Here is a 271,793-nt window from a genome sequence, read left to right as displayed (position 1 = left end):
CAGACACCTCGCTGTGAGCTGGAGGTCTGTCAGACCGCTCTCGTAAATAAGAGGCTTTTATTTCGCCGTTGACGGTTCGTTTGTTTAAATATCACAACACATGTCCATCATAAGATTAACGGGAACCTGTGGTTAACTGTCTTTTCGGAGTTAAACTCCACAAGTGCGGCTCGCCGGCCGTCACACACACACACACACACACACACACACACGTCCACAGCGCAGTAGCAGGCAGAGGCGGGGTCTGTTCCGAGTATAATAAAGCCCCATCTGTGTTGAGCAAAACATTACGTGAATTACTACGAGAATGGACGTGCATTTAATATAGGAGAAGTGCACAAGTATTAGCATCATTTGTGGTTGTTGTATGTGGCGCTAAGGTCTAGTGACGATGCTATAAAGACCGTTGCCGTGCTTGCGTCACTGCCTTACCCCTCCTACAAGTCCCTATGGCCACTTGGCCAGTGGGAATGCAAACGGAAAAAAAGATTTTGGGGGAGAGTAATTCTTAGAACTGCTTAGAAGTGTACTTTTCCTCTGAAAAGTACAAGTACTATCTGGTCGGAAAGCACCTGTTGTATGAGTTTTGTGGTCGTATTGTTGTCTGAGTTACAGGTGTAAATAAGATTATATTTAGTTTTACAGCTAGTCACTTTGTACGGAAGCATCTTCTGATTATTATCCGATTTTATTGTAATTTTAGCTAGAATTTACAACTTGGATACAAACAAAACGTATGAGGCATACCGCACAAACTGCATGAAAAGTTTCAGGCCTTCCCCAATGTTCACTTACTTATCTCACTCACACACACACACACACACACACACACACACACACACACACACACACACACACACAGATCTGGATCCCATGACAATTGTATTTAACTTCAATATATACACACACACTACAACTACTATGTAATAAGTCATTTTAAAAGGCATCTGACTTACTGTGCAATTGCCACATATGACCTTTGCCAAGTTGGGTACCTATATTTTTCTATTATTCTATTATATATTTATTTGTTATTATCTGTGTATTAAGGATCTGTGTATTAAGGGATAATATCTTGATCTTTATTTTACTTTTATTGTGTGTATGGCTCATTTTGTACATTATATTTTAAGAACAAAGTTCTCTACTCTAGAATTAAAAAGTATTCTGAATAAAACGTTTTACTATCTCTTATTAACATGGTTTGAATATTGCTCTCTCAATGGATTCAAAATCTCTACATCTCTGGTAAAAACAAAGATTTTGTGCTCTGCGTTATTCTTTGAGGAGAAACTCAGCTTTTACAGATCTGTCGATTAAATCAACTAATGGATTAGTTGAAGTCGAAGTGTTAGTCGATTAAGAATTTCTTTAATCAAGGACCGTGCACCTTACCCCCCCTATCTTTTGCAATACTTATTTTATTCCATGTTACATTTCTCTTACGTACATGTTGACACTGGAAAAGGAGTTGCTTTTAATTTCGTTGTATATGGGTTGTACATGGGTATATGGGTATCTCGTTGCACATGGGTATAATGACAATAAAAGGTATTCTATTCTAGACCTAGTCATCACACTGCTTTATGGTGTTTTTTGTGTAAATGTCAGTAATAAAGTTAACTACATATCAAAATAAAAATAGCTACAATTGTGTATTGTTGATAAATACACAGTAAAAGTGAGATTTATTCAAATTACGAGCCCTCACGCCTCTGCGCACGTCAGGGTTACTGGCGGACGCCGCTCCTTGCGACCGTGCATTTGCGCGGCACTCAGACACTGAAAATTGTCACCAACAAAAAGGGAACTCCCTGCTGAGTTCAATGAGACACTGTTAGCAATTGATGGAATTTCTACAGTAAATCTTACAACAATGTATTGTATTTGTGTTTTTACCATAGACTGTTAATATTAATGGACAGAGCATGTGTGACGTCCCCCATTGGTTTGTGGAGATCAGCTATCCGTCGTTGAGTTTGCGCTCATGGGCACAGCCATCGTGGTTGCGGATGTGACGTTTTTAGATTTTACTTAAAAATGGAAGGTTTGATATCGGCCTATAGTTGCTCATTAGTGACATGTCTAGATTGTTCTTTTTTAAGAGTGGCTTAATGACTGCAGTTTTCAGGGCCTGTGGGAAGACACCTGAGAGAAGAGACACGTTTACAATCTGTAGAAGATCTGTAGCCAAACAATTCGAAACATTTTTGAAAAGGCCCGTTGGTCATCAAGGCAGCAGGAGGAGGTTTTCAGATGTTATAATGTCCTCCAGGTTTTCACGGTTAATCATATGAAATTGGGTCATATTGGAATTTGCTTTGCCTGGACACTGTGACAACACATACCCTGTACTCAATATGGAAGCACTGATTGTTTGTCTAATTTTCTGAATTTTGTCTTTGAAGAAGGTGGCAAAATCATTGCAGGCCTCGGTGGATAAAAATTCAGATGCTACTGGTACTGGAGGGTTTGTTAACCTATCGACAGTAGCAAACAAAGCACGTGAGTTATTATTGTTTTTGGCAATAATGTCCGAGAAGAAGGACCGCCTTGCATTCCTCAGTTCCAAATTATAAATGCGAAGTCTCTCTTTGTAGGTGTTGTAGTGGACCTGGAGATTAGTTTTTCGCCACCTGCGTTCTGCTTTTCGACACACTCTTTTTTTCTGTTCTTACCACTATGGCATTTCTCCATAGAGATCTTTTCTTATCAGAGACAGTTTTTACCTTAATGGGAGCAATGGCATCAATAACATTTGTAATTTTACAATTGAAATTGTCTACAAGCTCAGTGACTGAGACCCCTGAGAGGGTGGGTGTGGATGCGAAAAGCTGAATGAATGTTTCACTGGTATTGTCAGTGATATACCGTTTTCTTATTAACTTTGTTTGGACACTTTTGTGCACAGAGATAGTGCCATTAAAGAAAACACAGGAATGATCAGAGAGAGCAGCATCAGTCACCACAACCTTGGAAATGTTCAAACCCTTCGAGATAATCAAGTCCAGAGTGTGCCCCTTGTTGTGTGTGGGCTCCGTCACATGCTGAGTCAGTCCATAGTTCTCAAAAATGCAACACAGTTCTTTGGTCCCTCTATCCTGGGGATTGTCAACATGAATGTTGAAATCACCAGCAATAACTACACAGTCAAAGTTAATACAGATTATAGACAGCAGTTCACTAAAGTCATCAAAGAAGGATGCACAGTATTGAGGCATGATGATCTACTGGATTATTATCCTTTGCCAGCCTACACAATGTGTGACATTACAATGATCTGTCTCCATCACTCCTTTGCAGAGACATGGCTGCAGCACAGGAGGAGCTCAGGAGGGCTGTCTTGGCAGTACTTCCGGACCTCCCCGCAGACACACTAACTACCTTGATTGCAGGCCTGGAGAAAATTGGTGTGGAGAACAAGGAGGATATGAGCCTTCTACGTGAAGAGAATCTTCTGCGCTTTCTCCATGTGTTCCAGTCTAGAAAGCTCCTCCGTGCCTTTTCATCTCAAGGTAACCGTAGGTTGGGTGGTTCGGGTTCTATGGGCGGTTCAGGGATGGGGGTGGTCGTCTGCATGGTGTGTCTATCAGTACATGAGGCAACGTGGGTAATGATGGAGACACATGGAGAGGCGTGATTGGGAGGAACGGCACACCATGTTCGAACATAGGGATGCTCATAAGTGTACTTGGTACCAGAGCACCCTAGGCCAAAGGTCAATGATCGATTTTATAATCGTTTCATCTGATCTGAGGCCATATGTTTTGGACACTCGGGTGAAGAGAGGGGCGGAGCTGTCAACCGATCACCATCTGGTGGTGAGTTGGGTCAGGGGGTGGGGGAAGACTCTGGACAGACCTGGTAAGCCCAAACGGGTAGTGCGGGTAAATTGGGAACGTCTGGAGGAGGCCCCTGTCCGACAGACTTTCAACTCACACCTCCGGCGGAGCTTTTCGTGCATCCCTGTGGAGGCTGGGGGCATTGAACCCGAGTGGACAATGTTCAAAGTTTCCATTGCTGAAGCTGCGGTGAGGAGTTGTGGTCTTAGGGTCTTAGGTGCCTCAAGGGGCGGTAACCCACGAACACCGTGGTGGACACCGGTGGTCAGGGAAGCCGTCCGACTGAAGAAGGAGTCTTTCCGGGATATGTTATCCCAGACGACTCCGGAGGCAGTTGCAAGGTACCGAAGGGCCCGAAGGGCTGCAGCCTCTGCCGTGAACGAGGCAAAGCAGCGTGTGTGGGAGAAGTTCGGAGAAGACATGGAGAAGGACTTTCGGTCGGCACCAAGGTACTTCTGGAAAACCGTTCGCCACCTCAGGAGGGGGAAGCGGGGAACCATCCAAGCTGTGTACAGTAAGGATGGGACGCTGTTGACCTCAACTGAGGAGGTAATAGGGAGGTGGAAGGAGCACTTTGAGGAACTCCTAAATCCGACTAATACGCCCTGTATGGTAGAGGCAGAGCTGGAGGATGAGGGGGGATTGGCATCAATTTCCCTGGTGGAGGTTGCTGAGGTAGTTAAACAACTCCACAGTGGCAAAGCCCCAGGAATTGATGAGATCCGTCCAGAAATGCTTAAAGCTCTGGGTGTGGAGGGGTTGTCTTGGTTGACACGCCTCTTCAACATTGCGTGGAAGTCTGGGACGGTGCCTAAGGAGTGGCAGACCGGGGTGGTGGTTCCCCTTTTTAAAAAGGGGGACCAGAGGGTGTGTGCCAATTACAGGGGTATCACACTTCTCACCCTCCCCGGTAAAGTCTACTCCAAGGTGCTGCAAAGGAGGGTTCGGTCGATAGTCGAATCTCAGGTTGAAGAGGAACAATGCGGATTCCGTCCTGGTCGTGGAACAACGGACCAGATCTTTACTCTCGCAAGGATCCTGGAGGGAGCCTGGGAGTATGCCCAACCAGTCTACATGTGTTTTGTGGATCTGGAGAAGGCGTATGACCGATACTGTGGGAGGTGCTGCGGGAGTACGGGATGAGGGGGTCCCTTCTCAGGGCCATCCAATCTCTGTACGACCAAAGCGAGAGCTGTGTCCCGGTTCTCGGCAGTAAGTCGGACTCGTTTCAGGTAAGAGTTGGCCTCCGCCAGGGCTGCGCTTTGTCACCAATCCTGTTTGTAGTATTTATGGACAGGATATCGAGGCATAGTCGGGGGTGGAGAGGGGTTGCAGTTCGGTGGGCTGGGGATCTCATCGCTGATTTTTGCAGATGATGTGGTCCTGATGGCATCATCGGCCTGTGACCTTCAGCACTCACTGGATCGGTTCGCAGCCGAGTGTGAAGCGGCTGGGATGAGGATCAGCACCTCTAAATCGGAGGCCATGGTTCTCAGCAGGAAACCGATGGAGTGCCTTCTCCAGGTAGGGAATGAGTCCTTACCCCAAGTGAAGGAGTTCAAGTACCTTGGGGTCTTGTTCGCGAGTGAGGGGACAATGGAGCGGGAGATTGGTCGGAGAATCGGCACAGAAGGTGCGGTATTACATTCAATTTATCGCACCATTGTGACGAAAAGAGAGCTGAGCCAGAAGGCAAAGCTCTCAATCTACCGGTCAGTTTTTTGTTCCTACCCTCACCTATGGTCATGAAGGCTGGGTCATGACCGAAAGAACAAGATCCAGGGTACAAGCGGCCAAAAATGGGTTTCCTCAGGAGGGTAGCTGGCGTCTCCCTTAGAGATAGGGTGAGAAGCTCAGTTATCCGTGAGGAGCTCGGAGTAGAGCCGCTGCTCCTTTGCGTCGAAAGGAGCCAGTTGAGGTGGTTCGGGCATCTGGTAAGGATGCCCCCTGGGCGCCTCCCTAGGCGTCAGGGGCACCATCACCACAATCACAATATGATTGTGGTGATGGTGTGATTTTTTTGGTATGATTGTGGCGTGATGTATTAACTGATGTGTATGGCAGATTGTCAAATCCACTTTAGTTTTGTGCCCTGAAAGTTGCAACATCGATGGCTAAATGGAATTCCCACCCTGGTCACCAATCACCTTTTTTTTTTTTTTTTAAAAAGCATGATGTGACCTTGGCTGTCAGGTGGCTTTCTACAGTTGTTTTTTGGGGCTACCACGACAAAAAGTTTGAAATAAATGAAAAATGAATGGTTTTGTTTTATAGAAAATATGATGGGTGTTTAAATACACCATAGTATGTCTGGATCACAGGGGTCTAGTGGTAAATATTTTTTCAGGTTCCTTTTCAGCCCTGTCTCCTCCTGGCTCTCCACAACTCTCCTAGACCCTATCCCCCGCGGGAAGTCCACAACTCTCCTCACCTGAGACATCCCGAATGTCCAACCCAATAGCTCTGCCCTCACCACGCACACCATGGCCTGTACATTTTAAGGTGGGGCGGCGGGGGGTGGGTCTTGGCAATTCCTAAAATATATTTCTATTTTACTCGTTAGGGATGCACTGATGGCAATATGTTTTTGCTCACATTTTGTTATGAGATTTGTAATAAGAAATAGAATGGGCTGGGTAGGCTACGTTTTGTACTTTATTGGTATGACATAAACATCAGCCACTGTCTTCGGTGAATGCCACTTTGTTGGACCGATTCGCCTTATTCACGCCGCGGCCATGTTAACCTCACCCTCGTTTTCGTTTTCAAAGTGATGCAGCGAGAAGCCTGTCTATGATCTGGAATTCCTAGGTGTGTTCGTGTAGGATGATGGGGCAGTAAGGAACATATGAACAACTCTCCTAGGTATGCTTTTGTGCACATTTAATGCTTCACGTAGGCCCATTTCCCCCATATCACGAAGTAGTAAATATTACATTTATTCCAGATGGACTGCAACTCAACCTGCTTACACAGTGAGGTGTAAAGTTGGTGATGTATGCCTAGCCTACATCAAAAACTCAAATTATGCTATCCAATTTAGTGAGAAAGGGATGAGCGAGGAGAGGCATGAGAGGGGATGGGGAGAGAGGGATGACGATCGCACACACAGACACTCACTCAATCTCTCACAGGCACACACTCGGGTTAAAGTATTCCGGCACCGTGCCGGATCTCCCGCATGACACGGTTGTGAAGAAATTTTCATCAGGATAGAAATTCGGGAAGGTTTATCATTTTTGAGTTCCCCAAAACCAATGGCAGCTCTCACTTACAAAAAACGTGTTTAGCCAATCAGAAGCAGATTAGGGCGGGACTTGTGTTCGCTAGCTATAACAACGTGCAGCTATCCAACAAGATGAAAGTTTTGTCTGTCTTGCAGATGCGTGATGCATGGAAAAATAGAACCAATTCCTATTTAAAAGCACAGGTGCGCAGGGTCGGCGCTGTCCGCGTTCCTGGTGTAGCCGAAATCATTGACATCAGTTCAATCTACGAGCGCGTAGAATTACACGTACTACGCGCGCGCATAGAGGCCCGTGTAGCTCGGGTGTTAGAATCACGGTTTAGAGATCTTAGACCTGAAAATAGACCCACCCCTCCGCATCTAATGGTCTGCTCGTTTGGGAAATGGCTGAGATAATTATAAAAGTAAATTGAATGAAAATAATCATTTAAAAATATGCAGGCCTATATAAAATAGGAAACATAAGACTCTACCTCAGACGGGTCAACAGTTATGAAAGGGGATGTGTTTAAAGCATAGGGGGTGGGCAAACCATCAACAATGAAGAAGGAGCTCTCTGCTGAGTTCAATGATACCTCAGACAAGGGTCTACCTTAAACGGTTCAAATGTTATGAGAGGGGGTGTGGCCTGTGTAAGTGGGCGTGGCTAAAGTATAGGCGGCGGTTCAGTATCAGATGTAGACCACACATTATAAGTTTCATGTAAATCGGTTTGTTATATAAGGTCGATTTCCTGTTGGCAGCGGGGGGCTGTATGACCAAAAGTCAATTTTGGCCTGTACATGTCCTCAGGCCTGGACCTTTGTCAATTGCAAGAAATTTCGGGCAGATACGACAACGTACTAGCCTGACAAGCCGGGAACTCACCATTGACGGCGCTCAATCCGAGGGGCGGGATAAACGGTTGTCTTTCAAATTCCCTCTGCACGCAATAGGATAGCGCTACAACCAGGCAGAGCAACGAAGAAGGTAGCGAAGCTAGTTGATATTTTAAACTTTTGCCGTATCCGGAAGGCAAAACTCCGAACACATCTTCCTTTTTTAAGAATGATTTCAGTGCCATTCTTTGTTCTTTTCTCAAAGAAAAGCTTAACTCCAAGTCTTCCAGAAGACCACACCCAGCAGCAGCAGCCATAAGCCCGCCTACCAACTCTATACACGATGTGATTGGCCTGACCAGAGTTTGGTTTTTCCAGCTCACAAGCCAAGCTGCCGCTAGGGTGCGTCTAGATTTCTAGGCTAACAACGTACACTCAAGTTCCACAAACTTTTTCGTTCATCGATAAATGCTCAAAATGGTTGCAACGCCACGCCCACACCATTGGACGAAAGTTTTGCTTTTAATAACTTTTCATCGTTGAGGTCTTTAGATGATACAGACTGAATTTTAAGTTGATAGGATAAAATCTCTCAGAGTAGCTCGTTCAAGTATAGCACGTATAGTTTTGGGCCTACTTCCTGTTGTCGCTAGGGGGCGCTATGACTTTGAGTAAATTTTGGCCAGCAATTGCCCTCAGAGTTGGACTCTTATGAATCCTGAAAAGTTTTGAGCCAATTGGACAATGTACACCCAAGTTACACCCACTTGCTGTTTCGATGGCGAAACGCACAAAACGGCCGCCCTACCATGGCCATGTCCTACGACGAAAAGTTTTTCTTTTAATAACTTTTCATCTTTAATATCGTAAGATGGCACAGACCAAATTTTAAGTTGATTGGATGAAATCTCTAGGAGGAGTTTGTTGAAGTACGACATGTAGTGCCAGAGCCCGGAGGTCCGCATTTATTCACCGGCAAAACTCTGCCTGAACACTTGTGTCACAAGGGTTGAAAATCTGTAACTTTCCTTCTTTAGCCTTTATCTTAGTGCAGTGCCATTGAAACCATAAACAACACTGGCTAAGACACATCATCCTCCCCAGCTCTGCCCTTTTGTCCAAATATGGTCAATTCTGGCACGATAAATACCAAGATGGTGACCATCAAAATGCAAACTGAATATTAACTAAATAATTCCTTCGTTAATAATTCGTTACAAAGAACTCTGTCTCTTTCTCTCCCTGACCCTGTCTTTCTGCTTGAGCAGCACTGGTTGAAGCCTCAAAATATTGTAAACAAACTAATAACATAACTAACTACACTGGTCGGACTTGTCAGCTCTGTTTGAGACTGATACCTCCGGTTCAGGCTTGCCCTCATTATCAGCACGTGCCTTTTTCAGTCGTGGAAAATACTTTTCAATACTGGATTCAATATCTGGATTGAAGCAGCAAACATTCAGTGTAAGAGTAAAAAAAGACATAACGTTATTTATGTTTATTTGACTCACAGCTACAACATATAGTGTTCTGACCTTGACAACCCAACTGCATTTCACCGCAAACCTGCGACTAGTTAACTTTCTAAAGCATGCGCAATCGTTTGTTTGCTAAGGGTTCCGGTCGGGACTCCTACATTAACACATTGACAACATTGTTTTCAGAATATAAAATATGTTTATAGCACTTTTTAATGCGTGATTGTGTAAAGGTGTTCACGAGATACCAATCTTTTGAGACAGATACGGTGTGCACCGAGGGGAAGGGCTGTGTGTGTGTGTGTGTGTGTGTGTGTGTGTGTGTGTGTGTGTGTGTATGTATGTATGTGAGAGAGACGCGTGAGTGACAGAGAGACGGAGGTTAGAGCAGGGAAAGGAAATGCAGCTGAACGAATACTTGAGCGTGTTTTTAAATAGCGTTTAAAAAAAAAGAATAACGACAAAACGGCATGAAAAGTTTTAGGCCTGCCCTAATGTTCACTTACTAATTACCTCACACCCACACCCACATCCACAGTCTCATGACATTTCCATTGAACTTCCATATATAGGTAATTTCAAAAGACATCTGACTAACGATTGCCACATACGACCTATGCCAAGGTGAGTATATATTCTTTCTTCTATTTTATTATCTGTGTATTAAGAGAAATTATCTTGATTTTGATTGCACTTTTACTTTGTGTGTGTATGGCTCATTTTGTACATAAGACTTGATAAAAGATGTTCTCAACTCTAGAATTAAACAGTTTGTTTCTCATTGACATGGTTTGAATCTTGCTCTTTTGATGACTTCAAAACGTGCAGTATTTGTGTGCTTGTATATATATATATATATATATATATATATATATATATATATATATATATATATATATATATATATATACACACACATGTTTATTATTTATATTTATCTTGACATGAATTCATTAGATCATCTATTTTTCTTCAGTCTAGCATTAAAACGGAGCCTCTTAAAAGATCAATCTCAGGATATTATGAATTGATATTGGTAAAGAAAATATATATTTTATTTTTATTTTATTTTTAAATATATTACAGCCATAATTGTTACATATACTAGCATATTTTTAATAAAAAACGAATTAATAACTGCATTTCAGATGCAACAAAGCCAGCATTAATTTTAATCGTCACATTTGTATTGCTGCTTAAAATTAACTTCATAAATGTCATGCATGTATTTTATAGGTTCATATAATGTCTGATTGACAAAAAGGTTTATGGGATGTGCCTTCTTCAGCAGACTGTTTGACTTGTCTTTGACCTATTAGGAAAACTCCAGGTGTTACTAATAACCTCTATTATGGCTTTGTTCTGTGTCCCAGTAAGTTATGACAGTGTGAAAGTCAGTCAGCATGAACAAAACCAGGAACCTGAAACTGAAGTACTTATTATTTCATGTATTATTTACACCGGTGTTTTTGTTTTACTGTGACATTTCTAAATGTCTCCTGTAAAAATTGTACTTCAGATTTTGAGTGCATTGATGAAAAATAGCAGGTTTACGTCAAGTATTTTACTTTTTTATATCAGCTCAAAGGGTTTAACCAGTTAGTAATGGACACAAGGAGAATTAGAAATACTTTGATCTGTAACAGGAAAATACTGAATCCAGAGTGTAAATGTAATCATGTGTCTTCACGTCGTTTAAAAGTTATCCTTTCAGTGGATTAGTCAGTTTTTATGATTTTTTCGTGCTGAATGATTTAATACCAAGGCACTCATGAGTAGCGCTGGGTTAAAACAATTGTTAGTTTGGGTGATCTGATATCCATTCAGAAAATCCAGAAATTGATATTTGAATATATGCCTTTTCAATGACTGTCAAGTTAGTCCTGTTAAGTAAAAATACTTTAAACTAACTTTTTGAGGGTCAATTCTTAATGTTAACATTTCAAAATGTCTCCTGTAAAAATGGACAATTGTAGTTCAGATTTGGAGTACATTGATGAAAAATAGCACGTTTAAGTGAAGTATTTTATTTATTTTAAGTAAGTTAAGTTCACAGCTTTTTTATATCAGCTCAAAGTGTTTAACCAGTTTGTAAGGGACACAAGGAGAATTAGAAATACTTTGATCTGTAACCGGAAAATACTGACTCCAGAGTGTAAATGTAATTGTGTGTCTTCACTAGGGATACCCCCTCTTAGTCAACAAATCAGGTGTTTAAATGTTATCCTTTCAGTAGATTAGTCAGTTTTTATGATTTTTTTCATGCTGAATGATTTAATACCAAGGCACTTATGAGTAGCGCTGGGTTAAAATAATCATTAGTTTGGGTGATCTGATATTGATTCAGAAAATCCAGAAATCAATATTTGAATATATGCCTTTTCAATGACTGTCAAGTTAGTCCTGTTAATTCAATAGTCTAATTTATAGTATCAAATCATAACAAGAGTTATCTCGAGACACTTTACAGATAGAGTAGGCCTAGACCACACTATAATTTACAAAGCCAATTACAAAAAAATTACAAAACAATTACAATAATTCCCTCAAGAGCAAGCATTAGCGGTAGCCCAGACTTTTGGTAGGCGGTGTCTGACGGTGCCGGTTAGGGGTGTGATGAATAGTGGTAGTAATAGTCACAATAAAGATAATGGAACAGTGACTACAATGGTAGTCGTAGTAGTTCATGTCATAGTAGGGCACAGCAGGGCGTTACGGGGTGTAATGTGGCACAGCACAGCATGGGTGGACGCGGTAGGACGCAGAAGGACGCAGCCGGACACTGCAGGGAATCGCAGAGCATAGCAGGTCCCTAGCGACAGCTGCACCCAAGACCCAGGTCTTGGTACCATCCTAATCCAAGGCGATATTCTGGGTGAAGAAGAACCAGAGCTAGGTTAGTAACAAGCATTTCTGGGAGAAGGATGCACATAAAAGCAACAAATGAAAAGAGAGATGAAAGAGTAGCTCATTGTGTCATAGGGAGGAAGGAACTTCCCCAGCAGTCTAGAATTATAATAGCATAACTAAGAGAGGCAGGCTAAAGAGAGGTGCCGGGTCGGGCTTGAACTCTCCCCTGCCGGAACGGGCTGTACTTCCTGCCTCCCTCTACTCTCACTATATTATTGATTATATGATAGGTAGATCTGATGACTATGAGGAGAAGCAGAGGGAAGCTGGGGTGCTGTGTCTGTAGCTATACACCCTGCCCCACCGGTCTAGGCATACGCTGCAACTCCTCACTCCCTAACTATAAGCGTTCGGTTGGGGAGATTGTTTTTGAGGAACGTTGTCGTTTGGCTGATCCAGGCAGTGTAGGCCACCGGACTGTCTGACTACTGCATCCCTCAGAAGCTTTCGCCGCGCGGTAGCAATTCTCTTCTGTGACGACGGCTGGTCAGTCAGCGTTGAAGGGGGGCGAGGCCGGCGAACCGCATCGGCCGCTACCGGTTCCGACTCCGGCAAGGCATTGAAAGGGTTGGAGAGGGTGAGGGCAGAAGGTGATGGAGCCCTACTCGTGGCTCTCTTTTTGCCGCAAACCACCTCAGTCCAGGATGTCTTGATAACCGGTGTCGAGCAAGAAGATGGACGTTGGCAGGCGGCTGAGTCCCATGGCGCAGTATCCTGGGAAGCCGCCGGGAGAGATGAGATCCGGAGCGACTGATTATGAGCCACGTCCCTAACTATAAGCTTTATCAAAGAGAAGGGTTTTCAGTTTATTCTTAAATGTGGTGAAGGTGTCTGCCCCCCGAACCCAGACTGGGAGCTGGTTCCACAGGAGAGGAGCCTGGTAGTTGAAGACTCTGGCTCCCATTCTACTTTTGGAGACTCTAGGAACCACTAGTAGCTCTGAGTTCTGGGAGCGCAGTGCTCTAATGGGACAATAAGGTACTAAGAGCTCTTCTAGATATGATGGTGCTTGACCATATAGAGCTTTGTAGGTCAGGAGAAGGATTTTAAATTCAATCCTGGATTTTACAGGAAGCCAATGCAGAGAAGCTAGTACAGGGGAAATGTGGTCTCTTTTCTTAGTTTGTGTCAGAACACGTGCTGCAGCATTCTGGATCAGCTGGAGAGTCCTAAGGGACTTATTTGAGCATCCTGATAGTAAGGAATTACAGTAGCCCAGCCTGGAAGTAACGAATGCATGGACTAGTTTTTCACCATCGTTTTTAGATAGGATGTTCCTGATTTTGGCAATGTTACGAAGATGGAAAAAGGCTGTTCTTTATTTTAAGTGGGCGTCAAAGGATAAGTCCTGATCAAAAATAACTCCTACATTTCTGACAGTAGTGGTGTAGGCCAGGGCAATGCCATCTAAGGTAGCTATATCTTTAGATAATGAAGTCCGGAGGTGCTTGGGTCCCAGGACAATAACTTCAGTTTTGTTGGAGTTTAACATCAGAAAATTGTAGGTCATCCAGGATTTTATATCTTTAATGCACGCTTGAAGTTTAGCTAACTGACCACTTTCGTCTGGCTTAATTGACAGATATAATTGGGTGTCGTCTGCGTAGCAGTGAAAGTTAATTGTTTGTTTCCTAATGATATTGCCTAGAGGAAGCATATATAAGGAGAATAGAATTGGTCTAGGAGACAGGTAGTTGGCTTAGCTGAAGAGACCTTTAACATTAATTGTTGAAGGTCTATAGGAAAAAGGCAGTCTAAGTATGTATCGGGTCCTGTCGTTCTCTCCAGCCCCCCTGCGCCCAATAGTGAGCCGTTAGAATTTTATCATTAAAGAAGGTCATGAAGTCGTCACTACTCAGAGCTATGGGAATAGATGGCTCAATAGCGCTGTGGCTATCTGTCAGCCTGGCTACAGTGCTGAAAAGAAACCTTGGGTTGTTCTTATTTTCTTCTATTAGTGTTGAGTAATAGTCTGATCTGGCATTTCTGAGGGCCCTCCTATAATTTTTCAGACTATATTGCCAATCTACACGAGATTCTTCCAGTTTGGTGGAGCACCATTTACTTTCAAGTTTTTGTGAGATTTATTTTAATTTGCGAGTTTGGGAGTTATACCAAGGTTTCTAGTTTCCTTCGCATCGCCATCTTCTTTTTGATAGGAGCAACCGAGTCTAAAGTACTCCGTAGGCAGGCCGTAGCAGCGTCTACAAAGTTATCAATTTGGGAGGGACTAAAGTTAACATAAGGGTCCTCTGTTATATTAAGGCATGACATGACATCGCCAGGTGCAGATGTAGCCATGGAGCTGGCGTTAGCCTGAGGCTAATGTTTACTAGCTACTCGTAGAAAAGGTGTAGTCCTCCACGCACAGGTACGTAGATTTGCATAGATGCTGGCTCTTTCTATAGACTAAAGGCTACCAGGGGTTTGAAAATAAACAAAAAAACTAAGCAAATAGTACAACGTTATTCTCAATAATAATGCTATTTTCCTCCGTCTGTCTCCTCTCCCTCCACACTCTCACACTGCGTTAGCTTCCGGCACAGACGGTGCGTTCAATGAAACTGGGAAAATCACAAACAGAAATTCCATCACGGAACAGAAATTTCAAAAGGAGAAAATACTGGCATTATTAAGTAAACAATACTTTAAACAAACTTTTTGAGGGTCAGTTCTTAATGTAAACATTAACTGGTGCATTATGAAAAAGAAAGAAGTTTTCTGAGAATCTCTTTCATCAATTAAATCATTGGTGATGCCCAGCTCTACTTATGAGCTCATCTCTGCTAGACAAAGATGTAAAGCTGGGACTTACACTTTGTGGACAAACTCAGTTTTATAGATCTGTCGATTAAATCAACTAATGGATTAGTGTTGATTAAAGTTAACTGCAAGCATACAAACGTAAATAACTAAACTAAAACTGAGTATTGTTGATAAATACACAGTGCAAGTGACATTTATTCAAATGTAATTTAATCTTCATGGCCTATATGAGTCTGAATATAATATTATTTTATGTAACATTTTAAAGCTTTGTATTTATATGAGAAGCTTCTTTCCAGCTGTTGATTTGTGTGAGCAAAGAACTCAACCTTCTGATCAATAATCATCTATTATTCTTTTCTCTTCAGCTGTAAAGTAACCAACAGTTTTCTGGTGAAACAGATTTGGACAGTCGACTCATGAACCTCTCAAATACTGGCAGCAATTTCACAACAGCTGTGTATCGGGACAGTTTAAACACAGCTATAATCAAGAATGTGATTACTGTGGTTCTCTGCCTCTCCATCAACTATGTCAACAGTACCCTGGTGTACACATTCACAAAACATCAGGTCTGAGTCTCGTCTATCTTTAGAAATCCATTTTGCATGTATGTACCAAGTTAAAATGAAATGCATCCCATCAAAATCAGAAAAGTATTTCTTGCCAAGTAGGTAACACTTCAAGGAACTTGCCTTGGTGTATGGTGCAAACATAAACAAATAAACAAAAAATATGAAAGAAACGGTAACATCAACAAATATGTACAATATAACAGTTTTAACAATAATGAATAAAGAGAGGGAGCGGCATAAGAACAAAGCGAATCAGAATCAGAGAAATCAAAGGTTTTCACTTTTTCATCACTACTAGAAATGCAACTGTAGCAAGTATCTCACTATCACTAATGTTATCCTCGTTAATATTTTAAAATGAGAAATCCATCTACAACAAAAGGATGAAAAGTTGGAAGTTAGAACGAATGCACGATGCACAATGAGAGTCGTTGCTATGGAGATGATACAGCTTGTCACATTGGTGTAAACTGGCAGGTTTCAGAACGTTGCAGACCAGAACATTGACAGTAGTTGCAAGTTTCAACTTGTCTCAATATGACTCTTTGGTTGAGCTGGGCCTTAAGTTTGATTCATGGTTCTGCGTTGAATCTACCCCGTAGGTACGGAGTAGCCTGACGTTTAAATATAACTACACGTCACAGCGACGCAGAACACAACGAACAAATGTGATTGGTCTGCTTGGCCGTGACCTGGTAGCGTCGCATTTTTGCTCTAAAGCTGCAAAGATTAATCAATTAATCGATTAGTTGTCAACTATTAAATTAATCGCCAACTAAATATTATTTGATTCCAGCTCATTAAATGTGAATATGTTCTAGTTTCTTCACTCCTCTGTGACAGTAAACTGAATTTCGTAAGTCGTGGACAAAATGAGACATTTGAGGAGGTCATCTTGGGCTTTGGAAAACACTGATCGACATTTTTCACCTTTTTCTAACATTTTATAGACCAAGTAACTAATCGATTAATCGGGAAAATAATCAATAGAGTAATCGACAAAGGAAATAATCGTTAGTTGCAGCCCTATTTTGCACCTACTCATTCTCGAGTTCTCATTCTCCGTGAATATCATAGAATCGAGGAGAGGTTTAACTTTTCCTGCTACAGCTTTCCAACCGTGGTCAGACTTGCAGGGGAGACACTCTCTGTCTCCACCGCCCGGATTCGGTATTCGCTCTGAAGCCAATACCCATCACTCTCTCACTCGCTCTACCTCACACTCCCCACACACACACACCGGCTCTGCTATTGTCTTAAAGAGATGTACGTTAGATCGACGCAGACACACCAGCGCAGAAGAATAAATCCTAACAACGGCGTAGGTCAATTACAAATGCTACAGCGTCGGTTCTGCAGAGAGCCAACATACAACCATTTTTATTCTAATACAATAATTGGTAAAGTTTCTACTCTTTCCCTTTGTTTCCTAATCACTTGTGTCCTCCCCTGCAGGTTTTCAATGTGAACCCTCGCTACATCCTGTACATCCACCTGGTGATCAACGATATCATTCTGCTGAGCCTGTTTACCCTCCTTCAGGTCCTGAGTTACATTGTGTACACTCTTAACATCTCGCTTTGTATCATTCTGCTAATGATTGCTACAATAGCCAGTCTAAACAATCCCCTAACACTAGCATTTATGGCAGTAGAGTGTTACATCACCATATGCTTCCCTCTCCGCCACACCCAGATCTGTACAGTCAGGAAAACGTATGTTGTGATCGGCCTGATTTGGGCGATAAGTATACTCTCGATCCTACCAGATTTATTTGTGGCCTTGGCAACAGAATCCCTGGAATTCTTTCGTTTCAGAGTTTTTTGTCTGCGAGATAATGTTTTTAGAGACTCTAATCTGACAGTGAAGAGAGATGTTTCCAACTCAGTGTTTATGGTCATTGTTTATCTCACTTTACTCTATACATACTTCAGGATCCTGTTCGCAGCAAAGGCAGCTGCCAAAGATGCAAAGAAAGCGAGAAACACTGTCCTCCTCCACGGCTTCCAGCTGCTGCTTTGCATGCTTACCTACGTTTATCATCTCATAATACAGGGTCTGACATATTTGTTCCCAAAAGAGGTGCTGGCCATTCGCTTCACTGCCTCGATATTTATTCAGGTACTGCCTCGACTCATCAGTCCGGTTGTTTATGGGCTACGAGACAAGACATTCAGGAATTATCTGAAAATATATCTCTTCTGTACAACTAGTGCTACCACTCATCCACTAACAACTCTAAAGAGGGCATAACATCCTGTTTTTGAGTTGTTCAAGCTACGCTTACACTGTTTCATAATAAAGGGATAGTTCAGATGTTTAGAAGTGTGGTTGTATGAGCTACCTTTCCATAGTCAGTGTATTAGTTACAGTAGAATGCGGTCGGCACGCCCCCATTGTGAAGAAGCAGGCAGGAGTACCGACACGGAAGCTAAGTAATGTCCTGCTGTGGACGGAGGCAGCAGCTAAACGCATTTCATGCAGATGAACATATACAACACTGGGTTAACACAACATTCTCTCGAGCTTCACCTTTTGTCCAAATATCAGTCCCTCCAGAACAACGTGATTATGCGATCGCATAATTCAATGCATAATCAGCCAAAGTCTGCATATTTATGTGGGGGCCGCATTTTTTCAAATACGCTGATTTCCGCGCAAAATATGTGTGGCTTGCATGATTTCATAATCCCCGCATTGTCGTTGCAAAAAAGTCACATGTATCTTAGCAGAAAGTTGAAAAATGTTGCGTTTACTTCACACAAGAGCAGCCATTTTCCCCTGTTGCCATGGGAACGTTATGAAGTGACGTAATTACGCGACGTGAACATCATCGAAAAGCTGCAAACCCCGCGATGAAGCCATGATGAAACCGCAGTTTTTGCAAGTTCCCTCAATTTCATCGCATAAAATTGCATGAATATCCCGCATATTCCATCGCATTTTTTAAGAAAACGTGCCGCATAATGAAGGATTTTTTGCCCGCAACAATCACAAAAAACCTCTGCATTTTTCTGGAAGGACTGAAATATGGTCACATGTGGCTCCGAAATGGCGACCGCAAAAAATGCAAAACCAGCCACAGACACAAACCAATGGGTGAGCTAGAGGTCACGCCCAAACAGGCACATTTTCAACGGGCACAGCTAGTTTACACAATGTGAGGAAAAACCTGCTACTGTATTGATACGGGGTTTTCTATTGGACAGTCAAAGCAGAAACAAATAGTTTTGTGCCGACATATTATAATGATTGTGGTCGTTTTGTTGTCTGAGTAACAGGTGTACATAAGATTATATTTAGTCTTACAGCTAGTCACTTTGTACGGAAGCATCTGCTAATGTCATTTTATTGTAATTTTAGCTAGAATTTACAACTTGGATGCAAACTAAACTTATGAGGCACAAACTGCATGATAAGTTTCAGGCCTTCCCCAATGTTCACTTACTGATGACACACACACACACACACACACACCTTGTTTGTGCCACTTGTGCTATGCCTATGAGGTTGTCTGTTAAATGGACTGAACGTTTGGCTTGTGTGTGTATTTATGTGTTGGTATTGATGTTGATAATTACGTTGATCTTGTCATTTTTTTTATTTTTTACATTTATAGTCATTTTTGCGCTAAACCTGTATGTACTATTATAATCCTTTTATCTTTTCAGGTGTGACATTGTATGATCTGTCCAGGGACAGCAGATGTAAAATAGCCTTTTGGCTAATTCTGGCACATTTTACATTTTTATATGTATTATTAGTGTGCATTGTCCCTGTTAAATAAACCTGAAATAAATAAATAAAATAAATGATCCCATGACAATTGCATTTAACATCTATATATACACACTATAACTACAATATAATAAGTAATTTTAAAAAGGCATCTGACTTACTGTGCGATTGCCACATATGACCTTGGGTACATATATTTTTCTGTGTTATTATCTGTGTATTAAGAGATAATATCTTGATCTTTATTTTACTTTTATTGTGTGTATGGCTCATTTTGTACATTACATTTTAAGAACAAAGATGTCTACTCTAGAATTAAAAAGTATTAAAAAAAACGTTTTAATTAGGGCTGTCAAACGATTAAAAAATGTTAATCGCAATTAATCGCTGAAGTTCTATAGTTAATCGCGATTAATCGCATTTTTTATCACATGATTAAAATTCTATTATTTTGCATTTCAGAACTGTTTTTAAGTACATATTAACAATGGAAAGCAATTCTTACCAGTGTATCTTGATTGGGAATCAAATGAATGCAAAGAAAGTGACTTTATGAACTTGACTATTATGTATTTACTGTAAACAAATGTGTGAATCTGTCATTATTGCACAATTCCTCCAAGTACCTAACTACAACACCACAGCAATTGACTGAGATGTAACAATAACACGTTGCTTATACAGTACAAAAAAATGGTCCAAAAACCAAATGCCACAGCAGGACATTTAACCTTTACATTTCTAACAAGGACTGAGAACAATTGACTGAGATGTAACACTAACAACCACCGTTAAGGCAAACGAGTGCAAAGTCCAGCCAGAGTCAATATAGTGTTTAGTAACTCCTAAATAATGTTGATTACTCACTGACGTCCAGTGATCACCGGTTAATGAGACAGCGTTTGCACTTGGCAGCAGTTCCAGTTTAGCTGCTTTCTCCGTGTCATACAGGCTGTGTATGGTGAAACTACTGTCCCCCTCGATGGCAGTGTATAAGACGGGTCAGAACATTTCAACCGTAGTACGTCTTTAAGACCAGAGTCCTCTACGATGCTGACAGGTCTGCAGTTAGTTGCCACCCATTTTGCAAGAGCTGTAGTAATTTTTTGGGATTTGGTTTCATCCACAGGTCGGCAAGTAGCACTCTCCAAAATACTGCTCAAACTGCGTCACGTTAATATGCTTAGCTCGTAGGTGGTAGCTCAAGCTTGACGTGCTTCATGATATTTTAATTCGGCTTTACACAATGTGCATATGGCTTTCGACTTGCCTACTGAGCCGTCCGGGAGTTTTTTTAAAAGAAAAGCGGCATTCAGAAGTGTGTTGCTGCTGTCTTTCTCCATGCTGGCAGCCTGCCTGCATTCTGCAGCAGAAGATGTGTTATGAAGAAGTACGGCAGCGCCAAAGGGTCAAAATAGTAGCCGTTAGGCACGACGCAAAGCCGAGTGAAGTGTAAAATAAATTAATCGCATGCCGGGATGCAATTAATGTGATTAAAAAAAATTAAACGCATTGCGTCGGCCCTTAATCGCATCGCAATTAACGCGTTAACGCTGACAGCCCTAGTTCTAATATCGCTTATTAACATGGTTTGAATCTTGCTCTCTCTATGTATTCGAAATGCAAATATTTGTGTGCTTACATTTTTAAAAAACATTTATTATCAAAAACTGTTTCTGTTTTGGTGCTCCACGAATAACAGCAAATGTAGAGAATAGTACGGTGGCCGACAGGGGCAAACGCCCTGCAACTTAAGAAAACACAAGCAAATAGACAAAACACAAGCAAATTAAGAAAACAACTTCATTAATTTGACAACACATGCGCAGCATTCAGCAAACGCGCTGCAAATACACACAACACAACCAAATACATAAACGCGCTGCAAATACACACAACACAACCAAATACATAAACGCGCTGCAAATAAAAAACGATGCAAAAAGAAAAGCACACAAACCCAGAAAACAAATGCAACAAAAAAAACGCAGCATCCAGATTACACAACGGAAGTTCTCCAGACCTCTAGAGGGAGCAACTAAGTTGAACAGCTTGATTTTCGACCCCACGGGGAGCGCTCTGCCTTTTTATTAGAGTCGGGTATGGCTGCATAGTAAAAAGAGAACTCCCGTCTCATGCCCTACCGTCCATAGACTGTATATTCAATTCATATTATTATTAGTATTAATAATATATAATATATTATTAATATACAGTCTATGCTCCCGTCTCATGCCCTCCCGGCTGGTGCCGTCCCCGAGCTTCGACTTTTCAAAACAAAAGCTCGCGGTGGTCCGCTATGTCTTTGTACTTTGGTGTTTTGGATGTTTTTGAACTAAACAGTACGGCAATCATGTTAATGAATACAATAACTTTTTCAGCAGATGTCTTACTTACAACACGTTGGAGTTAGCAAAGCAGTTTTGTGTTTATATGTGCGAGCGGGATTTATTCAGTTTGATAAATCCCATGGCTGGTTTACTAAACAGGGAGGGACTATAAATCCTGTCTGTTTTTTGTATTTCAAGAGCGAATTGCTCTACAATATGAATACAGATTGATCTCTTATTTTGTTGGTAACCATTGTTGTATAATCACAATATTACACTTGAGGAGGCCTACACTTCAGTAATTTCGGACCTCGAAATTAAACCCTCTCATGTAATATGGCTTAAACAAACGTCAACGTTAAACGCTGATGCAGTTTTAAATGTTTTATCACCACGAGTTTACAGACGAGACAAACCCACCAAACGAGAGAAAACATATCTCAAACATAGACTTCATATTTACAGTCTATCATCTCACAGTTGCACACCGTTTCATCTCACAGTTGCACACCGCGTTTATGTATTTGGTTGTGTTGTGTGTATTTGCAGTGCGTTTGCTGAATGCTGCGCATGTGTTGTCAAATTAATGAAGTTGTTTTCTTATTTTGCTTGTGTTTTCTTTAGTTGCAGGGTGTTGGCCCCTGTCGGCCACCGTAGAATAGTCTTTTCACAGCAGACATTGTTAAAATGTCATTTTTTTATGATTTCATGCCGAGTTATTTATTACCAAGAAACGTATGATCACATCTCTGGTAAAAACAAAGATTTAAAAGTTGTGTTTTGCATTATTCTTTGAGGAGAAACTCAGTTTTTACAGATCTGTCGATTAAATCAACTAATGGATTAGTCGACAAAATCATACGAGTGTTAGTCAGGACAGACCTAGTCATCACACTGCTTTATGGTGGTTTTTGTGTAAATGTCAGTAATAAAATTAACTAAATATCAAAATAAAAATAACTAAAATTGTGTATTGTTGATGAATACACAGTAAAAGTGACATTTATTCAAATTGAATTGACTCTTTATGGCCTATATGAGTCCAAATCTAATAATGTTTTTCATTTAGCATTGTAAAGCTTTGTATTTAAAAGAGAAGCTTTGTTCCAGCTGGTGATTTGTGTCTGGCAAAGAACTCGACCTTCTGGTCAATAATATTCTATCATTTTGTTCTCTTTAACTCTAACGTAACCAACAGTTTTCTGGTGAAACAGGTTTGGACAGTCGACACATGAACCTCTCAAATACTGGCAGTAATTTCACAACAGCTGTGTATCGGGACACTTTAAACACAGCTATAATCAAGAATGTGATTACTGTGGTTCTCTGCATCTCCATCAACTATGTCAACAGTACCCTGGTGTACACATTCACAAAACATCAGGTCTGAGTCTCGTCTATGTCTAGAAATCCATTCAGCATGTATGCGTGTGTACCAAGTTGAAAATCATTTCATCACTTCATAGGATTAAAAAGTATGTTTTGATATATTCTAATATAATCAGTGCCTGACATGGACTGGTACTCACTTATGATCAATGATATCATCCTGCTGAATCTGTTTACTCTCGTTCAGATGTTGAGTTACATCGTTTTCACTCTTAACGCCTACCTATGCATCGTTCTGCTAATGATTTCTATATTTGCAAATCTAAACAATCCCCTTACACTAGTATACTCTCGATCCTACCAGATTTATTTGTGGCTTTGGCAACAGAATCCCTGGAATTCTTCACTTCCAGAGTTTTTTGTCTCAGACTAAATATTTTCAGAAACTCTAATCTGACAGTGAAGAGAGAGGTTTCCAACTCAGTGTTTTTAGTCATTGTCTGGCTCAGTCTTTTCTATACATACTTCAGGATCCTGTTCGCTGCAAAGGCAGCTGCCACAGATGCCAAGAAAGCGAGGACTCTGTCCTCCTCCACAGCTTCCAGCTGCTGCTGTGTATGCTCACCTACGTTTATGATCTCATGTTACAGGGTCTGACATACTTGTTCCCAAAAGAGGTGCTGGCCATTCGCTACACTGTCTCAGTATTTGTCCAGATTCTGCCTCGACTCATCAGTCCGGTTGTTTATGGGCTACGTGACAAGACATTCAGGAATGACCTGAAAAGATATCTGCTCTGCACAACTAGGGCTAACTACAGTCAGGTCCATAAATATTGGGACATCGACACAATTCTAATCTTTTTGGCTCTGTACACCACCACAATGGAGTTGAAATGAAACGAACAAGATGTGCTTTAACTGCAGACGTTCAGCTTTAATTTGAGGGTATTTACATCCAAATCAGGTGAACGGTGTAGGAATTACAACAGTTTGTATATGTGCCTCCCACTTTTTAAGGGACCAAAAGTAATGGGACAGATTAACAATCATAAATCAAACTTTCATTTTTTAATACTTGGTTGCAAATCCTTTACATTCAATTACAGCCTGAAGTCTGGAACGCATAGACATCACCAGACGCTGGGTTTCATCCCTGGTGATGCTCTGCCAGGCCTCTACTGCAACTGTCTTCAGTTCCTGCTTGTTCTTGGGGCATTTTCCCTTCAGTTTTGTCTTCAGCAAGTGAAATGCATGCTCAATCGGATTCAGGTCAGGTGATTGACTTGGCCATTGCATAACATTCCACTTGTTTCCCTTAAAAAACTCTTTGGTTGCTTTCGCAGTATGCTTCGGGTCATTGTCCATCTGCACTGTGAAGCGCCGTCCAATGAGTTCTGAAGCATTTGGCTGAATATGAGCAGATAATATTGCCCGAAACACTTCAGAATTCATCCTGCTGCTTTTGTCAGCAGTCACATCATCAATAAATACAAGAGAACCAGTTCCATTGGCAGCCATACATGCCCACGCCATGACAATACCACCACCATACTTCACTGATGAGGTGGTATGCTTTGGATCATGAGCAGTTCCTTTCCTTCTCCATACTCTTCTCTTCCCATCACTCTGGTACAAGTTGATCTTTGTCTCATCTGTCCATAGGATGTTGTTCCAGAAATGTGAAGGCTTTTTTTAGATGTTGTTTGGCAAACTCTAATCTGGCCTTCCCGTTTTTGAGGCTCACCAATGGTTCACATCTTGTAGTGAACCCTCTGTATTCACTCTGGTGAAGTCTTCTCTTGATTGTTGACTTTGACACACATACACCTACCTCCTGGAGAGTGTTCTTGATCTGGCCAACTGTTGTGAAGGGTGTTTTCTTCACCAGGGAAAGTATTCTTCGGTCATCCACCACAGTTTTTTTCCGTGGTCTTCCGGGCCTTTTGGTGTTGCTGAGCTCACCGGTGCGTTCTTTCTTTTTAAGAATGTTCCAAACAGTTGATTTGGCCACACCTAATGTTTTTGCTATCTCTCTGATGGGTTTGTTTAGATTTTTCAGCCTAATGATGGCTTGCTTCACTGATAGTGACAGCTCTTTGGATCTCATATTGAGAGTTGACAGCAACAGATTCCAAATGCAAATAGCACACTTGAAATGAACTCTGGACCTTTTATCTGCTCCTTGTAAATGGCATAATGAGGGAATAACACACACCGTCCAAGGAACAGCTGAGCAGCCAATTGTCCCATTACTTTTGGTCCCTTAGAAAGTGGGAGGCACATATACAAACTGTTGTAATTCCTACACCGTTCACCTGATTTGGATGTAAATACCCTCAAATTAAAGCTGAAAGTCTGCAGTTAAAGCACATCTTGTTCGTTTCATTTCAACTCCATTGTGGTGGTTTTTGCTTCAGTTTCTTTGTTAAACCATTTGCATCCAAACTGCTGTTTTAGTATTTCTGTCTTAGAATTTCTGTCTTTCATGTGTTAATGTCCCCTTTCATCATGAAAGCTGAGTGACCTTGCAAAGAGCACAGGATGTATCCCTGAGGGCAGAACGCATAATGTAGAGGAGATGCCGGGCCTGACCAGAGATAAGAAGAAAGCTACTGATTGCATGAACCTTATATGAACCGAATAACTAACTTGACTCCCATCTCCTTTAAAAAGACACTGTCACTTCAGTCACGTTCTGTATTATGCTGTGAGTGCTGTAAACTGACTCTTTACTTGCAAGTAAAAACTAACATTTAGGAGAACTCCAGTGATTTTGTCCATTCTTTGATAAATAATTATCCTAACACTAACACTCATCCACAAGCAATTTTTTATAATAAAGGGATAGTTTGGATCTTTTGAAGTGTGATTGTATGCAGGTTCTGTGTAAACTGAACTGAGACTTACCCCCAATTTCCACCGGTTGTGGAACGTCTGCGGATCCGCTCTGGAACGGCGGTGGAGATATTAGGTTTCCATTAAAGTCAGTGTGTGTATTTCCACTGACTGCAGAACGGCTGCGTTCCGACTGCGTCCCAGCTCCGGTGGTCCGCAGCCCTCCAGAGCAGATACACAGAGCTTCTATTTTTGCCGGACGCCGGAGAGCTATGCGGCAATTCAGCACACGGCAGATAGTGCGGGACAGGAAGTCGAGCACAGAAACAAAATAAAACATCCGGTTAATTTTCAAAATAAAATACACCGTGCTCACGGCGGATCATATTTCCCTGCACTACACCTTGAAAACACAGCACAGAGTTGTTGCCCCTCTACTCCTCTGGATGGAAACAAACTGTTGTTGGTTTTGTGGTTCTATTCTACCTGAATTCGCGGTCCTCATGACTTCAGCTGTCAGTCATGGCCGCAGCCGTACCGCAACAAATCCGGACCTGGTGGATATTGACGGACGGCGGAGCCCGGAGCCAATACGCAGCGGAGGCAGTCCGCAGTCGTTCCGCATTCGGTGGAAATCCAGGGTCAGCAGTTTACTTACATCTGAAGGATAAAAGACACTCGTTCGAGGTATACATTTTAGACAGAGAGGATGGATGGTTAAGAGGGGTGTGAAGGAAGCCATTTATACTCGGAGCTGTTTTCATCCATGTTATCCATTCGGTCCGGCTGAGATCAGGCGTGAAGCAGCCGTGCGCTGCAGCGATCATTTCGGCGTCTCCTCTATTTCTTCCGCAAGCAAATGTGTAGAGCCAGGCAGGTAATCACATACAGGAAGACCACAGGAAGACCACAGGAAGGCCACAGGAAGGCCACAGGAAGGCCACAGAAAGACCACAGGAAGGCCACAGGAAGGCCACAGGAAGGCCACAGGAAGGCCACAGGAAGGCCACAGGAAGGCCGGATACTTTACAAAATAAAACTAATTTCTAAATAAAAAGACCCAGGTTCATGGTGATTTTGGCTGTCTAGACTTCTCAGCTGTGTCTAAAGCGAGACACGTACACACACACACGGAGGGAGAGAGAAAGAGAGAGAGGTTCTGTAGAGTGGAGAAGGATCGTTTTGTAACCGGCGTGGAGAAATGCGCTGCTGGTATGAAGAGCCAGGTGCGAGCACGGCACCTTTCAGCACTTTGCAGCGCTTCGCCAGCAGTGTCCCAGTGTTACTCTGCTTAGGTCTGCTCACAATTGATTCCCCACTAACAATGCTGTCCTTTCATCTCTTCCCAGGAAACTAAACAAACGCTCATATTTGCCCAAACGGGAACATCGGTCAACCCTTAGGCCTGTTGTTGAACCCTGAAATCTTTTATTAAAATAAAACTAATCTTGGACAATAATAGATAACTCCTACTAAGGATTTCTTAGAAAACCTAGAAAAATGACTTTGAAGAATATCTTAAAACTAAGGAGGTTTTGTGGAACGGGCCAGGGGAAACTACCATTCATGTTTACTCATGTGCAAATGATCCCTGCTTGAATTACCTGTCATTACGTCTGTCCTCACTTAAATGCTGTGTAACATGAACCATGACATGCTCTTTATTTGCTTTGTGTTGAAGAACTGACAGATGAAATCCATCTGCTGGAGTTCACCAGATAAATAAGAGGCCGTTGGTTTGGGACTTGCTCTCGCTGTATTTTCATTCTGCTCATTCATGCTTAATTAACATGCTTAATTAATTGACAGCTAGAAGCTTAGCGAGTGGTATTCTATGAAAGTCAAGAACTATAACTATAACTATATATAATCTATATTTTAAGATATTTATTTTTGGCATTAAGGCCTTTATTAGTGACAGCTTAGACATGAAAGGGGAGAGAGAGGGGAAATGACATGCAGGAAAGTGCTACAGGTCAGAACTGAACCTGCAACCTCTGCGTACAGGACCAAACCTTCATATATGGGCGCGCACTCTACCACCAGAGCCATCCAGGCACCCAAATGTGAGTAATCAGTGTTTCCTCTATGTTGACATTACCGCGACGGCCCACCACGGTAAAATTTCTGCTGCCACGGTATCAGAAATAGGGCAGACGCACAACAGGGTTTCCGCTATGTACACTGCAAGAAATCGTCACTGGTCAGATTCAAAACCTGGACCTCTGCATCGAGGCATAAACCTCTCAGTTTATGTGCGCCTGCTCTACCCACTGATCCAACCCAGCCACATGGCACAAATCTTTTAATTTATTTTTCAGCACCTACTACGTGAGCCCAGTCTGTGTAACAAAGAGTTTTTCCTGCGTGTCTCTACGACGTGTAACGTTAGACAGCCTATCACAAACATTATTACAACATATTTGAGTTGTGGACAAAATAAGACATTTGAGGACGTCGTCTTGGGCTTCTGGGAAACACTGATCCACATTTTTCACCATTTTCTGACATTTTATGTAACAAACAACTAATCGGTTGATCGAGAAAGTTTTGTTGCAGCCCTAGCCCTGATTCTTTTTTACTTTCGGACATCTTACACATACAGACAGGCGCGATTCAGCTCTTTCCAAATAGAACATAACACTAAAATATGCATTGTGACCTGGACGGTTTGGTAATGATACACACACCCACACAATATGGGCCAACATATTCCCAAATGTGTTCCATCAATATATATATAAACATCAACACCCTCACCAGACTGGTGTTATGTGTTTTCCTGCTGGGTAAGTAGCCTACAGTCTAGTCAAGCCTACTGCTTCAACTGCATTGAAATGATACTATATGGACTGTGTATGTCTGTATTATTGTGTAAATCACATGTTTTATTACTTTAGTTTGTATCATGTATTCTGTCTGTGGTGAAGAAGGATATTTTCTGTAATATTCAGTAAAATTAAATATTACTGGCTTCCCAGAGTGATTGTGGTTCCTCTGAGGGAATTATGCTCAACTATTATCTTAGACAAAGTGCAGCTGTATAATCTGCTCTGAAATGATTTCAAAATAGGGTTGGGTATCGCCAATGATTTCCTGAATCGATATGAATCTGAATCGCAAGGTTCGATTTGATTTCCGATTCAATTTGATCAGGGATATTTCAGTTACAACACCAATTTCGCTTGAATGTGAAAGAGATTCTCAGTGAACTAATGCTGTAAATTGTTAAAGGAACCCTCTAACCCAGGGGTCTTCAACTTTTAAGCCAAGGACCCCTTAACTGAAAGAGAGACTTAACAGGGACCCCCTACTATTAATATTGTATGTATTAAATGAAGTTGCATGTTAAACTGGACCTACAATAACGTGTGGGCAGCCTAACACCTTTATACATAGCTTTTTAGTGCATAGAATACTAAGCTATTCAATTAATAATTGCTGGCATTATTTTAGAAATCATGTTTTAATGTTACACAAACATGTGGAACATTGAATCCTTATGATTAACTGGATCTGTGGATGGCTACCTTACCTATAGGCCAGTCAGCAGTGGGGACTGACATTTGCTGATAATGTATTGGATTCATGTTAAGACTTTTCAATTTTTAAAAAAAAACTTTGAAAAATTAACAATAATTTGGAGGCCCCCCCGCATTGACTCCGAGGACCTCCCTAAGGGTCCCGGACCACCTGTTGAAGATGCCTGCTCTAACCTGCTGCATTAATAAAAAATATTAATGTTGTGGTTCACAATTGTACCCAAAGCAGTTACATAGAGACAGAGAAAGTGCTTTCTTTAGTGCAGGGGATGTGAGGCAGAGACAGCTGACCTAAAGCCATATATCTGTAAAAAAAAAAAAAAAGGCCATGGCAGTTTTTTCCTCTTCCCTCGCCAAAATGTAACCTCTCTTTGGAGTGGTATTTAGCATGACATGGATTCCTTACATCGTCTAGTTCCACATGATACCAACATCTTCACCCCAGCTTTAAAACAGAGCCTCTCAAAAGATCGATCTCAGGATTTTATGAATTAATATTGGATCATTCAAATGAAGATCGATTTGAATCAAAAAAATCTGTTTTTAAACCCAACATATTTCAAAATAAGTTCAACAGTTTGGGACAGAGCCAGAATACACTCCACTAAGAGGCAGGGAATTACAAATTGTGTTTTAAAGAAGTATTAAGAGTTAGAAAACAATGATTTTATAACATGGATCAGTGTGTCTCGTGTCACATTTTAAACTTGACTTCAAACTTTGCTTATTTCAGACGGGAAAGAATTTGGACATTTTAGACATGAATTTTTCATCCGTCAACGGCACTTCAACTGTAACGGAGTATGAGCGGGACAACTTCACCACAGCAGTGATCAAGAACGTGATTGTCACAGTGCTCTGCATCTCCATCAACTACATCAACACTACTCTGGTCCACACCTTCAGAAAGCACCAGGTCTGGAATCTGCTTAGCTTTTACACTATATTTATCACTATATTAAGACTTTCTCTCCCTCATCTTTACCACTCAGCTTTATGAAAGCGAGTGCTACATTTTGAAACTCATGTACGTTGTTTTCACAGCTTTAACATATACATTTTTAGAAAATGAGGCACCATGCAACATTTAAATATAAAGGATAATAAAAGGTTGTAAAAGAAACAAGAAGGTTGTCAAACTGAAGCAAAGGATTAGCATTAAAAACTAAATGTTACTCCAAGGCAAAACCACGTGTATATAAGCATTAGATCATTTTCATGTGACTTGGGTCCCTGCTTCTAACGTTCTCTATTTTTTATGAATCATTCAGTCATATTCAGTGAAAACATGTCTTTAAATCTGTGATTTTGTTACTTAATCAAATGGGCTTAACACCAAATTTCACATCATTATTTACAGAAAGCATCCACCTCTGAGCGGCAAGTTAGCTTTTATTTATTGGCCATTTATTCGCGGTAAACTTGCTCTGATCATTAGCAAGTAATTCAACTATTTTGTGAGTCAATCATAGCCGACTGTAGGGCTGCACCTGGATTTGGTTTGACTATTCTCAACATGATGAAAGTATTAATAAAACCTGTCTAAAATTTGATTGTGTGGTCACTTCTCTATTACTCAGATATTTTACACAAACCCTCGGTACATCCTGTTCATCCACCTGGTGATGAATGACATGATGCAGCTGACCCTGTCAACACTTCTCCACATCATCAGCTACACCCTTTACACCATCAGTGTACCCTTCTGCCTCATGCTGCTGATCGTTGCCATCCTCGCCACCCTCAACACGCCACTAAACCTGGCCGGCATGGCGGTCGAGTGCTACATCGCCATCTGCTTTCCCCTCCGCTACGGACAGATCTGTACCGTCAAGAACACCTACATCCTGATTGGTTTGATCTGGATGGCAAGTTGGTTCTCCATTCTACCAGATCTCTTCATTCTCCTGGCCACAGAGCCGCTGCACTTCTTTTACTCTGAAGTTTTATGTGTCAGAGATTATGTGTTCAGGAGCTCTTACAGCCTGAAGAAGAGGGACGTGTCACACATTATTTGTCTTGTCCTGGTTTGGCTCACTGTCTTTTTCACTTACTTCAGGATTCTGTTTGCTGCCAAGGAAGCAACTCCAGACATTAAAAAAGCCAGAAACACTATTCTTCTCCACGGTTTTCAGTTATTGTTATGTATGCTTACGTACGTGCGGCCCATGTTTGAACAAGGTCTGCTCTACTTTTTGCCCAAACGGTACCTGGACATACACTTTGCCTTTTATGTCATTGTCCAGATCCTGCCACGCTTTGTTAGTCCCATTGTGTACGGACTGCGAGACCAGACCTTCAGGAGACATATGAGAAGGTACCTGCTCTGTAAAGTGAACATACGCAACCACACTGAAAATATCATGTCAAACATGAAACTGCCTACAATGAAACTGCAGTGAGAGTTGAATTGAAAGTAGAAGATGTATATTATGTAACCAATAGGGATGTTAATCATTAGCCATTTTAGCGTCATAGGTCCTATGACATGCTGCTTTTTGGATGCTTTTATATAGGCCTTAGTGGTCCCCTAATACTTTATCTGAAGTCTCTTTTATATAGGCCTTAGTGGTCCCCTAATACTGTATCTGAAGTCTCTTTTATATAGGCCTTAGTGGTCCCCTAATACTGTATCTGAAGTCTCTTCTATATAGGCCTTAGTGGTCCCCTAATACTGTATCTGAAGTCTCTTTTATATAGACCTTAGTGGTCCCCTAATACTGTATCTGAAGTCTCTTCTATATAGGCCTTAGTGGTCCCCTAATACTGTATCTGAAGTCTCTTTTATATAGACCTTAGTGGTCCCCTAAAACTGTATCTGAAGTCTCTTTTATATAGACCTTAGTGGTCCCCTAATACTGTATCTGAAGTCTCTTTTATATAGACCTTAGTGGTCCCCTAATACTGTATCTGAAGTCTCTTTTATATAGACCTTAGTGGTCCCCTAATACTGTATCTGAAGTCTATTTTATATATGCCTCAGTGGTCCCCTAATACTGTATCTGAAGTCTCTTTTATATAGACCTTAGTGGTCCCCTAATACTGTATCTGAAGTCTCTTTCCCGAAATTCAGCCTTGGTGTAGAATTACAGCCACTAGGGCCAGTCCCACAATGAGCTTTCCTTAGTATGTGCCATTTCTGTGTCTGCAGCTTTAAATGCTATTGAGGAGGCGAGAGGGGGGGCAAGGTGGAGGGTGGGGATGTGGCCTTGACCAACTGCCACTTTGCTCATTTGAAAGCCATGATGTCTCTCTTTCTCATGAGTGGGTCAGTACCCGATCCGTAACGCCTGTAAGATCCGTTCACCGAAACTCAACGTGTTTTACGACACTGCCTGATCAGTTCTACGCTTGCGCGAACACCAGCAAACTTCACAGCTCTATGCACGCATTGGCGTAAGGATGTTTGGACATTTCTGGTTACCAGAAGAAAACATTAGACAGTGACAGTAGACCGTTATGATGGCAGAGATGACGTTTACAAGGTGTTTGCTGGAGTTGCGTAAAGTATCTGTTAATGATATACGGAGGGTTGTCCGGCCATCCAGTACAACACCATGTAGCAAATTAAATAAAGGCTTCAAATTTTACGTTTCATCATTTCTTTGCAACTTTGAAGGTAATTTGCTAACACTAGCTAGCCTGAGCTAGAAGCCTTGCTTTGGTGTTTTAAGTCATGACTCCGTCCTGCTTCAGGTTAATCATGCTTTAAATAAAGTTTAAGCATGTGTATACCTCTCACTTCATGTGTTTGTACTTCGATGAAAGTATCAGGTAAAAACAGGGCTACAAATGAAATCTCTGTGAGAGACCAGCAAACTCCTAGCTAACTATTATGTAGCTCAATGCTGGACATTTCACCCCAAATTCCGGTCACTTTACTGTATTTGTATTTGTTTAGTATTTGGTTTAGAAGCCTTTATTGGTGATTTTTTACGGTACAAAGTCCTGCTACATACGTACATATATAGCTAGCTATATATGCTCCGCTATGTCGCGTTAGCATGCAGCTACAATAGTTAGCTATGAGTATGCTAACGTTAGATTGTAGTGGAACGAAGCAGCACTTTCTAACGTCAAAAATCGCAGATAAAGGCTTCTGATCCAAACATCAGACATGTTTCAGCAGGAATGTGACCCGGAATTGGGGAGAATTTAACAACATTGCCAGCTAAGATGACATGTTTACTGCCGTTAGCATGTAGCTACTATGGTGGTATACAGCAGTGGTGGCTGTCTTCAAAAGGACACTTATGTATGTTTACACTTCATTGCATTAATAATAGACAGTCTATGGTAATTAGTCAAGACGAAGTATTAAAAGTAAAAACTTTAACATAAACAACACAACAACGATGTCGCCACACGGTTTTGGATCAGTGACAAGTCTCGATTGTTTGTAGCTATGACTATTGTATAATAAAGATTTAATAAAAAAGTTGTGATGTTTGGTCGTAAAGTGTTTCAACGCATGCGTGGTACAAATCGCACAGGGACATCGTTAGTTTTCTACTACGTAACTATGCGCATGCACAGAACGGATCGTACAGGCGGTACGGATCGGGTACTGACAGTGGGCCAAGATTCAAGATCGGCACATCTAAGCTTTCATTTTCTCAAAGGCAGAGCAGGATACCTAGGGCTCGGTTTACACATATCACCATTTCTAACCACTGGGGGACCATAGACAGGCTGGGGGAACTCACATTAATGTTAAAAAACCTAATAAAGTGAAATTTTCATGCCATGGGACCTTTAACCGACAATAAGAATTTTGACTGATTAAAACTATCATTTAAACAGTTAAAAACAATATTATTAAAACAAAAATAAAGTTTATTAGAAAACTTTTTTGCATGATAAAAGAAAAACAGGCTCTACAGTCTATTTATTTACTGTTAGAAAACGTGCTAATCCCAATTTTGTACTAGTTGCATCTAAGCCCTTTTTGCCAAGTAAAATAGTCTTACACACATAGTTTAGGTCTGGTACGATTGTAGTGCTACAGTGCATCCAACACTACTTGGCAACATTGAACTTCAGTCAAATAAATGAAATTGAAATCAGTGTGAATAAAAGAAAAGTTTCATCACAGGATGAAACACGCTGCTTTGACAACTAGAGCTGCAAAGATTAATCGATTAATTGTCAACTATTAAAATAACTGTCAACTATTGTGATAATCGATGAATTAGTTTGAGTCGTTTTTTATGAAAAAAAGACATATATTCTCGATTGCAGCTTGTTAGAATGTGAATATTTTCTAGTTTCTTCACTCGTCTGTGACAGTAAACTGAATTTTTTTTGAGTTGTTGACAAAACAAGACATTTGAGGACGTCATCTGGGGCTTTGGGAAACACTGATCCACATTTTTCACCATTTTCTGATATTTTATAGACCAAACAACTGATTGATTATTCAAGAAAATACAGATTTAATCGATCAATAAATAATCATTAGTTGCAGTCCTACTGACCACACTGTCAGCCTCAAGACTGCCATTAACTATCATCATGTATACATTCTGGCATTGTTTTCTTTTTTTTTCTTTTTTTTTTATTATTGATAATCTTTAGTGCGCATATTTTGTTTTTATTTGAACTCTGTATATTTGCAAGACTGCTGCACAACAATTTCCCTCAGTAATTGATAAAAGTTTAATCTTATCTTCATCTTTTTGTACTTCTCTCACAAAAACTGACGATGACGCCGAAATTAATTAACATTTCAAAGTGTTTATAAAGACTCTTCTGTCGCGCTGTCTGCCTTGAGCGTGGGACCTGGACTCAGGTAGGTGGAGCAGAAAGAGACTTTTTAATGTGGATAAATATATACATGTAATGTATTATTTTGCCTGATAGTGATTTGACTAAAGTCTTGCCAGCATTTTCATCCCAAAACTCAGTTTCTAATGTCACTTTTCTGCTGCCAGTTTCTTGTCACATTGTGATCATTCGCAATTAATTTACTTGTGTTTTGCACTGGAAAAATAAACAGTAGAACTGTAACATTTCAGCAGCCGACTGAGCTTTGCTAAGGTTATTTGGGTTTATTTTAAATGAAGGGTTAATTTTCTAAATGAGATATATCAATATTCATAAATCTTGTTTTCTCTCTTATGTGTGTACTCAATCAAGGGAACGTCAAACTGTTGTTGATATATTAATTTTAAGAACATCTCTGCCTTTATGCACCAGTTGTGTTAATAGTAGGGCTGCCAAAATAATGCAGATTAATCTATTCCATATTGACGTTTGACCCGGAGCCGTTCTAGCAACCATTCGACTGTAAAATGAAGGAGAGAGATGAGAATGTTCTGCCTGGATTATTATTTGGAACATTTACTTGTAAATATCTTCTTCCTGCCAACCCTGGCTACCGAAATCTGGTGCCATATGGCCTTAGCAATAAACAAGCCGTTCTTTAATGTCACCAACTGTTGTTTAGTACCCTTTTTTTTTCTTTTCTTTTTTTACTTTCTTAAAAAGTATCGGTTCAGGCACCGTTAATTATGTATGCGGTTAATTTCGATTAATTAATCACAGATTATGTAATTAATTAGATTACATTTTTTAATCGATTGACAGTCCTAGTTAATAGAAATGACATAATTAACGCTATGCTTTAACAATATGTTGAGTTGATTGCTGTCCGACAGCTTTTAAGGGAGAAAAAATTAAATCAGGCTGCAGGTGAAAAGAGAATAATGGCAGAACGCTGCATGGCAGGAAGCAGGAAATCATTTCTTTGGTAAAAACATCCAAGCAAAGTGGTTTGATGTATTTCTAAAAAACAAGGTCAACTTTGGTTTAGTGTTAGATTTACAAATTCCCTTCAGCTCTGCAGCTTCAGGTCTGTGCTCAGATATACAGCAGTGAGTTAGCAGAACATGAAACTTATGTAACTAAGTTATTTTACATGCTTTTGATATCTCAAATACACGTACTCTGTGACCAAAGTAGTGTGCATGCATCATAATGTTAATACGTTACATTTTAATACATACACGTTTGAGATTTATTAAATTGATTAGTATGCGGTTTTGGGCAATTACTTTATATATTTGTCAATATGTATTTTCTGTGTTGCATCCTCTCTAACAGGTCTGAGTGAAGTATGAGTTCATCAGTGAGTCCTGGAGGCAACATGACTTCTCAGGTTTGGTGAAGAAATTGTTCTGAAAATAATCTTTACATCAAATAAAACTATAACCAATTATTGATTTGCTTGTACAGTTGTATCTAATTTAGATGTTAAAATGTAAAGTTTCTAGGTCTAGGCAGATGTGGCTTAGGTGCGTTCACTGGTAAATTTAAAAAAAATTTTTTATAAACCTTGAAACTAATCATCATCTTCACATGAATTGTTGTTGATCTCACACTATCACCAATTTGTAGCCCGGTCTGGTACCTCATATCCAAATATTATATTAGGCCTTTAAAGAGAGAACTCACTTTGTGTCATGTACATGCTTCTATCTCCTGATTCAAAAAACGTGATAATAGATAAAGGATTGTTTGCTTTAAAAATGACTTTCGCAGCTCTGCTGATAGTCACAGAAATATATGTATATAAATATATGGGCTGATGTGTAAGAATTTCATCAACATTTTGACAAATACTTTTTAATGTCCCACATCGTGGCGAGGCAGAGGCTACGTTCAGACTGCAGGCAAAAGTGGCCCAAATCCGATTTTTCTTTTTTTGGGGTCGAGTGACCAGGTCAGACTTCTTCACAAGTAGTGTGAACACTCAAATCTAGCCAAGATCAGATTTTTTCAAATCAGAATAAGGCCACTTCCATATGTGGTCCTGAATCAGACCCAGATCAGATTTTTTTCAATGCGGCCGCAGCGTGAACAACCAAGGCGGATTTGATGCGACTTTTACCTCAATAACTCTCGCTGCGAGGGCGAAGCCAGAGGAAACAATGGTGGAGGCCCGTAGCGGTCCTGATGTGCAAATGGTCGTGTGGTCACACAGACCTCTATAGTGAATTTGCAGCCATAACCCCACAAAAGGCCAAAATAGCCAGTTTGGCTCTCTTTCTCTTCATTCTTCTCCTCTTCAGCACTTGCTCATTAATGTTACAGCTGCCATTACATAAACATTTTGAAATAAAAGCAAACATGCTTACTTCCTCCATAACCTCCCTAACTTTAGTGCAACAGCGCGCTGCGTCTGATGTCATTGTTATTGTTCTTTTGCACATGCGGGTCATTTCAAAACCGCAAACAGTTCACACTGGAATCTGATATAGGCCACATTTTAAAAGTTAATGTGAACAGCCTAACAACAAATCAGATCTGAGCAAAAGACTTGCGGTGTGAACGTAGCCAGAGTAACCAATGAAAGATAACTTACTTTTTAGTGGAAATAGTGCATACAAAATTTTAATATTATTTAATCAGCTCATAAAACACAGTGATGGAATAAAAATAAATGATGGTTCATTGTGTTTGAAAGTAATTTATATTTCTTTCTCTTTGGCTCCCTCTATGGTTGGATCAGTTGGTGCTCGTCAGAGACACCTTCACCACAGCGTTGGCGAAGAACCTGATTGTAGTTATGGTCTGGGTCATCCTCAGTTACATCAACGGGAGCTTGGTTGCCACCTTTTTAAGACACCAGGTACACACACACACACACACACACACACACACACACACACACACACACAATCGCTCGTTTCAGCTTCTTAAATTTGAAGATTTGCTATTTTTAGGAACGCAACTTACTTATTTTCTCTTGATTATTTTCTCTCTATTATGTTGGTCTATAAAATGTCAGAAAATGGTGGATCAGTGTTTCCCCAAAAGCCCAAGATGACGTCCTCAAATGTCTTGTTTACTGTCACAGAGGAGTGAAGAAACTAGAAAATATTCACATTTAACAAGCTGCAATCAAAGAATCTTAAAAAAATTACTCAAACTGATTAATCAATGCAGCCCTACCTCGAGAGAAGAATCCTCGGAGTGAAGAGAGACAAACAAACATTTGTCTCTCTTCACTCCGAGGATTCTTTCTTCCCCTTAATATAAAAAAACAGAATACTGATCAACAATTATTAATATAGTACAATTAATAATTCACTTCAGGACGGTTAATGATGCCATCCAGAGTTTTCATCCAGGACTTTACTCACTAACACCAACACGTCTTCCTTCTTAATCCATGAATTGTTGTTTTGTCCTCTCTACGTTTTTCACTCTCCTCTCTCTTCCTTTATCTTCCTGCAGACATTTTATGAAGACCCTTGTTACATCCTCTTCATCCACATGGTGATCAATGACGGTATCCAGCTGACCATCACAGTCATACTGTTTGTCCTCAGCTACATCTTCTACAATATTAACGTCTCTTTCTGCTGCTTCTTCATCCTGGTGGCGGTCTTCACCACCAGAAACACGCCGGTCAACTTAGCTAGCATGGCCATAGAGCGCTACATTTCCATTTGCAAGCCTTTACGGCACCCTCAAATCTGCACAGTGAGAAGGACTTACATTATTATCGGGTGGATGTGGTTTATATGCGTGGCTCCGGATATCACAGATCTATTTGTGACGCTAGCAACGGAGTCCCTAAGCTTCTTTCATGAGTCTGTGTTCTGCATACGATCGAATGTGTTCAAAGACCCGATCCTGGCATTCAAAAGACAAGTTTTTGATATCATCTACTTCTCCTGTGTGTTTTTGACTCTGGTCTTCACCTACTTGAGGGTCTTGTTTGCAGCCCGGGCCCTCTCCACGGACAAGATGTCCGCCCAAAGAGCCAGGAACACCATTCTGATCCACGGGGTCCAGATGGCCATGTGCATGCTCTCCTACATCTCCCCTAGTGTGGAGATCATTCTGCAGCTAATCTTCCCCAACCGAATCCCAGAAATCAGATATGCAAACTACCTAATCGTCTACATCCTGCCGAGGTTCCTGAGCCCAATGGTCTATGGTCTCAGAGACAAAAAGTTCAGGAAGTACCTCAAGATGTACCTTGTAAGCAACAGGTGCAGGGTCAAAATGCAGACATTTTGACCCTGCACAAAAGTGTCCCCCCTTAACAAAGATGGCATGTAACAGATTACTAGCGCTGGGACGACATGCGGTTACATGGGCTGTATTGAGTATTTTTTTGTCTTTAACAAAAACAAAAGTTTAATAATACACTTCTAGAGACAATGTATCATGAGATATTTCTAAAACCCAATTTTCTAAAATAGAATGCATATCACATGTCAGTCTGACATTTATTTCATTTGTAAACATGTGTAAGAAGTGCTTTCGGTCTGTTTTGCAGGAATAGATATGATGTAGTCGCTGTCCGTAGTACCGTATAAACAGAAAATATTTAGTTGAACTTTTAGTTGAGCAAAAAAATATATATATATATATTTTTTTCTCTCTCCACCCCTGCCTACTTGCGCACGTACAAAGAAAACAACAGACACAGTGTGGCTTACCGGCTAGTAGCATGCAGCTAAAGACACCGGCGCGGTGTCTTGAAAGTGCTCATATTATGCTGTTTGGCTTTTTCCTTTTCCTTTATAGTGTTATTTTTTTTTTTTGTTGCACGTTATAGGTTTACAAAGTGAAAAAGCCCAAAATCTACCCCAAAGGGATTACCATCTTCAACAGAAAACACTGTTCACAAACTGCTCCAAAACTGCTCTACTGTAGTCCAGCCTTTTCTTCCGTGACGAACGTGCGTCACTTTGTAACACATGTAATAATGGTCGCCTAGCTGTTAGCATGGCACGCCCCATTCTCTGCTTCCGATTAGCTAGTAGTCCTTACCTAGATACTGCACATGTGCGACTCCCTACAAAGATGGAACAGAAGTGAGATGCCTCACTCGGTAGCTAAAACAGAGAGCTCAACACACAGGGTGAAAAGAGGAACTGCAGCATTGTACAGTACGACAAAAATATTATGTTTTTTGAAAATTAAACCAGGTAAACATATTCTGGTACAACATCTAAATACAACTATGAACCTGAAAATGAGAATAATATGAGCACTTTAAGTCTCTTATTTGATATCTCTTTGCTTGAACCGGATGCTGTTCTGGCCCTCCTTCATGAAGGCCGTCTCAAAGCGACACCGTTTCTAAAGTACTTCAAACTTTGTTTGGTATTTCTGTACTTTATGTTACTTATCAAATCAGTGCTGTGTATGTGCCAGGGGTGAACGTGTAGGTGTTTGAAGATATTCAAATATTTCTCCCTGAAGCTACAAAAATGGTATTTGCCCGGACCGCCCTATAGAGCTCAACAGTCCCGAAATTTACTTCCGGAACCCAAGGTCTCTCAGAGGAGGGGCGGGACTGTTGCGCTCTATACCTACAAAAACATACAATATGAATTTTGCCATGTGGTAAGTTTAGCTAGCTTGCAGGTTAACTAACATTGGGAAAGGTATTTTAAAATTCAAGTTGACAAGGGTGGCTCCATGCAAACTTAAGGTTCAAAGGGAACAACTCATTTATAAAAGAAATGTTTTCCAATTAAAAAAAAAAAATAATTGAAATGAGATGAATTAAAACTCAATTAATAGTTAGCTCAACCAAGCTAACGTTACATCCCACATGGTACAGCTAGCTAACAAACACGGGCTTCTATACCTACTATCTCTACCTGAAATATCATGTAAAATATAGAATATTTTCACTCCAGTAATTAAATTAAAACTTACATGAATGCGTGCAGTCCGTTGTCTCACTCCAATGACTGTATATATATATATATATATATCTTTTTATAAAGTGTAAGGCTTGGACAGGGCAGCAGTGTAGGAGAATCCACTGTGCACGTAGTTTGTAACTCTGAGTTCCTTTTTGCACATGTGATGCTCAGGGCACTGCTAACATAGACTGTATATTTGCAGTCTATGACAGTCTATGACTGCTAATTGGCGTCGTTCAATTTGTTAGTACGGGATGCAAAAGTTTTCTACCCAGAAGTTATTGTAAACAAACATTGTGATGTCTATACTATGGATGTATGAGAACAGTCTACGTTTTTTTTTTAAAACCTTTATTTATTTATTTTACAGAAAGTACAACATACAAAGGAGTTCAAGTAAACACATGTATTAAAAAAAAAATGGGCCATTGCATTTTCTCTCTACATATGTCTTGCAAGTAAAGAACGTGTACAAAAGAGAACACATACGAAAATAGAAAAACAAACAATAAAAAGTCAGAGTTTTGACTGTTACAGTGTTAATTGATTTTTGTTTAAGAGAGTGTTGGGCTGACTGGGGGTATTTTTTAACTAAATTGCTAGTAAAACAAGGTTTCCTCCATAGACTGTAATATTATACAGTCTATGGTTTCCTCAGTGTGAATTTACATGAAATGTGGCCATTGTAATAACATGTTTAAATATATACTCATGAATAGGCCTATTTTAGGATATTAAAACAACACATTTCTCCAATGCAAGACAAAACTCTCATCAAAATATATATATATATATATATATATATATATATATATATATATATATATATATATAATATAACTGAGTTATAAAAGTGCATAGGTCTTGCCGGAAAGTCTTCAAAATTGGGCAATGCCAAAATAAATGCACAGTAGTTTCTGTACAACCACAACAGAAACTCCAATTCACATCAATGTCTCTCTTAAATCTTGTTTTGAACATAGCTTTTAGCTGGATAGAATTCATGAATGAGTTTAAAAGAAATCTCCTTAACTTTATTGGTGTGTAAATACTGATTTGGGGGAAGCCAGGCTTTCTTTCATGCCACATTATCCACAAATGAATTTCAACATGAACTCAGGTAATATCTCTTTGGAATGGAATAGGATATCATACACGTACCAACTTGTTTATCTGGAAGCTGCCACAGAGAGAGCAGAGAACAGAAGAGAGCACCACCTGGTGGCGCAACAGCATCACAGCATGTATTCCCCTAATAGTTAACTTTTGTTCAATACAATCATTTCATACATTATACAAATTATAAGGACATGTGCTGGAGACAGATCTTCTGCTTTAGCATACAGACAATCATACAATTGTCTCATACAATTTATTTAGCACAATTCAGACACAAAGGCAAGCATATTACATATACAGCAAAAACAACAACAGAAAATTCAACAATCATGAAACATAAACAAAGTACATTTAAAAGACTTTAGAATGGCAATTGTATTATATGTAAGGTGTTAAGCCTTGATTTAAAAGAACAATAACAGGTTTAGGGCAGATCTGAAATGTTGTGGAAGTTTATTCCAGATCTGCGGTGCAGAAAAACTGAAAGCTGCTTCTGCATGTTTGGTTCCAGCCCTGGGGACGGTGAGCGAGCCTAGCTGTCTCTGGATGGCTCGTAACAGAGCAGCATATCAGACATTTATTTTGGCCCCAAAACATTCAATATTTGGAAATTAATCCTTTTCATTTTAGGAAGCCTGCGCAAAGCTCTAAAGAAAGAAAAACTCAAATACATTTTTACACATTGGCTCTAATCCTCTTCCGTCCTGTTACAGTAATCAAGTCAACTAAAAACAAAGGCATGCACAAGTTTCTCGAAGTCTTTTTTGGGAAATGAGTCCTTTAAGTTTAAATATACTTGCAAAAGATAGACAAAAGAGAATCTGCCCGTTCTAGATGTTAGGTCAACCCCGACAAGGTGGTCAGTGTCGGATATTAGCTCTGAAAACACCACAAAATGTTATTTTCATGACTGAAAAAACATACATAAACATGAAATTAAAAATCAAATCAACCCCTTGCATTTGACCTTTTTTCTAAATATCAGTGCCTTGGATTTTTTCTTGATGCTCAATGGATTTGTTCATGACCCCCACCACCAAAGAGCACCGTCTTATTTTCACTAAGACTAGTTCCAAGAAGCTTTCCAGTTCACCGCTTTTTCATGATACTAATGTGTATGTTAATAAACCTTAACCTCCTCACTAACGCGCGTTACAGGGATCCATAACATAACCTGTGACATCATGACATTTACCCTATCCCTACAGCAACCTGATCAACACACACACACACACACACACACACACACACACACACACACACACACACACACACACACACACACACACACACACACACACACACACACATCCTTATAAACGAGACAGCAGGCTGCTAGAGGAGTCTGGGACTCAACAGGTGAGAGACAGGCTTGGCCATCAATCACCTTAACATCATTATGACTTTTTCTTTTGAAGTTCTATGAAACAGCTGGTAGTAAAGGATAATGCGTTTCTTGGTTCTTTACAAACAAGTGTGAAAAGGTTTTCTGTTGTACACTTTTATGAATCATGTTATGGATACTTAAAAGTAGAGTATGTGAATCTGAATGCCCTAAACAGTGAAACTACATTGTTTTAATGTGAGGTTATGCAATATTCTGGTTTAATGCATTTCCCTTTTTCATTACAGACTACAGAGTGGAGGTTTATGGGCTGCTGAATGAAGTAAGTTTGTATAAAATGTGATAATATCCATGTATACAGTGAAACGGTTGTGTAACAGGAGTTGTATTATTATTTCTGATACTATACATATTAGAAATCATGTGAATGTGCTTTATGCCAACCTTACACCCAAATGACTTTTCAAGCGATTCCCACTGTCGCAGACACATTTTCATTGGAACGGAAGCATGAGAGTCTTGCTGAGAGAACGGAACTTCCCATTGTCTCAACTGTTTGGTGTCAGGTGGTCATAACACTGTTAAGTCTTGGTAGTAAAATCTTCTAGTCTGTGACTAAAACTTCTGTGACATTATTGCCTACCATACACTAGAACAATGTTTTTTAAGCCAAGGACCCCTTAACCGAAAGAGAGACAGAGCAGGGAGCCCCTACTACAAATATTGTAGAAATTAAGTTGCATATTAACCTGAGCGTACAATATTGTGTAGGTTGACCTTCACCTTTTTTTTTTTGCATAGCCTAATAATTGTTGCCATGATTTTATAAATCATGTTTTAATGTTGAATCCTTAACTGTATCTGTGGATGGATATCTTAGTGACTACCTTACCTATAGGCCAGTAAGCCTATCATCAGTGGGGATTTATATTTCCTAATAATATGTTTGATTAATGTTAAGACAATCATTTGGGGCCTCCCTGCATTGACTCTGAGGACCCCCTGTTGAAGATGAAGGAAATCTGTCATAATATCACTGAATTTTCAGTCACAGACTAGAAGATTTTACCACCAAGAAGTCTAAACTCTAAAATCTAAACTCCTTGAGTTTGTCTTTCGATGTGAGAAGCTGTCAGACTTTAGTCTTTTCAGGGCTTCTACTTTAACGTAGGCATTAGATGTTTTGATTTTAATAAACAGCTTTTATAGTAATGAATTAGACACATTATTTTATGGTTACCGTTTCCTTTGTCTAAATAAAAGCCTCAAAGCTGTAACCAAATGTGGAATATCAGCATTATGTGTACATTATCAGAAAAGAAACTAAACTAAAATGTTTGTAATGCCACTTTTAAAAAGTCCTTCACACTGAATGCGTTTTCTTTCTTTGATCTGCAGATTGTGAAGCTTAATTTGTGAGGCATGGACTCCTGATAAAGTGTGAATGTGATAACCTGTGGTTGTAAGTGTGTTCAGGTTTGGGTGTCTTTATATTTATTACTACAAAATGTGTCAATATAGCTGCTGTACAACAAAAGAAATTCAGCCTTTCGTGCATTTGATGTACTCATCAGTTTTCCTTATACTGCTTTCTAAGGATGTAATAGCGATTATTAAAATAAATGATGCATCGTGAATCAGTTAAATCAATATAAATGTGTAAAGATTACAACCGGTTGAGATGAAAAATGAAACTTTTTTTTTAACGGCCCAGGGCGTAATCAACTTTAGATTTCACTTGTTTGACTTCAGACGTCACTACGTGTTCTTAGTTTATTTATTTGAAGAGATTTATATATTATTATTATTATATTTATATTTATTCAATTATTTTGATGTGGGATTTGTTTTTAAAATCGAATTATTAACTCTGTATTTAATGTTTGTTATTTAAGATAAAATACAATATCTGTTGCACTTTTGACAAGAGGAAACATCTGTTGTTTTTTACACAGTTCATAGAAATAAAGGAATACTGTATGTTTAAGTCATTTGTCTGCAGCTCATTCTGTCAAAAAGAGATCGTAATGTGAACTTAAAATCCTGAATCATATCATGAATTGAGTGTATCGTTACATCACCAATATGTTCTTTTTTTAAAAAATGACCAAAAAATGCACCCTGATGTGTGCAGACGTTTAAAGTCTGTGCCTTATAGTGTGTCTACAATTGTTTGGTACCCAATTGGCTATTATCATGAAATCAAAATGCATCCCTCAAACAAAACATGAAAAGAAGAGGTTTTTTTTCGTCTGTAAAACCTCAGCTTGCCTCTCTGTGTTGCTTCAGATTGTGAGGCGGAGATGGCGAACCCTCTGGAGCTGCTGATGAGTAACAGCAGCTCTGCGCTGACAGCGGGCGCTGTGGCAGAGTTTAAAGACAGCTTCTCTAACGCTCTCACCAAGAACATAGTGGCCATGCTGGTGTGGCTCGCCCTCAGCGTCATCAACGGCAGCATGGTGCACACCTTCCTTCGAAACAGGTAGACACGCTTCTACATGTTTGTCACATTCTGCAAACACACATGATGAGCTGTGTCATGCTGTGTTTAATCAAATAATGTTCAACATGATTTAATAGCAGCATCCTAAATGTGGTGACAGAAACAAAACGTGTATGAATCCTTTTATCAATTACTCCAAGTGTACACTTTCTGCCATTAATCTCTATACAGCTGTGGTAAAAAAAAAAAAAAACTTCTCTTCTTTGTTAAAGCTTTAGTGCATAGTTTCTATAGCCCCAATGAGGAAGTCTAACCGTGCAGAACCACCTGGCCGTGCAACGCTTCTGTCGCGCCGCACTCCACTTTATTCCTATGGGTGACGTCAAGCGACTTTAACGCAAAAAAATGCGCCCATCTTTATGCAAATTAATCCATTGAACGCGATGTGACTATCCAATAGAAGTAGACAAAAATCTTTCAAACTGACCTTTGTCGATCTGAAATGAAGACAGATTCAGCAACTGTATGGCCTATTTCTCGCTTAAAATGTTTTCAGAAACACGTTTCGGTGAACTATTTTCGATAAAATACGAGATCGTATTCTCAACGAGCCACCATGATGTTCATTTTGAAATTCGGGAGTAGCCAGACCCACGTGACGCGTTCGTCCAGTCAGCTGCCGGTCAAGGGCGTGGAGCATCAACCATGGATGTATGTCGTCGCGACACCACGCTTCAGTCATGTAGCAAAAATGGATCTGCACTGTGAATAATGACAACAAAACTGTCGGCGCGTCCACATGATACAAGCCTTCCGTGACCTCGTAATTAGCTTTGTAGCAACTCATTTGGCAATGGCTTGAATGTAACGGACGTTCATTAATATCAAAAAGTTGAACACTAAAACATGAAAAGGCGATTTGACCTCATGTAAACTAAAGTAATTTCCTACATAAGCACATTGCTCTAAGACACTTTGTTCATCCTAACTATCCCGCAGAACTATTATAGTAAACTAAAACTAGATAGATAGATAGATACTTTATTAATCCCGAAGGAAATTAAGGAACTAAAATAAGCAATGAAAAACACTTTTGCCATCTCGCTCAGCTCCCGTTTATCTTTGACTGCAGTCTCTTCTATGAGAACCCGCGGTACATCATGTTCATCGCCATGGTGATCAACGACGCCCTGCAGCTCAGCCTCGTTACGGCTCTCTACGTGGTCAGCTATATCTTCAGGATGATCCACGCCTCCGTCTGCTGCTTTCTGGTAAGTCCTTAACTCAATGTCACTTCCTATTTTTCCCAAATAATTAGGGGTGGGGATATACAACATAGTATCTTCGGTGGCAATATTATATCGATACACGGACGCCAAGTATCGATCTTTTATCGTATCATTTACACATAAAAATGTTACCTTTTGGTAATGAATTGCCTTTTCTTTTAAAATGAAAGTGAGATGAACAGAACGGAGTTTGTCTTTTTAGATAAAACAGATGATGATAAAGTTTTCCTTTGGAGAAAAGAAAGAGAGTTAGAAAAACAACACAGTCTCACTACTACCAGCACGTCAAAACCAAGCTTGATCAGGTGCCTTTGGCGTTAGTTACTGATGCAAAAAGTCTCCTTTAGCATCTAAGTCAGACACAGGGGCCTTTTCACTAATTCCAATGTAATCCCATCCATGGCTTGATTTGACGCTCTGGGGTACCCATTTGGTCAGGAGACTTGGCATCAGTTTTCAACATGCACAAACCACTTAGTTAAGCTTAGTGAAAGATGGTGGGTGGGGTAAAAAAATATGTAAGTTTCAGTGACATGCAGGACGAGAACAGGACACGAACCCCTGTTTCCTGGGTGAAAGTCCATGTGTTGTTTGACACATCCACCAACTTAACCTGTGTCCTTACGCAGATCTTCAGCCTTTCGTACAAAGAATTTCTAATAAGGGAAGAAGTTCCACTCTCTCGTTACTTCCGGATTCTGAACTGGTTGCAGTTTCACCAGAGTTCCATATAGGGGGCGCTCACAGGCTAGTGCAGAATGAATGGGACTCTATGGAGCTATACCCCTCAAAATCCACTTTTCTCATGATATCATTTTTTTTCTAGTAATTTCAATGGTGCATTCGAAAGGGACGCTAAGAAAATACACACTGCTGGGTGTTAGATGTTTTTTAAAGTGGCTTTTTTGTTCTAAAAAGTCAATGACGTCATACACATATACGGCCAGAGATACTGCTTTACGGCAAGCTCTGAGTCGCTTCCTTTGTTCTCTCGAGGCATCAACAACACAGCTGACAGGTTAGCCTCTCCCTGTTAATACACGTGCTAGAAAGAGGTTTGCTAATGTTTTAAAGACCACGCCGAAATATTCACTCTGACATTCTGGTTCCGCTTCGGATGCCGTCAAGCGGGATCTCTGATCGTAATCAGTCCTTCACTGACCAATCAGCATTCATTAGCAGAATGCTAGCGTGTTATGGGCAACAACGACTCAACCTGTAAGAAATCAAAAGGACACAAGTACTCGTTCATTCAACTTTCAACCTATAATCCATGTTGAACTTACAAAAACTACAATCAAATCTGAGATTTCTCAACGACAATCAGGCGAAAGAGACTAATTTAGCCGTCCAGCTCCATAGAGTCCCATTGAGTTTGGCACTGGACCGTGATCACCCCCAGTGGAACTCTGGTGGAACTGCAACCAAATTTGGTACAATGGGGATGAATAGGGAGTGGAAAGGCTTTCTGTAGACCGGCTTTGCTTTCGTACTACTTGCTACCTTTGACGCTCTTTATACTACATCATCTTACAGTGCTGCCGTCGAGCTATTGCTATGCCCGGTGCGTTCCATAAAGACGCTAGAGTAGACTTTTTGCGTCAGTAACTAACACCCTAAAGCCCTTGAACAAGCGCTGGTTTTTGACACGCTGGGAGTGAGAACGGGTTATCTTAGGAGTATTTTTTTGGCGCCCCAAAAGTGTAAGACTTTTACTTGTAACAGATTATTTCTACATTGTGCTATTGCTACATTTACTTAAGTGAAAGACCTGAGTTCTTCTTCCACCTCTGTGCTTCCCTCAGATCATGACGGCGGTCCTCACCACCCGCTCCACCCCTCTCATCCTGGCCGGCATGGCAGTGGAGCGCTACATCTCCATCTGCTTCCCTTTGCACTACGGCCAGATGTGCACAGTCCCTCGCACCCTCCTCCTTATCGGCGTCATCCTCATCCTCACCGCCGCCCCGCCCGCAACCGACCTCCTCATCACCCTCGTCTACCAGCCTTTGAGTTTCTTCCGAACCTCCATTTTCTGCGACCACCCACTTCTCTTCCGCCATCAGTCCATCTACTACAAGAACTGTGTGTTTGACGGGTTGTACCTGTCCTTCGTGGCTCTGACGCTGCTCTACACCTACTGTAAGATCATGCTGGCGGCACAGGCCGCCTCGACGGGCCTGGCATCAGTGAAGAGAGCCAGGAACACTGTGCTGCTTCATGGGCTGCAGGTCGGTGTTTCTCCGCAGAAATCAATCCAACACTTTTCTCATTAAGGATATTTCTGTGTGTCATAGGAGGAAAAGCTAACCAATAGTCTCGCATTGGCCCCCTTCAAGTGTACACTCCTGCATAGGAGAAAAACCAAAGAATCCAATCACAATCGCCTTGGGTGGCACTAAGCTCTGGACGCAGCGACAGTGGCTCTGCAAAATAGTCTCGGGAAGGAAGTTGTTTTGGTGGAACATTTGCACCAAAAATGTGGTCAGAAAGCACAGGGGGAGACACTTTGTTACTCTCACTATGAATCTAGAGTCGCTACTCGCTCTGAAGCACTCTCTCACTTGCTCTACCACACACTCCCCACGCACACATACCGGCCCTGCTGAGACCAATGCACACACCAGCAACAAGTATAAACTTTAGGCCTTACGTGGGCTAAGGTGAAAGCTCTGCGTGGAGCCTCCGCAGGACCATTAATCCTGTTTAAGTGTGAGCTAAATGGCTCCTGTAGTCAGGTGTGCTTTTCAATCTGCGATGCGGCAGAACAGCAAACTGTAGCAGCGTGCAATGTTTCTCTCACAGAAATAGACTTTAAACTTGGCCATAAACTCACTATAAAAATGTTTACTGAAGTAGCAAGTGAGAAGTAGGGTCATTTTCTCACTAACAGTTTGTTTGCAAAGTTTTGGTACACGTAAAAAATGTATATGTTTGTACAAGTTTAAAGACATTAGCTAACCTGATTGGGTTTTGTAAATGTTGTATTTTCTTAATCATAACTATTAAGATGTATCTGTCTTGTGTTTCAGCTGCTGCTGTGCCTGCTTGCCTTCGTGGTTCCTTCCCTTCAGGCGGCTCTCATCTCCCTCTTCCCTAGCTTCAGTCTAGAGATCCGTTACATTTTCTTCCTGGTCGTCTACATCATCCCCCGCTTCATGAGCCCGGTCATCTACGGTTTTCGGGATGAGCAGTTCAGGAAGTACTGGACCCGGTACCTGGCTTGTCGGGGCAAAAGTATCGTCGGGGTCAGACCGGTGTTACTGCCAGTGAACCTGTATGCGAAATAATCACATCCAGCCAACCGACTGTCAGTATACATGTGAGCTCTTGGTTCAGTTCAGCTGAATTCAGTATACCTGAAATAGTAATTGCATTCGCAGTGATATCTGGTCACGTGACATGCGAGTGTAAAGGAGTCTGCAGAGGAAGCATCAACTTGGCACGCTACGCCGTACCTCGCCGTACCTCGCCGTACCTGCACCTGTTGTACAATGGCCTCAGGCTCGACAGAACCTGACACTGGGGAAACTTTAGTGTCAAAAAGGAACATCATGTCATTTGTGTGGGACTTTTTTGGCTTTAAAAATAATAATTCTGCGCAGCATGTTTAATCTATCTAATACTATGTTGGTCATACTATACTATTAGCTTTGTTGAATAGTACAGACGATAAAGAGCTTAAAAATAAACGCATATTAAATCACAATCGCAATATTGGTTAAAAAAAAAAAAAAGATTATTTTCCAAAACTAGTATACTATAATATAAAGACCATAATAGATCGATCTCTCGATCTCGATCTCTCTCTCTCTCTCTCTCTCTCTCTAAACAATTAGCCCCCTAGCAAGCAACCAGTGTTGCCAACTTAGCGACTTTGTCGTTGGATTTAGTGACTTTTTTTTCACAAAAGCGACTAGTGACAAATCTGGCGACTTTCTGTAGAAAAGACAGCGACTTTCTGTAAAAAAGTCGCCAGTATTTTCCAGCGAGCACGCAAGGTATTTCTATAACCTAGCTTTCTAGCCAGCCAGCTGGCCAGCCACTAAATTAGTAAAATGTAACAACTTAATGTTGAATTCACACGCTCTTGTCGCATCGTAGTAAAAGTACATTGCTATCGCCGATGAATGACATGTTTGTTTGGTTAATTTTCCGCCGTCGACTCTAGTCCCCGGGCCGTCGGCTTGGTGTATAATCAGGGCCTTTAGTGTCTCCCCTTCAGAGACTACCTGTGATTTTACCATTATGTGATTAACATGTTTTTATTTTTTTAACAAGATAAAACCTGCAGAGCAGAGTAGCCTAATCTGTAGCCTTCAGAACCGAATGTTACATTTAAGGGGTAAAAGCCAAATTTGTGTAAAAAAAAAAAAAAAAATTACAATGGGTCGCCTGGGTAGCTCACCTGATTGAGCATGGGCCCTATGTAAAGAGGCTCGGTCCTTGTTTCAGCGGCTGCAGGTTCGGTTCTGACCTGCGGCCCTTTGCTGCATGTCATCCCCCTCTCTCTCCCACTTTCCTGACTTATTCTGTCCTATAAATAAAGCCAATAAAAGCAACAACAAAATAATCTTTGAAAAAATTACAATCTTACAAATGACTGTTTACTGTCAGTGTCCCTACGGACAGTGCAGGTTGTATGACTAAAGACAAAAATCATTAAAAATGTAGTTGCTTTAGCCATTGTTTTTTGTTGTCGTCATTTTTAACTATCAGCATCTCTATGTTTAAAAACCAAACATCATATGAAAATACACAAGACAACAGATTATTTGCTTGTGGCTCCACTGAGTGAAGTCAAGTGTTAGGAAAGAAGTAGAGGGGAAAAGGGGAAAAGGCCAACAGACGCAAAACCAAATGTTGGCCACTAGATGGATCCACCGTCACATATACATGCAGAAGTCTAAATACAACTTCGAAAAATGAAATATGAATCAATAAACAAATACATTTCTGAATGTATAAATACAAATAAAAATGTAAACACTTAATTTGTTTACATCTAAAGTATAATGAAGAGGAAACCTATATTCTCTAATGAGCTACTGAGTAAAATGAAGAGTCAGCTGCTGTTGGTGTGAAACTTAAAGGCCTTGCTTGCAATATAGAAGTCTCTCTGGATATTAAACGAAGTGATTAAAAAAAAGTGGGTTCATTAATTATTTCACACATACACAGTCTTAAAATCCCAGTTGTGAGATAGCAGAAATATTACAGTAGTGCCACAGGAAATATAAACATCCATTCAGAACCACAGTATAACTTAATATGTATTACTAACTACAACATACTGATTCTCTGCGGCGATGTGAAAATAAAGAAAGACTTACAAATACTGTATAATTAAACTTGCTCAAAATGTACCACTGAGTGCCGCAAACACATCATATGAACAACTCTTTGCAGGATCAGTATATTAGAGACCGTAGCAACATGTCTCCAGATATAAGTTGGACAGTAGGCCTACTGTGTTTAATGAGACACAGATAAGACAGATGTGCTAATAAACTGTATATTACTACAGCTTTCACTACTGTTGATGCACGGAGCAACCATCTTGGATTTTGAGGTCGGCTTTGGTTGGAGTTGGTGAGGTTCTCCGAATTTCAGAATCGGAAAAACAACTTCAGTGGGCAAAAATGTCCATTTGGAAGTTGTAAATGTTAGGAAGATGTCAGTTTATATCGACGACGTTTCACTTTTGGGATTGTTTAAAGTGCTCATATTATGCTTTTTGGCTTTTCCCTTTTCCTTTATTATGTTATATATCTTTTTTCTGCATGTAATAGGCTTGCAAAGTGAAAAAGCCCAAAGTCCACCCCAAAGGGACTTACCATCTCCAACAGAAAACACTGTTCACAAACTGCTCCAAACAGCTCTATTGTAGTCCAGCCTTTACTTCAGAGATAAACGTGCGTCACTTTGTAACACACGTTATAATACTCGCCTAGCTGCTAGCGTGGCACGCCCTCATACTCTGCTTCTGACTGGCTAGTAGTCCTTACCTGGGTAGTGAGCATGTGCGACTCCCAACAAAGATGGAACAGAGGTGAGATGCCTCCCTCTGTAGCTAAAACAGAGAGCTCAACACACAGGGTGAAAAGAGGAGCTGCAGCAATGTGCAGTACAACAAAAATATGGTGTTTTTTGAAAATTAAACCATGTAAACCTATTCTGGTACAACGTCTAAATACAATTATGAACCTGAAAATGAGCATATGAGCACTTTAAGTGCCGTCAGAAATTTCGCCAGATGTCCTCATTTCGGCCAGATGTCTGTCACCTTCCTCTTTCTTTGTGTTGTAATTATTTTTTATTATTTGTAAATTCATGAGGACTATGGTTAACTGCTCCTCAGATCTCTGCAGGGTACCCCCAGACAGCTAGCCATCTGTCCAATCTGAGTTTTCTGTTGCACGACTAAAACTACTTCTGAACGTAAACATGTTCCACCAAAACAAGTTCCTTCCTGAGGCTATTTTTCAGAGGCACCATGGCTCCATCCTACGCTTAGCGCCACCCATGACGATTGTGATTGGTTTAAAGAAATGCCAATTAACCAGAGCACGTTCCAGTAGTGCTGTGTGGTCTTGCCAGACCCTCCTCCGCAACGCTGTGGAGGAAGGTCTGGCAAAGCGAGACTAAGAAGATGTTCACCAATGTTTTTCATTCATTTGTAAATTTGTATAATGTTACCTATTTACAGATTTTTTTATTTATTTGTGAAACTTGTTTGTGTAGCCTATTTGCAGATCCGTTTTATATTTGCACATTTCTTTTTGTGAGTTTCCAAAACTTTTTGTATTTGTAGAATGTGTTTGATATTTACAGATTGCATATTTACACACCGATTGTCAATCTGTTCCCAAAAACCTAATGAGACATGTCTCATCCCATAGGGGGCCTTCCACTTAGATTTTCCGACTGGGTAGCTGTAAATTCCGACTTCCCTGATCAAATGGAACGCACCATTAGTTCGGAGAGGCGACCCTGTTCCGGAAGGTGACGGAAAAAGCCGAAGACTCCCTCTGAGAAAAAACACACCGACCAACAGCGGTTCAGATGGAGGAAACCTGCACCACAGCGGACAGTTATCTCTTCTCAACAACAGAAGGAAGGTGGTTTGTGAAGTTTTTTTTTAAGCAGAAGAAGCTCGCCGTCTTTTCTCAGCTTTAGAAGATCGGTGTGTGACATGTTTGGTCCTTTTTCATGCGTGAAAGTATAAAAACTTAGAAACGCAACATGGGGTGAAATTGACATCTGAGGAGGATGCTGAATCCGTTGACGAAAGAGTGACGTGACCAAAGTCACAGGTAAGTCTTAGTTCTAACTGTTATTTGAAGACACATTACATGTTGAAATTTCTCCTCTTCTTCAACGTTATCATAATATAAGGTGTGGCGGCGACACACAATTGTAACTGGGGGGGCGGCGGAGCGGGGGTCCACCCATAGAAAGTTTTGAATGTCAAACACATTTCCTGCATTCTGGTGATTGTTTTGGAACAATTTGAGCCTTTTTCTGCATGTCTCCATGTAAAGGAAAATGTCATTATTGATTATTATTCTCCTGCAATCTTCTAAACAGTCATGCATATTCAAAACAGCATACGTATTTCGGGATGTTTTTATTTATTTTTAGAAACCATGTGGCCTACATTTTACCATTTTACTAAGATGGTAGCTAGATGAACTAACAGTAGCCTACTGTTAAGAGAATGAGACCGTATTAAGCTCCAAAGTTTAAATCTAAAAAAAAAAAAAACACAATTATTGATTTCCGTCAGATCGTTTATAGCCTAGATCTCGACCGCACTTGAAGGCAGCTTCATTTCACAGAGAAAGAGACTGTAATTACACTGGTCCAATTAAATAAGGCCACGCATCATACAGATGTCCTTTGATCATTTATTTCCACCTTTTCGTCATAAGACACCGTGAAAACTACAAGAAAAATAAACACATAAAATACAATAAGTCAAAATACTTCTTTCAGTTATTTTACAGTCTCTTAAGCACGTTTCCTTAAGTAGACGGCCCCACAATGTTAGCGTCACAACAGTACAGAAAGTGCGTTAAATGCAAATAAATTACAACAAATATTAAACACAAATATGACAAGGCTGAAATACAAAAAGCACAATTACCGTGTGCGCCTCTTGGACCGTGCAAAATCTTTGTTTGAGGCCTTACATTATTTCTCTGCAGCCATGTTGGCTCTCTCTCTGTATTCCTCTAACCCACAATGCAACAGGTGAGGCCTTCGCTAAACTCTGGTCATTTGACCTTTGACCTCAACATCAAAAATGACATTTGTAATAAAGGACAACAAATTTAAACAAAAAATATTTCTAAGGTAAAATATTTTAGTACAATTTTAAATCCAACATCCCTTTTTAAACTCTTATTTATTACATTTTTAATGTTTTTAATTATTGTATGAATTCAAACACTAATGAAATTAGCAAAATATAGACTTAAACATGAAAACTCAGTAACACTGTCCCTCAGACAGTTACAGAGACAGATAACTATTCTGGATATTGGGGGGCACATATCCCCTGCATCCTCCCCGAAATCTACCCCTATGTGCTGCTCTCATGTTGTTTAGGCTACACTGTTTCACTTCATTCCATCAAATTACTATGATTTATGACACATTTATGGAAACATTTAAATAAATCTAGTAATTTCCAAAAATAAACAACTGGCATTTTATACCTCTCAGGTCAACACTGCCACTTTAAACTCTCCTTACTTGTAGGTTCTTAGAGATTAGTTCCATTACAACACATTTTAGTTGTTTTCTACAAGTACAACTAACTTATGAATAGGTCGTTCAAGAATGGATGAACTAGTAAGTCTTTGACCCTCTTTCCTGAGCTTTCTGTTTCCCATTTGTACTGTAACTTTCCGCACCAACCCATCTTCATCTTTACAAACATCTAGTACCCTGGCAATTCTCCGCTCATTACGGGGCACCTTGTCTTCTTTGACAATGACGATATCTCCAACCTTCACATTACGCCTTGCAGAGTGCCAGCGTTGTCTGAGGATAATGTTTGCCAGATACTCTTTCTTCCATCTACTCCAGAATTGTTCTGTCAGGTACTGTACCCTGCGCCACCTTTTCTTGGCATACACATCTTCTACCACAAATTTTCCTGGAGGGGGAAGCGGAACAGAGCTTTTCATGGTCAGCAAATGGTTTGGAGTAAGTGGTTCTAGACTTTTGGGATCATTGATGCTGTCAGTAGTGAGGGGGCGACTGTTTACTATTGACATCGCTTCATAGAAAAATGTTCTTAAAGACGCATCATCTAATCTTCCAGCACTCTTGGAAAGGACACAGCTAAGGACGCTCCTAACTGTCCTTATCTGCCGTTCCCAAACCCCTCCCATGTGACTATTGTCAGTTCAGGTACGTTCATGATAAAGTCACAGTGTTTCTTGGCCAGGTAAGACATCAGTCTGTCTTTATCAACTTCTTTTAAAGCCTTTGTGAGTTCATTGCCCCCACAAAATTTGTCCCTCGATCTGACCTGATTTGTCTTACAGCTCCACGAATAGCTATAAAACACCGCAGTGCGTTTATGAATGCATCAGTTGTTAGATCTTCCAATATTTCAATGTGGATTGCGCTTGAAGATAGACAGGTGAATATCAGACCGTACCTCTTATGCTCTTTACGACCCTGCTTAGTGAGAAAGGGCACAAAACAATCCATCCCACAGAAGGAGAATGGTGGTGAGGGATCAACACGGTTAGCAGGTAAATCTGCCATCTTTTGTGTTTCTGTTGGTCTGCAAGCTCTCCTGCATGTGACACATTGTTTGATGTAACTTGCCACAATTTTGCTGCCACCCACTACCCAGTAACCATGTGCTCTGAGCTCATTGAGTCTGTCCTCTGCCTTGATGCTGACTTTTTTCATGGCAGTAACCTATGATCAGAGGTGTAATCACCCCATCTCTTGGTAAGATTACCGGATGCTTCAAGTCATGAGGTAAGCAGGCCTTCTTTAATCGTCCTCCCACTCTGAGAACACCGTCTTGCATTACTGGATCAAGCTGGAACAACTGATGGTTTTGTGGCAGTTTACCATGATTCAACATTTCCTCTTTGAAGGCATTCTTTTGAGCTAACTTCACAAGTACAAGCCTGGCTTTCCTTCTGTCTTCTACACTTATGGGCTCTGCTGTTTTCGCTCTCTTTGCCAGTTTCTGGATTCGAGCAACAACATTCAATGTTGTATGCCATTTTGAGAAACGCCCCACTCTTTCCAGAAAATTGTCCTCTTCGACTACTTTTGTCTGTAGTGCTTGTGTCACTTTGACTTCTGGATCTCCCACCATAAGCTGTGGAGTTGACCTTTGGGTGACAATTTCTCTTTCCCACAGGAAGTTTGGTCCAGTGAGCCACGATGAACTCATCAACTCTGCCACATTGAGCCCTCTGGAAACGTGGTCTGCCGGGTTTTGGTCAGTGTCAATGTAGTACCACTGGGCCGGGTCTGTTGTTTCTCTGATTCGTTGGACTCGATTGGCAACGAAAACATGAAACCTGCATGCCTCGTTGTTAATGTAGCCTAAGACTACCTGTGAGTCTGTCCAAAAGTATTCTTGGTCGATCTTGAGCTCCAGCTCCTCCTTTAACATACTGCCAACTGCTGAGGAGACCACTGCGGCTGTTAACTTCAGTCTAGGTATGGTTACAACTTTGGTGGGTGCAACCCTGGCTTTACCTATGACTAAGGAGCAATGCACTTTGTCTTCTGTCACCACTCGGATATATGATCATTGACCGTTCCCATAGCTACTCGCATCCGAGAAGTGATGCAGTTCAATCCTCTGTACCTTCCCTATGTTTTCAGGAACAAAGCATCTTGGAATCTGGAATAATCCTTCTCGTTTTGGCTTGCGAGGTATTTCATTCCATAATTTGCGCAGCCTGGAGAAAATGCTGCTCCAAACAGATGGACCCACATTCGATATTCCTTTGGCTCTGCCTTTGTATCGCCGTTTTCCCACCACAGGAATCGGAAGTAGTCTCTGTCTTCTGGGCTTACATGGAACCTGTGGAAAATTTTTTCACCATCACAGATCAGTGCAATTGAGTGTTTGCGGAACCTGCAGAATACTCTTGTCAATCCGTTTGTGAGGTTGGGTCCGGCTAACAAGTGATCATTCAGAGCTCCTGCCCTGGGTTGGTTCTCAGCTCTCTCTGCATCCCCATCTTTAAACACACTGTCCATGAACTTAATGTAGTCATCCTTGAATCTGGGATTTCTCTCAAATTTTCCCTTCAGCTGCTTCAGCCGCACCAGAGCCAGTCGCTTATTTTCTGACAGTTGTGGGCGTGTCTTAAAAGGAAGAGGCATCTCAAGATGTCCATCTGCATTCTGATGTATTCTTTCATTCAGTAAATGCATAAACTGAATGTCATCTTGTGATATGCTCTTTTCCCCCGGGTTAGTATCTTTGAAGTCAGCTTCAAGGGCTCTGATGACATTGGCTGGTGTCAATGGTGGAAGTTCCTTGACAGATACCCGATGGCACAGACCTGTCACTTCTGTTGACTTTGCGACCTGAGATGAATTGCCAACAATGCTCCAACCCAGGTCAGTTTTGATACCATACGGCTCATAGTCACCTCCTGTTATGACTCGTTGTGGAGCCAAGGCTCTGGGGCAATCATAGCCTATGAGGAGTCCAACCTCACACTCCATCAGCTCTGGTATTTCCTGTGCTATTTGGGTCAAATGTTTCCACTTTTTGGCAGTTTCAGGGGTAGGAATGTGAGAACGTTCAAGTGGAATGAAGTCTCTGGTGTAAGCAGGTGGCAAGTTGACAAAGCTTTTTGAGGTAAACCCTCTAACTCTAAGCCCACTGAATCTTTCACTCTGAACAATGGAATCTTTTCCCATCATAGTGGTAAGCTTCAATTTGACTGGCTCTGAACCCGCCCCCATCTTCTCACTTACCCCTTGGTCTACAAAAGTGTTGCTACTCTGTGTATCTAGTAGGACATACACTAAGGTCTCTGTTTCAGGGGTGTTGATTGAAGAAATCCAAACAGGCACTATCATGGATGTGCTCCCACCTTCACCTCTATCGACGCAGCAGGAAAGGGAGGATGTGTTTTCTTCTGCTTGCATAGCATGAGAAGAAGATGCGTCTGCTGCAGCAGAACGGTCCTCGTGAAGTGGTGTTGGATGAGGTTTCTTACATATACCACAAGCTGGTTTATTCTTGCAGTCCTTTGAATTGTGTCCCCTCCTAAAACAACCAAAGCACAGATTATTGTCTAATACGAACCTTTTCTTTTCCTCTGCAGGCTTACTGGAGAGCTTCTGGCATTTGTGGATGGAGTGACTCTCCACAGCATAGGCATATTACCGGGCTTGATCCATTTGAATCTTTTGAGCTGTTCTCTACAGCACTGCATGTTTTCATAATTGACATTGATTTATCAGATTTATCTGCTTTCACATTTGTACTGAATGCACTAGCCTTTGGGCGTTTTACATCTCTTAGTGGCTTTTCTTCAGGAGACTTTAAGGCTTGAAAGGATGTCACAGGATTGCATGCTATATCTGCTTCCTTTGCTATAAAGTCAGCAAACTCCTTGAAATTGGGGTATTTCTCTGTTTGTCGCAGCTGCTTTGTGACATGGCGATTCCAGAGAGAGGCCAACCAATCTGGGAGTTTCTGGAGCATCTTTCGGTTTTCCTCACAGTCATTCAACACCTGGAGTCCCTTGATGTGAGGCATTCAATGCTTCCCATGCTTGATTGTAAGCTTCATCATCCTTTCTGTAGAAGGTTCCTTCTACTACAGATCTTGCCTCACCACTGATGTACTTCTGCAGGTAAAACAACCTGTCCATTGGATTTATACATCGACATTCTATCAGTGCTTTGAAACTTGTTCTCCACTCTAAGAACTTAAGTGGGTCTCCTAAAAAGACTGAGGGTTCAGGTGTAGGAAGTCTTGTAAGAAACATTGCATCATGCAGGGCTTGTACTAATGATGCTTCATTGTTAGTATTGGTTGTTTGTTCATCACCATTCTTATATGTTTGTTCTTTTTTAATTTCTTTAAGTGGTACTGGAGGTGTTGCTTGGTTTTCGCTGCAAATCTCATTTGAGTCAGCTGCAGAGTATGCCCTAAGCTTAGCAGCTATCACATCAAGATCTCTCTGGTTTTCCAGTCTTTTAAGTTCTTGCTTTTGTGCAGCAGTTGCCTCCTCCATGTTCATTTCAACCTTCTTTGCGGCCAGCTGCGCTGCACACTCTGCCTTTTTGGCTGTTATGCTTTGCTGTTCTGATGACTGTGAAGAACGGTTTGAGTGGTGGCTACGAACAGTAGATTTCGTCTTTGAAGACCCAAATATTGACTGGGCATACTCTCTGTCCAGTATCAAATGAAGTCTTGCGCTTTCTGCCTTAGCATCAAATTCCTCTTGCCCTACTTCACTCATGCGTACTTTCATTAGCTCCATCAAGTCTCTTGATGCCGCTGTGCAGGAATCCACCTTCCTTCTAATCTCAGTAGAAGGTGTTGATTGAGATCGCACATTTACATATGCATCTTTCACTTGTTTCTCTAGCCCTTCCACAGCATCCATCATTTCACCCAAGTCTTCATCAGAGCACTCATCTTTAAGATTGGTGCGTGCAGCTTTAACCTGCTCTTTCCGTTTTTCATACAATGTTATGAATTTACTCTCACTTTGAGAGATCTCTTGTTGCTTCAGCGCTGGCATTTTTGGGGTTAATTTTCTCTCTCGTGAAGATCTCCTGAGGTTGTCTGTCTGGGAGGTGGTACAGATAGGCTCAACCGTTGATACTTTTACTATCTCTATTTTAGCAAGAATTTCACCTATAAGTATTTCTAATCTCTCCTTTTCAGCTTCCTCCGTTTGTGCCTTTAACTGTACTCTCAAACTACTTAACTCCTTTTGAAGATACTTTATTTTATCACTTAATTCGGCATTTGGTGATTTTTCTTCATGAACTGTCATTTCACAGATTTTAGAAAAGGCACTGTCAAATTAGTGCTAATTCTTCAGATAAACCCTTTACAACTATGTAGTTATCAGTGCAATCAACTGCTATTTCTATTCACTCAAGCTCGTTTGAGTATTTAAACTCAGATGAAAACTATTAACAATAACATTAAAACATTAATAAAAATTACATGATAAATCAGGAACAGCAATTGAGCTATAAAGACAAATAAAATTACTCTCTCATTAATAAACCAGTATTTTTTAACATGTTTCTTTCAACATTTCTTGTCTTTTGCTTATAAGGATTAATGAATGACTCTATCTTAATGAACCAGTAGTTTGTTTTATCAAACACTTTCTTTCAAACTGTACAAAGGTCCATAAATCAAACCTGGCGCTGTCATTATATTGGGGGGCACATATCCCCTGCATCCTCCCCGAAATCTACCCCTATGTGTTGCTCTCATGTTGTTTAGGTTACACTGTTTCACTTCATTGTGCTTGAGAGAGTTTGTAAATGAGGTGCATTTTTTCACCGCTGTGATTTTAAGCCTCGGCGCTGTTTCGTGCTGAATTATAGATGAACTTTATTTCTGTATGTGCAGCATGGCAGCTCCCCCGAGAGCTCAGCATGGTCTCCACATGTAATTATAGACACACAGAAAGAGAGAGAGTCACATTGTCCCGCCATTTACTGGATTTTGTTTGGTGCTGAAGAGATGAATCGATACGTTTTCAACTATTAACGTAATCGCCAAGTATTTTGATAATCTGTTTGAGTCACAATTCTCTGATTCCAGCTTGTTAAATGTGAATATGTTCTAGTTTCTTCTCTCCTCTGTGACAGTAAACTGAATATAGGCTATTTGAGTTGTGGACAAAATAAGACATTTGAATCTTGGGCTTTGGAAAACACTGATCCGACATTTTTTTTTTTTTTACCATTTGACATTTTATAAACCAAACAACTAATCCATTAATGGAGAATTTAATTGACAGATGAATTGACAATGAAAACAATCGTTAGTTGCAGACCTAGCGTGTACAAATAAAACTCACAATGTAACATATTATTTCATAGAAAAATAGAAATAAAATCAATTCTGGTTATATTGAGTCCTTAACATTAATACAGATTATATTGTGCAGCTAATTAAACAAATTGTCTGACAAAGTTTAAACCTCTGTCTCTATGTGGTAGTGTTGTTTAGATACAAGGATTAAAAAACGCTCCTGTGGGTCGTATTAGAGAGAAGGAACAATCAACCTATGTCATCGTATGATTTGGAGGACTTGTTGGCATTTACAGTATAAATGCTAAAATGCTTCCCACATACACACCCACCTGCATGAAGACAGATGTAAGCTGCCATAGTTAACTGCACTTCACGTGTCCATAAATCAGAGAAGAGAGAGACAGAGAAAGGAGATTAAATAGCAGCAGGAAGAGAGTGAAAGATTCAGAGACAGATGAAGTTGGACTGCTCTGGTTGAAACACCATTAAGTCCACATTAGGTGATCACCTGTCTGTGATTCCTCGGGCCATTTCCTACACTCTGCAATAAGAGACTATGAAACATTTTAACATTACATTATAGCTACACTTTACCTGAAGTGAGGCACTTACCGCTACCTCCAAATGGATAGATCCCTCAGTCCTGTTAGAGTGGAACAGCTGCTGATGTTATTTGCAGCAGGAGGCATCACTCTGATCATAATAAAAAAAACAACTGAAATTATGATCCAGGTACCATCTTAATTACTATAGAGACATAAAAAACAAAAGGGACACAAAACAACCAAAAAGAGAAACAAAATGACCACATATGGACACACGATGATCACAGGTTGGTTATATATTCTAGTTTGTTGACTATGTGTTGAGGATAACGTCAGAAACGTTGATAAAAGCGATTGGTGATGTAATGTGATGGATGCTGATGTTGTTGACGATGGTCGTTGTTGATTATATTGTGTCAATTTTGTAGGCTGATATGCACTTTTCCTACCCTATGTAGCTATCCATGCACCTTGTACTGGTATTTATTTGTCCTCGTACTGATATGGTTGTGTTCCAGTTGGACTGTGTGTACAACTTGTATGTATTTATGTGTCTTGTATGTGTTTATACTTGCCACACACTTTATCGCCTTAAAAAGAGACATAAAACAACCACACAGAGACACAAAACAACCACACAGAGACACAAAACAGCCACAAAGACACATAAAACAGCCACACAGAGACAAAAAACAGCAACAAAGAGACATAAAACAGCCACACAGAGACAAAATACAACAACACAGAGACACAAAACAACCACAGACACAAAACAACCACACAGAGACACAAAACAACCACACAGAGACACAAAACAACCACACAGAGACACAAAACAACCACACAGAGACACAAAACAACAACACAGAGACACAAAACAACCACACAGAGACACAAAACAACAACACAGAGACACAAAACAACCACACAGACACAAAACAACCACACAGACACAAAACAACCACACAGAGACACAAAACAGCCACAAAGAGACATAAAACAGCCACACAGAGACAAAAAACAACAACACAGAGACAAAAAACAACAACACAGAGACACAAAACAACCACAGACACAAAACAACCACACAGAGACACAAAACAACCACACAGAGACACAAAACAACAACACAGAGACACAAATGAACCACAAAGAGACAAAAAAATAATAGACACAAAACAACCACACAGAGACACAAAACAGCCACAAAGAGACATAAAACAGTCACACAGAGACAAAAAACAACAACACAGAGACACAAAACAACCACACAGACACAAAACAACAACATAGAGACACAAAACAGCCACATAGAGACACAAAACAACACAGAGACACAAAACAACACAGAGACACAAAACAACACAGAGACACAAAACAACCACACAGAGACACAAAACAACCACACAGAGACACAAATGAACCACAAAGAGACAAGAAACATAATAGACACAAAACAACCACACAGAGACACAAAACAACAACAGAGACACAAAACAACCACATAGAGACACACATCCTCTTTCAGTCCTGTTGGGTGGAACAGCTGCTGATTGTATTTACAGCAGGACACATCACTCTGATCAGATAAAAAAAAAAATAGAAATTATGATCCAGATATCATCTTCATTCCCTCACACTGTACTTGTTGCTAAGCAATATTTTATCTTTTCTTTTTGGCCAACTGAATTATTGTTTCCTGGCACTGATATCAACATTATACTGTAATAAATATTTTAGGCAACAGTGGGAACACTTGAGACCTTTGAGGCAGAAGAGCGAATAAAAATGTCACATGATACTTTTCACAGTTTTAACGTGATAACATTATTATTTATTCATCTGTTGAAGGGATTTTTAGGGAATGTTTGTGTGCTATGTTTGTAGGAGTACTAGATGAGCATGTGTGGGAGGTAGTTTCTGTTTTGGCTGCATCTATTTGTAGTTTTTTTATTTTAATCAAATAGTTCCTTGCAACCATGGTTAATGTTGATATGAAGTTAATCATGATTTGAGTGTTTTCTGAGCCGAAATGTCAGTTTAATCTTGTTAAAATCTGCATTATGGCTTGCTACACAGAAAACACCAAAACATGGACTTAAATTTAGTCTGCAAAGATATAAAAAAAATCCAGTAAAAGCCTGTTGGCTCTTAATCAATGCCCATTTTGTGTTGTAGTCAACATAAAAAAAATATCTGGGACATCAAATTAGTGTCTGGTCATCTTGTCTTGGAAGTGCATTTAGCAGAGTAGATTATATTAGAGTGCCTACATTGCGAAAGAGAGGCTCTAACGTGATTGCTGACTCAGCTTGAGATAAAGAAAAAGAGCGAAAGAGAGGACGTCTGGATCACATCTGAACACTTTGCTCCAAACAAAGTTCAATGCCAAATTATTATTATTATTTTTTGGCCTTTAATTCCACAGGACAGATGAAGACATGAAAGGGGAGAGAGAAGGGGAATGACATGCAGCAAAGGGCCACAGGTTGGAGTTGAACCCGTGGCGTCGAGGAGTAAACCTCTACATGTGTGCGCCTGCTCTACCATCTGAGCTAACCCGGCCACGTTCAATGTCAAATTAGTCTCAGTCTCGCATTGCCAGACCTGTCTTCACAGCGCCGTGGAGTAAGGTCTGGCTACACCACAGACACATTCTAGGATAGGAGGGGGGTTGTTTGCATTTCTTTAAACCAATCACAATCGTCTTGGACGGCGCTAAGCTCCGGATGCAGCGACGGTGGCTCTGCTATATAGTCTCGGGAAGGAAGTTGTTTTTGTGGAACATTTTGCACCCGGCAAAAGAAAACGGCACGTAGAATATTAAATGAAGTTAACTTCATACAGTAACGTGAGCTATTTAAATTAGCTCAGAGGGGTTTTTGTCTCTTTCTGCCCTTTGAACTGTCCGTCTGGTTGAACCATTGTACAGCGTTTTGTTCTCCATGTACAAAACTGAGTCAAATCTATGTGTAAAGAAGACTTTCTACATACTACATACGGCTTCTCGCATCATAACTCTGTTAAATCTGAACACACTGACATGATACACATATTGTTATACTCTGTGTGACTAATGCTTTCCATGGATACATTATCTCTGACTTTCTACAACATAAAAGCATCAACGACCATTCAATCATATAGAGAAGTCCGCTCAGATGAGACACACAGTATAATGGACCCAATCCATCTTTGTGGTAGGTGATTCCAAACGTTTGAACTGTATTGTACAGTACTTGTTATAAGTTACATTCACTGTTGGTTTTAGTGTTTCCCCATTTCCATACTCCCCTTCGTTGTGTCTAGACCAGGTAACCATGGTGAAGGAGAGTCTGCCCAGCTGGGTCCGACAGGACTCCGACGAGGCTCTTGTCCACGTGAACGTCGGAGGTCTGAAGAGGAGCCTCTGTTCCAGTACGCTGAAGAAATTCCCAGACACCAGATTGGGAAAACTGCTGGCATGTGATTCAGAGGAGGATATACTGCAGGTGGGTTGGTACAGTTATATGTCATCAGAAACTATAAAATATCACTTCCTTCTCTCTCATGGCTATTTAATCCTGTGTCCCTTAATCATTCTCCTTTTTTAAAATGTTTTATTACTTATAATTTCCACCTTCCCTTTGTCCTCGCCGCCACTCTTTCTCCGTTCCGCAGGTGTGTGACGACTATGATGTGCAGCAGAAGGAGTTTTATTTTGATAGGAATCCCGGCCTGTTCCCTTACGTCCTCCACTTTTACCAGACAGGCAAACTTCACATCATGGAGGAGCTGTGTGTCTTCTCTTTCAGGTCTGTCTTATGTTGAACATCTTCCTGTCTCACAGACACACTTTTACCTTTTTATCAATTGCAGAAGTGGGTAAATTAACTTTTCATTTGATAATTTAAAGCCCCTTTAGACGGAAACGTGTGTACAAACCGACCTGATTTGACTAATGTTTCCTACAAAGTCAGGAGATCGAGTACTGGGGCATCAATGAGTTCTTCCTGGACAGTTGCTGCAGTTACCGTTACCACGACCGCAAGCTGGAGAACAGCCGGCATCACAGCTGGGACGACGAGAGCGACGTCAGCAGCGTCGACACATCTGTGGACGAGATATCTGACTTAAACAGGTAAAGGTAACAGGTAAAAGACTCCAGCCACTCCAGCCATTTGAAGTCTGGATTTATCATGCCGCCCGACTTACATCCGTCCATTTACTTGCAGTTTAAAACCGTGATTATGGCAAAGATCTGCGCATGCTCCTTAAGATTAAAGCCAGGGTCACACAGAATCTGCGCACGCTGAATTTTGTAGAATATTCCGCCGATTTTCGGCAGATTTTAAACAAATTAAAATAACAAAACTCAGAATTTAACACATCCCCACCCCAAGCTGAAAGACTGCCTGCTAAATTCCTTAGACATTGATTCTGGATCACTGCTCAAAGAACACAAAAAATCAGCTGATTCTGTTTGGGTCTACTTGTAACTGCCCCTCTCAAATCCGCTGCACTGGTTTTTGACCCGGAAATAATTTACAACAGAGCAGTTGGAAGCAAAGTTACGAAAAACAACAGCAACAACACAAGCTTTAAACCTTTAAACCCACTGAGGACTTCGCCATGGCAAGTTTGAAATGCACAGCACTGAAAAGTTGTCCATGTTCTCCCCGCTTTCCAAGTTGTTGAGATTTTGACAAAGGTCTACTGGAAGAAAAAGCCTTATTCCGACCAGCTGCACGTTGGTGAGCACCACCTACTGTCCTGGACGGACAGTATACCCGCTCACGTATAGCTATGGGAAGAACTGGCAGAACCCCCGTTACTCACTTAACCCCGGTTACTGCTGTGCATGTAAACAGAATGACTGTCTTTCTCCATCCTCACAGAGAAATGCTGCATTTCCAGAAAGTGCGTTATGGGAACATCAGGAAGTGTCTATGGCTGACGCTTGAGAACCCGGGATACTCCATCCCCAGCAAGCTCTTCAGTCTGGTCTCCATCGGGGTGGTGCTCACATCCATCGCCACCATGTGTATTAACAGCATCCCGGAGTATCAGGTTGGTTACAGAGACCTGAAAAGAGTATGAAGCCAAACAAAGTTGCAAACACTCAGATTTTACGAGACATTTTATTATACAGTAGTCCGGAACTTATTTGCACATTATTAGAACTTGTTTGAGAGTTGATTGTCAAAAGTCGTACCGCTTCTCGCAGTCAGAACTCAGTTAAATCTGAACACACAGACATGATGCACATTTCTAAACTCTATGCGACTTATTCTTTCAATGGATACATTATCACAGATGTCCAATGTCTATAAATCTGTTTAGGAGTCATAGAAAAAAGACGATCGTCATAACTGCAGAACTTGCCTGAGAATCATCACATTTTTCAAGTTTTCTTCAGTATCAAAGTAAAGCAGTGATAGTTGTCTGTACATCCATGGGTACACTGCAAACAGGAACTACTAATAGCTAATTCGGCATACTTTTAATGACGATTTGCTAAAATGAGTAGGGATAATGTGGGGTTGTATTGTCAGACTTTGTTTTTCCTCCCTGATTGCCTCCAAAACAAAAGTCACAAACAACTATTTACACAAAAACATTATAATAATGCAGAACGCCCGCTGTAATTATTCAGTTTAAAACCTGGAGGTAAAAAACATTAACAGTCCAGGCAGATGTAGGAACAGTTCTTTCTCTTCTTTTCTCTCAGACATTTAACGATGAAGGGAAGTTGATCGAGGACCCGACCATGCAGGCTCTGGAGGTGTTCTGCATCTGCTGGTTCAACTTCGAGGTGAGGAGATAAAAACAAAAGTGTGGTATGTACTGGCGATTCTGGGGAAGGGAACAAAGCGATCAATGAAAAATAGAAAAACCAATGCTGAGTATTGTTTCTCTGCTTCTCTGTTTGAGGTGCTGTCGCGGCTGCTGCTCTCCCCGAACAAGAGAAAGTTCTTTCATCACCCTCTGAACATTATCGACATGGTGTCTGTGGCTCCCATCTACATCACGCTGCTCTTTGACTTGACTTTGGGATCAGAGTCTGAACTGGGAAATTTGGGACGACTCATACAGGTTTACAATTCTTTATTTATTATTGAATGTAAATTAAATGTGCGTTTATAACCTTTGAATGAAGAAATACCAAATTCTTTACCTTAAAGATACATTTCTAGGCAACAGAACTTTTGTCACAGATATAACGGAACTGTGTCCGTGTTTGGACACTTCTTGGCTAATGTTCTATCAGAATATCTGTTTAAATACAAATATACATGATACTGTAATGTTTGTTAATTTAATGGTTTTAAATTAAATAGTATGCTAACTTCTTACCTTTCTAACGGAATATCCTTGTAACATTAACAAAAACATATTTTAGTTAATTTTTTAGCTCTGCAGCAGAAAGACAGTAGGATATTAATTGCTCACACTATTGAGAAAGCAGCCGTAGTGTTCTGAGTGAGTGATCGAGCAGCAGGACTATGGATAAAAGAGAAAGAAAGATCCAAACTATCCCTTTAACGTGGACGTTACCAGAAATACAAGTTACACAAGCACTTGACTACTCGTAAATACCGGAAGTGTACGTTTTGTAGAATCTTGGGAAATTTAGAGGAAATTCAACGTGCCGTTATCCCGTAATTACCACCTTTTTATTATGAGATAAATGAAACGAAATGCAACAACATGTCTTTCTTCTCTCTCTCAGGTGTTCAGGTTAATGAGGATCTTCAGGGTTTTGAAGTTGGCCCGACACTCGACAGGACTTCGGTCACTGGGAGCGACACTTCGGGTGAGTCGGGACTCGCTCGCTGCTCAGAGACAGAAATATACAACATTTGACTTTCTGACGCGGGGCAGACTCACAGTGACATTAAACCAACCGTTGAAACCTCTCGGGAGAAAGAAAAACAATGCTAGTGAGTTCTGGTCTGTTGACCTTTCTGCAGACGCATTAGATAAAGGTTGATGGATCGTGTACAGTTGAAGGTCTGAGCTGAAAACCATTCTTGTGCTTTTGGTTCAGAGATGTGGTTTTGATATTTTAGAGGAAGGGGGATTGGGATTAAAGGGTACTGTAACTACCGTTTTTTTCAAACTGGACCCTATTTTCCTATGTTTTTGTGTCTAAGTGACTGATGGGAACAACAATCTTTGACACTAGTCCAGTATTAAACGAGATCGCTGCAGTCGGCAGCAGCAAATCAAGCTACAATGTAAGTCAATAGGACAATTGTCCAGCTTGTATTTACCTTCACAAAAGTGCTCGTTTTGCCACTGACAGACTCAGATTAATATTCAAAGTGTCTGACAACAGTATGGAAAGGATTTCTAAGGAGGTCAACCTTTCTGTTAAAGCATAAAAAAAACATAAAAACATCCACGAAATTGCGTTCGCTAAACCCACCAGACTCCATGTAAATAAACATTTAGCATTTAGCATAGCGTCATTTTAGCATCGTAAAATACTAGTTATTCAAAGTCGACGGAAAAAAAATAAAACTGTTCCAACTCTTCCAACCATCACAACTCTAGTTTTGGTTAACATAAACACATAGTTTACAGATTTACATGTGAAAATATGTTGGCTCTATACACGCTAAAAGTGTTGCTTTTTTTAAATGGAGTCTGGTGGGTTTAGCGCTAGCGACCTCAGAGCTGTTTCTGGTTAAACAGAAAGATCTCAAAGAGGTTTTAAAAGGTCTGTCTTTGTATGGATCATTTCATAATGTTGTCAGACACTTTATTAATATTAATCTGAGTCTGTCAGCGGCAAAACGAGCACTTTTAACGGACGGAAATTGAAGGAGCGCAGTTGCCCTATTAACTTACATTGTAGCTTGTTTCGCCGCTGCCGACTGCAGCGATCTCGCTAAATACTGGATCAATGTCAAAGATTATTCTTTCCATCAGTCACATAGAAACAAAAACATAGGAAAATAGGGTCCAGGTTGAAAAAAATGGGGGCTAAGGGGTTAAGGGACCCACTTCAGGAAGTTTGAGACCAACATTTTGTTCTCCAAACTAAAGCAATGAAAACTTTTGCTTTTATTCATTGTGTTTTTAAATCATGGCTTTATCCATAAGCTGCATTAACTGTGATTTCAACCCCTTTAGATTTAAATCTTCTTGTGCACAAAGTTTTAAATCTGTTGCTTAGCAGAAAGTGCTGCTTCGATCTAAATGCAAAAATATTGTTTTATAAAAGTAAAACAAATGACTCATCTATTTACATTACAGCTCATACATAACAATGTTTTATACGCAGATAATGCTCTCCTCATCCTCCCGGTGGAAAGAACTCTGTTATGATAGATGAGACTGTAACATGAGCTCTCAGATACTCTACATCTCATGTCCAGTGAGGTCGATGTTATGAAGCCCAGGGGGAGCGGCGCTGTAGTGGACTGTGGTAACTGACTGAGCATCAGATGAATCGTCTCTGCTGGTGAAACCGATCGTAAAGAATAATGACATTACAACAACATGTTTGACTCAGCTGATTTAGTCCCGACAGATTTTCATCAAGCGTTAATGCTTGCAAAGAGGTTTAAATATGTAGTCAATATCAACGACGTTCCACTTCCTGGATTGGTCTGTTGCCGCCCGGAAATTCCTCCGGATGTCACTCTTTTCTGCCGGATGTCCGTTACCTTCTTCTTTCTTTGTGTTGGCGTTCTAAACTCTGGTGGATTCATGAGGACTACAGTTAACTGCTCCTCAGATCTCTGCAGGGTAAATCCAGACAGCTAGCTAGACTATCTGTCCAATCTGAGTTTTCTGTTGCACGACTAAAACAACTTTTGAACGTACACATGTTCCACCAAAGCAAGTTCCTTCCTGAAGCTATTTTGCAGCGGCACCATAAATAAAAAATAATATTACAGCACTATCTGCGAATGTTACAGATTACAGGTATTTACTGTTAATACCAATGCATCTTGGGAAAATAAAGAAAACGGCGGGAATTACACTGCAGCCAGTATATTACTGTAAATTCAAATAATACTGTAAGACACTATATGTCTATTTATAGTAAAATCGACTCAACTTTAAAAACAGTATGCTTACTGTCAGAGATGGGGACTCAAGTCTGAGACTCGGACTCGAGTCACACTTAAGTTGCACAAATGGTGAATTCAGACTTGACTTGCGACTCGACCCAAAAGACTTCAGACTTGACTCGTACTCGAGCTTTAAGACTCGTCACAACCTGTTTTCATGCAATTACTGCTTTTTAAATCTAAATGTATTCATGTATTTCTATTTTCTTTTATTGGCGCATATACGTTGGGGAAACGTATGACGAGCTGTTTGTCCCCTGCCCTTTGCCATAATGTGCAACGTAACGCATGCGCTATGCCTATGTGCGGTACACTCATATCAAAAAATGCATTGACGATGGCGACACCAAGTCCTCCCGGAGTTGTGCCTTTTGTCATTAGTTTTGCTTTCAATAACTTTGTGAACAGTGGCAGTAAGCCAACAGCTACATGAAAGGTGTGTGGCACCAAGATAAATTATGCCAGATCAACACCGTCGAACTTCATCAGGCATCTCAAATAGATAGGTCAGTCACTTGCTAATGTGAAAGAGACGTTAAATTTAGCGTACATCGTCACAGGTAACAAGCTAACCATCGCAAAGTGTTGCGTTAATGCTGGGAACAGGCACATTGTATCTTCATAGTTGTACCCAGATCAGATGGCAAAAGACTTGAAACTTGGACTTGCCCCTCAAAGACTTGAGACTTGATTTGGACTCGAGCTCAAAGACTTGAGACTCGACTTGGATTACCAAAAAATTACTTGTGGACATCTCCTGCCAGTATATTACTGTAAATTTACAGTGAAAGGTTTTACAGTGTACCTGAAATCGAAATTGCAGGCCTAGTTTCCATAGGCTTCCACAGACAGAGAACTTCACAGCCTAAAGACTTTGGAAGATCAAACGTTTACAGCAGGCTCATTCAAGTTCTCCTCCGTCTTGTTTCTACAGCACAGTTACCGCGAGGTAGGCATCCTGCTGCTGTACCTGGGTGTTGGAGTGTCCGTCTTCTCGGGTATCGCTTACACCGCCGAATACGAAGAGGTAACGTTTCACTCTTACTCTGAACTTTAGCATAAACATTATATTATAATTAGTTTTGATTCTTTAATTCCTACTTAATTTAGCCAGTGAGGTTGTCAGGAAGGCTGGTGTAGTCTGTGACACGCAGGTATACGCAATTTACCCACTAAGAAAGCTCTTTGGTTTCCATTTACCCACTTAAAAATGCCCAATGACACGCAACAACATACTTTCTATTATGTTTTTGATATATTTCCATGATAAATTGGTGCATAAAAATGTATCCGAACGCAGGAAATGAAGTCTTTGACGCTCAAAATAACCCAGACCCCCCCATTATGATATGACCCCCCTCCCCCAAAGGCTATTTCTGGCCCATATATATAGGCCCATATATTTATATACAGTACAGTATACCCACTACAGTACATTAGACTACACCACTGCGAGGCTTGGACCCAAAAACGCAGAGTAGAGGTATTTTATTAAACAAAACACTTACAACATAAGGTGTCCTGAGGCAGGCAGGCAGGCAGGCACAAACGAAGATAAACCAGAAGACATGACAGGGGACAAACAACCGGGAAGGAGCGACGCAGGGAAATCCAGGAGGGGAAGACAATGAACCGACAAGAGACAAGACAGCACAGAGACTAAATACACAAGGTAACGAGGGTGAAACAGGGGACAGGTGACACAAGGGCTCAGGAACAGGTATCAGGGCGGGGCAGTGTTAAGATATTTCTATTTTTTTTCTATTTCTTTTCTGCATCAAGTTATGGTGCAAATGTCTTTATTCATGTAAAGGAAATATAATAGCTTTTTAGGGTGGGTTGCACTGGCCAGTTTAGATTATTGCGGGGGTTGTAACCCCCCTTTTCCCCACTGTAAATTACACCTATGGTAACCCTACATAACTATAAAGCCCCTCCGTCTGTCTCTGTGCTCAGGATGTGGGTCTGGACACCATCCCGGCTTGCTGGTGGTGGGGGACGGTGAGCATGACGACGGTGGGCTATGGTGACGTGGTTCCTGTTACGGTGGCCGGAAAGCTGGCGGCCAGCGGCTGCATCCTGGGCGGCACCCTGGTGGTGGCGCTGCCCATCACCATCATCTTCAACAAGTTCTCCCACTTCTACCGGAGACAGAAAGCCCTGGAGGCGTCGGTGAGGAACAACCACCGCAGGAAGATGAGGATGAGCTGCGAGAACGAGCCGGAGGAGGAAGAGGAGGAGGAAGAGGAGGGGTCAGACGGGGACAGCAGGTGCCTGGACGATGACGATACCGATGGCATGGAGGAGGACGATATAGATCACGAGGATGAAGGAGGTGTGATCAACTACAGCTACGTGGAGCATCCGTCCTACGCGTCCATACTGAGGCGGAAGGAGCTGCGTCACCTGTGAGGAGATGAACGCTCACACTGGAGATTAAAACATCACATTAAAACCATATACTGTAAAAATAATGCATGTAGCATCCGTGATGTCACCCGTTGGTTTGTGGACTGCCGGTTTGATGCTTCGAGTTTAGTGATGAAGGCATACATTTTTTTTGCAACCGGATATTACGATTGGGGGGAGCTTGGGATGGATGACGCGGCCAAACCAGTGTTGTTTGTGGTTGCAATGGTGCTGTGCTAAGCTAAACGCTAAAGAAGGAAAGTTGCTGATTGTCAACCCTTCTGAAACGAGTCATCCAACGGAGATTTACCGTTGACCGGATGACTCGTTTGATTTACAGGGTAAACACAGACCTCCGGGTACTGCCGCCATTCATCTGCACGTACGGCAGAACAGAAAATTAGCAAAACTACCCTGAAAGCAACACCAAAGATTCTTTTGTACCTTAAAATAATGTTTCCAAAATGGTTTCAGTGGTTCATCAACTCGTAACAGGGTGAACGGCACTTCTGCATTAGCTTTGCAGCCCTCTATCGGCTATAACCGCACTATGCAAGTTTGCCAGATCGGGTAGCGGATCTGTAGTTCGAATGGGACAGCGGTAATGGGAAATTCCGCTTCCAACCTGTAGGGGGCCCGAAGAGGAAAAGTGCTTTGGTGTTGCTTTAAGTCACCAGCTAATTGGTAGCTAGCTAGGTCGGTTGGTAAAATGCTGAACAAAGATTTTGTTAAATGTTACAATGAACTTTTCTGAAGTGAAAATACACAGTGAGAGGGTCAAAGTTTAAGATGAAAACACGGAAACACCCCAAAACAAGTTCAGGTCTATTTTAATGTCCACAGTGTTAGCATGGTTAGCATTGCTCAGCCTCTGTCCTGACTGAAGCATCCCCTGCCTTATCGTCTATTTTAAAATAAACGGGAGCATCATTTACAAAAAGAACATCATGCTGTATTGATGAAGACTTGAAAATAGCGATTGAGACCCTAAACTCTTACGTAAAATGTTTACTGAGGTAATAAATGAAGTGAGAAGTAGATTCATTTTCTCATATACTTCTATAGAAAAGGCTTCTTTTTGGAGCCAGTGGAGTCGCCCCCTGCTGGAAGTTAGATAGAATGCAGCTTTAAGGTACTTCAGCATTGGCTTCACTTTTCAGACCCGGAAGCTACGTCCATTATTTTTACAGTCTTTACAGACAAGTAATATCTGACCATGACTTTCATCTGATCCAAGGCCACATAAATGTAGTATGAACTGTTGGATTTGGTTCACGTGTGATTGTCTGTCACTGCATGAAGACGGCAGGACAGAATTTGAGTAGCTGCTTCTCAGCGTGAAAGTTCGAGGGTCCAAATTGTAAATGTCAGATTTTCTGACACTAATTAGGAGTTTTATTATAACTCTGAGTCTTCCATGACAGGCTGTTCTGACTGTAGATTGTTGTCACACAGGGCTGCAACTAACGATTATTTTCATTGGCGATTAATCTGTAGATTATTTTCTGGATTAATGGATTAGTTGTTTGGTCTCTAAAATGTCCGAAAATGATGAAAAATGTGTTTTCCAAAGCCGAAGATGACGTCCTCAAATGTCTTGTTTTGTCCATGACTCAAAGATATTCAGTTTACTGTCACAGAGGAGTGAAGAAACTAGAAAATATTCACATTTAATAAGCTGCAATCAGAGAATAATTTACTTTTTTCTCATAGAAAATGACTCAAAGCAATTAACCAATTATCAAAATAGTTGGCGATAGTTTTAATAGTTGACAACTAATCCATTATTCTTTACTGCTCTAGTTGTCATTCGTCTGTGCATGTCGGGTGTTTCAGGATGTAGGTTTGTTACTGATGGATGTGTTGCTCTGTTAAAAACACAAAGGTGAAGAATCACAATGGGACAAAAAGGTCTGAACTCAAAGGCCTGCAGTTCTGTAGCAACAATGAACTGAACTACTTTCAGGACTGAAGTGAAATACAACGCACCCAAATGAAATAAAAACATATATGTGTGAAAGTACTTTTGTGGAAGGAGAAGATATACTTAAAGAAGTAACAACCCTAAGAAGGAAAAACATCTCTGCACTGAACTTTATGCTCTATAATACTTTACTCGAGTATTTTCATTTTCTGCTAATATTGCCTACTTTTTTCTCCACTATTCATACAACATCTTCAGTTTCTTTGCAGATTCGGATTAATGCTGCGTTCGAGGCAACATGTAACCTGTGTTTCCACAACCTTCTACCCGTGAAAGTGCCCTGGAACGGTAGTCAAACTTGTAACTTACTACCCGTGGTCGACCAGATTGTTGTACTCACAGTTACAGTTTTTGACACACAGATTAAACAACAATGGCGACCCCTGTTGATGCTGTACAGACGCCGGTGATTAACGGTGAGAAATAGAAATAGACATAAATAGGCAACGTAAAGTAATTCCGCACATTGTAATCAAAACAATACACATACGATTGTGTACTACTACAGGTTACGTTTATTAAATGAAGCCCAAAATATGCCGCCGACTAGAAATCACTAGTATCAGCTAGCGCTAGCTAACGCCAACATTAGGTAGCCGCTAGCTAGAAGGCTTTGTTGTGACTTTGCCTGGAACACTACAAAGTCGTGAAGTCGTTGAAGTTGTAACTTACGGGCTAAAAATTGTGTCTGGAACGCAGCATAATAATACAAGATATAATCAACAAATCAATTATGATGTATTATTACAGGTTAGGTAACACTTTAATGGGTGCCCGGATAGCTCAGTTGGTAGAGCGTGCGCCCATATATAGAGGTTTACTCCTTGACGCAGCAGGCCTGGGTTCGACTCTGACCTGCAGCCCTTTGCTGCATGTCATTTCCCCCCCCCTGCTCCCCTTTCATGTCTTCAGCTGTCCTGTCAAATAAAGGCATAAAATTGCCCAAAAAATAATCAAAAAAAAAAAGTTTAACACTTTATTGATCCTGGGGACAAACTCACGCAACGCATTCTCATGAACCAGGGGCACGTTTGTGCACCGTTTTGCTACGGTTATCGGACTGAACGGTTATCGATTTTCTCTGAACGGTGTGCAATGGGCTTTGCGTTAGGTTTTCTCTCCGCTGGTGGGTGTCACCGGTGATAGCCAATCAGCAGAGACCTGTACGTGAACTCGTGGTAATAAAGGGTTAGGGGTGTTCAACACACCCTCTTTTCAGTTTAAATAAACGTTTCGGTACGTTTTGTCAGGGCTTGGTCTCGCTTTGTCAGACCTTCCTTCACAGCGCTGTGGAGGAGGGTCTGGCGAGTCCACACAGCATTCTGGGATGGGAGAAAAACGTGCTCTGGTTTATTGGCATTTCTTTAAACCAATCACAATCGTCTTGGGCAGTGCTAGTCAAGACAAAAGTTGTTTTGCCTGGGTGGAAGTCTTGCGTTTTCTCCTTAAAGTGCCCATATTATGAAAAAAACACCTTTTCTGGGATTTGGGGTGTTATTTTGTGTCTCTGGTGCTTCCACATGCATACAAACTTTGAAAAAAAAAAACATCTACGCTGTTTTGAGTGAGATACGGGTTTCTGAATGTGTCCTGCCTTCAGTCTCCGGGTGAGCTGTTCAAAATCTGCAGGGCTTTTTACGTCACTAGCCGAGACAAGGGGCCTAGGGGGCTAACCGTTAGCATGCTAGCACTAGCATGCTAGCTCGTTCTCAATGGCAAAACACTGCTACAACACACACAAATTCACCCTAATCTACAAAATAAATTGTATAGAACTACTTACATGTCCCTGTTCTGCAGGTATTCCACACAAAGTTGGAAATGCGCCCTCGTTTAGAAGAAGTCTCCCGGCTAATCCTGCCTTGTACAGGCCGAAGTTGCAGAAACAGCTAGCTAGCTCATGTAATCCTTATCTAGCTACTGCGCATGTGCGACTGACAACAAAGATGTTATTGAAGTTGCAGGGTCTCACTCTGTAGCTAAAACAGAGACCTGACACAGGGTGAAAAGAGGAGCTGCAGCAATGTGCCATGCAACAAAAATATGGTGTTTTTTGAAAATTAAACCATGTAGGCTAAACCTATTTTGATACAATCTCAAATTACAATCATGAACCTGAAAATGAGTATAATATGGCCACGTTAACTTCTTCTGGGACACGTACTCCGCTCCCCCGCCTGAAAGCCTTGTGTTTTAATGGGTCTTATAGTATGTTTACCTTGTGATGAACACATTAAATGCCATTCTGCATAATGAATACTTTTACTTTTGGTACTTTACGTAAATTTTTTATGATATTACGTTTTACTTACGTAACATTTTGAATGCACATTTTACTCACTACTTTTAAACATTATGAAAGACTTACACAAACCAACCAGCTGACTGTCTGAAGGGCTGCGGTATAGAGATGCACAGCCCAAAAAGAAAAAGAGGAGAAACACAGCTACTTTTTAACATTATGAAAGACTTGGATATCAACAGATTTTTGGATATGCACAAACATAGCAACACTGAGCCTTTTCACAAAGGTGGTTGAAAGAATAAAAGAGTAGGCTGTGTTCGCACGGTTAAACAAAGTTTTCCACTGGTGGAACACTTTGAAAAAAACAAATCCTATTTTGCACGTCTACACGTGAACGCGAATATCAGTGAAATATTCACTTTCATTAGCCAATGGAAAAAAGCTTAGTCGGAATATTGTCTTTTTCGAAATAAGGGCAAACACTGGGATATTATGTGCATGTAAACATAGTCAGTCAGAGTTTTATTAAAATAAAGTCTTTGAGGAACAGAAGAGAGTGAACGCTGTATATGATACATACCATATTCAGCAGTATTTTTGCCTCTCAGTTCCTACAGAAGACTTTTGGACTGGTTTCAGTTCTGTGTGAAGGATGATGATGGGTGGCGGCGTGCCACACAGTTCATTTACAGGATGACTTTGTGAAAACGTTCGCAGTGTTTACTGGATAATGGATCACACCCGTCAAACTGTCATTTAATATCAGCTATGAGTCCCCAAACGGTGGACACTGTATTATAAGCTGCTGTGCTGACTGAGCATCCTCAACTCAGGGGCAGAAGGGGACACAGTTAGTGCCGGTGTTCCGGAGGTACGGTTCTTGTTACTTTAAATACTTTTCAATATTTCAACTGAGGATGAATTATTTAGGATTTTACACAAATGAAAAGTACACAGAAGATGTCTTTACTATTATCTATGTGTAATGTCATTATGTCAACTAAATAAATCTTTATGCCTTTATTTAAAAATACACACAGACAGACAGACAGACAGACACACACACACACACACACACACACACACACACACACACAGGAGACAGATTAGATTTGTGGTTTTTCAGCTGATTAAAAATTCATCTCTGTTATTTTGGCAGATGACGTCGTGGAGAAATCAGAGAAGGGAACAAAAGTTGGATGTGATGGATCTGATGAGACAAAAGAGGATGAGAGGAAGCTTTTAGGAAGTCTAAACGACAGTGAGCTTAAAAGGGACTGCATATATAGCGCTTTTCTAGATTCAAAGCGCTTTACAAAACAAGCCAGCATTCACACACACACACACACACGCAGATGGCAGAGCTACAAGGTTCCATCTCATCAGGAGGGGAGCGATAAACATTTACATGTAAATGTAAAATATACAGTATATATATATATATATATATATTCTTAAAGCTGCACTTTCATATGGCTCTTTGTAGTTTTGCTTATTTAAAGCTAATGTAGGTCTAGTTTCTTGCCCAAGGAATCATGTTTTAAGGAACTAACAAATCTCACAAACAAACTAAGCGATGGAGGCAGCGCTAGAGCAGCAACTCCCGTTGTTTTTGTCAAAGGAGTCTGGTGGCTCCTGTCTGACAGCAAGGTAAAGCTGTAAACATATTCTAAATATAGCTTTCACTTGAACTGATACACATCTTTTTAGGTGTCTAAAATGTGTTTAGCTGCTGGAGACTCTCCTCCCCCAGAAAACGTTCCTATAGGTTGTTTGTTCAAGAAGAATTTACAAATCATCTTTTAACGTTTATAGTGGACTTGCCCTCTAGTGACCGTAGTAGTTATGATGGGAGCAAAACAGGAAGTAAGATAACGAAGTATAAGAGTGCCAAATTCCTCATAAGGAGGCAAACGCACAGAGGACTTTCACCCAGGAGACCGGGGTTTCGAATCCCGTTTGAAAATGTCGAGTTTATTTTAAGCTTTACGAAGGTCATTTTCATTCATAGTGAAGTAATGTCAGATTACGATCTTTTTCTAAACTAATAGTTTAGAAAAACCACAACCTTTATGTTTAAAACCGTTGTTACATTCTCCGGTTTAGATGTGAGGGAGGAAAACGCTCCTGTGGGTCGTATTAGAGGGTAGGAACAAACGACCCATATCGTCGTATGGTTTGGAGGACTTGTTTAGCTACTGCCCCCGTCCACAGCAGGACGTGAATTTTTTTTTACCCCACTATGGCCATGCCAATAGCAGCTCAATTGGTTGGGGTTAGGCATTGACCTTGAGTGGTTAAGGTTAGGATAGTCGATTGGTCAGGGGACAGGACCTGAACAAATCGGGTTACATTACCTTGCGTAAGCATGGACGCCTGGCCAATAGTATTGTGTGAAGGGTGGGTCTTGGCGTGACCGTAATAGGAAAAAAAATATTCGACCGCAGGACATTGCTTAATTTCCGTGTCGCTATTCCTGCCTGCTTCTCCAAAATGGGGGGGCCTGCCGACCGCCGCCTACTGTAGCTAATACACTGACTATGGAGAGGCAGCTAATACAAACATATTTCAAAACATCTGAACTATCCCTTTAAGTACAGGATCTAAATACTTTCTCCACCACTTGTTTTATAGTGACATCTAAAACAAAAGATCCTAAGGAAATCCTAAATGCAAATGATCAAAAATCTACAAAACTTCCAGAAAACGCTCCAAAGTATTAAATAACCGTAAAATTTCTGTAAAAGTGTAAAAAAACAAACAAGTTCTTTAACTTTCCTTAGTATTTTTTATCCTTTTCTTTATTAGACAAGCAAACAAAAATAAAAACACGCAAACCAAATAGTGATATCAAACATAAGCACGACTTCCACTGCATACTTTAAGGCATAATATATACTTCAGCAACTTTTTCAGGCATCAGGAACAGAGTGTGCAAAACATGAGAAGAGCAGACGTTAACAGCAGATCTTAACATACCTGGAAAAACCCCAAAAAAAGTTGTGCACATAAAAGGAGGACGAGAAAACTTACTTAGATTCCTAACCCCCTGAAACTGCCGTTTGATTTGAAATCCGTAAAAAGCATCTTCACTTTTCTTTGTGCTGTTAATTCATGTTTCCAGGCGTCACAGTTTTACGTTAAGGCCAATGCCGGGCTGTATTTAAACATTTTACAGCCACAATGTTGAGTTATTAGAGCACACGTATTATCAAACATCTGAAAATACCTGTGGGTAAAAGACAAAGTGATATGAGCTGTATAGAAAATTAATAAATTACACACTTGAGAAAAGAATGAAATCCAAACACTCCATATGTTTCAGCAGGATTTAGACAGTTGTACTGATTCACTCAAATAAATTAGAGCCTCGTGAAGTGGTTGTGCTTCTGAAACATCTATGTTCAACACTTGCTGCCAGCGTCTGTTTTACATTATAATCCTGTGGAGTAAACCGTGTTTTCAAAAAAAGTCCTGAGCGCTTTTTTAAACGCCACCGCCGACTTCTTTTTCGCAGCTCGGTGCGTCTTTTTGAAGTTGAAAAAAAAGTTCAACTTTTCGAAAAAAAAAATAAAAATAAAAACCTGCCCTACGTCGAGCGCCTTTTTTGACAGCCGACCAATGACGAGCAGAGTAGCCAGACCTGTTGTTTCCATAACAACAAAAAAGAAATGTAGTCGGAGCACAGCAAGTTATACGGTATGACTTTACAGGGAACTCACTTTGTTTTATCTAACGTTAGCACCTCTCCCTCTCTCTCTCTGTTCTTTCTCTAGCTCGCTCCACCACTTTGTTTTATCTAACGTTAGCACCGCTCCACATAGCGCACTAGCTTGGATACTGTAGCAGTAGCTGTTATACTAACAAAAGATGCTCTCGGCTACTTTTTGGAACCAAAACGCTGCCAGCTTCTTCTTTTTTTCACTACAAAAGCGCCTTTGTCAACTATTTCTTGTCAGAAAAGACGCCAAGTGTGAACATACCTTAAGAAAAATCTGAAATTAAAGCACAATTAAATGTAATCCAGATAGGTTTAAGGTTTTCACTTTGCAGAATGATGTAAAAGAAGCATGGATCTGTAATAATTGTTGGTTGTGTCCCAACTTCCCCTTCATACTGCTCAACTAACAAAACCTACAAATGCCTGCAGTGGTTTGTTTTTATATATATATATATATATATATATATATATAAAAACGTTTTAGACAATCACAGAAAACATTTAAAAGGCAGAAAAGAAAAAAAACATTTTAAAACCGATCCAAAGCATCAGAACAGTTTAATTTCTGTTCAGAATCTTTTCCAGTGATCACGACTTTCTGATGCATCACTTTTCCCGACACTTTACTGCCAGCACCAAACAGCTCATGCATCACATTTTAGAACAATTAAACATTATCTTTTCAACAGTTTCCCTTTTTGTTCTCCAATCAAAAAGCATCATATACATTAGGTCACTGTTCAGTAAGAAAGCAGCAGAACATTTAAAATAAGGCAGAAAGAAAAATCACTTGTTTTGCTTGTAACACAGAAGCGAAAATGAAAAATGAATATGAGTCGTTATCTTACAGAGAAACCATGAGAGTCCTGCACACAAACAAGTCTAAAAAGGTTGAAATATTTTGCTTTGACGTCTGGACTTTTAAGTCCAGCTGAAGGGGTTCTCCCCAAAAATCATCCTGATGCTAGTTTTAAAAGGGTAACTTATTAGTAATTTTTCACCTGGACCCCATTTTCCCATGTTTCTGTGACTAATGGGAACAACAATCTTTGAAATTGGTCCAGTGTTAAGCGAGAAGCAAGCTGCAACCGGCAGCAGGGAAACAAGCTGCAAAGGAAAATTAATGGGCAACTGCGTGCCTTCAATTTCCGTCCATTAAAAGTTAACTGACAATGCATATTTGCCCTGTAGGATTATATTGCAGCCTGGTTTGTGGCTGCCGGTTACAGCGTTCTCTCTCAATACTGGAACAATTTCAAAGACGTTTGTCCCCGTTGGAAAATAGGGTCCAAAATACCAAAATCACGCTTTAACTTGTTGATAACGGCTTGATATTTAAATAAAACTTAATGAAAAATGGTTTCGTTTTGTGGACAAAACCGTTCAAATTAAATCACAATATACAAATGCAGGCAGTGGTGCTCGTATACATACACACACACACACACAAACTCTTTCCGTGAAGGCTCTCCAAATTTAATATCTACAGTCATTTGTCTTCACTACCTACTACTGTCACTATTTCACACCCCTGAGGAGTTTTATGACCTGAGAAACTGTCTCCTATCGGACCGTGTAACCACTGAACCTATGTAGAAAAATAGATATGTTTTTGTGCTGCGTGTATAAAAATGAGCGGCTGAGGTGCTCCGAGCGAAGGTGAATCAGACCTGGGTCGACGCCAGATTCAGTCGGCGGCTCTTTGCCACTTTTTTTTTTTTTTTTTTGGGGGGGGGGGCGCAATCTCGTTCAGTGCCAAATCAAAACTAATAAATCCAGGAAATAAAAGCTTTGTTGAACCGATTCCACAAATCTGTCGCCCCAGGTCTTTTTTTATTTTAGCTTACTGAGGGAGGAAAAAAAAAAAAAATGATTGAAATAAAAACTCAAATTAAAAACTAAGGAGGACACGGGAGGTCAAACAAAGTCAAGTTTCCATCTCGTGAAGTCCCCTTTCAAACATGAATGCAGTTTCATGCATTATAAGAGAAGTACAACTCCAGCGTGAGATGAACGTATTACACGTTCAAATGCAGCTTGGTCGTTCAACAGACTAGTTTTGGCTCGTGATCCCTGGAAATTAAACCAAAAAAAGAAGAAAAAAAACAGATGATATCAGGACCTGAAGAGGTAACATTTTTCAGGAATTTTAAAAGAAACTAAAGATTCAAGAAGAAAAAAAAAAAAAAGATCGGAAAAAATAAAGGTAACACTTTCGCTTTAAACATTCAATAAATGGTTCAGAACACATAACGTAGTGGAAAAAGGTGTTTATAACGACAACTCGTTCAGTGGAGGCTGCTGTATGAGCAGATAGTTGATAACACGTTTAAAACTACATTAAAAGGGTGTTATGTACCATTTAAATGTTTATATACTGCTTATAAATGCTAATGGGGCGGGTAAAGGTCAATAAATATAATTTTGTGGAGCAATTGTCTTTCCTGCTGATGACTAAAAAGAAACAAAACTACAACATCCAGAAACAGAGTGTGTTACTTCTGGAGATCAAACACTAGTCATATACTAGTCTATAGACTAGTTACTAGTCCATTTTGTTTAATGGGAGTCAGACAAAGACTTTTAACCTCTGGTTGGAACCATGACGTGGAAGATGAGGAAAGAACAATCACACAAAACAAAAGTAGCTGCTCGGGTTAAACGACCATTGCTAAGAAAGCCGTCGTCATTAGGCGTTAAGAGTCTGACTGACCGGCAACAGAAGACAATAATAACATATGTAATAACTATTTTCAGACGTATTTGTAGGACTTAAACATGATGAACTAGAAGGGGCACTCTGAGAGCACAGACCTTCGCCAAGGCCACGCCCTATCTCAAATTGTTAACGAAGGTAAAAAAAAAAAATGTGTGTATCTTTTCCAAAATGTAATAGGTACTTCCTTAGCCCATGCTTCAACCTTCCACCAAGTTTCGTGAAATTTGGGCTAGTAGTTTTCCTATAATCCTGCTGACAGACGGACGAACCGATGCGAAAACACGACCCTTTCTTGCAGAGGTAACTATGACAACTTCAACAATGGCTTTATATTTAAAGGTCCAGACACACAAAGGTGATAATCGGCCATCGGACAGTCTGGCGAGGTCAGTGACTCGAGTCTGTTTGGTGTGTTCTGTGCCGTCGGCCTTCATTTTGGCCGGTATGACATGTATAATCGGCGGGGCGGGCACTGCCGGCAGTCGGACTCAAATGACCCATCTGATTGGTAGAGTGCTAACCCGGAAACGGGGAGCGGAACGGACTAGACTCTCTCAAAATCTGACGAAAATCTTTTAAACTTTGTCGATCTGAAATGAAGACAGATTCAGGAACTGCACGGCCTATTTCTCGCTTAAAATGTTTTCAGAAACACGTTTCGGTGAACTACTTTAGTAGGTTTTTATTCAATCAGCTGCCGGTTTTCATTTTTGGGTGACGATACAGATTAGCAGTTATGGAGACGTATTATGTCTCGTCGGTGTGTTCCGAGGCACTTTTTTTGACCAACTCGGGGACACTGATCAGTCCAACTGCCTTTTCTGCCGAGGGTCGGCCCTCTGGTCGGTGTGTCTGGACCTTTAAGGTGCCGCAGGTAGGATTGTGAAGATCCAGGACTTGTGAATGTGAACATCGACAACTTCTCAGTCCCTCCCCCCTTTCCGCTAAAGCCCAAAACGGTCTACTAAGCCCCTCCCCCCACAAGGGAGAATTAATGCGTGTGCATGAGCAGTGATTGACACGCAATTAGACACCTCCACCGGGGGGGCCCTGATTGGTGCATCTGAACAGGGAGCGGTAGATTTTTGCAAACACAGGCTGTAGGTGGTGCCTGCTTCATGTAGTTCTACTGGAACATAGGGTCAGTTTCAGCAAATATGACAGAAAGTTTGTTTTATAAGTCTTACCTACTGCACCTTTAACGCTGTATGTAGAAAATAAATTAAAAAAAACATGGGAACATGTACCAAATTAAAGAAAGTTAGTTTCCGTTATCAAGTTTAAAAGAGAAAGCTTTTTTAAGTTTTTTTTAGAGTGAGGAACCTTCTGGACGTTTAGCACCCTCACAGGCCAAATGATGATGCTCTCCTTTTAGCTAATCCAATACGGCGGATGGCAAACAAGTACTTTTTTTTTTTTTTTTTTTAAGATCTTGAAACTTTGATTTGTCACAAAAGAAGCCAACATGTCCTGGACCATTTTCAGCCCTTTGTGCACATCGCAAACATTTTCAAGACGAGAGAATGATCCATTTCTAGACCACAGACTTCTGAGACTTTCACGGTGCAGAGCGGGAACACGGAAAGCAGCATCATCGTTTACCAACGACGACAGGAAACACTTGAGGAGTTAATAGACGAGTACCTAAGTTGAGCAGGCAGCGGTTAAAATGATATGTACCACACGATAAAGTAAAAAAACAAAACTTAAAGAGATCTGATAACATCTTCGCTGTGTAACAACCCTGAAATAAACCGAAAGAAAGTCCCGATCGGCTGCTGATGGTGTCAAAATCAAACTTTCTCAAATGCCGTTTTTTTTTTTTTAAATCCAGATCAGTGTTTTTTTTTTTTTAAAACCGTTAATCCGGAAAACAAAACATAAAAGTTCTTGAAGACTCTCAAACGGACAGAATAAAGAGAACGTGGATCTCGACTCAAATAGACAAAATAAAGGTCATTCATATTCTGTCAAATGGCTCTTTGGAAGTTTCTTCTTCAGCAGTTAGATCATCAGAAGTCTCCGCACAGTTTTTCCAGATCTCGGCGTCTTAGTGAGCAGTTATTTTGGACGAACCTCAGCAGCGGAGTTTTGGTGAAACCTCGGCTGTCTCGCTGACATTTCACAAAACTGCTGCAGAGAACACAAAAAGATGGAAAAAACAAAACAAAAAAAACATCCAGTCGTTGCTGCGAGGAGCTCGGCAGTTCCTTTTCTCAGAAGTTCTGCTGCCGGCGTTTTTTGGCTTCGATGGCGTCGAGGATGGGCTGCCTCTTGGTCTGGTAGCGCTGGCGGATCTCCTCGATCTCCTGCTCCATCTGGGGGTCCAGAGACGCCAGACGCAGTCGCAGCTCCTCCACCGACCACGAGTTCACCTACCAACACACACATCCAACACATTTTTATTCGTACCTGTCGTATAACACACATCATAGTCTGACAGTTTGCTTTCTATCCCTTTTAGCTTTTAGTTGTTCTTCATTTAAGATAGAGTAGGTCTAGACCACACTCAATAACTTACAAAGACCCAACAATTCCAGTAATTCCCCCAAGAGCAAGCATTTAGTGCGACAGTGGCGAGGAAAAACTCCCTTTTAGGAAGAAACCTGGGACAGACCCAGGCTCTTGGTAGGCGGTGTCTGACGGTGCCGGCTGGGGGTGTGATGAACAGTGGCAATAATAGTCACAATAAAGATAATGGAACAGTGACTACAAATGGTAGTCGTAGTAGTTCATGTTACGTATGTTCAAGCGTTACAGGATGTAGTGTGGCACAGCAGAGCATAGCAGGACGCAGCAGGACACTGCAGGGCACCGCAGAGCGTAGCAGGGTTCAACAGGGAGTGCAGCAGTACCACGGCGACAGCTGTAACTATCTACTTTCCGTAAATCATTTTGTGTGTGTAAAGGACCTGAATACTTCTTCCGCCACTTTTACAAAGTAATGTCACATACAGGTCAGTATGCCCATCTGTTGTTGCTTAAAACTTGAATCCAAATCACAGGTTGGTGTGTATATATATCACCACCCTCACAACTGGATACGACGCTAGTTTTCTTCTACGACTTCTCGTTCTTGTTAAAATGCTGTTCAGCCGGAGGATTTGATGACGTCAAAGATCAAATCCATCCAATCCAAGTCCATTAATGGACACTGAAGAAAATCTTTACCACCTAAAAATTCCTCAAGCGTGACGGCGATAATCAAGGTGTCTGATGAGTGCATCTATTTTAGCAGCTCTCAAAAGGCTACATCTATCGACATTTATTTGATCTCTTTCCCTCTGTGCTGTAGGTCTCAGATAGGGACATAATGCCAAGCTTTAGCTTCCCCACCCCCCGGGGGGATTCCCCCCACCCCCCTCCTCAGCTTTTACCAGCAGCACTTCGCTCTCCAGCTATTTATTACCCACAATCAATGATGCTAAAAACAACACTGGCGTCCACTGGAGCGCTAACCGTGAGGAGCGAAGGGAAGGTCCTGCACTCGAGTCATCTTTAAACTTGTTTTTAGACCTAGAGGCAACATTCACTGTAAATCCCAACGTATACATTGTTTGGAAAATACTCCTTTGTAGAATAACAGCAGATTAGGGCTGCAATTTACGATTTGTACTATTGATTAATCTGCCAATTCATTTCTCGATTAAATGTTATGTATGGGGCTATGAAGTCAAACAGATTTCGGAAAAATGTCTCAGTTCCTTAACCCTTAGAGCAGAGGTTCTCAAGCTTTTTGTCAATGATGTACCCCCCTTTGCAGCTGAAACTTACAAACGCCTTTACACTCTGCTCATAAAAACGAGCATCTCTCAAAAACTAAAACATGTACAGAGTTGAAATCATTTATGGAGTGTTAAAAAACATGTCGATCTTTTACATCAATGTTTTGTGTGTTTATTTAGGAAGACTTGATCAAAAACATGTCCAATGACATCACAATAAGTTTAAAAAAATGGCAGACCATTGTTATTGCAGATTTGAAAGGGTTGAAGGCTTCAAATGTCTAGTTATGTCAAAATATATGGGATATTTTATTCACTTTACAATCACATAGGACAAAAGGAAATAGCAAATATTCATACTTAAGAAGCTGAGATATATAAATACTGAAGTAATAATACAAATCAATTGTCAATTAATTTGCTCTCAATCGACTAATTGATACATTGTTTCAGCTCTAAAGTAGATTAAAGCAGCGAGAGGGGTGTGAGAAATGTCTGTTTAAAAAAAAACAACATTTTAACATATTTGAAGCTGAAACAATTGATTGGAAATGCCAATTAATTTAACTTACCAACTTAATACGATCTCCAAAGCCCTCCACTCATACTAATCTACTCATAAGTGTTTAAACATTTGTCTCACACATGATTTAAAGACGTCAGATCACACACGGACCCGTGGTCCCGTGTCCATTTAACCAAAACCTAAACGGCCTCCAGCACAGGTTCTGTCGGGGTTCCCATGGCGATGTGATAAATCAGCCGTCTACTGGATGTGTTGGATGGACTTCTGAAACCACTGCCAAGAAAGCAAACGCAGCTCTTCACTAATAAACGTATGTGGCTGGTGATGAGTTCATTAACTGCTGACGGTTTGAACCTGCAGCCTTGGGTTTAATCTTCTGTCGGGATCGAGGTCAGCGCGCAAGTTATAGAGGAACAACTTCCTGTACGTGGCAGTCGAAACAGGAGGTGTTACGTATCTTGGCAACAGTTATTCTGAATTACGGGAAACTCGGCAAAGTTGTTGTGCATGCGCCACTGAGGCTGCGTGTGAAGTCAATCGCCCAGGGATCCCTCCAGCACCCCCGACGTGCTGGCCCGTTCATCGCCGCTTGCAGCTTTAATTATAGTTTAGTCTATTTTAGTTTGGACTTTAGGATTACATTCTAGTTTATTTGTAGTTAAAATTCAGAGTGTGTTTGCTAGTTTAGTTTCAGTTTTCAGAAAGGCTTTTATATATATTTAGTTTTACAGTAGTTTTAGTATTTTTCAGGGCCAGGTATAATGTTTCAAAAGTATGTAGCTACATAGTTTTAACCTGGCAATATAGTTTTAGTTTAGTTTTTCTTAATGGTTTTAGTTTTAATTTAGTTTCAGTTTACTACAACTATTTTCCACTGCTTATTTTAGTTTTAGTTTACTGTTAGATGAGAATATGATCTCCTTAAGATTTAATCTGAGGAGACAGGAAGGCTGGAAAGAAAGTCAGTAAGGGACCAATAAGGGAAGAATAAAAATAGAGGACAGAATGAAGCAAATGAAGGAGATTGGTTGTTCTGCGTCTGCTCCTCATAAATAATGTAGGTTAGTGCTTTCCCATCGCATGTTCTATGATGCGTTATAACGCTGAAGCGTGCTAGTTAAGGCAGCTATATAACATTCAAACACGTCTTAATATGAAAGGGTTATAAAAAGTCAGCCAACGTGACAATGTTTTTGGATAAATACATTAAAGAAATCACCTGAAAGCCAAATATAAATAGCATACTAGACAGATCTAAAATTAAACGCAGTAAACGTGAAGCTGTCAACAAGCTGCCTCAAAGTATTAAAGATCCCAGAAGAAATTAGCTTTTTATCCTCACATTTGCAAGTCTAATGGCAGAATAAATCCTCCCCCGAGTGGGATTTGTGTCGTCAAGAGAATCCTATTTGACTTGACTCTAAATGCTGCAGTAAAGCAAACAGATAGTTGGATTTAATGGTCCCATATCATGCTCATTTTCAGGTTCATACTTGTATTTGGGGTTTCTATTATAACACGTTTACATGCTTTAATGTTCCAAAAAACACAATGTTTTTCTCATACTGTTTGTCTGAATATACCTGTATTCGCCCTCTGTCTGAAATGCACATTTTTAGCGCCTATCTCTTTAAGCCCCCATATATATTATATATATATATATATATATATATATCCATATGATTTTATGGAAAGTACCCCATGCCAATCTCTAGGTATGGTGAAGGGTTTCTAAAGATGATTTTTTTATTCCTCTTTTTAGTCAACTTTAGCATGGGTGTCCTAATTTGTTCACATGACTGTATATATATATATATATATATATATATATATATATATATATATATATATATATATATATATCTCATAGGACACTTGCAGTTTATCTTTTTTCCATTTCCTCTCTGCTTTTCTACACTTTTGTCTAAGGGCACGAGTCTCACTGTTAAGCCAAGGTTGGGCTTTGACTTTGGGTCACTTCAGTTTAAAAGGGGCAACAATATCAAGAACATCTGTGACAGTGTTAAACCGAGTAACTAGCTCATCTGTAGACAGAGAGGCAGTTATCTCTGTAGGGCTAGCAAAAGGACAAGCTATGCTATGCATCAGAAAATTGCCTAGCAGTGGATGGGTTCAGTGCTCGGATATAGCGGCAAGCAAGGTTTAGGTAATGGATTAGAAAGTGATGCATTCAAAATCACAGGTTTATGGTCAGATAGAATAGCAACATCCAGCTCAATATTTAAAACAGGAAAACCTAATGATAAAACAAGATCCAGTGTATGACCATGTTTGTGTGTTGGACCAGTTACAGACTGAGTCAGGTTGAATGAGTCCACGAGTTGTAGAAACTGGCTAACTAAAGGCTTTGATGGACAACAGACATGGATATTAAAATCACCAAGGATTAAAATCTTATTCGAGTTGGGCAAAATCAAGGATAGAAACTCCGAAATTTCACTGATAAAGTCCTTATTGTATTTTAGGGGTCTATACACCAGTGCACAAATCAGTGGGCAGGACAAAGCAACCTTAAATGCTTGCACCTCAAAACTAGTGTACTTATCAACTGGCAACTGATGGCATTTATAGCGATTTTTGAAGATTGTCGCTAAGCCCCCGCCCCTGTGTGTGTGTGTGTGTGTTTGTGACAGCATGCATGTTCACAGTGAACAGTATGAAAAATCCAGGAGATGAGTGGAAATCGGGTTCATCCAGCGGTTACCTGTCACTGTCTGTTAGTTTAATAACTTCAAATGCACACGGGCAAAGAAGTAAGTCTCAATAGGTACGTACGTACGTGTGTGTGTCTGTGTGTGTGTGTGTGTGTGTGTGTGTGTGTGTGGGGGGGGGGGGGTATGTATGTGTGTGTGCAACTTCACCGTGCACGCACGCACAAAGCTCGGTTTCTTTTACAGATGCATACTTAGGCGACTACATGCCCAAACACCAGGATTCCCCAAAATAACTGCAGTAAAAAACAATTTTTGTATCAAGAAATGGTTGTTATTTGGTAAATAAAAGGTTCATTGTCCCAATATCCCTTTCTGAAAGAAGAGGCTGCAGTGCCCTCTGAATATCTGAAGCTGAACAGGCAGCCGGGTGGTCTGGTAAGAGAAACCACCTCGTATTTAAAAAGGTCACATATTTAATATTTAATTCCAGCAGCAGCAAGGGCAGCCATTTGTCCTGCTTAAATGTCCTTAAGCAAGACAAACAAGCTTTCCTTCTCCACTCACTGTAATGTGCTTTTCACAGAGGCATCAGCCTGTATCGTGGATAGTGCCAAAGTCTTTCGTAAGCAATTTAAAAGCCACGTTAAAAAAAACAGAAATATAAACAGGTTGGTTGTTAAAAAGTTTGGGACTGTAGACTGGGAATCAGTTTAGAAGCAGCAAAGCTTGTTTTGCCACAGGCTCAGATTAATATCTTAAGTGTCTGACAACATTATGGAAAGGATTTCTAAAGGAGGTCGACCTTTCTGTTCAACAAACATAAAAACATCCGCGAAATTGCGTTAGCTAAACCCACCAGACTCCATGTAAATAAACTTTTTAGCATCGTAAAATACACTTCATTCAAAGTCGACAGACACAAAATAAAACGATGAAAAGCGGTTTTGGGTCGTCTTTCCACTTTTCCAACCATCACAATCAGTTGTGGTTGAAATAAACACACACTTTACCGATTTACACGTGAAAATATGTTGGCTCTATACACGCTTAAAGTATTGCTTTTTTAAATGGAGTCTGGTGGGTTTAGTGCTTGCGACTTCAGAGCTGTTTCTGGTTAAACAGAAAGATCTCAAAGAGGTTTTGAAGGTCTATTTCTGTAGGGATCCTTTCCATAATGTTGGGAGAACATGCAGACTCCACACAGAAAGGCCCAAGCCAGCCGGACGTTGATTTGAAAAGGCACGGCCTTTCTATCAATTTTATTGTTATGTTTTTTGGTGGTTAATCAAAAACCCAACTGCTAATAAAGACAGGAGCACCATTCCTATGATGTGTGTTCACGGCGTGGAGTCGTTTGCATCAGAATGCAAAACTGGTTCAATGACGTGACTTTTACTTCACAGTGAACTCGCATGTACACACACGCTTGGTGCACGCACACGCACGCACACACACACACACACACCGCATCTTGTAACTCACCACTTCAAAGTCTCCTTCAGCGGGCAGTTTGCGGTTGTCTGCGTTGTTTTGTCCTCTTCCTCCTCCGTCATTTTGACTGTTGGCCTCCTTCTCTTTCTGCTCAAAGTACTCGAGGAAGGACGGCTTGGCTGGCTGCATCGTCTCGTCTCTCCCTGTGAGACACACAATCAACATTTACTTCACGACAGCAGGCACACGGGAATCTGTCTTGGTGAGAACGAAGCTGAACCATTTGTAGTACAAGAGTTTACAGAAACACACGCTATCAACTCACAGTGGATAAATAAACGTTATTCATTATATTAAGTTTCAGAGTCAACACACAGTGATTCAATACGTTTACATGCACACCAATATTCCACTATTATTCCGAATATGACAATATACAGAATTTGATACGGTGTATGTAAACAGCATATTCAGGTTGGATATTCCGAATAAGGCCTTTTTCTGAATATAGCATTTTGTGATTAATGTGGTGTTATTCCGGTATTATTCGGGCTTTAGAGGCATTCGTTGGACATGTATACAGCGCCTTCGGAATATGCGACTCGATCGGGGGTTTTACCGCAGTTTACGGCCTCTTGCCTGTTTACGGCTTATTGTCAGCTCTGTGCGTTGCTATGGTTGCTGTAAACAAACCAGCCAGCCAACAGTTTGCAAGGCTGCAGACCCGATAAGAAGGAGAAACACAGCTACTTTTAAATATTATGAAAGACTTGGATATCAACAGGTTTTTGATATTCGCACACATCGCTACGCTGACCTTTTTGAGAAGCTGGTTGAAGGAATGAAAGAGGGACGCGGTGTTTGCACGGTCCAACAAGTCCGCCGGCGCTGGTCAACTTTGAAAAAGTCTTGTTCTTACTTTCATTAGCCATGTAAACAGCTTAGTCGGAATATCGTCTTTTTCGGAATTAGGGCAAAACCCGGAATATTACGTGCATGTAAACGTAGTCATTGATGCGTAGTACATCCAATGCTGTTCTTGCAGGAGGATGTCGACTTGGATGGTATATTGGGTTACATTTTATACTTCTGGATGAGGTAATAAAAGACTCAAACATGAAATACATTTTGTTTTTAACATTAGGTCGCAGCTTATATTAGAGTAGAGCTTAACAACTCCAAATTTTGCTGTGCAATTAATTGTCTCAGAAATAATTGCGATTAACAATATAATTGTCTCTTTCAGTGAAATGTAAAAAATATGTATTCATTTATTACTTTCTCAAATAAATAAAAGTAATGAATGAATCCCAGCATACATCTTTTGGTTACATCAGCATCATGTGACCCAGATAATGTAATAACACAGGTACTATAAAGTAAATCGGGCCTCTTTATTATCATAAAACATTGTATTTGTTTCTTAAAAGAACATGAAATTGACAAAACCATCAACAGGTATACCCCGTGGAAACTTAGCTAATGTTGGCAATTAATTGAGGTTAAACAAAGAAACGGAAATTATTTATAAACTATTGCGATTAGACCATTCTGTAATATTTTGTTCATATTGGAGTTAAAAAGATTTGTGAAATATTTATGTTTACATCATTTACATGTAGGGATGTCACGAGAACCAATACTTTGGTACCAAGTTGAAATTCTTAAAAATCGGTGGAACTTGTTTAAAGCCTGAAAACCAAACCAACCAACTACAAGATGAATTGTGACAATAAAACATTTCATTCGGCAGATTACGGAGAAAAAAAACGTCACTTCAGCTTTGCACAAATAGGAGGGACAGTCTATTAAATATATGGGGGATTTCTTTTGTGTGTCTATTATTGTGCGTTTATTATGAATTATTTCTAGGCTTGAGTACTTGTTATATCTACAGATAATGTGAATATAGAGGTGCAACGATGAATCGATTAGTTGTCAACTATTAAATTAATCGGCAACTATTTTGATAATCGATTAATCGTTTGAGTAATAAATAAGATTTCTCTGATTGCAGCTTGTTAAATGTGAATATCTTCTAGTTTCTTCTCTCCTTTGTGACAGTAAACTGAATATCTTTGAGTGTTGGACAAAACAAGACATTTGAGGACGTCGTCTTAGGCTTTGGGAAACACTGATCCACATTTTTCATCATGTTTTGACATTTTTATAGATCAAACAACTAATCGATTAATCGAGAAAATAATCAACATATTAATCGACTATGAAGATAATCGTTAGTTGCAGCCCTAATTGAATATAGAATACACAGTAGGGAAGGCAGGCTTCGGGGCGAGTCCAGAAGACGGACGTTCTCTCCGGATTACATGTAAATCACGCCCCCCCTCCCCTCAGACCACCCCACGACAAAACAGTGACAGAAATTTGAATCTGAAGGTAAAGACTGAAAAACGACGGACACTGAAAAAAAAGAGGAAAAAAAGAGTAACCGGACACTATTTTCGGTGTCCCCAAAAAGGATTGTTAAATGAAATTTTGGAATCCGTGTTTAAATTCAGACAACTGTAGGAAACTTCCTTCGACCGAAAGATGTGGGTGCACACACAAATCATAGTAGTAGTGTCCCAGAATCCTCAACAGTTAGATGGTGCTTACTGCACTCCAACCTGAGCGTGAACGGGCAAACATAAAGAGAATTTCCCTTCCAAGATCAGTGAGGCGTTGCATTATTAAAGCGGAAATAAGTGCGGAACAACATTACCATAATATGTCTGCACTACATCAATGAAAGTGTTGATCAATACGGGTGAGTCACTTGGCCAGGTGCTGAGAAATGAGACTTTTAAAACTCAGACGCAACAGAAAACGAAAAAGACGATAGAGGCTTCAACATATCCCTGATCTATAAAACATAAAAGACACAGAGGGGAGAGACAAAGTTGGCAGCCGGGTGTGGCTGGCAGCCTTATTAAAAATTGTGACACATTTTTAAAATGTATAATGTCAGCAATTTCTTTATGACCAATAACCATTATGATAGTGCTTCATCTGATTAAATTCACAAGCGTTATATAAGTACAGTTTGTCCAGCATGTCTCTCTCAGCAGAAACATCATTCTTAATGGGATTTTAATTCTGTTTATAAAACTTCACCTCTATTTATAATCCGTAATAATTATAAAAAAAGGGGATTCAGAAGCATCAAACTCTCCCAAAAAAAACTCATTTTAAAGCGCCCATATTATGCTCATTTTCAGGTTCATAATTGTATTTTAAGGTTGTACCAGAATAGGTTTACATGGTTTAATTTTCAAAAAGCACCATATTTTTGTTGTACTGCACAGCTCTCCCTCACTGCTGCAGATCCTCTTTTCACCTGGTCTCTGTTTTAGCTACAGAGTGAGATCTCTTTTCTTCTTCTGTACTATCTTTGATTGCACTCGCACATGCGCAGTAACTCAGATGTAGATCATGTCAGCTAGCTAGCTCCATAGACAGTAAAAGAAAGGCTGTTTCTCCAACTTCGGTCAGTTACAAGGCAGGATTAGCTGGGAGACTTCTAAATGAGGGCGCACATGTAAGTAGTTCTTTTGTAGATTATGGTGAACTTGTGTGTGTTGTAGCAGTGCTTTGCTATTGAGAACGAGGTAGCACGCTAGCGTTAGCATTAGCATGCTAATGCTACGAGCTAACGGTTGCGGTCAGCCAGCTCGTTTCGGCTTGTGACGTCACAAGCCGTGCCGATTTTGAACAGCTCACTCGGAGACTGAAGGCAGGACACATTCAGAAACCGTATCTCACTCAAAACAGCATGGATGGATTTTTTACAAAGTTTGTATGCGTGTGGAAGCACCAGAGACACAAAAGAACACCCCAAATCCCAGGAAAAGTGTTTTTTTCATAATATGGGCACTTTAAGAAGTGAATCAGTACAACGGGAGGTACAGATGCAGGACAGTTTGCGCTCTCTGAAAATGAAACTGGTTCAACTCTGAACTACAGGAATAAAACTGCAACTTTTAGTCAAGTTCTCTATGAATTGAAAGCACTTAAAATGTGAAAACATCCCAAGTAGTTTTCTTTTTTGTTAAATAGAAAGAAGACAGCTGACTGTGGTGGTGTTCTCGTCTGTAAACTAGTTCAAATGTACCTAGATGATTAACGCTGAGGACTGTTTTTGAAAAGCAAAAGCAAAATCAAAGAAGAATCAACAAAACTTTTTTTCCAACAAACACCAAACTGCACCAGACAACAAAACTTAAATAAAGAGTAACGTTAAAAGAACATTTGTGCTGTATGTATGAAGATAATGAGTAGGAGGATATACTGTCTGTGTGAAAGAAATGGTGTCAACTGTAGAAACAATTACTGTGTGGAGTTACTGAGGCTACATTCACACTACTTGTACTATGTTTTAAAACGAATATCTCTTGCTACATGTATGCCCCAGTTAGACATATTCTTTGTAAAATCTTCACAATCATTCCCCAAAAGAACCAAGCAGGCCTGCCTTGTTGCACGAACCAAATATTCTTTAAAACTTGCCATTTTATGCGTGTAGCTTGCTAGCTCAAACGTTGTTGTAGCTTCCCGAAGCAAAGAGGTTTTAAGGACGGCAACACAGAGAAAGTGGAAGGTGAGAGGCAAAGCCTGATGTTCTATCAAGGCTCTATCCTGAAAATGTACTTCCCGTTAATCCAGACTATTTGCTACTTGACCAGGCTGGACAACCACGAGGCGCGCCTGCTGGGCCTCTATCTGGTCAGACCTGTTAGCCATGTGTTGAACTTGTCAGAGACAGATTTACACCGTGTGTATTTGCAGCTTGTTAATGATGATTAATGCAGAGACACTAAGTTGTTGGCTCGCTTTAGCAAACATCTCATCGCTGATCTCAATTGTGGTTCTGTAGTTTGCTTTCATTCAGGCACAACATCAATTTAAAGTCCAGTAAAAGAATTAATGGCTGTTTATTTTCCATTCCTGCTGCCAGGTGCCTCCGCAGTGGACTAAGTTATTGTTTAAGGAAACCGGACGCAGCTTTCCGAATTTGGAGAGTTTTTCAGCACAATCAGATGAAAGAAGGCCAGACCAAATCCATCATCTCGTTGATTCCAGTTTGGTATCTGGTGTTGTTGAGCAATTATCTGACTGGTCAAAGACCCTTTCCAGCTGTGCTTCACATTCCTATAAACTGTGATCCGCTGTGCTTTGTTAGTTGCTATGCCAACCCCATGTGGAGGCAAGGAACCTAGTGAGCAGCTCCATTTTTGTACTGCAAATATACATTCATGCTGTGCAAGCGTACTTATTACAGTGATGATTAGTATCAAAACTGCGTCAATGCCACACATCTTGAAGAGGAAAGGTCAAAAGGTAAGAAAGCCCACAAAGTTATCAAAGGGATAAAATGTGCACACGTTGGTTGGGCACTGAAAATCTGTGCCAATATGGCTCCAGTTCCTCAACGACCGGTATCTACGGGACCGAATGACAATGCAGATTCCGCTGTCTTATTTCGGTGCCAATGAAAAGCCTGCACTTCCCTCTGGTGCTCTGAAACGGACGTAACAAGCAACAGATGCATCACTGCAGGAGATGCTAGTTAAGACTACACTTGGCAGCAGGTAACGCTAGACTACTAGTTAGTTAGTGGCTGGCTTGAACCCGGTTAAAAATGCTGCCAGCTAAACAGTTTAACGTGTGGCTGTATTTCACTGGAAAGGATTCCAACACCGGGACGTACAACAGTCTGCAGCTAAAGACACAGAGGAGACAAGCTACACTTTCAGAGGAGACACCGTGCCGGATTCAGAGTTGTCGGAGAAACAACACCGACAGGACTTCAAGGTGCGTTCAATTGCAAGTCGTGAGCTCGTGGCACATTCAAGGGCAGCTCGAGAAACTCAAGATGTTGTTGTAAAGCAGTGGTTACCAACCTTTTTGGTCTGAGGTCCCCCCCCACAGATAAACTCACGTACCCCTTCCTTGATTCCTGTTTGTTCTAAATCTATAACACTATTCATCATATAAAAGTGGATATTGTTATTTATTCATGTAAATAACTGTTAATATTAAGGTTGGTTTGGCTGGCTACTACTACTTGCAGTGAAGCTGAATGTTTCAACCATATATACATTATTGTTACTCTAAGCTATTACTTTTAGCTAACCATTTCAACCGTTCCATTTGTATTTAAACTTTTAGCTACTTTTTCCATTACTAATCATTCAAAACTGTATAGTCATTACTTAATGCTACATATTTCTACCATTTAGTCATTACTTTTAGCTAAACGCATTTGTTAATGTACTTTTTATCTATGCAATGTTGTCTATTGATGCAGACTTCAAACCATCTGCCTTGGTTGTAAAGCACTTTGTGTCAACTTTAAATGTTCTATATAAATAAAGTTGACTTGACTAACTAGCTTTCACACACTCTTAGATAACAGCAACATGTAGTGGTCAGGTGTTACAGTTGACTTCATGTTAATACATGGATATATAATCAAATCATCATTTCGGTTTTTTTTTTTTTCCAAATTAGTTGAGCTACTCCACAATCTTTCCCCATAACCCCTGGCAACTACAGAAGTACCCCCTGGGGGTACAAGTTCCCCTGGTTGGGAATCACTGTTGAAAAGTACCCTTCTGCCATCTAGTGGTTCTTCTTTTTGCTGTTTAACAGCAACTGACCGGTGAAATAAGTTATTGTTATTGCATAATGTCACCAACTGTCGTTTTGTGCTTTTTTTAAGTATCGGTTTAGGCACCGGCACCGGTTTGAAATGTATCCTTTTAGCCCCGGTATTGGTTAAAACCCAAACGATACCCAACCCTACACATAATGATTGTTTATTGAAGATCTTCACAATCACAGTTCCTGAGTAAGGAAAGCTGCCGTTTTCTTCTTTCCTTCAGCTAAAATGTCTGTTATGTAACTCAAGTAAAGGAGTGTTGATCCAGCTTCTGTTCAAACAGGCTTATTCTAAAAACCACACAGCCACAACGTGTGTATTTAAATGTGCTCATGCAGGACGTGAGGGTTTAAAACATGATTTATCGCTTCAAACTTCGGCCTGAAACATAGCTGAGAACAAGTAGTTGAGGACCTTGACGTGTGAGTACTTTGACAAACACAAGGAGCCACTTTATCTATTTGACCTGACATTGTACTGGTCAATTTTTAATGTAGTAGAGTTTAAATGTTTTATAAAGAAAAAGTAAAAATTGACTTTAAACACGTTCTCATCCGCAACATCCACATTTGGTCCGAACCCCATATCTGAGAGGCCACGTTTTGATGATTAATGAAAAAATATCTCTACTTGATGAATACCGAGACTGCGGCGTGAACTAGAGGAGAAAAATGAGATGTAGAAAGAACGAAAAAAAAAAAGAAGAAGTTGCTTGAAAACTTCTACGTGACCTTTTCTCTCCGCCTGCAAGTGAATATTGTAGTTTTTACAGAAAGACGAGGGGAGCTGAATGATGCTTCAGAAGTCACGAGGTTGTTTTGAGTTTGTGTACTGATTCATCAGCTGAGCCACTGCCGCGCCCAGTCGCCTCTTCATAATGAAATCATCTCGTTCAGCTCCTTTTTTCCACATTCTGACAGCAGATGTTTGGGACTGCATGATGAGGGAATGGAAAAGAGACTTTTCACTGGAAGTAACATGAACCAAATATGCTATTGCAATTGGACGATTATTTACAGGGATGGGAAAAACTTGTTTTCTGTGCATATGCATCAAAGTAGGTAGGGCCGGGACGATACGCTTTAGTCCCGATTCGATTCTTTCACGATACATGGGCGGCGTTTCGATTTGTATTGCGATTTTCATTTATTGCGATTCAATAGTATTGAGTAGCGAGATTTTTCAAACAAAAGTTGAATAATCCACATTTGGAGACAATATACAGTACCATGAGACATTTCTAAAAAAAAAAAAAAATGAACGTTTTCTAAAAAAATACGTGTATTGTATGTATGTGTAAAGAAGTACATAACTGCTTCCGGTCTGTTTAGCTGGAAACAGACATGATGTAATTGCCGTCGGCGGTACTGTATAAACAGACAATATTGAGGGGAATCATTGGTAAAAAAACAACAACAAATAAATACATAAATATCGATTCTAGGGAAAATAATCAATCTTAAAAATCGCTGCAAAATAAAATCCCGATACAAACGATTTTCGATTCATTTTCTGTTTTTATGACCATTCAAACATAAGGACAAACATTGATGTTATATAATGTTATTTGAGCTGAACTTCAAAACGTACATGATCAGATTAATCCTAAACAGGATTCCATTGACAACTTCTGCAAACCTCTTAAACATTTATTATTTTAACATATTAGGACGTTTTTTATTGGAGACGTCACACATTCAACGAGATTTAATTTATAATGTGTAATACTGGGGGGAATTGTTGGGTGTCTGTAAATTATAGAGTGTGGTCTAGATCTACTCTATCTGTAAAGTGTCCTGAGATAACTCCTGTTAGGATTTGACACTATGAATATGTAACGATGCATCGTGAATCGGTTAAAAAGCGATGTGAATGTGTAAGGATTACAACCGGTTGCGAATTTTTATTAATTTTTTTATTCCAAAAATAACGCCAAATATCTATTACGATTCCCTTATATTCACTAGGCAGCGGCTCACCGACCGCTGCGAGTCCATGAACTGCCTGCTGACCCCGGCAATATTTTCTTATTCATGACAGTTCAAACATAAGGGAAACATTGATGTTATATAAATGTTATTTGAGCTGGATTTCAAAAACTGTACATGATCGGATTAATCCTACATTGAAAACTTCTGCAAACCTCTTAAACATTTATTCATGACATTTATGAAAGTTTAAAAATGAGATATGGAAACGTTTCATGCAGTCCCGTTCCCACATCTGCTGTCAGAATGCGGAAAAAAGGAGCTGAACGAGATGATTTCATTATGAAGAGGCGAATGGGTGCGGCAGTGGCTCGGCTGATAAATCAATACACAAACTCAAAACAACCTTGTGACTTTAGAGGCGTCATTCAGCTCCCCTCGTCTTTCTCTCTTTCCGTCTCTACTGAGCAAACAAATGCACACTGTGAAAGGCAGTTTGACTGCCCGATAACAAAAAGACAATCAAATAAGAGAGCACTAACAAACGTTTTTGGCCATTTCTGTTAGTCACCCGCTGAAAAACCCATTATTTTGTTTTCTCTGCTCCGACACTGATCTGCTCTCCTCTCTACCAATCGGATCAGATGTCAACGCACAGCAGTCACATCGCCCTGGGGAGCGGACACGTTTACTTTGAATGAAAAAGTATGAACGTCGCCATCGTTTCTCGGTGGAACTTTCCGGGTTGAAAATGAAGATGGATTTCGATCACATCGGATCAAAGCTTTTTTTTCTTTTTCGTGGAGCGTTTTAACGCTGTGTAATGACGCTAGTTAAAGAATGTTCGGAGAAAAACTGAGAAACTGTTTCCAGTTTGGTCCAGGCCTCAGTAGGATTAAAGTCTCTAACTCCAGCAGTGTTATTGCTTTACTCTGGCCACAGAATCACACAAGTGCAGCAGCCTCTAAACCGGGCTGAACATAAACCAGGAAAGTAAAAGGTTTTACAGTTTAAACTTAAAGTGAAGGCCAAAAAAAGAGTGACCTCTAGAGAGGACTGCCATCTATCCAAACTTTGATAAAGTAAAGAGATGTGAGAGCTAAGCTGGTACATAGAGCTGTGATCAGTGCCTAGTGCACAGGTTTCTTCTTTTAGATAAGAAAGTTTGGACTGTGGCGAATCAAATCGTTGTTCCGTACGTGAGCAAAGTGTTTTTCCAAGGCCGCGTCTACCAGAGTAGCCAGCCAGCATCTCCTCCATGGTTGTTGTGACTTCCGCAGCAGAAGAAGGCATTTTAGTGGAGTTTTTGGTCTCACGCGGCATTGGCTGGGTTATAGACTTTTAGAACCAGTTCCAAAAGAGCAGCCAGAAAGCTAACAAAATCAAAGATTAGGGGCATGAAAAAGTATTTTGACAAGAAGAAGGTATCACTATGCGGCCATCCTGCTCAGATCACATGTGGCTCCTCCAAAGCATTTAAAGATTAGAAAACGTTGTTGTGGCTCAGAGAAATGGAAACGTCAATTTAAATAACTCATTTAAATCAACATAATGGTTCTATCTCAATGCATCTCAAACAACAAATGGAAAGTCTGAATGACTCGCACTTCAGACCGCCAGCTGCTGTTCAAACAGTGTTTGTGGGAGACACAGGGTCATAACGGCATCTACATTTTGTCTTTTGCTGCGGTTTGATGTGTCTGCGTCTGGAGACAGCAAGAGCAGAAGAACAAACTACATATTGATATGAAAGTCTATAAATATATGATAAGCTTAGCTGATTTAAATGTCTGAAGTGACATCTTAAAACGGCATAATACTTCCTCTCATTTAACAGACTTCAAAAGAGATCAAATTTACTTTTTGACATATCAAATCAGACTGTGACTTGCAATTTGAAGAAAAGCAGCTGCTGGCAGAGTCCCGGTGTGAAATCTATCTGACTCGGCAAAGAGACGAGATCTCCGTCAAAAGGTCTGCGACAACCGTCTGAGAAAACTTCACCAATCAGATTTGTTGTCAACCTTTAGCTCAGTTTCAAAATCTATTCTCGTATATTTTTGCTTTTCTTTTAACAGGATTTCATGTTGATAAGGCTGCTTACCCTTACTGCACATATTACGACCACTATTATGATGTGTTGTACAACGGGGCAGTGTGCTATTTTGTTGGCTAGCGGCAATCTCTGTATGCAACATGAGCATGCAGATTTATACACAGGCTATGTACTATGTGTGTGTGTGTGTGTGTGTGTGTGTGTGTGTGTGTATGTGTGTGTGTGTGTGTGTATGTATGTGTGTGTGTGTATGTGTGTGTGTATGTGTGTGTATGTGTGTGTGTGTATGTATGTGTGTGTGTATGCAGTATGTTGAATTCTCTAAACAGCAGATACTGTTTGTTTGACCAAGACAAAATTAAAAATCTATCTTATCTTAAAAGGTGCTCTAAGCGATGTCACACGTTTTTGAGGCTACAACATTTTTTTGTCACATACAGCAAACATCTCCTCACTATCCGCTAGCTGCCTGTCCCCTGAACACACTGTGAAAACAACGCGGTCTCTGTAGTGGTGCCTTTTACGTTCGGTTTAATGTTCAATTTGTTCAACACAAGAATGTTGGAAATGATTTCCTTTTGTGTTTTTAAGTCAACAAGCAAGTTGTTTGCATTTTAGCAGAATACTGAAACTATCAGAAAAGGCAGAACTGAGTACACTTTAAAATCTGTTTATTTATCGCAAGCAATATCGTTATCTGGATATTCAACGCTATCACGTGTTGCATATTTTCCTCGTGTCCTGCAGCCCTAATATTTCTATATTTAATGAAGCCACCCTGCCTCACGGCAAGAAGGTCCTGGGTTCGAACCCCCGGTGAGTAGGCCTTTCTGTGTGCGTTTGCATGTTCTCTCCGTGTTTATATGAGAATCGGTAGGAAAACGACACTATCATTATTTTTTTTTTTAGTGGTGCCTTTTGTGTTCAGGTTAATCTTCAATTTGTTCAATAAAAGAATGATGGACATTTGTGGTATGTTAGCAGAATACTGAAAGCAGCGGAAAAGCAGAACTGAGTACACTTATCGCAATATTCAACGTTATTATATATATTCCTCGTATCGTGCAGCCCTAATATCTGTCATTTAATAAATCCATCAGGTGCTAGGTTGCTAGGTAACTCCGGGCCAATGCCTTTGACGAAGGTACTTAGTCCCCGGGTGTCGGACTATGGCTGCCTACTGCTCCTAAATAGTCCGGATGGGTTAAATGCAGAGAATACAATCCTCTTATAAGTGAACTGTACTTGGCAAACAAGGAATTTCCTTTTTCCTAAGACAACAAGAGAGGAGTGCGACAGAGAGGTTTCTAGGGAGTGAGGCTCAGTGGCTAATCAGCGTAAATTAAAAGGCTTTTATTTTCCAGGACCATTAGGGAGGATCAATACCTGATCTAATAGCTTATCCCCTTCAGCATCAGACTGTGGTCATTAGTCTGACACACACACACACACACACACACACACACACACACACACACACACACACACACTACTAATGTAATTATAAACTCTAAATGTCCCTGTGTTAATGCGGTTTGAACTGCCAGCAGTGGAGATCCATTCTAACTTAATAGTAGGACATCAGACAGGAGACTGTGTGTGTCCCAAACTCGACCACAGTGGGTGTGTGTGTGTGTGTGTGTGTGTGTATGTGTGTCAGAGATTTATTAGTAGTCACTGGCTGTGTTTTTCAGTTCAATTGTCAAGCGAATATTAGGCAAACTTTTGACGCACGAGCCTCCCGTGGCTTAAACATGAATGTCACTTCTCTGTGGTGTAGGAGTTTAATATCGTGACATAAACTTCCACAGTAGCAACAAAGCATTACCGGAGTCACACAGAGCAAACGCAAATATACACACATCCAAACTGTGTGTGTGCTGTAGAGTCTCGTTGGGGTTCATTCTCTGTGTATAAATACAAACGCATAAAAACACACCCACTGACTGCCAGCGCCGATGAACAGAGTCCAACTCTTATTGAGACGGCCTTCCAAAAGCACTCAGTGCATCCAACGCTTACGACTCCCACGCTGCAACAAGACTCCGAGCAACACTAACACATCCCTTGATAAATGACAGCAGAAAACGGAAAGTGGGATCCTGAAATACGTTAGTTTTTTGTTGTTTTTTTAACAGAAGTTGTTCCTCACTTGGGCCCTCAGGACCACAGCTGGCTCACTGTTTGCCCGGGTAGTTACAGGGATCACATTTGCCTGTCCTCTAAGGTTTTCTGTACCAGCCACGTACTGCAACCCCTATTCTCCACCGGGCGCGTCTTCGCTGCGTTCGGGAGGCGCGTCGGCCCGCCCGCGAGCAATCTCGGCCATTCAAGCCAATGCTTGATATCCCAGCACCCGCGTCACGGCGCGTCCCAGAAGCGGCTCTCCGTACTGCACATTGCTGCAGCTCCTCTTTTCACCCTTTGTGTTGAGCTCTCTGTTTTAGCTACAGAGTGAGGCATCTCACTTCTGTTCCATCTTTGTTGGGAGTCGCACATGCGCAGTACCTCGGTAAGAAGGTCAGTTGCAGAGTATGATGGCGTGCCACGCTAGCAGCTAGGCGAGCATTATAACGTGTGTTCCAAAGTGACCCACGTTTGTCTCTGAAGTAAAGGCTGGACTACAACAGAGCTGTTTGGAGCAGTTTGTGAACAGTGTTTTCTGTTGGAGATGGTAAGTCCCTTTGGGGGGGACTTTGGGCTTTTTTACTTTGGAAACCTATAACATGCACAAAAAAGTCCCATTTGGGGAAAAAAAGAACATCCCTCTTTAGCGAACACACACACACACACACACACACACACACACACACACACACACACACACACACACACACACACACACAGTGATGGTCACACTGCGCCCTCTGGTGGATACAGCTGCACTTTGTTGGATGAAACAGGCCACAAATAGGGGATCCTAATGAAGGGCCAAACATTTCATTCCAGAGAGAATTGAAACTCTGATTAAAAACATCCTTTAAACTCACTGAACTTGGTTTTCATCTACAGCACACGTTCAGAGAAACTCCACAGTGTGTGTGTGTGTGTGTGTGTGTGTGTAAACGGTGGCGATTAAGAATTAAACATGAGACCAGGGTTATAGTAGCAAACTAAAACTAGTATACTAATAAAGAATAAAACTAAAACCTTTAAGAAAAACTAAACTGACACTATATTTCCAGGTTCAAAAAACAAATACATACACATATATACACAATTTTTGTTTATTAGCTATAATATTTCACTACCGAGAAAAGGAGACTTTCCGCCAACTCTCAATGTGACATTGAACCACAGAAACGGGATGGACTTGACATGAGAAGGTGCTGTGTGCTGTAATGGCTTCACATCTGACACTAAAGTAGCACAACAATTAAAGCTATAATGCAGTATTTAAAATGTGGTAGTTTACATGCCCAAACATTGCTTAAAGCTATAGTGGGTAGTTTCTGTCGCCCCCATGAGGAATTCTAAGTAATGACAACAACACTGTCGGCGCGTCCACGTGATACAAGCCTTCTGTGATCGATATTGCACTAGTCCATATTGCGATTTCGATAGAATGACGATCAATTGTGCAGCCCTAGATTCTGTAGCTACATACTTCTGAGACGTTACACCTGGCCCTGACAAAAACAAACTACAAAAAATTAGGGCTGGGTATCATTCAAAAATATTCGATACCGGTACCAATACCGTGACTTTGATACCGGTTCCTAAACGATACTTTTTCCCGATCCCACTTTTATAAAACAAAAACAAACTACATTTTACATTACGCCACAAATCTTTTAACGTATTTTTCAGCTCCTACTACGTGAGCCCCGTCTCTGCGTGCTGATTGGCTCACTGACGCTTTTTGACGAGATTTACTGGGAAAATTGGGTTTTCAATGACGAGGCATTTTTCGATACTCGATACTTAAGAGGCAATACAGTCGGTGCCTGAAAAGTATTACAGTTGGTACCCAGCCCTACTAAAACTACTTTAAAACTAAATGTATAAAAAAAATAAACCTTTCTGAAAAACTGAAATTAAACTAAAATTAGCAAACACACAGAAAACTAACATGAAATCCAAAAGTGAAGTAAAAAAAAATTATAAAAACTACTTTCAAAAAAATCTCTCAAAACTCTCACACCCTTGCCAGAGACATAAGAAGTTTCCATTTTCAGCCCTTGTTTTTTCGAACAAAGATTCACGGTCTACAAAGAGAGTCACTGTGTTCGCACTATTGTTCTAAAACAGGGCAGGATGTTCCTCATCGGTTGGTTCCTCTTACACTTTTTTCAGTCAACTGGGAGCCAATTCCTCATCATCTTTGTCAGACGTGATGACCTATATTCAAGCATTACGCCTGTAAACATCTGCAGGGAATGCATTTGAGACTGACACACTATGTTTAGGGCTGCAACTAGCGATTGTGCTCATTGTCGATTAATCTGTCCATTATTCTCTTGACCAAATGGATCAGTTGTCTGGTCTATGAATGGTCAGTACACTGTTAAAAGAACTGTGGATCAGTGTTTCCCAGAAGCCCAAGATGCCGTCCTCAAATGTCTTGTTTTTGTCCACAGCTAAAAGATATTCGGTTTACTGTCACAGAGGAGAGAAGAGACTAGAAAATACCCACGTTTAAGATTGATTACAGCTCTTGATTACCGATTTTAAAAAATAGCTGCCCATTCATTTATTTGTTGACAACTAATCGATTAATCTCTGCAGCTCTGATTACGTTAGAGCTTAAAAGGGTCTTACTTTTCATAGTCCCAGCTTCTTCCTCGTCCTCGTCCTCCGAGTTGATGACCATGGTGCCGAGCTGCGACTGCATGGTTCCCGTGTCCTCGTGCGAGATCATCGTCCGGGCTGTGCCGCCGAGCGAACTGGCTAATGAGCCGGCGGCCCTGATGGTTCCAGAGTCGCCCGCTCCAGCCCGCACCATCGTCCCCTGGTCCACCTCATCCTCATCCTGAAACAGACACACACACACACACGCACACAGGCAGTGAGTAAAACTTTATTAACAAACGTGAAAAAATGTTTTATTGAGCTATTCACCTTAGACGAAATCGCCTCGTCACTGTTTAAATGTTTGTCGTTTCTTTTGTTATCGTCTTTTTGCTGATATTAGTTTGGGACCATTTGGTTTTCGTTTCATCGTCAGCTACACGTGTCTATCTTTTCATATGTAGATTCGTGTCACTTATTTTCTGATCTTTATATTACTTTACGTTTTGCAGTTTGTCGTTTCATTGATTCAACTTCAGTCCTCGACTACAGCAGATGACACGTTCTCTGTGTAACTACTTGTCTTCATATTTTGGGATTGTGCCCGTCTGTACCGAGTTCTCGTCGTCTTCTGCGTCCTGCTCTCTCTGTTCCTCCTCCTCCTGGCTCTTCAGTTTGATCTCCATGGCGTCCGTGATCATCGCCCGGAGGACGGAGTTGGGCTTGGCCGACTTGATGAACGGATGCTGGAGGAGAAAGAGACAAAGAATGAGAGCGAGAGAGAGAGAAAGGAAAAATTAACGAGAAGAGTGGGTACACATTTTCGGTTTCCTTTCTAGCACACAAACAAGCAGCTAAAACCTAATTGAATAGGTCCGAACGACAGTGAAAATCCAGTTTGCCTAATTAAGATAATGCTCTAGCTATTTCTATATCTAGTGTTATTATAAACACATTAAGATTACTATGGGTTCAATTTACTGACATTTAACATTACACCTTTTGACAGGCAAAATGCATCAAACCTATTCTTAAGGAATTAATTGAAGGTGAACGCACGACTTCTTCTGGACGCTCCTTCTAAAAAATCTTCCTCTTTTCAGACAGGCATGTTCTCGGGTAACGTTTTAAAGAATTCCCTTGTGTCTCATACCTATTGCTCCAAAACGGAACGATAGGCTCAACTGTTACATCATATATTCCCTGTACAAGCTTATACACCTATACCTGTGTTCCCTGATTAACACATCTACTGCAGATTGTTACTCACTCGCGTGTCTTGCCTTTCAGGGTTGACACTGACTTACAAATACTTCACCTACAGCAGTGGGAGTCAGTATACGGCGTTACCTGTAACAGCTGTGTGGCCGTCGCCCTGTTTTCGGGGTTTTTCACCAAACACTGGCTGACAAATTCTCGAAACGACGGAGACCACAGGTCTGGGTTCTTCAACGTTGGCGGAGGGTTGGTTGGAATCATGAAGATGGCCTGGAGGAGGAAACGTAATAACTCAGTACGGACGAAGGAGAGCGGGCCCCCCCCGACTAAAGAAATCATTTAGTTAACACGCACTTGTGTGGTTTCGATTCGTTGATTTAAAACAAAGTTTCTCCACAAAGAGTCATCACCATCGCAAAAGCACCACTTGAGATCTTTGTGTTTACCAGAGATGTGCTCAGGAGTTTCTAGAAATAAGTCATTCAGGATGTATAGTCATAAAAAAATCTACTAAAGAAATCTTAGTCGACTAAGACTTTATTTCTTCTACCCACCTACTGTGCAATATTTAATATTTAATACTATTGAAAATATTGATAATACTGTGCAATGTCATTACTGTGCAATATCTATTACTCATTGAATATGATCACCACTATTGGGCAATATTCAAATAATGTGTAATAACCCACACTGCTTATCACACTGTATATAAAACCCTATTTTTTTTTTTTTTTTAAATATGTATATAGTGTATAGCACCTTACCCCCCTTTTTTTGCACTACTTATTTTATTATTTGTGATATTATTTTACGTACATGTTGGCAAATGAGTTGCCTTTAATGTCATCGTACGTGTATAGTGACAATACAAGGCATTCCATTCTATTCTAAGACCAAAACGACAGATTAATCGACTAAAAGGGGACAGCCCTGACGCAGAGAAACGCTCAACGACAATTCTTCCTTCATGAAAGAAGTCAACCCTCTAAGTAGGCCTGTAACAATTATTACATAATTGTCAATTATGTTACGCAATTGCGGTTTCTTTGTTTAACCGCAACCGATTGCTAACGTTAGCTAAAGTCCTAAGGGGTATAACTGTTGATGGTAACTGTTCATTTTCTTTAGATATGCTAAATTGTAATTATTGGTCGGATTCATGAGCTAACAGTTACGTCTAGCGGCAGCAGTCACTTGTTGCAACTCCAAACATCCTGGTCTGTAGCTGTTAACCCATTTACTTTTTTTTTTTTTGGGCTTTTCCGCCTTCATTTGACATGACAGCTAGGTGAGAAAGGGGAGAGAGAGAGGGGGGGGAAGACGTGCAGGGAATCGTCACATGTCGGATTTGAACCCTGGACCTCTGCGTTGAGGCAGAAACCTTTCAGTATACGTGCGCCTGCTCTACCCACTGAGCCAACCCGGCCACTCCTTGGGTCAAATTTGACCCGTTTTTAAAGGTTTTTTTTTTTTTTTTATATCAGAAATTTGGGTTTCTTACAACCAAATTACCCAAAATAACATGGATGCATGCACGTCGTCAGGATTCTTCGCAGGTACAATTGATGATTACTTTCATTGAATTCGGGGCGTTTTATTCAATTGTATAGAAATGGTTTCAAAACATATCCTGACTAAACTTTGACCCGTCTGTCGTTCTCTCAACATCCTCTGATCTCAACTATTAGTCAAAACAACTCATAATTTCTGCTTTTTTTTTTTACTAAAACATTAGGTATAATGTCATATAAATTAGGTTTATTGACCATGAATTTAAAAAAAAAGTGTTGACAAAAACTTTGGAAAAAGTGCCAAAACTAATTCATTTTCTAAATTATGACACGGAAGGGCACAATGGTTAAATAACCATCACCACATTATTAATTATGATAATAAAGAGGCGTGGTTTAGTTCATAGGCTGTGTATTTTTGTTATTACATTATCTGGGTCACATAACAGTCATATAACCCAAAAATGTACCCTGGGATTCATTTAAAACTTATATATATATATATATATATATATTTTTTTTTTTTTTTTTTTATTTGACAGAAAAGGACAAATATATGGTTAGTCACACTTATTTCTTAGACAATTAATTGTACAGCAAAATTTGGAGTTGTTACAGCTCTACCTCTAACATCTCTCCACGCACAAATACACACACTGTCTCTTTACAACCCCGATTACAAACTCTTTCGTCCAATACACAAAGATGCTGAACAGACTCTCTCACCCTCATGGGATGTATGTCGGCGTAGGGCGGCTTCCCCTCGGCCATCTCGATAGCCGTTATTCCCAGAGACCAGATGTCAGCCACGCAGTTGTACCCGATCTCCTGTATGACCTCTGGAGCCATCCAGAACGGCGTGCCGATGACCGTGTTTCTCTTCGCCATGGTGTCCTGGGGAAGGGGGAGAGAGAGATCGTCAAATCCGAGCTGGATGTTATAGATACTTGGGGTCCTATCTTGCACCCGGCGCAGCGCAAAGCCCGACGCAAGTGTCTTTGCTAGTTTAAGACCGACGCAGTTGTCAGTTTCCCGTCCAGCGCCCGCGTCGTTGAAATTGCAAATGCACCTGCGCCCATGGGCGCGCTGGTCTTACAGGGAGGTGTGTTCAGGTGAATTCTGGGCGTATTGCTATCTTGAGGCAGCGGGAAGTGATTGCACCATTGACCAACAAAAACCTGTTCTAAAGTCAATAGCGCAGCATTTCATTGTTATTTTAACAGCGAATTAGTAAAATGCGCCTAGGCTCGTGCACAGCGCGCACACACTACGATTGTTACACACACACACACACACACACACACACACAGGGAAGCGCAGCAGCACACAAACATGCAAAAGATTACAAATAAAAAATATTCAGCAGCAAATCCGCCATCATAAAAACAATGTTCCGAGGTACAAACGCGCCTGGCTTTTAAAGGGATTGGGAGATGATCTCTGATTGGTTTACTGCATGTTACGCCCAAAACACACCTATGAATTTATTTAGACACTAACTACAACCTTTTTGAACCATGCGCCTGGCGCACGGACCCTTTTTTCCGCCATTACAACTAGCAAAAGTGGATTCGTACACGCCCTAAACACACCCGCGCCAGGCGCTTCACGCCGTGAGCTTAAGACCGTTGAAAATAGGGCCCCTAGTCTCTCTGCGGAGAACTCCCTGAAGCCCGGTTCAGACTACAGTAAGTATACATTCAATTATTTGGTGAATTTGTAATTTTTCCTCTCACTGTGAGTTGTCCAGCAACTCCAAAGTCGGCCAGTTTGGCCTGGCCCTCTGAGTTCAGCAGGATGTTTCCTGCTTTGATGTCTCTGTGGATTTTCCTCATAAAGTGAAGATACTCCAGACCCTTCAGAGTGGACTGCAGGATGGTGGCGATCTCCTCTTCTGTTATCTAAAGACACACGACACACACACACACACACACACACACACACACACACACACACACACACACACAATGAATGCCATTTATTAGCTAGTTTGGCAGTCAGTCATAACTGAAAAAGGACATAAATAAACTACTGTAAAATAGATTTTCTTCTGGGCTACATTACGTAGGATTGGATCGATTAGATGCATACTAATATATATGTGTGTGTGTGTGTGTGTGTGTGTGTATCACATTACCGTCTTGTTGCGTATTCGGATGATGTCAGAAACTGATCCGGCTCCACAATATTCCATAACGATCCACAGGTCACTGTTTTTGAAGTAGCTGCCGTAGTAGCGCACAACGTGAGGACTGAACACAGAGAGATTAAACTCAGGATGATACGGAGAGGTATGTCATACTGAACAAGACTGTGGTCAAATTGTATTAACGGTTTAAAAGGTCCCATATTGTAAAAAGTGAGATTTCCATGTCTTTTCTTTAGCAGTCTGAGGTGCTATATAAATACCAGGGCTGTGACGATGCAATCGTGAATCAGTTAAAAAGCGATATATGAATGTGTAATGATTACAACCGGTAATCATGATGCAATTTTTTTTTTAAACGGCTTAGGGCAAATAATGTGTTTTCTTGGTACATTAACATTAGACAAAAGACAAACTGTTTGCAGTGTTTCCCCTAAATGTTTTTGTGACATCAACAACAGTCAGTTGGTCTGGAGGAGTGAAGATGATAGGTGCTGGGAAACCCCACGTTTGTTTGATGTCTGATTCTTGTTTCCACGAAGGTTGAAGACATGTTATTATGTGTGACTTATTGTAAGTAATTTCGGACAACAGCCCCTGCCAAATAAGTGTTTAGTAATCATATCATTTAAACTAAAATAACAAGAATCCACGGCTCTCTCATAGCGAAACCGATTTGTAAATGTTTCATCAAGTTTAAGGTAATCTACATTGAAACGGATGTCGCCCACCTCTGCAAAAGACGAGTGGGAGAACTCACAAAACTGCTGCTCCACACGAACCAACAAGTACCTGTTACACTGCTGCATGATGGAGATCTCCTTGATGATCTCCTGAAGATCAGATTCCACGGGAACTTGTTTGATTGCTACGATCTCACCCGTCTCTTTATAATGGGCTTTAAACACACAGCCATACGACCTGCAGAGACACAAAGACAAAAGGGTTTCACGTGTTACCGGTGAATGAGCCTCAGACGGTCGGTGAGCACAAGTCAGTCTATTAGTAGTCTCACATTGCCAGACCTTCCTCCACAGCGCTGCGGAGGAGGGTCTGGCTAGTCCACACAGCATTCCGGGATGGGAGAGAAACGTGCTCTGGTTTATTGGCATTTCTTTAAACCAATCACAATCGCCTTTTAATCACTACACGCGGTTCACAATACACGGTCAGTTAGCGTAGTTAACACTACACAAAGTGAAATTACGTGTCCCGTTTTTATTTCACGCATACTATCTGCTTGAGTGAGTGAAGCTATGGACTGATGTCTCTGTTATCTCAGAGCTGTTTGTTTTGGAGAAGAGTTGTCAGGCAAAGTGGAAGAGTGCGTGTCACGGAGGATAATGGGAGCAATGCCAGTAAAACTGTTAACAAAACCAGGGTACCAGGGTGGGAAATTAGCACCCGCCACCAGGAACTCCGAACTGGTATTTTATTCTATACCAAAAGAAAAGTATAGAAGAAAGAAGTGGTTAGCTGTCATTCGAGGAGATCATTGGACACCCACGTCTCACACCTTATTATGCAATGAACACTTCGTGTCAGGTAAGCCTTCGCCTCAATTTAGCTACGTAGCTAGCTAGCTATTAGCAGCTAGGGACGAAACAAGCTACCGCAAACCGGAGGTTAGCTGCTAACGGTAGCTTTTGGGGCATTTGGAAAGTCACTATTTTATACCACTAACAAGGCTCAAAATAGCACCACACTTCAACGGTAGCATAATGAGGGTCCCTACATGTAAACCGAAGCATTGAGAACTCTGTAAGTGTACAGACAGTTTATTAAAAAGATAGATTATGAAGACTGCGTCCGATTGCGTCCGCATGTAAACATGTAGGCTACAGGCTTTATAATCTATCTTTTTAATAAACTGTCTGTACACTTACAAAGTTCTTAAAGTGCCCATATTATGAAAAAAACACTTTTTCTGGGATTTGGGGTGTTATTTTGTGTCTCTGGTGCTTCCACACGCAAACAAACTTTCATGTTGATCCATGCTGTTTGGAGTGAGATACGGTTTCTGAAGTGTGTGCGAGAGCTATGCAGTACAACAAAAATATGGTGTTTTTTTTTTTTTTAAATTAAACCATGTAAACCTATTCTGGTACAACCTTAAAATACAATTATGAACCTGAAAATGAGCATAATGTGGGCGCTTTAATGCTTCGGTTAACATTTAGGGACCCTCATTATGCTACCGTTGAAGTGTGGTGATTATTTTGAGCCTTGTTAGTGGTACAAAACAGTGATTTACCAAATGCCCCGAAAGCTAGCGTTAGCAGCTAGCTAATCTCAGGTTTGCATGAAGGCTTTGCTTTAAGATTTGTAATTGTTTTGAACTGCTCTTTAATGTTTCATTTATTATACTGCACTGTAACTTCTTGTATTTTATCCGTTTTTATTTTTATTATCGGTTTTAACCGCTCTTTAATGTTGCTGATATGTGCTGTACAAATAAAGCTGCCTTGCTAACTTCATTTCTTGTTTATTTGCTTTTTGCATTCTACACACGTCCAACTCTTTGGCACCCTGCTCAGCTTCAGACATGACTTGTGGAAGCGCTTTCGTTTGCATTGCTCAGATGTGCAAGAGAGGACGCCTGTGTCGTCAACAGGGTTTCCACAGTAACATCCCTCAGGTGCCTTCTCAAGGTTGGCACTTGAGAGGTGTGGCACAGTAAACCATTTACCCAACAGCTCAGGCAGAAAGAGGTTTGATAGTTCATCATATTTCACGAGTTTTTGCCTTGGCTCTTCCCATGCACATGCCTGTCCCTCCTCCGGGGGCGAAAGAAGAAGAAAAAAACACGGCAAAAAATAATAATAAAATAAAAATAAATTCCAAAAAAAAAAGAAAAGAAAAAAAAAGAAATTAACACGGCAAAAAATCAACCAATCAGAATTTTGGTCGAGCCAGAAAGTATCGACCAATAAATCGTCTAGTCGACTGGGAGATTACAGCCCTATAAAACTGAGCAGCTAAAGCTCTAGCAGAAAGCCGAAGTGCTCACTAGCAGCACTGACATCAACAATGATCAGAGTAACCCACCACAAACTGTTCACATAAAGTCACAATCGCCTCGTTTCCCTTCCCTTCATGTTTTTTCAGTGAGTACACATCTGACATTAAAGAACATTATCCAGATTAATGACAGCTAGCCGGGAGCCGTGGCTAACAGCTAGCAAGCTAGCAGCTGTGAGCTAGCTAACAACTCGATACCCAGTACGATTTTTACATTTCCCATGATTAAATGTAAATCCTTGGTGGCCAGGTGCCGCACTTTCATGTCTTTCACCCATCCAGCCACGGCATATTGATAAGCATCGGTACTCTTGAAAGCATTCAAGCTATCCCCACTGTATGGGGAGGGGTTATGCACAAGATAATTATATACATCATGGAAGGCCAATTGGGGCAAGTCTGGGGCAGATAATAATGGGCAAAAGAAAACGGGGGGTAACAAATAAGGATCAGAGCCTAAAATTGAAATTTTCTCCAGATATCTCTGTCTCTCGCTCTCATTCAAATGGGCAGTGTGGGCAGCCATACTAGGCGAGATCGGTCGTAAACGGTCGTAAACAGTCGTAAATATGGCGGCGTTCTATTTGGTAGTGACGTAGGTGGCATCTATGAATACCAGCCACAGTGGCGGGTGGATTGTAAAACATTCCTTGTAACGGATTGGACAGCTTTTGTCAAAGAATGCTGTTGTCCAGCAACGATGCACAATGCTGATAGGAGTCGCGTTACGTTACTGCTAATGAATGTCCAACATTTCCGGATTTTGCTGCTTCATAATAACAACATTCAAATACCAAAATAAAGGAGGACTTTTATTGTGAAGAACTTATAGAAAATGAAACCGTTCACAGCCGGGACTTTGACCGCGCATATGTCCGTCAACTCCAGACTTTAGGCAAGTATTTTTCAGTGCTAGTCCGTGACACCATGTAGCTGAGGTGAGGTACAGACGAAACGTATATTATCGGTTAAAAACATGTGGCGACATATCCCCGGTGTCAGCATTAGCTATGAATGTACAAACTGCTGAGGGCGAAGTAAAGAAAAGAAGAAGACGGTAGCCTACTTTTCGAACAAGTGGCGCATTGAGAAAACGTACAGAGAAAGACCGTGCAAAACATTTCGGACCGTCCTGCCAACCTGTAATAAACATCAGTGTACGCTGTAACGATTTTTCAGTCGCTGAAAGCTGCTGCTGTTTTAATCCTGTCGGCTCTCTGCTGCTCAGTTCCACACACAGCCACCCACAACCACACACAGCCACCCACACACACACACACACACACCCACCCCCCACACACATGGTGGATGCAGGAAAAAAACAGAGATGAGACGTACACAATGACCTAAATTGAGGACAGCTACGCTCATTATTGTAAGTGCAATGATAAGTTAAAGTCTAATAAGTACTTTATCAAACCGTATGAATGTGTGTCCCAGGATAGGAAATTAACTAACAATGTAAAGATCAACAAGCCACTGACACATATGTTCAAATTTGATTCATTCAATACATTATTATTTTTTGTCTTAAATCCACCAGCCATTTTCATATTATACCAACGTTTACAGCATCCTGAGCCTTTTTGGAAAGGTTACTAGGAAAACTCAGCCCAGAGTAATGTTATTCTCCCCAAAATAAGTTTCCTTATTTCTCTCGCAACTTCACTGCAAGAAAAATACAAAAAAGACATCGCAACTTTTATCGCAATTTTTTACAAAAGCTCCCGCAAAATCAGGCATTTTGGGCCGCAACAATCTCAACAAAAGGCCGCGGAATCCTGGAGGGACTGTTTAATGCTATGTTACTGAGAGATGAGTCAATATTTCTTTTTGATCATTAAACATGTAGGCCTACAATTACTGTAGAATATGACCAAACACAATTTTACCATGGTCTCGCAGGCTTTTTTTTCACATCACTTTTTATTTGCCTATATTAAAAAAAAAAATGTATTAATAATAAAAAAAATTATGTATTGAAGCAATTCAAAATATGCTAGTGCACTCTTTAATAAATTTGAATTCCGGAAAAAGTGGCTGGTAAAGAATATAAGTGGCTGGTAAAATTGGGCATCCACCAGCCAAAAGTTAATTTCCCACCCTGGAAAGTACCCCATGCCAATCTCTAGGTATGGTGAAGGGTATGTGATGATGTGGGGGGGGGGCTATTTTAATTCCAAAGGCCAAGGGAACCTTATCAGGATGCATAGTATCCTGGATCCATGAAATAACTGGCCTTTAAAAATAAACATCTGCCTGCCTCTATGGGAATTTAACATAGGGGTGTACTTACTTATGCCCCCTGTATTTTAAGGAAGAACATTTATTTATTTACGATACATTATTCATTCACAAAGAAAATTGGTGTCCTTAAAGGTTGGATTTTTACAATTTTTTTTTAATTAAGGCATTAACATCAATTTTCAAAAGATGATTATTCCTCTTTTTAGTCAACTTTAGCATGGGTTCAACTGTATCATCTTTCATTTCAATTTTAAAGCAGCCCCAATCAATCACCAAACCTTACACTACGCACCAAGGCTTCTACAACTGTTAAATGTTACATTTGCTGTCCTGCGATACTCGTTCCAGCTAATTTAAGTCATCCTGATATCTGATTTCAGTACTCGACCGGTGCATCCCTACAAAACAGCCAGAGAAAATCCTTCTGACTAGACAAGCTACACAAATGTGGGTTTTACATTCTGCTGTAATGGAAGTATTTCATCTTGGGTCATTTTTACAAGAGAAAAGACTTCAAGGATGAGGCCTTCCTCCCTGCAGGACTCGTCTGCAAGTGTTTTGGTATCTTCCAAAACTAGTTTTCCAGAAATAGTTGTCTTATATTGTTGTACAACACTATGACAAGACTAAAACTAAACCAGGCGACGCTGAGGTTAGTCCTCCATTTGTTTTGTCCTCCATTTGTTTTGCTGCACTCCTGCATGTTATACGAGGCACTTTAAGCATGAGGAACTACCGTCTATCAGTTGCCAACATCTTTTGTCAACGTCACCTGCAGCTTCTCAGGACTATTCTCGCACGCATTTTTTGTTTGTTTATTCTCACCCTCCCAAATGAAACTAAAAAGGATTCCAGTCGAGCAACTTTAAACATGCATAACTGGTGTGAATGTTAAGCCTCAGACTGGCTGATGATTGGCTTATGCTGCACAAAGAAAACCACACACACAGAGTACGAGTTACATCCACCGGAGGGTCAATAGTGCTACTAGTTGCTGAAAAATGACAGCATCAGCCGTGACACACACCCACACTCACACACAGTCAATCAGTCGCTCTGAACAGGAAGTGCGTTGAGAAACAGGATATGAAGAGGCAATGTTTATGTTGATGAGCAACAAAGAAGGGAGGAGCTGTAGGGCAAACAGAGAGAGAGAAGAAACAAACAGAGAGGGAAAGAGATCCCACTTACAGTGCTCAGCATAAGTGACTACACCCATGCTAAAGTTGACTAAAAAAATTGGCATGGGGTACTTTCCAAAAGATCATCTCTCAATGCAAATCAAACCAGCTATTAGGCTAACTGAAAAAAAGCCATGCCAATCTCTAGGTATGGTGAAGGGTATGTGATGATGTGGGACTATTTTAATTCCAAAGGCCAAGGGAACTTTATCAGGATGCATAGTATCCTGGATCCATGAAATAACTGGCCTTTAAAAATAAACATCTGCCTGCCTCTATGGGAATTTAACATAGGGGTGTACTGACGTATGCCCCCTGTATTTTAAGGAAGAACATTTATTTATGATACATTATTCATTCACAAAAGTTTTCATTTTTTTTAATTAAGGCACTAAGATCAATTTCCAAAAGATGATTTTTTTATCCCTCTTTTTAGTCAACTTTAGCATGGGTGTATTCACTTATGCTGAGCACTGTATCTACAGACAAACTGATAGAAACGCGTACATGCAGGCGGTCGCCCGTCATCTGAAATGACTCACCCTTCGCCCAGCTTCTCCAGGACGTCGAAGACTTCCTCCGGCTGCTTGGTGAGGCTGTCCTCGCTCAGCTTCTTCAACTGTCTGGAATGACAGAAACAGAGACGTAGTCCAACGTCAAACTAGAAAATATTCCCATTTAATAAGCAGGAATCAGGGGATTTCCCCTTTCCACTCCATTTTTCCATTATAAAAAAAACAAACCGATTAGCTAAATAGTCAACTAAGACAACTAAGCCATTAATCGTCGCAACTCCACTTCTTGGTTTGTCTGCCCAACAATACAAACCCCAGATAAAATCTGTTTGCAACGATAGCACAGCAGCAAATCCTCACAGGTGAGAGTTTGCCTTGAAACTGGCCTAAATGAACAATCAATTGTCAATTAAATCAGCTAAAACGACTGATCGACTGACAGTTTCAGCTCTTTATCTAAGACGCCTCTCATTGTTACCTTCCCGTCTGCGTATCTGAGAGCGAGCGTTTTTAATACTTTGAATGCCCCCTTTTTTTTTTTTATACAAAATACATCAATATTCATAAACTCAGTGTACAGAGAGTTCACGGTCTAAACAGTGACTTAAAAATCTGCCACAAATTAGACAGAATAAAACAGAAAAGGTTGCAAGCAAATCATTTGTTTCTATTTTCAGTCAGCACTATATAGAAACATACAAGTTAAGCAGTAAAAAAGTTTACAGTAAATGGCAACGTTTTAGGCAGTAATGTAGGAATTAAACAGTCAGTATCATCACCAGCTATTCTGGTTTTAAAAAGGGTTTGAATGTGTACGGTCAGGATGTGCCAACTTAAATAAGTCTGAATGTTGAAGTCATCCTCCTCTTGGGTGTAGCCGTCCACCTTTGCTCTCTCCTGGAGTGTGAGCAGAACTACAAAACGCCTCCAGATGTTTGATAAAGACAAGATATAAGAAGATAAAAATAATCCCCGCATACAAACAAAAATAGATCCAAACACGTTCCAGCTTGTGACAGGAAATTCTTCGGATGACTACAGGAAGACAGAAGGAGAAAAGTAAGACCCAACAACAAACTGCTGCTCCGCTCTCACATCGTAGGATTTCTGTTCAGAAGCCTGTATCACAACGACTTTTGGCGCTTTCGTACAACGTTTAATCTAACCTAAAGCCGCCTACACGCGATAGGCGGCAAAACCTCTTTGCGCCGGCCGTTCCACTGATTTCCTATGGGGGGCGGGGGGTTGGCGCCCAACTAGGCGCTGCGCTACCCTTGGCGTCGCGCGCCGCTCGGAAATTGCCACTTTGCGCCCTAGTTGCCGCTGGCCTTTCGAAAGCGCGACCAATGAAATAACAGCATGTCGTTACCTAGCAATGGGAAATAGCTTCCTTGCCACCCTTGATGACGAATACCTGCAAGTCGCTTGTGTAGGCGGCTTAAGGGTAGGGCTGCGACTTTTTTGTATCATTGTCACTTTCATTGACTAAAGTTAAATCTTAAAAATATAAAATGATTATAGTGAGATTTTTGCGAGGATCTGTACCAGACAAAGATGTTTCCCTGTAGTCTGTAGGATAGGATTTGTAGGCCGCACCACAATCCTTCACTCAGAATGGTTTGACACATATTTTGCCTTCAATAAATATCGCCCCCCCCCTTGGATATGCAGCTGCATTTTTACACAACTGTCATCAAACTGCAAGCAATCTATTTAGTCCGTCAAGTAGAGGCGGGCGACATGGAGAAAATCAGATACTATATCACAATATTCCTGACCAAATATTGTCAATATTGCGACAATATTGTAGGGTTGACAATTGGTGCTTTCACAAAATCTGTTTTACAATGGAGATTGTAGACAATCATCAAAAATGTGAACAGTTTCAAGTGAAATTATAGAGAAAACAAATATTGTTCAAGTGGTCGGCAGATAATGGAGCTGGTGTGTCAATACGTCTGTTGGGGCTGTGCAACTAATGACATTTTGGTCGCAAGTTCGATTTTGGCTCCTGACAATTCCCCCAAAAAAAATAAAAATAAAAATATGACTGAGAAAAACTTATTTTGGACATTACGTTTTGCGATTAAACTCTTATTTTGTCTTGTGGTCTGAATTGGGGGAAAAAAGGTGCAACAAGATAAGTCTTAAGGGGAATTTCACAGATCTGTTTAACTGTTTTTAAGTTAAATAAATGCAACATCTTTCCAAAAGTGTCATCAAACTGCAACCTATCATTTCAGCCCGTCAAGTGGTCGGCTGATAACAGAGCCGGCGCGTCATACATCCGATCATTAAAATCTAAGGGCAGATTGGAAACTCTGGCAAGCGCAGCCATATGCCAAGCTGCGTCGACTTCAAGCCACAAACCACGAGAAACAGAGAGCAGAGCATTGAAATGCTAATCTACCGTAACAACAGCCCATAATCTGCATTTCAAGTGGACTCTGTGAACTTCACTGAATGCTTGTGTGTATCTGCTGCGGCTGAAACTACTGGACGCACCAAAAGATTGTTTTTCTCCGCTCTCTTTTTCGAGGACTTCTGTGTTACTCCTGTGACATTTTGACTGATCTGACTTGTACATTCAATAGCAACGTTTCTAATATTCTTCTGTCATGATACATGAATCTAGCCTGACAAGCCAGACCCACATCCAGATGTTGGGTCTGGGAACTCACCATTGGCAGGGCTCAATCCGAGGGGGCGGGATAAACGGCTGTCTTTCAGATTCCCTCTGCACGCAATAGGACAGTGCTACAACCAACCAGAGCAACGCCAGTTCTCAAACAAAAGCTTAACTCCAAGTCTTCGAGAGTCGCGGCCAAAGCTGATTCCAAAGACTGCGATTGGCCCGGCTAGAGTTTGGTTTTTCCAGCTCGCAAGTCAACGGAGAGTTGCTAGACGACCCTGGCTGAAAATGACATTTGCTGCCGCTAGGGTGCGTCTAGATTTCTAGGCTAACATGAATCACGTACGTACGTAATTACGTACTTAAATACTTTAAAATGAAGGCAGCCATTTGAGTTTTCAGCTAAAAAAAAAAAAAAAATGCTGTAACCAATTTCCTGACCAAAACCATTTCTATTGAAGCAAATCTTACTCTAAGGATGATTTAAATCAAATAATTTAGGTGTTTAACAAGAAGCTCTAGAAAGATACAGAAAAGCGTTGAGGTATCCGGATCTACATTTTCCACATAAACCTTTTTGTGGGAATCCCAAATTTACAACTAGTCGACGGGTCCCAGTTTGAAGGCCTGCTGGCTGACGTTTTGCGCCACTAAGGCTACATCAACACTACTACTTTTTCATTTTTGTAAGCGCCGTTTTGAGACAAAAAAAAAACAAAAGATCTCTGTCCACTGGAGAGTTTTAGCTCCAGTAGCAGAACTAATCTCCATCCATATTAACACGTCTGACAACACATATCACGCAGGTGTTTGGTGTTTTAAGCCCCCAACGTCGCCCTCCAGGCAGCGCTACCTGGAAGGCACTAGGATTAGGCAATGGTTAGGGTTAAGGTCAGGTGCCTTGAAGTCGACGGTCGCAGCGCTGCCTTGAAGTAGCCGTTGGGGGCTTAAAACGCCATCGAGCGACCCCACGTGGAACTGTTGCCGAAAGGTACGTAAACCTGCCTAACCGATAAGAGTGACCGACGTGCGGCGTCGCTAACAAAAGTCTCCGTTTGTGTCCGTCCAGACTACAAAGCAACCCCGGAGTTTTCAGACCAAAACGGGGGCAGCAGCGTTTCCAAAAGTCTCAGTTTTAGGGGCTCGGAAAAGCCAGAGTAGTGTGAACGCGAGGCCTAAACGTAGCCAAAGATATTCGTTTTCAAACCAAAACGTAGATGAAGCTTTAGGGATGCAATAATACTTTTTTTTTTTTTGCTATATTAACCTTTTGTGAAACAGTTTATACGGGCTGTTTCAGTACACGACCAAAGTACATTTTGATCCGGTCGGAAATGTAATGCAACAAAATAATGCAGTTTTTCAAAAAAAAAAAACTGCCTATAATAGGGGCTTAAATTATCTAAAAACGCAACGTCGGCTTAATGAGGAAATACTGGATGAGTGTGTGGACATGATGAACAAGAGAACGCAGTGTGTTTTACCAACATCCTCCTGATAAATGGACAGAATAGGAACTCCTCACTTCCCTCTTGTCAATCACACATCGACCAAAGTGAGCAATAAACTGAAAGTTTACAATAGTTACAATTAAATAATTGTAAACTGTATAGTTGAGGACAAGTTCAAGTAAGTTTTTCTTTCATTTTTCTTTTTATGATTTGTATATGGATTTCTGACACATTGTATGGCATTTCCTACCTGAACTCTCAAGTCTGTGTGTTTTAGATTATTTTTAGATCATCTGAAAAAAAGAAAATGGACAATTGCTTATAAATACCATCTCTGCTGAGGGAAACGCCCCAATTTATCCTTTTCATCGACGACTGACCCTGGCTATGATTTTTTGATTCATCGTTTAGTTTTTGTGTGTAAAATGCAGACAAATGAGCCAAACGGCTTCTTTTGTCTAATCCGTAATCTTAAAAACCGCATCAAGGTAGACCTAAAATATGCAGTTTGCCATCATATGTGAGAGAGAAAAAGCAGCCGGCAATCAGCAAATGTTTTGGCGTTTGGGCTTGAGCTGCTTCAGCGCTAACCGTCATTATTGGGATTTTTGGTGGAAAACCCTCCAGAATTGACACATTTAAACAAACCCCTGACAGGATTTTGAAGTCAATAGACTGTGTTCATGCTAGGACTGAGTTTCTTCACATAGAATCGTGGAAAAAAGCACCGCTTTAAATCTTCTGCTTAGCAGAGATATGCTCCTAAGTTTCTTGGAAATAAGTCATTCATGAAAAGGCATAAAACATGACTAAAGAAATCTTAGACGTCTCAGACCAAACGTTAGTCAACTGATCGACTCAGAGGGGGCAGCTCTAATCTACCCTTCTCCTCCTGCATTAAACATCCAAATTAGTGTTGTTTGCTCAGTTGACTATATATATGATAATAAACAGAGGGACGGTGGTGCACAGACATGACAGCTACCTGAGTCACACACAAACGGACACACTCAATGCATGCACACTGGGACTTCAGCTATACTGCATCTGAAGTCTGCCGTTTCTTGATTTTAAACCAAAGTATTTGAACTTTGGTATAGCGACAAGGGGTTCCCGCCTGTCAAAGAATTGATTTCAAAAGACTACTGTTAGTTTATGAAGTACTGAAATGGTTTATTTCTGATCTGCTGCTACACTATGAACCAACCCAGACCTCTCAGATCGTCCGTCTGCTTTCTGTCTCCAGAGTCGGAACATAACATTAAAAAGAAGCAGCGTTCCGTTGTTATGCTCCACATATATCTGGAACAAACTCCCAGAAAAACTGCAGGTCCGCTGCAACTCTCAGTTCTTTTAAAATCAAGGCTGAAGACTTTATTAAAGCCTTTATTTAAATGGCCATTTCATCTAGAAATCATAGTACATTAAAAATAGATGGGCAGCAACCCATGCGTGGCGGCACAGCGCGGCCTTCCTCAGGAAGACGTATCTGTTTTGACTCTACCTTTCAAAAAAATAATCTAATACTGCACCTTTTATTCTTGTATTCTACACCTGTCTTATTCTATTTTAGCCATTTTATATTAGCTTTAACACATGTTTTAACTGCTCTTCAATGTTTTATGTAAAGCACTTTGAATTGCCTTGTTGCTGAAATGTGCTGTAGAAATAAAGCTGCCTTCCCTTGAGCTCTTTCCAGTGGCCTAATTTTTCTACCACAAAACCCGCTGTGGTCCGTTAATGCCTCACAACACTACGGCTGTCGCAATGACCCGACACCACCTGAGAAGCCCAAAGCTTTTCTGTCAAACCCAGAAGCTGTAAAAATGAAACCCAACACAACATGAATTACTTCACCTCAATCTGCTCGGATGCGGTTTTGTTGAACCTGTTGAGATTAAAGCAGCTAAAGATTCAAGATTAGGCAAATATCGTTAGGGTATTCAATTGGATCAGCATGGCTTCACAGTGACACAACACAACACATACTGACTCAATAACAGTGGTTTAATCTAGTTATACCTATTTCTGTCCAAGAGATGAATACAAGTAGAGAATAGACCAGATATTTTAGCAAAAAATAAATAAAAAAATAAATGTTTTTAGATTTTATGGCCCGAACCTTAGCTTGAGAGGCCACACAAAAGTGGTGCAATGTAACTAAGTACGTTTACTTAACTACTTCGCTTCAGTACAATTATGAGGTACTGGTACTTTAGTTTAAGTATGTAATTTCAGCCTGTTTTTAACATTTCAGTTTCATTTCTGATTGATTGTGTGTCATGCCAAAAAAGTGATTGCCTGTGCCCTAGGCCAATCCAGTCATCTTTTTCCACTTGCCGAAAAGTGATTGCAGCTTCTACCTGGCAACTGAAAGGTTGTTTTTGCCACAAAATGACTTGATTTCATTCATGCGGCTTATATCTGAGAGATTAAAGCCCACCCGGTACTTTTTTACCAGTTGAAACAGATTTTTAAAGGGGCAATATAACCCATAAAATGCACTTTTGCACTTGCCAAAACGTGATTGCAGCTCCTAGCTTGTGTTTGAAAGGTTTCTGCCTAAAAATGACTTGGCTTTATTAATAATTGTTATATCTGACAGATTATAGCCCGATACCTTCGAAGGGCCAATACATGAGTCGGTTATATAATGTTACCTAAATTACTCACAAGCTAACGTTACCTGGATAAGTTACTACGTTTCCATCTATGTCACCACTAGCTAACGTCAGACTAGACAGATACAATCAATGATTTATGATCGATGTGTTTTCATTAGTAGCATAACGTTACCTGCGAGGATGGTTCCTCATCTGTACTTTGTCCTTGTTCTCCATATTGTCCTCTTCTGGACACTCACAAAGAGTCCTCTTGAGTCGTATCTGAAGTCCCAACTTGACTCGTTAAAAACTGACACTCGATGCTAACTGACGATGCTAAGTGGCTAGCAGCAGCTAGCGGAGCAGCTAGCCCGTCCCTGTGTTACAGCAGCGTTCCGTTAGCCGCTGAAAGCATAGCGTCTCTTTATCATTTTGTCACACGAGGTTCACACAGCGTACAGACTTCACACAGCTGCAGTATCCTCGTCTTTGAGTTCATCCTCCTCCCGTGTCTCGACAACTTTGGACCGGTTTGACAAACCGTTCGGCAGCCGCTTCTGACATCCAGTTTGAAAACACCAGGAAGTGAAGGGAGGAAGGCGGGTCAGACAAAGAGTGCAGTACCGGACGCCGGCAGCAGGGGGGGGCGACAAATACGCACTGAGGACACAAATGACCTGTTTGTAGTGAGTATTAAAGTGGTAATCCTTAAAAGGTTGATTTTGGAGTGTCTATTTGAGGGAAAACAATGGGGTTGTGCTGAGAGTTTAGCAGTCTGGAGCATGTACTGTAAATAAAATGAATCTCATGCTGTTTCTGTGGTCTGAAGTTGATACATACACATGAGCTTCGAGTTTGTTTGTTTTTTACAACGTGTGCATATTCTTCACCTTAATCTGTTCTAAACTGGTTGAGTTAAACCTACACAGATTGAAGCCACTAAAATGTTTAGAGAGTTAGGGCATTAAATTAATTCATCAGCAGGGATTTGAAAGTGATAAAACATAGGGATTTGACACAACCCATACTGATTCAATAAGAGTAAAAAAAAATACTTAGCCCACTTATTTCGGTCCTACAGACAAATACAAGTAGAGGCTGGTCCAGATATTTTAGCACGTTTACAATAACATTTTTTTTCTGGTCAAGCAGTGGTGCAATGTAACTAAGTACATTTACTAAAGTACAATAGTCTACAATATGACGTTTGATGACATCCTGTAGTGGCATTATGGGAGTTGTAGTTTAACACAATTGCTGATTAAAATATATCTGTTCACGGATAGGTTTATCCATTCCATTTTTTATCCATGTTACGTTTAGTAACGTTTATTCATGTAATGATAAAATAGCTTCAGTTTCCCCCACATAACTACGTTTTCTTGATTCGATTTGTATTGGTAGCTGACGTTAGCTAGCTAGTTGACCAGTTAGCGAGCAAGCAAGCTAACACCAGCTAAAACCACAATATCACAATAGATTTCACGCCAGTGTCACTTTTTAGATGTTTTCAGCACCGGAGGGATAAGGGTTTGTTGTAACGTCAACACTGCTGTGAGACTTGCTTCGCGGCTGGGGTTGGCCGGAAAAAAAAAAAAACGGAACATAAAACTTTCTGTTAGCCGTTAGTATCGTTATCACCCGGCGCTCGAGTTTGTGCTGGCTGAGTTTGTATTGCTGTAAGTTAATAATAGTGGCTGGCTGCTGGCTAACTGTGGATGTGTTTTGTCCCCGGGGGCGTTGTCCGCCTTCATCCCGACTGAAATCCCTTAGCGGCGGGGGGTGACACAGAAAAAACAGGGTGGGATAGCTGGCTAAATTAGCATTAGATGTGTCTTCTATCTATACAGCTAACGTTAGCTGGAGAATGTAATTGTGGATTAGCCCAGTGCTGTTTAACGTTAATTTTACCTTGATCAAAACAATTATACTTAAAATAACTTCATGAACATGTTGAACGATGTTTTAACCTTATAACGTTAACGTTTACCTCCGACCATTAGCATGAGCTAACGCCGGATCAATCAATATTGAAATGTATCAATAAATAAGATCTCTGCTGTATTATTGTGTTGTAAGTGGCAAATCAATGGCAAAGTGATGCTGTGTGGCAAAAAGCAAGCTTTATTACAGTCTTTCTGTGACATTGTACGATTTGTGATTACTCTCGTGTATCATCTGGGTGCCCATGTTTTGACGGATTAGAGTCCGTTTTAGAGTAACCAGAGGGGTCAAAGGTTTTGTGACGCCACTGAGAGGCGACTAAATGAAACGTCCAATGTCACTAAAATAAAATAACATTGGAAACATTTAGGATAGTGTAAGTACACAATTCAACAAACTATATAACATAGGTATAGTCGTTTTTTTTATAAATTTTAATGCAAACATTTTACATATTGTACCTTTAATGCGGCAATCCTTAAGATTATAGTTCTGGTTGATTTAGAATCTCTATTTGAGTGAAAATAACGAAATTGTGCTCAGAGTTTAGCAGCCAAGAGTAGACCATAGAAACAATCTGTTTCTAGTCTAGAGCAGTGTTTCTTAACCTTATTGGTCTTTTTTGGTTCCCCCACAGCGCTGTCAGATTAATTTGCGTACTTCATCAATTCATGTTTGTTCCAAATGTATACACACACACACAACACTATTAACTTGGCCTATATTAAAGTGGATATTGTTAATTTTTCATACAACTGAGCTGTCAATGTTTAGGTTGCTTGGTCAGCAATACTACTTGGCAGTGAAGATGAAAGTTTGTTTATCTATTATTTTTAGCTAACTACTGCAACTGTTTTAGTCAGTACTTTGTTTACAATTGAGTTTTTAAATCAAATTTCCACACAGCCAGTCTAGGAAAAAAAAAAAAAAATATATAATTCTGTTCTCAACTGCTTAGTAGCCAATATTGTATTAAACTATAACAGAAGCTTTCATTTGTACGATTTTTAGGATTTGAGGAAAGCAGTTTAATGTGATATACTATTGATCTGTTGTCTGGAGACGTAGCGTAACCTACGGATTATTTACGGTGTAGAGAGAACAGCATTTTACTGGAAAATATTTTTTTATCTATTGTTGAAGGTGAAAATGTGTTGACAGAGGAATGAGCCCTTGAGTTTGAAGTGAGGTGGCTCTTAAAAGAGCCTTTGTGGTGTGTGGAGCAGCAGCAGCAGCAGCAGCAGCAGACAGTTTAAGCCCTCTCTCCGCGGATGCGGCGGGCCAGCTGGATGTCTTTGGGCATGATGGTGACCCTCTTGGCGTGGATGGCGCACAGGTTGGTGTCCTCGAACAGGCCGACCAGGTAAGCCTCGCTGGCCTCCTGCAGAGCCATGACGGCGGAGCTCTGGAAGCGCAGGTCGGTCTTGAAGTCCTGAGCGATTTCTCTGACCAGGCGCTGGAAGGGCAGCTTGCGGATCAGCAGCTCGGTGGATTTCTGGTAGCGACGGATCTCTCTCAGAGCCACGGTACCGGGCCTGTAACGGTGAGGCTTCTTCACGCCGCCGGTGGCCGGAGCGCTCTTACGGGCAGCCTTGGTGGCCAGCTGCTTCCTGGGAGCTTTACCTCCGGTAGATTTACGAGCGGTCTGCTTGGTTCTTGCCATGGCTTTTTCTTTCTGCGATCAGGAGAAATGTAAGTTGTAATGAAGAGACACGCGGCTCTTAAAGTGTGGGACCGGATGTACGATATGGTGTCGCAGCTTAAGACCTCCGGCTCGGCGGCTCCTGATTGGTGAGGGGATCTTAGCACCGCCTCACGGAGCGACCCACCGCCGTTCTTTAATACAGGGGTTCTCAACCTTTTGCAAGCTGCCCCCCCAAAGCTGGTTCATTGCAGTGCCCCCCCTCCCTTTCCCGGCGCCACCCCCACTACACCACCTTGCATAGATAGATAGATAGCGACTAGGCTAGGCTATTATTTTTAGGCCCACACTATTATTATTATTATTATCATTATTATCATCAGTAGGCCTATTATCATTACTAGGCTATTGTTATAATTGGCAGTAGCACCAGACTTCTAATGTGAGCTTGCAGGCATTATTATTATTATGAGTAGTAGTAGGCCTATTATCATTACTAGGCTATTGCTATATAATTATATGAGGTTACATGCTTTATTGCTATTATTATTGTTGTTGTTATTATTATTATTATTATTATTATCATCATCAGTAGGCCTATTATCATTACTAGGCTATTGCTATAATTGGGAATTGGCACCAGACCTCTGATATGAATTTATGCTTTATTATTGTTATTATTACTAGGCCTAATAGTAGGCATATCATCTGCATTTTTTACAGAAGCTTGCAGGTAGGCGATGTTAATGTGAGACCTGAGCCAGGTATGCTTCATCGTACCGTAGAAGCTTTTTGCAGCTGGTGGTGCGTCGGTTGCCTTGTTGGTCCTCACTAGAAATCTCTCCATTTTTGTTTGGTTTTGAAATAATTTGGATGTGGATTAGTTGTGTTTTCAATCAAGTTTAGGCTATGATGTAACGATGTGTGCGTGTGTGCAGCCTGGACACGGAGTGGTGTGTGTCTCCTCTCTGCTCTGACTGCAGGCTGGGACTGCTGCGATAGGCTACTGAGAGACTGACCGCCTGTGAGGGCTTTTGGACGGGGGAGGGGCTCACGGCAGCACCCGCTGCTCGTTGAGCACAGTAACTGCAGAGTGATATGTGCTTTCGAGTCTCCAAACACCACAAAAGTCTCCAATAACACCAGTAAAAGTCGCTAGATTTGTCGCTAGTCGCTTTTGACAAAAAAAAAGTCGCCAGGAGGATGATTTGTTTGTGTGTTAAGCTTGTTTTACAGTTTTGCGGAGGCTCCACGCAGAGCTTATTTTCGTAGCCTACGTAAGTGGCCTGATGTTTGTACTTGTGCAGTGGTGTGTGGGTCGAGCCGGTGTGTGTGTGGGGGGAGTGTGTGATAGAGGGAGAAGTGAGAGAGATTAGTTCCGGAGCGAGTACAGACTCTAAAGTCATAGTGAGAGAAACAAAGTGTCTCCCCTGTTCTTTCTGGTCACGGTGGGAAGTCTGGAGCAGGAAAAGTTAACCCTCTCCTTGATTTCATGTTGTTTATGGAGAAAGAGAACCACGAAATGAGTCGGGGAGGAAATGCAACGCTACCCAGCCACGGCCGAGCGACGTGCGTCGCCGCGACATTTTTCGAGAGGTGCACGTCAGGCTACGGTGTAGACACAGAGGGGTCTGCGTCTACGCTGGACCCTGCACCATCGATTCCACGCAGAACTATAAAAACGCCTTTATAATAGTCCAACCACTTGCATTTCAACATGGGGTCCCACCGGTTGAGAACCACTGTCTTAATACATCCATGCCCACCGCCCGAATCTCCGTCGCTTATTGGCGGACAATCCTTTCAAAAAAGTCCGCCAAAATGTGAGAGCTGGCCGCCCTCTGCTGCTCTGCTGGAAGCCTCTTTTCTGGTTGGTTGGTTGGTCTGGCTGGAAATGACCGGCTCCCGCGCTCCGCGGACATAAAAGGGAGGGTTTCAGCTGTTGGGAAAACATTTCTCTGAGTCGTGACTTTAGAGAGCATCTGAAAATGAGTGGTCGAGGGAAAACCGGAGGAAAAGCCAGAGCTAAGGCAAAGACCCGCTCCTCCCGTGCAGGGCTTCAGTTCCCAGTCGGCCGTGTTCACAGGCTGCTCCGTAAAGGAAACTACGCTCAGCGTGTGGGAGCCGGCGCCCCCGTCTACCTGGCGGCTGTGCTGGAGTATCTGACCGCTGAGATTCTGGAGCTGGCTGGAAACGCTGCCCGCGACAACAAGAAGACCCGTATCATCCCCCGTCACCTGCAGCTGGCTGTCCGCAACGACGAGGAGCTCAACAAGCTGCTGGGCGGAGTGACCATCGCTCAGGGCGGAGTGCTGCCCAACATCCAGGCCGTCCTGCTGCCCAAGAAGACCGAGAAGCCCGCCAAGAAGTAAAACTGGAGACTCGCTGACTGCTGGAAACCAGACCCAAAAAGGCTCTTTTAAGAGCCAAACACTTTCCTGATAAAGAGCTGTTTCTTGTGTCGCTGAAAGAAACGTGTTTATTGTTTTAAAAATCTACAGAGGTTACAGTCATTAGGGCTAGGCCTACTATGAAATATCACCATGGATAGTTGTATACCATAACTAAATGAGCAGGCTAGGCCTTTACTTTGGCGGAAACACCCTACAGTGCTGTCCCCATTTCGAAAGTCTATCGTTAAGGATACCACTTGAAGACTTAAATGAGCAATTAACTGAATAACGCTTTTTACTCCTTTATCTCAGGCAAATAGTTGATTTTTACTCCATTTGATAAGTTTCTTTTCACAAATATAATCCATAATTAATTACCATATAGATCAAGAAAACGTCCTTGTTGGTCAATGAATCATTTGTTTTAATATGAGGTTGATTTATTGAAATACTTTTGATAAGTCATAAAATACAGGATAACAAAGACATCTAATACGAACAATTATATTCACTGGTTTCACACATTACACTGTAAACGCAACAGAGTTTTGGGGGCCAAGTTTCATCACTGTTCATTGCAACAATAGCCAAACAAAGTCTAAATTAGTTTAAATTATCCATCAAAACCAGATCTCAACTAACAGTTAGTGGCTAACAGAAAGTGTCCACTGGACTTTTAGTTTAGTTCCCATAACATTTCAGAATAAATACAGTTACTGATTCATCTGGAGCTGTAATGGTGCTGCTAATTTTCGTCTTTATATCCTAAAACCAACCATGTCTTGATATTTGCTGTTGTAGACTATTAGGCCTACTTTTCATCAGTTAGCATAACTGTCTATAAAAGAGTTTATAATACAATTATGTTCAACAGGTTTTTAAACAGAGTAACTCATCATCACTATTAGCCTATGTTTTATTAAAGTTATTAACAAACAATAGTAGTCATGTGCTTTTTAGAAAATGATCTATCCTGTATAGTTTGCAACCGTGTTAATGGTATAGCAAAGCGAGACTAACGTTATAGTGATTTTTCTTATGAACACACACGACCACTTTCTCTTCATGCAGTCAATCCTAATCACAAAACACATCACTTTACTTTGATCTCTTGAGTAAATAAATCTGCTCACAGGAACGGCTACTTGTTCAGCGCATGCTCAGTCCCGCGCTCAGAAGACAACCAATCCTGTGCGAGCAACAGCACAGTCATATTTGCATCGAGTGAATACAAATTGAACGTTCGGTGCAGCTTCATTACATTCGATTAGCTACACTCTCAGAACTAATCATGCCGGAGCCCAGCGTCAAAGCGCCCAAGAAGGGCTCTAAGAAAGCCGTAACTAAGTCCGCAGCGAAGGGCGGCAAGAAGAGGAGAAAGAGCAGGAAGGAGAGCTACGCTATCTACGTGTACAAGGTGCTGAAACAGGTTCACCCCGACACCGGTATCTCCTCCAAGGCCATGGGCATCATGAACTCGTTTGTGAGTGACATCTTTGAGCGCATCGCCGGTGAGGCCTCCCGTCTGGCTCACTACAACAAGCGCTCCACCATCACTTCCAGGGAGATCCAGACCGCCGTGAGGCTGCTGCTTCCCGGGGAGCTGGCCAAGCACGCCGTGTCTGAGGGCACCAAGGCCGTCACCAAGTACACCAGCTCCAAGTAAATCTGCTGGGAGACCAACAACACAAAGGCTCTTTTAAGAGCCATACACTTCATCTAAAGCGGTCTTCCTGTTATCATCGAACTATATAAAGTAATTTAAACGTCTAAACAATGTTCAGGCTATCTATTGTAACGGAGAATGAATTGTAAAATGAATGGGCGCACGTCAGCATAAGGTCATACAGTCAGGTAGCTGTGAACTAAAGAACAAAGCTTGATTTGAGAAAATACCTGAAACAACTCAAACTGTTATTATCAGGACTATTTACAGAGAAAGATGACTTTACAGGAAGGAGACGTTTCACAGAAACTTAATTGTTAGCCATGAGTTATCATCATTAAGGTCCCCTCATTCCTTGAAAAAGGACTTATTAGAATAAATGTTAAAGGTCAGGTATATGAGGCTGTAAACCTTCACTCTGAACCTCAGAAGTATAAAACTACTATAGAGGCAGGAAGACACGAAGGATAAAACAAATACATGGATACATCATCAAAAGGAAAGAAAAACGTTACGTTTTGAAAAATAATGTGGGAAGGGCTGCTGGGTTTGGCTTCGCCCACCGAAGTTGGCGCCGTCTGTCCTCTCTTACGTCCGCAGATAAGATGTAAATACAGCCGGTCTGTTGAAATCGAACTCATTCGTTTCTAACGATCCAACATCGACTGAACTCAAAATGTCTGGAAGAGGTAAGGGAGGTAAAGGACTCGGTAAAGGAGGCGCTAAGCGTCACCGTAAAGTTCTCCGTGATAACATCCAGGGCATTACCAAACCCGCTATCCGCCGTCTGGCTCGCCGCGGCGGTGTGAAGCGTATCTCCGGTCTGATCTACGAGGAGACCCGCGGTGTGCTGAAGGTGTTCCTGGAGAACGTGATCCGTGATGCCGTCACCTACACCGAGCACGCCAAGAGGAAGACTGTGACCGCCATGGATGTGGTGTACGCTCTGAAGAGGCAGGGCCGCACCCTGTACGGCTTCGGAGGTTAAACCTGATCTGAAGAAACTATTGTAACACCCACCCAACGGCTCTTTTAAGAGCCACACACTTCATCTGAAGACCCTTTTCCTCTTTATTTTGTAAAAATTACTTGGCAATATTACAGTAGCCTATTATAAAATCTATTCCGTTGTTGATTAATGTGAATAGGCTAGGCCACTACCAGTTAAACTTTAAAATTAACAAAGAAAAGGCAGAAATGTTTATATTACTGAATCTATGATTAATGTCTCAGACTATATTAACTATGGGATTTAACATACACATTTGGTTTCTGTAGTTTATTGAACTGAGTAGGACATATATTTCCAAGTGCTTTCAGTGAATCAATGATGTAACTCTGTAGGGATCCTTTCCATAATGTAGTCAGTCTCTTTAGCTGCTAAATGTATGAGTCTGTTTCTGGGAAGGGAGTGTTCAGTGGGTATCGGCTTGTTTGCTATAAACAGGTCTGAAGAGTCATGTTTCCCTCAGAAGTACGGATGTGCGATACCAAACTTTGTCAATTTCATCGATACTGTTACTGATAATTTCTTAAATGGGTAGCTTGTGTTATTTTTCAAATAAGAGTGTAGAAAAAAAGATCACATACTGGCTATTAAAAAACAATTTATTACAAAAGCAATTATGAAAAATAAAATTAACCATTTAATAAATATATTTAATAAAACCATTTAAAAGAGGTTCTTTATTGAACCAGAACTTTCTTGAAAATGGTTCCTTTAAGAACCAATTTTTTATGCTTTTTTTGAGGCACCAATAATAGTAACTCAAAGAACCATTTTGTGATGGTTCTTTGAGGCACCTTTGTGGGTTCTTTAAAGATTCTTTTACAGAAATGGTTCTTTGTGGAACTAAAAAATGGTTCCCCTATGGCATCACTCCAAAGAACCATTTTTGGTTCCAGTTAGCACCTTTTTTTTCTGTGTAGACTACAATTAAATAATGTGTATGTTAAACAATAGTACAGTATTATGGAGTGTTTTATGATGTTTAAACAGGTTACTTGTGTTGCTGCTGTGCCTTTTTAATCACACTGCTAGTTAACATTAGTAATTAAACTTAAACAGCTAATGTAAGTCGAAATTGCCTGCGAGCTTCTCCTGTACTATACGGTAATTCCTCTACTATGCGACAGTAAGTCGCGTGGTTATGACACAATCGTATTTTTACAAAAACGCCTGCTACGGAGCCATAACATGAGATAAAATGTAATGGAGCCTTTTATACATTGTTGTGTTTCTTTAGAAATAAACATTGGACAAATAGAGTCTTTAAACGCTTCAGATGTAAAGTTATTTGCTGTCAAAGTGGCACCAAAATGAATGGCAGTCAATGGAATGCTAATGGAAGGTGATGGCTTATTAGCATCAAAATGGCTCCATGTGAGGTACGCTTTGTGAAGGCTGGCTTACCCCCTTGTTCTCTCTCCACATGTTTGAAGTGGTCGCGGCTGCGCAGTGTGCACTAGGTTCCGTCACAACATTTCCACAGTCATATGACAAGGGCCAGCTTCAGGGCTGTTTTTGGCACAAACTTTATACAAAAGTATTGGAAACGTTTGGAAGTGATGCAGCTACCCATGTCTTATTTTATTATCAATAGTTTTTTTTAAAGGGATCGATACCAAATGAGTAGCTTGTAAGTATCAAAGTATCGATACCACAGTATCGATCCGCCCATCCCTACTCAGAAGTTAGCAGTTACCAAAAACAGCTGAAAGGAGGGTGAATATGAGACTTACATTCATCAGGTGGACACATCCACAACTCCAAATACATGCTAATCTTCATCCACATATGCTGAGTGTGTAATTAGTTTCCTGTAACAACTAAAAATGTCAGCAAATATATATATTCAGGATGTACCACATACAAAACACCACTGGGACTCCAGAGAGCAGGTATTGGTGACTGAAGTAGTGGCAGATGTGACGTGGTTTGACATTACCAGTAGCCTAGTTTTCTTCTAATAAGCACCGGTATTGGTTTATAAATAGTGTAATTAGGTTTGTTATATTGTCTAGATATAGAATATTTTGACTTTGGCAATATATGCGTTTCTAGTTACAGCACAATTTAGGTGTATGGTTTCTAATTAGCGTATAAATCTTTTCATTTTGTGTCTAAGAAAGATCACATAACTTCTTGTTTTGGTCTAATTCAGACAAAGTAAGGCTTATTATATTAATGTACTTATACAGCATCATTCAGGTGTTTGGTCTTTAATGAGGTTATAATTGTTCGTTTATTGTCTAATAAAAACACTGTTCTAGTTTTGGTCTAATTTGATACAAAGTACGGCTTATTAGTCTTATTTGTACCGTAAAATAAATTTAGATTTAAGCCAATTGCGACAAAAAAATATTGAGTGAGCCAAGAAAGTCGATAAACATTTAAAAAGTGTCCTCGTCAGGTACACGTCAGAGATGATTCTGTTTAATAAAGTCAGAGCAGCAGCTGATCCGTCAGTGTGAAATAAAAACACGTTAAACTATTTCAGACTTCATCTTTATTGAAGAACCGGAGAAAGACTCAGTTTAAACTTTTCAGCATCTGATTCTGGATCCATTCATTCATTCATCTAACTGCTGCTGATCACGTTTCCGTATTCGTCCACTTCTTGCGTGATCACCACCACCTTGGAGGTCTTGGTGGTGGTCTGGGTGGTGTTCTTGGAGCTGGTCTTGGTGCAGGTCTTGGCGGTGCTGCAGAACAGAAAATAAATGACTTTTTAATGTCTTTATTTATCTGAGACTTAAACCAATGGGTTTTCTTACTCTGCAGTTAACTTATTTTAACCAACAGCACTTGGTTTGGGAATAAAGAACAGATTTTATTTTCAGAGCTTTACTAACTGAGCAGCTTTGGATGAGAGAACTTTAAATAATGAAAAAATGTTCTGTATTTTTACTGTAGTTAAACAAACTTTCTGTTTTTAATTAGGGGACAAAGCATGGGTAATGAGCTGCCAGAAGTTCTATTTCTTTTTTTTCAAGTTACAAGTCAGATATCTAAAATAACATCAGCTTTGGGACGGTTCAGAGCCGGTTCTGGGTCGGTTACTTTGTGTTGGCGCATGCGCAGTCTCAGTCACAAAGCTCAGCCAATCCTGTACGAGCAACAGCACAGTCTTATTTGCATCATGCGAATATAAAGAAGGCGTCCGGAACGCTATTTCGTTATCTGTTTCAGGAGCTCCAATCCGAAATAAAGATGCCGACAGAAGCCACAGTGAAAGCGCCCAAGAAGGGTTCAAAGAAAGCCGTGACTAAGACTGCAGCCAAGGGCGGCAAGAAGAGGAGAAAGACCAGAAAGGAAAGCTACGCCATCTACGTGTACAAGGTGCTGAAGCAGGTCCACCCAGACACCGGCATCTCTTCAAAGGCCATGGGCATCATGAACTCATTTGTGAGCGATATCTTCGAGCGCATCGCCGGTGAGGCCTCCCGTCTGGCTCACTACAACAAGCGCTCCACCATCACTTCCAGGGAGATCCAGACCGCCGTGAGGCTGCTGCTTCCCGGGGAGCTGGCCAAGCACGCCGTGTCTGAGGGCACCAAGGCCGTCACCAAGTACACCAGCTCCAAGTAAACCATCCCACTGCAGCAATCCACTGAACTAAACCAACGGCTCTTTTAAGAGCCACACACTTTATCTTGGAGAGCAAGTTTCATTCAGTCATGTGTTCATCGTTTTACATTACATTTCTCTGATCTTTGTTTGTTATCTTAGACTTGCACGATTTAGAATTTTTACATAGTTACTTTCCTAATTGTCTTCCACATATACATTAGTATCTTTTTACTTGTTTGTACCTGCCTTGTTTTACTGGGTCAGAATAATATAATTTCAGTTGTCTGGCACATATTGCAGAATTGACATTAAAGTTGACCTGTCAAAGAATCCTGTAGTAATCTTAAAATGTACTACATAAATGGGTTTTTATAATGTGCAATGCTATTTGGTCTGTATCAGTGCTTTGTGTGTTAGCCTTACGTTGTTCTATTACTGGTAGACTTTACATTTATGCTACTATAATGTAATCTACAGCTGTGAACAGGTACACCTGCTCAAAGTAAACCTGCTGTCAGACCAACAGCACAGCTCTTTTGAAGTGCTCATATTATGCTTTTTGGTTTATTTTTTTACACCTTAAGAGCCACTCTTCTAAGAGCATAGTTTCATTCAATCATGCCATTTTTTTAATTACCCATGAATGTTGTCACCTGTTTTTTGATATAGTGAAAGTTCCTTAATATCTCCATAATCATGGGCATGATTAATGTCTTTGCTATTGCTCTGTTTCACAGTTCTATTACACCATAGACTTGACTATTATTCTACAGCAAAGTACACAAATGGTCCCGCAGCTGTAATCTACTAAACCAACGGCTCTTTTAAGAGCCACACACTTCTTCTTAAAGAGCAAAGTTTCATTAAAGTATGTGTTTGGATACAAAGTATCCAAGAATGTTTTCACTTTTTACATTAGTTTTTTATTCTATACTTTGTTTTTGCCTAATATGTGTGCTATATATTGTGTATCTTATCTTTCTTAACTGTATATAATACTATTTTTATTTTTAATAAATGTTGTACCTGTCCTTATTACACCGTGGGTTGGAGGGAAACATGTTTCCTCTACATATGTACCACTTACAGTTGGGTTTTTATAACTATAATCTGCAATGTTACATGGTCTTTATCATTGCTTCAGTGCTTTGTGTCTTTGTTCTATTACTTGTAGACTTTACATTTAGGCAACTATAGTGTTTTTAATCTACAGCTGTGAACAGGTACACCAGCTCGAAGTAAACCTGCTGTCAGACCAACAACACGGTCATTTTAAGAGCCACAGCCTTTACAAAGAATTGGGGCATTTCAATTCATGGGGGTGCTTTAAAAAGAATTTGTGCATAACTCTGCCGTTTAATGTAAAATGAGCCCAGATTAAAATGCACACTAATCGCCACCTTCTGCCAACAAACATTCCCTCCATAATTATTTGCTTAGGGTTTATTTAGTTCCTGAAACTCTGCCTTCATGTAGAGTAAATGTAAATGGTTTGCATTTTAGTCTTTACTACTTCTTCTCATCGTCTGGAGAAAGTAAGTCATCATTTTGAGATATAAAGTAATCATCTTGAGAAAGTTCCTTATTATAAATACGTGCAAGATCTTGTTTTCATCACATTGGCAGAAATGGGTTTCCTTTCTTTTTAAGTTTAAGCAAAACAAGTTTATACATAGCCTACAGAAGGCTACATGCAATATTAAAAAATAACATGTTCAAACCAGAAATGGGTTTCCATAGCATAGGCCTACGATCTGAAATCTGAAGCTTTCATGTTATTTGTCATATTTAACTATTTTTGCAATCCCACATTTCTTTGCATTTCTATTTAAACTGACAAATTGACTAGGCCTATTATGAACAACAGGGACCAGATCATATTACAAAAAGATTTCGAGGCAAACTATAGCTGGTTGCAGTGATATCATGTAGTCAGGTTTGTGGACAGCAGAATTTAGAAATATGAACCTGTGTTTGGAGGCCCATCATGTCAAATCCATCATGTTAAAGATCAATGCCAGCCGAGAAACATGTGTCAGGTAACCGCCTAGCTTCACACCCAGCACCCGGTGTGTTTACCACTACTGAAAACTTCCCCAATTTAAACTAAATAAAACACAATAATGCAGTGATTTCACTTTAATTCCATCCTCACATGTCTCTGCTTACTGGAACACCACTGTCACATTTAATACACATTACTTTTAGGTATTTTTAAAGACAAAATGTGAGGAAAACTCGCTGCGAATAGTCCAAAGTGACTGTGTATCCGAAAGGTTTGAACCCTCCTGTAATCAAATTAACGAGTCCTCGTCGCCAAACATGAGCTCAGTGTGAAGGGGAGAAGGTTTTCTCACCGCTACAATAATTATTTAGTTTTAAAACGTTTCTCTTCTATGAATTTTATCCCTAAATTGTGGAAGAGAAAACACAAAGTTTCGCCTCATTTTCAGCAGGGCAGCGGAGCGGCTGTGGGTTGACTCTCCACGGTTCTCATGAGCTTTATAAGTCCCGCCTCCTGCCAGAGTTGGAGCACAGCAGACTGTTAACACGAAAGACATGGCAGAAGAAGCTCCAGCAGCTCCAGCAGTTCCCGCGGCGAAAGCCCCGGCCAAAGCTCCCAAGAAGAAGGCAGCTCCCCGGGCAAAGAGTGACGGGCCCTCCCTCCCGAAGCTCATCCTCGACGCCGTGACTGAGTCCAAGGACCGTAAAGGCACTTCGCTTCCGGCTATCAAAAAGACGTTGGCCACCAAAGGCATCGACCTGGAAAAGGCCAACAAACGCATCAACACCGCGGTGAAGAAGCTGGTGACCGACGGAAAGCTGGTCCAGAATAAAGGGATTGGGGCTTCCGGGTCCTTCAAGCTCCCCAAGGCTCAGCCTAAAGCCGCCAAAACGGCCAAGAAAACTCCCGTTAAAGTGAAGAAACCCGCTGCCAAGTCCCCGCAGAAGAAAACCGCAGCTAAGAAAACAGCAGTGAAGAAGACGGCAGCCAAGAAAACCGCCGTTAAGAAACCAGCAGCCAAGAAACCAGCAGCTAAGAAGTCTCCTGTGAAGAAAGCTGCCAAAAAGCCAGCAGTCAAATCTACTCCCAAGAAGGCTGCCCCTAAAAAGGTCGCAAAGAAGAAGACCCCTGTGAAGAAAGCTCCGGCAAAGAAAGCTGCAGCGAAGAAGTCCAAGAAGTAAAGTGGCTCTTTAATCTGCACTCAGTGCACCAAAAGGCTCTTTTAAGAGCCCCCACACATTCACCAAAGAGCTGTTTTCACCAAAGAGCTGTTGGTTTCCATTGTTTTAATTTATTCAATCAAAACATTTCTACATGTAATATGCTGGTGAGGAGTAATTTGTTTGCTATTAAATTAATGTGCTACATTTTCAAAGAACAAAAGCAATCTGAATGTAATTTCCAACACTAGTCCTTAAGTGCTTTGTCCTCTGAGCACCACAGGATGGCGCTAACACACAAGAAGTGACTAAAAACTACCTCTTCTGAATTTAGCCACAGAATCAAAGAATAGATGTTTTCCTAAAACCTTATGTCATTTATATAAATATTTACTTAATATATTTATATGAAAATGAAATGTGCGGATAATGAAGAGTTTACATTTTAATGCATAGGTCTATATCAAAAGAATCATGTGATGATCAACACTATTGTTTTCAACTTCATACTCAGTGTATTTTTTTTCTGATTGTAAATGAACCGTTTTCAACGTCCACCTAGAAAACTATAATCATCCCAGTTTACACGTGAAAAATGTAATAAAATTATATTGTTAAGGATTACTTGACAATGTAATGTCTTATAAATTCTACAGATTTCTCTAAATCTAAACCTGAAAAGTGACTTGTAATGCTTAGTAAAAGGTGCGAGAAATAATTTTTCTTCAAGAAATCAGAATCAAGTGTTCAATTCAATCACGACAAATAGCAGGAAAAATAAACCACAGATGAAAGCAATAAAGTAAAAATATTGACATAACCTAAGCTTTACTGTTTCAACCCTTATATTTCTAACATTGATGCGACAGCAGCCGTTATCGAGCTGCTGTGTGAGTTTTACTTTGTCCAATAGTTACTCAGCTACAGCCCGCGTGTCTCCCGGTCTGGACCAATCAGCGCTGTCCTGGCTCCGGCAGTTCCTTTATAAAGCCGCTGTTTACTCGAAGCATTATTCATTCTTGAGCTGTGACCACAGAGAAGACTGAGAAACAAAAATGGCAAGAACCAAGCAGACCGCTCGTAAATCTACCGGAGGTAAAGCCCCCAGGAAGCAGCTGGCCACCAAGGCTGCCCGTAAGAGCGCCCCGGCCACCGGCGGCGTGAAGAAGCCTCACCGTTACAGGCCCGGTACCGTGGCTCTGAGAGAGATCCGTCGCTACCAGAAATCCACGGAGCTGCTGATCCGCAAACTGCCCTTCCAGCGTCTGGTCAGAGAAATCGCTCAGGACTTCAAGACCGACCTGCGCTTCCAGAGCTCCGCCGTCATGGCTCTGCAGGAGGCCAGCGAGGCTTACCTGGTCGGCCTGTTCGAGGACACCAATCTGTGCGCCATCCACGCCAAGAGGGTCACCATCATGCCCAAAGACATCCAGCTGGCCCGCCGCATCCGCGGAGAGAGGGCTTAAACTCACCACAGACCAGACTACAGTCACACAACGGCTCTTTTAAGAGCCACACACAAACACTAACCGAGCAACAGTCCTGAAACGACAGTGATATACATCATATTGTTTATGAGACTTGTATGGTTGTTATTGTCTCCTATGTAGCCTACTGCAAACACTAACAATAACTTGATTTATTGTTACACCATATAGATGTGTATTGCTTATCCGCTGAGGCTTCATGAAGACCACTAAATAGATCTAAATGTATTAATATCAAGATGTGCCCACCGGTTATACAAGTGGAAACGCTACCGAGAGGCTCTAATCTAGAAGACTTTCTATATACAACGGCAGAAAACAGATTAGCCAAATGAAGTACTACTCGGGCATATGCAGTGGGCTATACGTTTGCATTAGTTTTGTGACAAGGTTTGCTATAAGTGCCTGTGCAAAAGCATCCCGTTGGATTTCATGCATTAGTTACCCGCTTAAATGTTGCAAATCAATGTGCTCTATGCGTAGGCTACAAATGGATGATTAATAAAACATTTTGTAGATCTGTAGTTAATTGTATTTAAAGTAATCCACAACAGGCGGAATATGGAATGTTCAGTAATGGGCTCCTGGTATGAGGCTTTTTTCCTCAAAGTGGGATATTTATACAGTAACTTGTACATAATTAAGACATTTGTCAAGTGTCACCTACAAATTGATGTTGCAATAAAGACTCACTTGGCGCACACGAAAAACAGTGTATTGTGTTTATGATAAGCCTAAATAAGGATTAGTCTTTAGTTGGATGTGTGTGGCTCTTAAAAGAGCCGTTGTTGGTTTAGCTGAAGCCGGTTCCGGGTATTTACTTCTTGGCGGGCTTCTCGGTCTTCTTGGGCAGCAGGACGGCCTGGATGTTGGGCAGCACTCCCCCCTGAGCGATGGTCACTCCGCCCAGCAGCTTGTTGAGCTCCTCATCGTTGCGGACAGCCAGCTGCAGGTGACGGGGGATGATACGGGTCTTCTTGTTGTCGCGGGCAGCGTTTCCAGCCAGCTCCAGGATCTCGGCGGTGAGATACTCCAGCACAGCCGCCAGATAGACGGGGGCGCCGGCTCCCACACGCTGAGCGTAGTTTCCTTTGCGGAGCAGTCTGTGAACACGGCCGACTGGGAACTGGAGCCCAGCACGAGAGGAGCGGGTCTTAGCCTTCGCTCTGGCTTTTCCTCCGGTTTTACCCCTTCCAGACATTTTGTGTGTGTCTTGTATCTTCGAGTATGAGAAACAATACAACGACGTTTCCTAAACCGGCCTTATATCTACCTAGCTGCTTCGTGATTGGCCCGAGTGAGCGTAAGCACGACCGTACAATCAGAGAAGAGATCAGTCAAGTTGCTCTATTCACAACAAGACGCCATTTAAACTGCACAGCGTTTCAAAATAAAGCGTGACAGATTAAACCGGATGTTCACTAATTATCCCACCATATTGTTATTTAAGTTATATAAGTTTGTTTTTTGTTAAAGCACAAGTTAGACACAATTATGTAAACCCAAACACACATACAAATAGAAACGTTACATTTCCATTTGACCTAGCCTGACCTCCTGTATTTCGCCACAGAGTGCTTGTTTCGGTCAGACTTTCAGCGGTTAATGGAATAAACAAATACAAGACCAAAAAAACAATGTGTTAAAGTCCAAAGAAACAAGTCTCAATGTAAAACTTGCAACTAACAGAACACATACATAATAATTTAGTTTTAGTGCTGACATTTGATTTGTTATATTTTATCTCTGTATTTTGTATTTTCCCTATAATTTCTTCCAAAGGTATTAGTCTAGGGGTTAGCCTTATAAATTGCACTGTATGTACATTGCACATCTGAGTATAAACCAGTGGCGATTTTAGACCCACGATCCACATTTAATCTCAGGCCCCGTAAAAATTATAATAAAAAACAATAAAAATTATTTTTTTTAAATCACTTGCGTGTGACAGTTTGCGTGTGACAGAGGGCAAACAATTACAGGTTCAAAGAAAAAGGTTTAATATCCTGTGTCGCTGTCGTCAATGCTATGCACCTGTAACCCAGTCAAGGTCTCATCATTTCATTTGATTCTGGTAGTCCATAAAGGAGCATTCGTCATTTTTCATGTTCAATATTTTGCATTTATGCTCTGTTAAAATAATAAATACATATATTCATTGTTATCCGGTGAAATTACTGATTGGGGGGGTTAACCTTTTTGCAAGGCACTGTATGCGTGTCAGATTCTCATTAGGGGCTTAGCCTAGAATCGCCCATGGTTTAAACCCTAGAGGTTGCTGTCATCTAAGCAAATTTAACACTTCATTTTATTCTTAAGTGTCAGTGTCTTGCTCAGGGACACTTTGACATGTCGCGGGATGAGCCTGGGATTGTCATTTACCCTCAGAACCCCGGAGTTGCTCATCGGTTAGTTAGTCATTGTGGGACTTCAGTGAATCCCAACCGACCGTTTAAAACACCAGAGTCACACAATAGCACTAGTTAACTGATGGCGGCAGCAACGCCCTCATTCTGCAAGGCAAAACGCTTTATTTTTTGAAGGACTCCTTTGCTCACTGACACTCTTTACCCTCAACACGTTACATTAACACACATTGCACGTTCACGCAACAACTTGTTTGTTGTTAACCATTAGGCCTATATTTAGCACATTTGTTTAAGTTATTGTTTCTTCAGGAAGTATTTCTCTAGAGATATTGTGTGTGGCTCTTAAAAGAGCCGTTGTGTTGTTCCAGTTTCTCCAGATCAGGTTTAACCTCCGAAGCCGTACAGAGTGCGGCCCTGCCTCTTCAGAGCGTATACCACATCCATGGCGGTCACAGTCTTCCTCTTGGCGTGCTCGGTGTAGGTAACAGCATCACGGATCACGTTCTCCAGGAACACCTTCAGCACACCGCGGGTCTCCTCGTAGATCAGACCGGAGATACGCTTCACTCCGCCGCGGCGAGCCAGACGACGAATGGCGGGTTTGGTGATGCCCTGGATGTTATCACGGAGAACTTTACGGTGACGCTTAGCGCCTCCTTTACCGAGTCCTTTACCTCCCTTTCCTCTTCCAGACATCTTGAGCTCAGTCGATGTTGGATCGTTAGAAACGCATGAGCTCAACTTCAGCAGACCGGCTGTATTTATATCTTATCTGCGGACGTAAGAGAGGACAGATGAGCTTCTGTGGGCGGAGCCAAACTCAGCAGCCATTTCAAAACTGAACCTTTTTTAAATTTCGTTTTGATTGCTATTCATTTATGTAGGACTATATTTTAATCCTTCGTGTCTACCTGACCTTTGGATAAGATTTTATTTAATATTTACAAATATGTTTCTGAATGAAACGTGTTCTTTCTGTCAGGGCATCTTCCTCTGTAAATAACTCTTTAAAGTCCTGTTAATATTTAGACTTGTTTGGGTTTTTTTCTAAAATCAAGATTTATTTTTCTTGACTATAGTTCACAGCGACTTGCCATCTTCAGTCTAGTTTCAGGATCACCATTGGAATCCAATCAGTTTATAAGGTGTATTTTCTTGATATTGTCCAGTTCACACAGAGGTTCATGATGGCTGTAATGTGTTAAGTTGGTGAACACCAGATGGCAGCAGGAGATAACATGATGGTGAGCTGCGAGGGATTCATTTCCTAATGGAACAAATCACAGTTTGTGACAAAGAAGTACATTTCCCAAAATACAAACGATTGACTGCAAGTCTTCGGCCAGTAGTCAGCGGATGGTCGGAGAAAGATAAAGGAGGACAGTCAGAGCCAGAGATGATCTTTTCTTTTACCCAAACCCTACCTCCACCCCCATTAACCAGGTTTACCTTCAGGCCATATGATGACACCAGCTCCATTCACTGAAAGCTCCTGCACACCCCCAACAAACACACAGGTATTCCAGTTATTTGGTCTAAAGTCAGGCAGAGCTATGCTGCGATGTATGTGAAGTCACCACGTGAACTACAAATAATGATGAAGATATCATTTGTTCGACTCTGACACAGATGCAAGAGAGCCAATATAAGAGTCAGGGAAATGTTCAAATAGCCAGCCAGGAGTCTTGTGATGAAGTTTACTCAGCCAAAGACAGTAACACTGCCAATGTTGTGCAGGGACTAAAGGGCAAAAAGATAGGGACATGCTGTTAAAAGCTCAGAATAAAGCACTATAGTCTACCCCTAAACATCACACCCAGTGGAAAGAGACCTTAAAACAATTGACAAACTGTCCAAAATGAATGTTCCTGCAACTCCCCAAAATACATTGTCAGAAGATGATATATATATATATATATATATATATAATTTGTTTTACTGCTAATTTGTTATATATTATATATATAGCCCTGCACAATGTTTGAAGACTGAGTGTAATATAGAGGCTTAAGGAGGGACATATTTATATGACATGTCAGTTAGCAAGGTAGATGGCGCACAATCATTTGAATAATGTGAATGTTCAATAATATTGTCTTTGTTTTAGTTTTCTTTAGTTTTGTCTTTTGTAAATGTATTTGTATGGAGATAAGAATATGTGTTGTATTTGAGGCAAAGTATTTACAACACATTAATTGACTTCCCTTGAAGATCACTTTGACATTTCAAACCCAATTTCAGTTATCTTGTTTCTATCTTATTTTTTAATTTAAAAACATGTCAGCAAGTAGCATACCTTATCCAGCTTGGTTGGTTAGTGCTCCGGCTGTCGTAATAAAACATTGTTGGCTGACCATAACGACAGTCGTTATGGTCGTTGGAGACTTGAAGCCAAGTCTGAACCACCATCGTTACACATCACACCAAATGGGAGTGTTTGATTAGTTTCATATCCCACGCCCAAGTCTGTATCCTTTTGTCCGTGCTGATGGGCCATTTCTCATCAACATCAGTCTCCACTCAGACTCAGACTTTGCCAACGTTTCCATCTCTATAGACATCTTTGGATAGGTATAGCCCCCACAAAGACAGCTAGATAGCTTATCTGACAGCTGGAACCGACAAACTGGTAAACTCTAAGCAGTCAGGATTCAGATAATCCCATTCCACTGAAAGCTGCCTTTATATTTAACAGGCCACATCAGAAAGGATGTTGATGCAGGTAAATTCTGTAGAATGATTTTATTGGACCTCTAAAAGGCCTTTGATATTGTGGATCATAGTATCCTGCTGTTAAACTCATGCTATAATATTTAGATTCAAGAGTTTAATGGACAAAAATACATTTTTATACACAGCTGCAGTTGAATGGAATAAACTTCCAGTATTTCTAAAACTCAGAAGCAGAGAGACATTTTAAGCGTTTATATTGCTTTTTTCGTCTGCTATTTCACCACTAAATTAATTTTCATTTACAAAAATGTATGGCCAATTGCACATTTGCTCCGATATGTTGTCGGACTTGGAAGCTCCAGTCTTAGGTGACAGCCATCTGGCGGTGGCCACAAAGAGCCCCAAAAAGGCGACCAAGAGCCCCAACATAGTAGTCAAAAAGGCCTCTGCAGCCAAGGAAGCCCCCGCAAAAAAGGCTACCAAGCCCAAAGTGAAGAAGGCAGCACCCAAGAAGAAGTGAGCTGCAGTTGTAGTCCGTCTGATCAACTAAAGGCTCTTCTAAGAGCCACCACATCATCCTCAAAGACCACTTTCCTTTTTATTCTTAGCCTATTCTGTCACTAATGGCACACTTAAGGATCATATCTTACTATTTCCAATAGGCTATCTATCTTACTATCTATCTTATCTACTTCATCTTAGATGAAGTAGATAAAATAAATATACAACAGAGAGCCAGCCATATATTTCCCCCTAAAGTTAAAAAGTATCATCATTGTAGCTGTTACTGTGTCAGGTAATAATGACCTTTGTTGTAGCTGTGTGATCGATGTAGGTGGAAATATAAGAGGACTGTCAACTCAGTCTTCACTTTGCAAAAAACAAGCTTTTAAATTATGTAACATTTTGTTACATAAATATACCAATTGATTCATATCCAGTGAAAAGTTAAAGTGAGCATCAACTTGTCTGTCTGGATGTTCAGGATGAACAATCTTGGTGACGGCGTGCTTGGCCAGCTCCCCGGGAAGCAGCAGCCTCACGGCGGTCTGGATCTCCCTGGAAGTGATGGTGGAGCGCTTGTTGTAGTGAGCCAGACGGGAGGCCTCACCGGCGATGCGCTCAAAGATGTTGCTCACAAACGAGTTCATGATGCCCATGGCCTTGGAGGAGATGCCGGTGTCGGGGTGGACCTGCTTCAGCACCTTGTACACGTAGATGGCGTAGCTCTCCTTCCTGGTCTTTCTCTTCTTCTTGCCGGTCTTGCTGACGCTCTTAGACACGGCCTTCTTGAGCCCTTCATGGACATTCTGAAGTATTCAAAGTGCTTCTCTTCGTCTATCATCCTCATTTGTTTCACAAGGATATTGAACTCACCATATTTATGTCTGGTGTTATTCAAAGGACAAACATTCCACCTTCGTTTTCTTCGTTTCTTTGCAAGCAGGCTCAAAAACAGCTGTTCTTCCTCATCAAGTGAATCCAATATCATCATAGTCGCTTTTGACATTAACGTCAATGCTGCTAACAGTTCCGCCATTGTTTACCTATTTCTTCTTCTTCTAGTCCGTAGAAATAGCAAAGAGCGCCCTGGCCACTGGCGGAGTGAAGAAGCCTCACCGTTACATTCCCGGTACCGTGGCTCTGAGAGAGATCCGTCGCTACCAGAAATCCACCGCCATCCACGCCAAGAGGGTCACCATCATGCCCAAAGACATCCAGCTGGACCGTCGCGATCCGTGGAGAGAGGGCTTAAACTGACCAAAGACCCTGCCTGCTACAACAACAACAACAACAACAGCATTATAGAATTTCTAGAATTCTGTTATGGCTTTTGGTTTTGGTGGTCCACCCCAAGATTTTCAGTGGCCCCCATCTGACCACCCCCAAAAAAATCCCTGGAGGTGCCACTGCATGTTTCCCTAATATCTGATAACATGTCATGGTCATCTTATGACTTATTGCAGCACAAATATTACATATTTGTACCTTAAATTAGGGCTGTGAAACGATTACATTTTCTTAATCGCGATTAATTGTTGAATTTCTATAGTTAATCGCGATTAATCGCATGTTTTATCACACGATTAAAATTCTATTATTTTGCATTTCAGAACTGTCTTTAAGTACATATTAACAATGGCAAGCCATTCTTACCAGTGTATCTTGATTGGGAATCAAATGAATGCAAAGAAAGTTACTTTATGAACTTGATTTTTAAGATTTGTATTTGTTTATTATATATTTAATCTAGTCACACATTTGAACAAACAACTTTGAATGCACCACGAGGATGTAAATTACCAGTTTCATTGAACGCACTGTCTGTGTTTTTTCCCGACAACAGCAGCTGCAGACTGTTACATACCGGTGTTGAATCCTCTACAGTGAAATACAGTCAAACTTTACACCGTTTAGCGTTAGCTGTCAGCATTTTAACCGTGTTTAATCCAGCTACTAGCTAGCAGTAGGCTAACGTTAGCTGCTGTCGTGTATAGTGCTGATCAACACTAGATCACTCACGAATAAGACTTTTATATTGAATGCACTTCTTTACGACAAATGCGCTGGACTTTCTGTTGTTGACGGAAACCTGGCTGAAACCAGGTGATGACAGCGCCTTCTCGGAGCTCCTCCCCCCCCAGCTGTTCTTTCCTCAACTCGCCCAGAGTGTCAGGTCGAGGTGGTGGGCTGGCCACTCTCTTCAAAGATGAGTACAGATGCAGATTATTACCTGCATCCTGTTATAATAGTTTCGAGCTTCAGCTGTTTGTGGCTGATCTGGATTCTCCTGTGTTGTGTGCAGTTATTTATCGCCCACCAAAACTCAACAAGGATTTTATGAGCGAGTTTTCAGAGTTTTTAGCTGATGTTGTTCCTAAATATGACAAGCTCCTGGTTTGTGGGGACTTAAATATCCATGTGTGTTGCCCCTCTAACCCACTTGCTCATGATTTTAAAACTCTTTTGAACTCATTTGGCCTTAATCAATGTGTGGAAGGGCCGACACATCATCTTGGCCACACCCTGGATCTCATCATCTCATATGGGCTTTCAGTTTCACTCAGTGAAATAACAGAAACTGGTATTTCAGATCACTTCCCCCATCAGGTTTGAGATCAGTGTTCCGCCACCTGCTAGTAGGCCTATATCCTCAGCTTCTAGGCGCCGCTGCATCACCTCCTCTACAGCTGGAGAGTTTGCTTCTGCGTTTGTGGGCTCACAGTTTTATGCAAAGAATGGTCTGGTATCTCCCTCTTCCCCAGATAACATTCTCTCTGTGTTCCACTCCACATGCACTGACATTTTAGACTCTATTGCCCCTGTTCGGACTAAAACTATTAAACCTAAGGCGGACCCTTGGCTAAATGACACCACAAGGGCCCTTAGGCAACACTGCAGAAAAAGCTGAACGAAGGTGGAAGAAGGACAATTTGCATGTATCTCTGGGTTTATTAAGGGACAGTCTAGCAGCATACCAGAAGGCTGTGAAGGTGGCGAAGATGCAGCATCTCTCATCTGTCATAGCTAGCAGTTGCCATGAACCTAGAGTGTTATTCAATGTGATAAACTCTGTTGTGAATCCATGCACCTCTGCTCCGACAGATGTTTCAAACAGTACATGTGAGAATTTTCTCTGTTATTTTATTGACAAAGTTGCATCTGTCAGGCAAAACGCCAGTGCTAATTTCAATGTGTTTGTACCTGCTGCTCCTGTGCACTCTGCTGTGTTTGGGGGAATTTAAGCCAGTTTCTCTGACATTGCTAACTGAGGTAGTGCAACACATGAAACCGACCAACTGTCCTTTAGACATTGTTCCTGCCAGGATAGTGAAGGAGGCTTTTAATAGCACCATTGGGTCAAGTCTTCTTACTTTTTTTAATTCCTGTCTTAGTTTAGGTTCTGTCCCAGCTGCTTTTAAACATGCTGTGGTCAGGCCCCTACTTAAGAAGCCTCAGCTTGACCCCACAGTATTGTCAAATTTTAGACCAGTTTCACATCTGCCTTTTCTGTCAAAGGTTTTGGAAAAAGTTGTTTTTATACAGTTACAAGCCTTTTTGCAACTGAACTGTGTGTTTGAAAAATTTCAATCTGGTTTTAGATCACGTCATAGCACTGAGTCTGCACTGCTTAGAGTGCACAATGATATTGCCTTGACTGTGGATGCCGGGAATCCGGCTGTTTTAGTGCTGTTGGACCTCACAGCGGCGTTTGATACAGTGGATCATGCAGTCCTCCTCTCTCGCCTTGATCAGTGTGTAGGCATCCGAGGCTCAGTACTTACATGGTTTAGATCCTATTTGACAAATAGAAGCTTCTCTGTCATGATTGGTGACTTATCCTCGTCAACTGCTCCTCTCTCCTGTGGGGTACCCCAGGGTTCTATTCTTGGCCCCCATCCTGTTTTCTTTATATATATGTTGTCTTTTCATTGTTATGCAGATGATTTACAAATTTATTTGCCTATGAAACCGAATGACAGTGTCGCACTAGACTCCCTGCTTAGCTGTATTAATGATATTAAGTTGTGGCTTTCACAAAACTTTATTCATTTGAATGAAGCTAAAACTGAGTGTATCGTCTTTAGTACTTCAGGTATGCCTAACAGTCCAGCTGTAAGTTTGGGAGCCCTGGCTTCATACCTTAAGCCAGCTGTCAAAAAATCTGGGGGTTACTTTTGATTGCAACATGAAATTTGATAAGCAAATCAGCAATGTTGTTAGAATGAGCTTTTTCCAGCTTCGTCTCCTGGCTAAAGTTAAACCCTTCCTTAACAGGCATCATCTAGAAAAGGCTATTCATGCTTTCATAAGTTCAAGGTTGGATTATTGTAATGCTCTCTATGTTGGTCTGACCCAGACCTCCATCTCACAACTTCAACTTGTACAAAATGCTGCTGCTTGCTTTTTAAGAAATACATCTAGACGCGCACACATCACTCCCATTCTCTACACCCTACATTGGCTCCCTGTGCGTTATAGAATCGATTTTAAGATTTTTATTGTTTGTTTTCAAGGCCTTAAATGGCCTGGCCCCGGAGTATCTGTCCGAGATCTTAACCCTGCGTGAGCACAACCGGTCCTTGCGGTCCTAAAATCAGCTGGTTTTAGAAGTCCCAAGGTCAAAGTACAAACGGTGGGGGTGATCAGACTTTTGCAGACTTATCTGTTTAGAAAGGCTTTTAATACATAGTAGTGGTGTGACAATTTCCCTCTCCTATTTATATGTAACCTTTTCTGATTGTATTGTTTCTATGTGTCATTCTTTTTATTGTATGATATGTTATATGATGTGTGTTTTAGTCTTGGTTTCTGATGTGAAGCACTTTGGATACCTTTTGGTTACTGTAAAGTGCTATATAAATAAATGTTGATTGATTGATTGATAGTGTTAACTAGCGTCACGTGCAGCGATGCCTGTAACGTCTGTTTCAGAGCATCAGAGAGAAGCGCAGACATATCAGTGGCACCAGAATGAGGCCCCGAAACCGCGCTGCTATTCCTGCAGCAGCAGGATGTGGTACGAGGAAGTACGGCAGAATAGTAGCCTGTTAGGCACGACACAAAGCAGAGTGAAGTGAAAATAAATTAATACGATTAATAAAAATTAACGCATTATGCTCGGCCCTTAATCGCATTGCTGACAGCCCTACTTTAAATATTTCCAATTAAGCTTTTTTCATTTTCCTTTCTGAGTTTCAAATTTGATGCTCCCTTTTTTTAATCTACATTGCCATTTAAATTTCACCTTTATAATTTAAGCTTTCAGTTTGAGCATTTCCAATCTTGCTTTTTCAAATTCACATTTTTCGTTATCACTTTTACATTTACAAATTATCATTATACATTTTAAATTTGCTTTTTAAATTTCTTTTTTCTTGTTAAGTTTAATCAGGGCCTGCTTATTCCTGGTAGGTTAGTAAAATAATCTTCTTTTTAATTTCCTCTCTTTAAATTTTCTATCTGACTTTTAATGTAATTATGACCAAAAATGTCCTTCATATCTAGACCAAATGGGCATAAACCATTGTTTCCCAATCCCATAGCTCGTGGTAAGTCTACCTTGGATGGTTTAGACAGTATGGTTAATAATCAAAATCCTTATGCAGAATAGGAATGGAATTTTACCTTCCGAACCACACTGTTGAGCTCTATTAAATATTGATCAAAATAATGTTATCCAAGTAGTTGATGGGTTTCCTGTTGGGCTTGATGCCTTGATTTAGCCTATTGCTTTTAAAAAGCTAAGAAAAAACATTAGCTAGCTTGATTGAACCGAATGTTTTATCCCATGTGGCAGAAAATGACATCCGGTCAGAGCTGGATTAATGGAAAGATTACACTCCAAACACTTCCCCTCCAAATGGATACTTTGTCATTTGGTGAATAAACAACATTACTTTTAATTGCCACTTGATTATTATGCTAATTTATTTATTTAGGCATTTTAATGCATCTAATTTAGGCTTATTTGAAGTGCCTGAGATAAACTGTGTAGAGCCCCTCTTTGTTGTTTTCTTTCTTTCTTTTTTCATTTTTCTGCTTTGCTGCATCCCCAAGCATCCCAGAAAAGTGGTAGTAGCCTACATACGGCACAGGAAACACATTTTTCCACGATTTAAGTTTTTCCTTTACTGTACTTTTTATTAAAATAATATGAAGATATATACACTTAAAAAATCATACAAGTTTAGATTGAAATTTACATTTAAATTTTTATTTTTTTTAAACTTTCCAAAAAAATATACTTTGACTTTTCCTTTACTGGGTCCCCTAGTTGCAAATGGGCCCTAGGTAAGTGCCTAGAATGCCTTTGCCTAGATCCAGGCCTACGTCCGGTCAATTAGCTAACCAGAGCAGAAAGTTACCACACTCACCTGTTCTTTATGGCAATTAAAAGCCTTAGAACCCTTTTTTAAATGAGTGCAGTGTTTCTCAAATGGGGGTACGTGTACCCTAGGGGTACATTGGAGTACTACAGGGGAAAGTGAGATTATTTTTTTCAATTTCAAACTTTCAATAAATTCCAAACTTTTCAAATCATAAGGAGAGTTATCTCAAGACACTGTAGACAGGGTACAAGCAGCCAAAATGGGTTTCCTCAGGAGAGTGGCTAGCATCTCCCTTAGAGATAGGGGTGAGAAGCTCGGTTATCCGTGAGGAGCTCGGATGAGCCGCTGCTCCTTTGCTTCGAAAGGAGCTAGTTGAAGTGGTTCGGGCATCTGGTAAGGATGCTCCCCTGGGCGCTCCCTAGGGAGGGGAAGACCCAGGGACTAGGTGGAGGGATTATATCTCCAACCCTGGCCTGGGAACGCCTCGGGATCCCCCAGTCGGAGCTGGTTAATGTGGCTCGGGGAAAGGGAAGTTTGGGGTCCCTGCTGAGCTGGGCTACCCCCTGACCCGACACTGAATAAGCGGACGAAAGATGGATGGATGGATGGACTTTAGAGATAGAGGAGGTCTAGACTACACTCTATAATTTATAAAGACCCAGAAATTTCCATGTCAGTAATGTGTAATTCCTAAAATAATTGTACACTATAGTATGAATATATTTAGTGATCCTTAATATTTGAAATGTAGTTTTGAAGTGTTTTTTTCAGTTAAAATATTGTTTAGTGAGTCAGACACTGATGGCACAGTGCTGTATTGTGCCTCTTTATGTAGCTAGGCTCTTTTCTTTCTGCCAAAAATGTTTTGTGCTGGTCAGCGGGTACTTATAAAATATTTCAAAGGGGGGTACATTATTGAAAAAAAACTGAGAACCACTGCATTAGTGCAATGCATTGAATGGATTTATGTGTGAAATCTCTGCAACCTGGCATGTTTTCCTTTGTGCACGCCTCATAGTGTGTTGAATGATAACAATGCCTGTGGGAACACTTTATCGAATGGGCCTCTACAATCTGGGATAGGGAGTTGGAAAAATTATATCCATAAGCATGTACAGTTCATATGCAATTTCCATCAGTTGATTGGATGATCAATTGTAAATTGGGTTGCCTGAATGGGACTGGCAGGTTTGCACCAATGATTTTCCCTGCAGTCCTGACTTTCTATCGTAACCTGTTCCTGACCTGTTTGGTGGCCGATCCAAACAAATCACATCATTTTAGTTCCTAATACAAAGCCCACTTCACTGTTACTGTGTACTTATTGTCAGACCTCTAGGCCTTATGTCTTGACCACAAATCTAATTTGAGGTCTTTTAATGGGAAGACCAAAGTAGAAACCAAACCCTAGCTGGAATTTCACTTATCTTTGTAGGACCAAATCTCAAAAGAAGAGGTGGATGAAATGAAATGAGGAGTGATGGCGTAGTGTGTCTGTTGGTGCATACGTGGCACCACACACGTGCTACCAACCAGTGATCAGTGATGATGTCGTAGGAGGTGTCCCCCTATAAAAAGACCCCTGAGCCCAGGAGTGTGGGGGGCAGAAGGGTCTCAGTCAATGCTCGCTTGCCTTCAGCACACAGGTAAGACCACAGCATCACATTTCATATACACTCATGTTCTGTTTGTATCTCCAGGAAGTCTTTGTTTGGTGATATGAGGTTGTGGTCACTGTAGTCAGGGTTCTCACAGTCTTAACATCCGTGTGTGTGCTCCGTGTGAGAGTGGGGAAATTAATGTTTGAGTATTCTCATGGTGGTGTAAATAACACAACATGAGCGTGAAAAAATGGAGATGTGATTTCGCTGGTACTGGGATCCGCGTTGCATGGCATTCGCATGATCCCAGCCTCCTCGGGCTTGGACCCCTAATTAATTATAATAATAATTGCCTTAACGTAAATAAAGATCCCACCATAAATCTATGAAGAAAAAAAACAAAAAATTTGCAAAAAATGTACCAGAATGCAGAAAATGGAAGTATTTGACGCTCAAAGTATCATCGGGGAGGACCCCCTGGTTATAATGTATCCAATGTTGAAACTAAACCTACACCCTTGTTGGGAAGGATCAACGGTCAGAATGGAAAGTGCATACTTTGCAAGCTACTGGAAACATTGTCCAGTGAATGACAGAAAAAACAACAGTGAAACAAGACCAAGAGTCTACAGAAGCAGCTTTGTGTGGCTGCAATGCAAAGGAAACCAAATTGTTGCATGGAGGTTAAAAATGTGCTTTTGATCCTTAGCAATTGTGCAAAGTCAGAATAAAGTTATTTTGGATGCATGATGCTGTGAGCATGAAAGTGTGATACGATGTGAGTGGAGGTAATGCAGAGTTCATTTGTGCAAGGATGGAATAGGCAGAAAGGTCAACGTGTTATATTTCATGGTATTATATCAGGTTTGTATGATGGGTGTAGAAAGATGTGAAAAAAAACAAGATAAAGAGATGTGAGCACAGTCCGTTTAGGCAGTGAGCAGTAAGAAACTAAATCAATGGATGCTCAGTACATATACATGTCAGCACTAAAACTATGGGATTATTTTTTGTGATTTTAATTCCAAACAAAATTTCTCAAGTATCAACCAAAAAACACTAACTCAAGCAAACACAATGTCACCTCAAAGATAACTCTTAAAACTTGCAAACAAAACATTTGTGTAGTCGTAAACTGTCGGTCTTTTATTCGTTTGATTAGATGTCCTTTTGTTTACAGTTCCCTCTGCTTCTTTCTCAATGATCAGTCTTTTGCTCTCTCCAGCACGTTTGCAGTTTAAAACTATCTATTATGTATGCATTCTGTGAGTTTGCAATCTCAACATATATATATATATATATATATATATATATATATATATATATATATATATATATATATATATATATATATATATATATATATATATATATATATATATATAATAACATTATATATAATAACAGGGTAGATGTGACCTAAATATAAAGTACCACGCATACTGGGGCTTTATTAATGATGTCAAATGCATGGTTGCCTGTTTCTGTGGTCTGTCTGTCAGTGTGATTCATTTCTGATGCTTGCTGTGGTTTTCCTGAGAATGTGTTCCGCAAAATGACACTTTCAGTATGCCAAGGTCCACGTAGTTAGACATACAAGTGTAGTCTTCTTGGACATTGACATTGTTCAGTTTCATCATGGCTGGACACCTGCTGTTAGTCGTCCTCATGTGTAAGTTAAACCTCTTTTCACTTTCTTTCATTGTAAATGTAGGCAGATACACACCAATACAGGTCCATTTGATTTGCAAGAGCCAGATTAATATGTAAAATCAAGCCGTTATATATTGGTAGCAGCATGTTTAATTAAACTTTTTAATCCGGTTTTAGAGCTCAAGGGTTTATTTTACCATTACGTCTGTTTCACTCGTTAACATGTTTTCTTTTCTCCAACAGATTCCTTTTCTGAGATGAAAGCACAAGGTCAGTCTCTTCTAATTTGACAATTTGCCTGTGCAGTACTTTTTTTTCAATTTTTCTATACCGTGCAATAAATCACAGTTGCCCATTAGAAATCTTATCTTAATGCAACTATTATGTATGTGATATAAAACGTTTACCTCTAAACCTTTGTTTACCTTCCAGCTCTTCTTCCACCTAACCTGACAGTGAATCCAGCGGTGATCACACAGACAGAAACAGTCACACTGAACTGTCAGACTCCATCACATTTTACTTTGTCTGAGTGTTATTTTCGAATGGTAAGAGGACAAACTGGCAAAAGCTTCCATTGTCTGCAGACGCTGACAGGAACTGAGCTGCTGAACATGGCCAATCAGAGTTCACCTGCTGAGGTTCAAGTGACGTGCTTTTACCTTCACGTGTCTCAATCTCCTGACAGTGATCCATCCTCCATCATTGTTCGAAGTGAGTGAACACTGCTACTAATATCATGATGTCTTGCTACAGTTTGAGCACAAACAACAAAGTGGCTTTTAACATGGGGGTTCCATCCATCCATCCATCTTCATCCGCTTATCCGGGGTCGGGTCGCGGGGTAGCAGCTCCAGCAGGGGACCCCAAACTTCCCTTTCCCGGGCCACATTAACCAGCTCCGACTGGGGGGATCCCGAGGCGTTCCCAGGCCAGGTTAGAGATATAATCCCTCCACCTAGTCCTGGGTCTCCCCGAGGCCTCCTCCCAGCTGGATGTGCCTGGAACACCTCCCTAGGGAGGCGCCCAGGGGGCATCCCTTACCAGATGCCCGAACCACCTCAACTGGCTCCTTTCGACGCAGAGCGAGCAGCGGCTCTACTCCGAGCTCCTCACGGATAACTGAGCTTCTCACCCTATCTCTAAGGGAGACGCCAGCTACCCTCCTGAGGAAACCCATTTCGCCGCTTGTACCCTGGATCTTGTTCTTTCGGTCATGACCCAGCCTTCATGACCATAGGTGAGGGTAGGAACAAAAACTGACCGGTAGATTGAGAGCTTTGCCTTCTGGCTCAGCTCTCTTTTCGTCACAACGGTGCGATAAATTGAATGTAATACCGCACCTGCTGTGCCGATTCTCCGACCAATCTCCCGCTCCATTGTCCCCTCACTCGCGAACAAGACCCCAAGGTACTTGAACTCCTTCACTTGGGGTAAGGACTCATTCCCTACCTGGAGAAGGCACTCCATCGGTTTCCTGCTGAGAACCATGGCCTCCGATTTAGAGGTGCTGATCCTCATCCCAGCCGCTTCACACTCGGCTGCGAACCGATCCAGTGAGTGCTGAAGGTCACAGGCCGATGATGCCATCAGGACCACATCATCTGCAAAAGCAGCGATGAGATCCCCAGCCCACCGAACTGCAACCCCTCTCCACCCCGACTACGCCTCGATATCCTGTCCATAAATACTACAAACAGGATTGGTGAGAAAGCGCAGCCCTGGCGGAGGCCAACTCTTACCTGAAACGAGTCCGACTTACTGCCGAGAACCGGGACACAGCTCTCGCTTTGGTCGTACAGAGATTGGATGGCCCTGAGAAGGGACCCCTCACCCCATACTCCCGCAGCACCTCCCACAGTATCTCCCGGGGCACCCGGTCATACGCCTTCTCCAGATCCACAAAACACATGTAGACTGGTTGAGCATACTCCCAGGATCCCTCCAGGATCCTTGCGAGTAAAGATCTGGTCCGTTGTTCCACGACCAGGACGGAATCCGCATTGTTCCTCTTCAACCTGAGATTCGACTATCGACCGAACCCTCCTTTGCAGCACCTTGGAGTAGACTTTACCGGGGAGGCTGAGAAGTGTGATACCCCTGTAATTGGCACACACCCTCTGGTCCCCCTTTTTAAAAAGGGGAACCACCACCCCGGTCTGCCACTCCTTAGGCACCGTCCCAGACTTCCACGCAATGTTGAAGAGGCGTGTCAACCAAGACAACCCCTCCACACCCAGAGCTTTAAGCATTTCTGGACGGATCTCATCAATTCCTGGGGCTTTGCCACTGTGGAGTTGTTTAACTACCTCAGCAACCTCCACCAGGGAAATTGAACATGGGGGTTTGAGTCTTCAAAATAAATAATAGAAGCTTTTTAATGGACATCATCTGCTGTTAGAAATGTATAATTAGAATTATTTTGAAAAAATGCATTTTTCATTTATTTAATCAAACACATGCTTCATTTTCAGCTCTTCTTCCATCTAAACTGACAGTGAATCCAGCGGTGATCGACGAGGCCGGCTCAGTCACCCTGAACTGTCAGACTCCATCTGTTTCTGTGTCTATGTGTTATTTCTTCACTCTAAGTGGAGGGAAATTTCAGAGGGCTCTCATTTCTGCAGACGCTGACAGGAACTGAACTGCTGAAGATGGCCCATCAGAGTTCACCCGCTGAGGTTCAAGTGATGTGTTTCTACACTGTAAAGGTTGGAAAGAAAAGTTATCCATCTCCACACAGTGACACGTCGTGCATCACCATACACAGTGAGTGGCTGTTATTATATCTTGATGCAGTGTCAGCACAAGAAATGTGGAGAGATGTAATGATCCAGGTGTGAATATGCTTTTAGAAGTGACAAACACTGATTTCAGAACCTCCATTCCCATCAAAATGCCACACGTGGGCGATGATACAGGTGATACAGAAATTCTTTTTGTTAATTTCATAAACACTATTTTGATGTCAGAATATTTGTATTGGATTGTATGGTAGAGCAGAGAGAGAGGTCAGTCCTTTTCCTAGGCCAATGGTCTCTTATCTTCCGAGGCTCTTAGTGGAAGCCCCAACGGTGTTGCCTGCTTGGTCCTTTGTTCCCAACTTTTGTCTATGTTTGTATGGGTAGGTCAGCTGCTTCCAGGCATGGGTTGGCCAGCAGCAGTACCGGGAGATTTCCCGGTCTATTTGTGTGGGCTGAATAGGCCGCACAACTTTTTTTTTTTGATCGGCCCATAGAGAGAAGAGAGATCACATGATTGGCCCACTTGAGGAGAGAGATCACCTACCGTAGAGAAAGAGCACATTTAAGTCCCGTCCCCATCGGCAGCAAAATGAACTCCTCAAAGTGCCGGTAGTGATTTTTAGCATGTCAAACGATTATTTTAGCACCCTGGTCTACCAGAGAGGACTTGTTAGCTGTTAGTAAGGTAATGTTAGTTATGTATAAGCAAGCTAAGGGACTTGCAAACATATAGCTTTCTGATTTATCCACATTCCACAATAACACAAACACATACTGTGTACAAAATGCAGCTTTAGCTTAATATACACACTTGTCACTTGTTTACAATATAAGACAGCGATGCTCCACCCTCAACCTTTAGCCATCTTGCCATCAGGAGCCAGGCAGCCTTTTGGAATTAATGAGTACATTATCATACTCTCTTACTTACCACTCAGCTAAGTAGCAGTATTAGTGGCTGGAATGCAGGGTTCAAAACTAACGTTTTGTCCACCAGGTAATTAAAGGTAGTGAATGTTAAAATGTAACTTCATTTTGGCTGGTGAGTTAAGCAAATCTACCAGCCACGTGCATATTTTTACCAGCATTTGGCTGCTAAATGGTGCTGATTTGGACCCTGCTTACATGTGTTGAAGGGGAGTGCGAGGACAGGTGGTGTCTGGCCGATTGTGGTGGGCTGGTCTTGGTCTTAAAACCAGAGCTGATTTTTTACCCCAGTCCAGCCCTGGGTGCTTTCACTCCTGTAATGCCTACAAAACGAACATCAGGTCCAGTAAAGTTCAGATATATTAAGTGTGACTTTGATTAATGACAAATCATAACTATGAGCATTCTGTATATATCAACACTCAACTATTTTATTTATTCATACATGCTTGTCATGATTCTTCAATGTTCTTACTGCCTTGTCTGTCTTGTTCTTGTTTTTCTTTCTTTTAATGTTTTGTATTTATATTTTTAATGTTATGCAGCAGGCTGTATAACGATGGAGTGTGTAATGGTGACCACATGAATTTCCTACTTGTGGATATTAAAGTTTACCTTGACCTTAATATGTATTTGATAGTATTGTGACATTTGAAATGTACTTTGTTGATTCACCAGGGAGGACTGTTGGTACATCAAGTAACACTGGTAGTTTTATCTCTACTTTCCCAACATCAGTGAAAAGTTAGCCTTTCTAGTGAAGATGTGTGCAGCTCAATAATTTCACATTTGTAAGGGAGAAAATATCTATTTGTGATGTTAATATGTTTTGTGCCTTCAAGAAACCGATACTAGTATGACTCCTATGACTCCAGAATCTGGCGATGAAATAACAGGTAAACTCTTATTGCATCAAAATGCAAACATGCTTTTCTGTTAATGTTTGTTGCTGTGTACTCATGTTCGAGTGTTAATACGTCTGACACTAAACATAAAAAAACATATAAAACATATTACAGTAACATACTATCTGGTAGTATGTATCTTTCATAGTTAGCTTGAGTTGTGGATATTGCACAGCCAAATCACATTAGGGTCAAATTGAGGCTTAAATATTAGATGTGATGCCATTTGTGAGAAAGGTTAAGAAATAGCTGAGATTTTATATTTGAAAAGTTGAAAATGGTGACTCTGTCATCTTCAGTAGACACACTGCACATTGCTGTAGTGGAAGAATTACCACAGTCCTACAAGGAAGTAATACATTATTAGTTATTTTTATTCATAACATGTCCTCAACTTGAATTCAGTGATAAAATGTTTGGAACCTAATTTACTATGCACATCAGTAGCATCATTTTGATTTCCACGTTAAATATTTGGTGTGAACTGGTATTGGTGGTTAAAACACTGTAGTTATCCACAGAACATATCTTCCTGCTTTGTGTTCATGTTGTGAGAAGCAAAACTGACTTGTTTATGGCTTCTATTGTTGCAGAAACGTGGAAATCAAAGTTTGCAGCAGTTGTTGCTGGTTGTGGAGTCACGGTGGGCGTCATCTTACTTGTTTCTGCAATTCTCTGCAACAAAAGAAGAACTGGTGAGAACTAGGTTCATTTGTCAGTCAAACAATGTTTTTACATGGGTGCAGAAACCGTTCATTTTTGTTTCTTTCTGAGTTTTACATATGCACTGTAAGTAAACTTGAGAATTGCATTGTTGCATCTTAAGATTTACTCAGTTTGAGAGGATGTCACACTTTGTTCCTTTATCCCTTTAGCCCAAGGGGGTAAGCGTCTCCTCACAACCCGAACCTCCTATGGCGCCATTTTGATGCTAAAAAGCATTCACCCAACGTTAGCATTCCATTGACCGCCATTCATGTTGATGTCACTTTGACAGCGAATAACTTTACATCTGAAGCGTTTAAATACTTTATTTGTCCATTGTTTATTTCTAAAGAAACACGACAATGTATAAAAGGCTCCATTACCTTGTACCTCACGTTATGGCTCCGTAGCAGACGTTTTTGTAAAAATAGGCTAACGATTGTGTCATAACCACGCGACTTACTGTCGCATAGTAGAGGAATTACCGTATAGTACAGGAGAAGCTCGCAGGCAGTTTCGACTTACATTAGCTGTTTAAGTTGAATTACTAATGTTAACTAGCATTTTAGTTAGCAATAATTACCCTGTGTCCATGTTATCTTCTTACATATACCTACGCTCTCCGTCTCTGCAAGATTGGGAATGATTGAGATTTCTCTTGAACACTTACAACTTTCAAACAGGTTGCTCACGTCACATTTACGTTGTCTCTCTCAGTTGGAGGCTGCTCAGTAACGCTCGGCACTCACCGGAAAAGTGCTTCTAATGGCCTTCACTGGTCTCCGTCCAGAGCAACGGGATCTGTTGGTCCATTCTTATATACTGTCTATGTTTCAGCCCCATTCTCTATTCCTCCGGCTCCTCCATTGCTATTCTCCTTTCATCCACCAGATGTTCTTGGACTTTCCCTCCTTCCCCCATGCAATTATTTGTTTCCTAGGATGGTGAAGGCATGTCCCGACCTACTCTGAGACAGAGGCAAACACACGTTTGCTTCCCCCATCACCTGACTGCCAGACCAATCTACTGTACACATGTGCTTCCACTTCATTCATCTGTCTGCCTGACTTTTCCTCCTCACCTCCTCACCTACCTGCATCACCCGCCTGCTTCCCATCCGCTCTCATTAGATCCTGCTGTACTTATACCAGTCCAGTTGCTTTGTTCCTTGCCAGTTTGTAAAGTTTCAATGTGGTTATCTGTCTGTCTGTTACCTGCCTGCTGTATACTTGTTTTGTGTCAACATGAACAGAACAAAAAAAAAAAGACCTGCATCTCAATCTGAAAGTAAACCCTGCGTGTGGGAGAGAAACACTGCACTTAGACAAAAATAACCTCCTTTGCTCGTGTCTAACGCTCTTTTCACACATGAAATGTGCTTAACAGCTGATTTATTTTGTACACTTTTAAAGTGTGATGCTTTCCAAGTATGTGTGTTGTGACCATCACATTCTTAACTCCAATCAGCTGGAATGAATACGTATCTTAATAAAGAGAAATGTATAATTGTATATATAACCTTTGCAATCATCTTACATTGAGTGTCTCTCTCACTAGCAGGTTCTGAGGAAGTAAAAAGCCAAGAGCCTCAAAATGAGAATGTAAGTATGACATGAGAGGCAATATTAAATACATTTTCCATATATATTAACAGATGCTACAGTGGGTTTCTTTCTTTTCCCAGTTTGACACATACCATATGTACTCCATTATTACAGAAGAGCCAGCTACATCAGGCCTGAAGAGTATTGTCTACAGCACGGTGATATACTATGCTGACACCCTCAAGGACTGTAAGAAATGTAAACCTTGTGTTTGAAGTTGAGTGGTATATTCCAGACTAATGTTGGGGGACATAACAATTTCTTTTCATCAGATCAACCAAACTGCTGGTTAAGACTGAAGCAAACTTTTACACAAGTTTCCCCAGTTTGATATAACTTTCAAGTTGAGGTTTATGACGGACAAAACACAGCTTGGTTTCCAAACTGCATTTCGATTTAGCTTTATTTTAGGTCAAGACTGAACATGTATTTAGTTTTACTCATATATTAAGCATGAGTTCACTTTACTCCTGTTAATAATTTGTTTTACTTGTATTTGTTGTGTGTTCTGTTGTTGTTGATATGTTGTTACATTGTTTTTTGTATCTGGATATATTTAATCTGAGACTTCTGTGACTTCACATGCATATATATAAAAATTATGTTTCTCAGTTAGTCACTTTAAGTGTCATTAATTGATTCATGACAGACACACATATAAATGAGAGGTTGTGTAAATTGGAGGAGGTCCAGATGAATTTGAAGTTGGTTTTAATTGTCAATGATGAAGAGCTGAAAATCAAGAGCTACTGAAAAAAAAGTGACCCACAACAGGGGCCCTATTGCATATTTTAATTAAAAATAGTGCATACAATGGGAGAAGATCACAAGTTTGTTTGTTGACATGCGACTTTACATTCTCCTACATGATGATTTACTAGCCCCAGAGCCGTTGAAAGACTAGCCCCGTCTGACATGTTAGCTAACGTTAGCTAAAATTAGCTCATGGTAGCTTAGACTGCGGTTAGATTTTTGTAAAATGCAGTTCGGGACTACAAATACAAAAATCTATCTGCTTGTTTAGGTACACATTCAGCCAGTTGGAACAGAAGAACACACCAGAATAGGCCTGTTTAGTAAGCTGGATGTGATGGCCGCATTCCTACACTTATAAAATGCAATTCAAGGTGGAAGTAATCCAAGTATTCAGAATACGTTACTCAGATTGAGTAACGTAACGGAATACGTTACAAATTACATTTTTGGGCATGTATTCTGTACTCTGTAACGGAATACGTTTTGAAAGTATCCTTCCCAACACTGGCTGTGGCAATCCTGTTGACAGATTTCTTTTGATCCCTTTAAATGGTTGACCTCTATATAGCATATGATGTTGATGCATACCTTTGTCCTTCCACTTAGTTGAAATGTCAAATTGTCTATAATTGTAGTGTTTAATTGATTTTACTGGTGCCTATACCAAATGCTGTAATGATAAATAGCTTGTTAATATTTTACTCAGTTGGCTCTCATCACTTGGGTTTCTCAGATCAGCTGAGGTGTGTTGTTATAAATACGGTTACCCTGGCTATGTAACATTCAGGAGCTTCTTGCTGAAGGTAATAATAATAAATAATAAAAGTACTTTAGCATTTCAAACTACTTTTTTTTTTTATTGAATCATTTTTCCTACATTTCTTTCTTACTTATAGCCTAGCCTCTTTATGATTTATAGTGAGTACACTGTCATCTACTGTAATATAATATGTAATGAGCAGGTAGGCCTAATGAGCTATTATTTTATTTACAACACAATATTGAGACAGACTATTTAACCTTAATAAACCAATGAAGAATTTGATTAATGTAAGTAGCCTAAATAAAGACAGCAGATTAAGTGACCATTTTAATTTTAAATATGTTTAAAATGTAAAGGTCATCTAAAGGTAACTGACCATGCAGAGAGGAGGCGTGTGAGCTGTCATCTACTGGGCATAATTGGTAATTTTCCTGAAATATGGGGATATGTTCATCTTACTTCCTGTTCACGTGTGGAAAAGAACTATGTTTTACACGCACTGTCTCCTGAAACTTTGGTTATTCTGCAAAAAGAATAAGTTGCTTTAAAGATAATTCCATTTCCTGTGAGGGCAATGCCTGTAAGTACGATTGTTTTCATTGCGTATACACTGCGCTAAAATGATGTATTTAGCTGTCAAAATCGGAAACATTTCCTGGGGGGAGAAATTATCAGGACTATTTACAGAGAAAGATGACCTGGCAGGAAGGAGATGTTTCACAAAGAAAGTTATTTGTTAGCCATGAGTTATCATAATTTAGGCCCACTCATTCCTTGAAAAGAAAGGACTTATTATTATTATTATTTTTATTATTTTTATAATAAATGTTAAACAAAGGTCAGGTATATGAGGCTGTAAACCTTCACTCTGAACCTCAGAAGTATAAAACTACTATAGAGGCAGGAAGACACGAAGGATAAAACAAATACATGATACATCATCATCAAAAGGAAAGAAAAATGTTACGTTTTGAAAAATAATGTGGGACGGGCTGCTGGGTTTGGCTTCGCCCACCAAAGTTGGCGCCGTCTGTCCTCTCTTACGTCCGCAGATAAGATGTAAATACAGCCGGTCTGTCGAGCTTGAGCTCATTCGTTTCTAACGATCCAACGTCGACTGAGCTCAAAATGTCTGGAAGAGGTAAGGGAGGTAAAGGACTCGGTAAAGGAGGCGCTAAGCGTCACCGTAAAGTTCTCCGTGATAACATCCAGGGCATCACCAAACCCGCCATCCGCCGTCTGGCTCGCCGCGGCGGTGTGAAGCGTATCTCCGGTCTGATCTACGAGGAGACCCGCGGTGTGCTGAAGGTGTTCCTGGAGAACGTTATCCGTGATGCCGTCACCTACACCGAGCACGCCAAGAGGAAGACCGTGACCGCCATGGATGTGGTGTACGCTCTGAAGAGGCAGGGCCGCACCCTGTACGGCTTCGGAGGTTAAACCTGATCTGGAGAAACTACAACAACACAACGGCTCTTTTAAGAGCCACACACTTCATCTGAAGACCGTTTTCCTATTATTGAAACTATGGTTAATGTCGCGATGGATCGGAAAGTAACGCATCTATTAACCTCAAAGTAAATAATGAGATTGAACTATTTGGATGTGACCATTTCAGAGAGAAATGTAGGGAAGGAAACTTTGAAGTTTAAAAAAAAAATGGGTAAACAAATTCTAATTGTAAATGAAGTTAACATTATACAAAGCCCTGTTTTAGCAGACATTCTTCCTCCATTTAATAACATAATTAAATAGAGAAATCATGTAAAGGCAAAACAAATATGGGTTTAGGAGCAGCAGAAATGGGAATAAGATTGCACATTGCCTTGTTAAAAATGTTTCAGCAGCCTTCTCCAGGAATGCTCTCTGGGTCGGTGACCGCTCCAATTGGAGAAAAGGGAGAGCCAGATAAGGTCCAGAATATGGTCTTATTTATGGTGACTTAAATGTATGAATATGATCTCCACCTCTGGCTCTACATGCTGCTGTACTGCACTTTTTTATTTTAATTTGTATTTTATTTCTACTATATATTTATATATTTGTTCTGTTTAACCTCTTATTTTATAGAATGTGTGACATGTACCTACAACACCAAAACAAATTCCTTGTATGTGTGAAAAACGTACTTGGCAATAAAGCTTTTCTGATTCTGAAAACCTTCAAATAAACTGGGATTGCCTCCCTAGTAAAATGATTTTCAAAAAATATGATTATAAATATGGTGGGTATATAAATCGGCATTTGGTCTCCGCTGTCATAATCCCTCGTTTTAATTTTCTTGCCTTAGTCCATAAACCGCTGAAAGTCTGATCCAACAAACAGCACATCTGCGGTGTACTACAGGAAGCGAGCTGTGCTTTTGTGTAGGAATACATTAAGATAATATAGTGCCAACGGGAATTTTACATTTAATATTTAGAAATGTGTTTGTGTTTACAGTATTGTGTCTAAGCCATTAACTTGTGTTAACAAACAAAGGCAGTTTACAGAATAAGAAAGGGAACAGTAACAATGTAAGGAGATATTTATTTGCCGGTTTAATCTACCACACTTTATTTTGAAATGCCGTGCAGTATTAAAAAGGAGTCGATGTGAATACAGCAACTTGACTGATCTTTCTTCTGATTGGACGATTACACTTACGCTCACTCTGGCCAATAACGAAATAGCTAGATAGATATAATGTCGGGTTCGGCATCATTTCTCTACTTTTAGTGAGGACTCGGTGTTAAAAGAAAGTCGAAGATGTCTGGAAGAGGAAAAACCGGCGGCAAGGCAAGGGCGAAGGCGAAGACTCGTTCTTCTCGTGCGGGTCTCCAGTTCCCAGTCGGCCGTGTCCACAGACTTCTGAGGAAGGGCAACTACGCTCAGCGTGTGGGAGCCGGCGCCCCCGTCTACCTGGCGGCTGTGCTGGAGTATCTGACCGCTGAGATTTTGGAGCTGGCTGGAAACGCTGCCCGCGACAACAAGAAGACCCGTATTATCCCCCGTCACCTGCAGCTGGCTGTCCGCAACGATGAGGAGCTCAACAAGCTGCTGGGCGGAGTGACCATCGCTCAGGGCGGAGTGCTGCCCAACATCCAGGCCGTCCTGCTGCCCAAGAAGACCGAGAAGCCCGCCAAGAAGTAAATACCCGAAACTGGCTTTAACCAAAACAACGGCTCTTTTAAGAGCCACACACATCCAACTAAAGACTAATCCTTATTTAGGCTTATCATAAACACAATACACTGTTTTTCGTGTGCGCCAAGTGAGTCTTTATTGCAACATCAATTTGTAGGTGACACTTGACAAATGTCTTAATTATGTACAAGTTACTGTATAAATATCCCACTTTTACAGATCTACAAAATGTTTTATTAATCATCCATTTGTAGCCTACGCATAGAGCACATTGATTTGCAACATTTAAGCGGGTAACCTAACGCATGAAATCCAACGGGATGCTTTTGCATAGGCACTTATAGCAAACCTTGTCACAAAACTAATGCAGAGGTATAGCCCACTGCATATGCCCGAGTAGTACTTCATTTGCCTAATCTGTTTTCTGCCATTGTATATAAAAAGTCTTCTAGTTACCGTTTATAGAGCCTCTCGGTAGCATTTCCACTTGTATAACCGGTGGGCACATCTTGATATTAATACATTTAGTGGTCTTCATGAAGCCTCAGCGGATAAGCAATACACATCTGTATGGTGTAACAATAAATCAAGTTGTTAGGGTTAGTGTTTGCAGTAGGCTACATCGGAAGACAATAACAACCATACAACTCTCATAAACAATATGATGTATATCACTGTCGTTTCAGGACTGTTGCTCGGTTAGTGTTTGTGTGTGGCTCTTAAAAGAGCCGTTGTGTGACTAGTCTGGTCTGTGGTGAGTTTAAGCCCTCTCTCCGCGGATGCGGCGGGCCAGCTGGATGTCTTTGGGCATGATGGTGACCCTCTTGGCGTGGATGGCGCACAGGTTGGTGTCCTCGAACAGGCCGACCAGGTAAGCCTCGCTGGCCTCCTGCAGAGCCATGACGGCGGAGCTCTGGAAGCGCAGGTCGGTCTTGAAGTCCTGAGCGATTTCTCTGACCAGACGCTGGAAGGGCAGCTTGCGGATCAGCAGCTCGGTGGATTTCTGGTAGCGACGGATCTCTCTCAGAGCCACGGTACCGGGCCTGTAACGGTGAGGCTTCTTCACGCCGCCGGTGGCCGGAGCGCTCTTACGGGCAGCCTTGGTGGCCAGCTGCTTCCTGGGAGCTTTACCTCCGGTAGATTTACGAGCGGTCTGCTTGGTTCTTGCCATTTATATTTCTCAGTCTTCTCTGTGTTCACAGCTAAAGAAAGAATAGTGCTTGCAGTGAACAGCGGCTTTATAAAGGAACTGCCGGAGCCAGGGCAGCGCTGATTGGTCCAGACCGGGAGACACACGGGCTGTAGCTGATCCACTATTGGACAAAAGGAATTCAAACGTAAAAACTCACACAGCGGCTAGATAGGCTGCTGTCTAAACAATGGAACATGTAGGTTACAAATGGGCGTAAGTTTACATTATGTAAGTATTTTTTTATAACAATTTGAATGTTTTTTTTATTCTTACTTCTTTCACAAAAGAGTGGTTCATTTGTCCTGCTCATTGTCTAGATTGAACACTTCAAAGTAAAATTGAGTTACTGTTTGATTGTCATTGTGATGTCAGAACATTATTTGTCTGAGTGGATGTTGAAAACAACTGATGTAATATTTCTTTATCATAACACACCTGATTAGTTACACTGTCACCGAGTTTATAGGAGATAAAGAAGGACTTCTAACTTTATTATATTGTCTTTTGTTTGAATAAATTAAGTCAGCTTCACCTGTTCAGTTAATCTTTCTGATCTATCTTGAAACCGTTTTTGGTTTCCATGTAGATCTTCATATCTGCAATATCCCTGTTTCTTTGTCCCTCCAATTTTCAAAGAAGTTGGATGCAGATCATTCAAATAATAAGCTCTTTCATATTGGAATAATCTTCCTGTTTCTCTGAGATCTACTGTAAGACCAAATACTACTGCTTCTGGACACCTTTATTTTCTCATCTCAAAACAACCAGTTAACATGCTTTTAATTTGTAATGTATAGTCTTTATTTGTGCTGAAGACTAACAGCTTCAATTGCTCTTTTGTATGGGGTGCCGACTGTAAAAGTTCGGTTACAATTTTTTAGCTGATACATTTTCAACATTTAACTCACTTTCCTCACATTTGAGACAGAAATTATATATATATATATATATATATATATATATATATATATATATATATATATATATATATATAGGCCTATCTAAATTTCTAAATAAATTTAGATTAAATATCTAAATATTATATCTAAATGTTAAATCTAAATGTTATATCTAAACGTGTCACCATGTGTAAAGCTAAATATTTAGAAAATATTCAAATCCCCAAGGAAACCACGCCCACTGCAGTGGCTTCAAATCGCGCTGCACCGCAATTTTCAGTCAACACCTGTTGGTACAGTAAATACTGACTACAGTGGAGCTGTTCGACTAATGTTACTGGATTAAAACACGTTTCGGTCAGTATTTTGTATTTTTGACTTATATCACATAAATGTCTTCATATTTGTGTGTACTATAATGCCGTTGTTTTGTTTGACTCATATCTCCTTGCGTGTTTAACGTTAGTTTGACTCATCCTTCACAAGCAATCTAGCTCACACACTGCAGCCGACATGTCATCTGAACAGGCCTCGCAGCACTGTAACTAGCTAAGTTAGCTAGGTCTCGCAATGCGAGACTGAACAGCAGTAGGCCTGTCACACTATAGCCACATGTAAGTAGTTTTCAATACTTTGGTTACATTACCGTATTTTATTAACCTGAATTATGTTGCTATATAGCTTGTGAAGGAGCTATCCGTTGCTAATGCTAATTTATCTCAAAAAGCAGAAACGTTAGCTAACTACTGCCAAGATATGATTCCACTAGAGACCAGAAAGGTGTTGTAAGACTCGTCAAGTGTTGTCATGTGTTTACACTGTCTTACAATGAAACCATATCTTGGCAGTAACATTAGTTAGCTACTGCTTTTTGACATAAATTAGCTAGCTAACGTTAGCGTTAGCAACGGATAGCTACTTTGCAAGCCAAAAAAAATATAGCCTTGGCAAACAGAATTAAGGTTAATAAAACACGATAACTAGCTATGTAACCAGTATTACAAACTTCTTACAAGTGGCTGGATTGTGACATTTTAGTTGTGTTCGGATGAATATGTTGGATGCATAGCTGGACTTTATCCATGCTGGGCTAATGTTAGATTGCTTGGGAAGGATGATGTTAGTCACACACGGAGATATGTCATTCAAACAACGGTATTGTGATTAACACAACTATTAAGGCATGTCTGTAATATACCGGTCGGTCAATAATATAAAATAATGTAGATCAGTGCTTTCCAACCCTTGTGGTCTGAGGTTCCCCCACAGCCCTGTCATATAAACTCACATTTAAGAGATGTGTGTGTAATTTCTGTGAGTTAAATTTATCAGCTAAAAAATTGTAACCGAACTTTTACATTCGGCACCCTATACTTTGTGATTAATTGATTTTAATTATCTGGTATTGTGTCTAATTCTTCTGAAACAGCTGGGTTGAGAATGAGCAAGCGGTTTGAATCTGTTTAACATGATTTGATTTATTTGTATTTATAGGACCCCCTCGGAAATGAATTGCTACATTTTAAGGGTCTATCCTTCCAGCTAAACGAGATTTAGAGGTAGATTCATAAACACATTTTAAGTTAACATGATAATCTTGTAGGAAAACGGCTCTTTGGTGAATGTGTGGGGGCTCTTAAAAGAGCCTTTTGGTGCACTGAGTGCAGATTAAAGAGCCACTTTACTTCTTGGACTTCTTCGCTGCAGCTTTCTTTGCCGGAGCTTTCTTCACAGGGGTCTTCTTCTTTGCGACCTTTTTAGGGGCAGCCTTCTTGGGAGTAGATTTGACTGCTGGCTTTTTGGCAGCTTTCTTCACAGGAGACTTCTTGGCTGCTGGTTTCTTGGCTGCTGGTTTCTTAACGGCGGTTTTCTTGGCTGCCGTCTTCTTCACTGCCGTTTTCTTAGCTGCAGTTTTCTTCTGCGGGGACTTGGCAGCGGGTTTCTTCACTTTAACGGGAGCTTTCTTACCCGTTTTGGCGGCTTTAGGCTGAGCCTTGGGGAGCTTGAAGGATCCGGAAGCCCCAATCCCTTTATTCTGGACCAGCTTTCCGTCGGTCACCAACTTCTTCACCGCGGTGTTGATGCGTTTGTTGAACTTTTCCAGGTCGATGCCTTTGGTGGCCAACGTCTTTTTGATAGCGGGAAGCGAAGTGCCTTTACGGTCCTTTGACTCAGTCACGGCGTCGAGGATAAGCTTCGGGAGGGAGGGTCCGTCACTCTTCGCCCGGGGAGCTGCCTTCTTCTTGGGGGCTTTGGCCGGGGCTTTCGCCGCGGGAACTGCTGGAGCTTCTTCTGCCATGTCTGTCGCGTTAACAGTCTGCTGTGCTCCAGCTCTGGCAGGAGGCGGGACTTATAAATCACATGAGAACCGTGGAGAGTCAATCCACAGCTGCTCCGCTGCCCTGCTGAAAATGTGGCGACACTTTGTGTTTTCTCTTCCACAATTTGGGGATAAAATTCATAGAAGGCAAACGTTTTAAAACTAAATAATTATTGTAGTGGTGAGAAAACCTTCTCCCCTTCACACTGAGCTCATGTTTGGCGACGAGGACTCGTTTATTTGATTCCAGGAGGTTTCAAACCTCTCGGATACACAGTCATTTTGTACAACTCGCAGCGAGTTTTCCTCACATTTTGTCTTTTAAAATATCTCAAAGTGATGTGTATTAAATATGACAGTGGTGTTCCAGTAAGCAGAGACAGGTGAGGATAGAATAAAAGGGAAATAACTGCATTAATGTGTTTTATTTAGTTTAAATTGGGGAAGTTTTTGGTGGTGGTAAACACACTGGGTGTGAATAGGCGGTTACCTGACACAGGTTTATCAGCTGGCATTGATCCTTAACGTGATGGATTTGACATGATGGGCCTCCAAACACAGGTTCATATTTCTAAATTCTGCTGTCCACAAACCTGACTACATGATATCACTGCAACCAGCTATAGTTTGCCTCGAAATCTTTTTGTAATATGATCTGGTCCCTGTTGTTCATAATAGGCCTAGTCAATTTGTCAGTTTAAATAGAAATGCAAAGAAATGTGGGATTGCAAAAATAGTTAAATATGACAAATAACATGAAAGCTTCAGATTTCAGATCGTAGGCCTATGCTATGGAAACCCATTTCTGGTTTGAACATGCTATTTTTTAATATTGCATGTAGCCTTCTGTAGGCTATGTATAAACTTGTTTTGCTTAAACTTAAAAAAGAGCCCATTTCTGCCAATATGATGAAAACAAGATCTTGCACATATTTATAATAAGGAACTTTCTCAAGATAATTACTTTGTATCTCAAAATAATGACTGACTTTCTCCAAATGATGAGAAGAAGTAGTAAAGACTAAAGTCCAACCATTTACATTTATTCTACATGAAGGCAGAGTTTAAGGAACTAAATAAACCCTAAGTAAATAATTATGGAGGAAATGTTTGTTGGCAGAAGGTGGTGATTAGTGTACATTTTAATCTGGGCTCATTTTACATTAAACGGCAGCGTTATGCACAATTTTTTCATTATTACATTATTATATACAGTTAAAGATAAGATACACAATATTTAATATCACAAATGTTAGGCAAAAACAAAGTATAGAAGAGAAAACTAATGTAAAAAGGGAAAACATTCTTGGATACTTTGTATCCAAACACATACTTTAATGAAACTTTGCTCTTTAAGAAGAAGTGTGTGGCTCTTAAAAGAGCCGTTGGTTTAGTGGATTGCAGCAGTGGGATGGTTTACTTGGAGCTGGTGTACTTGGTGACGGCCTTCATGGTGCCCTCGGACATGGCGAGCTGGTCACAGTTATAGATTAAAAAACAAAATAGTAGCCTAAATGTAAAGTCTACAAGAAGTAGAACCAAGTATGTCACAAAAGCAAAGATATAAACCAAATAATGCCCATTATATCAATAAATACACATTAAGTATTGCACATTATGGAGATTACAATGGCTGTCTTTCTTTACTGTACATGTAAAAACATTTAGTGACACAATTCATGAGTACTTTGTTTTTATATAAACATGATTAAATGACACCGTGCTCTTAAAAGAGCCGTTGGTTTAGTAGATTACAGCTGCGGGACCATTTGTGTACTTTGCTGTAGAATCATAATATTATCAGGTCTATGGTGTAATAGAACTGTAAAATGGAGCAATTACAAAGACAATCATGCCCATGATTACGGAGATATTAAGGAACTTTCACTATATCAAAAAACAGGTGACAACATTCATGGATAGTTAAAAAAAATGGCATGATTAGAAGTGTGGCTCTTAATATTAAAAAAAAGGATATATAACACAAAGGAAAGGGAAAAAGCCTAATATGAGCACTTAATAGAGCTGTGTTATTGGTCTGACAGCAGGTTTACTTTGAGCTGGTGTACCTGTTCACAGCTATAGATTAATTATAGTAGCGTTAATGTAAAGTCTACCAGTAATAGAACAGTGTAAGGCTAAGACGCAAAGCACTGATGCAACCCAAGTAACATTGCACATTATAAAAACCAATTTTTAAGTAGTACATTTTAAGATTACTACAGGATTCTTTGACAGGTCAACTTTAATGTCAATTCTGCAATATGTGAAAGACAATTGAAATTATATTATTCTGACCCAGTGAAACAAGTATAAAGATAGTAATGTATAAGTTAAAAGGTAAAGTAAAGTAAAAAAATAAGTTAAAGACAATTATGAAGAGTGTTAGTATTTACACAAAAAAAAAAAATTCTAAATTGTCCAAGTCTTACATAGAAAACAAAGATAGAAATGAAAAACGATCATACTTTGTATCTAAACACATGACTGAATGAAACTTTGCTCTCTAAGAAGTAGTGTGTGGCTCTTAAAAGAGCCGTTGGTTTAGTAGAAGATTACAGCAGCAGGATGGTCTACTTGGAGCTGGTGTACTTGGTGACGGCCTTGGTGCCCTCAGACACGGCGTGCTTGGCCAGCTCCCCGGGAAGCAGCAGCCTCACGGCGGTCTGGATCTCCCTGGAAGTGATGGTGGAGCGCTTGTTGTAGTGAGCCAGACGGGAGGCCTCACCGGCGATGCGCTCAAAGATGTCGCTCACAAACGAGTTCATGATGCCCATGGCCTTGGAGGAGATGCCGGTGTCGGGGTGAACCTGTTTCAGCACCTTGTACACGTAGATGGCATAGCTCTCCTTTCTGGTCTTTCTCTTCTTCTTGCCGGTCTTACTGACAGCCTTAGAAACGGCTTTCTTAGAGCCCTTCTTGGGCGCTTTGACGCTGGGCTCCGGCATGAGTAATTCTGAGAGTATAGTTAATCGAATGTAGTGACGCACCACTGAACGTTCAATTTGTATCCACTCGATGCAAATGTTACTGTGCTGTTGCTCGCACAGGATTGGTTGTCTTCTGAGCGCGGGACTGAGCATGCGCTGAACAAGTTGCCGTCTGTGAGTAGATTTATTTACTCAAGGGATCAAAGAAAAGTGTCTTGTGATTATGATTGGCTGCATGAAGAGAAAGTGCTCGATAAGAAATATCACTACACGATTAATAGATGAAAATTATACATTATAGATACATATGTTAAAAGCACTAGACTACAAGCTGGCTTTTTAATAACTAAACACGTCTTTAACATATTTATAGCATATTTCATAGGTTTTGGTAACTGATGAAAAGTTAGCTAAAACTCTTAAAGTAAAATATCAAGACATTGTTGATTTTTAAGATATGAAGATGTAAGTACGCTTGTTAACGGTTAAAAACATGTATGCTAGTGGTAATGAGACATTACTTTTGTTAAAAAATCTGTTAAACATAAATGTATACCCTCTTTTATAGAAAGTTATGGTAACTGATAAAATTATTAAAAATGGTTGGTGAGGATATGTAAAGATTAAAATTAGCTGTACCATTACACATCCTGCCATGACTCTCATGGGGCTATGATTCTAAACAACAAAAAAAACACCAGTCCAGATTTTTTGGAATTAAATATTTGAATCAGTCATTTTTATCAACAGTTGTGTTCCTTTTAAAATATGGGAACTAAATTCATGTGCTCAGTAAACTATGAAGTCCAGCTGTCACTCCCTTAAGGTGTCAAGCCACTAACTGGGTTTGAGATCTGGTTTTGAGGGATAATATAAACTAATTTTGACTTTATTTGGGTATTGTTGCAATGAGTTTAATTGCTTCATGGAAGTTGTTGTAGTGGAAGAAGAAATCTGATCTTTTTAAGTACAAGTAGTAATACTACTGTTGGCGTACTCTGTTAAAAGATAAAATCCTCCACAAACTACAAAAATATAGGCTACCCAAAGATAAAGGTATGCCTAGCAATTCTCCAGAATCACACATTTCAGAATATAAACTATTGTATTATAGCCTTGTTTGTGTTAATGATAGATTGTGTTGATCACTCAGGTACAGATGTAGCGCATTTATTTGACGTACTGGGTAGTGCATTTCCCCTTGAATCAATAAAATTGTATCTTAACCTAATAATCATTCTGTTGATTATATTTGGCGTCATAAATCTGAAGTAGTATTCGATTACATTATATTTTTTACACTGGAAAAACAGCTCTTTATCAGGAAAGTGTTTGGCTCTTAAAAGAGCCTTTTTGGGTCTGGTTTCCAGCAGTCAGCGAGTCTCCAGTTTTACTTCTTGGCGGGCTTCTCGGTCTTCTTGGGCAGCAGGACGGCCTGGATGTTGGGCAGCACTCCGCCCTGAGCGATGGTCACTCCGCCCAGCAGCTTGTTGAGCTCCTCGTCGTTGCGGACAGCCAGCTGCAGGTGACGGGGGATGATACGGGTCTTCTTGTTGTCGCGGGCAGCGTTTCCAGCCAGCTCCAGAATCTCAGCGGTCAGATACTCCAGCACAGCCGCCAGGTAAACGGGGGCGCCGGCTCCCACACGCTGAGCGTAGTTTCCTTTACGGAGCAGCCTGTGAACACGGCCGACTGGGAACTGAAGCCCTGCACGGGAGGAGCGGGTCTTTGCCTTAGCTCTGGCTTTTCCTCCGGTTTTTCCTCGACCACTCATTTTTAGATGCTCTCGAAAGTCACGACTCAGAAAACTGTCTTCCAACAGCTGAAACCCTCCCTTTTATGTCCGCGGAGCGCGGGAGCCGGCCATTTCCAGCCAGACCAACCAGAAAAGAGGCTTCCAGTAGAGCAGCAGAGGGCGGCCCGCTCTCACATTTTGGCGGACTTTTTGAAAGGATATATCCGCCAATAAGCGACGGAGATTCGGGCGGTGGGTCGCTCCTTGAGGCGGTGCTAAGCTCCAGAGGAGCCCCTCACCAATCAGGAGCCGCCGAGCCGGAGGTCTTAAGCAGCGACACTAGAGCTTACATCCGGTCCAAAACTTTAAGAGTCGCGGGTCTCTTTGTTTCACTTTAGATTTCGCCTGATCACAGAAAGAAAAAGCCATGGCAAGAACCAAGCAGACCGCTCGTAAATCTACCGGAGGAAAGGCCCCCAGGAAGCAGCTGGCCACCAAGGCTGCCCGTAAGAGCGCCCCGGCCACCGGCGGCGTGAAGAAGCCTCACCGTTACAGGCCCGGTACCGTGGCTCTGAGAGAGATCCGTCGCTACCAGAAATCCACCGAGCTGCTGATCCGCAAGCTGCCCTTCCAGCGTCTGGTCAGAGAAATCGCTCAGGACTTCAAGACCGACCTGCGCTTCCAGAGTTCCGCCGTCATGGCTCTGCAGGAGGCCAGCGAGGCTTACCTGGTCGGCCTGTTCGAGGACACCAACCTGTGTGCCATCCACGCCAAGAGGGTCACCATCATGCCCAAAGACATCCAGCTGGCCCGCCGCATCCGCGGAGAGAGGGCTTAAACGGTCTACTGTTGCTTCACACACCACAAAGGCTCTTTTAAGAGCCACCAAATCATCCTCCAAAGAGTATTTTCTTTTTATTCTTGTTTTTAACACGAAACGGACAATCTGTACTTGATATGAAATCTTGAAACGTCTGAGTTAAGTTGAAGTCACAGAAACACAAACTAGTAGTAATGAGAACTTGTAGGCTGTTAACATTGTCACTCAGATATTTGCATACTGTGATCTGAATGTGAAGTCAAAACGTACACGAAGAAATGTAGAGTGATATTTACAGAAAGACAATGACTACACACACACACAGCCGTATTGTGAATGTGAAGTCACATATTTACAAATGTGTAGATTGATATTTACATTAACACAATGACAGCATGTTTAAAGTGAAAAATGTTAAATGAACTAAAAATTAGCTGTACCACTCATGTCTTTTCAAGGGGTTTCTGACAATCCAAATTAAATCCAAAGTTACATAGTAGTCAGAGCATAGTTGGATGTGTATTGCATTAGTAGGCTATACATGTGCCATTCAGCACAATGTGGGAAAATACTCCAACATCTAACATCATATTATGATTAAAGCCAATTATGGTGAAATATTAATCAAATTAAATGAATAGGAATTGAACATAAACAGTTGAATCCTGGTCAGTGGAACACTTTGATCAGCAGAGGGCGATAAAGCATCAGCAGAAAAGCTCTGCTGCAAGATCCTCTCCTCACAACATTTAAAGGGTTACTTCACCGATTTAGCATTAAGCTTTGTATCAGCAGAAACATGGTAGTATTTTTGAATGACCGTGCTTCCCTCCCTTATGTCCCCCTGAGAGGGGAGATCTCTGTATTGTAGGTCTGGAAAAAATCTTCTGATGACGGAAAACTACGATTTTTGTGTCATCGGACTACTGTCAAGGACTACAGCCAGTACTAGGAGCTACTTCCGCATAGCCCATAGGGGGTTGGACTGTTGGCTTTTTCCGGAGATTGCCGAGGAAAAAACGAGTGTCAGCCATCTTGAATCCTCGCTTAGCTTCTCAGCAGAAACTGTTAGATAGATAGGACATTTTAGAACAACAATTATGTGCATTCAAACTACCGCGGGACCAACGGGAAACATTGGTACAGATCGGAGAATATGCAGGACACTCTATTACAGACGGAATACTCAACACACTACGCGAGCTTCGCCCGCCGGCTATGAAGGCCAGCGGTGTTGCTCGATGCCTCTGGCCGGTAAAGGGACATCATCAGCGGGGAACGGTGAACGAGTGTGCCGCTGGAAAGCTAACGATAGCCGGCCACCTGTTCAATCAATCCTGCTTGCAAGTGTCCGCTCATTAGACAACAAACTGGACTACATCCAACTTCAACGACACTCCCAACGCGAGTTCAGAGACTGCTGTGTTTTTGTTGTTGTGGAAATATTGCTGTACCGGACTATCCAGCCTGCTGCTCTGTCACCGGGTAAGACTAGCTAGTTGAGGTGGGCTGTGTTAACATGGACTGCCTGTTGCAGAAATGGGGTGATTTGTATCCAACGAACTGCTAACTGCTGGTGGAGTTTGTGACTGTAAAATGCCGACCATTCTACATCTCACATAAGTTTATGGCTGTGTTTATACTCAATGTTTATACCACAGCCCACCAAGCGCTAATGCTAGTAGCTATGTGTTAGCGGAACTTTTCAGAGCATATAATGTGTGTGCACTAAATGTAGCTAGCCTGTTTCGTATGTAGTTTTTATATAATGTCATTTTTATATATTTTAAATGTGTAACACCACTTGAGCCACGGTGAAACGTTTTTTCGTGTATATGATTGAAATGACAATAAAATGCACTTGTTGAGTTGATCGTCTCACTGTCTGTCTGTAAACGGTAGGCGTGGCTTGGGAGTAGACGCTAAAGCAGCGAAGCAAGTGCATTCTGGGATTTGGTGTCTTTAATCCACATGAGCCAAAAACACATTTTCTGGCTTTTCTCGGCCTAGAAGCCACCAATTTCTAAAAAAAATCACATTTCTACCACATAAGTGACCCAATTTAAATATATATTCATCTTTCCAATGGTGAAATATCCCATTCGAATGGTGTCTTTGTTTAGAAACGAAAGGAAAAAATGCTAAACAGAAAACATCCTTTGGGTGTAGGAGAATGTTTCTATGGTGGCAATGCCACATAAATGCAAATCTAACTTCAGCTACTTTTTAACTATGACTTTAAAATATTGATTTAATTATGCTCAGTTTTACCAATATTACAATTTTTATAATCAGGCAGTAGATGAAAATTCACTTTGTTTTCTCTCCCCCACCTTTTTGGACCAATACTAACGGTTGTGTTAAATTATTTTTTGTTTGGCAGCTACAACACTGCTCTCTTGTACGGTGGCCCTGAAGTGCAAATCACAACAGCAAATAGAAAAACGCAACAGCAAATCATAAAACACGACAGCAAATAGGATAACACTACAGAAAATAGGAAAACACTTCAATAAATCATAAAACACAACGGCAAATACGAAAACACGACAGCAAATAGGAAAACACTTTTTGCTGTCGTGTTTTAATGTTTGCTGTCGTGTTTTCATATTTGCTGTCGTGTTTTCCTGTTTGCTGTCGTGTTTTCCTATTTGCTGTCGTGTTTTCGTGTTTGCTGTCGTGTTTTCATATTTGCTGTCGTGTTTTCGTGTTTGCTGTCGTGTTTTCATGTTTGCTGTCGTGTTTTCGTATTTGCCGTTGTGTTTAATGAGTTATTGAAGTGTTTTCCTATTTTCTGTCGTGTTTTCATATTTGCTGTTCTGTTTTCCTATTTGCAATATATGAAAACACGACAGCAAATATGAAAACACAACAGAAAATAGGAAAACACTTCAATAAATAATAAACACAACGGCAAATAGGAAAACACGACAGCAAATATGAAAACACGACAGCAAATATGAAAACACGACAGCAAACATAAAAACATGACAGCAAATATGAAAACACAACAGCAAAAAGTGTTTTCCTATTTGCTGTCGTGTTTTCATGTTTGCTGTCGTGTTTTCGTATTTGCCGTTGTGTTTTATGAGTTATTGAAGTGTTTTCCTATTTTCTGTCGTTTTTTCATATTTGCTGTTCTGTTTTCCTATTTGCCGTTGTGTTTTTCTATTTGCTGTTGTGATTTGCACTTCAGGGCCACCGTACTCTTGGGACATACATACCAAAACATGCTATCAATATGGAAGAAAAAAAGGCTTTAAAGAAGCTGTTAAAAACAAAACCCTGGCTTTAGGCAATTCTTTGGGAATGATTGAGAGATCATTTTGTTCTGCATATTTTAAAACATATAAATATAGATTGTGTGTACTTTGTCAACAGGTGTACAAATAATTATGGTAGGTTTGTGTCTCTAACACTGAGCATTGTTTAGTGACCTTTTGTTTAATGATTGCCTCTCTAACCCAAGTCGACCTGCTGGTTTTAAGAGGCATGTTTGTGATTTTGCTGCTGTGTACCTCGTGAAATAAAACGTGCCTTTCACTCCGTTGGTGGAGCTCTGTGTGCTTGTCTGTCATTTAGAAAACAAAGGATTTCAAATCTATCCATCTGTGAAGTAGTGTTGAGCGAGGCAGTATACTTATCTTAGTTCCACAGTACCTTCCTCTTTTACATTCTGTCTTTCTTCTCCTCTCTTTCTGGCTCTGTCTGTCTGCCTTTGTCTTCTGCAGTCTCTCCCTCTTTCTCTCCCAGTCCTCAACTCACTGAAGCCTGTGTGGAGTAATTAGAATTAAAGTATTAGAGTCAAAAAGGAGGATTTTAGTCTGATTATGATGAAGGAAAAACTATAATCCAAATACTCCCTTGTGGGGTTTTCTAATTTCAGTGCAATCCACTCTTTTAAACACAATACGCTAAAAAGACCAAACATTATTTGCTGTTACCTGTTTGAAGCTGTGAACATGTGTGTGCAAGTGTTTGTTTTTAGGCGTGTGTGAACATGTATAGAATGGTGTTTAAAAGTGTGTCTGTATTGGGTTGTGTGGGTATAAGGGAATGGGCCTCATCTATCTGCCTTACTCTTCATGATGAAGCTGACTTTTCCTCTTGATTAAAAATGAATGTCACACATACCCTGCCACTATTTTCCCTCCTCGCTCCTCCTGGCTCTCTCCTCCTATCTCATTCTCTACGACCCCCCTTTCTTTCTGAACATATTTCATCAAAGGCCTCCTCACAGGTAACAGTCACCCTGATCTCATTAACTACTGCTAAGCGCAGAAGACTTGAAAGAACACACCGTCTCAAACATGCGCACACACACAGACACACACACACACACACACACACACACACTGCTTGTATAACTAACGGTTGCATAGGACAAGAGTATCAAGGACAGGAACCTTTCAGAAGGCTCATGTATAATTCTTAAACTGAGGATAGTTACAGTATAACAATCTAATGATTTCAGGCTACTGCACGAGCACTGAAATAGGCTTTTATAATGGCTCTAAGTGCCTGGAGCCTATGTGTGTGTGTTATACCCCCTCTCACTCAGTCTCTGTCCTGTTAGTAGCCGTATTAACCTGGGGTCTCTCTGCTTTCCCGATCACTGTAACCCCATTAACTCCCATTAAGTCTCATTACTACCCTCGTGAGGATCGTTACTGCTGGCTTTATCTAATTTCCTAAACACCACAGTATGCCGGATGTCTGCTTACTGCAACACAAGTTTTGTCAGTAATTGTGAGTCGTTATGCGTTTCATTGGAGGCAGGACCAGGTGTGAATGGTGTTTTGCCAGTCCACGATTGACAGTAATTGAGCAATCCACTGCCTCTGAAAGACGAATAGGCAGCCCACACTGCCAAGGAAACTGTTTTTAAGGCCTGAAGGGTTGGGTGGAAAATCTACCAGAGAAGGGGGCACTGGACCGACAGCCTGACACAGAGTCAACTATAATTATACATCTGTCAGATGTGAAAGAGTGAAAGATTCAGCAATGTGTGGTCATGGGGATGAATTATATATTCATTACCGTCTATCGTCACTTCTGTTCCAGAGTGGGATTTGATGTTGTAAGGGCCAAGAGGGAGTGGGATCTGGAGTAAAATGGAGAGAAAAAATCAGAAAAAAGGAGTGAAAGGAGTGATTAAAGACGAGAAGGGAGGGCAGATTAGGTTAGACATGGATGAAGTGAAGTTTTACTTCTACAGCTCACTGAAGTCTGTGATATCCCCAGGTGCATGGAAGATTATGCCAGACAGGCAGTGCTGACTTACATTTAAATGCATTTTATTTTTCAGTATGCATTCAATAGTTTTAGTTAATATTTTCTTTCTGGTCAAAAAAATATCTTCCTCATTTTTTTTCCTTTGATGTGGCCCTAATGCTCCGTCGTAACATACAGATGACTCACTAAAATGTAATGATTCGTGCACATCCTCCATACAAATATGCTGATCTAAGCATGCTGCTTCCAGTTAATTTAGTTCTTGTTTTAGTGTGTTTGGCAAGAGATGTTTTTTTATGAAATATAAAAATAATAAAAATGTTAATGCAATTTCAGAACAGGTCTGTTGTAATTGTTTTCAGCAGGTATAGTGTAATACAAAGAGCAAATGCTAAATGGCATAATGGAGCAAAGCCTGCAAAGATTATTCAGGCAGACAATTCAAGATGCTGCCACATTCACGTGTTACACACTCTACTAGTGCTGCATGCTTTATGGATCAGTTTGCAGTTAGTGCTGCCAGTTACTGCTGCTGCACTCCTGCATTTCCTCAACAACCAGTGCCTGACCCACACAGAAGGTTTTACAAGATAAATATTCCTCTCAGGGGCTTTGAGGTGTCTAGCAGTATAACGGTCATGTGGTGACTGACACATAGAAGATCCCAAATAATATACTGTAGCTGATGTCCAGCTCTGTGTGGCTAATATGGCTTTTGGATTTGAAAGCCACATTATTTAAACTGTAATCTTTAAAACTCTAAAATTATTTTTTTTAAAAACAACTTAAAATCATAGATAGTACTATAGTCATAACGTTCAATATCTATGACTAAGTAAGCATCAAAATAAAAATATTATTTAATATATTATTTATTTATTTATTTATTAGGCAAGGCAAGGCAGCTTTATTTGTATAGCACATTTCAGCAACAGGGCAATTCAAAGTGGTTTACATGAAAACAGATAAAAAAATTAAAAACAAAAAAGTTACAGTGCACTATAAGAAATTAAACATTGAAGAGCAGTTAAAACAGTTAAATATATAAAAGCAGATAAAATAGGAATTTCTCTTTATATGCTTATATAGATTGTTATACAGTGTCAACAATGCAGCTTCAGTATAAGAAATGAACAGTTATTTAAAGAAAGGCAACATCAAAAAGATAGGTCTTCAGCCTTGATTTAAAAGAACTGAGAATTGCAGCAGACCTGCAGTTTTCTGGGAGTTTGTTCCAGATATGTGGAGCGTAAAAACTAAACGCTGCTTCTCCCTGTTTAGTTCTGACTCTGGGGACAACAAGCAGACCTGTCCCAGACGACCTGAGAGGTCTGGGTGGTTCATAGTGTAGCAGCAGATCAGACATGTATTTTGGCCCTAAACCGTTTAGTGATTTATAAACCAGCAAAAGTATTTTGAAATCAATTCTTGGAGGCACTGGAAGCCAGAAGACTTCAGAACTGGAGTGATGTGATCCACTCTCGTGGTCTTTGTGAGGACTCGTTCTGAATCAGCTGCAGCTGTCTGATTGATTTTTTAGGGAGACCTGTAAAGACGCCGTTACAGTAGTCAAGTCTACTGAAGATAAAAGCACGGACAAGTTTTTCCAAATCCTGCTGAGACATAAGTCCTTTAACCCTTGATATATTTTTAAGGTGGTAATAGGCTGACTTTGTAATTGTCTTAATGTGACTGTTAAAATTCAGGTCTGAGTCCATGACTACACCAAGATTTCTGGCTTTGTCTGTTGTTTTTAACATTATCGTTTGAAGCTGAGTGCTGACTTTTAATTGTTCCTCTTTTGCTCCAAAAACAACCACCTCAGTTTTTTCATCATTTAATTTAAGAAAGTTCTGGCACATCCAGTCGTTAATTTGTTCAATGCACTTAGAACATGTAAATGTTAAACAGGAGAGGCCCCACAATGGAGACTTGGGGAACTCTGCACGTCATATTTGTATGTTCAGATGTATAATTCCCTAGACACATAGACACAAAGTAGTCCATATTCTTTAAATAAGACTCAAACCACTTTAGTACTGAGCCAGAAATGCCAACCCAGTTTTCCAATCGGTCTAGTAATATGTCATGGTCGACCGTATCAAATGCAGCACTGAGATCAAGTAATACCAAGACTGAAATTTTGCCACTATCTGTGTTTAAGTGGATGTCATTAAAGACTTTAACAAGAGCTGTCTCAGTGCTGTGGTGTAGTCGAAAACCCAACTGGAAGGCATCAAAACTGTTGTTTAGTGACAACAAAAGGTTGAGTTGTTGAGAAACCGTTTTTTTCAATGATTTTACTTAAAAATGGAAGGTTTGATATCGGCCTATAGTTGCTCATTAGTGACATGTCTAGATTGTTCTTTTTTAAGAGTGGCTTAATGACTGCAGTTTTCAGGGCCTGTGGGAAGATACCTGAGAGAAGAGATGTGTTTACAATCTGTAGAAGATCTGTAGCCAAACAATTCGAAACATTTTTGAAAAGGCCTGTTGATAGAATATCAAGGCAGCAGGAGGAGGTTTTCAGATGTTATAATGTCCTCCAGGTTTTTACGGTTAATCATATGAAATTGGGTCATATTGGAATTTGTTTTGCCTGGACACTGTGACAACACATACCCTGTACTCGATATGGAAGCACTGATTGTTTGTCTAATTTTCAGAATTTTGTCTTTGAAGAAGGTGGCAAAATCATTGCAGGCCTCGGTGGATAAAAATTCAGATGCTACTGGTACTGGAGGGTTTGTTAACCTATCGACAGTAGCAAACAAAGCACGTGAGTTATTATTGTTTTTGGCAATAATGTCCGAGAAGGACCGCCTTGCATTCCTCAGTTCCAAATTATAAATGCGAAGTCTCTCTTTATAGGTGTTGTAGTGGACCTGGAGATTAGTTTTTCGCCACCTGCGTTCTGCTTTTTGACACTCTCTTTTTTCTGTTCTTACCAGTATGGCATTTCTCCATGGAGATCTTTTCTTATCAGAGACAGTTTTTACCTTAATGGGAGCAATGGCATCAATAACATTTGTAATTTTACAATTGAAATTGTCTACAAGCTCAGTGACTGAGACCCCTGAGAGGGTGGGTGTGGACGCAAAAAGCTGAATGAATGTTTCACTGGTATTGTCAGTGATATACCGTTTTCTTATTAACTTTGTTTGGACACTTTTGTGCACAGAGATAGTGCCATTAAAGAAAACACAGGAATGATCAGAGAGAGCAGCATCAGTCACCACAACCTTGGAAATGTTCAAACCCTTCGAGATAATCAAGTCCAGAGTGTGCCACTTGTTGTGTGTGGGCTCCGTCACATGCTGAGTCAGTCCATAGTTCTCAAAAATACAACACAGTTCTTTGGTCCCTCTATCCTGGGGATTGTCAACATGAATGTTGAAATCACCAGCAATAACTACACAGTCAAAGTTAATACAGATTATAGACAGCAGTTCACTAAAGTCGTCAAAGAAGGATGCACAGTATTTAGGTGGCCTGTAGATAAAGTAAATATATAAATGTAAATATAGGTCGAGACGGGGACCTTAGCTGAAGAGCCACATATTCAAAAGAAGCAAAGTTTTCATAAGATATTTGAGTACATTGGAACGAGTCATTAAACAAAATGGCGACTCCACGTCCTTTCTTATTCGCTCTATTCTCACTCATAAAATTGAAGTTAGGGGGAGCTGACTCTATAAGAACAGCATCACTGTTATTAGTAAGGCTAATGTTAGTGTGTTAAAATAATTATCTGTCTCGTTTTTGGGACAGGCTGTGGCTGACGAGGAATGGATGCTAAATTTGCTAAGTTGGCAGTTAAGTGCTTCTTTTTCTTGCTTAGCGGATTCACCATTCTTTTTCTATTACCTGTCACAACATTGATTGACGAAGAATTGAATACACAGGGCCCAGGCTTGTCCTGGAAAGAGTCATGAGTACCACTAGGCATGCAGCCTGGGCCCAGCACATATCAGTTAAAGCTTGTTGCATTTTGTACACAAGCATACTTATCAGTCTGGTGAGAAGGAGTTCGCTGCCGTCCTTGAGGGGGCAGAGGTGCCTGGCGTTTAACTTTCAGCGGTTCAATCAAAACAGGGTCAGTTTGATGGTGGGGGCGAATGATGGGAGAAGGTAGTGGGGCAAACTTGATTCCAGCATCTACCAGCTGCTCCATCCAGTCAGTGAACCCCAACATGTGGCAGGGGGAAACAGGGGAAAAGGCGGATGGGGAGAGCGATGGATCCTCAAAGGCGTCGGGGTTGGTAAGGGGGTTTGAGGAGTGTTGGATGGGTGAAAAGGGGGGTTGAGATTTCAGGTCTCCGTTCTGTGGTCCTCCATGGTCAAATCTTTGCTCAGGTGGGGGCTGTGGTGGATCACTGCCGCACTTTGTTGTGTCTTCCTCTTGTTTTGTTTGTTTATCTTGTCTCGTGTCCTTGGCCGAGGGAGTAGATGTGTGGTGCAGAAAGTAAAGTAGGCTAGAGGTGAACAGCTTTACTCCTGGCTTGTTAAGAAAAAGTCCATCTGCTTTAAAAAGATGTCTGCGGTCCCAGAAAATGTTAAAATTGTCAATGAACCGCAGAGAGTGGACGGTACATGCAGTTGAAAGCCATCTGTTCAGTGCCAACAGTCTGCTGAATCTCTCAGCTCCTCTTCTGACTGGCGGTATAAGGCCACTGATAAACACCTTCGCGTTTAGGGAGCTAACTGTGTTCAGCAGATTCATAAAGTCACGATTCAGCACTTCAGACTCTTACTTTACCCTCATGTGACCCTATATGCAGTATAATGTTCTTCACAGTTGGGTGTGCTGCCACGATATCCGGGATTCTTTGGGCCAAGTCAGACACCATGTCTTTGGGAAAACTATTTTGTGTTTAAAAGTATTTTGGTGTTTTTACTGCTTTTTATGTCTTTTACAGCAGAGTCACCCACAATCAGAGTTTGGTGCCCAGTCGTTAGCTTTTCCTGTAGCTTTTTACTTTTTGAATTGCTCTCAGTTCTTACCCTGCTGTGTGACGATGAGACGCAATCCAGGTCATGTCCAGGGTCCTGCAGCAGAGGGGCAACGCAGGCTCACGCAGAAAAATGTTGAAATATGGCAATAGCCTACTATGTCTACAAAAAATGTATAGTCCAGTGATTTATAAGTATCCAAGAGCCGCTGCTCATAGTTTCTCTCAGAGGAAAAGCAAGATTATCAGCAGAAATATTCAAGCAGAGACAGGAGCAAGCAGCTAAGCATCTGCACTGTAAGAAGCAGGAAGCAAATTAGGAGTTAAAGGGACAGTTCACCCCAAAATCAAAACACATATTTTCCCTTTTACCTGTAGTACTATTTATCAATCTAGATTGTTTTGGTGTGAGTTGTCCAGTGTTGGAGATATCGGCTGTAGAGATGTCTGCCTTCTCTGGAATATAATGCAACTGAATGGAACATGGCATGTGGTGCTTAAAGCGACAAAATAATACATTTGAAAACTCATGACCTGGTTACTTAAGAAAATCCACAGACCTGGTTGTGAGCTGCTTCATGTAGGAATTATTTTCTTTCTACGAAATTACAGTGACTAAAAAAATGAATAACTTCAGACATCAGATCATGTTGCATAATAGTGACCTTTTCCAAAATGAGGCCCGCTTACTTCAATCCATTGGAGGAAAAAAATTCAGAAATCTATCATGGGAAACAACCGGATTCCATCGCTCATACTGAGAGGCTGATTGCAAAAAAACATTTTTAGGGTCTTCCAAATCTTTGCAGAGAGTGATGAGGTCAGACCCATGGCGCAAAATATCAACTCTGGAATATTGTATTTGAAAAGACTGATATTCAGCAAGAACAGCTAAAACCTCATTCATTTTTACCCATCATATGTTTTAATTTTGAGTTAAGGCTATAGTTTGTGTAGTGCATTTGTTTGTATTTCAAGTTATTGTTTAAAGGTCTTTTACACCGGTAACAGGTGTTTTCAATTACTCTTTTGCTGATTGAGCCTCGAGCTGAGGTTGAGTGATGCTATGGACCTTTTTCACAGCAGACATTTTGACTTGTCATAGTAGGAAAAGCACAGCTGTAATTGATAACCTTAACGATAGCTCAATTCCATCAAGTGTCCCAGTAAGCTATTTCAGTGAGTCAGCATGCACAATACCAGGGTCTCTCCTAAGTGGAATGCAGCCATCATTAATGGTTGTGAATACACCTGTGCTTTTCCTACTATGACATGTCAACATGTCTGCCGTGAAAAAGGTCTATAGAGTTGAAAAGTTGAAGGTGTCGCTTCGCAAGTGTGTTCCTGTTTCAAAATGTTCTTTACATTATGTCTTCAGTGTTACAGTTTTTTCCAACTGCTTACACACATTTTCAAAACTATGTCTCCTTTTGTCAAAACTCTGCACACAATTTCCAAAACTGCACACACAAAATGCAAAATGCCTCACATCTCCTTCAAAATGAAACACTGCATTCAAAATGCCATGAACACATCTCAAAATGAAGCATTTGCATCAAATGGCAAACACTTTTTTCATAATAGTAAATTTTTGGATATACCATGTACATACTGTTGTTCTAAATCTAAAGCTCTCGTCTTTCATAGGCCTATATCTACATTTACAATGTTCTAGAGGGAAAATAATCTGCTGAGAGTGGTTGAAAAGTGCACTGTAAACAACAATGCAATGTTACAGTAAAACAGAAAATATTTATTGGACAAAACAAGAGAGTAAGAGTAGCGTAGTGTTGTATACAGTAGCATGAAAAAAGAAAACAAAAGTACAAACATGTAAACCAAAGGTATCATTTTTAGAATAAAGTGTGTGTGTGTGTGTGTGTGTGTGTGCGTGTGTGTGTGTGTGTGTGTTGTGTGTCTGGGGCTCTCCTTCCTCTTCTTCCCTCCTCCTCCTCGTAGTCGTCCCCTGTCTCTCCCTTCTCCTCCCCTTGCTCTCTGTCTATTGTTGGCATCCATTGTTACAGTTTTTCTCAATCGATTTGGTACATTTCTCCAAACTCAGGTAACAGCTCTCAAAACAGTTAACACAGTGATCTGTACACTTTGTAATTGTCATAAAAGATAGTAAATTATCCTTCATTTCATAGAAATTACAAATCAAAAGCATGATTTTCTCAAAACCCTGTGCACAAAATTGCCTAATGTTATCACAGCAGTTCATACAGCCAACCAAATCTTTAATATATCAGGAAAAACATTTGCAGCTTTTTCATTGGTCTTCACAAAGACCACAAGCATTTTTGTACCATTTTCAAAACACAACAAACAAAACTCTGTGAATTGTAAAATAGTCATTTGCTCACCTTACGTCCTCAATTAACCCCAAATTGATATCTGATGAGTTAGTAATCGACTCAACACAGAAAAAGCCAATTTCCTAATTGTTCACACAGCTGTCTTAATTACAACAATTACAAAAGGGGAAGGGAAAAACAACAAAGAAGACGAATGAGGAGAAAAGACTATGAAAAGAAGAAGAATGAGCAGTGGAAAAGAAGAGGTGTACGAGTGAGAGGTGCTGGACAGGGTAGAGGGAGAGGAAGAGCAAGAATAGCTGAAGATGTAGGAGAAGGAGCAAGAAGAGCTGAGGATGTAGGAAGAGGAGAAGATAGAGGAGTAGAGGGAGAAGAGATGGATAGATTGGAGGGCAATGGTATAGTGGAAAGAGAGAGTAGAAAATATAAGAAGAGCTGGACAGAGAGGAAGAGGAGGGCAAGGTGTAAGAGGAGGGAGGAGAGGTAGAAGGATAGGGTACACATGTGTTTCAAATGAAATCAGACCCACACTTATTGACCATGTCATAAATCATGGTCTCTCACTGAGAGAAGCTGGGCAGAGAGTTCAACCCAATATAAACAGATCCACAGTGGCTTCAATTATCCGCACATTTCAGAGGGAAAACCGGTAAGTAACTATATCATTCTACTTCTACAATGAGAGTCCATGTAGTCTTGTTTGACATAGATCTAGATTTTTACAGTAAATGTTCCTGCTTGTCCAAACATTTTTCAGAATTGAAGTTAGAACATTCAGGTGGACGAACAAGACTTCTTTCAATTGAACAAGAGTATGCCATTGTTGACATGGTGGTCCAGAACAACACCCTCCGTCTCAAAGAAATTCAGCAAAGAATAACACAGGACAATCAACTGTTCCACAATATCCACCAATGCAGTCTCTCCACAATTGATCGTGTTCTAAGGAGAAATGCAATCCGAATGAAGCAAGTATACAAAGTGCCCTTTGAGAAGAACTCCGTTGGAGTGAAGGAGTTGCGATTCCAGTTTGTTCAAGTATGTGCAACCCAATTATTGCACTTTTACTGTCAACACAAAGATGTATTTTTCCTGAATTTTCCATAAACTATTCCATGCTACTGTAAGTGAAAGGATTTAGGCATATATATGTATACTGCTGCTTCAAAGTGTGAACTCAAACTTCAGCAACAGTTTCACAGTAGTATTGACTGCAATCAATGCCATTACTGTAAAACACTAACTTACTGTATTGTACCTTGTGTTCTTTTTCCATCTTCGTCCGCTTATCCGGTATCGGGTCGCGGGGGTAGCAGCTCCAGCAGGGGACCCCAAACTTCCCTTTCCCAAGCCACATTAACCAGCTCCGACTGGGGGATCCCGAGGCGTTCCCAGGCCAGGTTGGAGATATAATCCCTCCACCTAGTCCTGGGTCTTCCCCGAGGCCTCCTCCCAGCTGGACGTGCCTGGAACACCTCCCTAGGGAGGCGCCCAGGGGGCATCCTTACCAGATGCCCGTACCACCTCAACTGGCTCCTTTCGATGCGAAGGAGCAGCGGCTCTACTCCGAGCTCCTCACGGATAACTGAGCTTCTCACCCTATCTCTAAGGGAGATGCCAGCTACCCTCCTGAGGAAACCCATTTCGGCCGCTTGTACCCTGGATCTTGTTCTTTCGGTCATGACCCAGCCTTCATGACCATAGGTGAGGGTAGGAACAAAAACTGACTGGTAGATTGAGAGCTTTGCCTTCTGGCTCAGCTCTCTTTTTGTCACAACGGTGCGATAAATTGAATGTAATACCGCACCTGCTGCATCGATTCTCCGACCAATCTCCAGCTCCATTGTCCCCTCACTCGCGAACAGGACCCCAAGGTACTTGAACTCCTTCACTTGGGGTAAGGACTCATTCCCTACCTGGAGAAGGCACTCCATCGGTTTCCTGCTGAGAACCATGGCCTCCGATTTAGAGGTGCTGATCCTCATCCCAGCCGCTTCACACTCGGCTGCGAACCGATCCAGTGAGTGCTGAAGGTCATAGGCCGATGATGCCATCAGGACCACATCATCTGCAAAAAGCAGCGATGAGATCCCCAGCCCACCGAACTGCAACCCCTCTTCACCCCGACTACGCCTCGATATCTTGTTCATAAATACTACAAACAGGATTGGTGACAAAGCGCAGCCCTGGCGGAGGCCAACTCTCACCTGAAACGAGTCCGACTTACGGCCGAGAACCCGGACACAGCTCTCGCTTTGGTCGTACAGAGATTGGATGGCCCTGAGAAGGGACTCCTTCACCCCGTACTCCCGCAGCACCTCCCACAGTATCTCCCGGGGCACCCGGTCATATGCCTTCTCCAGATCCACAAAACACATGTTGGGCATACTCCCAGGCTCCCTCCAGGATCCTTGCGAGAGTAAAGATCTGGTCCGTTGTTCCACGACCAGGACAGAAACCGCATTGTTCCTCTTCAACCTGAGGTTCGACTATCGACCGAACCCTCCTTTCCAGCACCTTGGAGTAGACTTTACCGGGGAGGCTGAGAAGTGTGATACCCCTGTAATTGGCACACACCCTCTGGTCCCCCTTTTTAAAAAGGGGAACCACCACCCCGGTCTGCCACTCCTTAGGCACCGTCCCAGACTTCCACGCAATGTTGAAGAGGCGTGTCAACCAAGACAACCCCTCCACACCCAGAGCTTTAAGCATTTCTGGACGGATCTCATCAATTCCTGGGGCTTTGCCACTGTGGAGTTGTTTAACTACCTCAGCAACCTCCACCAGGGAAATTGACGACAATCCCCCATCATCCTCCAGCTCTGCCTCTACCATAGAGGCAGTTGGATTTAGGAGTTCCTCAAAGTGCTCCTTCCACCGCCCTATTACCTCCTCAGTTGAGGTCAACAGCGTCCCATCCTTACTGTACACAGCTTGGATGGTTCTCCGCTTCCCCCTCCTGAGGTGGCGAACGGTTTTCCACAAGCACCTTGTGTTCTTTTTACTCTAGAGAATCTTGGAGTTGGATAGCAGTGCAACTCATGAGTACCTGTATATTGATGAAGCAGGCTTCAATCTTCACAAAAAAAGGAGAAGAGGGAGAAATGTGATTGGCCGTCGTGCTACAGTCAATGTCCCTGGACAACGAGGAGGCAACATCACTCTCTGTGCCACAATTTCTACAACAGGTGTTGTGGCACACAATGCTGTCTTGGGACCATACAACACCGCAAGGCTCCTACATTTTTTTTTTTAAACCTCCTCAATGAAATCCTCTTACCGCAGGGTGATCAGGAGCAAATGGTGCGGAATTTTGTAGTTGTTTGGGACAATTCCACCATCCAGCTCTAGTGCGAGAGTGGTTTGAGAATCACCCACATTTCAGGATGGTGTGCCTTCCACCATATTCTCCTTTCCTGAATCCAGTTGAGGAATTCTTCTCCTCTTGGAGATGGAAAGTACATGATTGCAACCCTTACAACCAAGTAAGTCTTCTTCAAGCGATGGATAGGCCTGTGGAGATATTGGGTCACAAGCATGTCAAGGATGAATACAGCATTCAAGGCGTTTTTTCCCACGATGCATGACTCGTGAAAATATTTGCTTTGATGTTGATGAAATTCTCTGGCCAGATGTAATTGAGAGGCATGATCAATACATTAATTGATTCAATGAATGCAGTACATTTTATTTTTTACCTATGTACTTATTTGCATAATATTTTTTTTTGTGGGTTGACAACTCATTGTTATACACCTGAACTCTCCATTAAAGAACTTAATGAAAAACATGTATTTTCATTTCTTTGTGTATCTTCAGCTGAATTTGTTATCAAATCAACAGAACACACTTTTAGTTTTGATATTGAATTTTAATAAATGCATTACTAGAATAAAATGCTGTGTTTTTGTGTGCAGTGAATACTTAACTGTTTCGCCAACATAACAGTGTGTTTAGTTTGCTGTGTTAACTGTTTTGAGATCTGTTACCTGAGTTTGGAGAAATATACCAAATCGATTGAGGAAAAACTGTAAAAAACAGGTAATCTGACCTTTGACCTCTATATAGGCCTATACTAAAGCAGTGATTGGTTAGTGTTCAGTTATGACAATGTGTTTGCACATGTGAGGAGTGTGTGTACGCCCTGGTAAATAAGTGTAGCATTTTGATTGGTTGTGTTTAGAAAAGGAAAGCAAGTCACTTCCTGTTAGATTTTTGTGTCTTTGGTAGAGAATTGTGTGTATTGTTTTGAAAAAAAGTATTTTATGCAATTGAAAACTGTGTGCAAGGCTGAGAAATAGCTTACGGTTTTAGAGATTTGCTGTGTCATTTTGCACTTTGAGTGAGAGGTTTCAAAAATAGTGTGACATGAAAAGATTTTGTGTAAGCAGTTGAAAAAAAACTGTAATTAAGAAACATGGGACTCTTTTGAACAATGCAACAATCAAATAGGTTTACGTTATGACCACCAGTTTGAATTATTTCAGTTCCAGTTTTTGAAAAATTATGTTTTGTCCACCATTTTGGCTTGGCGGACAGGTCGAGATACAATACCTGGAGAGATTTTGGCCGATCCAAGCTGTACAAATTATCCAAATGCCAGTCACATAACAATGTATATGGGAAAAATGAATGGGAATTTTACTTTTAGGTGCCCAAAATAGCTCCTTCCATTTCCATTTCTAGTCAAGAAATATATGACAACACCTGTGTGGGTGGATTTTGTGTGTTTTTTAACACCACAATATTTTAGTTTTTGGGGACAGAATTAAATGGTGTAAAATAAATACACACAATATCCTGTCTGAATTCTTCTGGCTTCCTGTAGTATTGCATATATCAGTGTTACCACATAACTACTGCTCGCTCATTCCGTCAGGTTTTATAACCACTGTCATTAGACCACATTATAAAGCTGAGACCATGTCCTGATGCTGCTCTGAATTGTAAGAGACAAAAAGAGCGACAGGAAGATGTGTGTGTGTGTGTGTGTGTGTGTGTGTGTGTGTGTGTGTGTGTGTGTGTGTCTGAGGAAGAGAGAAAGTGAGATTGTGTGTGTGTGTGTGTGTGTGTGTGTGTGTGTGTATAAAGTGTGTTACAAGGAAAGATTGGATCTGACCCATTAACTTTACAGGCCATTCATTGAGCACCAGTGCAGCAGGGGTCAGTGGGGAGATTTCACTGTAAATCTCTACAAGGATCACAATGGTAGTTTTGAGAGAGAGAGAGAGAGAGAGAGAGAGAGAGAGAGAGAGGAGGAGGAGGAGGAAAAGCACAGCTTGCAACACTGTTCCTGACTCTGTCCAAAGCCAAGATAAGTTTTACTAAGGATATCATCTACTGCCAACCAGCCACCTGGACTTTGTTTTCGTCTGTTACTCATTTAAAAGCTCTACAAAAAAAAAAGGGCTTTGACAGCTTAGCCATTTTCTGAGCAAATGATGAGTATATTTGGGTTGTTTTTCAGCCAGGCCCACTCAGGTTTCTGCCTTAAGAAAAGTTGTTTTTAGATGTGGCCCGCAAACCCAAAACATAACCTCAAAAGGATAGCTCATACGAGGACACTTTGTGCCTCAAGGTAAACAAGGTGGTGTGGAGGAGGTGAAGTGACAGAAGAAGGAAAAGTCAATGTACCACCCCACACACACACACACACACACACACATTTCATGAGCATTTAATTTAGGCTTCAGGATCGTTTAGGAGAAAGACTAAAGTGATTGTTTACCAAACAGCGCTTGCGCTTACACACACACACACACACACACACACACACACACACACACACACACACACACACACACACACACACATACACACTGGCCACATAGTGAAGCAGCAGAGCAGAGGGAGTAATTACAGTGGTAGGACAGGCCACTAGGCCCGCGGTTCACCTCAACCCTGAACACTGAAACTCTTCTGGACCTCTGGGAAAATAAGAAGGGTTGCACTCAGAGGCCAACTTTAGTTACCAGGCTAAAACTATTAATTACTCATAGGGCCAGCACAAGATAACACTGTAATTGGTGGGTTTGCCTATTCCCATGAATCAGCAAGCGCCTCTACCGACCATATCAGTGACTGATTATAAGGATTGGGTTCTTTCACCCCAAGTGCACGGCAAATAACCTCCTGCTAATACAAAAAAATGTGTGCTATTTGTTTTGCACACATGTCAAAGTAATTATGCACTTGGTAGGGCATGTGAATTTTATGGTCATGTAATGGAGATCATGCAGGGGAAGAGAGGAGGGGGTTAGGAGCATTCCAGCACATTGTGTTTTCATACCGTGACCTAGACTCGGCCTAGATAGTGTGTAGCCCAGTGTTACTGCTTCCCTGTTGTAACAGTCAGATAATTACATTCTTGTCTGAACTGCAATTAGGACACTGGTTAAAGATTTGATTTTTTTTTAAATTATATTTTAAACATGTTATAATCGCCTTGGAGCAGCGGATATTAGAATCTGTCTCACACCGTGACAAATGAATTGGGACATTCACTCATTTACTACCTTTCTCTGTTTGTGTTTCATAATGTTTGTAGTCAAGGCAGTGATTTGGTAAAACTGGGAAAAACCCCATGACAGTATTTTTGGCACACTATAATGAATGATGAGAATGATGTCTGCTTTCCAGAAGAAGGCCATGCTTGAAACTTTGCCACAAAACTTCCCAGCACAAACACACTGAGACATAGACTGACACCCGTGCCAGCAGACACACACATACCTCCCACCTTTTGCAATGGAGTTTCCCAGTTTAGACAGACTTCACCCTGGTCCATGGGAGGGGATGGGCCAATACAAAAACTGACTCAAGCCAGAAAATCAGTCAGTCTAAAGAGTAATGAGTTAGAAGAGCAGACACATGGACTTGAGGGGCAGACAAAAGCATCCAGAAGAGCTGTTACTTTGAAGACTACTATTTTGTTACATTTGCCTTGAATCTGGACATATTACACGTTTTGACAGAAAACCCGGTGCAGTGCTTCGTTCTGTCAAATCCACAGGAGATATCATTGATGTTTGTGTCGGACTGTTGCCATGTCGGCTGACAGACTGAGCAGCGTGTCAAAGGAGGTGAAGCCAGAGAGCATGTCGCTGTATCCTCTGGGCACAACAGCTGCCCCTGAGCAGGAGCTGCTGTGTATCTTTGGGACGGGAGACTTAGGGCGCTCTCTGGGACAGCGTCTGCTCCATTCTGGCTACAGGGTGGTGTACGGCAGCCGCAGACCTCACAGCTGTGGCCCCTTGCCTCAGGGAGCTCAGGTACAACACACTGCATGACGTCGTCTTCTCAAACTCTGGAATTCAACTTTTTTCCCCGTCTTTTTTTGTTAATCATTGCTGATTTCAGAATGTGTGTTGCATGATGGTCCTGCACCAAAACAAATAACTGTGTAGATAGAAGTGCATAGATAGTGCTAGGGGGAAAAGAAACAAAAGTTGTTAAACGTTAGAGCTAAACAAGGTCACTGATAATGTGAGTGTTCCTGTGTGTCTGCACATGATGCTGGGTTTAGTTTTCATCTGTCATGCAATATGTACTTTACTAGTGTAATCTGAGGGTTCGGTATGTGGTGTAATGTGAGGGTTCGGTATGTGGCGGTGGATCACTCTTTATGAGAATAAACAGCAGGAGACGGATGACTTTCTCAAGCGGTACTTTACTGAACACCACTCACAGTCACAACAACAACACTTCCCCCGTTCGGACCTTCCACGTGACTGAACTAACCAATCAGAAGCGAGAACTTAGACTGAGGTAAACGTGAGGGAATATCCTGACTGTGTTAAATATGTAAACATGTAAATATGTAACTAATAATTGTGTAACATAAATATGTAAATGATTAACTGACTAAACACTGTAAATACATTTCTAGTAAATTAACTAAAATGTGCCTTATAACTTTCAAATATGAATTAACTCCACTTCTAAATTACACTAGTGAACTATCACTGAACATGCTGAGCCTGTTATAAGTGAATGTGTTGCCACTTGTAATGGCCATGCATGACAATAGCGTTTGTGTGTTTTGCAGGCAATGAGCCACGAGGCAGCAGCCCAGTCAGCCAGTCTGGTCTTTCTTTGTATTCACAGAGAACACTATGACTTCCTGGAAACACTTGCACCTCAACTCCAGGGAAAGGTACCTTGTTGCACAGTCAGAATCCATTGTGTAACATAGCATTTGGTTCATTTCTAACTTTTCATCCACTCTGCTGATTTCATTGATTGGAAGGTGCTGGTGGACGTCAGCAACAACCTCAAGAAGAATCTATACCCAGAGGCCAATGCTGAGTGTCTGCAGAGGTAAGAGGAAATCAGGCAATAACGTAATTACCTAAAATACTGGGAGATTTCATGGATCATGTGGTTCAAGTCACCAACAACTGGTGGAACATGAAGCAAAACCGTTCATTGTTTTTTGTCCAGGCTGATCCCTGGAGCTTATGTGGTGAAGGCTTTCAACACCTTGTCTGCGTGGGCCCTGCAGAATGGACCCTCAGATGCCAATAGACAGGTAATCAATGTGTTAGTGATGTTCTGTTTTCAATCAAATATTTTAGTATTTTTAAGTGTATTTGACACTTGCTAAAATTTAAAAAAGTACTACATTTTCTTCTTCTGCTATTTAGGAATGCACCTTTTTTTCTAATGGTGACAAGTCTCATTTTAGAATTAAACTATTCAGCACTGCTTGTTAAATTATCTGCCTGCTGCAGAACTACAAGCATTTTACAATTGACCCTTCGCTAAGCAGCGCCCGAAAACCGCCACAGGCCAATCGTGGCTTAGCAACCGTAACTAGGGGGAGCGAGCGAGGGAAACACCGTACGCCGAAGCGTTGTGCAAATCCTATACCCGGTATCCTAAAAATTTGAACGGGGCGGTGGAATTTGTTCCCTTCCCGAAACCTAAAACCCAAGGGGAGAAAGGCCAGGTGTGGATCAAGCAATGTGGGTGGCCCCATTCACAACTAGCTAAATGTCGACAGTATTAACAAAAACACATTTGTTTGCTCCAAGGCAAGAACACGCTGATGTTAGCTAGCTAGCTAGCTAACTCAGCACAGCATTGCTTGGAAATAATGACGGTTCTTTGTTCATAATACATATATTTGAACGTAAAAGAAAGGATGTGTACCCACTTTGTGTCCACTTTGGGACATGTTTTCATGCTAATCGAATGTGTTTGGAGCTTGTAACAAGCTAGCGCGGACCGCTGATTAGCTTACAACGCTAGTATTCGGGCCACAGGGAAAGTAAAAACAAATCGCTATTTATGCCACTAAAAAGGCTCAAAACACCACACTTCAACGGTAGCATAATGAGGGTCCCTTAAATGTTAACCGAAGCATTCTCGTATACAGGCGGCCGCCATCTTGGGAGCTACTGTCTTTCTAAACTATCTTTTTAATAAAAGTCTGTACACTTACAATTTTCTCAATGCTTCGGTTAACATTTAGGGACCCTCATTATGCTACCGTTGAAGTGTGGTGATATTTTGAGCCTTTTTAGTGGTATAAATAGCATTTTGTTTTTACTTTCCCTGTGCCCCAAATACTAGCATTGTAAGCTAATCGGCGGTCCGCGCTAGCTTGTTAACAAATTAGATTAGCATGAAAACATGTCCCAGAGAGCGATCGAGTGGGTACACATCGGTTATTAACCCGTCCTTAAGATGATTAAAGGCAAGACGGAGGCTCACTGACATACTTTGAAATATATTTCAGCATTTTGTTAATCACTAAAAATATAAGCAGGAGAATGTTATCATTGCAAAGTGGTCAGGCTAATGTCTTGTGTTTATTCCACAAGATTTATGGATAAGCTGTCACTTAACCTGCTGTGCATGAACATAGCTGTTCCTCAATTTGTGTGTTTCCCATTTGAATGGTCAGCGTATGAGGCGGCTCACATTATTGCATGACCTATAGGCTTTAGCTTCAATTTTGATGAAATTATTCTCTAATCGGTTGCATATTATGTCGTGGATATATCCCTCGAATGCATACTGCAGTCAGTTTTGTCTTGCTCTCTCAGATATTTCACTTGTTCACCAAAAATTACTAATTATCTCCTTGGGAATGTCTGACACCGGTGCATACATACTGTAATAGACGTGCCAGGCACGAAAGCTTGTCAGGCGTAGCAACAGTAACTAAGGAGGGCGGGGCTTAGCGAAGGGTCAATTCCCTGATGTGTGGCGTTGACCAACAAGTTAAAAATAATAGTCTCTTTCAGAAAGGAAAGCATTTCAGTAGTTTTGATCAAACCAAATCCAAGTAAAAGAAGCCAAATCTGAGGAGTCAGCCTCGTGTCTTTGCTGTGAATGCCATCTCTGATGTATCCTTGAATCAATTAACTCCACAGTATCTCTTAGATCTAAGCTCTCTATCACTTTGTCTCCATCATTATGTATGTGTTGGTGTATTTTGAGCACAATCAGCAACATCACTAGGAGTTGACTGAGCACTGTTTTACCTGCTTTCTTCAACTAAATTAAGTATTTCATACAGAAAGACACAGGCATCTCCAGGTACTTTTATGTTCAATCCCTCTGGAGTCAATCATCCTTTTATCATTGTGTGTACAAATGCATAAACATAAATGCATAAATATGAAATAATGTAGACATACAGTATACTCCTCACATGGGGCATTTCGATTGCTTTAAAAGCTATTGGTGTTGTCGTGTTTCCATGCTCCAGGTGTACCTGTGTGGAAACGGTGCTGAGGCAAAGCAGGCAGTAGCAGAGGTGGCCACCAAACTTGGCTTTGCTGCTTTGGATAAAGGTTCTCTGTCAGCAGCCAAAGAGCTAGAGGACTTCCCACTGCAGCTGTTCCCAGAATGGAGGATGCCGCTATACGTGGCTGTCGGCCTCACTGCCTTCATCTTTGTTTATGTGGTCATTAGAGATGTTGTCTATGCATATGTTGAACAGGGGGAAGACAACTCCTTTAGAATCATGGTGTCCCTGGCCAACAAGGTGAATACTGTTTAGTGTTTCTAAAAATGTAGCATTTTTTTTCTCTTTTAAAGTAACTAACTTGGATCTGGGGCATGTTTTCCTCACAGTAACCACTTCTGTGTTCACTGCCAACCTTCTTGCAGGTGTTTCCCATTGTGTCTCTCATCATGTTGTCTCTGTGTTACCTACCTGGTGTCATAGCTGGCTTCATTCAGCTCTACAGAGGCACCAAGTACAGGTCCGACATTAAAACAGGATAGATTTAGATTTAGTGTCTGCAGAGACAATTTCCAATATACTTCAAATATTGTATCCTGCAAGTCAAAGTATGTTTGTTACAGGCGTTTTCCTGACTGGTTGGATCGCTGGATGCTGTGCAGGAAACAGCTGGGACTGGTAGCACTTGGCTTTGCTTTTCTACATATGGTCTACACTCTCATCATCCCCATAAGGTATGTAACAGGTGCCCCATACTACTTCAAAAATGTATTTTAGTAATTTTAACTACAGTCAATTCAGCCAGTTTATTAGGAACACCTAGCTTAAACTAATCTGATGTAATAACAGCCTTGCAATAAATCATTCCTTCATGAAAATATAAATACATATAAATATACTTTATGTACATTTTAGACACTGCGTTTTGTGCTGAGATCTAATATATAGTCAACCCTCATTGATATAAATTGAGTTACAGGGCTGTTGCATTTTATTTTATGATAGGTTTCCCAAACCTGGCAACTGAGTGTGTACTGTAACAATACAAAAATAGTAGGGTAATTATATAGCATTATAATAGATGGACCACACAGAGATAAAAAGCATACTACATAAGAGTTATTTATTTCAGGGGCCACCGGAGGAATTTTGGGACCTTTAGTCAAAATAGACATGCTCCTCCCTTCACCAGCAATACATTTTGGATGACCCTCCATGATCATATGGAAAAAAAGGGATGATATATATATATATATATATATATATATACATATATATATATATATATATATATATATATATATATATATATATATACACATATACAGTCTATGCTCCCGTCTCATGCCCTCCCGGCTGGTGCCATCCCCGAGCTTTGACTTTTCAAAATAAAAGCTTGCGTCTGATCCCTATGTCTTTGTACTTGTGTTTGGTGTTGGTGTGTTGGTGTTTTGGATGTTTGTGAACTAAACAGTACGGTAATCATGTTAATGAATACAATAACCTTTTCAGCAGATGTCTTACAACACGATGGAGTTAGCAAAGCAGTTTTGTGCGAGCAGGATTTATTCAGTTTGATAAATCCCACGGTAATTCGGCTGGTTTACTAAACAGGGAGGGACTATAAATCCTGTCTGTTTTTTGTTTTTTGTATTTCAAGAGCGAATTGCTCCACAATATGAATACAGATTGATCTCTTATTTTGTTGGTAACCATTGTTGTATAATCACAATATTACACTTGAGGAGGCCTATACTTCAGTGATGCGCCTTTCGGACCTCGAAATTAAACCCTCTCGTGTAATATGGCTTAAACAAACGTCAACGTTAATGCTGATGCAGTTTTAAATGTTTTATCACAATGAGTTTACAGACGTTTCTGCTGATTGAGAATCACCTGTGACCTGAGCTGAGACACACCCACCAAACGAGAGAAAACATATCTCAAACACAGACTTAATATACACTATACTACTCTCTCTCTCACTCTCTCTCTCTCTCTCTCTCTCTCTCTCTCTCTCTCTCTCTCTCTCTCTCACTCTCTCTCTCTCTCGCTCTCTCCCAGTCTCTCACTCCCCCCCACTATGTGTATATAATATCACCGGGACCGAAAGGATATTTGAGTCGGGTATGGCTGCATCCTGGAGACCTCCCGTCTCATGCCCTCCTGGCTGGTGCGGTCCGCAAGCTTGACTTTTCAAAAGTCTGGTTCACTATGTTTTCACACGGTGTTTTGGATGTTTTTGAACTGAACAGTACGGCAATCATGCTAATGAATAAAATTATTTTTTCATCAGATGTCTTAGAAGCACTTTTGTGTTTATATGTGCGAGCGGTATTTATTCAGTTTAGGAAATCCCACGGTCTCTAAAGCTACAGTTCAAATTTTCTGCCTGACTAAATAGGGAGGGACCCATCTGCTAGCAATAGGGGCCGAGACTGAGAGGGCTACATGGAGCTACATGGATAAATATGCACCAAACAAGCCACTTTGAAATGTTGCTGTTCTCACGAATGCAAAAGTTGGATGACCCTCCCCCCTAGACAAAAAAAATTGGATGACCCGCCCCTCAACAAAGAATACAAATATATGACCCTTCCCTATTTTCCTCCGGTGGTCCATTCCATAAATACTGAACGGTCCGGTCCCTATGTAACCAGAAAATTCTGAGATTTTGCCTTCAGTTTCATAGAAACGCCTAAATAAACTTACAGGGACTCCTGTTATAGAAAAGTGCATTATTAGAAGAAAGAAAGACAAAAAAAATAACTGGAAGTCACACTGAAAAGAGTTGTCAAACTCTTTGCAGAGTGGAGCTAGGTGGTTGCTAATGTGTTTGTAATGGATGAAAGGATTTTGATTGGCCGTTGTTAAAAATAAGCATGAATTCATATGAACATTTATACTAGCATTTTCAGCCACATCTCACAGTCCTCCTCAGTGGATGGAGGCTGTTGTCACAAAGGTAACTCAGTTGTCCCGTGACCTGAAGAGTGGAAAAAAGGATAATTCAGATGTTCAGAGTTGTTGCTACTGCTGCTGCTGCACTGTCATACTCCCTCCCGCAACCTCAGACCCACAGATGCCAACCTCCTTTCCCCTCTCACCTGCCCCACGCACCGAACCTGGGGTCACAGGGCTTTTTCTGTTGCTGTCCCCTCCCTCTGGAACTCTCTCCCCCAACACCTCAGACTTTCCACATCACTTGCTATCTTCAAAACCACACTCAAACTCATCTGTTTAAAGCTGCTTTTAACCTGTAACCAACTTAACTGTTTCTATTTGTTCGCATCCTGTTTATGTGCTGTTTTGCTGCACCTTTTTCTTATTTATCTCTAGTTGTTATTGATGTTGTTTTTTTACTGATCTTGCTATTGTTTTTCTTTGTGCCTTTGAATACCTTTTAAAGCGCTATATAAAATAAATGTATTATTGTTGTTTAATAATTTTCTTCCCTAGATATTATGTGATATTCTGGGTTTCTGCGAATACCATCTCACAGGTAAGACAAACATGCAGCTGGAAAAGAAGCACAGGAATTTCCCCAGTGTGGGATGAATAAAGTCTATCTTATCTTATCTTAAGCTAAATAATAAGAATTAAAAGTACTGCCTTCATGTACAACTATACATTGAGTTGTCTTTGCATAATGCTGTACTGTTTCAGTACAGAAACTGTTTATACACATCTCTCTGTCTTGTGTACTGTCACTTTAAGATCAGGGAGAACCGAACGTCAGTGTTTGACACCACCACGGCCTGGCGTTCAGACTCTTACTACTCTATGGGGATTCTGGGATTTGGCCTGTTTCTCCTGTTGGGAATAACCTCTCTCCCCTCTGTCAGCAACGCTCTCAGCTGGAGGGAGTTCAGTTTCATACAGGTACAGATGTTGTGCATCCCGTCAAAATGTATCTGAATCCCTGCATCCTGTTTACACATTGAAACACTGGCAGTCACAACTGGAGGAATGTGGAGTTTCCAGTGGTGCTGGCTCTATAGTCTCCCAAGAAATCTGTCCAACAGCTTAAGAACATGTTTGTGCCTCTGTCTTTTTATGGGAAATATTGCATAACAGATTGAAACCTGAAACAACAAAGGTTTGTTTGTATTCCGATCATATCTTGATCAGCCCACAAATTGAGAAAGTACATGTGTATATACTCTTTGCACTTAAATGCTATACCCTTAAAAAAAACAAAAAAAATGACAGCAAAGGCTTCACTCCTTTTGTAGCCAACAGATTTGGCATTCGTAGCACACAACAAGGAAACTGAATGGCAGGCAAACACATTGACATGACATTTTAGAGCCATTTTTTTATAAAATAATTTGATTAGTAAGCTTCTGATGAAATGAATAGAAGCCAAGCTTTAAGCTATGACTCATGAGAACGATTCTGTGCTTTAGCCCAGATGGAAAACAGTTACAGGGGCCAGATAGATGTTTCCAACTTCCCGTTGGAAGTAATCTGTTGAAAGTGTGTTGGTGGTATTTCCGTCCTTCCCTCGATAAATCTTTCGCTGTGATTGTTTTTACTCGGCAGCCACAAGTATTTACCTTTTTTTCCCCCACTTTGACCAAACGAAAATGAAATCGGTCTCACTACAGGGAACAAAAGTCATTCATAAATGTAACTGGGTCAATGCAAGCTCATTTTCTCATTCCACACTCTCCTCCCCTTTACTCCAGCCCAAATTAGAGCAGTGCTTTAAATGTTAAGTTATTCATCACATGTAATTTGGGGGAGAGCATACATTATGTCTACGGAATGGATCTACATGCCTGTAAATTTGCAAGTGTGTATGGTGTATGCACGTTCTCTATCTACAGTAGTTGAATTATCACTATGTGCATACAGTACTGTATGTGTGTGTGTAAGTAGATGATTGTGTTCACATGTATAGGTTAAAGCTTGTCTCTGTAAAGGTCAGTCTATCACTTACTGAGCCTATTACACAGTGATTAGTTCTGTGTTTAATAGTGCAAGTGTAACTATGTGAATCTGTGAATGTCTTACTGTTTTTTTTCTCTTTTCCAGTCCAAGCTGGGATACCTGACAGTGTTCTTCTGTACCCTTCACACCTACCTGTACGGCTGGGACAAGTTCCTTCGTACCTACAAATGGTACATGCCTCCGGCCTACATGCTCTCTCTGGTGTTGCCTTCTGTGGTGATAGTCCTCAAGCTGCTGCTCCTTCTTCCCTGTGTGGACCGCAGCCTCACCCGCATTCGACAGGGCTGGGAGAGGACTGATACGCAGGACGGCAGTGAGAAACCACTGCCAACATAGAGACTATTACAGACACAAAAACAATGGTATGCACTGAAAAAGGCCAACACAAAGACACCACAGTGACTTGCCTTCCAAGAGCTCTATTATCAGGTAACCCCAGCTCATTGTTTTGGATGTCATAGATCCAAGACTATGCAATTTACACTTATTGTTCTGCTCTCTATTTTTAACAAAGTCAACAAAGGCAATTGATTGAAACCCCTTTCAGTCTCTCTTTGTGTGATCGTATTTGAATTGTTCCATTTTGTAAAGATAGTATATGATACAATGGCACTGTGTAGGCCTTTATCAGTTATACAAATACCTTAGAGCAGTGATCTCAAAGTAGGGTCCGGGGACCCCCAAGGGTTTGGGGCACTCTGCCAGGGGGTCCGTGAAAGGTTTTCAGATTAATTAATTAAAATCACCATGACGTTTTCTTTCTTCTTACAAAAGGCTTCATAGCTCAACAAATACAATGATAAAAATCAAGATTTATAATAGTTAATAGATTACACTCCAAACTAACAAATCTATAACTCGTATAATCTGCAAATATGTTTAATACATGTCTAATACATATCTATTACATTTTTCTGTGTTGTTTTTTTACATAACTAAGACTGTAGAAGTGTAAAGAATAGGATATTTAAAAGCAGCAGCCGTATAGATTTAGTATTAAAGCAGCCGTATAGGATTTTAACACTAGAGTTGACTACAGTCATTTCACCATAACCATGTACAACTCTGTTGTAATTCCCTTAACAACAACAGCAAGAGTTTGACTTTAATTTTTATACACAGTTTCTCATCAACCTGCATCTACATGGCGGCTTTTGTTTAATCAATTCACTTTGTATCCTTTTCTGTAAATCAAGATTTTTGGATCTTTTGTTTGTCCTTACTAATGTTGCTATATGTCAAGTGTAACCACTGTTCAATAAATTGAATTGTGACTGAACAGTGTTGCCTTTTTTCTCTTTCTCCCTACCATATATACTGTCTTTCATCTTGTCTGAAAGCTCAGTCAATCTGAGAGAGGTTATCCCTGCTGAGTTGAGTGTGCTCTGTCTAGTCGTCCCGGTCTGATCCCTCTCCGGGGTTCCTCCCTCCAGCTGATCTGATGCCGTTCTCCAGGAAACATTCGCTCTGACCTGCGGGCTTCACCCAGCTGCTACTGGATCTCATCACATCAATGGAGAGAGGAGCGTGCAGACTCCTCCATCACTGAAGTCCTCTGCAGGGAGGATATGATATTTGGATGTGACAGTACACATAGGATCTTGTGTTGTGCTTGAGTCATTTAAGTTGATCATCAAGGGAGTGAAGAAAGCATAGAACTGATAACTGGTAGTTGTTAGTGACACGTGATTAAGCATTAAACTTGGATAAGTGGGCATGCACACTTGCAGTATGTTCTCACATACTGTACATGAATGCATTCAGAACACAGGGCACAAACACACACCTGTAGTGTAGGAAGACGAAGAAGGGAAAGAAAGGGAAACATGAGCCAAACAAAATTATTGATCACATGGTTTTAATCACCTTAAAACAAACAATCACAATTTGAGAGGCTGGATTTTTTTCTAGTAAAACAAAGTGGTCTGGGATTGCCTCCACATGGCTCTTAAAGATCGTTCCCCAACTCATCAAGTACCAACACTTTGTCACGGCCCTCGGCCCCTGATACCGATGCACAAGGATCTCACATGCACTAACACATCAAAAAGTGTATTATAATCTTGAATTATGGCGTGTGGAGCAACGCTTATATGTGTGACAATAGTCAATAGTCAGCGGTTCATATGGTGCCGTATGTTCCTAATTTAAAAAAAAATAATAATACTGATGTGCAAAATGTAGTTAGTCAACTGTTAGCTTCAGCTAATGGTTATGTGATAATCTATGATAACATTTTTTTATAACAGATCTGTCAGGTAAAATGATCACCTTCGTGTGATTCTGACACAAACACCAAAAAAGGAATTGAGTGCCTTAACCATCTGTCACAGGTAACACTAAATGTGCAAAATGCATAAACCAATTCACTGTATCTCTGACTGTGAAAAGTATATGCATAATAAAGTCTTTGTAATGCCTACAGGTCCTTTACAGACCTCAAACGAGACCACGTCCTTTTCTCTTTGGCCACACAATCTAATTCCAATGCCTTCCTGATTTTCTGGGACGAAACAAACAAGGAGACAAAATATAGAGGGCAGGACTACAAAAACGAACATGTGGCACTCCGTTTGTACCACATAGGACTCTGCGTCTGGACTGGTGCAGCTGTGGTTTGATGGACAACCTTCGATGAGGAAATATGTCAGCTCTGGAGCAATCAGAGGATCCACCATGATTATGTTAGGACAGGTACAGTTGTATTAATAAACATAGTTAATGGTCTTGACTGTGTGTCTAGTGTATAGATTTCAATACAAATATTGTACTATTTAACTTTTAGTTACTGTATCTCAAACCTCTGAAATCTACAGGAGCAGGATACCCATGGTGGGGGGGGTTTGATCTGAAGCAGTGTTTCGTTGGCATGATGTCTGATGTCCACATGTGGGACTACACCCTCTCCCCATGTGAGATGCAGAATTATGTGGATGATCTAATCCAGGGAATGTGCTCAACTGGAGTGCGATGGAGTTCCAGATTATAGACAGAGTGCAGATAGAAGATAAACTAATGACCTGTCACTAAAATTTTAAACAATACCATCTATATATTAGAAAGGCAGAAATCCCATTTTCTGTGCTTTTATGTTCAATGTAAAGTATACGTTACCAATGTCAGTATTCTATGTTAAATCATTGTTTGTAAAAGGACCTTTTCTGATTTATCTTAATGCAACACTTATGGTGCTTTTCCATTACGTGGTACCTGCTCGACTCGCCTCAACTCTACTCGCCTTTTTTGGTTTTCCATTACGAAAAAAAGTCCCTGGTACCTGCTAACAGGTACTTTTTTTAGTACCACCTCAGTGGAGGTTCCAAGCGAGCTGAGGCGATACGAAAAGGTGACGTGAAAGCGACAGACGGGGGGTGTCCTGAACAAACCCGCCATTTTTAAATAGTTTAGCCAGCTGTGTTGTTTTTTTTTGCTGCCTCCAGCTTCATTTGAAACAAAATGTGTCTTCTGGCTGTGGCGACAACACACCTTCGACGTTCTGTGTGTGTGTCGCGTTAGGTCACGGCAGCTTACTGCTGCGCTGCTATTAAGACGACCAGCCACACTGAGGCGGTACTAAAATCTGCAATGGAAAACGGACGCACAGTGAGGCGAGTCGAGTCGAGGCGAGTCGAGCAGGTACCATGTAATGGAAAAATGCCATAACATGAAAGACTTATTGTGGTCTGATCATTTTACCTGTGCTGCAGAAGATGGGGAAAATATCTGCAGTCCTCATTCTGTGCAAAGATCCATTCCAAGGTTGAGCTCAAGCTACAATGAGACTTCTGGTATGCAAAATCCAAACCTTTAGCTTATTATAAGGACATTTTTCTTTAAGTGGTTGTATTAGAGTACTTATGTTATTAGCAATAATGTAGCTTTAAAATAAAAATGAGAAGTGCAAAAGTCAGTGGATTTCTTAGCAGTTTTGTATATGTTATTATAGCAGCATGCAGAGATATTTAGTTCTTCAATCTGTGTGTGTGTAGTTTTACTCACTTACATTATTTCCTGATGTTTTTATTTCACAGCTGTTTTTTTTTTTTAAATATAAAAATGATGATCAGAGAAGTGATAAATAAAAACTGAATCAAATCACCATGTAATGCTTGTTTTGTTTATCCGACAGAAAATGATCACTCTGCATCTTTACCCAGATATTTACCCCATCTATCACATTGTCCGGGGTTGGCCGACAACACATTTTCTGTATGGCTCATTCTTACTGCCCAAATACTATTTTTAAACTAAAATTGAAAGGTGGTGATGTTGCTCCATGCCTGCTGATTGTGTAAGTAGCTTTTTAAAGTGTTAGACAACTTCATACATCAGTTCGGTGGATCTGTCAGCTTGTTGTCAAGGTCCTCTGCCCCATACTGGCCAACATTTAATAAATGCAGCTTTGACTGAGTTTTTATGTTTCTATGAATTGCAGTGATCTTGCCACTGCTCTTTTTTTAAACACTGAAATAAACAATATCTTCATTCAATGGGACATCACTACTCCCCTATATGTGAATGGGAGAGCTAAAGTTTCTTCATGTTTCATCACTTCTCCAAGTTCTTTGATAGTATATCACACACACTCCCACATGGCCTTTTGATTGTTCATGAGAGTCATTCTGTGCAGACAGATGCTGGCAGTCTCTCAATCAGTAAAACTACTGGTAAAACTTTATAATAATAGTACATGAATTATCATGAATTCAAGCATGACTTCATGCATGAAAAAACATGAAATCATTCATGTAGTATTTCATGAACTATCAATAATGTACAAGGATTAATAGTATCTCATGCATGACTTAATGCAGGAACAACACGTTAATGCATCAATAAAGGTATTTCAATCATCATGATTTCTGATTTATTGATGATTTTCATGTTTTCTTCACTGGTAAATCTGTAAATATCCTACTTGGGTGAGCATTGTTCTCAGGCCATACTGTTTAAGTGCCTTATGTTGTTGTGAATAAAACAACTATAAAATGCATCTGCAGTATACTGTATTTTGTTTAAATGTACTGTAGTGACCTTAGTATCACTTTGCCAATCCACTCCTTAAATTCTTAATACATTAAATGTTATGCCACCACCAGGGCAAAATGAGTTTGCAATTAACTAGTACATTCCTCTTCTTAGTGACTGTTGTATCTCTACATGAATTGTCAGTGGCTATTAGCTATTAAACCAAACATGAGTCTGTGAACTGTAAAAGGGTGGCGTGTTGGTTGATAGTTGAAAGCAACCTGGCCCGGTGCTCTCATACTATAAAATCCCTTCTGATAAAGAGTTCCCTTATTCTCCCATGTGCATTGTTTGTTTTCAGCCAATGCAACAACTCTTCATCACACTCAAGCATACGTGCACCCTGACCACTGACTTAGCACCCTCAACACTGACTGACAACAAGGACAACAACTAGCCTGGCTCTATTTAGAATGTAACAAGACAAAGAGTATAAAGCCATGCTAGCGGCTCTGTTAGACTGTTCTTTGGCACAGTGGTGCTGAGTGCTAAATGCTAATGTCACCATGCTAACTTGATCACAATGCTAACATGCTGATGCTACGCAGGCACAATGTTTACCATGTTCCCCTATGAAATTTTGCACAAACATTTATGGTCTCTAGACGATGCATTCCATAACTTGATGACTACCTGACTTGCTTGCCTACTGTAGTGCCACCAGCAGGTTCAAATTTGTGGTTTTGATTGAAATAATATGGATAGATTGCCATGAAATCTGGCACAGACAGTCCCAACAAGATGATTTGTAATCCTTTGGTTCCATTATCAGTGGTCTCCTCTGGCAGTAAAGCTTTATCTCACTTTATCTCACTTCCTCGTACAAGAAGGACAGACGGCTCATGTGGACTTCTACACTAATTTATTTAGCACATTTATTCATCATATTTCTTTTGCATTTCACATCCTCAATATAACCATCTGTAGGCCTATATACCATAGTGTAGATTATTCATATCTTTATACATGTATATTACTGATATATTCAATTTTCTTTTTAACGACTTGGTCTTATCTTGCTTGTTTGTCTATTTTGATAAGTGTAATATGCATTATAAGACAGTTTAGGAGCCCTCAGTTAATATTCTACAGTTGCAAATTACTGGAATCTGAAGCCATAAATTGCGTACAAGGAAGAAAACAAGAAAAAAAAAAAAAAAAGCTAATAACCGCAATGAGGAAGCAGCCAAAGTATAAAACACACAATCCCATACACTGGTGCAAACAAGATTCTGATACAGGATTCGAGGTAAGATCAAGGCATGATACACATAGCAAAATAAAGGAATTTAACATGGCCTAGGAAATGAAAGTGAATGTATTATTGTTATTATTGTTGTTCCATTTGTCTTTGTATTAGATGGCGTTGTTTCTTCTAATGGTGATGCTGACAGCATGTGCTGCCTCTCCTCAAGGTAAAAAATACTGTACCTTAAAAATGTAACAAAAGGGAATGTCAAAATGAAACATCACAAGAAAGCGACAGGTGTATCTGGCTTACAGAAGCTTGTTTTCTTATGATTTTTGTCTTTATGCTCACTCTTTTTGGTTATGTACAAATTCCTTTTCTCCTCATCTAATGATGAGGATGAAACAAATATAAGCTTTATAGTAACAGCAACAATTGGGCAAAACAGGTCGAATGTATGAGTAAATTACCAATTTTAATCATTATAGGCATACGTCTACTATCTTTGTCATTAATTTAAAGATTACAATACAGAAAAAATATACAGTAATCTCAAATATCTATGAAGGTGGTGTGGCTCTACAGATGGCAAAGTATCCAGTAAATTCACCATGCTCCAAAATTAATCACAATTAATCTAATGATTGGATTTTTAGCTTATGTCCTTATGTCCTATGTCAAAACATCTGAATCCACTGAATACATATGTTGGCTATTGTGTAATTCACTTGTTTACTATATCATTTACTTTTCACATACAGGTTTTGAATTTCAATATTTTTTTTTTATTTTTTTTTTAAAGATTTGTCAGGTAAAATGTTCACCTTTCCGCAACAAACTGACTCAGCTCATGTGAGGCTGACAACATCAAGACAGGTTCTGAGTGCTGTAACCGTCTGTTTCAGGTAGTGTTGATGATGCAAAATGATTCATACAACCCACTGTATCTCTGACAGTAAAAATAATCATGTATGATAATGTCTTTATTATTCCTACAGGTCCTTCACAGACCTCCGTAGAGATCATAGCCTTTTCTCTTTGGCCACACCTGCTTTTAACAATGAAATGCTGATTTTCAATGGTCCTTCAAACAATAAGTATGCTTTTTGGATCAATAATAAAAATGTAGACTTTATAGGGCACGACTACAAAGTGAACACATGGCAATCAATTTGTTCCACGTGGGATTCTGTGTCTGGACTGGGCCAGCTGTGGTTAGATGGAAAGCCCTCAAGTAGGAAGTTCATCAGCTCTGGATCCAACATCAGCGGGCCCATTATAATTGTTTTAGGACAGGTACAGTTTTTAAGCATTTTTCTCGGAGAGTTAGATGAGAAGATCAATACCAGTCTTGAGTCTGTACGGTAAATATGTAGCGAGAGTCAGCAGCCCGTTAGACTGAAAGCTCTCCAAAGGGAACATACTCAGCCTACCAGCATCTCTAAAGCTCAGTAATTATCACATTGTATATTGTTTGTTTGGTCTATACAAAAATTGAAGCGTAAAAACATTTCTCTGTTTTAAGGAGGATTGTGTGCCGGACTACATAGCCAGGAGCAGTAACTTCTTTTGTTTTCTGGCAACTGCGCATAACTCCCAATACAGTACAGTAAACCAGCCAATTGTTTTAGTTTTGGTCTTTTTTGTTGACTTTTAGTATAGAGTAAGCATTATTTTGTATGTTGCTTTTGACAACAAATATTGTATAGCGATTGTATAGCGGTTTCCCTCTGATTCCAGTCTTTGTGCTATGCTAAGCTAATTGACTGCTGGGTCCAGATACATATTTAGGGCAGTCTTACATACAAATAGATTTGTAATAATATTCTCATGTAACTCTTGACAGTTGACCGAATAAGTGTATTTCCGCAAATGTCATATTCCATATTTGCTGTATGTGTTCAAACAATACATCCGAAAGAACATAGCATTATACAATATAGCTGATATCTCAAATGTCTGCAAATTCTCAGGAGCAGGATACCCATGGTGGAGGCTTTGATATTAAACAGTCTTTCGTTGGTATGCTGTCTGATGTCCACCTTTGGGACCACATCCTTTCCCCCTGTGAGATCCAGAACTACATGCATCGTCTAAACTTCGCACCAGGGAATGTCCTCAACTGGAGGGCGCTGGAGTTCCAGACCACAGGAAGAGTGCTGATAGAAGACAAACAAGAGATTGAGACCTGTTATTAAAAGTGAAAAAAAATCAGGTTAAAAAAATATGAATCAAAATAAAATAAAAAAATATTGATACATAAATGAAAAAAAAAATTGTATATTTTTTGCATTTTTTAAAGATTGTTTTTCAGTTTTTTTGTATCTTTTTTTATTATCTTTTGCTTTTTCTGTCTGTCGGATCAATGAAAAATTAAAATGATTTCTTTTACTTTTCTAATGAGTTTTTTTTTTTAACCTTTTGGCTATTTGTTGCCAGAATTAATTGTTTAATGTGTTTAATTGCATACATTAGGTGAAACAATTAATAATTGCGTCAGAGCTAACTTTTTAAAGTTAATTCATGACTTGTCACTGAACCCAAGCTCGTGATATTACAGTTTTTTCCAACTGCTTACACACGTTTTCAAAACTATGTCTCCTTTTGTCAAAACTCTACACACAATTCCCAAAACTGCACACACAAAATGCAAAATGCCTCCCATCTCCTTCAAAATGAAACACTGCATTCAAAATGTCATGAACACATCTCAAAATGAAGCATTTGCATCAAATGACAAACACTTTTTTCATAATAGTAAGAAAGTAATAGTAAGTTTGTATGCGCAAACAAAGTCTGATTGATTTGTAATGCTGAAATAGTCATTAGAGAGTTGCATGCAATATGGATATTGTAATAATATTATAATAATAATATTGTAAAGCTACTCAAGATGGGCTTTTCTCATTGGTCAATCCGTGGTTGATCACATGATGAATAAGTGTGGCCCTGATCTCATCAGAGATGGCTCTCCTTCCTCTTCTTCCTTCCTCCTCCTCCTCCTCCTCCTCCTCCTCCTCCTCGTTGTCGTCCCCTGTCTCTAACGAAATAGTTATGGTTTTGGAGATTTGCTGTGTCATTTTGCACTTTGAGTGAGAGGTTTCAAAAATGGTGTGACATGAAAAGATTTTGTTTAAGCAGTTGAAAAAAAACTGTAAATCGAGCTGAAGATGAAAACAAGATTGTATTGCATAATTTCTGTAAATTATTTTTTCCAAAGATATTACTTTTATAGATAGTGTGCGTTCTTCAGTATATGTTGTGAGTACTGTATGCATGGGTCCTCTTTTGATGCTTGGCTACACCTTCTGTATCATTTCACATATCTCCAAATGGTCTTATTTGTGACTAGTTGTATTTGAGGCAAGATCAAACCAGTTTTTTTGTAAAGTGTTGTATTGTGTTTAATAACTCGTTAGCTCAATAATGCATTTTACATCATATATATCTTACAAATGTATGCACACTGATACTTGTGATATTTTACGAAAATAGGGGTGTAGTGTGTAGCCGGCATGTGACGCTGGCTACAGAGAGATTTAGCCGAATCAGAGGCAGTTGGTAGTTCAGTTTACCTGATAAAAGATGACTTTGAACTGGGTACAGTGCACCGCAAGCTGCCGGTCGTTTTGACGGACATTACAGTTAGGTTTAGGCACCAAAACGACTAGTTAAGTTGAGGAAAAAGATCGCGATTTGGATTAAAACACTCCCAAAGAACACACATTTCCTGGGTGAAAGTCTTTTGTTTTCCCTGGGAAGCAAACTCCTCGGCTTGAAAGCGCTGTTATTTACATTTTAAATATATATCTTGGGTTTGCCAACTATGTCTACTGCTTTTGTGTGATCTTCTTCTTCATTAAAAATGGCGCATTTTGCAGTCCCGTCTCATGTCCGTCATTCTGACATAAATAATGCAATAATACTCAGCACATCATAAAAGGCAGAGGTGCCCTGGAAATGTTAGGCCCCTTGATAACTGCTCAACAGGCCTTGATGCAACACATTTCTTTTAATCTCTTGCATGTTTCACAGGCCCAATCCTGCTCTGGGTCCCCGAGATGCTACAAGAGCTTTACTTTGTACATCTGTCTACTTTAGCCTATAGACAATCATGACGTTAGCCCATGAAGTTATGGGTACGGGTTGGGTTGCTGCATCAGTGTCTTCAAGAGAATAATTTCCACTGGGGATGGGGGTGGGAGCATTCTTTTCAAAATCCTATTTTTGCATGCCTTGATTTTATTGTTTCAGATTGATTTTTGTTTATTTTTTTATTATCTTGAACCCTGAAACAAATAACAAAGTAGCCAAACTATGAATAAAAAAACAGTTGATACATTTTACAATGTCCATTTGTTGTACAGTGTTTACTTTATGATTCACTGGTTTATATCAGAACCAATGTGACTAGGGAAGTTGCCTGGATCTTAAGAGTCCTGGCCTGTAACTGCATATTCCTCATTTTGTGACTTTTTCACCCTAAATGTTATGACTCCACCGCATTTTTCTTCTTTCTCCTAAGCCTTTTATAGCAAAATGGTTTCGTTCATGAATGCTCAGCATAACTGTGCTTCTCCTTTAGACAAGCAACACAGGAAACCTCACTAATTTCTGTAGCTGAACGACTGCTGTACATGTACTCAACAATAAAAACAGCAAATAGATCAGACTTAGTAAGTACAACTGTGAGCTCTTTGAGAGACCTGTATATTATTGAACATGTTTTAAATGATTCATCGTTGCTCTCAAGGATCCGTTTCCTCATTTAGGTAGTTTGAAGATGCCCTCTCACTGACATTCTCACAGCATGCTGCTGTAAAATTTGGAACAAGGGACTACATAATGGATCTGCGGGTTTGATAAAGTAGGTAGTGACTTATCAGTCATCAAGATGTGGGGGGAAAAAAAGGTGGGGAGAATGTGTCAATCCAATGAGAAAGGGTTAACACATTTGAAAGAGGTGTCTTCTGCTCTGCTGAGACAGTGATGAATCAATCCTGGGTAACCTTTAAATTAAATGTGGTCCATGATGCGGTCCATAATTTCAGCTGTTTATTTTTATCCATATAGAACTGACCCTTCATGCCTGGACAAACAGAATCTTATTATGGGTTCTTGCCTAGGTGTGTTGGTAATAGGAGAATAATACAATGCGGTGTAACAGATTGCAGATTTTGTGTGCAGATAATGCTGTTAGATGCTAGATAACAGGATGCCTCTGACTAAATGTACCGCTTTGGGCAAAAAAAGGCGCTGCATAATTCTCTTGCAGTACCAGACTCTGTCATGGGGACAGCTGCTCCATCCTCCTCCCTTCCATCTTCTGCATCTCGATCATCCGATTAATGTTGTACATACTTACATGTAACATGTAACATGCAAACATGTGTTGTTCCACACCTGCCATTCTGTACCAGCCGTCACTATTGACTTTGCCACCTCTGCTCATCACCTGATCAAGTCACCTGCCTATCCAGCTGCCCATTTATCTGCTATTACTGTAGTATACAGTATATTGAGGGTAGCTCATAGACGGTCTTCCCCAAACTGTCTATGTTGCCTTTGTTCTACAGCCTACATTCTGCTCTGATGACTATTAACTACCTGCCTTAGCCCTCTGTGACACTATTGCACTTTTAAAACACTGTTTTTGTAACACCTGTTTTTCCTCCTGAGTCTGCGTGTGTGTGTGTGTGCCTCGACTCTGCATGGGGTGATATAATTAGCTTAACATACACACAACATACACATACTGTGAAAAAGATACAGCTCAAACATGAAATCTGTTTGTTTTTTCAAAGCTCAAAGGACATTAAAAACATTTAAATCCACAGAGACCCATCCATTTGCCTGGAATAAACCATACTATTTTTGTTTTGTTTGGCTATTGTGGCCATTGATCAAACGACACAATCACACACAAACTGAGCATGGACAAAATGATCTTTAGAGAATCACTCATTCTACATACCAAACTGAATATTAAGAGATGATGAACAGTAGACGTTTTAGAAAAGGAATAGCTATTTTTGCATAATCAAAACATAGAATGTCATAAATCCTTTGACTACTTTATGACTATTTACATATCACAAATATTATGTACAGTTTTAAGGTGTTTTCCCTTCAAAATTATGACTGAATCAAAGTCAATAATCAGCAACCCCGATGACGTCAGAGGTCAGAGTTCACAGGTTGGTGGCCTTCCTCCTCTCCTCCCTCGGCTGGGTCCTCTCCCAGCCTTGTCGAATGCGGGTTAGGGTCCGATCCACGCAGGGGGAGAAGGACCAGCACCTTCAGCACCAGCACCACAGAAGGCACAATCAGGCAGAGCATGTAGCCAGGAGGAGTGTACCATTTGTAGGTAGAGGGACGAAGAAATTAGTTCCAACCATAAATGTAGCAATGTGACGTGCATATGAAAAGGGTCAGGTGGCCCAGCTTAGACCGAGAAAAAAAATCACATAAAATGAAAATGTTAAAAGAATAGTGAGATATTTTAGGAAATTACTGGCTTTCTTGTCGAGAGTTAGACAGCAAGATTGATACCAGTCTTGTGTTTGTATGGTAAATATACAGTTGGGGCCAGCAGCTGGCTAGCTTAGGTTAGCACAAAGGAAAAAGGTGGACAGCTGGGTGATCTCTGGCCTAAGCTAACAAAATCCACCTACCAGCACCTACAACACGTTATATCAGTCAGGAAGTTACTTCCTCCTCCTTGTACCCCTATTTTCTTTTTTACAGTACTGTACCCTGCATCTCACAAACGTGTCCTTTGTCTCTGTGATACTGTAATTCTTGTTCCTTGTTGATATGAACCTGCAACCAGTCAAAATCTGTTGAGCAGTCAGTACTGTTACAGTAACAAATGGAAACCACAATGTTCAGGGCCATACAATTTGTTCATTGTACAGTACACAGCCTTCAATGCACTGTAGTATACAATACTAAAAGGGACAAAAATCCTCTTCGTCCTCCTCTTGCTTTTTGTTGCCCTCCTCCTCCTCTTCCTCCTCGTCGCCCACCTCTCATACGCACTTGTCCTCGTCCTCTCACATCGTTTCTTCTATCCACTCTCAGACTTTCTCCTTCCCACCTTCAACAACCTGTTTGCTCTCTGAACTGGCTTCTATTGGTTGTGTCACATCAGGCAACTGAGAACTTTGTTCAGCCAATGGGTTTCAGTGTTTTAGCAATTGAGAAAAACTGTAAATTACATTTTTTTTTTTTTTCTATTGCTAAACAACAGTGGGCACAGCTGGCTCCAAAAGCCTTTTTTGGAAATAAAGAAACACTAAATAAGAATGAAACAGTTACACATTGTATCTTTTGAGAGAAACAGTGAACAGGTAAAAGAGCAAAGATACCAGCATGTCCAGGTAAGATGTCTGAGGTTACATACACAGTTGTAAAAATGTGAAAAACATTTCCTTTTCTATAGTAAAGCTGCGCACGTACTGTTTTTCACAAAGTAATGGAGGTGTAAACAATGGGAACACCACAGTCATTTGTATTTATAGATAATGTTGGTTCTTCGCAAGAGAACACTATTATGTACCTTTAGTTTGTAACATTTCCAGTAGTTACATAAATTACTACAGACAACATAAATATATATATATATATATATATATATATATATATATATATATATATATATATATATATATATATATGTTAATTACTTGGATAATATGCTTCCATTTACATTTTTAGCATTTGGATGCTGATGTTCTCATCCGCAGTGACTTTGAATAAACAACACAATAAGGAAACATTCATATCAATGTTCATGTAATGAACGGTCCCCCTAAATCATAGATCATCAGGAATCTTATTTAACCCATTTAGAACAGCAAATCCGTCTGCTGTTAACATTGACATTCAATAATTTACATTCTTTTGTTGACAACCACTGAAAAAAAGCAATTTATTTACTTTATTGATAGCTGTTATTACTGTAAATGTTTTTCACAACTCTTCCCACCAGATCATAAGGATTATCTTGACCTAGACCTTATCTTTAAGTCTCATTCCCTATCTGAGCTCTACCTGTGGACCTGACCTTTACACAAATGGACCTGTGACCTGTATCAGCAATGTCCTCCCTGAGGATTTTACCAGGTATCATAATTCTATTTAATGAATAACTTAACAGTTAAGATCCTGGGCTAAAGTCAGCCAGGCTTTCACTCTGTGCGCCTGTGTTAGGCAATGAGTTAACTAGGCTCCGGAGATATGACTGCCAGTGACATTTTGCTTTTACAACACTTTAATAACTCTGATGAAAACTTGGAAACTCTGAATATAGATTATCACGACCCTAAAAGACCAATTCTACTGATAGTTCGCACATGACTGATGACGTCAAGCACCCATGCCCACACTCTAACACATGCACATAAACTGTAGATTGTTGACTGTAGATTTCTAAATGTGCTCTTACCTGAATGAAGCTGAATTCTCTCTAGCTGAGAGAGCCTCCCACAGGGGGCAGGGATGTTAGTTCAGGCAGGACATAAAGAAAGAATCCCAGGATTCCCAGCACAAAGAAAGAGTCTTGGCCCCATGCTTCTGTGTTGTCAAAGTAAAACAGGGTGGTTTTATTGTTTTTCATCTAAGGAAGACGGAGAGACAGTACTGTAAGTTTTAAGCCATGCTTTTCTAGGTTTCAACCAGCCTGCTTTACCTCATCCACCACAAGCGAGATGAGTTTGTATCTGACAGCATAACGAAGAGAAGTCATGAATGTATAGATGACATGGAGAAAAGCGAAGCCCAGTGCGATCAGACCCATCTGCTTCCTGCACAGCATCCAGCGGTCCAGCCAATCAGGGAAGCGCCTGGAACGCGCAAAAGTGAGCTAGGCTTTCAAAAATGAGACACATTTTTACAACAAACAACAGTGTGAACAGCTGCAGGGGGAAGTCCTCCAGCTCTCTGGCTGCTGACAGAGACCCTTTATCCAGAACAGTGAGGCCCAGCTTGGTGACCACCTCTGCTACTGTCTGCTTTGCTTCTGCACTGTTCCCACACAGGTACACCTGGAGCATGGAGGTGTGGGTTATATTATAAATGGGCAGCAGTATAAATATTTTTGTTATTGTCAACAAATACCATGAAATAACCAAAACCAACAATGAGTTAGTCCATCTCTCATCTCATTTTCCAACTTCGGTTCCTGCTAAAGACATGAATCTATAAAAAAATGTCACAAATATATACCTTAATAAATAAATAAAATACTCAAAAAGCTGGGCACTGTAGTTTTAGCAAACATTTTCGGACAAGAGTAAACAGTGTAATTCGCTTGGGATACATCATTGTAGGTTTTGTTATTTTAATGGGACTTGGAACAATAGAGAGTATTGCCAGACTTTTCCTTATGACCAGTATTACTCATTAGTAAAATAGTTCCTACTAATGCAATGTAGGTAAATACTTAAGTACTATAGTTGTAGTTACCTGGAAAGTACTGTTTAAAAGATGAATCAGAAAAGTTTAAGCATAGGCCTACAAGTGCATCTTACTATATCTTTATCTCCAATGACATAGTCTATCAGTCAGTAATGTCAAAAACCAAGTGCATCTTGTCTTCAAAATTGCCTCAGAAAAACAATACAAATATGAATATTTTCCTCTTCAGCTCAGCTTTTGTTTTTTAGTTGCTAATAATTACTCTAAGATTATCATTAGATGACTCACCAGCCCTGTTTGGAATATCTAGTGCATGACTGCATGTCTGTCTACAGAATTAAACGTCTTTTGTTGATCTTCACTGTGCTGTTCCAGTCATTTTGAGATGAAGCCCCTGGAAGTGTATGACTATGTAAAGATGCATGCATACTATATATACATGTGCTGCTCAATATGTAATCCCATTTCTAGATCTTCACCATGCTGAAGGTTCTTACCACACTCACAGCTTTGTGATGGGGGGAGGAGGGGATATCATACAAAGGGAGAGAGATAGAGAGCGCTAGAAAGAGAGAGAGAGAGAGAGAGAGAGAGAGAGAGAGAGAGAGAGAGAGAGAGAGAGAGAGAGAGAGAGAGAGAGAGAGAGAGAGAGAGAGAGAGAGAAAACGCAGTTTGACAGGCATATAGTGGAGTCTGTGGGATTGAGTGTATAAGTGGACCGGGCAGCCAGCCATGTCTCCCTACATCACTGCACCAGTAACAGCAGGGGACGGCCAACAGACTAAATCTCCATCTGAATGTAAATGTAACAGAGCCACAGCCCCACTGTGGATCTAATCAAATAGCTGGCCGAGAAATAGCGCACACTTATAAGCATGTGCGTGTGGGTACATACTGTACCGACACATGTGGACGAATACCTGCTTCTCCCTGTGGAAAAAGGAAGAAGTTTCAGGTCATGTTATTATCTCTATCTACAATGAATGTTAAGACCCTACAGTGAGTATATAGCATGAAAAACAGTGATTGTGAAAGTATAGGGGAAGATTGAGGAGAGACAAGAGTTTAAGAGACTCTTTTAAGATGACAAGGAGTGATGAATTGCAATATTAGACATAAGACAAAAAATGAGAGAGACAGAAAGAGAGAGAGAGAGAGAGAGAGAGAGAGAGAGAGAGAGAGAGAGAGGGAGAGAGAGAGAGAGAGAGACTCAATCATCATATACTTTTGGGAGGCAGTTGATGAGGGAATATAAGCCTCTGCTATCTCTGCTTTTCCATACTAACCCTCTGCTTTACACACAGGAGTGGTGGATAATTAAAAGATACAGCGATAGCACAGGAGAGCAAAAGGGCCATTTTGACCTCATCTCTGTTCTCCCCACTCTGACATAATTAAAATAGAGACTTTTTGAAATCATTCACCAGGATTCATCCAATTGCAGCCCCCCCCATATTTCAGACGTAATGACTCTGCTTACACAGAAAAGAGGACCTGTTAAAGACACGATGGATGTTTTATGGATGCAATCATGGGAGCAGTTTAATTGCTTCTTAATTGAGACTAGAGCGGTTCACTGTGTTATCGTGGTCTCAATATAACTAAAGCAAACTCCTCAGGGGAGTAGTTACAGCAGTTATTTATTGTACTGCTGTAATTATGGCTACTATAATTTGTATTTCTCTTACTTTCAAGCAGATCATTTGCATGTTACCCTAGAAAAATGTTGGGTTATAGATGATCACAGGCTGGCATCACATTGGCTAAATAATGTTCTTGTCTGTTTTAGGTTTTAAAAAGAGGACCGGGTTGCTATGGGGTTACTCTGGGTCCACTTTTTTTTAGGTGAGGTTTTTCTGTAAGATGTTTCCTTAAAGTCTCTTTCGTATTTATGCCTCTGCAAAGAGCTTCAAAGGAACAAAAATAATTCTTTGCATTGCAGTGAGAAATAGAGAAAGTCACTAATTTGAACAATCAGTGTGTTATTGGACCGTATGTCGACAATGCTTTAACTGGAATGATCAAGAGAAAGATTAAACAGTAAATCTATAGCCAAATTCACAATTTACAATTGCAAATTATTTATTATAAGAGGAGTCACTGGTGCATGCATACAACAAGAAATACAAGTCAAGTTAAGGTTGGATCCTACAAGCTCAAGGAGGATGAAATGGGGAAGGGAGGAATACATTCAGATGAAACCAGACGTCACCAGAAAATAACAGCATTGTTTGTTCAAATGTCATGCGAATAATGACCTTTATCTTTGAGAAGCAAAAGGCAGAAGTGTGATGTACTTGTAATGCTGTAATACCTCTTAGAAAAGAAGTCAAGGTTGTATGATTAGGCATAAAAAAGTGTCAGACTGACATCAGAGCGGTGGTTTCACATCATGTCAACAATCAGTGCTGGTTTCTTTTAACCATGATCACCATCTTACCCTTCATAAGTGGGCACACTCCATGTGGTGAGGGAGATCATGTGGTATGACTGAAAGCTCCACAACAGCTGCTAAATGGACTTTGAGGTGAGACTGTTTTGTCCAGTTAGCCAATTAGTTTAATTTGTTTAAATTGAACAAAACTTAACCAGATGGCAGATGAAAAAACCCCTCATATGGCTCAAAAAATTATTTGTTTGTCAACAAACAACTTATTTTTTTGTTCAGCTGTGAGGAGGTTTAGATTCACAGTATTTTACAATAAATTTGTGGAAAACTTGTCATGTTAAGCATTTTAGCTATCAATGTATTGGGGGAAATTAGTGTGGCTACATCAGCTCTGCCATGTGAAAAGAGTGAGTTCTCCATTGCTGTTTTTTTTGGCTCCCACTTTCTTTCTCTAAACCCATCGACCACCCCTGGTCACCTCGTCCGCCTCTCTTCAGCCTCAACTCAACTGTGAAGTAGCTTTGGTTTCTTGTGCAGAAAGAGAGGCAGCAGCTTCCTGATCCTTGAACAGTAAACAGCCTCCCAGCAGATAAAAGCAGCAATAGTCCCAGTGGAACAGACTGTTGGGAAACCAGCCTATTAGGAAGTTGAAGAGACTGATTAGATTAAAGCAGCCTGAGACGGGTCACTGTGCTGGTCCTCTGGCTCCAGAAACTCTCACCAGCAGGACGACATGGCCGTGGATACTCGCCTGTGTTTAATTCTCTGGTAAATACATCTCTTTTGTTGAGATTAGTGTGTTTGCGTGTGTGCAGTTGGATAGAAGAGAAGACAAAATGAATAGAAGAGCAGCTGCTGTTTATCTGCATGGAATCTCTGCAAGAACAACACTATAAAGCTCCCTTGGTGGGCTATACATTACTGCAAGCTAAGACGGGCCCTATATCCCACTTCTCTCTCAACAATAGAGTTAAAAATGGAAGATCTCCCTTTCCCCTGTCTCCCCCTCTCCCCCCTCTCCATCTCTTTCTGCCCCAGCAGCACGCCTATCTCTCTCTGATAGGTGATGTATGGCTGACCTTCAGTGGTGAATTTGCCATTTGCTGCCAAGTGGATTGGATCATCCACGATACGGTACCGTACGAAACGGCACCTCTGATTAATATTTAGATAATTTGATAACGGTTTACTTTAGCCACTTACCGATTTTTCCTGCTAAAAGCTAAGGAGTTAGCCATTACGGGGGTGTCTTTGGTGTCTTTGTAGCCTTTACAGAAGGTTTTCTATCCAGTCTGGAAGTTGTGCCTCTTTTCGGAGTTGTTCAGCAATAAATCCAAACGCTTATATCCAAGATTTATCCACTTTATGTCCATAATTTATCAATTTTCCGTCATTTTTGCTGCTAGCTCGATGCTAGCTGCCATTTTGAATATCCCATGATGCTTTGCGAGATTGTGTTGACGTCTTTCAACCAATGGGAAGGCAGGTCCGTCATACAAAGAGTTGAGATGTGGCACACATTTGGGCCTTTTTTGAAGAAATGTAAATAGTTTGTCTTTTTACATGAGTTATAATGTTCATTATGTTTATTTTTGCACTGCATGACTCCAAATATATAGGAGAACTGTTTTAGAACATTTTTTTAAAAAATTTATATATTTTGTCAACTGTATAAGTTATAATGTTTATTTCTTCACAGTGTGACTCCTAATACATATGGGAACTGATTTAGACAGGATATTGGCTTAGCTTTTATTGATATGTGTGTGATATCAATACATATCTGTGAGATTCATGTACCGTTTTATTTATTTATTTGTCTTTAAGGTCATAAAACCTTTTTTTTACATTCAAGCGACCTCACTGCAGCACAAATATTATAATAGCCCAGTTTTTCCTGAAAAAAATGATGTTCATAAATTGACTGTAGACAACATGGGTTGATGTTTTACAAGCTTTTTTAGAAAATAAAACCAGACGGACAATGAACTGTAAAAATGACCTTAGGCATCTGAGCGTTAACTGCTTCCATGATTCACATGACCTCACTTCCTCTGACCCTGCTAGGCACTGCTCGGCGTGGCTGGCAGCCAAGAGTGGAGGGGCATCGAGCCAGGCCAGATAAGGTCTTCTCCAAATCAGCTTGGACATAAAAGTTTATGGCACATGTGCTTATAAGCAGAAACAAAAGAAGGAGAGAAATGCACAAAAAAAGGCCAGGAAACTGATGCACACATGTCTAAACACACACTTCAGACTGATGGCATTCATTCTGGACAGGTGTTGTTTATTCCTGTGTTGATGTTAACTCTAAAGGCCATTACTTTTATCTGCAGCAGAATATATGCTGATTAGCTTCCAGGGAGCAAGCCAAGTGAGGGGAGAGGTTCTGCAGAGGGGAGAGTTGGCAAAAAAGGGAGGAAGAGGGGGAGTGGATTTTGAGATAGGCTATGTGAAATGAATTGCCAGAAGTGTGCTAAAACTACATCTTGAATCTCTACTGAGTTTGAGCAAATGCATGCAAATACAGATACAAACATACACAGAGAAACGAAAGAAATATATACACAAACTCGTATATACACACTTTCTCCGCATATGTATGAGGGAGAGTTGCAGTCTCATTAATAGCGTCTAATGATTCCTATCTTTCTCGGTGCAATTGCCTCTGACACCATTTCACTGTAACTGCAGGCCCAGCAGGGTTCAGATCAGGACAGAGCATAACTCATGCACTGTCCATAACTCATGCACTGTATATATATCAAAGACATATCAGTACATACCAGAGAGTGACTAATTGACCACAACCCCAGGAGATCAAGTCCAAATCCAAAGCCAGGTTGTCAGCTCTGACAGGCCTGACTCTGGCCCTCATCCAGCAGCGGTTTTTGGCACGGGCGAAGCGGGCCTGGGACGACATTTTTTCATGACACATGGGGGGTGGTACGAGCAGTTAAAAAAAAAAAAATTCTATTGTATTATCTATCATTTCACCGTGTGGGGAATTGGCAAATTACATACCGCGATCTGACACATAACATTATGTGTCAGTTAAACTTTTCATCTCCAATCCTATCCTGAGTTTAAAGATAGCCTACTTTACGGCTTTATTATCGAGTTGATAGGCGTGTGTGTTCGTGTCGGCCGTCTGAAATACAAACATTTTTTGACTACTTTTTTTTTAAAGGGCGTGCGCCCGTGAGCACCCACGGTGGAAAATATAAATCGGTGCCTATGTTGCTTGGTCTCCCAAATGGAACGGTCCGGACAAGGGGGGGAACGTTGGACCATGAGCCTCCTTGAGCTTATCAGTTTTATGCATGATAAGGATCTATCGGAGATCTACCCCAACTTTTGGACTGCTCTCAGGATTGCACTTACTCTGCCAGTCACTGTGGCTCAAGCAGAGAGGAACTTTTCAAAACTAAAGTTGATCAAGTCATACCTGAGGTCAACCATGTCCCAGGAACGGATCACTGGCCTTTTCGTCAGTATCAATCATTCAATAGGGGAGCAGATTTCATACGATAACATCATTGATGATTTTGCATCAAGGAAGGCCATAAAGGTTTCAGTTTTAGTTTGTGTTTTCTGTTCTTAGTGCAATAGTGTAATAATTAGATTCTCTTTAGTGTGTTTTCACATTTGTGTGATGAAGGATTTGTGCTATTTAGAATATTTGTTCTATATTTTATTTGCATATTATTCTTAATATTTTATATCATTGTTGCTCTCTGCTCTTGTTGCATTTTTTATATATCTGATTGTATATATTTTTGGCACATTTATAAATACATTATCTCACAAAAGTGAGTACACCCCTCACATTTTAGTAAATATTTCATTATATCTTTTAATGGGACAACACTGAAGAAATTACACTTTGCTACAATGTAAAGTATTAAGTGTACAGCTTGTATAACTGTGTAAATGTGCTGTCCCTTCAAAATAACTCAACACACAGCCATTAATGTCTAAACCGCTGGCAAAAAACTGAGTACACCTCTATGTTAAATTCCCATAGAGGCAGGCAGATGTTTATTTTTAAAGGCCAGTTATTTCATGGATCCAGGACACTATGCATCCTAATAAAGTTCCCTTGGCCTTTGGAATTAAAATAGCCCCACATCATCACGTACCGTTCACCATACCTAGAGATTGGCATGGTTTTATGTCGGTTAGCCTAATAGCTGGTTTGATTTGCATTGAGAGATGATTTTATGGAAAGTACCCCATGCCAATCTCTAGGTATGGTGAAGGGTACGTGATGATGTGGGGCTAAATCACTTGAAATGGGTAGGTTGTTGAGGTCACTTCAGAAGAACCAAGACACATTGTCTACTTATGTAAGAACAGACTAACATAAGCAAATCTTTGCATGTTGTACCGGCCCTTTGCTGCATGTCATTCCCCCTTTCTCTCCCCTTTCATGTCTTCAACTTTCCTCTATAAAAAAAAAAGGCCTAAAATGCCCTAAAAAACAGTTGACCCTACAATATCGCTGCAACATTTATATGGAGGTATTTGGTCAAAAATGACCGTCATATTTGATTTTCTCCGTATCGCCCAGCTCTAATACCACCGTCATGTCTAAATTGAAGAGCCATTGAAAGGCCTAAAAATGTGTGTGTGTGTGTGTGTGTGTGTGTGTGTGTGTGTGTGTGTGTGTATGTGTGTGTGTGTGTCTGTGTGTGACCTGCCTAGCCTGGTGGGGTAACTCCCTGACCTTTCCCCGATGCCCGTGGTTCCTTTGAGCCACCAAACTGGCATTTAGTTACAAACTGGCTCTCAGTCTGTGCACTTACTGGCTGTGCTTTTTGTGTGTGTGTACTTGAGTGTGTGTGTGTGTGTGTGTGTGTGTGTGTGTGTGTGTGTGTGTGTGTGTGTGTATGTGTGTGTTGTAGATTCAGGAGCTGCTCGGAGGGCCTCTGGTAATCACACATTATTCATTAGTCAATTAATCATTTTTTTGATTGACAGAGAATCAATTGGCAATTTAGATAAGTGATTAAGTATCTTTAGATTTATTGATTTTGGACTGTTGATCGGACAAAACGACCAATTTGAAAACCTCACCTTGGACTCTGGAAAATTGTGACTTTTCACAATTTACCTTCATTTTTACCTGTTGTTCATCTCCCACATCAGTTTTTTCTTCAGCTAATGTTACAGGAGCAGGTGGCCCGAATCTTACCCCAGATTTCCACTGAATGCAGAACGTCTGCAGACCGGCTCCGCTGCGGAACGGCTCCCGTGCTCCACCGTCCATCAATACCCACCAGGTCCGGGATTTGTTGCGGCACGGCGCCATGACTGACAGCTGAAGTCACGAGGACCCACAAGATCTCGCAAATTCACATAGAATAGAACCACAAAAACCAACAACAGTTTGTTTCCATCCAGAGGAGTAGAGGGGAAACAACTCTGTGCTGTGTTTTTCAAGGTGTAGTGCAGGGAAATATGATCCGACGTAAGCACAGTGTATTTTATTTTTGAAAAATTAACCAGATTTTTTATGTTGTTTCTGTGCTCGACTTCCTGTCCCGCACTATCTGCCGTGTGCTGAATTGCTGCAGAGCTCTCCGGGCGTCCGGCAAAATAGAAGCTCTGGCGTATCTGCTCTGGAGGGCTGAGGACCGCCGGAGCTGGGACGCATGTCGGAACGCAGCCGTTCTGCAGTCAGTGGAAATACACAAACTGACTTTACAACGCAGACGAATAAACATGCAGCGGCACATCATTCCATGATTGTAGGCGTGCATGGTTAGTGAGAATTGTATCATGATTGATAAATTATGGGGACACTCGCGTTTCCACCCAGCACCCAGTGCAGGCGGGGTGAGGACAGCAGGGAAAAAACACACAGGCAACGGTTCATTATTCCGTGATTGTAAGCGTGCATGAGTGATAATATACATATATGTGACACCCTCTCTCCTCCCAGCACCCAGTCCAAGAGGGAGGGAGGGGACAGCAGGCAGAACACACATACAAAGGCGCATCATTCGTTGTTGAGTGTGGATAGGACCGAGTGGGTCATGGAGGGCTCAGACATATCACACAGATAGAAACAGATGAATGGGCATGGGGATGCCCAGGAGGCCGCTGCGCAGATGTCAGCTACTGTCATGCCTCTGAATAAGTGACAGTGCGTCGTTGCGCCACGGTAGTTGCCAGGGAGGGCCCACCAGCAGCTAAACCAGAGTCGGGAACCAGGATGCGCTCGTGCGCTCCGGTGCCACTAAAATGACCAGGAGGAGAGGGATCAGAGAGACCGGGGGAAAAGCGTAAAGGAGGGTTCTGGGCCAGGGATGGTGGGAGAAGGCGTCACGCCGAGGGGTGGATTGTCCCGTGTGCTCAAGGAGAACCACAATGCGCACTGTGTGTTCTCTCGTGAGGCGAACAGATCCACCGCCGCTCTCCCGAACCTGCTCCACAGCTTCTGAACAATAGTGGGATTCAATTTCCACTCGTTGTGAGAGGGCCCTCCTCGACATTAGGTCCGCCGCCCGGTTCAGAACCCGGGGATGTAAACTGCTTTGAGGGACAACAGACTCTGGGCCCACAACAGGAGACTCCTGGCTATTTCCAATAGCCGGACCGAGCGCACGCCGCTGCTGCTGTAACGTTGTCTGTTCGCACAACAACATGTCTCCCCGCTATCACTAGGGTGAAGTGTTTTAAAACCTTCAGCACCGTGGACAGCTCCAGGCAGTTTGTGTGTGGGAGAGGGGGAGGTGGCCATTCTCCTGCCACCACTTGTGACTCGCACATTCCCCCTCAGCCAGTAAGGGACGCGGTCTGTGTACACTGTCACGTATGACGTCACCTTTCCCAGGGGAACCCCGGTTGACAGGGGTCCGGGAGTTTCCCAATATGCCAGGTCTGACTGGAGAGAAGGAGGGATGGTCAGCACTCGCCACTTGCGGTGTATGGGGTCGACACGCTGGCGATGGAACCACCTCTGGATTTTCCTCATGTGGAGGAGGCCCAGGGGAACTACCAAGTAACCCGCGGACATCATGCCCAGGGAGACGCATCACAGACAGCACTGACACCGTTGCGTGTGGTGCGCGACAGCAGAGAGATAAAGATCAGCGTCTCGCCTTGGCACTGACAGCCTGGCTCACATGACAATCGAGTTTATGTCCATGCCCAGGTAAACTACTCGACTGTGCGGGGAATCAGTGAGCTTTTCTGCCAGTTTATGGCGAAGCCCAGTGTTTGCAGGTGCCGCGAGAACTTCCATAGTGTGCAGCGCCGTCTTTTCCCGAGAGGGAGCCAGAATGAGCAAATCGTCCAGATAAAGAGGACTCTGACACCTTTTCTCCGTAACGGCTGAAGTGCCGTCTCCCATGCACTTGGAAAAAGGTGCGGGGGGCCAGTGAGTACCCGAACGGCAGCCGGTTGTACTGGAAATGGGCCACTTGGAAAAAGAAGCGCAGGAATTTCCTGTGTCTGGGAATAATTTGGATGTGAAAGTATGCGTCTTTCAGATCCACAGGCGTAAACCACTCGTGGTGGCGGACACATTCAACACATGTCTGACAGTCAGCATGTGGAATGAGCTCTCCATGATGCACCGGTTGAATTAGGACAGATTCGAGAATGGGGCGCAACCCGCCTGACGCTTTTTCGGAGTAGAAAGTAGCAGGAGTAAAATCCCTCGTTCTCCTCCCCGGAGGAACATGGGAAATTGCCCCTTTTGACAGTAGCTCACTCTGCCTGGGATGACATGGTTGTCTCCAACATGCCCGCGGCGAGGCGGGAGGCGAACTGGAGTGTGTAGCCCTGTGTTATCAGCTTTGACATCCATGCAGGTCCATGTGTGTCAGCCTGATCCATGCTGCGCTGTGCTCTGAGAGCGGCGTGCGCATGTCTGTGTGTTGTTTATAGACATGGCCAGCAAAGGGAGCGCAGAGCCCATTCCGCTGCTGGGCGAGACGTGAGATCGATGAAGCCCAGCCCATGGGTAGGGGCTCTGTCGAAAGAGGCGGCTGACCGGTCACCGCCTAGTCGGGGCGGGAGAGGCCACGGGTCGTGTCTTCCTCGTCCCGCTGGCATGGCGGGGAGAGGATGACTGAGCACGCACCGCTCATAGTGAATGAGCGTTTGCTCCCGCTGTCTGCATAGTGATAGAGCGGTGGAGCTCCGCGTGCAGCGGTGGGCTGGTGTGCAATTAGCACTGTGTGGGGAGCGACTGTCATGTTGTCGGCGCACTGTTTCAGTGTTAACAAGGGCTGCTTGGTTGAGAAACTGCTCTTTCGATCGTTGAAGTGGCCACTTAAAAAGGGCCGTTGTATTTCCAGCTCTCAACCATAGAGGGACAGGCAGTTCCCCGCGGGTTAGACTCCAGAGTGGAGGGCTGCTTCGTGAAGCCTTTGCCGGTCATGTGGAGAGCCGCCCTTTCAAGAAAGCCAAGCCTTCGGGCCGTTCTGCGTCTGTCTAGTGCCTGCCCAGCTGCCATCCTCTTCTCCGCTAGCCTGACACTCCAGAAAGCTCTGCCGTGAAGCAGCGCCAGGGGCAGGTCTCGTGAGCGGGTGGAGGTCCGGGCGGCCAGGATCTAGCCTGATCCGGCAGGTGGGGCAGAGGCGAACACCGCTGGAAGTCAAGCTTGTACTTCATATTTATTGCTAGCTTGAAGAAAAAGTGAGGCGGGTATTGCTGCAGCCTGGAGCTTCCCATGTCATGCCATCTCGTCTCATGCCGAGGCGTGTCCAACGGTAAGTTCAGAGGGTCAAAAAACGTAAATCGCGAATGATTTTCCAGATGGAGTCACTGGGTAAGTTCATGACCACGTTTGTTGCAATCAATTGAAAAACGTTAAAACTGTTAAAGTAACAATTTTTAGCCATACATATAGTTTGCTGATTTCTGGATGTTATTGTTGTGTCCCTGATGTTAATGTATATTTGATGAAACCTGCATCAGCGTTGGTTGACATTTGTTAGTGAATATTAGCTAACGTTACCTAGAGCAATTTATGGTTGCAGACTTTGATGGTTTCTTTCTGTGATTTTCCTTAAGGTACACATCAGTATGTATACTGTAATGTGCTTTGAAACTGGATGGCTGTTTGAGTTGTCACTTTTTTACAAAAAGACTGTCTGAAATAAAAAACAAATCTAAATACTGTATGATAGCAAAATGTGAGTATGCTTTTTGTTCTATACCGACAGGTTACGTTGGAAGAGGAAGGCGGGGTGAGCTGCGGGGATATATTCTGAAGATCCCCACCCTGGATTCTGCAGCCATTTCTGCCAACTAACGGCAGGATTTCCTGAGGAGGGATAACAATCTGCACACACAAGAATACAAAAATAAACATGTTACACTCTTGTCAAGACTCCTTTTTATTTTTTATATTATATATTGTTTTCACACTTCACTGGGACATTGCTGCAAATACAATTGCTTATCAGCATGGCGAGAGTGCATGAGACGGGAGGCTCCAGGTTGCTGCAGCCATAGAAGGATTTTTTTTGCCTATAATCTGCATTTATTTTATAGACGACATATATTTTTTAAATATTTTAGTCATCAGTATGATAGTCTGCATTTATCTTGTAGACATATTTTTTTTTAAAGTATTTTTGTCATTTGTATGATTGCCGTTACTGTTTAGTTAAAAAAAACACCAAATATATCAAGTATTTTATATATTAGCATGATAGTCTGCATTTATCTTATTGTTTAGTTAAAAAAACACCAAATAAATTTTTTAAGTATTTTATTCATCAGCATGATAGTCGACGTAAGCTTTTACTTTGAAAAGTAAAAGTAAGAAAGATATTTTTTAAATGTATTTAATTCCAGACGCAAGCTTATATTTTGAAAAGTAGAAGCTCGGGACGGCACCAGGTGGGATGGCATGAGACGGGATGGCATGACACGGCACGCTCCAGGCTGCAGCCATACAGTCTTGCGCTCCTGAGAGCAGCTGTGGATCATCCAGCAGGGGGCGCTGCTGGACTCTTTCTTTCTTTTTCTTTACAGAAGCTGTGGCTACATGACAGAACAACAGGATCTCTAAAGACATTGTGACGGTATTCTCGCTGTAGACACAGCTGAGAAGTTTAAAGGCAGCCAAAATCTACATAAACCCGGGTGTTTAAATTTGATAATTGTTTTACTTGTATAGCATCCAGCTGCGCTGTGGCCTTCCTGTATGTGATTACCTACCCGGCTGGACACATTTGCTCACGGCTCGCCCGATCTCCCCGTCCCAGCTGCTGTACGGGCGCGTGTGTGGGGACACACGCACAGAGATTTCCCCGATTATTAGATGGATGGCAAAACATGCCAGGTGGGTTACATGAAGCCCAGGGGCTCTGAGAGCGAACCGGTCTGAGCCGAACAGGCAAGGTCTAGCAGGTCGGGGCGGTCTGCAGCTGACAGAGAAAGTCTCTAAACACCCTGAAGAGAAGCTCCGAGGCTCATTGGCCTCCGGGCGACATCGACAGCTGTTTGAACCTGACGGTCCTGTCCTGTCGGAGCACACAGAGCCCCAAGGACCAGACATCTGGTTGGACCACAAACAAATCACAACCCACAGCTCTGTCCAAAGAGATTTAATGGAAGGCGTTCAAAACATTCTGGCCTCAGCCCACACCTCAGGAGGCCTGCTCCCTATTATTTGCCATTTGCACTATTTTTCAAGCGATTTGTTGATAGAATGCCTAATAAACTGTAAACCATTTGTAAATAACATTAAAAGTTGCAGAGGTAAAAAACGGGATTTGATTATCATAAAGTGTGCATTTCTGTAAAGGGGAGACTCGTGTGTACCCAGAAAACCCATTTTCATTCAGATATCTGGAGGTCAGAGGTCAAGAGGCCCCGTTTGAAAATGGCCATGTCCAATTGTTCCCTTGCCAAAATTTAGCCTCACTTTGAAGCATTGTTTAGTTTCACATGACACCAATATAGTTTCTCTGTAGCTTTAAAACGGGGCCCGCTAGAGCTTCTGAAAGATTCAGGGCTGAAAAAACATTTGAGACTGGAGCCCCATTCACATGAGATTGAGAAAAATATATTTTTTTAATGCTAAAATTCTGTATAATCATTTATGACTTTTCCCCCATTTTCCCATGAATAATATGATATATACTGAATAAAAGTATATTATGATTCTTTGTTACCATGCATCCCGGTCTCCTAATAATTAAATTCCTATATGCAACTATAAACTGAATTCTTACGTATGGATGGAGGAACAGGAATGGAGCCTCGCCTGTCGGCTCCTCCTGTCCTCCCCTGAATGACCTGACGGCCAGGTCCTGTCAGTCCACAAGGAGCTCAGAAATCCAGTCTGACCGAAAACGTCTCACAGCTCTATCCTCAGACAAGGCGATTATGAAACAGCTCACAACAGCCGTGGTATGTTGGGATTTTATCACAGCTAAGGGGCGGCAACGTCAGAAAATGTGAATCAGTGTTTCCCAAAGCCCAAGATGATGGCTTCAAATGTCTTGTTTTGTACACAACTCAAAATTCAGTTTACTGTCACAGAGAGAGGAAACTAGAAAATATTCACTTTTAACAAGCTGCAATAAGAGAAGTTTGACTTTTGTTTTAAATAAAAAATGACTCTATAATCAAAATAGTTGGTAATCAATTCAATAGTTGACAACTAATCCATTATACGTTGCAGCTCTAATTGTTTACTCCTCTATAGAATCAAAGTAAGTACTAAGCACCAGCCTTCCTTTTTTATTGCCGAAGAAAATCATTTCAGTCTTATCTTTGTTTGATTGAAGAACTTTTTTTTCTGCATCCAATTGTTTCCTTTCCCAAGACAAGAGAGACATGAGAGAAAGTGTCAGAGTGTAAGGGAAGTGAGTGTGGACACTTTCTCTGTCAGCTGCAGACCGCCCCGACCTGCTGGACCTCGCCTTCTCGGCTCGGACAGGTTTGCTCTCTGGCCTTTCATGTGACCCACCTGGCAAGTTTTGCATCCCTACCTGCCCTGCGACCACCGCCCCATACCCCCCCCACCTTTTTGAGGCATAAAAGTAGCCTCGGTCCCAGCAGCTCTTCACTCTCCGCTCAGAGCCGACAACCAACCGACCCTCAGCCATGACCTCCTTCTCCAGCCACAGCAACTACATGTCCACCCCCATGAGGAGCTCCGCCATGTCCTCCTCCTCCTCCTCCCACCGGGTCAGCAGCATGGGGGTCGGCAGCGTGTACGGAGGAGCCGGAGGGACTGGAACCCGTGTCTCAAAGGCCTCCTTCTCCTCCTGTGCTGGCGGGGTCTTGAACCTGGCTGGCGTGACCGTCAGCGAGAAGGCCACCATGCAGAACCTCAACGACCGCCTGGCCACCTACCTGGACAAGGTGCACAGCCTGGAGAAGGCCAACGCCGACCTGGAGCTGAAGATCAGACAGTTCCTGGACAACAAGACCAAACCTGAGGCCCACAACTGGACGGCGTTCTACATCCGCATCAAAGACCTGCAGGATCATGTGAGCACAGAAAGTCAGATATCTATTTTAAGGGCATTTTGTTGTGTTTACACATCTTCTTAAATTCAAATGTTAAGGGTATTTGCATAAAACTGATCCGCATGTGTTTCATATCAACATGTTTGGAACAGTCTCAGCTTTTTGTAAAGTGAGGCCTGAATGTGTCCCCGAGCAATGTGTAAAGAGATAATATGGCCCTGAAAGTTGAAACCTTTACTCATGCGGCGGCAAGGGCGTATCTTTGGTTTCAACACTAGGGGGGGTTGAGAGCTCCACTTTTGAGCAAAATTTTTATTTTGAACGTCACACTTCATTTTCTGCATTCTGCTGAATATTTCTGCAGCATTTTGTGCCTTTTCTGCATCAATTTATGGTTCAAATGTCTTTATTTATGTAGAGGAAATTATAATAGATTGTTGGGGGGGGATGCACTGGCTAGATTTGATTATTGGGGGGTTGTAAGTCCCCCATCCCCCTTGTAAATGACACCTATGTGTGGAGGAATTGTTTTAGTGCTTGACAGGAGTAGTCTTAAAGTCAGTAAAATCGCTTTCTGAGTAGGAGTGTTGTCTGTTAGGGTTAGGCGCGTACTTCGTCCTCAGAGGGTTAACATTTTAACATTTTATGTTTTAAACTTTTTTTCTTTTTAGGTTAGTTTTACAACTTTTTGGGTCTTTTTTTAACATTTTGGTTTAAAGTTTTAAACTTTTAAAACTTTTTCAGATTAACTTCGCTGCCTGTGGAAACACCGGCCTCGTCCTCGCCATCGACAACGCCCAGCTGGCCGGCAACGACTTCAAAGTCAAGTGAGTGTGAGACTTGGGGGTGTGGGGGGGGGGGGGTTGTATTAGTTTGGCAGTTGAGTTCAAATATTAATCTTTGCGCAGCATCGCTTATTACACATCAAACCAGTCATTTCAGCATTCCGGCGAGTCTCTGGAAGTCATTCTCGTGTTTTTTTTCAGGTTTGAGCACGAGCTGGCCATGCGTCAGTCGGTGGAGGCGGACATCAGCGGGCTGAAGAGACTCCTGCAGGAGCTGACTCTGAGCCGGAGGGACCTGGAGATGCAGATCGAGGGTCTGAAGGTGGAGCTGATTAAACTCAGGATGAACAATGAGGAGGTGAGTCCACTGAAACCCCACAGAAAGATAAATTAAAAGCTTCAAAAGACAGAAGACTAACCGGCGTCTTCCTGCAGGACCTGCTGGCTCTGCGGGCCCAGGTGGGAGGCCAGGTGAACGTGGAGGTGGACGCCGCTCCTCAGGAGGACCTGTCCGCCGTCATGGCCGGAATCAGAGACCACTACGAGACCGTCACCAACAACAACCGCAAAGAGCTGGAGTCCTGGTTCCAGGCCAAGGTGAGACCACAAAGTCCTGTTTCCTGCCCTGAATGGACTCATCGCTGCCCCCTCTTTTATTGTTCTGAAGTTTTAGCTTGGAATTTTTATAACTTAGGAAGGTTTTGGAAAACACTTTTTTCTAGTTCGGGGGTGTTTGGCAGATAACTCTACATCGCGCTGCTGTCTGATATCCTGATGTTTGATCGATATCATCATTGGTTGTTCTTCACAGTCAGGCGAGCTGAACAAAGAGGTGGTTGTGAGCACCGAGATTCTGCAGACGACCAAGACCGAGATCTCAGAACTCAGAAGAATTTTTCAGAGTCTGGAGATCAAACTGCAGGCGGAGATCAGCAAGGTAAGAAAACACTAAATCAAAAACAAAAAACATTGTTGTGTCTTTTCCTGGTTTTAAAGGCTGCATTACAGTAAAGTGATGACATTTTCTGACCTTACCAGACTAACTAGCTCTTGTATTATTTGCCTTTACCCAATTAGTCATTATATCCCCATTATTGGTGATTATTTATCAAAACTCTCATTGTGTTAATATTTTGTGAAAGCGCCAATAGTCAACCCAACAATATCGCCACAATATCGACATCAATGCATTTGTTTAAAAATAGCATTATATTTGATTTTCTCCATATCGCCCAGCTCTAACTAAAGGGCTGTCTAACTGGGAAGTCAAAGTGACAGTAAGAGTTGAACACAGCTGACCTGACTGTTCCTCCCTCTTCCTCCTGAACAGAAAGGATCTGTGGAGATGACTCTGGCTGAGACCAAGAGCCGCTACGTCAACATGCTGGCAGGTTTCCAGAGGCAGGTGGAGGGTCTGGAGGAGCACCTGGCCCACCTCAGGGCCGACCTGGAGAACCAGAAGGCCATGTACGGCGAGCTGCTGGACATCAAGACCAGACTGGAGCTGGAGATCGCCGAGTACAGGAGGCTGCTGGACGGAGAGAGGTGAGCCGGGGGAAAAGTTCAATGAGCTCAGTGTGTTTTCACTGCCGCTTACTCTTTCATACAGTTGGTCTTGTTGGTCACGATAATCCCACCCGCAGCCCCTGATGTAAGCAGGACTTTGTTGGAGACCAGCGAGAGCCGGTTCTTTGGCCGTCGAAACTCAAAGAACTGGTTCGAGATTTTGGCACCGGCTCCGAACCGGCCCTCGAAATGCGTTTGTGGAAGCAGGGTAGTTGTATAACGGGGACAAATACTTACAAAGTAGCTTAGCATGTTAGCATGATAACATTAGCTAATCATTACACTCTAAGAAATAAATATATAAGATAACAGGAAAAACTTCTGGCAGCTCATTACCCATGCTTTGTCCCCTAATTAAAAACAGAAAGTTTGTTTAGCTACAGTAAAAATACAGAACATTTTTTCATTATTTAAAGTTCTCTCATCCAAAGCTGCTCAGTTAGTAAAGCTCTGAAAATAAAATCTGTTCTTTATTCCCAAACCAAGTGCTGTTGGTTAAAATAAGTTAACTGCATAGTAAGAAAACCCATTGGTTTAAGTCTCAGATAAATAAAGACATTAAAAAGTCATTTATTTTCTGTTCTGCAGCACCGCCAAGACCTGCACCAAGACCAGCTCCAAGAACACCACCCAGACCACCACCAAGACCTCCAAGGTGGTGGTGATCACGCAAGAAGTGGACGAATACGGAAACGTGATCAGCAGCAGTTAGATGAATGAATGAATGGATCCAGAATCAGATGCTGAAAAGTTTAAACTGAGTCTTTCTCCGGTTCTTCAATAAAGATGAAGTCTGAAATAGTTTAACGTGTTTTTATTTCACACTGACGGATCAGCTGCTGCTCTGACTTTATTAAACAGAATCATCTCTGACGTGTACCTGACGAGGACACTTTTTAAATGTTTATCGACTTTCTTGGCTCACTCAATATTTTTTTTTCGCAATCGGCTTAAATCGTGCGTTGCATTTTATTTTACGGTACAATTAAAAAGACATAATAAGCCGTACTTTGTATCAAATTAGACCAAAACTAGAACAGTGTTTTTATTAGACAATAAACGAAACAATTATAACCTCATTAAAGGCCAAACACCTGAATGATGCTGTATAAGTACATTAATATAATAAGCCTTACTTTGTCTGAATTAGACCAAAACAAGAAGTTATGTGATCTTTCTTAGACACAAAATGAAAAGATTTATACGCTAATTAGAAACCATACACCTAAATTGTGCTGTAACTAGAAACGCATATATTGCCAAAGTCAAAATATTCTATATCTAGACAATATAACAAACCTAATTACACTATTTATAAACCAATACCGGTGCTTATTAGAAGAAAACTAGGCTACTGGTAATGTCAAACCACGTCACATCTGCCACTACTTCAGTCACCAATACCTGCTCTCTGGAGTCCCAGTGGTGTTTTGTATGTGGTACATCCTGAATATATATATATATTTAATTTATATATATATATATATTTTTTTTTTAAGTAGCAGAATTGCCGACATTTTTAGTTTTTACGGGAAACTAATTACACACTCAGCATATGTGGATGAAGATTAGCATGTATTTGGAGTTGTGGATGTGTCCACCTGATGAATGTAAGTCTCATATTCACCCTCCTTTCAGCTGTTTTTGGTAACTGCTAACTTCTGAGTAGGGATGGGCGGATTGATACTGTGGTATCGATACTTTGATACTTACAAGCTACTCATTTGGTATCGATCCCTTTAAAAAAACTATTGATAATAAAATAAGACATGGGTAGCTGCATCACTTCCAAACGTTTCCAATACTTTTGTATAAAGTTTGTGCCAAAAACAGCCCTGAAGCTGGCCCTTGTCATATGACTGTGGAAATGTTGTGACGGAACCTAGTGCACACTGCGCAGCCGCGACCACTTCAAACATGTGGGAGAGAACAAGGGGGTAAGCCAGCCTTCACAAAGCGTACCTCACATGGAGCCATTTTGATGCTAATAAGCCATCAGGTGCCGTTAGCATTCCATTGACTGCCATTCATTTTGGTGCCACTTTTTACATCTGAAGCATTTAAAGACTCTATTTGGCCATTGTTTATTTCTAAAGAAACACAACAATGTATAAAAGGCTCCATTACATTGTATCTCTATGTATGTTTTTTTTTTTAAAGTACGATTGTGTCATAACCGCACGACTTACTGTCGCATAGTAGAGGAATTACCGTACAGTACAGGAGAAGCTCGCAGGCAGTTTCGACTTACATTAGCTGTTTAATTACTAATGTTAACTAGCATTTTAGTAAGCAATAATTAGCCTGTGCCTATGTTATCTCCTTACATATACCTACGCTCTCCGTCTCTGCAAGATTCGGAATGATTGAGATTTCTCTTGGCACAGCTACCAGAAGACTTACAACTTTCAGACAGGTTGCTCACGTCACATCTACGTCGGCAAGCTCAGTTTGCAACTGCGCAGTAACGCTCAGCGCTCACCGGAAATGTGCTTCTTAAGGTTGTGACACACCAACCAGACGGCCGACCCTTGGCAGAAAAGGCAGTTGGACTGATCAGTCTCCCCAAGTTGGTCAAAAAAGTGCCTCGGAACACACTAAAGCAACAATATGTAATACATCTCCATAACAGCAGGCGGCGCTAATCTGTATTGTCTCCCAAAAATGAAAACCGGCAGCTGATTGGACGAACGCGTCTTGTGGGTCTGATTGGAACACACCAAACGGACTCGAGTCGCTGACCTCGCCAGACTGTCCGACGGCCGATTATCGGCTTGGTGTGTCTCGGGCTTAATAGACTTCACTGGTCTCCGGAAAACAACGGAGTCACATTGTCCATTTCTTTTACTGTCTATGAGAGAGAGAGGCGAGAGGGAAAAAATGGCGAGAAAGACAAGCGCAAAAACAGCGGGAAAAAAGAGAGGAATGGCAGAAAGAAAACGTAGTGTTGTGTGGTGTTATTTTTCTGAGCTGGAAAGTCAAAGATATGGCAAGATGCACCATTTGTGATTAAAAAGGCACATAGCAGCAACACAAGTAACCTGTTTAAACATCATGAAACACTATAATACTGTACTATTGTTTAACATACACATTATTGTAGTCTACAAAGAAAAAGGTGCTAACTGGAACCAAAAATGGTTCTTTGGAGTGATGCCATAGGGGAACCATTTTTAGTTCCACAATGAACCATTTAACAAAAGAATGTTTAAAGAACCATTTCTGTAAAGGGTTCTCTAAAGAACCCACAAAGGTGCCTCAAAGAACCATCACAAAATGGTTCTTTGAGTTACTATTATTGGTGCCTCAATAAACCATATTAAAAATTGGTTCTTTAAGGAACCATTTTCAAGAAAGTTCTGGTTCAACAAAGAACCTCTTTTAAATGGTTCTTCAGAATAAATGGTTCTTTAATTTTTTCATAATTGCTTTTGTAATAAATTGTTTAATAGCCAGTATGTGATCTTGTTTTCTACAGTTTTATTTGAAAAATAAATAACATAGGCTACCCGTTTAAGAAATTATCAGTATTGATGAAATTGAAAAAGTTTGGTATCGCACCTCCGTACTTCTGAGGGAAACATGACTCTTCAGACCCGTTTATAGCAAACAAGCCGATACCCACTGAACACTCCCTTCCCAGAAACAGACTCATACATTTAGCAGCTAAAGAGACTGACTACATTATGGAAAGGATCCCTACAGAGTTACATCATTGATTCACTGAAAGCACTTTGAAATATATGTCCTACTCAGTTCAATAAGCTACAGAAACCCAAATGTGTATGTTAAATCCCATAGTTAATATAGTCTGAGACATTAACCATAGATTCAGTAATAAACATTTCTGCCTCTTTATTAGTGTTAAAGATTAACTGGTAGTGACGTAGCTTATTCACATTAATCAACGGAATAGATTTTATAATAGGCTACTGTTATATTACCAATTAAGTTCTACGAACTAAAGAGGAAAACGGTCTTCAGATGAATTGTGTGGCTCTTAAAAGAGCCGTTGTGTTGTTGTAGTTCCTCCAGATCAGGTTTAACCTCCGAAGCCGTACAGGGTGCGGCCCTGCCTCTTCAGAGCGTACACCACATCCATGGCGGTCACGGTCTTCCTCTTGGCGTGCTCGGTGTAGGTAACGGCATCACGGATCACGTTCTCCAGGAACACCTTCAGCACACCGCGGGTCTCCTCGTAGATCAGACCGGAGATACGCTTCACTCCACCGCGGCGAGCCAGACGGCGAATGGCGGGTTTGGTGATGCCCTGGATGTTATCACGGAGAACTTTACGGTGACGCTTAGCGCCTCCTTTACCGAGTCCTTTACCTCCCTTACCTCTTCCAGACATTTTGAGTTCAGTCGATGTTGGATCGTTGGGAACGAATGAGCTGAACTTCAGCAGACCGGCTGTATTTATATCTTATCTGCGGACGTAAGAGAGGACAGACGGCGCCAACTTCGGTGGGCGAAGCCAAACCCAGCAGCCCTTCCCACATTATTTTTCAAAACGTAACGTTTTTCTTTCCTTTTGATGATGATGTATCCATGTATTTGTTTTATCCTTCGTGTCTTCCTGCCTCTATAGTAGTTTTATACTTCTGAGGTTCAGAGTGAAGGTTTACAGCCTCATATACCTGACCTTTGTTTAACATTTATTCTAATAATAATAAGTCCTTTCTTTTCAAGGAATGAGTGGACCTAAATTATGATAACTCATGGCTAACAATTAAGTTTCTCTGTGAAACGTCTCCTTCCTGTCAGGTCATCTTTCTCTGTAAATAATCCTGATAATAACAGTTTGATTTGTTTCAGGTATTTTCTCAAATCAAGCTTTATTGTTCTTGACTTTAGTTCACAGCTACCTGACTTTTTCAGTCTAGTTTCAGGATAAAGACTTTACATCACCCTTAGAATACAATCAGTTTTAAAATGTGTTTTTTTTATATATATATATATATATAATCACAGGTTCATAATGTAATGTGTTACATTGTTGAACACAAGATGGCAGCAGGAGATAACATCATGGTGAGCTGGGGAGGGAATCATTACCAAATGTAAGAAATCACAGAGAGGTACTCTAACTATTTATGTTTGAGACTGATCAGAAACATCAGGGGAACAGATTTGAAATGATAAAAAAATAATAGCCTATATACTGAACAGTTAGAGTCAGAAGCTCAGTTAAGGAACATATAGGTCAATGGAAGAAACTAAATGTATTTATTTGTAAAAAAAAAAGAAGAAAAAGAAAGAAGTCAATTTCCCCAAATACAAACTGTATGTCTATCTATCTATTTATCTGAGCAGTTTAACCCATTTTTTGTCACTAAGTATACCTCATGCGTCATGTTATCCTTTTGTGTGTGCTGATTGCACATTTACACGTCATCAGTCCCAGTCAGATTCAAGCTGTTCCAACATTTCCATCTTTGTAGCTCAACGTTATCATCTCTAAAGCACAATATTTCCATCTCTATAGCACAGCAAGGGCAAGGTGTCTCAGAGATTTAGAAGTTGAGTACAAATAACACGTCTTGTTCTACATCCAGAATTTGACTTACTGGAAAAGAGCCAAGAGATGAAAGTAAATGTAGATGACATTATCATGTTAGAAAAGAGTGAACTATTTAGGATGTACATAATAACAATTATCAGGCGAGGCCATGGCTTTGAAAGGCCTCACTAAAAATTGAACAAAAGGAGGTTTCTTTTCAAGGGTGCAACAAATGTCATCTTGATGTGCAGTTTGACTGGGTTGTTGTGCCAAGGCCAATACCATATGATGAAAGCCTCGACGCAGCGTTATTATGGATCCCACTACATAGTCCAACACATCAGGACGATATTCATAAGGACACAGTTCAATAACAAGACGACAGAAGTACAGGTTAAAGCTGAATTTATAGTTTCTTCACATGTTCAGTTGAGCGTGTGATGATGTCACAAATGGATCCCCATAATAACCAAGAGGGAAAATAACATAAATCATGCAAGAACTGCCAAAATGATTGGGTCATATTGAGCTGTAAGGAAAATTTCCATAGTTCATTTTATCTTTGTAGAATCTGAGCTGCTGTATTGATCTGAGGTTTTAAAAGAAGTCCAAATCTAAATTTCAGTCAGTCAGTCTTTACTAGTTTTCCAATATTCAGGAATGGTATCATTAAAACAGTATAACTGTAACCAGTGACGTAGTCTCCCTGGAGAAGTGAGTAGCAGTAGCCTAGTATATGACTAAGGAGAAATCCTCCTTTATTGTAATGGGGTTTTGGTCTGATGGTGATTATACTGTAAATTGACAAAAAGATGTGGATATACTCCATTTTTGTCCGTGTGATCAGAAGAACTACTAACTATATATGTAACGTATTCATCAGCAGAGGAGCTGTTCACAGCGAGCAGCTCTGATAGGAAGTCTGGCTAAACTCGGCCATCTTCAGTGTGTTTGCTGCCACCAGAATAACTTCAGTTTATTACAAACTCATCAACAGCAGATTGTTGTTTTAACGTCGAGTCCCTGAACAAACATGTGGGCCAACAGGAAAACGGCTTTAAATGAAACTGTGATGCGATTTAAATCATTTTAGAGGAGAAATGAATGGGAAAAGCCGCTGAGCAGTGCTGTCCACGGCGGTGAGGAGGTGAGGTTTGGAGGCTCCACAAACAAAATGCAGAGATCATCAGAGCTCTGCGGGACTTCAACATGAAGACACACGAGTCCGCTATCGGCCCCGTCACTGTCAGACTGCAGCACTTCTCCCACATTTAGTTTGGAGGCTTTTATCAGTGAAGAGAAAACACAAAATGGCATCCAGACGGCACAGAGAAGCCACCGACCGGGATGGGCTGAGTCTCCACGGTTCTCATGGTGTGTTTAAGTACACCGCCCTGCTCTGTACTTTTCATCAGTCCAGTGACAGTCAGACTCTCTGTGTTACCGTGAGTAGGAACAGAACCTTGAGTAGAAAATGGCAGAAGTAGCTCCAGCCGCCTCGCCGGCCAAAGCAGCCAAGAAGAAGGTTTCCAAACCGAAGAAGGCCGGCCCCAGCGTCAGCGAGCTCATCGTTCAAACTGTGGCCGCTTCCAAGGAGCGGAGCGGCGTGTCTGCGGCCGCCCTCAAGAAGGCTCTGGCTGCCGGAGGTTACGATGTGGACAAGAACAAGGCCCGCGTCAAGACCGCCATCAAGAGCCTGGTGGCGAAGGGGACTCTGGTCCAGACCAAGGGGACCGGGGCCTCCGGATCCTTCAAGATGAACAAGAATGCTGTTGACACCAAGGTTAAGAAGCCGGTCAAGAAAGCCGCTCCTAAAGCCAAGAAGCCCGCAGCGGCCAAGAAGCCTAAAGCAGCGGCAGCTAAGAAGCCAGCAGCCGCTAGCAAGTCCCCGAAGAAGGCCAAGAAACCTGCAGCGGTCAAGAAAGCAGCCAAGAGCCCCAAGAAGGCCACAAAGAGCCCCAAAAAGGCGACCAAGAGCCCCAAGAAAGTGGTCAAAAAGGCCCCTGCAGCCAAGAAAGCCCCCGCGAAGAAGGCTGCCAAGCCCAAAGTGAAGAAGGCAGCACCCAAGAAGAAGTGAGCTGTACTCCGTCTCATCAACAAACGGCTCTTTTAAGAGCCACCACATCATCCTCAAAGAGCATTGTCCTTTTTAATCTTATTGTCAGTAACAGCACACTTTATATCAGCAGTAAACACAATGGTTATAATGTATTAAATCTTTACAATAAGAAACCTGACCTACTTAAACGAGAAAGTTGTTTACCCTTTAAAACCAACAACCTCCTAAATGTCTTTTTTTTATTTATTTATATATATATATATATATAAATATCACAATTGCTTCAAAATCCCACAGAAAGTGAGCATCAACTTGTCTGTGGAAGTGCAATCAAATCTAAAACTGGTTTCACGGGTGAATGTAGAAATTATTTTACTTAATATTTAATTATTTTTATTTATTTAAGGAAAACAAATCTTAAATTAAAAAATTGAGATTCAACTTAATTTTATACCAAAACAAGAACACATTTTCGATAATTCAGTAAAAAAAATTTAAGAAATCAATCAAAAAAGGATAGCCTACAGGATTATTTGTCTTTTGGATAATTCAAAAAAACGTTTTAGTTTTCAGTGTAGATTCGTGATCTATAGCCTAGTGGTTTAGAAACAGTAAATCTACTTCCATGGATAAATTGTTTGGCCATTAGAATCACACTATTAAACATTTATTTTTTCAAGTTACAAGTCAGATATCTAAAATAACATCAGCTTTGGGACGGTTCAGAGCCGGTTCTGGGTCGGTTACTTTGTGTTGGCGCATGCGCAGTCTCAGTCACAAAGGTCAGCCAATCCTGTACGAGCAACATCACAGTTTCATTTGCATCAGGCGAATATAAAGCAGGCGTCCGGAACGTGATTTTATTAGTTTCAGGAGCGCCAATCCGAAACAAAGATGCCGGCAGAAGCCACAGTGAAAGCGCCCAAGAAGGGCTCAAAGAAAGCCGTGACTAAGACTGCAGCCAAGGGCGGCAAGAAGAGGAGAAAGAGCAGGAAGGAAAGCTACGCCATCTACGTGTACAAGGTGCTGAAGCAGGTCCACCCCGACACCGGCATCTCCTCCAAGGCCATGGGCATCATGAACTCGTTTGTGAGTGACATCTTTGAGCGCATCGCCGGTGAGGCCTCCCGTCTGGCTCACTACAACAAGCGCTCCACCATCACTTCCAGGGAGATCCAGACCGCCGTGAGGCTGCTGCTTCCCGGGGAGCTGGCCAAGCACGCCGTGTCTGAGGGCACCAAGGCCGTCACCAAGTACACCAGCTCCAAGTAAACCATCCCACTGCTGCAATCCACTGAACTTATCCAACGGCTCTTTTAAGAGCCACGCACTACTTTTTGGAGAGCAAAGTTTCATTCATTCAGTCATGTCTTTGTCGTGTTACATTACATTTTCTATGATCTTTGTTTGTTTAACTTGCACTATATTGAGTTTCTATTTAATTAAGTGTAACTTTCTTCATAATTGTCTTCCACGTATACATTTCTATCTTTATACTTGTTTGTACCTGCCTTGTTTCACTGGGTCAGAATAAAATAATTTCAATTGTCTGGCACATATTGCAGAATTGACATTAAAGGTTGACCTGTCAAAGAATCCTGTAGTAATCCTAAAATGTACTACTTAAAAATGGGTTTTTAATAATGGGAAATGTTACTTGGTCTTATCAGTGCTTTGTGTTAGCCTTACGCTGTTCTATTACTGGTAGACTTTACATTTAGGCAACTATAGTGTTTTTACTCTATAGCTGTGAACAGATACACCAGCTCGAAGTAAACCTGCTGTCAGACCCACAACACGGTCATTTTAAGAGCTACAGCCTTTACAAAGAATTGGGGCATTTCAATTCATGGGGGTGCTTTAAAAAGAATTTGTGCATAACTCTGCCGTTTAATGTGAAATGAGCCCAGATTAAAATGCACACTAATCGCCACCTTCTGCCAACAAACATTGCCTCCAGTTTTTACAATAAGAAACCTGGCCTACTTAAACTGAGTGTTTAAAAAAAATGAAATAACTGGTGAACCAAATCTCAATTTATAAATTAGAGATTAAACTTCATTTTGTACCAAAACAAAAACATTTTCATGTCCAATCTTTTCGCACAATTCATATAATCCAGTAAAGAACACACATTGCTACACATCTAAGAGTTTTAATTAAAGGATACAGGATTTATCAAAAAGTTGTCAGTATAGATTCGTGGGCAAATGATCTCAAATTTAAACATCTATATTTAAGTGAAGGTGTCTCACTACTTTCATAATGTTCTCTCTATATGAGAACATGTATTTCATCCTGTCTTACTGTATATGACCAGATACTTACCTGTTCCATTTCCTTTACAGTTCATCCTGTTACTATAGATAGCCTGAACTTTCTTTAATATTCCTTTATATAGTATTACACGTCGATAGCTTTTCGATGATAACAGGAAGACATCTTTAGATGAAGTGTATGGCTCTTAAAAGAGCCGTTGGGGTGTTAATCTCCCAGCAGGTTTACTTGGAGCTGGTGTACTTGGTGACGGCCTTGGTGCCCTCAGACACGGCGTGCTTGGCCAGCTCCCCGGGCAACAGCAGCCTCACGGCGGTCTGGATCTCCCTGGAAGTGATGGTGGAGCGCTTGTTATAGTGAGCCAGACGAGAGGCCTCACCGGCGATGCGCTCGAAGATATCGCTTACAAACGAGTTCATGATGCCCATGGCCTTGGAGGAGATGCCGGTGTCTGGGTGGACCTGTTTCAGCACCTTGTACACGTAGATGGCGTAGCTCTCCTTCCTGGTCTTTCTCTTCTTCTTGCCGGTCTTGCTGACGGCCTTGGAGACGGCTTTCTTAGAGCCCTTCTTGGGAGCTTTGACGCTGGGCTCCGGCATGATTAGTTCTGAGAATGTAGCTAATCGAACGTAGTGACGCGCTACCGAACGTTCAATTTGTATCCACTCGATGTAAATATGACTGTGCTGTTGCTCGCACAGGATTGGTTGTCTTCTGAGCGCGGGACTGAGCATGCACTGAACAAGTAGCCGTTCCTGTGAGCAGATTTTTTTTATTGTCGGGAACAAAGACAAGTGATGTTTTGTGATTGGGATTGACTGCATTAAGGGAAATGTCACTACACCATTAACAGTTGTAAACTATGAATAATGTATAATTTTCTATAAAGTACTACACTACAAGCTGTCTTGTTAATAACTTTAATAAAACATAGGCTATTGGTAATAAACATATTTGATAGACGGCCATGGAAACTGATAAAAAGTTATATTGTTGCAAAAAGTTAAATATTAAGAAACGGATCATTTTAGGATTAAAGTGAAAATTGCATATTCTGCCATGACTTTCGTGGGGATATGATAGGCTGCTAAACACAAACACCAGTCCAGATTTTTTGTAATGAAATACATTTGAATCCGTAATTTTCATCATTTGTATTGTTTTTGAAAATGAACTGGTAACTAAATACAGGTGCTCAGTAAACTTTGTAGTTGTAGTCCAGTGTACACTCCTGAAGGCATCAAGCCAACTGTTTGAGATCTGGTTTTGAGAGATAATATAAACTCATTTAGACTTTGTTTGGCTATTGTTGCAGTGAACAGAGATGACAGTTGCCCCCGACCCCAAATGCTGCTGTGTTCACAGAGAATGTTGTGGGAAACCAGTGAATGTAAGTGTTCGTATTAGACGGTTTTATTGTAGTTATCCTTTATTTTATGACTATATCAAACATCTCAATAAATCAACATCGTATTTAAAAAAAAAAATAGATGCGATTCATTGACCGACAAGAAAAGGACATTTTTTCTTAATCATTGCAGATTGTATTTGGTTTTAATCTGAAAAGAAACTAAAGTCAAATTGAGTAAAAATAATTTGTAATGTTTAGTACTTTTTGCTTGAGATAGTGGAGTAAATGTTTAGGTAAAGTCTTTTATGTAAGTTAGCCTACCCTTATCAATGATAGACTTTTCTTCATATAAAACATAGCTCTCTATCAGCTAAGTGTTTGGCTCTTAAAAGAGCCTTTTTGGGTCTGGTTTCCAGCAGTCAGCGAGTCTCCAGTTTTACTTCTTGGCGGGCTTCTCGGTCTTCTTGGGTAGCAGGACGGCCTGGATGTTGGGCAGCACTCCGCCCTGAGCGATGGTCACTCCGCCCAGCAGCTTGTTGAGCTCCTCGTCGTTGCGGACAGCCAGCTGCAGGTGACGGGGGATGATACGGGTCTTCTTGTTGTCGCGGGCAGCGTTTCCAGCCAGCTCCAGAATCTCAGCGGTCAGATACTCCAGCACAGCCGCCAGGTAGACGGGGGCGCCAGCTCCCACACGCTGAGCGTAGTTTCCTTTGCGAAGCAGCCTGTGAACACGGCCGACTGGGAATTGGAGCCCTGCACGGGAGGAGCGGGTCTTTGCCTTAGCTCTGGCTTTTCCTCCGGTTTTCCCTCGACCACTCATTTTCAGATGCTCTCTAAAGTCACGACTCAGAGAAATGTTTTCTCAACAGCTGAAACCCTCCCTTTTATGTCCGCGGAGCGCGGGAGCCGGTCATTTCCAGCCAGACCAACCAACCAACCAACCAACCAACCAGAAAAGAGGCTTCCAGCAGAGGGCGGCCCGCTCTCACATTTTGGCGGACTTTTTGAAAGGATTGTCCGCCAATAAGCGACGGAGATTCGGGCGGTGGGTCGCTCCTTGAGGCGGTGCTAAGCTCCACCTCGCCAATCAGAAGCAGCCGAGCCGGAGGTCTTAAGCAGCGACACCAGATCTACATCCGGTCCCACACTTTAAGAGTCGCGGGTCTCTGTGTTTCACTTTACATTGCTTCTGATCGCAGAAAGGAAAAGCCATGGCAAGAACCAAGCAGACCGCTCGTAAATCTACCGGAGGCAAAGCCCCCAGGAAGCAGCTGGCGACCAAGGCTGCCCGTAAGAGCGCTCCGGCCACCGGCGGCGTGAAGAAGCCTCACCGTTACAGGCCCGGTACCGTGGCTCTGAGAGAGATCCGTCGCTACCAGAAATCCACCGAGCTGCTGATCCGCAAGCTGCCCTTCCAGCGTCTGGTCAGAGAAATCGCTCAGGACTTCAAGACCGACCTGCGCTTCCAGAGCTCCGCCGTCATGGCTCTGCAGGAGGCCAGCGAGGCTTACCTGGTCGGCCTGTTCGAGGACACCAACCTGTGCGCCATCCACGCCAAGAGGGTCACCATCATGCCTAAAGACATCCAGCTGGCCCGCCGCATCCGCGGAGAGAGGGCTTAAACTGTCTGCTGCTGCTGCCGCTCCACACACCACAAAGGCTCTTTTAAGAGCCACCAAATCGTCTTCAAAGAGTATTTCCTTTTTTGTTCTTATTCTGTTTTAAACCCGAAACTTACAATCTTACAAAGAGGCATTTAGGAGAAATATACAGGTACAAACATACGAAGTGTTATAAAATAAACGGCTGGCTGTGTCTTTGGGTAGTGTGAAAGATGTTTTTGCCTGTAGGTGCCTTAAAAAGATCTCCAGACTGCAGTTTACCTGCTGACATTTAAGATTTTAAACTAAAGTCATGCCATCATTTCTCATCGTTTGAGGTTATAGTGAGTATATTTCCCTTTCTGCAAACGGGAGTTACACAGTATGAAGTAAAGTGACAAGTTCCAGTTTGTCACACGTTTTGAAATGACTCATTCTGAAGAAATAAAGGAATAACTTTAATAAAATAGATGCTTTCATCTTGAAGTCTTCAGCCTGTCTCCAGCTCATAGTATGTCTCTCTTATTCTAATCTAATTTGAAGCAGAAAGGAAATGCCCATATGGGGCAATGCATGCTTTTTAACAAAAGAAAGTAATACCCAACAGGCACCTATAGTGTTGACTAATAGAATCTTACTTTTCTGAAGCTCAAGTCAAAGAAAGAGACAAGCTTTTACATTCATAGAATATTTTATTTAGAGGAACAAAACCGCATAGCGATGTTCACATCTAAATCAGTAAATAACATCCAAGGGGACAAGAAGGAACTTCATCCTCAGACCAAGGAATAAATGACGGGGAAGAAGAGCTGGAGAAGGAAAACATAAAGATCTCTCTCCAGTAAGAAGGCCTCACGCAGGTTCTTCAACACCAGGTTACAAGGTGGTTCGTACAAAGATCTTTTCTTACAAACTGGACACTCCTGTGTTGGTTTCTCTGTCTTTACAGAAGCTGTGGCTACGTGACAGAACAACAGGATCTCTAAAGACATCGTGACAGACCGGACAGCAGAGATCCTCCTCTGATCTGGAAGCCATTTAGTCTCTGAGTGAAGCTGAAAACACGGCAGACAGAAAGTATAAGTCATGGCTCCCTTCCCTCCTCTACCCACTTCACTGAAATGTACTTTCACTTTGAGTCGTGCTTTTAGTCAAACTCACCTTCACTGTGTGGAGTGTCAGCAGGTTGAAGCAGCAGCAGTGTTGTAGTTTTCCACTTTTCTCTCCTGTAGCTGAACTCACTCAGAGGAAGTTGTTAGTTTGGTCTGAAGGTGACTCTGATCGTCTGTTTTTTAGTCTGTGTGTCTGTGCGAACCAACTGTTTCCTGGTTTTGTTTCAGGTGAGGGGTAGAGCTCTGTCACACCTCCTCAGATAAATGCTGTTGTGTTTTATTCCAAAGTGCTGATTCATTGGATTTGTAGACTTGACAATGTGCAGCAGGCTGATGCAACAGTTATGTTTATGTCCAAAGTAGTAGTGATAGTAGTATCAATAAACAACAACTCTGTTTTTCATGTGTCTCTGGGGGGCTAAATAACACTCCAAAGTCAGGCTACATTTTGGCAAGGGGAAAAACTGGCATGGCCATTTTCAACAGCGGTCCCTTGACCTCTGACCTCAAGATATCTGAATGAAAATGAGTTCCGAGTACCCACAAGTCTCCCCTTTACAGAAATGCCCACTGTACGTTAATCCCATGCAGTTCAAATCTGTTATAATACAGCAAGAGAATGACCATCATATACATCCATCATAATGGTCTAAACCACGTGTCAAACTGTAATCACTGTAAAAACAATGATTTAATCATTGTTTTTGCTTGATTTGCTATATTCTAGGATGGCTTTGGAACTTTTTTGCTCACTTTTTCAGGGCTTTATGTGGACCAAACTGTAAGTGAGAAGACTATATGACATGCAATAATTGAGTCAAAGATATTTTACTTTTTCGATGAAATAAAAGCATGTCAATAAACTATACATGTCTGGCCCTTGATGAAAAATGTATCTATAGGTTCCCAGCTTTCAGATAATGTAAACCCCTCCTATGTGTCTACTGTCGTAAACCCCCCTTCTATGTGTCTACTGTCGACCTGCTATCTCTGTTAGGTTTAGCTTTTAACTGACCCAGAAGGCAGAGACAAAACACAAGACTCACAGAGCAGTTTAAGGGGTTAAATATGAAGTCAATACTCAAGACAAGGCAGTGCGGTTGGTCAAAACCGGGACTGGGTATCTTCCAGGTTGGAGTTGAGTTTGCAGAGGGCTGACCAATGATGAGTCCAGGAACAAGCTGAGGTGATCCAGAAAGGGAGCACAGCTGAGTCTGTGAGATAGCCACGCCTTTTCATTTGAATATGACAAGTGGAAATAAATAAACGAATGTGACATTATGAAATAAAAGTCCCCCGAAATAAATTAACCTGTACTAATGAAAGAAAAATCCACTGGAAAATAACTATTTATTCATCGAAATGACTCATTTATATATTTACATTTACATTTATTTAATTATATAGTTATTTATTTATTGCCTCATTTATGTATTTCAGGATGTATTTCATAGGCATTTTGATTTATTTGTTAATTTATTCAATGTATTTAATATTGAATAAAACGGAATTCCATAGTTGGAGATGTGAGGCACAGGATATGCAGAATGTTATTTCTTTCTTGCGAGCAGTGGTGAAAAGTGACAAAGTACATTTACTCAAGTCTACTTAAAGCTACAGTGCGTAGTTTCTGTCGCCCCCCCCCATGAGGAATTCTAAGTAATGACAACAACACTGTCGGCGCGTCCACATGATACAGCCTACCGTGATCACGCACCACCCCCACCCCTTCTCCACGCAGTTGCTAGTAGCCAAGGAGGACACGGAGGATTAAAGGCCCTGAACACCCACACAAGTGTTTATAGTTAATGTGGACCTTTTCCAGGACTGTGTGGGTGTGGTTAGACTGAGTGATTGCCATCTTCCTGAGTCCACTGTTAGTGTTGCACCTGTTAGGGCGGGACAAATGGCACCTTTGTCATCCTTATTGGTAGAAAGAATTTGTGACCTAAGTTCCCATCAAAGCTTCCAGCCAGAATCAATGGTGTAGTCTACGTGATATGCAGGTATATGCAGTATACCCACTAAGAAAGGTCCAGGATTTCCATATACCCACTTAAAAATGCACAATGGCACGACGTAACAACATACTTTCCATTATAATTTTTATACATTTTGAATTGTCATCTGTGTTTTTTTTTTTCTTCAAATAGGCTAAATAAAGGTATTTTCACCATAAATTGGTGCATAAAAGTGTGTCAGAATGCAGGAAATGAAGTCTTTGATGTTCAAACACCCAGACCCCCCACAATGATATGCCGCCCCGCTCTCCAAAAAGGCCCATTCTGGCCCATATATAGGCCCATAAATATACAGTACAGTATACCCACTACAATACATTAGACTACACTACTGGCCAGAATAACTGAAAACACCTGTGTGGGTGTCTAGAGGCTTTAAAAAAAAAACATGATGGACTCTTCAGAAGAGGTCATTATCTTCACTCAAGTTTCTGAGCGGGAAAGTCACCGGACGCCACAATCTGAACATAGCCATACTGAGAAATACAGAGAGAGTTGTGTGGAGCTGATAGTCTTAATTAGCTTTGTAGCAACTCATTTGGCAACGGCTTGAATGTAACGGAGGTTCAATAATATCAAAAAGTTTCGAGGTAGTTGTAGAGTAGTTCCATTTCATGCAACTTTTTACTACACTACATTTCAGAGGGAAATACTGTAATGTATACTCAAGTAAAGTTCAAGAACCTAAAAATTGTACTTAAGTACAGTGCTTGAGTAAATAGCCTTAAGTTGCTTTTTACCATTGTCTCTAAACTACACAGATGATTTAATATTATTAACTGTCCGAGGCCTGGTCATTGAACGGCTCAAACTGCAATCACAAGATCAGCTCTTAGCCAATCATATGAATGCTGATAATGGTTTCAGCTCTCTATTCAATTGGCCTTTATTTCAAAATAAGAGTGCACCGTTACTCAAGATAACCAACAAATCAATCCTCAAACATTTAGGCCGGCTGCACAATGGCTGCGTGGCGTGAGCGTGGCGTTTCTGTTGCGTGTCAGTTGCGTGGCGGCTGCGTGGCGTTTTCTATGTCTTTGCACACTAGAAATGTGTCCGACGCTGCTGCTGCTAGCCTTGTCTGTACACACGTACTGTATGTTTCCCATTGATAAAATGGAAATACCATGTTAAACATAAATATATACTGATTTGATTACAGCAAAGACAACGTCAGCAGTATTGACGGCAAAATAGGCTACAGAATATTTCGGTATTGGCAGGTGCAATATTTGAAAATCCATAATTTTTTTGTTTTGTTTTTTTAAAATAACATTTATATCTAAATTGATGTCAAAACCAAGAGACTTTCAAACATCAACATGTTATTTATTACATGTATTCATGTCAAAATGACGTATAAATATCTTTTCATATTCTATTTTGCCTGGAAACGCTTCCAACACTCTTGCGTGCCGCGTGAAAAATAGGCGTCGGTCCTATTTCTAGCATGCACGCGTTTTCGTTTTCGCGCCCCGGGACGTGCACAGGCAGTGTACAGCCGGCCTTAGCTGAATATCAATCAATATTCAAACAGGATTATATTAATCTAAAACCAGATTTAAAGAACAGGACCCAGGAGTTACAAAGGAAGATGAGATTAGACATGTAGTCACAACCATTATCTACGATTATAGATTGTCTTTATATGGATAAAATGCAGAAACTAATAAATAAAAAAACTTTTATTTTTATTTTTTAAACTCTTTTATTTTCATTCAATCAAAAATGTTTAACTCAAGTGCAAGTGGATGCCATACTGTACTTAGTATGAATATTTTACAGTTATCAGTCATAAATAGAAGTTGTTTGGATTGCAAAATGTGAATGTGACAATAAAATGCTATATTAAATATGTACAGGCCAGGTGGCACTGCATACATTGTTGTTCACAAGATAGTGTTCAGAGTGAGCACCATTAACACTGGCATATTAAAGGGCAATATGTAAAAACCATTAAAAAAACCAACCTCTTGTTCTGCTGTTGGTAGTTGGAAATCAGAAGCGCACTGGATGTGAAAACTTCAAGAATGTGCAAGAAATAATAAATATTTGATATGAATGTTATGAGAAATAGGAGGGGAAAAAATGGGATCTTTTGTAAGATACGCGGTAAGTAAAATGATATATAATATATACAATGTATTTTAGACTTCTTGAGACGTGAAAATGGGCGGATGATACCCAAGCTTCCAAGCTTTTTTTTTTAACGTGTGCTTGAACGAACCAATCAGTGTCCGGTGAGGAGCTTCTGGCAGCAAACTGACGTGGTTTAGGTGTTTGTGATGGCCGTGACTCTTCATTCAAACAGTGGTGGATGTGATAGACAGACGGTTCATCCAATCACACGCCAGGTATATATATTTTTTTTTTAAACGTGTTGTCTGCCAATGATTCTGAAATGGTTCTGTGTCAACAATCCATCTTGTGTGTTTGTTCAAGGTCTCTGACCAGCGGAGAAATTGCGTAACTGTTGCCCTTCCAGAGCTATTAACTCTGGTGCGTCTCGGGCGAGTTACAGCTCATTTGTGTTTGACCTGGTCGACTTCGAAATCTCAACGCATGTGAATATAAAGTTTGCCAGTATTATACCAAAAAAAAAATACAAAACATGCAAGCCCAGTTAAACCATTACATTGCATTTAACAAAAGGTAGATATTTATGCAAAAGGAAATATCAGTGACCTGATGTGATTGTAGGAAATACGCAACTCTGATTACAGCTGTTCCTGTTTGGCCACATTTTACCCAAAATGCTTTCAGTTATCAATCGGGGTCAGGTAATTATGACAATACTCTCCAGCATATTCAGGTTACAGAGTCAGGAATCTGAATCGTTAACACATCAGGAGCAGAAAGATTGTCTTATCAAGCATCAGTGTAAGTATGTGTGATTGTATATCGGTACACGGTGTTTTTTTTGCAGGGTGACCGGTTCCTGGTCCAGATGAAAAAGGAAGGCAGGACTCATTCTCCTTGTGATTGCATCTGTTTACAAAAGGCCTCAAACTGCTGCTGTTCCAACTCTGTCATCACCTTGTTCAAGGCATATATCTGTAAATAAAGAAGGGAAGAAAGTTGACGCAGTTGATTATAAAAATAAATAAATAAAAAAAAAAAGCAGAGATGCTCAAGTCATTTTTTGCAGGTCCAAGTCAGGTCTCAAGTCTTTGGTCACAAGTCAAAGTCAAGTCTCGAGTGTCTTATGGTTATAATGAGCTTTCGGTTATCTGCTGCATGCCAACCGGTCTGCTTAGAACACTGCATAGCTACTGTATATAGCATGTACTGTATCGTCACTCTTTTATCTATTAGCATACAGTATCAGTGTTGATTAGTTTGGTATATGATCACTTTAAAAAGGCTACTACAATGCAATATGAAACCTAAAACTAAATGAAAGCTTTTCTTCAAAGTATGAAGTTATAATAGCCCAATGTGATATCATGACTTCACGTAAACATACACGTGTTATCGCAAGGCTACGGTTGGTTTTTAACGTCACACGCGGGGAAAAAGAAAAACGTTTGGGATTAGGAAAATATGAACTGGGTTGGGTTTAGCAAAAGAAAAACGATCCCCGCTCTCCTGTGTGAAAGTCCTGCGTTTTAGCGATCCACCACCCCGACCAACCTCCACTATGCGGATTTTCCCCCTTTCATACTACCCGCTACGGCGTCAATTCACACGCAAACGCAAGGTGATGTAAGTCAATGGAGGCCAAACGGCGTTGGTAAACACGCTGAAATGCGAGTGTGCGTCTTAGTAACACGCCAATAACGGCATACGAATTGGCATGTCATACATACGCCACGTCATGAGATCAGTCTGAATAGCCAAAGACAAATGACAAATGGCAGCAACAGTTCCAAGTGTGCTTGTCATGGTGTTGTTGTTGCTGCAGCTTACAGTGATCGGTGTCCGCGCGCACCATTTGCGTTAAGGTTTAGGCATAATAACAAGTGAGGGAATTACATTTAGCTTGTCAGACATTCCCTTAATGTTAATGTACCAAAACAATACAATAACGTTTTGTTCACAAATCCCGATATCAAGTCGGGTCTCAAATCTTTTGAGGACGGAGTGTGTGCGACTGAAGTCCCCATCTCTGTTTTTCAGGAGTGAGAAGTAATAACTGCCCGTCTTTGACTGTTGTTGAAAAAAAAAAGGAGTGAGAAGTCATTTAAAAAAGGGTGATGTTAGCCACCTCTGCTCTCTGTCGTTGTTTGAGCTCTTGCTGTGCGGACTTCTGTTTGGCTCTGTCTCCTCTGGTCGGTGTAGAGTTCAGCTTTGGCTTGTCTTTACGGCAGGCAGGCTCCATGGCAACAGCCCCCCCAATCAACCTGGGTGGGTTTGAGGTAATAAGATATTTGACTTGTTTTGACAATCTTTACTGTAAAGTTAAAGAGTCGTGCTTATCTGTAAAAACAACTTTGGGATAGTTTTAAGTAAACCCAACATACAAGTATTCGACTTCAATTTGATCAACACATACGTGCATACACGAATTACAACATCTGATGCATTTCTAAAAGTATAATTAGTTAAAATAACGTTACTGAGTGTAGTAACGTTAGCTAGCTAGCTAGTTGTGTGTTGAATAGGAGAGTAAATCGTAACAGTGCATTAGAGGTCTTAAATCTTGTTCTTTAATGTAGCGGTAGGCTAACCGTTACTTATTACATTTAAGCGAACGTACCATTAAGTTTACGTAGCGTACGCTTTAACCATAGCTATAAATAGCTATAACGTTAACTTTAGCCAGAGACGGTTTAGAAAGGATCTTTGCTTTAGCTACTCTAGCTAACGTTAGCTTGTTAGCTGTCGTTAACTTTTTTAAGTAAGATTCCAACCAACAATAACATGTTTATTACAGTTAATGGCGTACCTACCTTTGAATTGTACAAGGCAGAAACCAGTAATATACTTTGATTAACGTCAAGTTAGCCAGTAAGTTGTCTGTCTGTCGCTAGCTAGCTACTAACGCTAGTCGATCAAAACAGCTGTTCCCCAGGTGTCACCAATAAACAAATCCGAGTTTTGCAGCGTTTGTTCAAAGGTTCCTGTTGTTTGCGGGGGTCCGTTTTTTTCTTCTTCTGTCCGTTAAATTGGTATACATAAAACGTCCCCTGCCTTACCGCCATCCAGCGGCGTTGTCTTCAAAATAAAAGAATTTAGATAAAAGATAGAATGCCCTAAAAGCAATTTTGTAGTTCCTTGTTTGTTTCTTACCTTACCAGATTTATTTAAATAGTGCATGCGTTGACAAATGAATGGTCACCTTCCACTACTCCGAAATGACCAAACTCTCTTTGGTGTATCATAGAAAATACAATGAAAAGAGTAAACTTTGTAGATTAGGTGACTCAGACATTACACTTCATTGCTGTGAGCAACAAAAATGTAATTCCACTCACCTTCATTGTAGGCCTATTTAATCTCAGAGGTAGATATCTAGAAACCTTATCAATTCAAACTATGATTTCCATGGCTAAATATTATAGTTGTAAGTCCAAAGTGTTTTCGTGCGTTGGGTGAACTGGACCTTTGTAAGAAATGTAGCCAGCTTTTACATTCGTTGTAAATCACAAGCAATGCTTCAATTTTCAGATATACCATGTATCTCTTAACATGCTTAATGTTAAGAGATGAAGCATCAGCAGGAAAGAGTGAAATTGGTACCATCGATTCATTCCACTACTTTATGTAGGTCCGACCACAAGATGTCGCTCTTGTCTAATAGTCCAGTTGTATTCATAACAAAGAGTATGAGTTAGTATTTTTTTAAATTTAGAATTCAATTTACAAATATTCAGTCATCACAGTCCGTAAACATAAAACTATACATAAATAAGTGCAAATAATATAATATGAAAGTAATAATTTAAAAAGAAACACATACCACGTAACACGTAAGTAAAGAAGTGACAGACTTGCAAACTTCATTAATGAGAGTGACAGCAAAAGTTCTTAATTAAATCATTTTGAGTAGATATCAGTTATTAAAATACCTTTCTTATTTGTTACCAATTGAAGAGACTCAAAGTACATGTCAGTTTCAATTTGGAATAGTTTCAAACATGGTGTTGATTTGGGAAATGTTGCTTTGTGAATAATGGAACTTACCTTATAAAATGAAGAGATTTACAATATTACATGAATTCCTATCTTTACATTCAAAATATGTAATAATGTGTTTCCCTTCACGTGTAATTGTATGTGTTATTTTAGATACCGTATCATTTTCACAACTAAAAGAAATACATAATGAACAACCATAAAATGAAAGAGATGGGTTAACGATTCTTGTTCTGTCTTACAAAAACTACAATAATTATCAATAGGCATGAATTTTGACATAAACAGGTTTGTAGGATATATATATTATGCAATATTTTCAAGTGTAATTCCCTAACTTTGTTTGTGATACAATATCTAAAAGGAACAAGCCAGTTAATATCAGTAAAATGAGAATTCCAGAAAAATGTCCCTGTTATTTTCTTTACATTTAGAAAGCATTATCTAATGTGCTTATTAGGACATTTGCTGCTCATAATATCAATGCCATTTATATAAAGAGTAAAATTAAAACCAGGAACTTCATTTTGTTTTTCATAACTTTTCATTCATTCTAATATAGCCATTAGGTATAGATTTGAAAACTGAGTTATATTCTTTGAACATTATCGGGAATGCCTTCTCTCTCAGAAAGGATTCATAGTTAAGTAATTGGCTATTACAATTAAAAAAGGTCTTTTAAGAAGATAATATCTCGTGGCCGGGTTGTGTTCAGTGGTAGAGCAGGCGCACGTGTCCTGAGAAGTTTATGCCTCGACGCAGAGGTCCAGGGAAAGAATCTTTCTGTGACGATTTCCTGCATGTCTCCCCCCTCTCTCTCTCCCCTTTTTCACCTAGATGTCCTGTCAAGAATTAAAGGCGGAAAAGTCCAAAAAAATGATGTTAAAAAAAGAAGATAATATCTCTATCGATCCATTTCTGCAAAAAGAGTGACTTGTTCCCTTTAGTGATGCATTCATTATTCCATAAGATAGACTTGTGTGGAGAAAAGTTATAAGAGTGACACAGCTTCCAGGCCAAAAGAGCAATCTTGTAATGTTGTAGTTACATTTACAGTAGAGCCCGATCCGGTTGGGGAGAGTTCTAGCCCGACCAGGCATCTCTCTTTAACCTGCCTCTCTTAGTTATGCTATTATAATTCTAGACTGCCAGGGAAGTTTCTTCCTTCCTACGACACAATGAGCTGCTCTCTCCTCTCTCTTTTCATTTGTTGCCTTTTGTGTGCATCCTTGTCCCAGAAATGCTTGTTACTAACCTAGCTCTGGGGAGTTTACTCCCTGTAGTCCTTATGTTTCTTCTTCGCCCAGAATATCGCCTTGATCTGGGTCTTGGGTGCAGCTGTCGCTGTGGACCTGCTACACCCTGCTACGCTCTGAGATTCCCTGCAATGTCCTGCCGCGTCCACTGCATCCACCCATGCTCTGCTGTGCCACGCTACATCCCGTAACGCCCTGCCGTGCCTTTCATATATTTTTTCATTATCATTTCTTCAAACTTCAAATTAATGGCTTTTAGGATGTCAGCATTTGATACCGTTTCCTCTTCTTTGGTGCAGACCTTCTTGGGATTTGGTTCTTTTTCGTGGGAGTATCAAGAAGAGGTTGTACATGAACCAGGGAACACATTTTCAGCATCTATATCCATTATCAGGCCTCCCTTTCTCACATTCTTGGCATCTATCTTTGACATCTTAGCACACGTGTCCTGGCTGTTAGCAAAACTTTGGTTTACAGCGCACTGCGCACGTGTCCAGGTTTAGCACAACTTTGGCTAACAGCGAACAGTTCATATGCTAGTTGCTATATCACTAAATTTGACCAGCTAAAGTCCTTTTGTTCAGGCGAATGAACTTACTGGATGCGAGAGCAACGTTCCACTCCTTCGTTTATCGATGATATAGTCTCAGTAAGTCAATTGTAATCACTGGTACTCGGTCAGAGTCTCGGAGCTCAGAATAAAGCGTCTGCACAGGTCGCCATCTTGGACCAACCCTCTTTCTTTTGATGTCCATTTCTGCAGATTCCCAATATTTTCATGTTGTTAGATTTGTTTATCCTGTTCAACAAAGGACATATGTTAAAACAAGTCAGATTTTAATTCAATTTATTGAGCTCGCTAGATCCAAAAGCATGAAAAAAATGTGGTTTTTACAGTGTTTCATGTTTCACCTTTTCGGTAACAATTTTTTGAACATATAAATAAACATGATACAATGATACCATGACCTTAAAACTATAACAGTATCTTTAAGTAAAGTGCTGTACTGTCACATAGGCAGTGAAAGTCAGTTTTCCTTTATATTAGACATCTAGTAAATATACTGTGTGCTTCTACTATTGATGTGAACATAATCTTAGTCTTTGTCAAGTTATGCAGTATAGCTCCTGGACGAGTTTGGTTTCTTTTTTAAGACCACATTATGGTTATAATATTAGTGCCTCTCAAGAAAATGCACAAGGTTGCAAAATAAATCTATACCATGATTTCCATCCTCTTCAAGTGGATCAAAGGTCTGCTGAAGTGTCTCCATTGTTGTGTCACTGATAGTAATGTTCATTGATGGAACAAAAACATTGTTTGTCTGTAACTGTGAGAGTGGTCTGTCATAAATAGCAAAGTTACTGTATATGTCATAAACACCATTCATACTAGGGTTATGCATTCCAACATTATTGACTATGCCACTTTGCCACAGCTGAAGTGGAGTTTGCCCCCCCTCCCCCCTTGTGTTGAAGAGACCAATGGTTGTTCCACTGGTTCTGAAATTCAGTCGCAGCGCTTCAAATCCGTGGCAAATAAATATAATTAAGACAAAATAAATGGATTTCATTAAGTGAATCTAATAGGTTATTCTGTTCCATAAAGTTTAAAAGATTAACAAAATGAAATGACACTACTCGATTTAGCTCTGCCCATAATCTCTCTGTTCTTTGATTAGATATATAGATAGATAGATACTTTATTGATCCCCAAGGGGGAAATTCAAGGTCACAGTAGCTTAAGACATCACACACAACATTCACATAGATCACAAACAGAATGATAAAAAAAAGCAAATCCACATGAATAGCATGGACAATAAAATAAAAAATACTAAATAAAATAAAATAAAAAATCCACATGAACTGGATGTTATGTTATGTTATGGACTGATCTGCCAGTGATAACTTGAAGAATGGGATGCCATCCCACAGCAGTGTGTGACCAGGCTGGTGACCAGCATGAGGAGGAGGTGCCAGGCTGTTGTGGCTGTGTATGGTTCTTCCACACACTACTGAGGCTCCTGTTTATGAAATGAATCAATTGTTCAATTGCCAATATGTCTTGTTTCTTCAAACTTCAATCATCCAATCCACCAAACACCAAACGAGTCAATGGCAGAATAAGCTGTTTGGCATTGGCAGAGAATATTTGGCAAGTTTTTGAAAATATATGTATGTGAAAGGAGAATATACTGTATGTATGTGAGAGTGAAAATATATGTATGTGAAAGGAGAATGTATGTATGTGAGAGTACCAAATGAATCATGTCTTATATGGGCCTAAGACCCCACATTTGACGGCAAAAAAAATAAATAAAAAATGGAGCCCAACTCCTTATCCCCGCTGCTTTCAAGCAGCCTTTAGACGCAAAATCAAAACAGGATGAAACAATCACTGAATCAACTGGCATTTACATTGGCATATTATATTACATCATATATTATCTAGCCAAGGTGGAACTAATTGTAAAACCTCATTCATCACATTTTATTTTTATCATCTTATTTATTTTGTGTTTTTAAGTTGCATAGCATAAGAGCTCTTCATGCAACAAATACTTTATTATCTTATGTTATTAGAGTACAAATACACCTTACACAGCTATTGTGAACTAAATATAATTGTTTTATAAAATTCAGGTGACATTACTAGGTAAATCATTCTTTTCTCAGGCCTAAAATCCACACAGATTTTTACATTGTATGGCCGTGAAGTTGGCATTAAATTCCATCGTAGGTTGTATTAAAAAAGTCCTAAAAAGTCTTAAATTTAAATTGAAGAATCCTGGAAGTACCCTGGTGTGTCTGTCAGTCGGGTAGAGAGGACGGCAAGGTAGTGGTGTTCTTTAGCGGTTCTTGCAGTAATATTAAGCCAAGAAAGTGTGTCTTTCAGTATGGTACAGAGCTCCGGGTACGCACAAGCTTTTATGACTGTCAACATAGCCAGCATCTAAGGTTTTGTAAGTTGTATGACAAAGCAGAATTGTGAATAAAAAGCACGTATGATTTTTGGCTTTCATTCGTTCACTCTGTGTTATGTCCCATATCAGCATTAAAATAAAGTTGCTTTGCCACTTTTAAGCCACACACAGATGCCATCAGAATAATGAGGTAAACGTATTTTAGACAAATCCCTGTGAGCTAAAACGTTAAAATTTCCAACTATTCTGAACGTTCCGGTTTCAACAGTTTTTTCTACTCTAGGCTGAGTGTTATACAACTATAAGCCTGCCTTCTATGATTGGCCATCTGCTCCGAGTAGGCAGGATTGGAGTTTTTTTAAGCCACTGCGGTGTTAACATTGTTTCCACAAGCCATCAACACACTGAACACACACACTCACTAGCACTAGCTACATGCTAACGGTAGTAAAATGTCACCTTGGCTGCCAGTGTCCTTAAATTCTCCCCAATTCCAGGTCACTCCTGAAGCGCTTTCTGTTTATATAGTGTTTGGTTTAAAAGCCTTTTTTGTGATTTTTACTGTAGAAATTGCTGCTATATTCTATTAAGTGTCCACTGCTAACTATAGTAGCTACAACTAAACATTGTTATCTTGGCTGCCAATGTTGTTAAATTCTCCCCAATTCCAGGTCGCATTACTGTCCGTTACTGTACGAAACATGTCCGATTGGGTAGTGTTTGGTTCAGAAGCCTTTATCTGAGATTTTTTATGGTAGAAAGTGCTGCTTCGTTCCATTAAAATCTAACGTTAGCATACTGTTAACTTTTAAGCAGCTACCTGCTAACGCGAGATAGCTGTAATCTTGGCCAATGCTGGTAATTTCTCTCCAGGGCATTTGCTTCTCATTGCCTATACATGTCACTTGAAATTTGTATTGAACACAATTCCCTAGAAGTAATAATTATGAAATCTGGATATAGTAATATGAGGAAATTCAAAAAGACAACTTCTTTGTAGATGTAGAAGCTTTGTTCTTAGAGTGCAGCTTTGAGCTTAAAAATCACAGTTCTGGAGTGACCTGCAGGTGATTCCGCTGACCCGACGATCAAAGCAGCACTGCCTTCCTGTGCGAGCATCTGTTGTTAAGTACAAAGGCCTGTGCTGTCAGGCTGACCCACTGTGTTGCTGACCTGCAGCACCCAAGCCAACTGAGACGTGAACCCACCCAGCCTAAAAAAACACACTGATGGACAACTTCAAACACAGCACTCAGCTCTGAACTTCATTAACTCACATGAAAGAGGAAGATTCCTCTTTCTTTTGAGCCAGACATTGCGTTTGATACAATGCATTGACCTATATGGGTAGTACAGTGCAGGTTTGGTTCTCGACAATCAAGCTCCGGTCTGTCACATTACATCACTACAATGCAGATTACTACACAATTCCAATAAGATCTGTATAAAATGGCTTCTATTATCTTTCCATAGAAGTCTATTTTGCTCCTTCAATGATGTGGCTGTCTTTATCATTTGACAAGGGTAATGTCCTCATCACACTCCATTGTGGACATAAATAGGAGAGCTTACTTCCTAAAGTTTCTGTTACAGAAGCTCGTACGAGACGCATACTCTTTAGTGAACCTGGGAAGCAATACATTTCAAAGTCAAAAGAAAGGTACATTTTCTTACTTAGACAAGGGGAGCAGCTACATTTCAGTCAGGTTCCCTGAAGGCCGGAAACAATTATGTTCAGGAATGATTAAGTGAGCCTTTTAATCTTTTGTCCTCTTTGTACTGTAAGTGCCGTAGGGAGAGTCAGTGCTTGGTATGTCAGGAAAAGTCTCTCTCTTCCTCCGGCCAAAAATCTATGTACATAATGTTTTGGCACTCATTCCTCTTGGTTTACACAATACCTAATCAGTTCACAGACATGTTTGACTCATTTCAGCATGAAATGTTCATGGAGCACGCCTTCAGAAAGTTTTAATTTTTATGCATTCAGTAATGCAGACAATTCAGACATTGTCGGTCGGCGAAGGCCCTAGTGAAGTTGATAGGATTATTAGTGCTTGAGCACCGATAACTTTGCACATGTATCAGAATTTGCAGAACTCTTGGGATGGGGTGTGGCAAATTGGCTCGATAGCGGCCCGACTACAATTTCAACTAAGTAGCCCTTTCACCTTGATGTAAGAAATTCGGTAGGCATGTGTGTCTAGACATTGGTGCCATACCCTAAACCCAACAGGAAGTCAGCCATATTGAATTTACTCATGTCATTTTTTACATTTTGCAGGGGCTGTACCTTAATGTAATTCTCGTACAGCACTATTTTAATATTGTTTTAAAAATGCCTTCGCCTGGTGTCCGATTTCACAAAATGATTTACAGAAGGCAGACCCGCTCTACAGTAACACATTCTAATGGGTCATTAGTCACTATTTTGATAGTTTGGTTTTCTGTCTTGTCTAGTCTGGTATTACTTTATGTCTTGTGTTTTTGATTGTTCTGCCCAGCCCTCATGTGTTTCACCTGTTTCCCAGCCCTTGTGTCACCTGTCTTGTGTTACCTCGTTACCCTGTGTATTTAGTTTTTGTGTTCCCCTTGTCCTGTGTCAGATCATTGTCTGTGTCTTGTAGCCAGTTTTGCATTCCTGTGTGTTTTGTCTCCAGTTTGTTTGCCTTCCCTGTTCGTGTTTTAGTTTGTGTTTTACTTGTACTTTATTTGTGGATTCCATTTTTGCCTGCTAGTTTTCCAGGACTCCTTTGGTTTTGTATACTTTTATTTTTATTAAATCATCTAACGTTTCTCAGTTTCCGCCTCTGCATTTTGGGTCCACATTTTCTCCAGCTTTCCCTAACAATCTGTTGTAGTTATGACTCATTCTGGGGCAGGGCCATCACAGAAAAAAATGAACTAAAACGAAGAACAACTAAAGGCTAAAACGATGACAGACGTCGGTCTGGCTTTCAACAGATGGAGACAATTACGGGATTGTAAATTATTTAAAATCGACCCTGAATTTGCCCTCCCCCTCTTAGACAGGTACGTAATATGTCTATTTTACAATGCGAGACGTGATTGTTCGTCAGTAGCCTACATGATATTACGTCCCCCTTTCATGTAGCACCCAGTTTTTATTTATTTTTAATCCATGTTCGTGTTATCTTGTATTTTCTTTTAGTCCCCCTGTTCTTGTGTAAAGCATCCTTGGGTTTCATGAAATGCGCTATATAATAATCTCGTCTTATTATGTTAGTTGCTACAACAAACTATTGCTTTGGCTAGTGAAACAGTGACTCCCGGTTTAGCTTATGATACATCCAAAGTAGGCTAAGCCATGCAAGACTTGAAATGTAACAACGCATCAGTTACTTATTCTCTTATTGTAAATAAGTGAATAATTTTCTGTCTGAGCAAAACATTCATCGCAACTATATGACCTCCTTAACGCTAACTCGGTTCAGTGGGTAATATATGCTTTCCTCCGGTGGACATTACATGTCATAGAAAAGATCTTTACGACAGCGGTGTGGTAAAAACACTACCGCTTTTGTCTAAAGGGGCCACTGTAATCAACACAAACTGAAAGTTACTTATTTAATTTTATTTATAGTATCAAATCATAACAAGAGTTATCTCAAGACACTTTACAGATAGAGTAGGTCTGGACCGCACTCAAAGACCCAACAATTCCAGTAATTCCCACTATAGCCACTTTAACCCAACTAACTTTAAAATTGTTTAGTACAATCTCAAGACCTTGGCAAAGCTAAATGTGCAGCTTTTGATTTTGTATCAAACGGTGTGGACATGGCAAGGCATCAAATTTCCGTGTTAGGCCGCAAACAGAAGTAGTTTGTAACTACTCTCAGATTTCTAACTAGACTGTACATTGTGCAATCTGCCCCAAACTTTACATGTTTGATAACATTTTATATTGGC

The 271,793-nt window shown here is 40.9% G+C and overlaps 31 protein-coding genes and 5 pseudogenes across 35 annotated transcripts; 22 read left to right on the top strand and 14 right to left on the bottom strand.

Moving 5' to 3' along the window:
• The first annotated feature begins 15,480 nt into the window (after positions 1-15,480).
• LOC144516135 (odorant receptor 131-2-like) lies at positions 15,481-17,889 on the top strand. Its single transcript, XM_078247332.1, has 2 exons — positions 15,481-15,633; positions 17,092-17,889. Exons 1-2 carry the CDS (start codon positions 15,481-15,483, stop codon positions 17,887-17,889), a joined length of 951 nt encoding a protein of 316 aa, XP_078103458.1.
• Positions 17,890-30,172: 12,283 nt separating this feature from the next.
• Positions 30,173-31,814, top strand: LOC144516133 (odorant receptor 131-2-like). Its single transcript, XM_078247331.1, has 2 exons — positions 30,173-30,328; positions 30,993-31,814. The coding sequence occupies exons 1-2, from the start codon at positions 30,173-30,175 to the stop codon at positions 31,812-31,814; spliced, it is 978 nt and encodes a 325-aa protein (XP_078103457.1).
• A 6,119-nt stretch (positions 31,815-37,933) lies between these two features.
• LOC144516132 (odorant receptor 131-2-like) lies at positions 37,934-39,444 on the top strand. The gene is made up of 2 exons (XM_078247330.1): positions 37,934-38,044; positions 38,653-39,444. Exons 1-2 carry the CDS (start codon positions 37,982-37,984, stop codon positions 39,442-39,444), a joined length of 855 nt encoding a protein of 284 aa, XP_078103456.1. The 5' UTR covers positions 37,934-37,981.
• Positions 39,445-45,935: 6,491 nt separating this feature from the next.
• On the top strand, positions 45,936-58,713 carry LOC144516131 (odorant receptor 131-2-like). The gene is made up of 5 exons (XM_078247329.1): positions 45,936-46,036; positions 47,130-47,268; positions 49,092-49,517; positions 50,319-50,488; positions 58,665-58,713. The coding sequence occupies exons 1-5, from the start codon at positions 45,972-45,974 to the stop codon at positions 58,711-58,713; spliced, it is 849 nt and encodes a 282-aa protein (XP_078103455.1). The 5' UTR covers positions 45,936-45,971.
• LOC144517353 (delayed-rectifier potassium channel regulatory subunit KCNS2) lies at positions 54,348-76,947 on the top strand. The gene is made up of 10 exons (XM_078249434.1): positions 54,348-54,602; positions 66,172-66,353; positions 66,523-66,656; positions 66,818-66,982; positions 67,740-67,911; positions 68,573-68,656; positions 68,776-68,937; positions 69,575-69,658; positions 72,865-72,957; positions 73,887-76,947. The coding sequence occupies exons 2-10, from the start codon at positions 66,183-66,185 to the stop codon at positions 74,340-74,342; spliced, it is 1,521 nt and encodes a 506-aa protein (XP_078105560.1). The 5' UTR covers positions 54,348-54,602; positions 66,172-66,182; the 3' UTR covers positions 74,343-76,947.
• Positions 76,948-86,978: 10,031 nt separating this feature from the next.
• LOC144517352 (serine/threonine-protein kinase 4-like) lies at positions 86,979-127,848 on the bottom strand. Its single transcript, XM_078249433.1, has 11 exons — positions 127,463-127,848; positions 120,611-120,691; positions 114,412-114,540; positions 113,611-113,725; positions 113,210-113,374; positions 112,200-112,367; positions 110,092-110,229; positions 109,356-109,487; positions 108,772-108,982; positions 93,417-93,568; positions 86,979-87,383 (listed from the first exon to the last, which is right to left on the bottom strand). The coding sequence occupies exons 1-11, from the start codon at positions 127,504-127,506 to the stop codon at positions 87,225-87,227; spliced, it is 1,494 nt and encodes a 497-aa protein (XP_078105559.1). The 5' UTR covers positions 127,507-127,848; the 3' UTR covers positions 86,979-87,224.
• Positions 127,849-129,370: 1,522 nt separating this feature from the next.
• On the bottom strand, positions 129,371-130,946 carry LOC144516358 (histone H3). Its single transcript, XM_078247584.1, has one exon. The coding sequence runs from the start codon at positions 130,874-130,876 to the stop codon at positions 130,466-130,468; it is 411 nt and encodes a 136-aa protein (XP_078103710.1). The 5' UTR covers positions 130,877-130,946; the 3' UTR covers positions 129,371-130,465.
• Positions 130,947-132,843: 1,897 nt separating this feature from the next.
• On the top strand, positions 132,844-133,297 carry LOC144517342 (histone H2A-like). Its single transcript, XM_078249423.1, has one exon. The coding sequence runs from the start codon at positions 132,844-132,846 to the stop codon at positions 133,225-133,227; it is 384 nt and encodes a 127-aa protein (XP_078105549.1). The 3' UTR covers positions 133,228-133,297.
• Positions 133,298-134,498: 1,201 nt separating this feature from the next.
• Positions 134,499-134,921, top strand: LOC144517348 (histone H2B-like). Its single transcript, XM_078249429.1, has one exon. It carries the CDS (start codon positions 134,540-134,542, stop codon positions 134,912-134,914), a length of 375 nt encoding a protein of 124 aa, XP_078105555.1. The 5' UTR covers positions 134,499-134,539; the 3' UTR covers positions 134,915-134,921.
• Positions 134,922-135,588: 667 nt separating this feature from the next.
• On the top strand, positions 135,589-136,664 carry LOC144517349 (histone H4). The gene has a single exon (XM_078249430.1). It carries the CDS (start codon positions 135,591-135,593, stop codon positions 135,900-135,902), a length of 312 nt encoding a protein of 103 aa, XP_078105556.1. The 5' UTR covers positions 135,589-135,590; the 3' UTR covers positions 135,903-136,664.
• A 2,446-nt stretch (positions 136,665-139,110) lies between these two features.
• On the top strand, positions 139,111-139,979 carry LOC144517347 (histone H2B 1/2-like). The gene has a single exon (XM_078249428.1). It carries the CDS (start codon positions 139,128-139,130, stop codon positions 139,503-139,505), a length of 378 nt encoding a protein of 125 aa, XP_078105554.1. The 5' UTR covers positions 139,111-139,127; the 3' UTR covers positions 139,506-139,979.
• Positions 139,980-142,046: 2,067 nt separating this feature from the next.
• LOC144517339 (histone H1 pseudogene) lies at positions 142,047-142,745 on the top strand (annotated as a pseudogene).
• Positions 142,746-142,767: 22 nt separating this feature from the next.
• Positions 142,768-144,818, top strand: LOC144517341 (histone H3). Its single transcript, XM_078249422.1, has one exon. The coding sequence runs from the start codon at positions 143,708-143,710 to the stop codon at positions 144,116-144,118; it is 411 nt and encodes a 136-aa protein (XP_078105548.1). The 5' UTR covers positions 142,768-143,707; the 3' UTR covers positions 144,119-144,818.
• A 13-nt stretch (positions 144,819-144,831) lies between these two features.
• LOC144517345 (histone H2A-like) lies at positions 144,832-145,340 on the bottom strand. Its single transcript, XM_078249425.1, has one exon. The coding sequence runs from the start codon at positions 145,338-145,340 to the stop codon at positions 144,957-144,959; it is 384 nt and encodes a 127-aa protein (XP_078105551.1). The 3' UTR covers positions 144,832-144,956.
• An 821-nt stretch (positions 145,341-146,161) lies between these two features.
• LOC144517350 (histone H4) lies at positions 146,162-147,232 on the bottom strand. The gene has a single exon (XM_078249431.1). It carries the CDS (start codon positions 147,202-147,204, stop codon positions 146,893-146,895), a length of 312 nt encoding a protein of 103 aa, XP_078105557.1. The 5' UTR covers positions 147,205-147,232; the 3' UTR covers positions 146,162-146,892.
• A 977-nt stretch (positions 147,233-148,209) lies between these two features.
• LOC144516130 (histone H2B 1/2-like) lies at positions 148,210-156,404 on the bottom strand. Its single transcript, XM_078247328.1, has 3 exons — positions 156,368-156,404; positions 150,147-150,481; positions 148,210-148,248 (listed from the first exon to the last, which is right to left on the bottom strand). The coding sequence occupies exons 1-3, from the start codon at positions 156,402-156,404 to the stop codon at positions 148,210-148,212; spliced, it is 411 nt and encodes a 136-aa protein (XP_078103454.1).
• Positions 156,405-159,203: 2,799 nt separating this feature from the next.
• LOC144517340 (uncharacterized) lies at positions 159,204-167,752 on the top strand. 5 transcript variants are annotated; one of them, XM_078249420.1, is made up of 8 exons: positions 159,204-159,287; positions 159,512-159,538; positions 159,701-159,982; positions 161,743-162,037; positions 163,782-163,835; positions 164,438-164,539; positions 166,110-166,150; positions 166,268-167,752. In XM_078249420.1, exons 1-4 carry the CDS (start codon positions 159,254-159,256, stop codon positions 161,910-161,912), a joined length of 513 nt encoding a protein of 170 aa, XP_078105546.1. In that variant the 5' UTR covers positions 159,204-159,253; the 3' UTR covers positions 161,913-162,037; positions 163,782-163,835; positions 164,438-164,539; positions 166,110-166,150; positions 166,268-167,752. The 5 variants fall into 5 exon arrangements, with proteins under 5 accessions (XP_078105546.1, XP_078105545.1, XP_078105543.1 ...); XM_078249419.1 differs by having other exon boundaries at positions 166,234-167,752; XM_078249417.1 differs by having other exon boundaries at positions 166,107-166,150.
• A 1,026-nt stretch (positions 167,753-168,778) lies between these two features.
• LOC144517351 (histone H4) lies at positions 168,779-169,633 on the top strand. The gene has a single exon (XM_078249432.1). It carries the CDS (start codon positions 168,801-168,803, stop codon positions 169,110-169,112), a length of 312 nt encoding a protein of 103 aa, XP_078105558.1. The 5' UTR covers positions 168,779-168,800; the 3' UTR covers positions 169,113-169,633.
• A 787-nt stretch (positions 169,634-170,420) lies between these two features.
• On the top strand, positions 170,421-170,805 carry LOC144517346 (histone H2A-like). Its single transcript, XM_078249426.1, has one exon. The coding sequence runs from the start codon at positions 170,421-170,423 to the stop codon at positions 170,802-170,804; it is 384 nt and encodes a 127-aa protein (XP_078105552.1). The 3' UTR covers position 170,805.
• A 706-nt stretch (positions 170,806-171,511) lies between these two features.
• On the bottom strand, positions 171,512-171,986 carry LOC144516357 (histone H3). Its single transcript, XM_078247583.1, has one exon. The coding sequence runs from the start codon at positions 171,967-171,969 to the stop codon at positions 171,559-171,561; it is 411 nt and encodes a 136-aa protein (XP_078103709.1). The 5' UTR covers positions 171,970-171,986; the 3' UTR covers positions 171,512-171,558.
• Positions 171,987-174,396: 2,410 nt separating this feature from the next.
• On the bottom strand, positions 174,397-175,199 carry LOC144516356 (histone H1 pseudogene; annotated as a pseudogene).
• Positions 175,200-177,717: 2,518 nt separating this feature from the next.
• Positions 177,718-178,157, bottom strand: LOC144516355 (histone H2B 1/2-like). The gene has a single exon (XM_078247582.1). It carries the CDS (start codon positions 178,155-178,157, stop codon positions 177,783-177,785), a length of 375 nt encoding a protein of 124 aa, XP_078103708.1. The 3' UTR covers positions 177,718-177,782.
• Positions 178,158-179,500: 1,343 nt separating this feature from the next.
• LOC144517344 (histone H2A-like) lies at positions 179,501-179,921 on the bottom strand. Its single transcript, XM_078249424.1, has one exon. It carries the CDS (start codon positions 179,911-179,913, stop codon positions 179,530-179,532), a length of 384 nt encoding a protein of 127 aa, XP_078105550.1. The 5' UTR covers positions 179,914-179,921; the 3' UTR covers positions 179,501-179,529.
• Positions 179,922-180,243: 322 nt separating this feature from the next.
• On the top strand, positions 180,244-182,672 carry LOC144516354 (histone H3). Its single transcript, XM_078247581.1, has one exon. The coding sequence runs from the start codon at positions 180,302-180,304 to the stop codon at positions 180,710-180,712; it is 411 nt and encodes a 136-aa protein (XP_078103707.1). The 5' UTR covers positions 180,244-180,301; the 3' UTR covers positions 180,713-182,672.
• A 17,292-nt stretch (positions 182,673-199,964) lies between these two features.
• On the top strand, positions 199,965-210,130 carry LOC144517338 (metalloreductase STEAP4-like). The gene is made up of 10 exons (XM_078249415.1): positions 199,965-200,467; positions 201,244-201,351; positions 201,445-201,515; positions 201,639-201,726; positions 203,917-204,195; positions 204,321-204,415; positions 204,519-204,629; positions 207,355-207,397; positions 207,613-207,777; positions 208,936-210,130. Exons 1-10 carry the CDS (start codon positions 200,243-200,245, stop codon positions 209,185-209,187), a joined length of 1,437 nt encoding a protein of 478 aa, XP_078105541.1. The 5' UTR covers positions 199,965-200,242; the 3' UTR covers positions 209,188-210,130.
• A 662-nt stretch (positions 210,131-210,792) lies between these two features.
• Positions 210,793-211,881, top strand: LOC144516129 (C-reactive protein-like; annotated as a pseudogene).
• Positions 211,882-215,239: 3,358 nt separating this feature from the next.
• On the top strand, positions 215,240-217,266 carry LOC144516353 (C-reactive protein-like). Its single transcript, XM_078247580.1, has 4 exons — positions 215,240-215,294; positions 215,871-215,973; positions 216,067-216,364; positions 217,042-217,266. Exons 1-4 carry the CDS (start codon positions 215,240-215,242, stop codon positions 217,264-217,266), a joined length of 681 nt encoding a protein of 226 aa, XP_078103706.1.
• A 3,979-nt stretch (positions 217,267-221,245) lies between these two features.
• Positions 221,246-229,800, bottom strand: LOC144516128 (metalloreductase STEAP4-like; annotated as a pseudogene).
• Positions 229,801-238,958: 9,158 nt separating this feature from the next.
• LOC144517331 (keratin, type I cytoskeletal 50 kDa-like) lies at positions 238,959-242,390 on the top strand. Its single transcript, XM_078249410.1, has 7 exons — positions 238,959-239,348; positions 240,072-240,154; positions 240,314-240,470; positions 240,548-240,709; positions 240,924-241,049; positions 241,443-241,657; positions 242,294-242,390. The coding sequence occupies exons 1-7, from the start codon at positions 238,959-238,961 to the stop codon at positions 242,388-242,390; spliced, it is 1,230 nt and encodes a 409-aa protein (XP_078105536.1).
• Positions 242,391-245,516: 3,126 nt separating this feature from the next.
• Positions 245,517-246,054, bottom strand: LOC144516352 (histone H4). Its single transcript, XM_078247579.1, has one exon. The coding sequence runs from the start codon at positions 246,030-246,032 to the stop codon at positions 245,721-245,723; it is 312 nt and encodes a 103-aa protein (XP_078103705.1). The 5' UTR covers positions 246,033-246,054; the 3' UTR covers positions 245,517-245,720.
• Positions 246,055-248,612: 2,558 nt separating this feature from the next.
• On the top strand, positions 248,613-249,440 carry LOC144517332 (histone H1 pseudogene; annotated as a pseudogene).
• A 535-nt stretch (positions 249,441-249,975) lies between these two features.
• LOC144517336 (histone H2B-like) lies at positions 249,976-250,564 on the top strand. The gene has a single exon (XM_078249413.1). It carries the CDS (start codon positions 250,135-250,137, stop codon positions 250,510-250,512), a length of 378 nt encoding a protein of 125 aa, XP_078105539.1. The 5' UTR covers positions 249,976-250,134; the 3' UTR covers positions 250,513-250,564.
• A 1,177-nt stretch (positions 250,565-251,741) lies between these two features.
• On the bottom strand, positions 251,742-252,116 carry LOC144517337 (histone H2B 1/2-like). The gene has a single exon (XM_078249414.1). The coding sequence runs from the start codon at positions 252,114-252,116 to the stop codon at positions 251,742-251,744; it is 375 nt and encodes a 124-aa protein (XP_078105540.1).
• Positions 252,117-253,025: 909 nt separating this feature from the next.
• On the bottom strand, positions 253,026-253,688 carry LOC144517334 (histone H2A-like). The gene has a single exon (XM_078249412.1). The coding sequence runs from the start codon at positions 253,686-253,688 to the stop codon at positions 253,305-253,307; it is 384 nt and encodes a 127-aa protein (XP_078105538.1). The 3' UTR covers positions 253,026-253,304.
• Positions 253,689-254,017: 329 nt separating this feature from the next.
• LOC144517333 (histone H3) lies at positions 254,018-256,447 on the top strand. Its single transcript, XM_078249411.1, has one exon. It carries the CDS (start codon positions 254,080-254,082, stop codon positions 254,488-254,490), a length of 411 nt encoding a protein of 136 aa, XP_078105537.1. The 5' UTR covers positions 254,018-254,079; the 3' UTR covers positions 254,491-256,447.
• A 2,837-nt stretch (positions 256,448-259,284) lies between these two features.
• svbp (small vasohibin binding protein) lies at positions 259,285-262,639 on the bottom strand. Its single transcript, XM_078249409.1, has 3 exons — positions 262,495-262,639; positions 261,810-261,945; positions 259,285-260,656 (listed from the first exon to the last, which is right to left on the bottom strand). The coding sequence occupies exons 2-3, from the start codon at positions 261,921-261,923 to the stop codon at positions 260,570-260,572; spliced, it is 201 nt and encodes a 66-aa protein (XP_078105535.1). The 5' UTR covers positions 261,924-261,945; positions 262,495-262,639; the 3' UTR covers positions 259,285-260,569.
• Between the last annotated feature and the right edge of the window lie 9,154 nt (positions 262,640-271,793).

This window comes from Sander vitreus, chromosome 4 (assembly GCF_031162955.1).
Source record: "Sander vitreus isolate 19-12246 chromosome 4, sanVit1, whole genome shotgun sequence".
Lineage (NCBI taxonomy): Eukaryota > Metazoa > Chordata > Actinopteri > Perciformes > Percidae > Sander > Sander vitreus.
Note: the sequence above shows the minus strand (reverse complement) of the source record. Positions and strands in the feature narration are given on the sequence as shown.

Coding starts and splice junctions, on each gene's coding strand:
- LOC144516131 (XM_078247329.1), top strand. CDS start 45,972: ATGCTGGTGTGGCTCGCCCTCAGCGTCATCAACGGCAGCATGGTGCAC. Junction 49,518..50,318: donor TGCTGCTTCATGGGCTGCAG/GTCGGTGTTTCT, acceptor CTTGTGTTTCAG/CTGCTGCTGTGCCTGCTTGC. Junction 50,489..58,664: donor CGGGATGAGCAGTTCAGGAA/GTACTGGACCCG, acceptor TAAAAGGAAGAG/GCATCTCAAGATGTCCATCT.
- LOC144517331 (XM_078249410.1), top strand. CDS start 238,959: ATGACCTCCTTCTCCAGCCACAGCAACTACATGTCCACCCCCATGAGG. Junction 240,471..240,547: donor TCAGGATGAACAATGAGGAG/GTGAGTCCACTG, acceptor GTCTTCCTGCAG/GACCTGCTGGCTCTGCGGGC. Junction 241,658..242,293: donor AGGCTGCTGGACGGAGAGAG/GTGAGCCGGGGG, acceptor CACCAAGACCAG/CTCCAAGAACACCACCCAGA.
- LOC144516352 (XM_078247579.1), bottom strand. CDS start 246,032: ATGTCTGGAAGAGGTAAGGGAGGTAAAGGACTCGGTAAAGGAGGCGCT.
- LOC144517341 (XM_078249422.1), top strand. CDS start 143,708: ATGGCAAGAACCAAGCAGACCGCTCGTAAATCTACCGGAGGTAAAGCC.
- LOC144516135 (XM_078247332.1), top strand. CDS start 15,481: ATGAACCTCTCAAATACTGGCAGCAATTTCACAACAGCTGTGTATCGG. Junction 15,634..17,091: donor ACACATTCACAAAACATCAG/GTCTGAGTCTCG, acceptor CCTCCCCTGCAG/GTTTTCAATGTGAACCCTCG.
- LOC144517348 (XM_078249429.1), top strand. CDS start 134,540: ATGCCGGAGCCCAGCGTCAAAGCGCCCAAGAAGGGCTCTAAGAAAGCC.
- LOC144517334 (XM_078249412.1), bottom strand. CDS start 253,688: ATGAGTGGTCGAGGGAAAACCGGAGGAAAAGCCAGAGCTAAGGCAAAG.
- LOC144517340 (XM_078249420.1), top strand. CDS start 159,254: ATGGCTGGACACCTGCTGTTAGTCGTCCTCATGT. Junction 159,288..159,511: donor GCTGTTAGTCGTCCTCATGT/GTAAGTTAAACC, acceptor TTTCTCCAACAG/ATTCCTTTTCTGAGATGAAA. Junction 159,539..159,700: donor TTCTGAGATGAAAGCACAAG/GTCAGTCTCTTC, acceptor TTTACCTTCCAG/CTCTTCTTCCACCTAACCTG.
- LOC144517344 (XM_078249424.1), bottom strand. CDS start 179,913: ATGAGTGGTCGAGGAAAAACCGGAGGAAAAGCCAGAGCTAAGGCAAAG.
- LOC144517352 (XM_078249433.1), bottom strand. CDS start 127,506: ATGGAGAACAAGGACAAAGTACAGATGAGGAACCATCCTCGCAG. Junction 114,541..120,610: donor CTGGAGAAGCTGGGCGAAGG/GTGAGTCATTTC, acceptor GTGTCTCTGCAG/GTCGTATGGCTGTGTGTTTA. Junction 93,569..108,771: donor AGAAGCTGGGACTATGAAAA/GTAAGACCCTTT, acceptor TGTGTCTCACAG/GGAGAGACGAGACGATGCAG.
- LOC144517349 (XM_078249430.1), top strand. CDS start 135,591: ATGTCTGGAAGAGGTAAGGGAGGTAAAGGACTCGGTAAAGGAGGCGCT.
- LOC144516132 (XM_078247330.1), top strand. CDS start 37,982: ATGGTCTGGGTCATCCTCAGTTACATCAACGGGAGCTTGGTTGCCACC. Junction 38,045..38,652: donor CCACCTTTTTAAGACACCAG/GTACACACACAC, acceptor ATCTTCCTGCAG/ACATTTTATGAAGACCCTTG.
- LOC144516357 (XM_078247583.1), bottom strand. CDS start 171,969: ATGGCAAGAACCAAGCAGACCGCTCGTAAATCTACCGGAGGTAAAGCT.
- LOC144517350 (XM_078249431.1), bottom strand. CDS start 147,204: ATGTCTGGAAGAGGAAAGGGAGGTAAAGGACTCGGTAAAGGAGGCGCT.
- LOC144516133 (XM_078247331.1), top strand. CDS start 30,173: ATGAATTTTTCATCCGTCAACGGCACTTCAACTGTAACGGAGTATGAG. Junction 30,329..30,992: donor ACACCTTCAGAAAGCACCAG/GTCTGGAATCTG, acceptor TCTATTACTCAG/ATATTTTACACAAACCCTCG.
- LOC144517346 (XM_078249426.1), top strand. CDS start 170,421: ATGTCTGGAAGAGGAAAAACCGGCGGCAAGGCAAGGGCGAAGGCGAAG.
- LOC144517342 (XM_078249423.1), top strand. CDS start 132,844: ATGAGTGGTCGAGGGAAAACCGGAGGAAAAGCCAGAGCTAAGGCAAAG.
- LOC144516355 (XM_078247582.1), bottom strand. CDS start 178,157: ATGCCGGAGCCCAGCGTCAAAGCGCCCAAGAAGGGCTCTAAGAAAGCC.
- LOC144516354 (XM_078247581.1), top strand. CDS start 180,302: ATGGCAAGAACCAAGCAGACCGCTCGTAAATCTACCGGAGGAAAGGCC.
- LOC144517333 (XM_078249411.1), top strand. CDS start 254,080: ATGGCAAGAACCAAGCAGACCGCTCGTAAATCTACCGGAGGCAAAGCC.
- LOC144516353 (XM_078247580.1), top strand. CDS start 215,240: ATGGCGTTGTTTCTTCTAATGGTGATGCTGACAGCATGTGCTGCCTCT. Junction 215,295..215,870: donor ATGTGCTGCCTCTCCTCAAG/GTAAAAAATACT, acceptor TTTTTTTTAAAG/ATTTGTCAGGTAAAATGTTC. Junction 216,365..217,041: donor TTATAATTGTTTTAGGACAG/GTACAGTTTTTA, acceptor GCAAATTCTCAG/GAGCAGGATACCCATGGTGG.
- LOC144517338 (XM_078249415.1), top strand. CDS start 200,243: ATGTCGGCTGACAGACTGAGCAGCGTGTCAAAGGAGGTGAAGCCAGAG. Junction 201,516..201,638: donor AATGCTGAGTGTCTGCAGAG/GTAAGAGGAAAT, acceptor TTTTTTGTCCAG/GCTGATCCCTGGAGCTTATG. Junction 207,778..208,935: donor GGGAGTTCAGTTTCATACAG/GTACAGATGTTG, acceptor TCTCTTTTCCAG/TCCAAGCTGGGATACCTGAC.
- svbp (XM_078249409.1), bottom strand. CDS start 261,923: ATGGAGCCTGCCTGCCGTAAAGACAAGCCAAAGCTGAACTCTACACCG. Junction 260,657..261,809: donor AACAACGACAGAGAGCAGAG/GTGGCTAACATC, acceptor CTTTATTTACAG/ATATATGCCTTGAACAAGGT.
- LOC144517336 (XM_078249413.1), top strand. CDS start 250,135: ATGCCGGCAGAAGCCACAGTGAAAGCGCCCAAGAAGGGCTCAAAGAAA.
- LOC144516358 (XM_078247584.1), bottom strand. CDS start 130,876: ATGGCAAGAACCAAGCAGACCGCTCGTAAATCTACCGGAGGTAAAGCT.
- LOC144517337 (XM_078249414.1), bottom strand. CDS start 252,116: ATGCCGGAGCCCAGCGTCAAAGCTCCCAAGAAGGGCTCTAAGAAAGCC.
- LOC144517353 (XM_078249434.1), top strand. CDS start 66,183: ATGGTGAAGGAGAGTCTGCCCAGCTGGGTCCGACAGGACTCCGACGAG. Junction 66,354..66,522: donor CAGAGGAGGATATACTGCAG/GTGGGTTGGTAC, acceptor TCCGTTCCGCAG/GTGTGTGACGACTATGATGT. Junction 66,983..67,739: donor GAGATATCTGACTTAAACAG/GTAAAGGTAACA, acceptor CCATCCTCACAG/AGAAATGCTGCATTTCCAGA.
- LOC144516130 (XM_078247328.1), bottom strand. CDS start 156,404: ATGCCCGAACCACTTCAACTAGCTCCTTTCGAAGCAA. Junction 150,482..156,367: donor ACTAGCTCCTTTCGAAGCAA/AGGAGCAGCGGC, acceptor AGAATGTCCATG/AAGGGCTCAAGAAGGCCGTG. Junction 148,249..150,146: donor CTGAACATCCAGACAGACAA/GTTGATGCTCAC, acceptor TTTGCCCTTTAG/TCCCTGCACAACATTGGCAG.
- LOC144517347 (XM_078249428.1), top strand. CDS start 139,128: ATGCCGACAGAAGCCACAGTGAAAGCGCCCAAGAAGGGTTCAAAGAAA.
- LOC144517345 (XM_078249425.1), bottom strand. CDS start 145,340: ATGTCTGGAAGGGGTAAAACCGGAGGAAAAGCCAGAGCGAAGGCTAAG.
- LOC144517351 (XM_078249432.1), top strand. CDS start 168,801: ATGTCTGGAAGAGGTAAGGGAGGTAAAGGACTCGGTAAAGGAGGCGCT.